Source organism: Plasmodium brasilianum, chromosome 9, assembly GCF_023973825.1.
Source record: "Plasmodium brasilianum strain Bolivian I chromosome 9, whole genome shotgun sequence".
NCBI lineage: Eukaryota > Apicomplexa > Aconoidasida > Haemosporida > Plasmodiidae > Plasmodium > Plasmodium brasilianum.
In genome coordinates, this window is record NC_090122.1 from 52,644 (window position 1) to 341,001 (window position 288,358).

At 26.2% G+C, this 288,358-nt stretch overlaps 55 protein-coding genes across 55 annotated transcripts; 29 read left to right on the plus strand and 26 right to left on the minus strand.

Moving 5' to 3' along the window:
• Positions 1–13,316: 13,316 nt before the first annotated feature.
• MKS88_002638 (uncharacterized protein) lies at positions 13,317–14,508 on the plus strand (the record flags this gene model as incomplete). Its single annotated transcript, XM_067215664.1, has 2 exons — positions 13,317–13,847; positions 13,999–14,508. The coding sequence occupies 2 exons, from the start codon at positions 13,317–13,319 to the stop codon at positions 14,506–14,508; spliced, it is 1,041 nt and encodes a 346-aa protein (XP_067073220.1).
• Positions 14,509–16,751: 2,243 nt separating this feature from the next.
• MKS88_002639 (60S acidic ribosomal protein P1) lies at positions 16,752–17,486 on the minus strand (the record flags this gene model as incomplete). Its single annotated transcript, XM_067215665.1, has 2 exons — positions 16,752–16,911; positions 17,287–17,486. The coding sequence occupies 2 exons, from the start codon at positions 17,484–17,486 to the stop codon at positions 16,752–16,754; spliced, it is 360 nt and encodes a 119-aa protein (XP_067073221.1).
• A 3,069-nt stretch (positions 17,487–20,555) lies between these two features.
• On the minus strand, positions 20,556–21,910 carry MKS88_002640 (uncharacterized protein; the record flags this gene model as incomplete). Its single annotated transcript, XM_067215666.1, has 3 exons — positions 20,556–20,609; positions 21,671–21,773; positions 21,843–21,910. 3 exons carry the CDS (start codon positions 21,908–21,910, stop codon positions 20,556–20,558), a joined length of 225 nt encoding a protein of 74 aa, XP_067073222.1.
• Positions 21,911–23,575: 1,665 nt separating this feature from the next.
• On the plus strand, positions 23,576–27,577 carry MKS88_002641 (iron-sulfur cluster assembly protein SufD; the record flags this gene model as incomplete). Its single annotated transcript, XM_067215667.1, has 1 exon — positions 23,576–27,577. One exon carries the CDS (start codon positions 23,576–23,578, stop codon positions 27,575–27,577), a length of 4,002 nt encoding a protein of 1,333 aa, XP_067073223.1.
• A 778-nt stretch (positions 27,578–28,355) lies between these two features.
• MKS88_002642 (CPW-WPC family protein) lies at positions 28,356–32,885 on the minus strand (the record flags this gene model as incomplete). Its single annotated transcript, XM_067215668.1, has 13 exons — positions 28,356–28,898; positions 29,181–29,284; positions 29,430–29,459; positions 30,002–30,047; positions 30,156–30,186; positions 30,335–30,437; positions 30,549–30,634; positions 30,786–31,001; positions 31,170–31,194; positions 31,421–31,449; positions 31,764–32,278; positions 32,563–32,582; positions 32,789–32,885. 13 exons carry the CDS (start codon positions 32,883–32,885, stop codon positions 28,356–28,358), a joined length of 1,845 nt encoding a protein of 614 aa, XP_067073224.1.
• A 1,928-nt stretch (positions 32,886–34,813) lies between these two features.
• MKS88_002643 (actin-like protein) lies at positions 34,814–36,289 on the plus strand (the record flags this gene model as incomplete). Its single annotated transcript, XM_067215669.1, has 1 exon — positions 34,814–36,289. The coding sequence occupies one exon, from the start codon at positions 34,814–34,816 to the stop codon at positions 36,287–36,289; it is 1,476 nt and encodes a 491-aa protein (XP_067073225.1).
• Positions 36,290–38,866: 2,577 nt separating this feature from the next.
• On the plus strand, positions 38,867–39,607 carry MKS88_002644 (casein kinase II beta chain; the record flags this gene model as incomplete). The annotated part of the gene is made up of 1 exon (XM_067215670.1): positions 38,867–39,607. One exon carries the CDS (start codon positions 38,867–38,869, stop codon positions 39,605–39,607), a length of 741 nt encoding a protein of 246 aa, XP_067073226.1.
• A 3,031-nt stretch (positions 39,608–42,638) lies between these two features.
• On the plus strand, positions 42,639–52,796 carry MKS88_002645 (CCR4-NOT transcription complex subunit 1; the record flags this gene model as incomplete). Its single annotated transcript, XM_067215671.1, has 3 exons — positions 42,639–47,928; positions 48,038–49,000; positions 49,231–52,796. 3 exons carry the CDS (start codon positions 42,639–42,641, stop codon positions 52,794–52,796), a joined length of 9,819 nt encoding a protein of 3,272 aa, XP_067073227.1.
• Positions 52,797–52,941: 145 nt separating this feature from the next.
• MKS88_002646 (RIIa domain-containing protein) lies at positions 52,942–54,242 on the plus strand (the record flags this gene model as incomplete). Its single annotated transcript, XM_067215672.1, has 3 exons — positions 52,942–53,065; positions 53,495–53,540; positions 54,056–54,242. 3 exons carry the CDS (start codon positions 52,942–52,944, stop codon positions 54,240–54,242), a joined length of 357 nt encoding a protein of 118 aa, XP_067073228.1.
• Positions 54,243–54,336: 94 nt separating this feature from the next.
• MKS88_002647 (phenylalanine--tRNA ligase beta subunit) lies at positions 54,337–56,556 on the minus strand (the record flags this gene model as incomplete). Its single annotated transcript, XM_067215674.1, has 3 exons — positions 54,337–54,389; positions 54,588–54,707; positions 54,876–56,556. 3 exons carry the CDS (start codon positions 56,554–56,556, stop codon positions 54,337–54,339), a joined length of 1,854 nt encoding a protein of 617 aa, XP_067073229.1.
• Positions 56,557–58,854: 2,298 nt separating this feature from the next.
• Positions 58,855–60,843, minus strand: MKS88_002648 (syntaxin; the record flags this gene model as incomplete). The annotated part of the gene is made up of 4 exons (XM_067215675.1): positions 58,855–59,628; positions 59,960–60,059; positions 60,418–60,458; positions 60,712–60,843. 4 exons carry the CDS (start codon positions 60,841–60,843, stop codon positions 58,855–58,857), a joined length of 1,047 nt encoding a protein of 348 aa, XP_067073230.1.
• Positions 60,844–61,857: 1,014 nt separating this feature from the next.
• On the minus strand, positions 61,858–67,331 carry MKS88_002649 (chromatin remodeling protein; the record flags this gene model as incomplete). The annotated part of the gene is made up of 5 exons (XM_067215676.1): positions 61,858–61,899; positions 62,236–62,352; positions 62,627–62,875; positions 63,029–63,112; positions 63,417–67,331. 5 exons carry the CDS (start codon positions 67,329–67,331, stop codon positions 61,858–61,860), a joined length of 4,407 nt encoding a protein of 1,468 aa, XP_067073231.1.
• Positions 67,332–69,921: 2,590 nt separating this feature from the next.
• On the minus strand, positions 69,922–73,749 carry MKS88_002650 (uncharacterized protein; the record flags this gene model as incomplete). Its single annotated transcript, XM_067215677.1, has 2 exons — positions 69,922–73,234; positions 73,658–73,749. 2 exons carry the CDS (start codon positions 73,747–73,749, stop codon positions 69,922–69,924), a joined length of 3,405 nt encoding a protein of 1,134 aa, XP_067073232.1.
• A 2,314-nt stretch (positions 73,750–76,063) lies between these two features.
• Positions 76,064–77,675, plus strand: MKS88_002651 (thioredoxin-like mero protein; the record flags this gene model as incomplete). Its single annotated transcript, XM_067215678.1, has 2 exons — positions 76,064–77,040; positions 77,390–77,675. The coding sequence occupies 2 exons, from the start codon at positions 76,064–76,066 to the stop codon at positions 77,673–77,675; spliced, it is 1,263 nt and encodes a 420-aa protein (XP_067073233.1).
• A 908-nt stretch (positions 77,676–78,583) lies between these two features.
• MKS88_002652 (WD repeat-containing protein) lies at positions 78,584–80,386 on the minus strand (the record flags this gene model as incomplete). The annotated part of the gene is made up of 1 exon (XM_067215679.1): positions 78,584–80,386. The coding sequence occupies one exon, from the start codon at positions 80,384–80,386 to the stop codon at positions 78,584–78,586; it is 1,803 nt and encodes a 600-aa protein (XP_067073234.1).
• A 1,844-nt stretch (positions 80,387–82,230) lies between these two features.
• MKS88_002653 (radial spoke head protein) lies at positions 82,231–84,099 on the plus strand (the record flags this gene model as incomplete). Its single annotated transcript, XM_067215680.1, has 1 exon — positions 82,231–84,099. The coding sequence occupies one exon, from the start codon at positions 82,231–82,233 to the stop codon at positions 84,097–84,099; it is 1,869 nt and encodes a 622-aa protein (XP_067073235.1).
• Positions 84,100–85,588: 1,489 nt separating this feature from the next.
• On the minus strand, positions 85,589–87,036 carry MKS88_002654 (DNA-directed RNA polymerase III subunit RPC8; the record flags this gene model as incomplete). The annotated part of the gene is made up of 6 exons (XM_067215681.1): positions 85,589–85,636; positions 85,747–85,796; positions 85,955–86,058; positions 86,173–86,236; positions 86,446–86,629; positions 86,944–87,036. The coding sequence occupies 6 exons, from the start codon at positions 87,034–87,036 to the stop codon at positions 85,589–85,591; spliced, it is 543 nt and encodes a 180-aa protein (XP_067073236.1).
• Positions 87,037–88,623: 1,587 nt separating this feature from the next.
• Positions 88,624–91,580, plus strand: MKS88_002655 (RNA polymerase subunit; the record flags this gene model as incomplete). Its single annotated transcript, XM_067215682.1, has 9 exons — positions 88,624–88,637; positions 88,941–89,278; positions 89,491–89,545; positions 89,666–89,823; positions 90,098–90,144; positions 90,387–90,424; positions 90,837–90,913; positions 91,273–91,323; positions 91,552–91,580. The coding sequence occupies 9 exons, from the start codon at positions 88,624–88,626 to the stop codon at positions 91,578–91,580; spliced, it is 807 nt and encodes a 268-aa protein (XP_067073237.1).
• A 6,645-nt stretch (positions 91,581–98,225) lies between these two features.
• Positions 98,226–102,992, plus strand: MKS88_002656 (calcium/calmodulin-dependent protein kinase; the record flags this gene model as incomplete). The annotated part of the gene is made up of 1 exon (XM_067215683.1): positions 98,226–102,992. One exon carries the CDS (start codon positions 98,226–98,228, stop codon positions 102,990–102,992), a length of 4,767 nt encoding a protein of 1,588 aa, XP_067073238.1.
• A 3,590-nt stretch (positions 102,993–106,582) lies between these two features.
• On the minus strand, positions 106,583–106,894 carry MKS88_002657 (histone H4; the record flags this gene model as incomplete). Its single annotated transcript, XM_067215685.1, has 1 exon — positions 106,583–106,894. One exon carries the CDS (start codon positions 106,892–106,894, stop codon positions 106,583–106,585), a length of 312 nt encoding a protein of 103 aa, XP_067073239.1.
• A 3,968-nt stretch (positions 106,895–110,862) lies between these two features.
• Positions 110,863–111,219, plus strand: MKS88_002658 (histone H2B; the record flags this gene model as incomplete). Its single annotated transcript, XM_067215686.1, has 1 exon — positions 110,863–111,219. The coding sequence occupies one exon, from the start codon at positions 110,863–110,865 to the stop codon at positions 111,217–111,219; it is 357 nt and encodes a 118-aa protein (XP_067073240.1).
• Positions 111,220–113,166: 1,947 nt separating this feature from the next.
• On the minus strand, positions 113,167–115,510 carry MKS88_002659 (uncharacterized protein; the record flags this gene model as incomplete). The annotated part of the gene is made up of 2 exons (XM_067215687.1): positions 113,167–113,235; positions 113,588–115,510. 2 exons carry the CDS (start codon positions 115,508–115,510, stop codon positions 113,167–113,169), a joined length of 1,992 nt encoding a protein of 663 aa, XP_067073241.1.
• Positions 115,511–117,331: 1,821 nt separating this feature from the next.
• Positions 117,332–118,688, minus strand: MKS88_002660 (40S ribosomal protein S4; the record flags this gene model as incomplete). Its single annotated transcript, XM_067215688.1, has 2 exons — positions 117,332–118,114; positions 118,686–118,688. The coding sequence occupies 2 exons, from the start codon at positions 118,686–118,688 to the stop codon at positions 117,332–117,334; spliced, it is 786 nt and encodes a 261-aa protein (XP_067073242.1).
• A 2,878-nt stretch (positions 118,689–121,566) lies between these two features.
• MKS88_002661 (centrin-4) lies at positions 121,567–122,621 on the plus strand (the record flags this gene model as incomplete). The annotated part of the gene is made up of 3 exons (XM_067215689.1): positions 121,567–121,879; positions 122,138–122,182; positions 122,476–122,621. 3 exons carry the CDS (start codon positions 121,567–121,569, stop codon positions 122,619–122,621), a joined length of 504 nt encoding a protein of 167 aa, XP_067073243.1.
• Positions 122,622–123,540: 919 nt separating this feature from the next.
• Positions 123,541–125,520, minus strand: MKS88_002662 (translocon component PTEX88; the record flags this gene model as incomplete). The annotated part of the gene is made up of 1 exon (XM_067215690.1): positions 123,541–125,520. The coding sequence occupies one exon, from the start codon at positions 125,518–125,520 to the stop codon at positions 123,541–123,543; it is 1,980 nt and encodes a 659-aa protein (XP_067073244.1).
• Positions 125,521–130,243: 4,723 nt separating this feature from the next.
• Positions 130,244–131,764, plus strand: MKS88_002663 (tRNA-splicing ligase RtcB; the record flags this gene model as incomplete). Its single annotated transcript, XM_067215691.1, has 1 exon — positions 130,244–131,764. One exon carries the CDS (start codon positions 130,244–130,246, stop codon positions 131,762–131,764), a length of 1,521 nt encoding a protein of 506 aa, XP_067073245.1.
• Positions 131,765–132,171: 407 nt separating this feature from the next.
• Positions 132,172–132,906, minus strand: MKS88_002664 (uncharacterized protein; the record flags this gene model as incomplete). Its single annotated transcript, XM_067215692.1, has 3 exons — positions 132,172–132,335; positions 132,544–132,638; positions 132,827–132,906. The coding sequence occupies 3 exons, from the start codon at positions 132,904–132,906 to the stop codon at positions 132,172–132,174; spliced, it is 339 nt and encodes a 112-aa protein (XP_067073246.1).
• A 1,295-nt stretch (positions 132,907–134,201) lies between these two features.
• Positions 134,202–136,511, plus strand: MKS88_002665 (conserved Apicomplexan protein; the record flags this gene model as incomplete). Its single annotated transcript, XM_067215693.1, has 9 exons — positions 134,202–134,232; positions 134,618–134,763; positions 134,934–135,043; positions 135,173–135,288; positions 135,380–135,464; positions 135,618–135,766; positions 135,984–136,084; positions 136,251–136,309; positions 136,469–136,511. The coding sequence occupies 9 exons, from the start codon at positions 134,202–134,204 to the stop codon at positions 136,509–136,511; spliced, it is 840 nt and encodes a 279-aa protein (XP_067073247.1).
• Positions 136,512–140,558: 4,047 nt separating this feature from the next.
• On the minus strand, positions 140,559–141,986 carry MKS88_002666 (RuvB-like helicase 2; the record flags this gene model as incomplete). Its single annotated transcript, XM_067215694.1, has 1 exon — positions 140,559–141,986. The coding sequence occupies one exon, from the start codon at positions 141,984–141,986 to the stop codon at positions 140,559–140,561; it is 1,428 nt and encodes a 475-aa protein (XP_067073248.1).
• Positions 141,987–144,066: 2,080 nt separating this feature from the next.
• On the plus strand, positions 144,067–145,556 carry MKS88_002667 (ribosomal protein S15; the record flags this gene model as incomplete). Its single annotated transcript, XM_067215696.1, has 4 exons — positions 144,067–144,157; positions 144,446–144,744; positions 144,933–145,076; positions 145,278–145,556. The coding sequence occupies 4 exons, from the start codon at positions 144,067–144,069 to the stop codon at positions 145,554–145,556; spliced, it is 813 nt and encodes a 270-aa protein (XP_067073249.1).
• A 1,165-nt stretch (positions 145,557–146,721) lies between these two features.
• On the plus strand, positions 146,722–149,358 carry MKS88_002668 (uncharacterized protein; the record flags this gene model as incomplete). The annotated part of the gene is made up of 4 exons (XM_067215697.1): positions 146,722–147,554; positions 147,641–148,597; positions 148,899–148,970; positions 149,298–149,358. 4 exons carry the CDS (start codon positions 146,722–146,724, stop codon positions 149,356–149,358), a joined length of 1,923 nt encoding a protein of 640 aa, XP_067073250.1.
• A 597-nt stretch (positions 149,359–149,955) lies between these two features.
• Positions 149,956–153,269, minus strand: MKS88_002669 (5'-3' exoribonuclease 1; the record flags this gene model as incomplete). The annotated part of the gene is made up of 6 exons (XM_067215698.1): positions 149,956–150,033; positions 150,290–150,335; positions 150,476–150,539; positions 150,766–150,875; positions 151,095–152,074; positions 152,583–153,269. The coding sequence occupies 6 exons, from the start codon at positions 153,267–153,269 to the stop codon at positions 149,956–149,958; spliced, it is 1,965 nt and encodes a 654-aa protein (XP_067073251.1).
• A 1,188-nt stretch (positions 153,270–154,457) lies between these two features.
• MKS88_002670 (uncharacterized protein) lies at positions 154,458–154,841 on the plus strand (the record flags this gene model as incomplete). Its single annotated transcript, XM_067215699.1, has 1 exon — positions 154,458–154,841. The coding sequence occupies one exon, from the start codon at positions 154,458–154,460 to the stop codon at positions 154,839–154,841; it is 384 nt and encodes a 127-aa protein (XP_067073252.1).
• A 699-nt stretch (positions 154,842–155,540) lies between these two features.
• On the minus strand, positions 155,541–161,801 carry MKS88_002671 (uncharacterized protein; the record flags this gene model as incomplete). Its single annotated transcript, XM_067215700.1, has 5 exons — positions 155,541–155,645; positions 155,954–160,259; positions 160,498–160,985; positions 161,389–161,501; positions 161,789–161,801. 5 exons carry the CDS (start codon positions 161,799–161,801, stop codon positions 155,541–155,543), a joined length of 5,025 nt encoding a protein of 1,674 aa, XP_067073253.1.
• Positions 161,802–162,437: 636 nt separating this feature from the next.
• MKS88_002672 (DEAD/DEAH box helicase) lies at positions 162,438–166,758 on the plus strand (the record flags this gene model as incomplete). The annotated part of the gene is made up of 2 exons (XM_067215701.1): positions 162,438–165,714; positions 165,851–166,758. 2 exons carry the CDS (start codon positions 162,438–162,440, stop codon positions 166,756–166,758), a joined length of 4,185 nt encoding a protein of 1,394 aa, XP_067073254.1.
• A 914-nt stretch (positions 166,759–167,672) lies between these two features.
• On the minus strand, positions 167,673–170,903 carry MKS88_002673 (DNA replication ATP-dependent helicase/nuclease DNA2; the record flags this gene model as incomplete). Its single annotated transcript, XM_067215702.1, has 1 exon — positions 167,673–170,903. The coding sequence occupies one exon, from the start codon at positions 170,901–170,903 to the stop codon at positions 167,673–167,675; it is 3,231 nt and encodes a 1,076-aa protein (XP_067073255.1).
• Positions 170,904–172,927: 2,024 nt separating this feature from the next.
• MKS88_002674 (pseudo-tyrosine kinase-like protein) lies at positions 172,928–179,030 on the plus strand (the record flags this gene model as incomplete). Its single annotated transcript, XM_067215703.1, has 9 exons — positions 172,928–177,143; positions 177,217–177,316; positions 177,426–177,465; positions 177,564–177,890; positions 178,119–178,190; positions 178,310–178,357; positions 178,498–178,557; positions 178,722–178,811; positions 178,980–179,030. The coding sequence occupies 9 exons, from the start codon at positions 172,928–172,930 to the stop codon at positions 179,028–179,030; spliced, it is 5,004 nt and encodes a 1,667-aa protein (XP_067073256.1).
• Positions 179,031–179,602: 572 nt separating this feature from the next.
• On the plus strand, positions 179,603–180,410 carry MKS88_002675 (uncharacterized protein; the record flags this gene model as incomplete). The annotated part of the gene is made up of 2 exons (XM_067215704.1): positions 179,603–179,911; positions 180,213–180,410. 2 exons carry the CDS (start codon positions 179,603–179,605, stop codon positions 180,408–180,410), a joined length of 507 nt encoding a protein of 168 aa, XP_067073257.1.
• A 1,839-nt stretch (positions 180,411–182,249) lies between these two features.
• MKS88_002676 (U6 snRNA-associated Sm-like protein LSm4) lies at positions 182,250–183,671 on the plus strand (the record flags this gene model as incomplete). Its single annotated transcript, XM_067215705.1, has 4 exons — positions 182,250–182,255; positions 182,568–182,609; positions 182,862–183,072; positions 183,550–183,671. The coding sequence occupies 4 exons, from the start codon at positions 182,250–182,252 to the stop codon at positions 183,669–183,671; spliced, it is 381 nt and encodes a 126-aa protein (XP_067073258.1).
• A 2,370-nt stretch (positions 183,672–186,041) lies between these two features.
• Positions 186,042–190,070, plus strand: MKS88_002677 (nucleic acid binding protein; the record flags this gene model as incomplete). Its single annotated transcript, XM_067215707.1, has 9 exons — positions 186,042–187,166; positions 187,474–187,659; positions 187,811–187,901; positions 188,165–188,632; positions 188,839–188,952; positions 189,173–189,241; positions 189,484–189,561; positions 189,770–189,882; positions 190,011–190,070. The coding sequence occupies 9 exons, from the start codon at positions 186,042–186,044 to the stop codon at positions 190,068–190,070; spliced, it is 2,304 nt and encodes a 767-aa protein (XP_067073259.1).
• Positions 190,071–191,351: 1,281 nt separating this feature from the next.
• Positions 191,352–195,014, plus strand: MKS88_002678 (uncharacterized protein; the record flags this gene model as incomplete). Its single annotated transcript, XM_067215708.1, has 8 exons — positions 191,352–191,438; positions 191,683–192,016; positions 192,448–192,546; positions 192,883–192,938; positions 193,070–193,210; positions 193,356–193,418; positions 193,533–193,609; positions 193,796–195,014. The coding sequence occupies 8 exons, from the start codon at positions 191,352–191,354 to the stop codon at positions 195,012–195,014; spliced, it is 2,076 nt and encodes a 691-aa protein (XP_067073260.1).
• Positions 195,015–195,897: 883 nt separating this feature from the next.
• On the minus strand, positions 195,898–208,275 carry MKS88_002679 (polyadenylate-binding protein-interacting protein 1; the record flags this gene model as incomplete). The annotated part of the gene is made up of 1 exon (XM_067215709.1): positions 195,898–208,275. The coding sequence occupies one exon, from the start codon at positions 208,273–208,275 to the stop codon at positions 195,898–195,900; it is 12,378 nt and encodes a 4,125-aa protein (XP_067073261.1).
• A 6,785-nt stretch (positions 208,276–215,060) lies between these two features.
• On the minus strand, positions 215,061–216,113 carry MKS88_002680 (DNA repair protein RAD51; the record flags this gene model as incomplete). The annotated part of the gene is made up of 1 exon (XM_067215710.1): positions 215,061–216,113. One exon carries the CDS (start codon positions 216,111–216,113, stop codon positions 215,061–215,063), a length of 1,053 nt encoding a protein of 350 aa, XP_067073262.1.
• Positions 216,114–218,251: 2,138 nt separating this feature from the next.
• Positions 218,252–219,185, minus strand: MKS88_002681 (prefoldin; the record flags this gene model as incomplete). The annotated part of the gene is made up of 3 exons (XM_067215711.1): positions 218,252–218,363; positions 218,559–218,663; positions 219,019–219,185. 3 exons carry the CDS (start codon positions 219,183–219,185, stop codon positions 218,252–218,254), a joined length of 384 nt encoding a protein of 127 aa, XP_067073263.1.
• Positions 219,186–220,379: 1,194 nt separating this feature from the next.
• MKS88_002682 (uncharacterized protein) lies at positions 220,380–223,847 on the minus strand (the record flags this gene model as incomplete). The annotated part of the gene is made up of 1 exon (XM_067215712.1): positions 220,380–223,847. One exon carries the CDS (start codon positions 223,845–223,847, stop codon positions 220,380–220,382), a length of 3,468 nt encoding a protein of 1,155 aa, XP_067073264.1.
• Positions 223,848–226,919: 3,072 nt separating this feature from the next.
• MKS88_002683 (pescadillo-like protein) lies at positions 226,920–229,016 on the plus strand (the record flags this gene model as incomplete). The annotated part of the gene is made up of 1 exon (XM_067215713.1): positions 226,920–229,016. One exon carries the CDS (start codon positions 226,920–226,922, stop codon positions 229,014–229,016), a length of 2,097 nt encoding a protein of 698 aa, XP_067073265.1.
• A 3,083-nt stretch (positions 229,017–232,099) lies between these two features.
• Positions 232,100–238,522, minus strand: MKS88_002684 (AP2 domain transcription factor; the record flags this gene model as incomplete). Its single annotated transcript, XM_067215714.1, has 2 exons — positions 232,100–234,757; positions 235,217–238,522. The coding sequence occupies 2 exons, from the start codon at positions 238,520–238,522 to the stop codon at positions 232,100–232,102; spliced, it is 5,964 nt and encodes a 1,987-aa protein (XP_067073266.1).
• Positions 238,523–248,373: 9,851 nt separating this feature from the next.
• Positions 248,374–253,935, minus strand: MKS88_002685 (mechanosensitive ion channel protein; the record flags this gene model as incomplete). The annotated part of the gene is made up of 1 exon (XM_067215715.1): positions 248,374–253,935. One exon carries the CDS (start codon positions 253,933–253,935, stop codon positions 248,374–248,376), a length of 5,562 nt encoding a protein of 1,853 aa, XP_067073267.1.
• A 5,540-nt stretch (positions 253,936–259,475) lies between these two features.
• MKS88_002686 (IWS1-like protein) lies at positions 259,476–261,431 on the plus strand (the record flags this gene model as incomplete). Its single annotated transcript, XM_067215716.1, has 1 exon — positions 259,476–261,431. The coding sequence occupies one exon, from the start codon at positions 259,476–259,478 to the stop codon at positions 261,429–261,431; it is 1,956 nt and encodes a 651-aa protein (XP_067073268.1).
• A 2,336-nt stretch (positions 261,432–263,767) lies between these two features.
• Positions 263,768–266,691, plus strand: MKS88_002687 (uncharacterized protein; the record flags this gene model as incomplete). Its single annotated transcript, XM_067215718.1, has 2 exons — positions 263,768–266,310; positions 266,640–266,691. The coding sequence occupies 2 exons, from the start codon at positions 263,768–263,770 to the stop codon at positions 266,689–266,691; spliced, it is 2,595 nt and encodes an 864-aa protein (XP_067073269.1).
• A 1,984-nt stretch (positions 266,692–268,675) lies between these two features.
• MKS88_002688 (D-tyrosyl-tRNA(Tyr) deacylase) lies at positions 268,676–269,170 on the plus strand (the record flags this gene model as incomplete). Its single annotated transcript, XM_067215719.1, has 1 exon — positions 268,676–269,170. One exon carries the CDS (start codon positions 268,676–268,678, stop codon positions 269,168–269,170), a length of 495 nt encoding a protein of 164 aa, XP_067073270.1.
• Positions 269,171–273,734: 4,564 nt separating this feature from the next.
• Positions 273,735–274,742, plus strand: MKS88_002689 (casein kinase 2; the record flags this gene model as incomplete). The annotated part of the gene is made up of 1 exon (XM_067215720.1): positions 273,735–274,742. One exon carries the CDS (start codon positions 273,735–273,737, stop codon positions 274,740–274,742), a length of 1,008 nt encoding a protein of 335 aa, XP_067073271.1.
• A 1,871-nt stretch (positions 274,743–276,613) lies between these two features.
• On the plus strand, positions 276,614–278,252 carry MKS88_002690 (succinate--CoA ligase [ADP-forming] subunit alpha; the record flags this gene model as incomplete). Its single annotated transcript, XM_067215721.1, has 4 exons — positions 276,614–276,655; positions 276,987–277,067; positions 277,393–278,038; positions 278,098–278,252. The coding sequence occupies 4 exons, from the start codon at positions 276,614–276,616 to the stop codon at positions 278,250–278,252; spliced, it is 924 nt and encodes a 307-aa protein (XP_067073272.1).
• A 1,751-nt stretch (positions 278,253–280,003) lies between these two features.
• MKS88_002691 (endoplasmic reticulum-resident calcium binding protein) lies at positions 280,004–281,023 on the minus strand (the record flags this gene model as incomplete). The annotated part of the gene is made up of 1 exon (XM_067215722.1): positions 280,004–281,023. The coding sequence occupies one exon, from the start codon at positions 281,021–281,023 to the stop codon at positions 280,004–280,006; it is 1,020 nt and encodes a 339-aa protein (XP_067073273.1).
• A 2,363-nt stretch (positions 281,024–283,386) lies between these two features.
• Positions 283,387–286,302, minus strand: MKS88_002692 (heat shock protein J2; the record flags this gene model as incomplete). Its single annotated transcript, XM_067215723.1, has 3 exons — positions 283,387–283,586; positions 284,462–284,514; positions 284,681–286,302. The coding sequence occupies 3 exons, from the start codon at positions 286,300–286,302 to the stop codon at positions 283,387–283,389; spliced, it is 1,875 nt and encodes a 624-aa protein (XP_067073274.1).
• Positions 286,303–288,358: the final 2,056 nt, after the last annotated feature.

The following is a 288,358-nucleotide window of genomic DNA, read 5'->3' on the forward strand; positions in this document are numbered from 1 at the left end:
ATCCGAATATTAAAATATTGCTATGCTTTAAACTACCAGTGATATCATCAACTAGATAATGATATTAATTTATATAAGCGTGACATGTAGTTATTTCTAATAAAATACGAACATTATTATACAATGTTCCTCAAAAACACAAATGTATTTTATTATACAAACAATTTTTTCTTTTGAAATGGGCGCGTATAGACCCCATAAATGAGGACAAAATAAGAAATTCCACTATTGTATCAGAAATCATTATATTATTTAATGAAAAATTATGTATAATAGTGAAGATTTTATTCATTTTTATTAAAAGTATAAAACATCTATTCCTCCGTCACTGCACCATAAGTTTAATGCATTATACGTGAACAATAACGGTAAATATACCGAGGTTACTACAGAGTTAAAAAATACAACCATATCATAGTCGCTGATAATTTATAATCTAATTTATTTATATTATCAATAATTTACCATATAAAAATATGTTAACGAAATTTATAAAAATAATAGTTCCAATTAGAATTCTTTTACCGTATTCTGTACTTATAATGGTGCAAGATTCAAATGGAACGACAATGTAAAATAACTCCACGAATTATAAAGATTCCAGTTAAAGTTGAAGGAACCTTCGAAATTCATCCACCCATCCTTTCAATTCATGTAATGGATCTTATTTATAAGGGTATTAAATTCACGTTTTTATTAAACACTATAATGAGATGTTCTCCTTGAAAATTCAACATATCCCAGGATTAAATATTTTTCTTGAATTAGAAATGAACACCTGTATCTCCTATAGGTTTATAGTAATAATGAATTGCAGATAAAAATACTCATATTATAAATTGAATTTTCTAATTTATTTTTATTAAAATTATATAACGATAAATTCATTATATGTTATATGTGTCATATTTTACTTTTTTAAACCATTGAGATGGAATTAATAATAATTTTCATCTACAAAAATGGCGATTACAACAAGTTTTGCGCATTATCATCATTTAGCATATTTGTGAAAAAGTGCAAAGGAAATAACACAATATAATGAAGAAATAACAGAAGAATAAGTATTTCAAGGAGAGATACAAGAACCATAATTAAGTGCAAAAAAAAAGAAAAAAAAAATTTTTTTTCTTAAAATATCAAGTCTAATAGAAAAAGTTCCAAAGATAACTCGTTTTAAATAACATAATATCTGATGAAAAGATAAGCTATAACAAAATAATATACAAATTCATTTAAATTTTTTCTATCGAATATTGAATATCAAAATAGATATAATTCAGTTTCAATTTTATGTAGAAATCACAAAGAAAAATAACTGCGTAAAAAGACAGAAATTTTATAACGGCTATGTTATTTACATAGTAAAATAATATATCCTCGTACATATAACGCAGTAGATCTATTTCACAAAATAATGACATAACTATCCGTAGCACAATTTTATGAAGCATACATCCAAAAGTAAATTAAAGATAATAATACAAAAAACTGAAATAATCATAATCCTTCAATTATTTACTTGTTCTTCTAGAACGATATACATTACTAAGGTGATGTAAAAAATAAGGAATTTTAGGAGTAAACAGATATAAAGAAATATAGACACATTAAGGAAATGTATACAATTAAGTAATTCATAACGTATAAAGTAAAAAAGGACTACATCCAAATTTCATATGTAATAAAATTTTAATAATAAAAACAAAAAAAAATATGGAAAAAAAAAATATTCTCACAAAAAGTGATAAACATACATTAGGTAATTTATATCTAATAGGTTAACAACTAAGTCGCAATACTTTTCAAAGATATATTTCATATGTTCTGTATGTTAACACAATGATGAAATATATAATACACTGGAAAAAAAAAGTAACGTATCTAGTTAGAACTACATATTATTCAGAAAATTGAAATTACCTAAAAGTTATTAGAACAAAAAGAATAAAAAAAAACATATTAAATAAATTGGACGATAAATGTTCATAAAATTATTACATATATATATATATATTGAGATAAGTGAAAATCTATGTTTGCGAAGTTCACCAAGTTTAACCTTTTTGTTATAATAATATTGTGTAATATAAACAGTAATACTAAGAATAAAAGAATTCAATTTTAAGGATAAATTTAATGGAAGACAATTATATAAATTATAATGTTACAGCATCTAACAATGACAAGAGAACTATTTCACCACGTCATGTAATATAGTACATAGAATATGACGAATATTTTATAAATAATAAAGGTAAAATATATCATTTGTTAAATGTAAAATAAAAATAATCATTGGTATAACTGGAAGAAACCGTACTAAATCGATAATATATAAAAATAATAAAATATGTTCTAATACATACATGTGATCTATAGTATTTTTAAGGATGCTGTTACAGAGGAGTTATATACACGATTCCATAAAAAAATAATTTAACAAGTTTTATAAATTCTTTTAAATTTATATTCCCACTATGTTTTATATTTTTCTTCATATATTAAGACACAACACTATTTTTATAGAGTAGAAGAAAATATGTATTAGCCAATAAATTATGGTAAAAAATGTTAGTTCTAAAGCATTTATTATGTTTATAAATGGATATTATATTATAATAAACTGAGATTGAAAAAATTAATATGTATAATGAATTAGTATGTATAAATAAGCAACTGATACAGTAAACGTTAAAGGTGCTAGAGCACAGTTTAAATGTATTAATTTAATGAAAAAATGAAAATTGTAATATTTTTATTAATTAAAGTATTATAATTTTTGAATAAACAGTTATTCATGTATCCTTCTTAATACTATCAAACGATCTAAATATTTAGTATACTGTCGAATAATTTGTGCCGAAATAACAAAGAATTATCTTATGCGTACAACTTAAAAAGTTAAATTTTTTAAAGAAAACTAACAGTTGCTTTACCAAAATTAAACAGTTGTTAAATAAATATATTTGATTTAGGTTTAACTTTCCTTCAATATATGACATATTTCCCTTGGATAATGTTTGGGGAATAACAAATAAGAATAAAATAAGTGGAAAGTTAATGGCACAAATAATATATGAGATAATCATCCTTATTCTTTGTATCTTTGCATCAGCCTAGAAGAAGACACCACAAAGAAAATACATTAGATATAATAACGTACACTACTAATTTCATTATAATACGAAATATTTGAAGTGTACAATAGCAAGTTTTCATAAGTTAACCTTTGGAAGAATTGAAATTCAAAAATATAGCGATATAATTATTAGCTGGTAAAATAAACTATTAAAAATTTCAATATTTATAGGTTTTTTGGATGCAGAAGAAAATTACAAACAAATAATTTTAAAAATTTCCAGCAGATAAACTATATATAAATATACGTATATGCTCACATATTTATTATTTATGCTCAATAAGTTATTTATTGTGTGTTATTTTATTCATTTAAGTACTACTATGTTATTTGTTTGTTTACATAGCTATTTTTTAAAAATTCAAATTAGAAATTACTATTTTTATTTTTCAACGATTTGCTTTATAATTGGTTAAATGTTTCATTTTTTCTAAAAAATTCGTTTTTATAAAAATTTAACTTTTTAAAATGAATCATATACTTATTTTACATGTTTTCCTTTTTTTTTCTTTTTACGTTATATCATTCAGTACAAAGATATCCCTACTAAATAGTTCAATTATTTTTACTACCTTTTTCACTTTATATAACGTTTTTTTATATGTTTTGATAAGCTATATTTTTATTTATGATAAACTAATAAATCCTGAATTAAATAATAAGTCTTTAAAAATTTTGAAAGCTTCCCTGTAAATTCAAGTATTTTCAACTTATTTAAACATAGTGGTATGGCTTTTTTTTCCTTTTTAGCTATTTGAACTTCCATTATATAAGACAATTTATAATAATAAAGTACAATACTGTAATTAGATTAACGAATTTTTACAAAATTATTGAACTTATGAGAATGTTATTGTATGCTTATATAGTGTAATATAATTTTCTCCTTTTTTTTTCTTTTGGTAACATAACATATAAACAGTAGTAATTAAACATTCCTAATATTCGTAGAAAGAATTATTTTGTATTAGAGCATTCATTTTAAAAAGTTTCTATATATATATTGTTTTATCATATTGTGAATCCAACAAAAATTTAAAATAAAAAGAAGAAATAATCTGTACACAATAATTCACCTTGATTATTTATTACATAACATTATGTGTTTTACTTATTCAGAAAAATTGAATATATTTAAAATAATTAAAAACGAAGCTTCTCATATTTGAATAATAATTAAAGAACTATTAATACTTAAATAATAATATTAAAAATTATTAATATTATTAAGGGCATACTGAAAGAGGTATAAGGTTACTGTGTGTAAAGCATAATACTTTAATATAAAAAGAAAACACAAGAAGAATTCAAAAACACTTTATAATGGTAGCAAAATTTAACACATTTTATTAATAATTTATGAGTATTACTATGATATCAGGGAATTAATAAAATCCAATGAATATTCTAAATAATAAATTAATTATTAGATTTATGTATTCTATCGTATAAGAACATATACCTCAAAAAAAATGAAAATTTTAAAGTATAAAAGCAAACTAAAAATTGTATATAAACTAAAAATGTAAAACTTTAACACTTTTATTACATGGGCATAATACAATTACATGTTATTAATTTTGAAGGAGAAATAATCTTCATGAAGTGTATAGTAAGATATAATTAATATATATAAGTATTCCTTCAGTTCTTTCTTATATTAAAAAAAATAAAAAAAAATTAAATATTATATTATATAGCAAATTTTTGCATAAAAATTATGATTAAACAGAAAAAAAAATTACCTATTTATTACTTGTAATGTAGTGAAAACGTCTAGTACGTATTTTGTTTAATACATATTTGCTTATTCACCTAAAAATAAAAAAGAAAAGGTCCTGCATAACATTTAATAACTAAAAAATATATTAGAAAACATTTATTACCTTTAACAATTAAATAAAATATGCATGCATATACTATCACAACATACAAGATCTTTTAAGTAAAATTATAAAAATGTATATTATAATAAAATATATTATAAAAAATTAAAAAAACATTTAAACAGAACAAATTTGTTACGCAAATGTATTACAAAATAAAGGTAAAAATTTAATTAACGAAATGATAGAAAATATAAAACTTAAAAAATATCCAGATATATATAATTAAAATAGAATTGTTTTTTTTTTTACGCTGGATTATAATACAAAAAAAAAAAAAAACAATTTCAACCCTTTCTTTAAAGACCTTCTATGTTCAATAGACAAAACAATACTAATATTTACTTCTAATAATATAACTCAATCTTAACCTATTTAATATTTTTTCAAATATCACAATGAGCTAAATGTAGCTTTTTTCATGATGGTCCATTATTATGTATCGTTTTAATATTTTTTCTAACATTCCTCGATGTATATGAATTATTCTATAATAAATATCTTTTATATATTTAATGTATTCTGTTCTGTTGTTCTATACAACTTTATTCAATCTTGGAAAAAACTGATATTTTTTCTTCTTTTTTTATAAAACTATTCCTTCATAATATAATTTCACGTAGCATTTTGATTAATTTTTAAACATACTTTAATATTTAACAAAATGTAATTTTTATTTTACTTTGTTTATTTTAAAACTCTTATTTTTGTTTCTTTTCCATTTCATTGTAAATTGTGTATAATTCCTTTACATTTAGTATATATCTTCATATATATAAATAATTTTTCTTATATGTTATATGTTCATCTATTATTTATTTTGACACAGTTTTTACGGAGTGTATATACATTTTCCTAAATTTATTTATTCTCACATTTTTGTTAACAATTTTTCTATTTTGATATATTTTCCCGCACTTTTTTTTTGGGCTTTTTCATTTTATATGTTTCATCATTATTCTTATTTATGATCCGTAATTTGCCTTTTCGAATCACAATTATATATTATTATTGTTTCATTTTACAAATGATAAATAAAAAAATGTATTATGTAATGTAACAAAGAGTACATTTAAATTTTTTTAATTTTCCATTTTTTACTGAACATTATAAATATATTATTTATAAAAACATAAAATAATATCTATATAATAAACATTTTTTCCCCTCAATTCATTCCCCAACCGAAGTTATTTTTTATATCCATATAGCAAAATATTATCTTATAATATTGCTTAAAATCATAGCACTTCAAACATGCCTTTCTCGTGTATACACCCACAAATGTATATATATATATATATGTGCAAAATTCATTTAAATGAAATACATTTTAATTAAGAACTTTTGTCAGTCGTAATTTGTTTGTCCGTATTCTTCAGTGCTAAATTTAACTAGCAAATATAGTTTCATATGTTAATGGTTTATCCTTTTATAGTGGTCCTTTTTCCAGCATATAAATTTTTTTTATAAATTTATATAATATATATACATATATATATATATATATATACATTCCATTTTAGGGCCAGTGTTCTTTTGCAGCCATATTTTACCCTCTACTCGTATAATTTGTTTTTCTCTTTGCAATTTTATCTAACATGTTTTATCAAAATTGAAGCAAATATTTTATTCTTCTTAAACAAATATCGTGCTTGCTTTGTCAATTTCATATTCAAAATGCAGAAGTTTATTCAATTAAAATACTTATAAATATAAAATATTCCGTTATAAAATTCAAAATGAAAATTCAAGGAAAATTTTACCTTTCAGTTAATTGTAATTTATGTATTTCGTTATATTTAGTTTTTTTTTTTTTTCGTTAGTGTGTGTGTTGCATATTTCATAGGCCAGTCGATAAAACGCTTAAAACAAGATGCATGCATATTGAGATATGGTATCATTCAAAGAACACAAAAATGTTAGAAATGAAAAATAAGTAGTGTTTACGTTACGTATACGTGATTATTATATTCTATATATACAAATATATGTTTGTTCATGATACTTCAAAAAATTAATTTCATAAAATTCCTGGAGTTAAAAGTGTTCAGCAAAAAGGAAGCACATAAGTATTTAAGGTGTCTCAACAATGTGTATGCATATTTTTTATTAATATTTCTAAAAAACAGTTTCTAAAAAACAGAAAGATTTTAAAATGGTTTTTATAAAAAAATTAGTGGTTTTACAATACATAGCACCAATTACATTTTTTAAAAATAATTATTTGTTTTGTTCATAAAAATATTTTGTGAAGTTTTAAAATAATCGTTAAAATTTATTACTTATTTATTTAAAAATAAATTTTTAACTTTCTATATTTTAAATATATGTATACATAAATGTATATATATATATATATAGCATTCATAAACATCAGTTATTATAATTCCAAATCCAAACCCCAATAGTTTTTATAATTGTTATTATTTATGTTAGAATAATATATTACCAAGAAAACAATATAGCAAAAAAGGTAATAATTATATGTGTTCTCAATAAAATTTTTTTCGTTATTTTAAAAAATTTCTGTAAAATATTTTTACAACTCTATATATTGTATTTTCAGTTATATTTATTTATCATACTTTAAACAGAAGACATATTTATATTAAAATTAAATGAGTACATATAATTTTTGATAAAACACGTCAAATTTGCAAATATAAAATGTTTGATAAACAATTAGTTGAAGAAGTAACTGGGATAACTACAACAGTAAATTCTGTAATTTCTCATCCATATACTGAGAATCCTGAAAATGAATGGAATGTTTTTCACTTTCTTCTTGCTATGTGCATTGTTCTTTATATAATATTATTACTTATTTCTTTTAAAGTTATAAGATCAGTAAGAAAAACTAACATTCTAAATATAATTCATTTTTTTTATTTCATTTTATACTTTTTATTTAATTACTCATTTAAATAAAAAAAAAATTTTTTTTTTTGACAAAAAAGATATATAGTGATATCCATAATAACCGAGATGAAGAACAAGCTAATTTTGACAATGACAGTCATTAATTACAATAGGACAAGTATAAAAATGACTAAGAATCATTGAGAAATACCTGGATAGTCAGATCAAATCATAAGAATATACAAATATGAAAAAGGTTAATATAACTTATATCAGAATTGTTCAATATAGGCGTATTTTAATATATATACATGCATAAATTTATAATTTATAATATAGACCTTATGAATAATTAAATTGATTCCATATTACTTCTTTTTTTCGTTTTTTTTTTTTTTTTTTTTTTTTCTTATTAACATTAAATTTTATAATATTAGTACATATATTTGAAAATATATCTATATTTTTTTTTTTTTAAATAACTAGTATCTATTCATATTCATTTTATAATATATATCAAATTAGTAATAAAATTAGAATTTTTATTTTTCTTTACAGTTGCCATTACTTATATTTCATATATACATCAAATTTTATTGAGGACAAATAAATTACCATAAAAAAAGGCTTTCAGTCCTTAGTTAATATCGTTTTCCACCACTATAGACCTTATTATAAACAAAAGAGATAAAAAGACTATAAAATAATTCATAATTATATTTCTTTAAATATTGTATTTATTTAATCTATTTCTTTAATTTATTAAAAATAATATTTATTTGAACAATTTCATATGCAAAATTTAAATTTGCCTTGCGCTGTAAATGTAACATAAAAAAGTTAATGTCCTGAAATAAGAAATTTTATACATAGTTTTATTCATTATATCATTTTTCTTTTTTGCAAACTTATAATTCAGTGCAATAATTTTATAATTATACCAAGATTTACTTTCATAACAATATCTAATATTGGATTGTTTATTATAATAAATAATAAATATTACAAAATACTATATATTTTTATACGTTTATTGTATTTGTTTGTTTATTTTGTATGATTGAACTTTCTTATGTACCTATAATTTAATTTTTTCAAAATTTTTTTAGACACTTATTTTTAATTTAAAAGTTTTCATTTGTCTTTATAAAGAAATTCCTTATTAATGATTTATAATTTTCATTTTACAAATTTTAAAAAAATAATAAAAATATATTCAAGATTTTTTCTATTCTTACATCTTTTTTAGTAACTTCATAAACTTTCCAAAATGATCGATAAATTAGACATATATGTAAACAATATTAAAGGATTTTAAAAAAGAAAAATATTTTTTTTCTTTAAAGTAGTTTTAGATAAAAAATTATGTTATCTGATAATAATAAAAAATATATTTAAAAAAAATTCAAAACATATTACTCCATATAGTATTTCTTTTTTTATTTTTTGAAATAATTAATTATAATTCTTGTTCGTATTTTCATTTTTTCCCAAAGATATTCTTTTGGATCGTAATTCTTTCAATTTTAACATTCTACATAATTATATACCCATCAAATGTTAATTTCCATCTTGAAAATTTATTTGTATTGAAATATTAACAGTATCAATGAATTCGGATATATTAATTTAATTATTTTATTCTATTGCTGTTATAGTAATTTTAATTTGGATGTTTACTAAATTAATTTAGCATAAATACAGAATTTTATTCAGCACTTCATTATATATTTTCATTATTTATATCTAGTTGTTTATTTTAATTAATTAACGAACTTTAGAATATTATTAATACTGTTTCTCAGTACTTCTTAGCAATATATGATTTTAACATTTCAAAGATTTGTTCTCATCTTACGCTACTTATATTTTGTTGAATATAAAATAAACCCCCCCTCCATTTTTTTTTTTTTTTTTTTTAATTTATATAATGACTGCATTTTTATAACGTTTACCACTGCTGTATAAATTATATGTCTTCAACTGTAATGAAGTATATTTATTATTTTTTTTTTGCAAAAATATATATGAAAGAAAACAATACTATACAAACTTTAAATATATAAAAATATATGGATTATTATATCAAATAATAAAAGTATGTTCATAAATATTTTTTTGTTCTTTTCATATTTATAATTGTTATATTGCAATTTGGATTTCCACGTATAAAATACAGAAGTTAACATTAGAGACTTTAAAAAAAAAAGATATATACATATGCTTTAAGTATTAATGTTCTCACAATCGTTACAATTATAATAATACGCAAAAATATCAAAAATGATTGATTACTATTTAATATTTTCATAAATACTCTACTATCATACCAAACTTTTTCGAAATATGCAAAATTCTCAAAAATATATATATAAACTTATGATTTTTTCTCTTTTTAAGGGGTAATAAACGTACAAAAAAATATATGGCTTTTAAGAAACAAAAAAAAAATTAAACATAATTATAAAAATATTTCGCCATAATTTTTTATATTTTTTTTTTGTGAAAACCCTATATTCGAACTTATATTGTACTGTTCGTTTTTTTTGTTAATATGCATTAACACACTATATTTAATTTATTTTGAAAATTTATGCGCCAAACTTATATATATATTTTAATATTTTTGTAATAACTTTTATTTGCAATTCTTATGTGTACATATAATTTTTTGCAAAAATAAATTGTATATTTTTTTTCAACTTTTAATTTTTTACTTGTATATGTATATATAAAAATATGTTAAAATATGTTCATATACACAACAAAAAATTCTGATAAAATAAATATATAAAATAAGTAAACAGTTACTGTTAAATTTGTCATTTTTTAATTCTCATAATAAAAGCTCAAATGTCAAATTTCTGGTTCAATTAACAGAGATATTTTAATTTTTATAAATAGTCTATTTTACTGCATATTAAATAGAAGATGTAAACTATTATTCACAATTAATTCTAAATGTACTCTTGAAACAATTTAATAAACTTATTTAAAATTAATGGAAGAATTTAATTCATGAATTATATTATAATTACAACGATTTCTAATTTCATTGCTTTAGTTCTTTTGTATAAAATCAAAAAAATATACATGTATTTACATGGTTTTCTTATAATGATTTATACATCATACACAACTCGTAATACAACGTTACAACAGAAGATCAATGAACGAGGAATTTCATATTAGGCAAGGAAAAATTTTTAAATGAAAAAATTATAGAAAAAATTATATGTATTTCATTTAATAAGATACGGTAATATATCGTTAAGCATCATCTTCGTCTTTATTTTTTTTTAAGTTGTCTTTTACCTTCTGTTGTAATTTTATATATAATTATATTGTTAATAAGAATCTAAATGAATTTTTATTAATAAAAGAGCAATTTTACGTTCAAAATTCCAAATAATGATATGATCTCTTCTTAACTTATGAAAAAATACGTATATGTTATAATATATTTATTTGAAGAAGTTATTAAAACATGGCATAATATAATAGGCTTACATATATATTAATACTTTATTGTTTATTTTAAACTATTTATTTTAGTTAATAGTAAATTGAATTTTATTTATTAAATTTATACCGTTCAGAATTTTTAATATCGATTATTTGTTAAATGTATTATTTTCCTATTACATCCTAATTTATAGATTAATTATCAGCATTCATGATAGACTTATTCATAGATAAACCATAAGTATACAAAAACACAAAAAACTAAATTTAGAATATAATTAATAATTATGTACTTCTTTTGTTCATAATTTTTGTAATATTAATAAAGATTTTTAATTCGTACAAGTTGCAAAAAAAAAAAAAAAAATAATGATATATAGATATAATCTTTTATTCATATTTTATTTACGAAGAAAAAATAGGTTATTTTTAAATATTAATAAAAAATATTAATTTTCTACAATGTTTTAGAGTAAAAAATACTTGAAAAAATAATAAAAATGAAAATTCAATATTAAAATTAATGTAATTTCTTTTATATTATATAGTATTAAAAAATTATTTTAAATTTAATTTGCATATAATTATAATAATATATATATAGACTATGACTATAAACTTTTCGATCTAATTAAAAATTAGAATAATATTTTTAATTGTTTTATTATTATATAAAATTACTCTGTAAGTTAAAATAAATGAAAAATATTTATTACAAAATTTATATATAATTATATTTTTTTCTACTACTGATATATAAATATTTTATTTTTGAGCATTATTAAAAAAAGAATAATAAATACAAAATAATTAAAAATATGAACTATGGAACGGTTCACAACTTATTTTTTACTGAAATTAAAATTTTTATCAAAATTCTCTCTTTTTATCACCAATAAATATACTACAGCAACATTTTAAGTAATGCATTTACATGCTCAGAACAAAGAAATACTTTAAATCATTTATATTTTTTTTTTATTATTTTTTTATTTATGTACGTATAAAAAAGTAGAAACATTTCAAATATTAGAATATTCTTAAAAATTAAAGCTATATTATTAAAATATCATTTTTTTTTAAGAAAACCTCAAAGGTTCCTGAACAAATAATTTCTGCATAAAATATTTATTTTTTGTCTAGTTCAAATAGATAAATACTAATATGAATATATTATATTTAAAAATATAGAATTGAATAATTTAATTAAAAACAAAAAAATATATTTTTATTAACTCTAATTTTTCTACATTTTTTTTTCGTTGTATTATTTTATTTTTATCGTTTTTTCAGTTTTTATTATATTATTAGTACATATAATATTTAAATTATATATATTGTTATACAAATTCTAATTTAGAAAAATATTTCCAAAGTTTTAAAATATTGGTTTTTTTAATTTTATTTTAATTAATAAAAAATTATATGTATTTTTTTTTTTTTTTTTGACAAATGGTTATTTTTATTTAAATTATTTAACCATAATTTATTTTACTTTAAGCATTTTCATATTTTTATATATAAAATTATATAAAAATAGAATATAATAAGTAATTATTTATTATTTGTTCTGTTTTGTTTTTAATGTAACTTTATAAATAATAAAATAAATATTATGCTTTTTAATAATAAAACATAGTTGTAAGTATATAGTTTTTAGCATCTTCTAAAATTTTAAGAAGCATTTTGGATTCTTTATTTGTTTTTCATTTCCATTTTTACTATATATTCTATTCCTAATTTAATTTTCGTAAGTATATATTCTATATTTTTTAATCTATTATTAGTTTTTTCTTTTATTCATTCTTTCATTTTTATTTATTTTTGCTAAATAGTAGTATAGAAAAATGTTTGGAATATTATATTTTTAATTAATAATTTTATTTTTTTATAATAACCAAGAAAAATTAATTAGTCTATTTTAAATAATTTTTAAAATTTTTATTTAAAATAATAGGGAAATGAGTACTTTTATGACAGACGATCCACCTAGTGGTGAAGTGGAAGTTTCAAAACTAAATAGTCCCTTTACTAAAATTAATGAGAAAACTTACACTACCAACACATATTACCTTCCAGAAGAAAGGCCTAACCCACAAAAGCAGTACATGTCCTATTCTGATGGAGAATATTATTCAGAAGAAGATGATGATGAAGATGATGAAGAACATTATCATACAGATGGAGAAACTTATGAATCAGAAGATGAAGAAGATCAAGAAGATCAAGAAGATAAAGATGATGAGAACGTAGATAATGATGATGCAGAAGATAATGATGATGAACTAGAAGATAATAATGAAAAACAAGAAGATGAACCAAGTAATCAAGTTGTTCCTTGTTTACAAGCCGGTGAAGGTACAAGTTCCGGCGAATTACAAGATCTTCTTCCATATGAAGAAGACGTTCAACAAACACCCTATAATTATGAAAAACCAACACTCACCTTATATGGATTAATGATGTTTATTGTCTTCTTAATGCGTTTAGGAGTAAGTTTTTTTTTTAAATAAAAAAAAAAATACAAAGTTATATGAGATATATATAAAAATACTTTTTTACATTTACATTTTATGTATATAGAAAAAAAATTTATAATAATAAAAAAAACATATTTTAAATAATTTTTAATATTTTCTTCAGAGAGCAAGTTCTAAAAGGCTGAGAAAGAAATTTAAAGCTAGAAGAGATTTACTTGGATGGTTGGACATACTTAATTATAAAATTAATAGGCACGATAAGAGAATGATGGCAGATCTACAAATACTAGAAACTAAAATTAACATGGAAGAGGAAAGAATGGAAAAGAAATTTGATAAAAAAAGATTTGATGCGAAAAACAGAGCATTATGTAAACTAGGTGATGATCCTGTACCTTGTATAGGTCCTCGTTATGACAGAAGAGGTATACTCTTAGAAAAGAAATTGAATAAAATAGATTTGGAATATGAAAGATATAGAATGAAAAAGATTAGACGTTGGAACAAAATGAAAGAAAAATTTCACAAAAAACTAAAGAAGGTTCAGAAAAAACAAGAAAAGAGAAGACTAAAAAAGTGCAGAAAAATGCACAAGTTTGAAAGAAAATGGAATGGTGCACCCCACTCATTTAAAGCATACATTAGACTCAAGACTGCAGAACAAAGAGTTTAATTAAAAAAACTAAAAATATAAATATTTGAAAAAATTGAAAAAATGTTACATTGTACTGTGTAATCTCACATACATTTATTAAAAGTAGTTAAATAATAACAATAAATAGAAGCAATGGAATCATATGTTTTCTACATCAATAAAATATCAAAAATAATAATTAAGGGGGTTATATATAACAAAAAACAGTAGATAGAAATAATGCACCGTTTTTAATTAATGGAAAAACATTTTTAGATAAAATGCAAGATATATATACTAAGTGAAAAGGGAAAAAATGTCGTAGAAAAAAATAACATAAAAAGATAAATTGCAAAAAGAAAATTCTTGGACAAAATAAAATAATTTTAAACACAACGTTAATTAATAAAATTTTAATATATATTTACTAACTAAATTTACATCTTATTGTAAGAACAATAACATTTCTTAAATTTATCATATCTACAATCAATATATTGTAATTACCCACAGTGTATTACAAATATTGTACTTTATTTATGTCTTTTTAATCTCAAACATTATTATTTACTTGTTCACGTATTTTTATATATTTTATTACCTTTTTTTTTATCTTTCTTATACGTATAAATATATATCATATTCAAATATGTAAAGAAGTCTTATTTATTATTACGAAAAATAGCGTATATATATAACCAATAACAGTGGAATAAACCGTTTTAACGCATGTTCTAATTTCTTTTAACATATAAATAATCAAATAATATATAATAATAAATGTTAATAAATACTATGATAAATTTTCTCCTAATCTTTTTTTTTTTTTTTTATCCTTTGTTGCTATTTTCATCTATATATATGTTAGCTTTTTATGTTTTAATGTTTTCTGTACTTACCTGAATTTGTTTTAATTCGTTCCAAGATATATAAATTTGTATGACTTTGAGATATTTGTTTTATAATGTTTTTTGACAAACATAATTTGATTAATACAAATTTGACTATTTTATGAAATATTTTTAAATAAATTTATTTTAAAAAATGAAGTTGCACATTTATTATTACAAGAATTATAATGTATCCCATAAAAAAAGAATCTAAATCTGCATTGTTTAATAAGAATTTTCGACGAAATAAGTATACACGGGAAATATTAATATATTTACAAATAAATTAAATTTTTTTTATGGCTAAATTTTAGATATATATATATTCAGCCAAAAATAGATTTAAACAAAATAAGCATATGGAAATTATAGAGCATTTATTTCTCTCACATTTTTGTAAACAAACCTTTTCTTTTTGTTTTAAGAATTACTATAAATATGGGTTGTCCCATTTAACTAATAACCTCTGATTATTTTAATATATTATGCAATTATTTTCAGCAATTATTATGCAACTATTATATTATAAACAAAGATAAAAACAAAATATTATAAGAATAAAAAAGTATGTTAACGAGAACTCCTAAAAATATTAACCTTCACCACCTCTAAATGGTGTCTTTTGTTAAAAATACAAACCTCCTTGCATTATATATTTGTTTCATTTATACATGCATATACATATATAACATTACTTAGGGAAGTAAAAGAACGAAAATTTAGACAACTATATAATTCAGCTCCAACAATAACCAAGGACACTATATAAATTAATAGATACACTTTTATACTAAAACGTCGAATATAATATAAGGATGAATAAAAGAATATGTAATAATTAAAAAATTTGGAAGATTATAATATTTTAAGAGCATATACTCTTAATCCTTCTTTATTCTTATACTATATATAAAAAAACATTTAGTTCAAATACTATTCTTCTTTTAAAATAAAATAGTGTAATTATGGATAACATAATAACATTAAAATATAATATTATTATAACATAATAATATTTAAACATATACCTTTTTTCTAAAATCTTGCTACAGTAACATTATTTAAGTATTTCTAAAATAGTGTATGTCTTATTTGCATAATAAAACGTTTCCTACTTTACACAATTCTAAAATTTTTTTTGTTTTTTTTTTCTTTTAACTTAATCTTTTAATAAATAAATATAATAAAAAAAGGAAAAAAAAAAAAAAAAAAAACTACCTATAAAACTATGTAGTTCATTTAAATTATACCATGAATTCTTTTTAGTTTATCAAAATGTGTGAAAATATAATCATTTACTTAAACGTGTACGCTAAAATTTTTCCAATTTTATTTTTTTTTTTTTAAATAAAAATTTATCCTTCTGTTAACTTTTTCTACTTTGCAATAATTCTAACCAAATAATGAAAAACCTAAGTCATCTTCTTCTTCTTCCTCTTCTACTTTCTCTTCTTTTTTGGATTCCTTTTTATCTTCACTAGGTTTATCCGCTGTGGCTTGTGTTCCGGATGATGGGGCACCTCCTCCAATACTCAAGTTACTTAATAATCCCCTAATAATTTTTTAAAACAAAATTATTATTATTATTATTATTATTACTATTCAAAATAACAGAATATGCATTTAACTTGTACAATCAAATTTGTAACAATTTAAATTATGCACATCCCTAAAAATGGCTGTTACAATGGGTACAATCAAAGCGGTTCTCCATGAATATGCATATGTGTTCATGTATTATATTAAATATATGTACATATATGTTTACATAATAACATATATAAATGACATATGTATAATATATCTTTAATATACTTAATATACCACAAAAAATATGCAATGGTTTTACTATATATTAAGTGTTATACATACGTACACATGTATTTTGCTTTATATATATATATTTTTTTTTTTTTTTGTCCTTTACTCAATATCTTTTCCTTTTAATGTTTTTTCAAAAAGCATTGGTAAGTATGGCAAAACTGTGTTATTTGATTTTTTAATAAGTTTCACAATATTTTCACTAGTTATGCTCATTTTCTCTTCATGTAATATTAAAGCAGCATATGTACATAAAAGCTCCTGCTTTTCACAATCTGGTATTTCTGATACTGGAATTGCTGCCATTTCCCCTTTTAATTAAAGCTTTGTGATAAATTATATAAAGAAATTTTTTAAAAATAAAAATATTTTTTCTGTATTTCAAATAAATTTTCTGCTCTTTTTAACACTTTTTACGATACCAAGAAAATTTTATTCACATTACATGTATATACTTTTTTTCATAAAAAATAACAATAATAAAAATTAAAAAAAAATTTTTAAATAAAAAATAATAATACCAATAAAAAGAAAATATCAAAACAATAAAGAACGTTATGTAAATAAATAAATATATATATATATACATGTATATATGCACGTTATACAAAGAAGGTGAAAAAATACGTGCTTCAAGAATTAATATTAGTGTATCAAAGAGGTTATTAACATATTTTTCACGTAAAATATAATGTAAGAACTACGTACGTAAATATATATAAATATATATATATCAAATACCCAACATTTTTGAACATTTTCGTACGAATTTTCAACTTTTTTGCTTTATCAAATATTATAGCACATTATTCAAAGGAGTTAATTAAAAATTGCGCTAATTAAATCTTTTTCTGTTTTAATAATAGTAAAATTAAAAACGCCATTATAATAACGCTTCATAAATTTATGTATAAAAAAATATATATAATATAACACTCTGCTCATTTATATGTTTAAAAAATCGAAGATAGAAATAACTGAAATTCTTGTGAGAGCTAAATACAAATATACACATGAAGTGTATACATGTATATATATGCATACATATTTATATGTATATATATGAACCCACAATACAATAAATAATATAGCAAGTTAAGAAAAAAGTAGCCATTTAATTTTAGAGTTCCTTAAACACATGAAAAGTAAGGAATATTTAAAATTAAAACGCTAATAATTTTAAAATAAGTTATTTTTATCCGTTTCATGTAAATTTTATATTCTACAAAATCATGAGAAAATATTTTATATGTTCATCCAAAAAATTATTTTATGCAGTTGATATTATTTAATTTTACATACTAAAAATATAGTAAATGTTTGAAGTTTATTAATTTGAGCTATATTTGAATTTTTAATTTATGTTTTTAAAAAAAAAAAAAAAGAAAAAAAACATTATATCGAACATATCTCTTTTATTAAATTACACATATATAAAAATGAAAATTATTTCAAATAAAATAAAAATTACCTTTCAAAAACAGCACAAACAATGTATGTTTCTTATTACATTATTATACAAGAAAAAAAATATGGTATCTTATAGGTTATATAACTACAAAGTAATCTATTTAGTAAACTATTATAAAACTTATGTAGATATTATGAGATCTCTGTTCTTTCAAAAAAGATTAGTTAAATTGGAAAACAGGACAGAAATCTTGTAATTTAATATTAAATTTAAAAATATGAAAAATTAAAATAAGAAAAAAAAAAATTTTCAATATAAGGATTAAATATAAATAATGTATTAAAGGAAAATTTATGTATATACTCATTGACAACATAAAAGGTTGTAATAAAATAAAAAAAATTGAAAATAATTTCTTTTTTTTTTCATTTGATATACATATGAATTACATTATTCGTACATGAACATATTCTAGTTCAAAAAAAAAGACGCCATAATAAATAATACATTTTGTATGTAATTTTTGTTGAGCACATAAAATGGAAAAAAATAATCTTAGCATAATATTTGGTCCTTACTTTTAATCAATTAAAAGGTAAATCTCGTATGATTTAATTAACTGTAATTTCCGTTCGTAACCTTCTATATTATGAAAAATACATTTTTATAACACCAATTTAACATTTCACACTTTTTATATATATATTATGAAAAATACATTTATATAACACCAATTTAACATTTCACACTTTTTACATATATATTATGAAAAATACATTTTTATAACACCAATTTAACATTTCACACTTTTTATATATATATTATGAATTATACATTTTTTAATATGATTTTAAAATGAAAATATGTTGTTAGAATGTTTTGATGCACATATAGACGCTTGAAGGATAAACATTTTATTATATTGAACAAACACTAGCATAAATACAAAGAAACATGTTTTATCAAAAAGCTGCTAATTTTGTAGAGAATTCTTTAAAAATAAACATTTCATATAATATTCATACTGATTTATATCTTCTAACAGTTATGTTGTTTTATAAATCATATTCAGTAAAACAATTCATAGAAGAGAAATTATTATTTAATTGTTTTTTTTTTAATAAAATAAAGTAGAAGTATACAATTATACTTCATCTTTGTCTTTATTGTTATTTTTTTTTTTCATATTTTCAAATATTTTATTTTGTTGGCATTTTTATATTTTCAAAAGTAGATTATGTATTTTAATTCTTATAAACATATAGTCTTCAAAGAACTAGGATCTTACTTATATATATAAATATAATAAATAAAAATTTATGCATTATAATAAGGGTATTTATTTATTTTTATTTTTTTTACCTTATATTGTACTTCTAAGCATTGTTAACTTCTTTTCTACAGTTATATAGCCACTCAACTAAATAATTCTTCCTTTTTTTAAGATGTATAACTATTGCTACAATGTGCTTTTTATATTCATTTTTCACTTATATATTTTTAAAATGAAAATAAGGAAATCATCTAAAATATCGAATACACAAAAGGAAATAAAAAAAAACAAAGAAAAATGAATTGTATATTTATTAAAATATGCATCTTTATTTAAAAAAAGAAAATGATTATTTAAAACAAAGATGTTTAATTTATCTAATATAAATTAATTTTGTCCATTACTGTTTTAAAGAAAAAACAGTATAGTGAAAAAACTGATTAGCGCTTAAAACATAAATTTAATTCTATTGATAATATATAAATTATAAACATACAAGTATAAAAACTGTAATACATAAGTATAAAATAAATGATGTGTTTATCAAAATTTATATAAATAGTTTATACAGTATATTATAATAATTTCATTCTATTGAATTAATGCATATATTTAATGAGAAGTTATTTTTTTTTTTTTATACTTTTAAAAAAATATATTATCAATAAGATAAAAATAAAAAGATATCGCGTCAATAGTCTAACGGCCATGATACCTGCCTTCCAAGCAGGTGACCCGGGTTCGACTCCCGGTTGACGCAAAAATGTAATGTTATTAATAGTAATAATTTGTTTTTATTTAATAAATTTCTTTCATATTTTATTATTTTTATAGTGTATATAGTAATTTTTAAAATTTATCAGTTTTTATTATTATTTATAAAATATCTCTTTCTTGTCACTCTCCTTATTATAAGCTTAGGTTGAAAAGAGAGTGTATATTACAAAAAATAAAATAAAATATTTTTATATATATGTATGATTTCTTTTAATAATTTTTAATAGTATTATTTATTAATGAAAATATAAGTAGCATTGAAGAATTAATACATTGAATAAAACATATTTTCCATTTTTATATTCTGAATTATATTTGTAATTACTGTGATATAGAATTATTAACGGAAAATAACATTTATAAGAGTTCAAATATATCTTTATTTTATTTAAAAACATCTCTTAAAAATAACAAGATTACTTATTAATTTCATTTTTAATAATGCCAATAAATGAGTTATATATATATTACAGAAAAAAGATCTTTACATTTATAAACTTAGAGCATGTGTATACTATAGAACGAACAGATAAAGCATTATTATTTTATCTGATCATGTACTTCATAAAACTGGATGTTACATTGTGTTGTCTGTTACCTATATATTTTTCTAATATTTTTTTTTTTTATATATCTTCTTAACAATTAACCATAGTATAAAAATACAACCACCAAAAAAATGAAACACTATAGAATATTTATTTTTTATTGATATACATTGATATACAACAAACGTCATAGAATATTTAAGACATATTACAATATTTTTTGTGTTATATTTACTTTAAATCTACATAATCAAAAATATAATTAATAAAAAATTAGTTAATAAAATAAATTTATCGGTTTTATATAGCTATTATTTTATTATTATATTTTTTCAAATATAATTCAGCATAATATATAAATGAAAGACAAAAAAATCATATAATTATTTTGTACAATATTATATTTTTAAGAAAAATTAAGAAAAAGAAATTCATTTTGCTTTTTAATTTTATTTTGTTATGCACGAAATGGGGTTCGAACCCATGCGAACTTTCGTTCATCAGATCTTGAGTCTGACGCTTTAGACCACTCAGCCATTCGTGCTCTTAAATAAGATTTTAAATTTAATATTAGCTGTAAACTTCTAATGAAACAAAAAAAAAAAAAAAATCATAAAATAAAAATTTAATAGGATTTTCCAATTTAAAATAACTTGATAAATTTTAATGTTTTGCAAATATTATTATTATTTTTTTTGTTTATTGAGATATTTTGAAACATCGTGAAGTATTTAATATTTTACATGTTCCAATTATATATATACATTTACATATAATGTACATGCATAATATAATTAATGTTTTCACTAAATATCCAAAATTTTCCAAAAATAATTTTACAGTTACAATTTATATAAGCGTTGAACATATATTTTAATTTTTTTCAGGATCTATATGACACAAGCATTAAATTTTTTCATACAAAAAGAGTAAAATTTTACTTTATTCAAATATTATATGAACGTACATACTGATGGATAGGAATACTCCTTTATTATACATATGTACTTAAAATTTTTACTCAATTCAATAATATGATACAATTTAAGTAAAATATAGTAACAATCACGTAATACCTTTTGAAGTTATTTATAATGGTTCATTTGCACTAAATACAAGCTAATGTTCTCCACGTTAAACATAAAAAAATAAGTTTATATTATTTTTGAATATTTTTTTTTATAAAATTAGTTCTTGACACATTATAAATTGTAATCATTAATATAATATTTGTCCTTAAATAAAAAATAAAGAGAAGAAACGAAAAAGTAGAGTAGAACAAAATAAAAATTGTGTGTATGCATATATATAAATAATTGTACCTTAATCTTTATCATATTTTTTTTATAATAAAAATACCATTGACTTTATCTTAGAAACAATACGTAACTCCTTTAAGACACTTTTCCTAGCACCCTCATATTTTAAACATTTATAAAAAATGAACTTTGGTATTTTAAAACATTCATTATTTTTTTTATCTATATCGTGCATAAGAACGAAAATAAAATATAAAATATAACTTTTACAGCACCACATTATTTCCTCAACGTAAAATTTATAGAAACATTTGGATAACTGATTCCATCACATTTTACATGGATTCATATAAATATACTTATATATATATATATTAATTTACGAAATATTTTCGTTTAAATTTTATAATATAGAGCAGTACGAAAAAAGAGAGTATGCTTAATTCCTCATAGCGTTTAAAAATTTAAGTTATTGATCATATTAAAATTTCAATTGCCAATTAAATGTGTTCTATTTATTTGCTTATATTTTTTGGAACACTCATATAATTTATAAGTAATAAATGAAGTAACGCTCCTTAAAATTTATTAACATCTTAGACTACTTTTTTTAAATTTATTTTCCCATTATTTTTGGCTCTCTTATGTTTCTGTTATAACTTGTAAAATATGGATACTTTTCATAATATATTTCTTTATATCATTTTTATATTTTAATACTTTTTTTTTTTTTGTAATATAGCTATTTTTAATATTTATAAAATATTAAAAAATTTAAAATTCAAATGTGTTATCTTCAAATAAAAAAAAAAAAAAAGATAAAAAAAGAATAAGATTTAATTACATCAGGGAAATAATTGCGATACATGTGTTTTATATTTTCATTTTATTTCAAGAATCCTTATAACTTTATAATATATAATAAAATATAATATTTCTTTAATGATCTAGAGCATTCATTTTTGATCTCTCAATTCTTTTTTTTTTTTTTTTGTGTATAATAGTATGCTTTTTTAAAGCTTATTACAATGTGTGGAAATCTTCTCAGAATACAAATTATCCTCTTTCCTTTATTTTGTTTTTTTTTTTTTATTTAAATGATGTTTTTTACATAACAAAGAGGAACTATGCCTAAACGTTTTATACGGAATTATGTTTTTGTTTTCCTTTTATTAACTAATAATTTTACGAACATTTTTTATTTTGTGGAGAACAAGAATTTTAATGATGTTTACACAATTAATGCAAAGTTTCTAAAAGACATAAAATTAAAGGAGGCCAATAAATTAAAACCCCAATATAAGAATTATATTTTAAAAAATATAAAAAAAAATAAAAATAATATACGTAATCGCGGAGGACAGAAATATAATAGAAATGATATAAAAAAAAAGGTTTACTCTATTTATTTCAACAAACATTTTGAAAATATATTTCACACGTATACGAAAATATTTTGCGACAAAAATATAACTTATTATGGAAAGTCTGGTGGTTATAAAAAAGTTGAAGGATCTTTGGGCAGCACCCTTAGTTCTTATGAAGAACATACACATATAAAAGAACACCATACGGAAAACATAAAAAATGTAAGAACTGTGCACAATGTAGGAAATACGCCATTAATAGCTAATGAAAGAGCATATTTGAAAAAAGGAAAGATGTATTTCCCGGAGATTTCCCGTAACTTTTTTATTAATTTATCCATCAGTAGCAGGAAAAGAAGAAAAAACAGAAGCTTCCAAAATTATCTAAGGAAGTACGAAGAATTATATAAAAAATTTACACCTGAAACAGATGAAGAGCAAGATATTGATGATCATGTTTCAAAAAACAGTCATAATATGTCAAACATTATTATTAATGAGTGGTGTTTACGTAACAATGAGAACAAATATAATATGACTTTAATATATGACAGTTTATCAAACTTACATAATAATGAATACCGGGATGTAGAGAGTGTAAATAATTTTATAAAAAATAATGAAATAATTGAAAAACAAGAATGGGAAGAAAAGAATAATCCATATTTAACCTATAAATATATATATAAATACAAAAACCCTATTGACCAAAAATATAATTTTTACAAATATGAATATTATATTCCAAAATTGATAACGTATGATGAAGATATTTCCACTGAGCCTAAATTTGTACCTTCTAATTTTAACTCTCCCAAGTGTTATAATAATTCACCCATAAATTCTTTAACAACAAGCGGATTTACTAGTAGAAATATTGACACGTTTGGTAAAGAAAGAAACAAAATATATTCGTTTGATACACCAAATGATGTTAAAAGGAATATATACTTTAACAATTTATTGTTAATTTCTTCATCGTATAATCAACATTTTTTTTCAAATTTAACCTTTCTGTTAAATTTACACACGTTACAAATTTTAATACGAGATAAAACTGCCATAGAAACAGACTACATAATTGATAAATTTGATCAGTTAAAAGAAAAACTGATAGAAATAAATGTAACCAATTCTAAGAAAGGTGAAAATTCTTTAAGTGTTAACCCAAGTAGTTCCGAAAAAAAACAAGCCCCTGTTATCTCATCAACCAATACTAATGTGCACTTGAACTTGAAAACTATAAATGATGAGCTAAATAGTACAGAAGATGCAGAAAAAGGAGTCGAAATCAACAAGAATGTATCAAAAAAAGACGAGAACGTCAAAATAGATAAGATAGACACCAGCAAAAATGAAGATATGCCCAGTGCTAACTACCAAATGGACGAGGAAATATCTCGCCATTTAACACACAAGAAAAGTTTATTTGATGATCAAATTCAAGTGTTTAAAACAAAATATAGTGAAAACGTTTTAGAAGATAAAGAATTTATTAAATTATGGAAATATAATATGAACAGTGAAATAATAGAAAATATGAACAAAGTACCATTACCAAATATATACCTAAATATTGATGACCCAAAATATTGCTTATGGAAAATTTTACAAAATTCAGGAAAAAGTGCATTCAAAGAAATTCCTACACCAAATCGAAAATTAGAAGCATGGAGACAACAATTAAACCTAAAAGATTTCTATAAACAAAACTTTGATACTAGTATTAGCTTAAGGAATATATCAAAAGAAGAACTAATTAATTTTAAGATGAAAATACTCAATACTTCTCATCAGGAAGATAAAAATGTGAAAGGATTTAAAAATGAAAATGAGCAAGGATCATATGATAAAAATAGTTTAAATACACCAAAACAGGAAAAGAAAAAGCATCATGATGGTAATTATGAGGATGCCTCGGAAATTACTACATTACATCAACGTGATGAAAAATATAAAAACCGTAATAATGCAGAAACACCCGATGGAGATGTTATAAAGGAAAATCATTATAGAGATGATGGAAAAGTATTGGGAGGTAATGAAAAATCTTTAAAGGAACAGCCATATTTAACTACAAATATGAACAAAGAGATTATCAATTCAAGTTATAATAAAGATACAGAAATTAGTAAGTGCAAACGCAAATATAAAGATGCATTTTATACATTAGTCGTAAGGGATGGAATTGTTGACGAATATTTATCAGATGATATAAGTATTTTAAAGAATTTAAATAATGAATTGAAGAAATCAGCAGAGAAAAATTCAGAAAACGAAAACGAATTACATGAAACTAGCAAAAATGATAACATAGAAGAAAAAACAAAAAAAAGCAAAATATTTGTAGGTAGCTTTTTTAACATAAAAGATGTCGAAGTAGAATACTTGATCAATAAAGAATTATATTTTATACCTGAACATTCTAATTGGTATAAAAAAAATACACAACCTTTTGTTAGGGGTCAAATAGGAAAACAATCAAGAAAATTTGACAATGATTACCCAATTTATGATTATAGAAAAAGTGACTTTGGTATGGCCAAATTTTCCTCTTTAAATTTAGCCTCAATTAAGGATTGTGCAGTTGTTTATCTAGATAAAGATATTGATTTAAGTGATAAATTTTTTCATATCATATTTATATCAACATCTAAAAATGAAGATGATCATGTTAATAATAAAGAGTCCGAATACACTGTCTATGAAAATGCACCTCTATGTGTAGATGCGCAAGATACAAATAAAACTTCTGAAGGTCTAACTAAAGGGGAAAAAGAAGATAATGACAGTAATAGCAGCAAAAGTGAAAATGTTCAATATGATGATACCCATACACGTATTAATTTAAGCGGGAATGAAAAAGAAATTTCGGGAAAAGAAAAAAGAAAATATGCAGAAAAAGAACTGACCAATTATATGTATAGTCCAATAACTAACCCAAGACTAGTAGTATACATTAAAGCAAATAGTAAAATTAATATTTATGAATCTCATATATCTTTAAACAATAATAACAGTGGTCTTGTTAATGCCTTCTCTAGAATTTGCATGGAAGCAAAATCAAATGTGAAGCATACAATGTCTCAAGAATTGGGTAAGTACGTTTGGCACTTTCACAATGTTTCAGTAAAAAATGGACTTGAAGCAAATTATAAATTTGTTGATATCCTTTTAGGTAGTAAGTCATCACGTGTTAATTTGCAAATAGAAGGTGAAAAAGGATGTAAACAAGAAAGCTATGGTTTATCATTGTTAGAAGACAAACAAAACATTAGTCAATATGAAATGTTTCATCATGAACATCCATATATGGAGACCAACCAGTTATTTAAGTTTTTAGTCTCTGAAAAAGCACATGCTGTATGGAGAAGTAGAGGTAGAATTGAAAGAGATGCAATTAAGGCCAAGTTAAATACTTTATGTAGATCTGTGTTATTAAATTTTGGAGCTAGTGCTGTAGCTATTCCTACTTTAGAAATTATTCCAAGTGATATAGAATATGCAAATCACGGGGCAACCATAAGTGATTTAGAAGAAGAACCAATATTTTCTTTAATGACAAGAGGAATAAACGAAAAAATTGCAAGAGAAATTATTATGAAATCCTTTGTTAATGAAATTCTTGAACATATATCTGATGAGAATCTTAAAGAAAGAGTTATCCAAAAGGTTATGAAATTTTCCACAAAGTACAAAAAAGTACCTCTTCCAGACTTTATTATGAAAAAAAAAAGATCATTATGCACACCTTCTAAATAAGGAGAAATATATGAATTAATATACTTATAATATATGACACCAGGCGCGTTGAAAGATGTATGAGGTTAGTCCACTCCCAAAGGGGATTCGAATGAAGAAACAGCTACTATTGGATAAAAAATTAAAAACAGGAATTTAATTACATATATATATATATATATATATATATATATATCGATGAATTTATTGGAAGTTGTAGCTATGAAATAGACACAATTTTGGTGTTATTTTGAAAAACAGCATGGTATGAGTATTTAACAAAAACAATAAGTGAGATTCTAACATATAAGAACCCTTTTTAAGATGCGTACATATGTTAAAATATATATATGTACATATATACAGTACACATGTTTTCCAATTGTACCCGTAATTAAAACTGTGCAAAAAAAAATTCACGAATTCGAAGGAACTTAACCAAATTGTTGATGATATACAATTTCTTGTTCTATTAGGAAATTATTCTCAAACTCTGTGATTAAAATTTGTAGTTACACATTTAAAGGAAAGAAAGAAATTTCGTTGTTCACTTGAATATTAGTTCCTTTAAGAAGAAAGCAAAAGTAATATAAATATTTTGTTTTTTCCTTTTTTTTTTTTTTTTTTTTTGTATCATTTATATTTCATTAGTTGCGCTATTTATATTAGCATTATCTATCCTTTTAATGCTATTAATTTAAAACTTACTATTTTTTTTTTTTTTTTTTTTATTTTAGGCAATAAAAAGAAACCAAAACTGGATATACTCAAATTTTATATATTTGCACAAGTACAATTATTACTCTAAGGTAATTCCTTTTTTTGAAATATCTGTTCCCTTGAGCAACTTTTCTATTGTATTAGGACTAACTGTGTCATTCTCTATTTGTGGAATATTTTCGTTTTGTATATTAGGAAATTGAGCTTCACAAGTTTCTTCAAAATTATACTTTTGCTCAAGATTTAATGATAATATATCTTGAGTTTCTTTACATGGTCCATTATATTTTTCACTCGGTGTGCACATTCCTTTATTCTTTCCTTCATTGACATATTCAAAGTATAAAGGACATTTCGAATAGTCTCTTTGTGAGTTTTCAACACATAACCATTTAACATTACATTTTTTGCTAAATATTTCTTTCTCCTTTATGTCCATGTAGTCAAAATGAGTTATACGAGGACAATTGACTGGGGGGTTGTAATAATCTGGGGATTTACACACTCCTGATGCCATCAAATTTACCCACTCCCTAGGACAATCATATATGTCATAGCCATATGTGCACTTATTCTTACATGGCCATGGAATTCCATATTTTGAAGAAAAAGCTACTCTTTGCTGAGAAATTTTTATATTAAAAGTTTTTGATTTTATTTATTTTGTTTTCTTTTTTGTTAATACAAAGGAAAAATCAGGATGGAAATAAGATTCATACAATGATGAATTTAAGCTCAACGTATAAAGTGTATACTACTCATTTGAGTTAACTGATATATCTATCTATATATGCATACATATACCCGTGCAATTATAGAAATATTTATGTAAATTCATGTTCTTATGAATGAAGTAACCTTTTTACAAGTCCAAAAAAACTTTTTTTTTTTTTTTTTTATTTACATGGTTAGACATGTGGCTTATTAATTCCATTTCCTCCTTTGAAATTAACCCTTCGAATTCTTTGCTACCGCTGCATATATCTTTTTTCGTATTGTAAGACCATCCTGTTATTGAAAATGTTTTATTATTATTCTTTTTATTAACTCTTGGTTATATGGTTTTCAATTTCTAATTAGTTCAATTTTAAAAAAATGCAATTTCTACATATACCAACTACGTTTTATGTTTTACTTTTTTTTCTTTTTTAACCTTTAGGACATGTTATTGAATAATCTCTTTCTGCAAGCAAAAAATATAAAAACATGTTTTTTAAGTTAAATAATTTTTCAAGTTATATCTCCCTTTTATTAACTTATAACCCTAACAAATTATATTTTTCGTAATGATTATCACGTTCTACTACCGATTGCTACGATTTCAATATTCTACATTATTCTAGTATATATAGTTTGTGTATATATATATATATTATATATGCTTTTTATTTTTTTTCTTTTAGAACAGACCGCATGATTCCTCTTTGCATGGCCAAACCTACATATAATTTGAACAATTGACTATATGGTACTTTTGAAATCCTTATTAACTTATTATATCACTTTCATGTATTTCGCCATTTTTTTTTTTTTTTTTTTTTATTTGCATATAAATTAGTTCTATTTGTGTTTTTTTCATTAATATTAAGACTGATAAAGTACCACTTTACAAGCTGAAAAAAGAAGAAATGATATAATATAAATGTAACAAAATAAAGTAGTAAAGTGGTGAAGTAATAAAGTTGTTTTCCTTTATATATGAATTTTAAAACACTTTCAAGATACCAGAAGAAAATTCCTCCTTTTCGTTTTGTGTGAAAGCTCCAAAATCCTAAAACGATAAGTACATATAATGTGTACATTTACGCATATACACATGTTTCTATATAACAAATAATCCATATATGTTTATACTCACATACACATAAAATATATTTACCATTGTCTTGCTACAACCCCCAGAATAATTTCTGCATCAAAAAAAAAAAAAAAAATATAATATTTCAAAACATTAAAAACATATTTTCAGGTTAACTATAATAAAAGTAATTATAATTAATTTCATCACTCGAAAAATTCTTATCTTTCTGTTATATACATATATATATATGTACATACCGAGGAGCTTCACACTTTCCGGTGTACGTCCAATTTTCAGGACACTCCTTTAAGTAATCCCTTTCACTATTACCACATGACTCATTAAGGCATAACCAATTGACTTCAAATAATATATGGATAACACACTTATAATAAATTATATTATTATTTATAATACTTTATAAAATCATATGTTATTCTTATATAAAGTCAAATATGTTTTTTTTTGCACCTTTGCAATCTACTCCTATGACACTTTTCTCCTTTGCACTTAATGGTTCAAAGGCCATAATATGAGAACAAGGTCCAGAATAGTCTCTTTCACAAAAAATAAAATAAAATAAAGTTAAAAAAAAATATATATATATATATATATATAATAATGCAAATCTAAATAATTTACAAATTAAAATATATATTTATACATTTATATGAGTTGATCTGTATTATATATATATTATTTTTATACTTTGGTGATATACATTGTGTTTCTGATATTTGTTCCCATGTAGAAGGACACTGTTTTGAGTAATCTCGTAAACATATTCTATCATCAATAGGCTTTTTAGATGACCATTTTCCTTCTACCAAATCTTCCATAAACAGTTTTTCTAAATTACTAGGAATTTTAACATCTAATAAATCAGTGCTTAAAGATGATGGACTTTTTGTCTCCTCGTAATGACTAAAAAATTTCAAGTAATAGCGTATCATGCTTCGAGTAACTTTAACATGTGTACATATGTATGTATATAAATATATTATCTTTATTCATGTATATCTAACGTTTTTCTCTTTTTTCTGATTTTTTAATATTTTAATTTTTATTATTTTTTTTTTCTCTTAAATTAACCTTTCTAAATTCTCTTTTATAACAGCTGTACATTAAAAAAAATTAATAATAAGGAAAAAGAATAGGATGAACATGTTAAACATTCCTTAACAACTTTAATAGGTATTTGTATATAATTTATTTATATTCCAAAATATAATACGTAAGCGAGTTTAATATACAACTCACAGAAGAATAAAATGCATAATAAAATATAAATAATAACACGTCTACATTTCTTATTTTTTGATATTTTTTATGCTTTAAAATACCTCCTAATTCTTTTCCTGTATCCATATCTCTTCAAAATGTTAATAAAAAAAAAAAAAAATCAGTTTTTTAAATTTTAATTTTCATAATTTTTCTTTTATTATATTTTAACAACATATTTTATGTGTTGTTATTGAAATAAAGGAGATTATATATCATACGCTACCTATTTTAACAATTTTTGTTTTTTCCTCGGTAATTTTAGTTCATTATACATAATATAAATATGTGTATATGAATATGTACATAAGTACGTATATATATATATATATATATATGTGTGTGTAAGCATACATATTAGCATAATTGTCATCTTTTTGCAACTCTTTTTTAAACTTCCGTTACCCCTCATGTTCCTTCTCTTTCACGTCTTCCGCCATTATATGCATAGCGCGTGGCACAATTTTTTTAATTTTTTTTTTTTTTTTTTCTTCTATTTCTTTTTCATTTTTAGAAGGACTAAAAGCATTTTTAATGTTGTGTATTCTCTTATTTTTTACGATATCTTTTTTTATTTCATTTTCATCTATTTCCTGATTGTTCTCTAATTTCATTCTTTTAGTAGTTCCATATATTATATTTGTGCCTTCACTAAATTTTTTAACTTTTCCATTTTTTTTAACAACAGCATAAGAGTTAACATTTCCATTTTTTGGTAATTCCCATATATGATTGTAATTAACATCTACAATTTTTATTGGTCTTCCTCTATTATCTAATTGATACACCCCATTTTCAACATTAGGATATTTCCTTTGAGAAAATATTTTTATTCCCAAAATTTGTTTAATAAATAAAACAAAAAAAACAACTTGAACTTTTTTCATCTTTTTTTTTTCTTTTTTTTTTTGCTCTTTTTTCTAAGATTATGAAGCACACCAATAAAAAAAAAAAAAATTCCAGAAAAAATAATTGTAAACTTTTTAAATAAAAAAAAAAAAAAAAAATTGATCTTTTAAAGTAATAAAAGGTATATGATGGAGTAAAAAAAAATAGTACCTATAAGTAAATACACATAAATCTGCGTGTTTCTTATCACGAGATTGTCTACAAATACAAAGAAAATGTTAAACAACTGATTGACTGCACTTACATAACTTCCATATAAAAAGGAAAATGTAAAAAACATATTTCAGCTAATAACCAGAAAGTAAATGTTCAGAACTGCAAAATAAAACAAAAGGGAAAAAAAAAATAAAAATAAATAAATACACATGCAGAAAAGGTTACAGAAATATTCTTTCGCGTTAAGACGTTGTTCGAAGAATCAGATTATGTTTCATTGTTTTAATGTTTTCTTTTTAGAATTGACAAAGTCTACATATAACATTATTTTCAAAATTGTTAAAAACTTAAAAATTTCCACTTACCTTTGTGTATGTACACATTTTTCTTTTTTTCAAACCTGTTCATATTTACTATTACTATATTCTCTATCCTTTTATTTTTCTTTTCCTTTTTTTTCATTTTTTTTTTTAAGTTAATTCAAGATGACTGATCAATAAATATATTCCATCAACTTTGTACTAAGAAAAAATACATGTCATAATATTTTGCTATTTATATTAATAATATAAACAAAACAATGTTATTTTGTTTTGTATTGAAATATTTTCAATTAAAATATGTTAAACGATGAAAAATAATTTCCCAAAATATAGATAGTTAAAAGCTATTTTGCAACTTCATTTTGTTGTTAAAATGTATTTTTCAAAAAAAAAGTTCACTTGAATGATTTTCAACAGTGTTATTATTATTATTCACATAAAACAAAAACAATTTTTAATTTATGCAAATAATAAATGGATTTTCTAAATGAACAACACTTTAAAACTTGTTTTACATATATTTTAGAGCAATTCGATTTTGATATATTTTTTTTTTTTCTTAAACTCATAATATATTAAAATAATAAAGCTGTCTTAAATATTTCATGTCCCATGAAATTTGAAAAAAAAAAAATAAAACTTTTAAGATGTGCGTCATTGTATATGTAAGTGAACTCGTAATGTTTGTTGTTCGAAAAATGAGAAGTACTTTTTTCACAAAAAAAGAAATGTCCTTCGATATTATGTAAACGTGGTCATCCAAATGAATGATAAACTATATTTTGTATAATATATTTAACATTATTCATTTTTATTAGAAATTGTTTTTAATTTCAAGAGTCTTACAATATAACATGTTATTAAAATTAATACATAAGTATATATATATATATGTATATATCCTTATGTGCACATAAATAAATAAGTTGCAGCAGAAGTACATACGGAACAACGTATCTGTTGAAAACCCTGTGTAATAATACATTCACATTTTTCCACTAAAAAATAAAAGGAAAAAATTATTCTTAAGAAAGCTCTTAAAATATAATTAATTTAATCCCCCAATATATGTATGTTTTTCATAAAATGATACTAAAAAGTAAAAGGTATTATTTCACATATTAATCAGTAAAATAATGACATAATAAGAAAAAATGTACATTCTTTTTTTTTATATTTGTACAAACTTTTTCTGCAAGATTAATTTATGTACACATATACATATGCAAAAACGAATACATGTATATGTTAAAAAAAATTTATTATGCCCTATTATATTTTTAATTTTTACTTTTTCTAATATCCTTTCTTTTCTACTCCAGTTCTTCGAAAGAAAAAAAAATAAAATAAATAAATAAATAATACAATACATTTACAATTTATATAAATACAGATCCAATATAAATCTAGTTTAATTTTGTGATACAATAAAAGCAACTAGCATAATAAATTTATTACATATTTCAGCTAATTACAGCAGTTATAGTTATGTATACATGTTTTAATGGCATTAATATAATGCTCAACTTGTAGGTAAATACCATCTTCCCTTATCTTTTTCATATACTATTGTATGCTAACAGAAATAGGCTACTAGTTCGTTTTTAAATAACAATACATACATATTCATATATGTGGATATACATTCATTTTTATATATTCCAACCTACAATAGCATATAAATGGTAAACTTAAAGAATAAACTTAAAGAATATTAGTTACAGAATAGATTGAGCGTAACCTCAGCAAGAAGAAGCAAGAGAACAAGGTAAAATAAAATCATTGTTATATGTGTGAAATGTCATAGATGAGATTTACTTAGCACTACTAAAAAAACGTAAGAACAATTTCCATATTTCAAGCAATCATACTAATGAATGGAATCATGTAAAGGGGGAAACACAAAAACGTATAATTAAATGTATATCTGTATATATATATATATATATATATATATATATATATAATATATATATATATGTATGTACATAAGCGTTTATATGTACTTATACGTATTTATTTATAAAGAAGGAATAGGATAAGGTAAAAAGCACCCTTCATTGAAAGATGTTTCAAAATGTGCAAACCATAATTTTAGATATAAACGATGGAGAAATGAGAACCGGGTACTCCGGAGAGTGCTCTCCTAGATATAACAGTAACCTAATTCTAGGGCTACCATTAGGTCATAATGCCACCTTAAAACATACGATATTTCCATTATTACCAGAAATAAAAAGAGATAACGTAGAATTATTATGTGGGATGAGGTACATATATGACCATAATAATAGTAGCAATTATGACATAAATTTTGAGGTAATGGAAAAATTATTCGAAGACATATCAGGAAGTAAAGCATTAGATGTTAATTTTGAAGATCATCCTATTTTATTAACAGAACCTAATAAAACGGATAGTAAATATAGAGAAAAATTTACAGAATTAATGTTTGAATCTTATGATGTATGTCAAATGTTTCTATCAAGAAGAAGCGTTTTATCGTGTTATGGTTGTGCACGGACATCTGGACTAGTATTAGATATTGAAAAAAACTGCACAAATTTATGCGGACTACAAGAAGGGTATATATTTCAAAAACATATAGAAGAAGTTCCAATAGGTGGAGACTTAATTGATAGAATATTCTTAGCATATTTAGAAAATATTAAAAATATTAAAATATACCCCTATTTTTCTATTGATAAAAGTTTAAATAATGAAAAATCTAGTACCGATATGAAAATATTAAAATGTCCTTTGGTTACAAAATCATATTACCTGTGGGGATCTCTTCACGTAGTCAGCAAATTGAAAGAAAGTTTAATTAATGATTATCAAAATCCTAATGACAAAAATAAAAAAAATTTAGAAACAAATGGAACTGACAATAGTTATAAATTACCAGATGGTAATATAATTAACCAAAATATTACTGAGTCATTAAAACTTATTATTCCTTACATTTTTTTTAGAAAAAAATATAATCAAAATAGTATAAGTAAAGTTAGCGGAATAACAATGTTAAACAATATGGATTTTAATTTGTTTTATGACACTTTAAAAAGTTTAAAGCTCCCAGTTCTACATAAATATAATTATAAAATTAATAAGAGTAATTCTGTCATTGAAAAAATTCCAGAAAACACTTCTGACAAGAATTTCAGTATGTGTTATTCAGATCAAATAGAACCATATTTTGAAATATTTGATGGCTTACAAGATTTTATTAAAAAAGGAATTTTATCCTTTCTATCAGCTAATATTAATCTAGACGATGTTCTTAATTTTCTAATTGTAACAGGAGAATCTACAATGTTTCATAACTTTGTTGGAATATTAAAATCCTATCTTCCTTTTATAGATACCATAAAGGAGAAAAGTACAAGAATTATATATAGTAAAGGAGCGGACAGAAAATACAATTGTTTTATAGGTGCATCTATTTTATCATCCTTGGGTTCCTTTTCGCAATTCTGCATGACTAAAAATGAATATGAAGAATATGGGGTTAAAAACATTGTTGATAAAAAATGCGTTTGAAAAAAATTGAAGGAATTTATTTTGTACTACAAATTATATGTAAGTAGATGATTTTACATATGTACATACACTGTATCGAAATGTGCGATCCTATGCGAAACTACTGCAAATTGGAACAACAATCTTGGAATTCCCCCAACTTATTAAATGTCATGATCACGCTAACACGCACACTCACACTATACTTGTGTATATGTGTGTGCATATAATTACCATTTCTTATAAGTGCCTTTTTCATAAAGATGATATGTTTTTGAAAAAATTCTTCATTCCCGTTTTTAGTTTTAATTAGAGTTTAACATTTTTAATAACACCGAGAATCTTACAACATAATGCTGTGAAGTTTGACTTTCATAAATGTGTGCAACGAATTACACACATATATGTGCCCATGCACATATTTACATATTTGTAGTTCTAAAATTTTGCTTTTTTTAACATTTGTTTTTATTTGTTCTTTCCAACATAAATACCTATGCAATAATATTCATATGATGTACTTATTTCATAATCATTTTTTAATTCTTTTTTAAAAAAGCAAAAGAGCTTGCACGGTAAATGTATATAGCTCAGGCTTCCTCACGAATTTATACATTTTTAATTAAAAAAAATAAAAGAAAAGAATAGTTGTCTACGTCTACGAAACACCTTTAATATCTCTACAGTTCAATGTATATTTTAGAAACAATGAAAAAACTGAATATAACGTTTATATAAAAAAAAAAAAAAAATACATTCACATTTTAATTGCAAAACTATTACTGATAAGCGATAAAAAAGAGAGTTCTATCTTTACACATAGACAAAATATACTCAAGTTAAAATTAAAAAAATATAAAAAACATTTTTTCAAAATGCTATGTGAACAGGTGCCTATCACGTAATTTCCTTACCCTATTCTTTAATCAACGTTGAATAGGTACAAATGTATGCATAAATACAAATAAGCATATATATGTGCAAAAATATAGACTTCCTCACCCTTCTATATTACATATGTCATAATATGTTTTATTTTTAGAACAATGACGCCTTAATATTTCATAAATCTGTATTTTAAAGGGATTATTCATGTTTTTTTAATTGTCGAAAGGAATGAAATTCCTAAAAACATGTTATCGTTTAAAGGGATTTATTTTCAAAATTTCCCTTTGAAAAAAGAATATTGATGATTCCACTATTACAAAAAGAAGAAAAAACAAAAGATAACTCTACTATGTTAAAAAAATGCATCTTAAGTTTATTTCCTCCTTCATGTTCTAGAATTAAAACCCTATATTTTATTTATCTCCTTCTTTGTTTTTCGCTATTTTGTATGTACCCAAAGAATCATCACTTAGTATCTCCTGTTTTTAAGCAATATATGCAAAAAATTGAAAAAGTAGATAAAATAAAGTACTATTAACTGCATATATTAATGGACATATGTATAATTGAGTACATATTATTATAGGTACATTTCTATTTTGTAAATATACTAACATTTGACTCTTTTAAGTCAATTTCAATTTTATTTTTGAAAAATTTATAAATCTTTATAATACAGTTCATGCATTCATTTATTTAAAAAATTTAATTTAAAATAAAATTATTTTTGAACAGTTATTGCAAAATTTTGGATGCGATGTTTTTATAATATGATCGCACATATACATACATGATCATATATATATATATATGTATATATATATATTTTATATATGTACATAAATATGTAAAAAATTAAAAAAAAAAAATTTTTAACCCTTCGACAAATGAAACAATAAAATAAATTCTTAAATATTACATACCTGTTCTTTATTATAATTACTATTACAATTCATATCTTAATTTTTTTTTCTTTTTAGTACCCATTGTTATAGTAAAAAAACGAAAATTAATTAAGCATACGTATTCTTCTTTTAACAGTAGTTCATATTATATAATTAATGAAGATAGCAAGAAAAACATAATTCATTTTTCCACAAAAAAAAAAAAAAAAAAAAATATATATATATATATTCGTCTGTTCGTATATATGTATTAATACGCAACCTTTTTTTACTTTTATTTTACCTATAGTTTGCGTTGGCAAAATATCAGCAGTACTTTTTTTTCAAAGGATAAAGAGAAAATAAAATCCGTGTAAGAATTTGCGCGCATACAGTAAAACTACTATTTAACAGATTAGTTAATTCTATATATTTAGAAAATTAAATGCAAAATTCTCATAAATATCAAACTTTTACAAAAACGCTGAGTGTAAATGCAATAGAAACTTTTTATTACTATTCATAAAATTAATAGAAGAAAAACTTATGTAGAAACATTAAAAATAAAAAGAGTTTAACTAAAAAATTTGAGGGCATTTTGTAGAAGCTCAAGGAGGCACATATACTTTAAAAAGCATTAACATTAAACTTTGAATTAGTTGCCCGTGCCTTTTATCAGAAGATCATAAAAATAAAAGAAATAAGGGAAATAACTGTATAATTATTTTAACATGCATACATACGTCCCTATATATATGTATGTGTAGGTAGGGGAATATAATACGTAAAATACAGCCGTAAATAAGAATATTTAAAAAAAAAAAAAATGAACAGTGATCCAAACAAAGATGTGCAAGATTCTAAATCTGATAAATGCACATCATGGGTAAAATGGTTTAATAGTAAAGCATCGAGTAATTTTTTGGTTGAAGTGGATAATGAATATATAACAGATTCATTTAATTTATATGGTTTAAAACCAGAAATTCCAAATTTTAATCATTTATTATCAATTGTTGCAGGGAATGCACCTGAAGAAGATGATTCTAAAAATCCTCTAGCAAAAGATGCAGTTTGTTTATATTCCTTAATACATGCTAGATTTATTACAACACCAAAAGGTTTATCATTAATGAAGGATAAATATATTAAAGGTGATTTTGGAAGTTGCCCTAGAGTTAGTTGTTCACAACATAATGTGCTTCCAATTGGATTATTTGATCAAATTAAAATTGCAAAGGTACATATATATTGTCCATTATGTCAAGAAATTTATAAAATACATGAAGAAGATAAAGTATATTTAGATGGTTCCTTTTTTGGAACGTCTTTCCCTCATATACTTTTACAAACTTATCCGTATTATGTTACACTAAAAACGCCCTCTTATTGCACATCCAAAATATTTGGATTTAGTGTTTATCATAATTTTACTAGAACTGAATACAAAATTGTTAAGGGAGAATTTGGAAGATTGTCTAGAGAAAATTTCCTTAAAAAGAATCCAAAATATTTAAAAAAACTGAAGAAGGAAGAACTGCAAATTAAAGATACCGAAAAATCTTAAAACGTGTCTTTAATAGAATGATCATTTTATTGGGCTATATTTTTTTCCTTTATCTTTTATGAATAGCCACAAAACGCATTATTAACTTTTTATTTGACTCCCCTTTGAAATGTGCATGTATATATATATATATATATATATATATATATATATATATATCTGAATACATACATTCGTACGCACATACATGCATACATACATACATACATACAAACATACAATTCCCCGTTGCATCATATATGTACTTATATGTAACCTTTTGCTTAAATGCATTTAAGTGTGCATCTCTTGTACACACTTGTTCATGTTTATGTTTATTATCCTTTGCACGTATGCTTGTTTAAGCATATTCTTTATATTTTTTGTATTTACTGAATAAATAGTAAAAACGCTGAATCTTATTTGTAAAAAATCACTGATAAATTTTTTAAAACATTTCAAATATGTATAATATAAATGTATACATATGTTCGTAGAATTTATAGTAATTTATAAAAAAAAAAAAAAAAAATTAATTCGAAAGAAAATTTTTGTAATAATATATTTAGGATCAAAAAAAGGAAAAAATTAATATAATATTTATCTTTTTTCCTTTCAGTGTAACACATTTGTGAACTGTTTTGCATTGTCTAAAAAGTACCCAAATTTATATAATACTTAATTTTTTTTAATTCGACGTACTTAATTTTGTATCAATTTATATATAACAGTGTTGTACAAAAATATGCTTTCTTTAATGACATTTTTTTATTATATGTTTTTTCTTTTACTTTCTTTTCCTTTCCATTCTTTTTTTTTTTTTTTTTAAGGTTGTAAAGAAATTTTATTAAAACAAAAGCTTTATCATTTCAAATTTTTTATAACATTTTGTTTATTATCTTATTGTTTCTTATTTTTTCGTCTATATTGTATAAACTATATATAAGTTAAAAATAAGGAAAAATAAATAAAATGACTTACAGTTTTATCATTCTGATATAAACGTACTTTCATGGGAATTATGAAACATAAAATGTCTTTTTATCTTAAGTATTTAATTTTTTAAAATAACAAAAAATATGTTCTCTTCTTTCAAAAAAAAATAAAGTATATGTAAGAACTGAATTAAACAAAAAAAAATATATATATATATATATATCCATATGAAATAAATTCTCTTTATTATTAGAAATTCCATAATGATGATTTTTCATTTTTTCTTTACAAATGTTTACAATGATACTATTAAAATAATGTTTGTTCATTTGCTCATTATTTTCTCTATAAAGAATTCATATATAAATTGCTAATTTTAACATGGGAATAGAGTGCTGAATTTGCATATTTATCAAGAACGTATCTTCCATTAAAGATTGTGCACACACGATAAAATGAATTCAATAAAAAATTACATTTTAAAATTTTATAAAAACGAAAGAAAAACTACATGGTTACATAAAATTAAAGAAAATATTTAATAATGTATAAAATAATTTTGAGACCTAAGTTAACAAAATAGGAATAAGTTATTTTTCTTCTAAGAATAATGCTGTAAGCTTACATAAATACTAGTTAATATATTTTTTATACATTATAACTTTAACTCTTCAAATAGTTTTAAAATTACAAGTGTAAAAAAGTTATATTTCCTTATTTTTATCTCCCCCATTTATGTTGTGTACACATACACATGTGCATAAAAGTATTGTGCACATAAATATATGGCAGAAATATATTCACATATATAAGCTTAAATGTAATAGTTTTAATATATAAATAATATAGATATATAAGGTAAGTATTTACATATATAACTTCATTAGTGCAAAAAAAAAAAAAAAATAAAATAAAAATAAAATTTAAAACAAAGTAAAATGCATACGTTACTAATTTTAGCTTTAAGAAATAAATTCTTTTTTAAATAACAGAAAAAAAGGGTACTCGTAAAGAAGGTTTGAAAAAAAGGAAAGAAAAAAAAAGCAACAAGATACTAGGAATAAGAGATGGAATTAAAAAGTGTTATACACCAATTATTATACTATAATGTAATAAAGGTGTTAATGAGAATCCTCAGTTTAATCGTTATTACTGTACAAAAATTTTTTATTAGTTTTATATGAGTGCATAAATATTTATTTATAATAAAATGTACACTTTTAATATTTTAAAATAAAATTTTAATTTTGGGGGAATAAATGTATCAGCATTTTTTAGCATAAAAAAATTGTGGTGAAAAATTTATATAGAAAGGAAAATAAAAAAAATTAAAAAAACACAAAATCAAAGCAAGAAACCAAAATATTATATATATAAAATGTGCACAGAAAACCATGGAATAATATAATAAATACAAGAACAAGGTAGTTCATTACAAAAAAATTCCATCTTCCTGTGTTACATAATAATGTGTTTAATGTATAATCCATGCACTGTGTTACATATACAATGTATATATGAATATATAGATACATGCCTACATACATACGTATGCATTATATTAATACTCAATGAATGAAGTAAGAAAAAATGTTTATATGAATACCCTAAGGACATTATGTATTTAATAGTAATTAACATAAACTTAAAAATATAAAAGATATATATTATCACAATTTTTTTTGTATATTAAAAAAAAAATGTGATAAAAAAAAAATATATATATTAAAGTACATATATACATTTAGTATACGTTTTATAGAAAAAATAAAATAAAATAAATACACTATAATAAAAAATACGACAATTTTTTGATTTATTTTATTTCCTTCTTTAACTGATATTTATGTAGCAATGAACAAGCATCATAACACATTTTTCATAGGGTTTATAATTTGCATATAAAATGTTAATATGCAGTAACATATAAATATATAAGGAAATAAAAAAAAAAAAATAAATAAAGTTAAGAAAGATATATGATTATATATATAGAAAAAAAAAAAGAAAATTAAGAAACAGAAAAACAAAAACAAAAAAAAGCAGAGGAGCTATATATAAAATATTATATCTTTGATATCACATATAAGTGGTAATATAAAACATGTCCTAGAAAATGAATAGCAATTTTAACATAAATATTCAAGTTGATGACTCAGCTCTCAACAAATATGAAGCTGAAGTAAATGGCTATTTCGCAAAACTGTACACAGGAGAAATTACAGTGAATACAATGATAGATATTATGAAAAGTTTATCATTCTCTCCTAAAGGATCAAAAAATAATGATGTGTATAAATCGATGTTACTAATTTTATTCAATGAGTGTAAATTTTTTCCAAAATATCCGACAGAAGAATTAGATACAACAGCTCAGTTGTTTGGACAATTAATAAAGCACAATTTATTAATATCTTATGGCAATGCATTAGTCATTGCTCTAAAATGTATATTAGAAGCATTAAAAAAAGAAAATGATTTGAAAATGTTTAACTTTGGAATAACCGCATTAGAACAGTTTGAAGATTCTTTAATATGTTACCCTAGTTTTTTGTTTTCCTTAATATCCATAACCAATTTAAGGCAGTATAATCCACAATTTGTGATTCACTGTAACTACTTGTTGAATACACTCCCAGAACACTTTAGAAGTTTACCGTATATAGATGCATCTACAATATTAAAAATTAGGCATCTTTCCGAAGTTGGTTCAAACAATAATTTTCTGAACACAAACACATCACAGTTGTCTAACGATGATATCAAGAAATTGTCTTCACTTAATGTAAGTAGTTTAAAGAATATAAGCAATTTCATTGCAAACGTTTGCAGTAACAACAGTAACAATAACATTAACAATAACAGTAACAACAACAACATAAATAATAATAATACAATGGTTGATAATATGAATGGCAATAATAACATTAGTAGGGGAAGCAGCTTCAGCAGCAATAACAACAACAGTAATAATAATAAAAGCTTCACCAATGTGTTAAGTAACTTGCTTAATAATAATAGTAGCAGTAACACTAACAGTAACATTGACAATAACAATCCCAGTAGTAACATAAGTAAGGACAATATGTTACTATACGTAAACGATATATTACCAAATTGCACAAGTATTGGGCAACCTACGCCCCCCAATATGAACAACATACATTCCGTAAGTATAAATGACTATGCAATAAAAAATAAAAATATGAATGATAATTTAAATAGCAATATAAACATGAACAGTAGTATTAACATGAACAGTAGTATTAACATGAACAGTAGTATTAACATGAACAATAGTAATAACATGAACAATAGTAATAACATGAACAATAGTAATAACATGAACAATAGTAATAACATGAACAATAGTAATAACATGAACAACAATGTAAACATGAATAACACTACAAATATGAGCAACTTCTCACCAATGCATGATGTAAATAACAAATCCCATATTATGAGGTTAAATAATGACAAGTCAAATAATTTTAGTGGTACTATGAACCAGTTGTATACGAACAAATCTTACAGGCCTTTAAGTGAAGCTTATCAGACCAACAGAAATATAAATATAGTAGGAAACAATTTTAACCTTGGTAAGGATATACATCCTAGGGATGTTTCAATCGTAAATGATAACATGGTAGAAACAAATATTACCAGTGCAATAGACAGTTCGAAAAATATGTGTATTAGTGAAAACATGAAATATTCACTTAATAGTCGAAATGACATCACGAATTGTAGTAGTAATAATAATGATAATAATAATAATAATGATAATACTCTTAAGGGCAAAGAAGAACAGTTATATGGAATTGCGGAAACATTTTATGACCAAGTCCAAATAAAATTGCCACCTAATTTAAATGTAAGTAACATATGTGGTTTTGGATTAGGTCAAATAGAATGTCTTATGGATAACAAAGATCTAACAAAAAATATTATTACCCCCTCATCATTAATAATAGGTGAAGTATTTAGTATTTTTAATACATTATGCCTATTGAATATTGATGAAAAGATAAGAATTTTAAAAGAAGTTATGCAACCAGAATATTACAATTGGCTAGCTTTTTACATTGTAAAATCGAGAGCTTCAAAAGAAGTAAACCTACATAATGTTTTTTTAGAATTCATTGACAAGTTAAGCTACCCAATGCTTATAGATACAATTATTAATATGACCTATGATTGCATACTAATATTATTTAAACATGTAAATGAATTGAAAGAAGTAAGTGCTTTTAGAACCGTTTTGAAGAATTTAGGTTCCTGGTTAGGTTTTATAACATTAAGTAGAAATAGACCACTAAAGTCAAAAATATTAGATTTAAAATTAGTTTTATTTGAAGCATATGATAAAGGGTGTTTAGTTTGTATATTACCAATGGTGTGCAAAATTATGGAATCTATAAAATTATCAAAAATTTTTAAACCTCCAAATCCGTGGACAACAACTATCTTATGTCTTTTAACAGAAATACATGAACTACCAAATGTTAAGACGTTCATAATATTTGAAGTAGAGGTTTTATTTAAAAATTTATCATTAGAAATAAATGAATATCAAAATAAAACTGTGTTACTAAGTAACAGAGATCTACCTCATAATAAAAAAAATGACTATCTTATGTCAAGAAACAGTAATAATTATAGCAGTTCACCAGTAAGTATAGACATGAAAAACATTCCTATAAAGGACAATTTACCAGTTGTTAATAATAATATTAGGAGCAGAATAGAATATAGTGTGAATGAAGATTCCAAAGTAGAGGAGTTAGAAAATGAATCAAAAAATGTATCACTAAATAATAGAATAAACGCAGATAAAATGATGCATTATGTGACAAGAAATAATAATCAACAGAATTTAAATTCAAATTCAAATTTGAGAAATATAGTATCTCAGTGGAACCAAAATAATACCAACAAAATCGACCCTCTAATAAATGACACAGTGTTGGTTTCTTCCTTTTCTCCTCCTGATTTGAATTTAAATAGTTCGCATTTTTCCAAAAAAACACCAAATAATTTAACTAATAAAAACAGTAATATGATGAACGAGCAAAATGTTAATAACACTAATTATAACACTAACATGAACGTTCCAAGTATATTCAATGACAGCTACCCAACAAATAACAGAATTCATAATAGTAAATTCTTACATAGTTTAAATAATGCAGTAATTATATCTCCCTCGATAGCTTTATTTCAAATTCAACCAAGTCTTAAGAGAGTAGTTCCCATTGCTATTGATAGAGCAATTAGGGAAATAATTTCTTCTATATTGGAAAGATCAGTAGCAATATCTTGTGTTACAACAAGAGAAATTATATGTAAAGATTTCTGTTTAGAAAAAGATGAAAATATTATTCGTAAAGCATCTCATATTATGATTGCTTCTTTAGCTGGTTCATTAGCTTTAGCTACTTGCAAAGAACCGTTACGTATTTCATTAACTCAACATTTAAGACAATTACTACAACCAACAAGTACTAAAGATTGTAACGACCAAGTTCTAATTGAGCAAGTAGTTCAAATTTTAAGTGCAGATAATTTAGAATTAGGTTGCAGTTTAATTGAACAAGCAGTTATAGAGAAAGCGATAAAAGATATTAATGAAGCATTAGAACCATCATTTTTAGCTAGACAAGTAGCTAATGAAAATAGCGTAACAATTAATGATTCCATATATATCGTTAACACAAAAAAAATGCAGTTAGAATTTTGTGAAATTTTAAATTTAAATGCACCAATAACAAATACTCATTTACAGATATATAAAGCTTTTTTAAACATAGCACCACTAAAAAAATTGCATGCTGCTGCTAAAGCGTTATCTCTAATTTACAGAAATGGTAATGAAACAAACGAAGAGAACCAACCGCAGGATGCTCAAGCAAATGTACCATGTTTCAATGAAAATACCCAAAAAAACAGTGAAGAAAAATTCGACAATTTAAAAAATATGAATCAGTTACGTTTTAATGAGCAGCAAAATAATGTAGCAAAAAATGAAAATATAAAATTAAGTAAAAAAATGAATGCAGATTATAATATGAATGCTAATATGAAAATACAGCAAAATGTGAATAATACAAAAACTAATATAGATGAAAATAATAATCATTCAAATGTATCAGCTACTATACCATTAGGAGTTAATACCCAATTACAGAAGGTTTTGAAAAAGTTAGAGCTGGCAACGAGTCAATTAAAAGAAGCTATTAAGGATATTCTTTTATTACCGCCAATATTATTTAATATAAATAAAGAAAAAACATATGATAATATAAATAAAATGAGTTTGCATACTTTATATAGTCTTTCTGTTGATGGAAATATATTCAACCTAATTAAATCTATACCAGAAATAGCTGCATTAACACATCACAAAAATGAAACTATTATTTCATATGCAAATAAAATATTTAAATTCCTTTTGGACATTACTGCAAATAGTAATTATAAAACACAGGCTAACTGTAGACCTAATGATCCCTCAGGCGTTTATTTGGAAGTATTTTTATGTATACTAGAAAAGTTAAAAAAAAAATGCCCTTCATTAAAAGATCATTTGTCGAAATTTATAATGCCATATAGTGATTTTTCACCAAATATGGATATTACAGAAAGTAGTAGCAATCCCTTTTTGAGTTCGACATATTCTAGTAAAGAAGTCAAATATGGTAAAGATATCGATTCAGTAACAAATGCTGAATTAAATTATCCCTCACACGCGAACAGTAGTGTAAATCCTGATTATGTGCATAGTAACAATGAAATTAGAGCAAAAGATAATAATGAGGAAATGTGTATTCACAACACAATTGTTACAGCAGGCTTAATTAGATATAATTTAGTTGATATTGTAAAATATAAACAATATTTAGAAAATCTACTAACCAACGAATCACATAATGTTAATAATAGTGTAGAATTTGTTTTATTACTATTAAAATATATTTTAATTGATTTCAAGCTTTTTAGATATAACGATTTCGAAAATATAATTACCATTTTAAATACTATTAAAGAGAAAAAATTGCTCGATAACAAAGCTATATATGTAAACAACTGGGAGCCTATGAATATGGATTCAGCTATTGACAAGTTAATTGAAGAATCGAAAAATATTCAGGAACAAAAAGACGCTGTAATCTTTTCCGATTTGATGAAATTTTGTGATGAAAATTTTAAGAGTGATGATAATGATGACGATGAGGAAAATGAAGAGGATGAAATTAAAGAAGACATAAAATTGGAGCGAGAAAAAAACTTGGATATGAGGAGATACAAAGAAATGATAAATAAAAAAGAGAAAGATGATGAAGAGAAAAGAAACGAACAAGGATTACAAATAAACACAATTTCACAAAGTGAAGATAACATGAGTAACAAAGAGGAAGAAAGAGAAAAAGAAAATACGATCGAAATGAAAAATTCATCAATATATAATCCACAAATGAATGAAAAAAAAAAAAAAAAAAAAAAAAAATGAAGTATTAAATAAAAGCTTGGAAAATTTGGAAAATTTTAAAAGAGAACATAATGAATTAAGTATTGATAACTCAATTGACATAAACCAAGAACAAAATTATAATAAATTTATTAACGAAGTTAAGAATGATCATAATTTTGGACTATTACATACAGAACAGAATAATGCATATATGAGAGAAAATGTTCAAAGTAAATGTAAAAATGAAAAAATAGAATTACTGTTAGATATAAGTACAATTACGAATGCTAATACTGTACATACGAATAAAAGGAATTTAAAAAAAGACAATATACAACGGGACAAAAAGAAAAATTATAAAAAATATATTAAAAGGTTAATGGATCCTAAAAATATAACTACATTAACTCAGATAATTGATTTTTGTTTAAATACAGATTGGAACATATTACAAACAAAGAAAAATTATGATAACTGTTTTAAAGACAAAGGAGTAGGAGGTATAAGGGCAGTACCAAAACCACAGAAGGTATCAAAACAACATGAACAAATTATTTTTTTAGTTTTTTTTCAGTGGGTAAAATTAAGCAATATAAGAAATGTAGATGTAGCCTTTCAGAATTATGTAAAGTTTTTTCAAAATATATTAAATCAAGGATTGGTCAAAATAGATAACAATATTGACAATTTTTTTACCGTATGTATTTATAAAGCAGTAGAGGGAGCATGTAATGTTCTAAACCCATATGAGCAAGGGATTCACATGGAAAATATCCCCTGTGAATTAGACGAAATGAATTTATCAAATAACAGTAATACTAAAAATTCGAACAAAGGAAATAGTAGTGATATTATTGATGATGATCATAATTCCTTATTAATACATAAACATAATGTGCTCAATGGCACTACAACGAATAATAATTCTCCTATTATGCAAATGGATGATAATAGTAATCGTAATAAAGAGATTAATGTTGATAATGAACAAAATAAACATTGCAGTGAAGAGGGGCAACTTCAAAATTCCTCTAAAAAAAAAATGAAAAAAAAAAAAGATACTCAAGAAAAGACACAAGAAATTAATGAAAAAATAAAGGAAAAAAAAAAAAAAAAAAAAAAAAAAAAAAAAAAAAAAAAAAAAAAAAAAAAAAGGAAATAAATGAACAAGAAGAAAAAAATTATACAAACAGCAAAAACACACAACATTCGGATGATAACTTTTCTGATGTAGCTTCCACAAACTTAACTTTTTATTCGAATATAACTAACTATGATCAATCATTTTCAGAAGACGAAAAAGATCATAACTACTCAATGAATAATTACAATAATGCAAATCAAATGAAATGTAGAAAAAATGAAATGTTGGAAAAGTTATCCTCAGCTATAAATGGGGCAATGCGGATTGATTTTCCATCTGATTCAGAAAAAGTATTTTCAAAGAGTGAAACTCACTTAGAAACCGAAAGGAATGATAATGATAGTAGTGAGGAACAAACAGTTATAGGTTTTAAAAAGCATAGCGAAAAACAGAAAGTGAAAGAGAAAAAAGGGGGGCATCCTCTGAAGAGCAAAGAGCGGATACACTCAACAGATGAAGAAGAAGAAGAAGATGAAGAAGAAAAAGGGAGAGAAGAAATTGAGGATGATATGGAAGATGTGATGGAATATGAAGAAGACGAAGAAGAGGACGAAATAGATGATGAAGAACATGAATTAGAAGTTGATGAAGAAATTGAAATAGAAGATGAGGATGAAGTTGAGGTTGAAGAAGAGGACGAAATAGAATATGAAGAAGAAGAAGGGGAATATGAAGAGAAGGACGAAATAGAAGATGAAGAAGATAAAATAATGGACGATGAAGACGAAACGGAGGATGCAATGGAAGATGAGGAGGATGATGCTGAGGAAGACGATGAAGAGGATGAGGAAGAAGAGGACGAGGAAGAAGAGGAAGAAGAGGAAGAAGATTATGATGAGTTAGAAGAGGAAGAAGTAGAAGAGGAAGAAGAAGAAGAGGAAGAGGAAGAAGAAGAAGAAGAAGAAGAAGTAGTAGGAGAGGAAGAAGAAGAGGAAGAGGAAGAAGAAGAAGAAGAAGTAGAAGAGGAAGAAGAAAAAGAAGAAGAAGAAATAGTCCAAATTGATGAAAAAAGCGACGATGACGACGAAATAGAAGACGAAGAAGACGAAAGGAAAGGTGTACAATATACTAGGGGAGGCAGAGAAAAAAAAAAAAATCACACAAATTTAGAAAAAAAATCCGCGTTAATCGACACCATGGACACATCAGCTGTTGACGCCCTAGCAAAAATGATTACATTTATGATGAAATTAGTAGATGCCCAACAAATATCACCATTTATATTGTTTCAAAAGGTAATGAACGTGTTTTGTAGAATTGTAGTACACGAATCAAGAAAGAACATATGTAACTTTAACCAAAGGCCGTATTTCCGATTATTTTTATCCATATTAGTTGAAATAAATAAAAATGAGAAAAACTTTGAGCAATTATATAATAAATGTATCTTGGCATTAGGTTATTATTTATGCATTTTGAACCCATTACGTGTACCTGTGTTTGTTTTTGCATGGTTGGAATTAATTAGTCATAAATTATTTTTACCAAAAATATTGAAAACATCAAAGGGGTGGTGTATATACAATAAAATATTAATATATTTACTGGAATTTTTATTCATATTTTTGAAAAATGCATATATAACAGAATCGATTAAAATATTATATAAGGGGACCTTAAGAACGCTATTATTATTGCTGCATGATTTTCCGGAGTTTCTGTGTGTATATAATTTTTCTTTTTGTAATTCAATACCTTTAAATTGTGTGCAATTAAGAAATTTAATTTTGTCTGGTTTTCCAAGAAATCAGAAATTACCTCATCCATTTTACCCTAACCTAAAAGTAGATTTATTGCCAGAAATGAAAGTAGTACCAGTCATTTTAAATAATTTTACATATATCTTAATTGATTATAAAATAAAAAAGGACATAGATAATTATTTCATAACCAGAAATATGAAATGTTTAAAAAGAATACACAAAAAAATTATTATTAAAAACAGAATGAAAGCATTATATTTAAAAACCAAATACAATATAACTTTAATAAATGCATTAGTATTATACATAGGAATGTCCTTACCATCTCAAATATTAACAATTGAAAAAGTGGTAGAATCTCATCCATCATTAGAAATAATACTCTATTTAACATATAAATTAGACATGGAAGGAAGATATTACCTCCTATCATCAATAGCTAACCATTTGAGATACCCTAATGCACATACACACTATTTTTCTTGTCTTCTTTTATGGATTTTCAGTATCTCAAAAATGGAAATTGTTAATGAGCAAATTACAGGAATATTATTAGAACGACTCATAGTTCATAGGCCTCACCCATGGGGGTTATTAATTACATTTATTGAACTTATAAAAAATCCCATATTTAAATTTTGGCAATGCTCTTTTGTCCATGTTGCACCGGAGATAGAAGATCTCTTTCAATCAATAGCGCATTCATGCCTGGTTAATCAGACAGAGCACATCAATGCTATAGGAGGTACTAACAATACCAGTGGAAATGTATTCGGGGGAAGCGCTAACACAGTTAGTGGCGGTAACAATAACAGCATTAGTAACAATAACAGCCTTAGGAACAATAACAGCATTAGTAACAATAACATTAGTAGTAACAATAACATTAGTAGTAACAATAACATTAGTAGTAACAATAACATTAGTAGTAACAATAACATTAGTAGTAACAATAACATTAGTAGTAACAATAACATTAGTAGTAACAATAACGGTATTGGTAGCATTAACAGTGCAAATGTCGTATATGGAAATGTAGGTTTTACAAATGACATAAACATGGAAATGTTTGCAAATAACTCTGTTAATAACGACAAGAGTAGTAGGAATGATTTAAAAAATATAACTAATATAAAAGAGTCACAGTTTAACAATTACCCAAATGTAAATTATAACAGTTATAGTAATCATGTCCCAAACATCTACAACAGAAGTAGTAGCTACAATTATAACAACACAAATATGAACAACATTATGCATTTAAAGAACTACAGTTCAAACGTCAATGACACAAACAACAATAGCACAAACAGTATCAATGCAAACGTGTTGAACTCAAATACTATAAGCTCAAATGTTAGTTATAATGACTTAATTAAAAAAAACACAAGTAGCAATATCAATTTAAATAATTATTCTCAAAAAAGCAACACATCAACCAACACAACATATGACCCATTAAATGGGCAACAGAATACTGCAAACAGTTATTCAAGTTATAATGACAATAATATTTCTTATATAAATAATTATAAAACAAATAACAATAACTTTTTTAATAATTTTATTATGCCCTCCTCACAAGCAATGCACAGTAACAGTAATCAAAATTATCAACATTTTAGTATGAATAATAATCATGCGAGCGATAGAATAAATATGGCACATGCCACTGCAGAAAACAAATTTAGCGATCTAAAGAGAGAATTTAAAAATAACAACAACTATATGACGAGCGATATTGGAAATAGTAATATTGGCAACAGCATTATTGGAAATAACAATAATGGAAACATCAATATTGGTCACAATAAAAATATGAATATACGTATGAACACAGGTATTAATGCTGTTAGAAACACCTCTGACCAGGATATTAACAATTTAGTCAATCGGACGAATTACTATGATTTTAAAAATAATACCAATAATTCTAACATTGGAGGACACTAAAATATGGACATTTGCTAATCCAGGCTATAAAAAGTTTAAAAAAGAAATATACAAGGAGAAACGAATAAGGAGCATATATGACATTTTTGAAATATGCTGAATTATAAGTTGTTATTTTCTTCCGCCTGTATACCAGATTGATAGAATGAGAATTCATCAAACTGTTACAAAATCTCATAGTTCACGTAGTAGAACGTTTAAGGATCTCAACGGAAGAATCCGTATTTATTTGCTTGTAGATCTACCTGCCTACAATTTATACCACGCGTGTATATATACATATAACTCATCCGCTGAAAGAAACAAATAATAATTAAAACGAAGAGAGTAAGAAGCTTACAATTATACTAAGCGAATTATTAACATTTTTTTTTAGCTTTTTCCCGTTCACGTAATGTTCATATTTATAAAGAAGTAATTTTGCTTTTTTTTTTTCTTTTTCTTTTTTTTTTTTTGTTTTAATAAGCCACTTTGGAAAAAAAAAATGTATAAAATAAAATAATACTAATAAACAATAACACATAAAATTTTTTTGTCATTTTCTTTATATAATTTAATTTTTAATTTTTATAAAAAATGTGTTACTTTTAAAAATTTTAAATTAAGCATAAAAAAAAAAAAAAAAAAAAAAAATTACTGGTAATTTCGATCTTGCCTAGGGATTCATCACACGAATATTATATACTTTATTTCTCCAGTTCGTGGTATATTAAGATTTCTTTTCAGCAGATACGCATACGAAAGGTGAGTACTGCTTATAGCCTGCTAAAACGCGCGCTATGTATTTGTAAGTGCAAAGATATATACATAAATAAATAAATATATATATATATATATATAAATTTTTTATGTGCATACAAACACTTCTCTTTGTTCCTTAATTAGGTGATAAGACACTATTTTCTCGACTAAAAAAAGCAATTATAATTTTGCAATACACTTCAATTTTCGCGAAGAAAATGAAATTCGGCAATCCCGTAAATTAAAAAAATTTTTTGAAAAAAAATTATGTCATCACAATATGGTTTCCTTTTTAATAATTGTGTAAAAAGCATATAAATATATACGCATGTGCCTTTCTGTTCCACTTTGTTTAATTCATTTGCATAAGAAGTTATATGAAATATATACATATATATATACACGTATATTTGTACGAATGTATGTTATAACATCCATGATGTTATTTTATTTCATCTGCTTCCGTTTCTCTTAATTCCTCATCTTATTTTTTTAAATTCTATTTACGCCCCCCTCAGAATGGAAAAAGAAGAAAATTTTAAATTTAAAAAAGATGAAAAAATAAACCTAAACTCGTATGTAATACCGCAACATTTCGAGGAAGTCCTATCTGAATTTATAGCGAAATTAATACAGAGTCATCCAGATAATGCTTGCCTTTTTGCCATTAATTATTTTAGTGAAAAATTGAAGGAATGTAATTGATTGTACTATTTATCATTTATCATTTTTTTTTTTTTTTTATGCATACTACTTCCCCCCCCCCCCAACAAATAAAAAAAATATCCCCACCACTTTTTCACATCATCAATACGTTAAGAAGCGTCTCTATGTTTATCTCCACAGCTGACACTGAAAAAATAGTAGATGTATAAAGCATTTATGAAGATTCACGTCAAAAAGAGAAAAAGCAACAAAAAGAATTCAATATAATGGAATATGAGAAAAAAAGGGGGGGAAATACAAGAACAATTATTAACTTAGAAGAGCAGACATATATTTCAACATATACAGCATTATTTATGGGCGATAATTTTATTAATATATAACCTGGAATATCGATGGAAAAATTTCCTAATACCTCCGGATGAATAATGCCTAATACTCCAAACTTTAAATTGTGCGGGAACAAAACAATGTCGACAACTCGTTCGCTTAGGAAAGAAGAATCTAAAAATTAAGAAAATAAGAAATGTGATAAACAAAAATGAAGATATACACATGTGCATATTTACCCTCGCAAAATTCATAGATGTACACTATTCAAATATATAATTTTTGAAAAATGGACTTTTTAAAAAACGCCTCGTAATATATACATCCGACTATTGAACGTACCCTCTTTTGGTAGCAACTTATAAAAAACATCAGATCTTAAGGAAATATTTTCCTTTTTTTTTTCATCAATTTTATAATCATTAAAAAGTTGGAATTCCTTTAGAACTGTTTCTAGAACACCATGTATTTCTTCTAATCCTGAACAAAACTTGTCAGCAAAGATAACTGATAAGTGCCTTTTATTGACTGCATTTGTATCCGTTTTGTTATATGTAGTATAAGAAACATCACCAATTTCAAAAAAACGTAATGGTAATTCTCTATGTTTATTTGATGCTACAAATTTTAACAAATTAACAATTAAAGAGGTTCGAATTATTTCATACTCAGACGTTTTTGAATTCATTATTTGAACTGGAGGAGCTAACGGATTATATTCCTCAAGATTTATTTGTACATCCTTATAATCCTTGTATTTTCTTAACATACAATTATAATTCTCTCTTTTGGATAACAATGCATTGGTCATAACTTCTGTATAAGCACATTCTATCAATGCATTTCGAAATAAATCTGAACAAGTATTTAATAAATGTTTTTTTGAAAACTCTACTTCGCAGGATTTAATATTACCATAACCATATCCTATTGCTATATCTTCAACAATATCACACGAATGCATTATGTCTGATCTGTAGAAAGGAACATGAGCAGTAAAGGTACAATTGTCAATGATCTTTATAGGTATCATCATTTTTTTTAAAACTTTTTCTACATCTTCTACAGTTATGTTTGGTATCCCTGATAATTTCCTAACATAATCAATTTCACATGTTACCACTTTATTTTTAAATTCTGGATATAAATAACTATTTCCCTTTTCTATTTTATGATTTTGATCATATAAAACTAAAAAGGAATAAATAGAATATTTTGGAGTACAATATTCTGATAACATGGAACAGATAATATTTAAGGCTATTTCTGCTTTATGTTTATCAGTAGCTGTACATTCAACAAATAAATTTTTTGTATTAAGTGTTATTTTTGTATATTCACAATTAATAATAGGAGGTAAAGACAATATCTGATTATTTGCATCAACTATAAGGGGATACTTTTCAAAATTTTTTATAATTTTTAAGTACGGTTTTAAATTAGTATTATGTTCATAAAACTCCATCAAATTATTTCCATTCAAATTTTTCGTTTCATTCAATGGTATAAAATTTATTTTCGACTTCTCCTCAAATTTATATTCTACAGGAAATTTTATTTTATCATAATCATGAATCCCTATTGCTAATACTGTTCTTTTTTTCCCAATATTATGATGTAATTTTTCTTGTAATTCTATAATATTATTATAAACATGTTCAGTCATTTTTATATTTTTCAATACACACGAAACAACATAACTCCTTCTTTCATCAACTGATTCTTTAACATTTATATAATGTTTTTCCTTTATACAACATTCATGACTATTCATTAATATATCATATTTAATGTTATCAAACTTGCCTATAAAACTTTTTAATGCTCTACATAATCCTTCTACACATACTAAATCATACCTATTTGCAGGCACTTCTATCTTGTATATCTTTTTCTTGTTTTTATATTCTATATCATCAACTTCTAAGCCAAAATCAAAGCATATATCCTGTAACTTCTCATCGCTTAATCTCTCTTCTAATTTTTCTATCAGATCCTCCTCGAACACTGATATTGTGGGCATTTTTCACTTGTGTTAGGTCTATACTTAAGTTGGCGTTCCGTAGTAAATGAGCACGGGGGTATTTACACGTATATGTACATGTACTTATTTACAAGTGCTATATATGTTTGTGTTTCTTCGTGTGTATTTATATATATACGTATATATAAATATATATGTATTATTATATATATTTTCCTCTTAACACGTAAGAAGGTATCATGCTCATATATATACCATACAAAAAATAAAACATTTAGGAAAAAAAATGAAAAGTCAATTTTGTTATATATGCCTGATTCAACCATAAAATTCAATCCTCTTCCTCGAAATAACAGTATGTACAATCCTTTCAAAATTGGGCGCTTTAAAGAATATTAACTATCACTTCGACAATAAAAAAAAAAAAAAAAAAGCGAAACTTCTACCATAACGCATAATATACTTTAAAATGGTGAGAATCTTGAAACAGTCTGCTAAGATTACTACATGCTCTTTTTAAGTAATCTTTATTCTTATAATTATGCTGCGTATGTGCTCAGGTACAATCATACATATACATAAATATATACATATGTTTATATGTATAGGTCCAACTGGTATAAATTTTGTATACCTTTTCAAAAAGATAAAATGCAATCTTTTTTTATGAGCTAAGCTTAAATTAATACTACACTGACAATTTAACGCTTGCTAATTCTGACATTATTCAAATTGATATATGGTTTAAAATTTTAGGTCGCTTTTTTTTTTATTTTTTTTTTTCATTTATTGAGTTTTCTTAATATAAAACTTGAAAATCATAATCGTTTGTTTATTTTTACTTTTTTGATCTTTTTGCTTTCTCATTTTTTTCCCTTTTTCCTCTCTTTTGCGTTTTTCTGATTTTTCGTTTCTGCCGAATTATTTATTTTCAATTTGTTGACTTCATAAATGCACGTTATTTAAATGTGTATATCGATGTGTTAACCTTATTTATTTCACTGTTGCTACCCATGTTCGTTAACATTTTTTCTTTAAACCTACTTTTTTTTGAATTTTTGATTTCCCAATATTTTTTTTTCTAAAGTTCTTAGAATTACCTTTAATTTGTAATGCTATATATATATATATATTTTTAATTACATATTCACACCTCTGAAATGATACATATTTTACAAAAGATAAAGCAAATTATTTCTATATTTGCATATAATTGTATATTTTATATGCACTACTGCTATGTGAGATCTTTCAAATACACTGATTTTGCTGCTTGCCTTATTTAAAACATATATAAATACAACCTTTTCTGTTTTCGTTTTCGAGGACGAAATAACTATTTATATTTTTTGAATATTTCATTTTTACCAACACAAATACGTATACATTTTTTTCGAAGATTTACCTTATAAAAAAGAAATATTCATCTTACGGTCTTACATAATATATGCACAGAATAAATGACTTGATAATGCGTAAAAATTGTAAGATTAATTATTATGTTCTTTTCCTTCTTTTCCAAATGTGCTTTGTTTTGTTTTATTTTGTTTCATCGTATATTACCTTGTTTTATTATTTTTACAATTATAACAAAAAGTTAATTTAAAATACAAAAAAAAAAATAAAATAAAATAAAAAAAAACTTAATACGCGTTAAAGATTAGCACGTAAAACAATGACTAGTTATTTTAACTGTCATATATTTTGTAAAACCTTAAAAAAAAAAGAAACCAAAGAAAAATAAATATATAGGTAAAATTATAGGTAGACAGGCAAATATATAGGTGGATAGATATACACGTAGGTACGTAGAAAGATACATATATAGACAAATAAATTGATAGAATAATAAACGAAAAAGATGTGAGATAGAAAAAACAAATAGAGTCAATTGTTCTAAATGGGATAAGAATGAAAAAGTGTAATTAGCGTAATCAACTGGGCCCTCCTGCTTCAATGCAAATTTTTAATATTAAAAAAAAGAAAGAAAAATGGGTAGTTAAAAGAATAATGAAGTACAATATTATTCTTAATATAAAATACTATTATTTAACGCATATAAATAAAGTAAAATTAGGAGAGCGCATAACCTCGTATGCAACTCAATGTAATATCATATGCTTACACGTTTGCTTGTTTTTTTACTTAAAACAAAATGTCGGAAAATAGAGAAAATTTGTAGAGGATTTCAAAAGGGTCAACACAAGCACACTTTGTGCTACATTTTCCCTAATGATATAATATTCGTTTTCATAAAATAAATTAGTTGTGAATGTAAAACATAATATTTGTCCTTCCCTTTATAATTTTGTTTGGGATTTAAGAAGATATATGGTATTATATAATTCTAAACACAACCAATATAATTATAATCAAAATTATTAATACTAAAACAAGAAAACCCATACATCTAATGTTTCTAAAATATCTATTTCTTGTTATTTCAATTTCACGACCGGACATAAGAATATTATCATGGGTATTAATTATTTGTGAATCTATATTATCAAGATTGTCCCCTTGAACATTTATTTGTTCAAATAATTCCTTATATAACTCCTGAATATTTATTATATCTTTATGTAATTGTTTTATTTCTTTATTTTTTTGATTTAATATTTCATTTTCTATATCTGCTGTTTTTATTGATACAAACTGTTTATCATAAGAATATCCCTCCTCTTTCTCATTTTCTAAATATTTATCATCATTTTGTAAAAGATATTCGTTAATATCGTTTTTCATGCCTCCTGTAAATGCATTATTTTTATATTTTTTTTTCTTTTTTTTACCTCCTATTACATTTTGTTCAATTTGAAATTCGCTACTTCCATAATTCCTATAAGGTGTTTCATAATTTTCATTTTCATAAAAATTATAATCATATATATTTACATTAAATTTATCCTTGGATGAATCATAATTTGAGCTACTTTTTCTTGAAAAATTGTTCACTGAATCGTATTCTACACTGTCAGACACATCTATATTTCTCGATGATAAATCATTTAACACAGTTTTATTTATGTAATTTTTTGATACGTTTTGAAAGTTGTTCACAGCTTCGAGGTAGAAATTTGACAGTTTTTGCAGCATAAGCTTCATTCGCATCTTTGCAATTTTAACAGACGAAAAAAAAAAAAAAAAAAAGATTTTCACTAAAAAGAAGTTTAACTAAATATTCTAACTCTTCCATTGCATTTGTCAGTTGTTACATAAAATGTGTAATAATATCATATTACACTTCCTTTTGCCACCCTTTATGAAACAATGTGCGCTATTTAGGAATCTGTACACATTATTTCGTTATTATTTCAAATTGTTCACACGCGCAAATCACAATATAATGTATATATATATATATATATATATATATATATATATGTATTTATTTATATATACGCACATAACACACTCATACACCCTAAGTAGCAAAGCTTACCTTTTCATTTTGCGGCATATTTTCTGCATTGCTAGAATAACTCTTCAACTTTCTCTGAATCTCCTGTATTTTTAATTTTCCTTCTTGTACTATTTCTTGCCTTAAAAAAAAGAAAAAACAAAACTTTTATTTTTTTAAAATTTTAAATCAGCGTAATTCTGAGAATGACGTTGAACATGCGCATCTCCTAATGGTACACCTTAAAATTATATTTATTTTAATATATAACAAAAAAAAAAAAAAAAAATGTACACAATTTTCTCTTATAATTTTTATATTTCTCTTTCATGTTAATAGCATTCCGTCTGTTAGGTGCATTTCGTTTTCTCCGATCCTAGCGTAACGTAAGTATATATATAATACATGCAGATGTATATGCATAAATACATACTCACATAAATATATACATACGTGCATGCACCATGTATATATGGTAACCAACGATTCTCTATACTTACACTTTTTCTGAACTCTCAATGGAACATGCTTCATTCTCGTTCTGTTTTGTTACAGGTAAAAAAAATAAAATAAAATAAAATTCGTTTAGCACATCCACATTTACATATAATACATATATATATATATATATATGTTCACATATAATTATTTATCTATATGTACGTATTAATGCATTTTGCACTGCCTCAATCTTATATAGTATTATGAAAAGAGGCTTTATTCATATCTAAATTATTCTTATAAAAATAGAACTGGTTAAGCAATGAAAAAGGTAATTTTATTTTTGTACGTACAATTTTTGAAATCCTTGATGCATAAGATTGTATTAATCCTATATCTTTTTGGAAATCTAAATTAAATTGATTGTCATAAGCACTTTTTTGGGGTAGCGTTTTGCTATCTTTCTTCTTAGTAGAATATGACATGTTTTTAAAATATTAATTTGGAGGAATGGGGGTAAGGGTTGAAATAATGGAAACAAGCAAAGCTAAATTATTACTATAGCACAAATTTACGTATAAATGTATATATATATATATATATATATACATATATATACATATACATATATATGTAAATATATAAATTTACATATATTTATGCTAAACACTATTTAGTCACAAAGAAATAAAGAGGTCTCCAATTTTTTAAATGTAAATGTTAAATTTTTATTTAAAAATAAATTTAAGTAATAATATGTAGCTTAAATATGTAACTTTAAAGGGTGGTTGTTACTAAAACATTTTTTTTTTTTTTTTTTATTATTTTTTTAAAATTACTTAAATCTAATAATATTAAATAAAAATTTATTTAATTTTTTTCTTGTTTATCAATATAGGCTTACATATATCTGAAACAACAAAAAATTAGCATATACGATTGGGAAAAAATTAGGAAAAAAAAAATTTTTAAATTGACAATTTATATGGTGTGAACAAAGATTAGAAAAAAATTACATTATTATTCTCATATATTTATTTTGAAATATATGTATATTACATATATTCATACAATTATACCTATACATATAACATATAATATACATATGCGTATAATATATATACTTATGCATATATGTATAAATATATGATATTTATATTATCAGAACTTATAAAAGCACATGGAACAAAAAAAAAAAAAAAAAAAAAAAAAAAAAGAGCATATATAATAAAGTAAAAAAATCTAACTTAAATATGGCAAAATGGAAAAAGAAAAAAATTAACATATCACAAATAAATGAAATAAATTAAAAACAATATTTTCTCTTTATAATTAATAAGAACCGCAATTAAAAAAAAAAAAAAAAACATTAAAGTTAAATATGTAAATTTGTATGTATACAATATACATTTACAATTTAAACGATAATTATTACATCACATAAACTTATAACAGAAATAAAAAAAAAAAAAAAAAAAAAATCACTTAAATTTTCCCATTCAGGTTTTTCTTTTTTCCTTGGTATTTGAAACTTTTGTGTTCTGTAAAATTAAACGATAAAATTATAATATGAAAATATTGGCACATTATATGTGTGAGAACGAATATATTATATCTACATGCAAATGTCATGATAAAACAAAATCCACTATAACTAACATTATTCGTGCTTTTCTAAACTACTAGCAAAAACAAAACAAACAAAACAAACAAAAATGAACCAACCAAACAAACAAATTTTTTAAACAAAATTACGTAAAAACATATTGACAATTAAAAAAGGAGCATCTCTAAATTGCATCATTTAGAACAACATAGATTAGCATGTAATAACATAAATATATATAAATGTGTAATTATATGCACGTATAGTTTACTCTTCTGCCCTGTTCGACAATAGCATCAACGATAAGTCTACATCTGTACTCAATGTTTTCCAATGGGGTACTAGCGTACTTAAAAAAATTGTAGGCCTCAGACCAATAGTACGGTGTCTAAAAATGTTAATAAAACATAAAAATAAAGTAAATATTAATTTTATTCATGGCTAAAACTCCTGGGAAATAAAACTCAACTCAGTATGATACGTGCAATGATACACGAAAGTAAATATATGAAATGAAAAAGGCAAAATTTTTGTATTTTAGTTGTTACATGAATTCTTATATTATCATCTATTTAAAAAACATGTTTTTCCTTTTTTTTCTCTTTTTTCTTTTATTCGCTTTTTCCCTTTTTTTCTTTTTTTTAGCATTTTTTTGAACTAACCAAAATGTGAATGTTTTTGATTTGAACGACTCCCTCTTGATAAAGCAACCATAGTAATATTTTATTTTCTCGTTTATAATATAAAATTTCCTCATCATTAGAATTATTTTTTTCTTTTTCTTTCTCTTCCTTAACTTCCTCTGTCATATATAAAGTTTCTTCGGGTTTCAGAATATAATCATAGGACAAATTCGATGGAAGCTCAAGTTTATCAATGGCATCTACACCCTCAGAGAGTTGCTTTTCCACCTACAAAGAAGAAAGAGACATATGTATATAATAAAATATACGTACATAAACAAGTATACTCAAAATTAAGCAAACGATTGTAAAAAAATATTCATATATATAAATATACATGTATGTATGCATTTCTAAACATATCTATATTTTTAATATTACAAAATTTGCAATCAGGTCATTTTCCTCTTGTATAAGCTGCCTCTGCATATCTGATTTCTGGATTTTATCAAAAAGTCTAATTCCCTAAAAAAGAGTAACAAATGTTTTTACAAAGCTTACACATACGTAACTTCTGTCATGAAAAAGGCATTCATGGACAAACATTTCGTGCACGCATTCCACTTTGCAGTCTCAAGAGCATTAGTAGCAGTACACAAAAAAAATATAAATATAAATATAAATATACATATATATATATATATACAAACAAACACACGTACATGCAAGCATACGTACGTATATATATATATATATAAACACAAACACATGCACACGATGTCAACTGCACAAACAAGACTTCTGCTACTACGCAGAGATGAACTATTACCCCCTTCACTTGATTGTATTTTCTAAAAAAAACCCTCAAGTAGGCTCTTATATCCTCCATCGATTTTTTTGAGTTCCTAAAATACTTTTCATATATGTATTCAATTTCATCACACCCATAAATTATTAACCCATTCATTAATTTGTTATATTCTGCCTTATTCCATTTGGAGAACCCCTCTTTTAAGAGTTCCTGCTTTTCGCTTTTTACTTTTTCAATATCTATATTAGATATATCATCATCCCCTTTTTTTTTGTTTTTTTTGTTTTTTTTATTTTTTTTACTATTCCCACTATCGTTGTTTGTCTCTCCAAGATGCCTTTTAATAAAGTTTGCTATATAATCAAAACAACTTTTGACATTCTTATCTCTAAATTTTATCATGTTTAGCTTCTTCCTAGATTCCATCAGCCTTAAAATTTTTCCTTTAAAATGTTCTGTGCTGTTATCACTGCATCCTGTGCTTTTCTTTACGTTGCGCTGCTCATGATTATGATTATAATTATTTTTACTATTATGATGATTATTCGCAGTTGTAGATGTAGTGGCACTACCATGGTTGTGATTATAGGGGAACAGGTTGTTATCATTGATATTATGATCCTCCTCATCCTCTTCCTCCTCCTCATTATTATACTCTTCGAATATGGTTGGGTAAGTCAAATTAATAATATCGTAAATATCCTTCGCATGTATATCTAGAAAATCTGAAAAATTGATTATTTTCTCAAAATTCTCTTTCTTAGCTTGTGCTTCAATTATATCCTTTACTTTTTGTTCATTCATACGATGAATATTCCACCTTTCTTCGATTTTTTCTAACTCATCTAATTTTTCATTATTAAAAAATTGAAAATCATGTCCTCCTCTAGCTTCAGCTCTCCATCCATGAAGAACCATTTTCTTTTTATTTGTTCTAGTGCCTGCAGTATTCATGACTTTCCATTTACTTTTTCTTTCTCCTAAATCTAAAAATGTCATATTCTTTTTATTATTTTTTAAAAATTTCTTTATTGTACTCCTTATCTTGTTAATGTTTTTTCCTTTTTTCTTCACCCCACTTAAATTATTACCTTCTGAAGAACCTTTACCATCAACCCCTACAGAATCTGAGCATTCCTCATAACTCGATTCACCTGAACCATCTTTATCTAAATCATTATACATGTTTAATCCTCCATCTAAAGATATATTAGATAAATCAAATATATTTTCTAAACTTTTTAGTTTGTTTTCAATTTCTAAAGTTCTCTTTTCTGCATCCGCTAGAATAATATCGATATCTTCATCAGAAATAGATGAGATGTCTTGTGTCTTGTAAACTTCAGGAGCCCCAAAATTTAAAATATTGTGTAATTCTTGTTTATTATTTTCTTTCATATTTAAATTTAATTTCCCTTTCTGAATAATTAAAGAATCTAATTTTAATTTCTTTGCTGCTCTTTCTACAATCTTTTCCTCCACAGAATTCTGCGTAACAAACCTGTATACAATAACTCGTTTTTTCTGACCTATACGATGTGCTCTATCCATTGCCTGAATATCCATTTGTGGGTTATAATCTGAGTCAAATAGGATAACAATATCTGCAGTGGTCAGGTTAATACCAATTCCTCCTGCTCTGGTAGATAACAAAAAAATGAAATATTTACTATTGGGTTCATTAAATTGGTTAATTCGTATCTGTCTCTCATCTCCTACTGTCGATCCATCTATTCGTAGATATTCATAATTCTTCCATCTACAATAATCATCTATAATATCTAAAAGCCTAGTCATCTGAGAAAATAATAATACTCTAGAATTTTCTTTTTTTAGTCTAGGTAATAACTTATCTAATAAAGACATCTTCCCTGATGTCTCTATTAAATGATTTCCTTCTATATATGGAGGTTCTTCAATACCATCAAAAAGATAAGGATGATTACAACATTTTCTTAATTGCATTAAAATATTTAACATTTGATTCTTACTACCTGTCATAGCATTTATTACATCAATATTTTTACTTAATATATCTGAGTATAATTTTTTTTGTAATTTGGACATACCAACAAAGATATAAATTTCTCTTTTCGGTGGTAATGATTGTTCTACTTCTACCTTTAATCTCCTAAGCATAAAGGGTTTCAGAATAGTATGCAACTGAGTAATTATTTCACTTTGTTTATTATCATTTGTGCTAATTTTTGATATATTAAATAAGTTGTCAAATTCTTCTGAGTTATCAAATATTTTTGGCATTAAAAAATTTAATAGAGACCATAATTCTTTTAAATTATTATGTAAAGGTGTACCTGTTATTAACAATCTATTTTCTGATTTGAGAAAACGAACAGAGGAACTTAAAACACTTTTATCATTCTTAATTCTATGTGCTTCATCTATTACTAAGAAAAACCAATCAATATCGTATAGCGCACATTTATCCTTTATAACTATTTCGTATGTAGTTAATAAAACATCATAATCTGTATGTAATACCTTCTTATTTAGTTCTTTTCTTTGTTCTTTATTTCCATAATATTTAAGTGCTTTCATTTCACTACACCATTTTTTTATTTCTTCATACCAATTGTCTAAAGTAGATCTAGGACATATTATAATACTTTTTCTTTTTATATTTTTATTAAATCTTAAATAACACAATAAACTAATTGTTTGTAATGTTTTACCTAATCCCATTTCATCTGCTAATATGCCGTTTATTTTATGTCTATACAACTGATATAACCAATTCAACCCTTCTATTTGGTAAGGCTTCATGCAACCATTAATATTATTCGGTTGCTTTATTATAAAAGATTCATCATCCTCATTAGCATCTTTTAATAACATATAATCCTCTTCTTTTTCTGTCATTGCACAGCGTCCACTTTTTTTACTTTTTAATTGAGTATTCACTTTTAGTCGTTGACCAGACAATTTCTCAGTAAATCGCTTAGTTTCGGATAATAAAAGTTCTAATTTATCCTGCAAATAATTCACCTTCTCTTCATTTTCTCCACTATCATTATTGTTCTTACATACATTATTAATATTAACAATATCCTTATTGTTAGTAGAATCTAGTTCCGTAGAACTATTTTCCCTTTCATAAATCCCTTCATTTGGAATTTCACTTTTCGTATATTTCTCATTTTTTATTTCTTGAGCTTCATCCTTTTTATTCTCTCCTTCTTTTATCACTCCATTCGCTTCCCCCAGTTCGCTCGTCTCCTCTGTTTCGGTCAATTTTCTTCTTTTAAGAAAAGTATTCTTACTGCTTAAAGTTCTCATCTCTTTTTTCCCATTTTCATTTAAACAACAAGAATTTCTATCATTGCTAAGTCCACTTCTTACAATGCCTTCATCGTTATACATTCTATTACCGATATTTTTAACATCCTTACTGTCATCATTACTGTTACCATTACTGTTACCGTCACAGTCATCATTACTGTAATAATTACTGTTATTATTATTGTCATCATCTCTATAAAAACCTTTATTATCACCATTGGCAAGTGGCGCATGGACATTCCCATTTATAATGCGATTTGAGCCACTGGGAAAATTATTCCTTAATGAACTATTATTTTCATAAGAAAGGCCTTTCCCAATATGGTCCTTATTTTTATTATTTTCTTCACCACTTGCATTATATGCTTTCTTAGCATTATCTAAATCATTATAACTTTCATAATTTTTTTTAAAATTATTTTCTTCGACCTGTTCTTCCCTACATATACCATTGACACCTTTATATGAGGCATCGTCTAAATAATTATTATAATTATCTTCATTATAAAAGACATTATTTACATCATTCAAGTTATTTACATTGTTTTTATTATTATCTACTACTGTGACATTGTCACTATTTTCATTTTTCTCATTATTTCCTTTAAAATACTCTCTCACATTCCTAAACATCTTGGGGCATCGGTAATTTTCCTCTCAAATTAAGCGCTTTTAAAAAGTGCTATATATAACTATATATATAAACGTGTGCATATATATATATATATAAGTACACATGACACACATTTATATTTTTAAATATATATATATATATTTTTTTTTTTTTTTTTTTTTCTATTTTATTTTATTTTCCCCATATATATTACTTAAAACATTAAAAAAAAAATTCTTTTTTCCCTTAACAATAACACTCATTTTATTTTTATATATTTTCAATGTTTTTTACTTTCATAATATAATCATTTTATTTATTTTTTTTTTTTTTCTCATTTATAAATGGGAAAAGTATTTCAATAAATTCACAAAATCAGTGATATGCATATATATATATATATATATATATATTCATATATACATTATTAAAGAAAATTAATTATATAATTTCCTCTAATATTCGTAACATATATATAACAAATATGTATGCAAATTTATATTATAAATACAAATACTTATATTATATGTACATATATAAAGTTATATTTATTTCGAATGATAACACAAAGATATATGAATAATTTTTACAAAAGCATTATTAAAAAATACCTTGTAAAAAATACAATATTTAATATGCACATATGTTATACATATACATATATATATATATATTATTATACATATATAATAAATATATCGTTTTTTTTTTCAATGTTTTTTAAGGCTATTACTATTAAAAAATTTTCAGCTGAAATTTTATTTTGTTACATATTTTTTTATTATGTACGTGCGTATTTTTTTTTTTTTAAAGAGTTTATAAAAAAAAAAAAAAAAAAAAAAAACGCACTAATTTTAAAATAAACAAGCAGCTTATAATTTATTTTGAAAAACATACTTAAATGTATAATACATTCTTCTTTTCCTTTTTATATTTCCTAATTTTAAGTACGCCGTTTTGGAAATATTTACAAAAAAAAATAAAATAAAATTGCATGCTTTAAAAAAACCAAAACAAAAAAATTTTGTTGTTAAAATTTAATTCAAATAGTTAAATGTTGACATACATCAAAATGTGAAAGTCCTTCACCTTATACGCTTTTTTTTTTTTACGTTGGTATGTGAATTATACTGTATATATTATACGTTATTTATATGTATATATTATACATATTTATATATATATATAAAGTACATGTTTATATATATATATAAAGTACATGTTTATATATATATATAAAGTACATGTTTATATATATATATAAAGTACATGTTTATATATATATATAAAGTACATGTTTATATATATATATAAAGTACATGTTTATATATATATATAAAGTACATGTTTATATGTATACATAAAGTACATGTTTATATGTATATATAAAGTACGCGTTTATATGTATATATAAAGTACATGTTTATATATATATATATATATATCAAATTCATATTTGTATGTAATAATTTAATATGTTTAACATTCATATAACCAATACGCACAAGAATACTAGTAACGGTATGTGATATACGTACGTATACAAAAATGTATTAGTATTATTATGCTTGTTAAAGAAAGAAGATTTTTCCTTTTCATTTATTATACCATACTCAATTTTTACGTTTTATCAAATACCTACAAGGTTTTAATTGTTACTTTTATTTAAAAAAAAATGTAAGATAATTTTGTATAATGCGCATAAGTTAAAATTTCAAAAGAAAAAAAAAAAAGTGTTTACTTAAATTTATATGTGAAGAACAAAATAGTGCAAAGTTGTTAGATTTAAATGATTGTAGAAAATTGTCGCTTCCGGTTTTTCAAACGTACATATGTATTTATATATATAGGTATATATATATACATATTGACACGGCGAATAGTTGATTAATGTGAATAATTATATTAAATAGCATTAATATTATCACTTTTTTTTTTTTTTTTTTTTTTTTTTTTTTATTTTAAAAAATCGAAAATTAATGTTTTCATTTTTTCCAAAAATTTTAGCACAAATTATATACTTCAGTAGTACCAAGTGAGCATTCATATAAACGCAACAGCTGCTGAATGGAAGCAAAAAACATAAATCTTTTTTTTTTATTATGCTGCTTGTGAACCAGAAGCATTATAAAACAAAAAATATATAAACGTATTTATATTATATATGTGTGTAACATCATCTCCTCGAAACTGTTGTAGCAGAATTGTAAAAGCACTCTCGCGTGATGAAATCAAAAATTTTCCTTTTGTTTTGAAATTATATAATATACTTTAATTTCTTAATTGTTTTTTTTTTTTTTTTAAAATAAAGAAATAAAGTGTTATCAAAATGACTTAAAAATTAAAAAATTAAAACCGCATTAAAATAAGAACATTCAAAAATTAACAACATGGCAAATAATAAAAAATTAAAACATCACCGTGGTCGTAAAAAAATGAAAATATTTTAAGAGGGAAAAAATTTTACGTACATGATGCCTAAAATATGTACAAGTGTGAGTAAGTGCAAAGGAGCGTACATGAGTGAATCTATTTGTTATGTAAAATTGCGAATACGTTGGAATTAATCATATTGTATGCACCTATTGGGAAAATGAACATTGAACAAACTTATTGTTTCCTCTCGTCACTTTTAGTATCGTCGTTCAAAAAGTTGTTATAATACTGCAGATAATACTTCTTATATTCATTATTCATATTGTTTGAGTCCATTTTAATATAATTTAAGGTAATGTTTTTATTCGTTGCTATGTCAATAATTTGAAAGAAGTATTTTCTAGAAATCGGATCATTCTTTAAATTAAAGGCATGAAATATTTTATTTAGTAATAAGCCAATTTGGTTAACAGATAAACCAAAATCAATCATACTATTATAGAAATTAAAATATTTAAAAAAAAAAAAATACTTTTTAATCAGTGATTCTTTATTTTCATATCTTAATTTTTCTAGTAAAACATTTTCTTGTATTATTTCTGATATTATAATTAATAGACTGACTTCCCAAAATTTTATGTTATTCCATAAGTCGTGGGCATATAAAAATTTATGTAAAAATACCTTCTTCATTTTTAAATTGTTCTCATTGATTATACTTTCACTTGTGCTTATTGCATTTGTGTTGTTCTTTTCTGTGGTTACATTACCATTAATATTCATATCTATCTCTCCTATTCCATAACTTGTGCTTTCTTCCTTCTTGGACCTAATTTTTTCTTCCTCCACCTGATATTCACTATTGTTTATATTAACTGCATAAACATCTTTTGAGGTATTTACTAATGCAGGTAATCCATTTAAACAATATTTATCATCTTCCTCATATGTACCTTCCTCTTTTGTATCATTATTCCTTTTTGACATATCTAAACTCGTCACTACATCACCACCATTTACTGCAAGTTTTATACTCCCATTAGATACTTCTTTCTTTCTACACTCATATATATTTATCACATTCGATTCTCTCTTCGTTTTGGAAAATATCTCCATACTGTTCCCTTTTGAGGAATGGGTTTTACAATGTTCACTGTCATCTGAGAAAAAAAAATCACCATTTTTACACATATCACCGTAAGAATTTTTAGTATTCTTTTTTGATTTTGTCTTTTTTATGCTTCTATTTAAGGCCAATTTTTTTCTACCCTTCTCAAAAAAGGGATACTGCTCTAATAATATATTTATGTTTATATCACGATTTTTCTCAATTTCAAAGTAGAAGTTTTCCGAAGCAACTAAAATGTAAATGGATGACCAATAATCTAAATATAAATTGCACAAGTCTAAAAATGACAAAATAATTTTTGCAAAAATTACTATACTTTTAATATGTGTAAAATGTACTCTTTTTTTTTTAATGAAATATATTAAACATTCACAAAATATAAACCTGTTGTTGTAAACGTTGAAATATCTAGTTATATTTAATTTAGATATTTTATCAAAATTGTTATGAAATAGATTTTTTAAATAAAATTTAAAAAAAATTTCCATCTTTTTTAAATTTTTAGGACAATTCTCATCACTACTTACACTATCTGAATCGTTCTCATCATCCCAACCCTTCTTTATAACCATATTTCTTACATAGGAACAGCTAAAATCGGACTCTCCTTCGTCGCTACTATTTTCACTTTTTTTATTCGTACTATTCTTGTACATCCCATCAACAACATTTTTAATTTTTTCTAAGTTTGTTATCTCTTTATTAATTTTTCCATTATCATCCATCTTTTTTTCACCCCCTTCATTATTCCTTCCTTCACAATTACTACCTTCAACACAGTCTAATCGGACACTCATATTACTGCAGCGTGAATCATAATCAGCTTCAACCTCCATATGTTCAAGTGAATTGTCTTTGCCCCCGTTATCCATTGCTTCATTTGCACATGTGTTAATTTCATTGGGTAATTCCTGCTTAATGACTGCACTTCCCTCTTCATCCTTTGCTTCATTGCCTCCCTTATCTTCTTTTCCCTCCGTATCTTCTTTACCTCCATTATCTGCTTTTCCCTCCTTATCGTCTCTGCTTCCCTTATCTGCTTTTCCCTCCTTATCGTCTCTGCTTCCCTTATTTTCTTTCCCCTCATTATCCTCTTTGTCTTCCTTATCTTTACATTTTTTACACTGTTTATCTCCCCCATTGGAAAACTCCGTCTTACTCATCAATTCCGCTTTTTCGCTGAGTACTTCCCCCTCCTTTCGCTCGACCATCGGTTCAGTGACTTCATTTCTCCCTCTCCTCAATTTGAGATTTCCTTCGTGAGTCTCTTCCTCCGAATCGCTTGAACTTGAAACCTCCTGATCGTTTTCTTCCTTTTTGTTAAAAAAAACAATCTCATTAAAAATGTTTGTATACAGATTATTCGAATTTTTCACATTCTTCTTCTTTGTACTATTATTGTCATCATTTTGTAAAAAGTTCTTGTACAAATTTGCATTAAAAAAGGAGGAAATTAAATCAGTATATTTGCTTCTAGTATTAGTAACATGGTTACTACTATTTAAAGTACTAATTTCCTCTGAGGTATTATTATAAGAATAATTTTTCTCCATAGAACTTACTTCATTTAGGTAATCAATTAACATAGGCCAAGAAACAATATTGTTATAAAAAATTAAATGTTCACTTTCTGTTTTTATATCCTTGTAGTGCAATTCACAATACTCCTCAATTTCTCTACTAGCATCCACATCTTTGAATGTGTCAATACAGCTATTCAAATCATATTGTACATTCCTAATATAGGAAGTAAAGAAAATTAAATATTTCATAATGTTATCTTTTATACAAGAAATTCTTTTACTATCCATAGATTCTAAAGAATGTAAAATACTTTTCAATCTTTTCTCTTTTTTTAATTCAACTTCATTCACATTATTAATAGTGTTCTTATATTCATACTCTCTTTTTTTTGCTATTAAATATTTATGTATACAAGTATTTGATAATTCTATTCTCTTTAAAGGGTGATAATAAGTGCTATTATGAAATATGTTAATGGCCTCCATTAATGTTTCATACGCATCCACACAATTTTCAATATACCTTACACTCTCATTTCTTGTCTTCTCAACCTCTTTATCATTTTCTATTCCATCTATTTTTATTTGATCAAATACATTTTTATGATTCAGCAAAGTAGTGTTTAACGTATTATTTAATATTTCACATTCAATATAATTAATAAAATCTTTAATTTGTTCACACCTTCTTTCAATATTCTTTTTTAAACTTATAATACCATTTTTAATCCCTGATGATTCATTCTTAAATTCCTTAAACAGGACAGATAAATTCCTTAAACTGTACTCATATTCTTTTTCGATTCGAATAATTTCCAGAAATATTCGACTTAAATGTTCGCAACATTTCCTTCCTTCCTCTACTCTTTTTAAGGCTTTCTTCCAATCGCTTATACTGAGTTGCGAGAAAAAAGAAAAAAAGAAAAAAAAAATATCAAATAAATATCACCACCTTGCCTATTTTTGTGTACACACAAACATATAAACATATGAACACACGTCTAAGCGTGCATTTGATATAATTGATAAAATGATAGATGGGAATATTTTTTTATTTTATTTTTTCAGTTTAAGAGAAAAATCAACAGCAGCAGAAGTGCTGCTGGGAACCCCCTAAAACATGCACATGCGAATGCATATATGTATATGTATATATACATATATATATATATATATATGCATAACGATACTCAGGGTAAGGTACAGATTAACGCATAAATTAATGTGCAAATTAACAAGTCTACATTTTACACATTATTGGCAAAAACATAAAAATAAATAATTAAATAAAATCTTATTTTCTTATCATGGAATTTACAAGGTTTGTTCAAAATTTCTTAAATTTGTTTCCTTAGTTTCATTTTTTATATCTTCATTTGGTAAAACTTCATTTTTTCCATCGACTTCCATTTTATTTCCTCAGGGCAATCCTCAAAAGTACACGAAATTTTTAAAGTGTTAAGAATTGTGTATATATGTGTATATTTATGTATGAACATGTGTTGCGTATATGTTTATGTGTGTATGTTTTTTTCTACAATTTTTTAAAAAAAAAAGACATTTATATTTCACTATGTAAATAATAAAATCCTTTACACTACAATCTGTTGCGATGTTAAACCTGGTGCACTATGAAAGTGTTCTTAATAATCCTAGTCCTCCAAAACTTAACAAAAATAATGTGTTACACAGATTTTTATGATAAAAATCTTCCTTTTCATTCTCAGAATTAACAAGTTTTTAATCGTTTTGAAAAGGACGGAAACAGAGTACAAATAAAGAAAAAAAAAAAAAAAAAAATACAAATATACAAGTTCTTACATATTTAATACACCTATTATTTTCTCAAAGAAATTCTGTTAAGCTGCTCTTAAAATCTTACACATTTAAAGAAGCAATTATTGTAATACTTGAATAAATTGTGTATTATTAATTGCCTACGCATGCCCACCGAATACTTCGTATTTTTTTTTTTTTATAATTTGTCACCATATGAAAAGTTGATCGACATTATTTCATCTGCTTTTCAACTACAAATCAGCATTATTATATTAAAAAAAATTAAATAATTTTGTCACACACATACACACATATATATGTATATATATAATTGTATGCCTGTATCAAGTGTGTACGGAGAAAACTACTTATCTTTGCAGTTTTTTCCTTAACGAAAAAGTGTATTCACATGAAACCTTTAATTATACATGACAAAAAAAAAAAAAAAAAAAAAGAGGCATTTCAATTAAATCTTTTGTTCCTCAATAATACATTCATCTAATATCATATATTAGTTAATTATAATATCTTACTACTAGTATAATACTGCAACGGAATATACCCTTTCTTATTTTCTTTTTTTTTTTTTTATGTATTCACTTTATAATTGGCTAAAATTTCACTTTTTCTGTATTTTACCTTTTGCTTCTATGTTCAACAATAATTCTATTTTTTTTTTTTTTTTTTTTTTTTTAAAAACTGCCTATTTGGTAGTTTTGCCAAAATTGTAAGTTTTAACCCAGAAAATATCAAATAAGAAAAAAAAAAAAAAAAATGGGAACGTGGGTTTTCAGAATAAGTGTAATTGGGAAAAAAAAAAGAAAAAAAAAAACAGCAAAAAATAAGGAAAAAAAAAAAAGAAGGTATAAATATTACGTAGTAGTATTATAAGATTTAAATCTCTTAAGCGAAGATGAAATGGATTTAAAATTTTTGAAAGAACTGATTTAAAAATACACGCAAACCAATACTACGGTATACTGTATGTTTACAAGTATACTGTAAAAATATGTAATATATGCACACATATATTCCTAGAATTATTGTTTGAAAAATATAATTCATTAAAATCATTATAGATTTTCTCTTACGAATTTGGTACTCAGTTCCATTTTAGCTATTTTTAATTTTGTACAAATATAAATCATAATATAAATTATTAAAATAATATACGTGTATATATATATATATATATGTATATATATTTATATATGAATATATAAATATATATAGATATATGGTATATTTCTAAGATTTTTTTTATTGCAAAGGTTAACAAATATATATATATATCTTTCTTTTAAATTAGAGGAATGTATGATTGCGTATTTTTACAAACGCGAGCACCTTTCGTGAAATCACTAACATATATACATATATACGTATTCATACATATATACGTATTCATACATATATACGTATTCATACATATATACGTATTCATACATATATACTTATTCATACATATATACGTATTCATACATATATACATGCATAAATACATACACATATGTACATATATACATACATAAATACATACACATATGTACATATATACGTGCGTACGTACGTTTATTTACCCTGTTATTTACACAAAGCATAATTCAGCACAAGTTTTTTTTTTTTCTCCTTTTTTTTTTTTTTTTTAATGTATTTTACATTCACCCAACCCAGTACTAAGAAACTACTGCATGAAAGGTATTTTTCATGAAAGTCCATTTAGCCTCGTACAAATTTAAAAAGGTTAGATCAGAATTTACCTATAATTTTCGTATAATCGGCTTAACATTTGAGTAAAAATTGCTTAAATTTTGCGTAAAATTAGCTACAACTAGCATCAAGAGTAGGAACAAAGGATAAAGAGATACAGTAAGCAGTCAGCAGACATATAAAACTATCAAGGAGATATAAAAGTGCTAAGAGAAGAATATACAGATAGAGGAAAATGAGAATTTATTTTCTTTTATTACTACCGGTACTGTTTTTCTGTAAAGCGTATAAGGCGGCTTCGTTACTAGAATCAATAAAGCATGATCTTCAAATCGTGAATAATCAAAACTTCAACACAGTAGTAAACAAGTTTCGAAATGAAAAGGTGTTTGCCGTTTTGTTTTTTAAAAAATCGAATAAGAACATAACAAAAGTAATTAAAAATTACAATGATGTTGCATCGAAATTTAAAGGAATTTTAACTCTATGTATAGCTGATTGTGATGCTAATGGTTCTTTATGTGAGAGCGAGTTATCACTTTATGTTCCTGATTACAAAAATAGTAACACTCATCATTTTTTAATATATCCAATTAATCCTATGCCAAAATTTCTATTTAATGAAGACATAACTGAAAGTAATATAAAAAAATATACGTACCTTATTCCCTCAAAAATTGATATAATAAAAGATACTAAAGACTTTAATGTTTTTATTTCGAAACATGAAAATATGCCAAAAGTTTTAATTTTTAGTAATAAGAAAAAACCCAACTATATTTTGAATGCCCTGAGTAATAGTTTTAATAAAAAATTAATGTTTTGTTATATTAACAACGAATTAGATGAATTAGTAAAAAAATATAATGTTAAAACATTTCCAAGTATATTAATTTTAAAAAAAAATAAAGTAGTGGACACTTATAAAGGAAAACTCAGTTACATTAATATGTTCGACTGGTTGAATGTACACTCAGAAACGTTTGTTCTAGGTGGGGGTTTTGATATATCACCTGATAAAACTGTTAGCAAGCCTTGGAAATTTGCCCTAGTACCAAAAGTTACTAAAATGTCTCATGGGGATATTTGTTTTAAAAAAGCAGATAAAGGTCTATGCTTAATTTATCTGAAAGAAGGAGATAAATTAGACAAAACAGAGATTGACATGCTTCTCTCATTGAAGGAAAAGTTTAAGCCACACATTGACGGAAGGTGATCAAAAGAAGAGATTTACATGAATACGTGTAAATATGTTTTCAAAATAGCGTACAAATGTGCTTGTGTATAAGTACATGCAAATATGATTTAAATGTTCATGCATGTTTTATTGTGCATAATTTACTTTTAAGAATATGCATTGTGAAACTCATAATACGTTCGTATGCATGTGTATATATATATATATATATATATATATATACATATGTATTAGTAATGACTCGCAGCGAACGTGTCAAGTGCTTTCACTTTTCCTATGTTGGTTTCATTTCTCATTCTTCATGTTGACCTTTACATATTTTTCCATATTTTCCTGCATTTTCTTGTTTTCCCCCCCCTATAGAGGCATAAATTTTCGATATATGTGGATGGACATAACCATGGAAACAAATTTCCGCTCTCTATTTGAATTTAAAAAGTACCCCTCCGTTGTTATTTTTAATCCATATAAAAGAATTCGCTACTCGAAATTAAATGAAGATTTAATAGCGACTAGGGAAAATATTGAAAAATTGTTGGAAAAAATATCTGGAGGGGATGCAAAGTTTACGATGCTCAGTGGACAGACTTTGCCTGAATTTGTGGAGGACGACAGTGAACCTAAATCTACTGGAAAAGACGAATTGTAAATTGTAAGGAACATGCACTTGTATTTGTCCGCATGTTCCAATTGCTTGTTCATGCACTTGTATGCCTATATGTGCATATATGTATGTATACCTATACGAACACTCGTCTCTACGTACATATATACGTGTATGTGCATTAATATACATAGTAAGAATGCCCATGTTTTTCCACTATTTATTTACCCTTACCTTCTTTTGAATGAATTGCTTTTCTTATGTTTACCTTCTAAATGTATACCATAATTTTTATGTTGTTAAAAAAAAAATAAAAGTATGATTACATATTTAAGTTTTATATTTCATGTGAAAAACGAAAAAATGTGTCAACTTCATTGGAATAAGCAAAAAAAAAAAAAAAAAAAAAATATAAAATATACATTGTAAAACACAAAATATATAACAAAAAATGAAAAATAAAAGGTGCAAATTAAGCAGAAAAAAAGTATCCGTCATTTTATCTGTAATTATATTGGAAAGAAGTTTAAGAAGAGTCAAATATATAACTTTCCTGCAAAAAAGAGCATTTATTTTCTCTATTCTCTTCATAAAGATCCAAGTGGGCACGCCATAAAAACGAAAAAAATAAAAAAATAAAAATAAACAAAAACAAGAACAGTAACAACTGGAATAGCATAAGAGATGTATACATACATATAATTGTATATATATATATATCTATATATGTATGTATGTGCGCGGGGAGTGTATTAAAAACCCCAAAAAAGGAGAAACCCAATATAACGTATTGGAAGGCACTACTAAAAGACTGACAAAATTACTGAAAAAACACTAGTATCTTAATACTACTTTCTTTTTTTCTTCTTTTTTTTTTCTCCCCTTTTTGCTGCCATTTTATGTTCCTCCTTACGTTTACCACATTATTATTTCCTTTCATTTCATATTGCTGACTATTCCATGACATATCTCCCTATATTCCAACATTTAATATTTTGATCCCACGAGGTTGATAAAACTAAATCGTCTAACCACACCATTGAAGAAACTCTGCTTCTATGATTTAACATAGATAAAGTAGAATATTTTATTTTTATTTTTTTTGCACTATTATGTATTAAACTATTCTCTTCTTCACCAAACAATTCTGGGATTGTAAGATTACTTACTCTCATGGGTAAATTAGTAGTACTATCCCGTTTATCCCTATCATTTGATATATTCAAATTCGTCCTTCCCTTAGTTTTAAGATTATTTTGGATACTGTTAATTTTAGGAGTGGTAAAATAATAGGACGATGCTGGAAGACCTAATTTGTTAGTAGAACTTATATTTTTTGTATCAATATTTTTTGTATCAATATTTTTTGTACCAATATTTTTTGTACCAATGTTTTTTGTACCAATGTTTTTTGTACCAATATTTTTTGTACCCATATATTTTTTACCACCATTTTTTGTACTAATACTTTTTGTAGAATGGTTTAAACCTTCCTCACTATTCTTGTCCTCACCTTTGCTTCTTATAATATTAAATAATTCATTCCTTGACACAACAGGCACCTTTTTTTCTTGTATATTTGGAATATTCGGAGTTAGTGTTCTCTTTTTATTTTTATCCAGTATAGAAATTTTTCCAAATATGCCATATTTTTTACTATTATTTTTATTTCTAAACAGGTCAGGCGATTCTTTATAATTGCACTCAGAAACTATAGAATTCGATCGATTACTAGACACTGTTTTTTTATTGAGTTCTAAGAAATTCTTGCTAATTTTTCTATGTCCATTACCTACAGTTTTTGTTGTTAAGTCTCCAAGTAGGGGGGGAAAAACAGAAGGAATAGAATCATAAACTAAGGAAGTATTAAATTTTTTAACTTCACCAATATTTCTATAATTATCTTCTTTCCATAGTTTTATACTACCATTATCTGATGACGAACAAAAATAATTTTTATACTTATTTGAAAAAGTTAAAAAACGAATTGGTGAAGTATGTCCTATATATATTTCTACAGGTTTATTTTCATCCAAAAGTCTTAAATCAAATTTTTTTATTAAACAATCTGAAGCACCTGAATATAAATAATTATTATCAGAGTATATAGTATTAATAGAATATAATGAATGCAATTGATTATTTTTCTGAACAGGCAAGGCATATCTAAAATCAAAAAATAAAATATTGCCTTTATATGTACTAAAAAGATGAATTTTATAATTTGTATTAAATGTACAGAAATTTAAACAATCCCCAATTTCTTCATATCTATAAATATTTTTTTTTTTATTTAAATCAGTTAAACATATAGAACCATCTTTACTTCCATACGTTATTTTATCATCATCAAAATAATTCATACAAAATATAGAATTACATTTAGTACACAAATTATCTATATTTTTTTTATTTTCCATATCAATTATATGTATATTATTGTCTTTATTAGTCATACCTACACTTAAATACTTTCTCTTACTATAGTAGCTAGAACATAGTATTGGCTGTCCTAACTCTATATTTCTTATATTCTTGTTATTACTTATATCCCATACAGATACAAAGCAATCATGTGACACAGTCGCATAGGTATCATCATCAATTAAATGAATACCCTCGATAGAATTGTTATGCCCCTTAAAACTCCATATGGGCTTTATATTACAAGCTAATTTTTTGCTCTCAAAAAGCTGCTCATTGTTTTTTATTTCAAATATATAGTCCTCGCTAGACAGGTAACTCCTTAAATCCATTCTTCCTGTCTTCGCAAATGCCTTAGATTGTTTGAGAGATTTTCAAATGATGAGAACTTTGTCGAAATTATGTGAACTTTGTCGAAATAGTGCGAATTATGCCGAAATAGTGCGAATTATGCCGAAATGCTTTAAATCGTAATGACGCATATTCCACCAGGCTCTCACAAATGCTATATATGTGGGCACTTACACAATAACGTATCTATACCTACACATAAGCTCACATACATTTATATATACACGTACAGATAGAAATATTTAGCACTGAGTAAACCCTTCCTTTGCTTCGCACTCCTTACTGTCACTTTGTTCTTCTAATATTTAATTCTCAAAAATATAAATAATCGTGTTATTTACTCTCCCTTTTTTCTCCTCTTAAAAATGTGCAAAAATATCCGGAAAAATTCTTAGTAATAATCTCCTTTTATGACATCATAAGGTCGTGAAAACTTAGATAAAATTACAAATAATAGCATACACACACACATACACACATTTAGTTAGTATATGCTTATGATTAATTATTCTTCCATTAAATGTGGAAAATAATGTCTCATAGTTTTAGACATACCCGCGCACGTACCCATACACACACATGTATTTATATGTGTATATAGGAAAAGAAAAAAAAAAAATAATTAACTCGCTTAGTGGATACTTAGGTGACATTACTTCCTATATTTTTATTCTGAGCCTGCACATTCGCAAAAGTATATATATATATATATATATATATATATACATATATGCATATTAGTACAAATATACACTTCCATTCATATGAACACGCGCTTATTTGTAGTTCCTTTTCACTTCAAAAGTTATCTTTTTATCCTATCTCCCTCTTTTAGCATTTCTTTTCTTTTTTTTCGAGTTCTGAAATAAATATGCGCTTTATTCCTACTATTACTAAGTGGAAAAACTAAATTGTAAACCAAATAGTAAATCAAAATTATTACGCGATAAAATTCGCCATTTTTCTAACTTTTCCTTTTGTATGTTTATAATAACAAAAAAGGAACGAGTAATAAGTAGGGAGAAGGAGAGAGGAGGAAAATTTTAGAATTTACTAGCTGTCTAAAGGGTTATAATTTCCATTTTTCTTTCTTTCATCTTTTTTTTTTTTTTTTTGCTCCTATAACCTTTCGCACTTCTCTTGTGCCCCATAATACAGAAAATATTTGTTATCCTTTGATAGTTAACTGCAACGATACGTTAAACTAGGTACCTTCTTAAAATTGTTCATACCTACTTTAATTTCTATTTTATTAAAAGGGGGATCAACAAAATTTACATATACATATAGATACATATACATATATATACATATAGATACATATACATATATATACATATAGATACATATACATATAAATATATAAACATATAAATACATATACATATATATATATATAATACATACGTATATAATCTGATAATTTTCCATTATCTTTAAAACTTTTCTTTGGTTCCCCACTTGTATGTTTTATTTACGCTAATACAAGAAAATAAAATTTTCCATTATTGTGTGTAGCACTGTCATCCAGTATTTAGAAGGCTACCGGCGTGAACGCTAAGATGTTCCAAAATCGATATTTTATTTTTCCTGTTTTTCCTGTTTTTCCTGTTTTTCCTGATTTTTCTGTTTTTCCTGTTTTTCCTGTATTTTTATCTTTATTATTTTGTTCATATTATTACTATTCATATCATTATTATTCACGTCATTATTTTACTTATTTATTTTTTTTTTTCTATTTTGCTATTTTTTTTGTCCTAAGTGTTCTTTCTAGAGTGCCTCTTTACAAACGCAACTCTTGACACCCCAACCTAAAAACAAATAAATGAAGAGCAATTTACTTTTATCCTTAAATAATGCAAAAGATTATTTAAAGAAGAGAAACGAAAATGGGGAGTCCGTGTACGATCATATATGTGATATAATAAATTTTATTGTAGTGGAGAAACCAGATAAATGTTATGAAAATTTTGAGATAATATCAAGTCATATAAAGGAAAGTAAAAAAAATGGTTGTACTAGTAGTAATGATGTTAATAGTAATAAAGTAGGACAAATAGATTTGAAGGATAACAATTTAGATAATTATATTTTAAGTGATTATATAAAGAAAAAAAAAGAATGGCTAGAAAAAATTAAGTTCCTATTTCAAAAGAGTTCAGAAAATAAGCCCATTCGTTTACCCTTTATAAGAAATTTGTATGAACAGGTCAAATTAATAAATTGGGCTGGTTACAATATTAAAAAAGATTTAATATGTTACATTAATAACTCCATAAAACAGATACTAAAACAATACAAGGAAGAATTAATATCATTAAACTTTTGGGGAATACTTAAGGGAATAAAAAATGATTACTATATACTAGAGGGTCAACTCAAAAAGGATACTAATATTTTTTCGCGTAAGAAAAAAAACTCCATATATTCTGACGACTCTACTCGTGAGGTATCGTCAAATGGTGGATCTTCTTCATCAATCCTCAAAAATGATAATAGCAGCAGAGGCAGAGGAAGTAGAGACAATGACAGCAGAAGTAATGAAAGTAGAAACAGTAGCAACAGAGACAGTAACAGCAGAGGTAATAATCACAGCGACAATGACGATGAACTATACGACAAAAGAGGGGACAAAGGAAGAAGGGGAAAAACAAAGAGACCAGGAAGAGAGAAAAGAAAACCTTCTAGTAGTGGCAAGTACGCGTATACAAAGGAGGACTACAACCATTTTAATAAAAATGTAAATAAACATGTATATTGGGTTTCAATTAATGGAACAGATAAATGGATTTTATTAAAATTTACGACACCAGAATATATTAAAATAGCTAGTCAAACGAACAAAATTCTTACTGGCAATATGAATCATATAATAACATCCTTTCCTAATATTGCTATAAAAGAAAAACATTACCTAAGAGCCATTATTTCTATCATCTCGTCCAATACACATATATCACCTAAAAATTATTATATTTCAAAAAGTAAAAACAAAATAAATAGAAAAAAAAAAAGGAAAAAGAGAAGAAACAATCGAGGTAATGATGAAGGGGAACAAGATGAAGAGGAGAACGAAGAGGATGACGAAGATGAAGATGAAGAGGACGAGGAGGACGAAGATGATAAACAACGATATGATGAGGAGGAGGAAAGTCAAGAAGAACATAGAGACCAAAACGAAGAAGAAGAACAAGAAGAAAAAGAAGATTATGAGACACCATATAATGACGAGATAGTTGAAAATAAGAAATTCCAATACGACACTAATTTTTTACAAAATATTGAAAATTGGGTATATTCTAAACATCATTTTTTACCTAATGGACATATAGATTACCCTAAGAAGATGAAATCCAAAAGGAATAAAAAAATTCAAAATATTATTAAACAAAATCCTCCTTTAAAAGTTTTAAGAAATATTAACCCTCAAAAAGAAAATCAACACAGTCATACATGGAAAATAAAACACCTTAACCATGGTCATTATTATGGTGTTCATAACTCACATTATGACATAATTATCATTTATAATTTCTTTTTTTATGGAGCCTTTACAGTGTATTTTAATAAGCAATATTTTAATTTCTACATAGGTAATGGAATAAAATCAAAGCACGCATTTATTCATACTTACCAACCAGGCAAAGTTTATTCAGATAAAAGTGAACTCTCGGAAGAAGACCAAACAAGTTAGGGGTTGAAAAGAGGGTGCAAGAAAACACAACGGATAAAGTGAAATGCACACAAAAAAAAAAAAAAAAAAAAAAAAGAAGTGTACCAATTTAAAAAAATTTATTAAAATATTTCTTTTTTCTTTTTTTTTTATTAATTTCTTCCCCATTTATAAAAGTGCATTTTATTTTCGCTCAATGATTCCCATTAAGTTTATGTATGCGTCTTATAACTTTCAAATCAGAACTATGATATTCTTTACATATCTTCCTAACTCTGTCTCATATATTAGGTGGTAAGATGTATTGTTAAAACATACTCTTTTTTAATAGAGCAAAGTAAAAAGATGCCACTCATTCAAAGGCTGTTCTGTCGTTTATCAGTTTAACATAATATATGAGCTCAAATAATAACACCGAATAAATATTCTTAAAAATTATATTTGATGATTATATTAAGGACCTATATAAAGGCTAAAACAGATAACAGTAAATATTTCATTACTCTTAATAATAAAACTTTACTTTAATTGAAATTTTCGTGAAAAAAGTGTTAATAAAAATGTAAATATTGTCCATGCTTTTTGCAAATCCATTTTAGCTCATATTTGCATTAAAAACAAATTTAATATATATTTTTAAAATGTTGAAGATGATGAATGCGTTCTTCTGATCTTTAAAATAATATACATGTTGCTTCACAAAATGCTTAACGCTGTTATGGAATATTAACAATGATGGGGTGAAGAACACATGGAGTTAAAGATGGCCCAAATAAATAATACATTTAAATATTACGCATAAATATATATATATATATATATATATATATATATATATATACATATACATATATCCATTCATGTGTGTATATATTTTTTACGTGCGCACATTCACTAAAAACCCTGTGCAATGCAACGTTGTTTTAATGTCTTGCCCTTGCTCAGACAAAAAGGCACAGATACTGAGGAAAAACTGTGTTAGCAGAATAACTAGCTACAAATATAACATTAAAGCAAGTATAATTTTCAAAATATATCAAACAAGTAAAATTCTTTTTTTTTTTTTTACTAAAAATAGAGAGTTATTATTCAAAGACATTTAGAAAAAGAAAAAAAAAAAAATTTAAATACATCATCAAAGTAAACACAATATTATTATTATCATCATAATTAGCAGGAATACTGAACCTTAAGATTCTACAATTCGTTAACAGTATAAAATATATAGCTATTTTGTGGTCAACATTTAAAATAAAACGTAGCAGTTTTAAAAAAATTTATGAAAAAATAACTTCAAAGGGGTTTGCAACTTTTTTTTTTTTTATTTTTTACTTTTTATTTATTTGTTTTATTTTATTTTTATCTATTCACAACAGAGTTTTCCAAAAGTTAAAAATAAATAGGGTTACAAGAAAATTTAAAATATAAAAACAGAAACGTTTACAAAAATATTTCAAAAAAAAAAAAAAAAAAAAAAATCATATATTTGTACGAGGATACAACAAAAAAGCTAATTCCACCATTTAACTAAGCCTAATCCATCCTGTTGAACAGTACCCTTTTTCAAAAAAATATTAAAAAATAAAATTGTTAACATTGTAAAAAATTGCGAAAATTTTGAAGACTGCAAAAAAACGCAATTATTCATTTCTTTGTTTTTCATGTTACTGTTATAGACATGGAGGGGGTTGATTCATCTTTATTCATGTCATTTGGGTCTTTAAAAAAAAAAAAAAAAAAAGTCATAAGTGCTTATACATACATACGTACATACGTACATGTATATATATATGTACACGTGCGCATTACGCGGATGAGTTAATTTCACAAACGCCGCACATTTTAATCAGAGTTTTCTTTTGTTTTATTTGTTTACCGCTAAAATAGGTGTCCAAAATTCTCACCCGTATCAACTCATTTTTGGTATAAAAAAATTTTATACCTTCATATGTCCAGTACCACTCTTTCTTTTCATTGTCACTTCAAAAAAAATAGGCATCATCATTATTAATTTATGTACGTTGTAATTATTCAGTTGTTTGTAAAATACTCATTCTTATTAGACTAAAAAAAAAAAAAAAATGTTCAACTTACAACTCTTTCGGTTCTCTTAAATTTGCACAGTTAACCCTTATGTTTTCAAAAAACCCCAAACTTACTGTGAACGTACAAGTAGGAAAAAAAGCTAGTAATTCATAATTATACAATTTAAGGAATAGGACAAGGAAACAAGTTGGAGTGGCATGTATGTGAATATACACTTGTACAGGTATAAACACACACATAAAGCATATATATATATATATATATACATATACACCCATATACACACATATGTACGTAAAAAGATGAAGACATATGAATAACTTATTATTCCGTTGGAGTCTGAGCTTTTGACAAATCCTTCAATAATTTCATTCTCAAAAGGGGAAAAAAAAACTAAGCGGAAAATTACTATAAATCTAATTTCTCCTGTTCCTCGTAGTATTTCCTTATTTTTTACATCTAATATATCATACAGACCCACACAGAAACCAACATTTTTCAACACCTGTTATAAAGACGTAAGCACATAATACATTTCTTGCAATAGGCAATTACTATCACGCTTTGCAACACAGTTTAAATGAACAAAAAAAAAAAAAAAAGAAAGAAATGTCAACAAATATGTGTAAAATTATATAAATGAACCCTCATTTTAAGCAAATTCTTTTATAACACACTCACAGACACTCTACAATATAAATGTTCATCTCACATTCTTTGCTTAAGTTCACACGGATATATATATATATGTAAATGTATATGCATTTATATATATTCGTATATAATGGCCATATTTCCATATTTTGTGCAAAATTTTACCTTATCAATATATTTAGCTCTCAGTAAGTATTCTATCACATTTTTTATATCCTCATCTTTAAAATGAGCTTCAACATTTATAACATCTTCCATAAGAAAAAGAGAAAACATTCTAATGTAAATTATTAAAATAAATTAAAAATAAAGGTTAAGCAACTTGTGCCATTATAAATAGGTGTTGTATTTCGCCGAAAATAAACAAAAAGCATAAATAAAAATTAATATACTAAAGTGTACATTATGAATAAATGTATAATGAAACGTGAATTAGCCTCATAATAAGTTAATTGTACATGCGTACGTATTTACATACATACATACATGAATACATTCCTATTTACTTATATTCATGTATTCCTCTCTTAAATTTTGTTCGGAAAATACATAAAAAAATTAGAGTAGGTTATAAAATACATGTATACATATACACAACTAAAAAAGTAAGAGAAGAATAAAAAAAAAAAAAAAAAATTCTATAAAAATTTTAAGGAATCTTAACATTTTATGTATTATATTATTTTACATACATTTTTCTTATTCCCTCTTTGTAAATTTTATTATATTTCCCCTCTATATATTATTGTTTAAATGATTTTATTTTTACATGAATTATTTTAAAAAATATTTATATATATTTATGTGTATAATTTTTTTTTTTTTTTTTTTTTAATATATTTGTTTTTGGCTACTTAATGTTGTTACCCTTATTGGTTTGTTTTGTTCATAGTTATTAAAGTAGAAGATTTATTTTGAAATTCATATTTATTTTTTCATAAATAATTCATCTATATATTTATTCATTATTAAGATTTTTATTTTTTAAAAAATACATATAATTCTTATACATTGTGCGGTTTTAGTTACTTCCCCCCCTCCTCCAATTTTTTTGCTCTTGTAAGTTACTAATATATATTCCTTTACTTACAAGGTATAAATTATTGGCCACTCTAAACTTTTGCTCTCTTTCAAAAAAGATGATACGGTAACATACGATATATGAATATATATTTATGTATGTATGTATGTACTTAACTGTTTACATATATATACTTGTGCAAATGTAAATGCATACTGCAGATGTATTAATTTCTATGAGATAATTTGAACAGGCAAATACATGGCATTTTTCTGATTGCGATTCATATCCCATTTTGTGGCATTGTTGTAGCGCATGTATACATACATATATATATGTATGTGTATATGTATGTGTATATGTGGGTGTATATGCATCTGCATATGTATCTGCATATGTATCTGCATATGTATCTGCATATGTATCTGCATATGTATCTGCATATGTATCTGCATATGTATCTGCATATGTATCTGCATATGTATCTGCATATGTATCTGTATATGTATTTCTATATGTATTCCTATAGTATTTCTTTATGTATCTATATATGTATACATTTTTACTCATTAAAGCCCGTTCAGATAATACCCCCATGTGTGCCCATTTTGCATGTATATATACAACCCCTTAAGTATTAGTACAACACCGAATGTGTTTATACTACATCATACATGCTAACTTAATTTTTCACATCCTAACGTATACATTAATGTGCACCCATTCGTAGAATAGTTAAAGATCAGTGATTGTAATAATTTTAAACAAAACCCCAGAAATAATTTCTTTTTTTATTTCTAAATTTCTTATACGATACAATTTATATGAGGAGTGTTGGGTACTTTTTTTTTTTTTTTTTGGTCATTTGGCTAGTCGCATTTTAAAATAGTTGACAGAATATTTTAGTTTAAAAAAAAAAAAAAAAAGAGATAAAATATAAGAGAAAAGAAAAAACATAAAATTGAGAAGATATAAGAGAAGAGAGAAAAACTAGAAGATAACAGAGAAAACGTTAACGGTTATACTTAAAGAATTAATACAAGGAGGGACAGATAAATGATGAAATAAAAATGAAAAAATGGAAAGAGACAAGATGGCATATAAATATAATATTGATGTTTTTTCATCAATTTTTTGATAGGATTAATTATTCGATGAGAAATACCTTTTTACATGACCATTACATTTACTTAAAATTTAAAAAAAATAAAGTAATTGGATTGTTGTCAATAATTAACTCGTCTGTCTGTTTAGTTATCTCTCCTATAGTTGGGTATTATTGTGACAAACATAAGAAAGAAAGAATCAAAATTCTGCAAATTATTTCTATAACATACCTTCTAGTTAATATTATTCATTACATGTTCATAAGAACAAACAGTTTAAGTCTAATAATATTCGTAACTGCTATATCGAAGATGTTGCATGAATGCTCTCATGTAATAACGGAATCTATTTTTATAGAGAGTATAGATAAAGGTTAATTTGTTGAAATAATTCATACTTTTTTCTTTTTATGTATTTAATTTATTTTTATTCACATATAAATGATCTAAATAATGGTCTGCATTTGGTTAAGCTGATGATTACGTGCTTATGTGCACGAATACATACATATACACACTCCCACATGTATACACTCTTACATTTATGCACATTTTACTTACATAACTTGCTAAAACTTTCCGCAGGAAAGAAAAGCATAATTTTCACGTATCAGAAACTCATAAGTACAGTTGCTACTATGTTAGGCCCCTTTTTTTGTTTAATACTATTTTATTTATATAATGATAAGTGGAATATCAAAAATATATTTATAATTTTTCAATTTTCTATTTTAACTATTCTTCCTCAAACACTTATAAGTTTTCTATGGAAGAATAGTTATAGTGAAACGGTTAGAAGTCCAGAAGAAGTAGACTTAATAATAAAAAAAAATGATGAAAAGCATATGTTTTGTTTTTCTACCAATCATATTCCTTATATTGTTTTTATATCGCATATAATAACCCTGGCTGGAGCAGGTTACCACCTTTTTTTTCTTTTTTTTTAAATGAGTACATATACATATATATACGTACATATATATATATATATATAATATATATATATATATATATATATATATATATATATATGTATGTACACGTACACATGCATTTTTACTAGTGTACACCATTTTAATCGTTTGAAATGGTTAAACATAAACAAAAGACGTTGCTCATATATACATTTTGTATCATTTATAACATGCGTAATTTCATATAAATACGTTTTTGACTAACTTCCTCTTTATAGGTATGACATTTAAGTATTTTTCATTATATTTGAAGTCTGAATATAAGGTATCACCTATTCTGATGTGCGTTCTTAACATTGTTATTCCAGTGTTGTTGACCTTCTTTACATACAGTAATTTAAAAGAGAAACAAACTTTTAAGTAGATATACAGACAAACGAACAAACGAATGAACCAGCGAAATACACACTTAGCATTCTCATTTAAAATACTCATGCAGAATGCATACGTCAACCTTGTTATTTTTAAATTAAAATTTTTTATCTTTTTTTTTTTTTTTTTTTGAAGTTTCTCAAAAATTGTCAAAATCACTGGGAAGGGCACAGGTTTCTCTGTTTTTCACAACCATCGGTTTTTTGTAATTACTCGAAACTGATATTTAAACAGATACATAAATTCGCATAAATATTGTTAATATTTTTTTCATGATCACATTTGTACGTAAGTACGTACATATATAAATATAAATAAATAAGTAAATAAATATAAATATATGTATATATATATATATATATATATGCATGCCTTATTTTAACCAGGTTGCTGTGTTCACTGCTATATATACATAACTACCAAGACGTTCTGAAAGTCCACGTTTTTAGGTAATCATAGTGTACACAAAGCTGCGTATTTACCCTTTTATGTGCCTTACATATTCAGAGAATAATATATAATAATATGTAACAATATATAATAATATATTATAATATACATTTGTTTCCCCTTTTTTGTTGACAGGAGTGTTTTTCAAAATTGTACAAACTCAATAGATAAAAGTATTCTATATGATTTTATTGATACCAACAGATACACAGGTTTAAATACAAAATGGAACGTGAATGCAAGTTGCACGCATATTTATTACCCATATATTTTCACATATAATATATAACATGTATATATATATATATATATTTATTCAATATACATGAATTTATCCTTGTACATTCAATTTAACATGCCCACGTATATTCACCTATACATGCTTGTTTATATGTATTATTTAACCTTCAAAATGTAGGAAGGTGGATGGGTGTACAAAGTTTATACTATTTGGTTTGGTCTATCAGCGCATATTTTGGTATTAAAAAATTAAAATATATTGAAAAGGAATGCTTATTTTATTTTATTTTTTTTCCTGCACAATGTGTTCCATCGACCTTTAATTTTTCAGGAGGATGGCTGTCTGACATATCGTCCTACAGGCATACATTTAAAATAACAAGTAATTAATCCTTTTTTTTTTTTTTTTTTTTCTTTTTCTTTTCCCTTTTTCATTTTTTCTTTATATATGTGCCCAAATGTAAATAAAGTGCACTGCATAGTAGAATAATAATATTCTGTTAATGTCACAGTAAATATAATAACACCACAATATCTTCTTCCTTCAGCCTTTTTCTATTTGATCTCATTAATAATATATGCCCCCCTTTTGTGGCTTGTACCTGTTAAGGAAACCATATAAATGAAACAGTTATCTAATAGAGAAAAAAAAAAAAAAAAAAAAAAATATACAGTTATGGATAAAAAAAGTCAGATTTTTTAATGTAAAAAAAAAAAAAATCTAAGTGAGTATAAAACTTTTACTTCTTATCTTAATATACATAATTTATTTAATATAAAATTTTGAATTAAAGTTTTTTGTATGTTTAAATTTGTTTATAAGTATATAAAAATTTTTTTTTTTTTTTTAGAAAACCAAAATTTATACTATCATTATTTTGTACTTACGTTGTTGGATATACTTACATAAAAATATGGCATAATATTTTAATTTTACTTTGTACTCTATGTCTTTAATTTTTTAATAGTTCTTGGTTTTTTTTTTAACCTTTATTTAATAAATTTTTATATATTGTTTTTTTTCCACTCCCTCTTTTTTTTTTTATTATGTCTGTTGTCATTCCTTTTCAATTGTTTATTAACCATTAAAACTTATCTAAAAATACAACTGAACTTTCTCAGAAATTTCAGCCTCTATAATTTTTTTCAAATGGTTGTTTCAACTGTTTTTATAAAAAAAAAAAAAAAAAAAAAAAAAACAGAAAAAAAGAAAAAAAGAAAGTAAGAATAAAAAAAGAACATTAAAAGGGAAATGAAAATTCATAAAAAATTAAGTCTATTTATGTCATATTTTCAATATTACATACATATATAGACATGTACCCTATTCGGAAAATATATTAAAACATATTTAATAAACATATTCTCTTTTAATTTGGGATGGTCAAATTTTGCTAAAGTTTATCTTATTACATTTTATGTCAGCTTAACGGTAAGAAAAATATTTATGAACACATTATTATTTATAAAAAACTAATACGATATTCTTAAAAAATGATAACCATTGATCTTCATTCGTCAAAATAATTTGTAAAAATAATAGTAGCCCAATATGAAGTTCTCAAAAAGGTATATTTATGAAAACGTAAATACTCCTTTTAACTTAATACTGACATTTTGTAAAAGTCAGAACAGGCATATTATAGTTATGTATACATATACATACAGCCATACGTACATATACATACGCATATACATACACATATACATATATGCATATGTTACAACAAATTAACAAAAGAAAAGTATTAAAATCAAATTTAAACACAAAATTGCACAGGCCAGACTTCCCTACTTGCACAATGTTTCGAATAGTACTGTGTTCAACTTGACATAACCAAAAGAAAAAAAAGAGATGGATGTAACAACTATTCGTTAAAACTACTTTCCCTTTTACATTTTTGTATTCAATTTCATGTATACCGAAATTTTTAAAATGGTTAACAATTTTTATGAATCATTTCCATGAACATTTTTTCTAGGCGTATATGCACAATGTACATATTATCACTTCCCTATTTCAGCCTTTACTGAAATCATTACTTCAAAAATGAAAATAGTGCATCCGTGAACTGCTTTCATAATTAAATAAATAAAATAAAATAAAATAAAACAAAAAAGAGTAAAATAAAGTAATAATTCAAATGAAATTAAACTAATTATTGTTAAATAAATAATAAAATCAAAAATTCTGAACAAAAGGCAACACATGCCTTGCCTGTTCATAACATCCTTACTATAAAAGGATAAAAACTGTTCATAATTTTTTTTTTTTTTTTCTCGCCATTATTAATAATGTTTCCTTTTAAAATTAGAAATGAAAAAAACAAAAAATTATCTTTATGTATTACTCCTTTCCCTTTTTTCTTTTTATTTCTACTACCATACTCTTCATTTCAACCTTTTTATTATCAATAGGGGATTCTTTTGTCCCTTTATATTTTTAATTACATATCATGAAAAAATAATTTCCTTTATAAACTATCATAATAACTTAAATATATTTTTTTTACACATTTAGTTTACTTCTCTATTCCAAAAAGGAAAAAAGATGTGCCAAAAATGTTAACAGTTGAAATATGCATATACATATATAGATATACATACATATATATTCTTAAAATGTACGCTTGTGCGTGGCTTGAGTTCTACCATTTTCAAGGATCAAAACTTTTTTTAATCCCTTAATTGCTCCTTTTTTATTGTTGCTACATTGAGAACTACCAGTTGTAAGAAAAACTCAAATTAAAATTTTGAAACTTATTTTTTAATAAAAAAATAAAACAAATTATGACTATAATTTTTTCTTTAAATAAAAAAAAGAGTAAAAATGGAAGAACTAAGATTTGTTCTATTTTCTTACATCAATACAGTGTGGTTAAATAGAAAAATTGTTCTTTCTTAACATAACAAACAAGATAATTTCATGTACAAATATATCGCTAATTTTGTTGTTTCACGGTTTTCTTTTTTTCGTATATGAGTCCATACCATCTGCATTTATGAAGAGAACTATTTGCATCTTTTCTATTTTTATTTTATACCTTTTTTGCTAACTGATCAATATTTTTACAATTCGAAAAAAAGGTTATAACACTTTTTTACGTACAGTAGAACGGGTGTGCTAAATGCACTTTTTTATTTTAACAACTGATATATTATTATGATACTTTTAATTTTTCATTATATTTTGAAGAGCATGTTATATATATATATATATATATATATATATATATATTTTTTTTTATTTATTAATAATCACTTATATTTAAATTTACTAAAAGTTTCGAATTTTTTATTCCTTTCACACTTACAAAAAGCGTATCATCCACTGTAGCCACATATGTATGACCAAATTCTGTTGCTCTGTATGTATATGTAGGTATAAATATATTTATATGTATATACATATGGGTAAGTAAATAATAAATAAATAAATAAATAAATAAATAAATAAATATAAATTATATATATATATATATATATATATATATTATATACATATACATATATATATGACATGCTTTCAACTATAACATTCTTCAGTTGTTCGTTTTCTTGTTTTAATATTTGCCTTGCTTATCCATTCATTACTTTTATTTATGACATTTTTTTTTGTTTTTGACATAATGACATTTATACACACAATTATTTGTTACGCATGAATGATACTGATTTAATGTATTTTGAATATATTAAATATTTTAAAATGAAATTGGTTTCATTTTCTATTTAGTGTTTCTATTTTACTTCTTAACTATTTTTAAATTTTTCTTGTCCTTTCTTTTCCTTTTTTTTTTTTGTTTCAGTAAGTTTTAAATGTACATATGTAAGAAACTACATTATATTTAGATGGAACAGCTGAAAACGCAGAATTAGTCGTTACGTTTTTTTCGTTTTTTTTTGTTTTTTTTTTTTTTTTTGTGTTATTTGCTTTTTTTTGGTTTTTTTTTTTGTTTATATTATATATATATATTATATATATATTTTTTTTTTTTTTTTTTTTTTCTTTTTAATCCTCATTTTGAAGGCTAAATTATTATTTTTTTTTTTTCTTTTCTCCTTTTATTGCTCCCTGTTTAATTAACAGTAATATTTTATATGTACAACACTTGAAGTGCAGTATATTCAAAATATTATTGTAATCTTTGCACATACACAGTGTTACGAAAAAGATAAAAGCAGAGAAACATTTTGATATAATTAGCAGAAATAAATGAAACAATATAATTATAATTTCATGTTCATAAATTAAAAAAATAAAAAATAACAAATAAAAAAGAGTTTATTGAAAATAGGTGCAACATAGTTAATATTGCGTGTCTATATTTTTTTTTTTTTTTTTTTTCTTTCATTTGGTTGATTCTACAGTGTATATATATATATATATGTAAATATATGTTTTTCCTAATTTATTTTCATAAATCCTATTCAGCATTAGCATTTTTTTAAAACTATCAAATATTTGCAGTTTGTATATATATGTGAAAGTGCGTGTATAGTATATATGTATTTATATATGCACATGCATATATGTATAATATATATGATGCATCTTCATCACTAAACGAAAAAGGAGCATTCTATGTGTGCAAACGCAGACAGGAAATTTTATTTTAATTTTAATCTTTCAATTTTGTAGAAGTCTTCCTAATTCATAATTTTTTTTTCTGTTCTATTTTTTGTTTGAATTAAATTAGCAGTACATACATTTTTTTTTTTTTTTTACATACTTGTTATATTCATATATAACTATGTATTAAAGAGTATAGACATAATAAATTTGTACACGTGTATTTTGTTTTTCTTGTATAATTGGAAAATTTAAACTATATTTTTGTTTTGAAAATTTTTATTTTTTATTTGGATTTATTTTTTTTTTTTTTTTTGTTTTACCTTTTTATTTGTTTCATACACTTATTCGTTTTGTCCTACTTATTATATTTGTTAGTTTGCTTTATTCATTCTTTCTTTTTTATAAATGCAGCGGTTATAAATATAAATGAGAAAAAATAAATTACATTTGTGCATAAATAGGTGTTTCATTTCATTTTTAAAAATGTAAATATTTTTAGACAACCGTAAATAGTGTTAGTGTAGATGTTTGAACAAGTTGTTTTAGTACATGAGTTGCTGAACTATATACTTATGTTTTCGAAAATTTAGAAAAACTATGTGCTATATTGCTATTTTTCTATATTGCTATTTTTCCATCTTGCTATATTGCTATATTGCTATTTTTCCATTTTGCTATCGTTCCATTTTAATCTGACTACACATTCACCTAAACATTATCTTAAAATTTCATTTTTTTAAGTAAATTTTTTTAATTTAAAATTTTCTTTTTCCTTTTTCCTTTTTTTTTTTTTTTTTTTTTTTTTTTTTTTTTTTTTTTTTTTTTTTTTTTTTTTTTTTTTCTTTTTTCTTTTTTTTTTCTGTTTATTGTCATGTTTTATATTATTCTTTCAAAATTTTCCTTAAAAATGAAATCGTAACGATATATAAAAATTATGTAGCCTTTTGTTCTTTCCCCCCATGCTGTTGTAAATACATATTGTATGTTTCCTTAAAAATAAACTTTAATTCTGCATGAATTATATATATATATATATATATATAAATGTATATGTATATGTATATTTATAATATATACAAATGTGTATATGACTGGTTATACCCCTCTTTTTTGTGCTAAAAATGCTAATTTTTTTTCTTTACAGTAATTGCTTATTTAAACCTAATTTAAAGAATTTATTTCAAATTTTAATTCTTAAAAATAGTAAAAAGTTCATATTATACTGTTTCATTCATAATTAATTTGGGTAATTTTTTCTCTCCATTCATTAGCTTATTTTTATTTTTCACAAAAACAAAAAACAAAAAACAAAAAATACGCTCATAATTCATACACATAGATATACATACTCGTACGTATAGATATACATACTCGTACGTATAGATATACATACTCGTACGTATAGATATACATACCGTACACATAGATGCACAAATACGTACATACATATATGCATATATACATAAAGTCTACGTACATTTGCAGCTACTTAGACATTAGTTTGTGTTTCCTTATAACCCCTACTGTTTCTACGTCGTAAAAGTATTTTCAACCACTGCTCGTACAGATGTACGTGTATATCTACGCGCATATACGTACGTATATATATACATACATACGTACATACATATATAAATACATTCGTACATATATACATACATAAATACATTCGTACACATATACATACACATATACATACAAATATGCGTACACATATACGTACATATATATATATATATACGCATAAACCTACATGTATATACAAATTAGACAGTCTTTCAATTTCATGTATTCATGTTAAAAGAACACTTTATGTATGGTAAAAGTTTTTTTTCCTTTTTTTTTTTTTTTTTTACTATTATTTTAATTAAAAGCTAGAGAAGATTCTTTAAACATAAATTCTTCTTGTACATGTATGAATAGAAAACATAGCATGTAGAGCTTTTAATTTTTATATTATTTATAAAAATTTTAATTTTCTAAAAATATACTAGATGAATATATTGCTACTAATGTATTTAATTAAAACAATTTGTTATATCCTTGTCTAACTCAGTGAATCTACTATTTTTTTTTTTTTTTTTTTTTTTTTTTTTTTTTATAATTAATTAATGTAGTAGCTTATGTTAACCTATGTACTATGGGAAAAAAAAGAAAAAAAGGATCATGTATGTATATATGTACATAAACAAATACATACATGGGCTTTTTACTTCCTTTCTTTTTATGTCTTTTCTTTTTATATCTTTTTATTTCTTTTCTTTTTTTTCATTTCTTTTTTTTCTTTTTCTTTTTCTTTTTCTTTTTTTTTTATGAAATTTTCCATTAATTAAAAAATTTTACAAATAATTTTTTCAAAAATAAACAAGTGCCTCAACAGATAAAAGCTTAGATACTTACAGATGTACCCCTTGTATTATTTGAATAAGTACCAAAAAGTTCTCAGCTTTATTATTATATAATTTTTTTTTATTTTCCTGTGTAAGCTTTTATTCTCCCTTAACTTCTTATCTATTTATTACTTCTATATTATCTTCTTTTCTTTTCACATCACTACTTATCGCTTCTCATTTGTTCATTCTTCTTTTCTCTTTCCCTTTTTTTTTGTTTATTCTATAATCTAACCCATTTAAAGAATCAAAGGAGGAGAGGGGATTTATTTGTATGCATATATATGTGTATATATATGTATGTATATGTGTAAAAAGATGATGGTCAATATACTACAAGATGATGCATTTGAAAAAAAGAAAAAAAGAAGACTATGCGATGTTGTTCATCCAAATCTGACGGATTTAAATTATAGTTTATTAGATCAAAAGAAAATCAACAATCATAATGGAAGTAGTGATAACGGAAGTAGAGATAACGGAAGTAGAGATAACGGAAGTAGAGATAACGGAAGTAGAGATAACGGAAGTAGAGATAACGGAAGTAGAGATAACGGAAGTAGAGATAACGAAAGCAGTAAAAATGGAAGCAGTAAAAATGGAGGTAGTAAAAATGGAGGTAGTAAAAATGAAGGTGGTAAAAATAAAGGTAGTAAAAATGAAGATAGTAAAAATGGAAGTATTGACAACAGCAGCAGTGATCATAGCAGTTGTTGTAAAACCAAAAAAATTATAAAACTGGAAAATGAAAAAATAGAGGATTATTTTATTATAAAGAATTTTCTACCTATATGTGAAGAGTTTTTGTTAAAAAACTACCAAAATCTTTTTATGTATTTATTTAATAACAAACAAGAGGAAATAAATAAAATTAGAATCAAGCAGGAGCGGGAAGAACAGGAACAAGCGAATGATGATGAGCCTGTTAATGCAAATACAGAGGAACATTTGCAAGTACAAGGAAAACAAAAGGGAGAGGGGTATAACAACTGTTCTGAGTATACAAAAGAAACAGAGATAAATAGATCATATAATGCAGAGGAAGAAAAGGAGAAAAAAAAAGAAAAGAAAAAGTGTTATAATTCTGAAGCCGGAGGTAAGGAAAAAGACAGAGATGACAAACCTGACATTGTATCAAATATAAAAAAGAAATTTTCATTAACATCATTTAATTTATATGAAAGTTATGTACGAGTAACTAAAAAATCGTTAAGGGAAATAGAGTTACCATTTGATCGAGCTGTGTTATTAAATGTTATTGATAAGAAAGATAATTCAAAAAAAATTATAAAAATAATTAACAAAAAAAAAGTATTAAATGCATTTGGGGAATCATGGGAACATATGATTGAATATATTATTTCTTTAAAAGAGCATAAAAATTTAATGAAAATATTTGATATATATGATGATGGAAAAAACTTTTATATAATAATGGAAAAGTTATATGGAAAAGAACTTTATAGTTTTCTAGTTTATAAAAAGCAAGTGAAAGAAAGTATCTGTAAATATATAATTAGCCAAATATTACAAGCAGTTAATTATTTGCATTACCACAATATCATTCACAGAGATATTAAACCTGAAAATCTTATGTTCAGAAATAAAAAGAGAAAAGATAAAACGTATGAATACAATTACGAGTTGGTACTCATTGATTATGACACCTGCCAATTTATAAACAAAAGTTATGGCAGTACTTGCAGGAATAGCGGTTACAACAATTATGGTCAGTACATCCAGTACAACCATTACAACTACTACATCAATAATAACAATAACCACTGCAATTATTATAACTTCTATACACAACATAACCTCATTTACTCGACTATAAATGGAATTATAGGTAGTCCCCTGTTAACACCAAATAAAATCATTGCTAGTGAATGTACAAAGTTATGTAGACAAAACCATGAATCGAAACAGCCAAAACAAATTTGCTCTAAGGAAATCAACCTGACCCAGCAAGCTAATTGCACTGAATGGACTTCTGAAAAAATACATACGAAAATGTTAGAAGTTAGAAGGGGAGAAAAAACAGGGAAGGATGATGTCGGTACTGCCATATCTACCAGTGCTGCTGTTGGTGCTAAGGCTTGGGCTCATGCAGGAGATTCTGGGGAAGGCGCAGTTATCCAACAGAACAGTAAATCATATCAAGGTAGAAGACAAATAAAGTTAGTAGGTACATATGGGTACATAGCTCCAGAAATCATAAAAGGATTCAATTATTCTATATCATCTGATATGTGGTCTGTAGGAATTATATTTTATATTTTGATGACAGGAATTACTCCACTCCCTATGTGTCTAATGGTTAATTATAAAAATACAAAAGAAATATTATTAAAAAAAGAAAAGAAAGGAATTAATTTTAATCTCTTATCATTTAATAATTACCCTTTAGCAAAAGATTTATGTGAAAAACTTTTGCAATTCGATCCTAATAAGAGAATGCCTGACTCTATCATTGCATCCAATCACCCCTGGCTTAAATATTTTAATATTTTAAAAAAAAATATTACGGATTTGAGATTTGGAAATAATGACATAAATTGTTGTTTTAGCCCCAACAAGCAGATAAATAATAATTGCTATGAAAGGATTAACATGAATGGTAATAATAGGATAAGCTATAAAAATTGTGATCCTAATAATTGCTCTTGTATCAGTGGAAGTGTTAACAATAGCTTCAATGGTTGCAGAAAGTGTTACAACTGCAATAGAGAGCATCTTAAGAGCTCATGTAAGAAGGGAGGAGATCACTCAGTCATTCCGTGTTACATGAACAAAGATTTATACAATGAGTACTATAAGAAATGCTATGAGTCCGGAAATTTCAATGCCATTAGTTTATATTGCAGTGGTACATATTGCTGTAATAGACATAGTAACGATAATGGTAGTAAATTTACTAATGGTGAAGGTAGTAGCAGTAGTAATGGTAATAACCATATGAAGGGGAAGCAAAAAAGCAACTCGCACAACAATAATAATGATGAAGATATGATGCACCATGCTTCAATTGAGAAAAAAGGTTTTTTGTCTAACCAACAAAACGCATGTAAAAATAAAGGTGTTGAACACGTATTATTCACAGATACTAGTTTCCCCAACTATTTATTTCACAAAAAAAAATATAACATTAGTGGTGATATTATTGTCAATACGCATTTAAATGGGGGGATAAGTAAAGGAGGAGTGAGTAAAAGAGGAGTAAGTAAAGGAGGAGTAAGTAAAGGGGGGGTAAGCAAAAATGCAAAGACAGATGGCACATCCCATTGCGGCTGCAATAATGTTCATCAACATGACCATGATTTATCAATTAACTTTACTACTAACAATTCGATGAAATTATTTCCAAAAAAGAAAAATAAAGAGGAAGGAAAAATAAAACAAAAAATACATTCGCTAAAACAGATAAACGAACAAACCAGCTATGATGAAGCTCTAGGGGAACACATAGTACTAAACAATCACAAGCATGTGCATTCAAACGGTGTATCTACAAACGGGTGCAATGACTCTATACATTTATTTGAAAACTTAATAGAAAAAAAGAAAAAAAAATATCTTTCCTCTACTAACAAATTTAATGATTTTTCTATCAACAACGAGGGAATTGTTCAAAGCAGTAACCAGTTCCATTTGCAGAAAGAGGGAGATGAAAAGGTAAAGGACAGCAACAATGCTGGCATTGTTGGCAGTATTGAAAGTGGCAGTAACAATAGCAGAAGTAGAGGGAAAAATTACAACGAAACTGCGAAAAATTGCCAACAGGAAGAATGCACGCACACTCATGAAAGACTTCAGATGATTCCAATGAATATGGTAATACAACATGATTGGAACAATCCAAATGATAAAAAAAATAAGTTGTTGGTAAATAACATGAATAATATATATGAGCAGAATAAAAGTAAGGAATTTAACAACTACACATATGATGATGGTAATAGTAATAGTAATAAATATATCAACAGTAATAGCAATAATAGCAGTAACAGTATTACATATCGCGGACCTTTAAGGTCAAAATGGCCAGGTTTATATTCCAGTAACAGGATAGTGAAAAATAATATATATGAAGAAAAAAATCAAGAATATAGCGATGACAATAATATAGGCAATCATGGCAATATAAATAATGGTAATAACAATTACTACTATACTTGTTACACACATATACCTCAAAATGTACATGAATTGAGTGAAGAAATTAATATATACGAGTTATATAATAACACAAATAGTGATGATAAGGATAGCTACTCGAACGTACATAATAATAGCCCCACTCAGTATAGTTTTCTCATTAACAATTCCATTAACAATTATGTAATTAACAGCGTTCATCATGAACATAGTAATAACAATAATAACACCAATAACAAGAACAATAGTAATAACAACAATAGTAACAACAACAATAGTAACAACAACAATAGTAACAACAACAATAGTAACAACAACAATAGTAACAACAACAATAGTAACAACAACAATAGTAACAACAACAATAATAATAATAATCATAATAACAGTAATTACAATGGTTCATTTGTGATTGGGGTTAATTATAATATGTACAAAAATAGAATAAACAATATATCGACTCTTTCTGGAATTAGCAATAATAATGTCAACAACATAAAATTTTATAATAACTCTATGTCAACTAAGAATAATTTCGTGTATGCGAATTTATTAACAAATACAGGTTCGTGCGATTCTTCATCCGTAGTACCCAAAAATGAAGATAAAAATGAAAATCGAAATGTATGCAAAGGTGGATGCAAAGATGGATGTATAAATGGAAGCAGAAATGGATGTAGATGTGCGTGTAAAAATAAAAAAAACTTTACCTACGCCAGTAGTAGTAGTAATTGCACATATATACATTATAATACCCCCCCTAATTTATGCCCAGATAATAAATTTGAAAATACATTAAATCCTTTTGTATATGAATACTGTATGGTGAATGAAAAGGAAAGACCCCAGTTTTACATGTCTACAGTATTTGAGGATTATGAAGAACAAACAAAAAAGAAAAAAAGAAAAAAAATTTCAGCGTATTAAACAGTTAAAAAAATAAATGAAAAAGTATAAACATGTTATTTTATCGGTCAAAACAATCTGCCTATTTATGCACAGATATATTATTTGCGCAAAATAAGTGGCGCATATTAATTGGGGCAAACAAAAATGCGTTTATAATATTTTTTAACTTACAATTTTTATTTTTACTATACAACTAATATAAAAAAGTGAAAACAAAAGACACCTCAAATTATTTTACCTATTACATAAAAAATGTTCGATATACGTAACAAATATGTACGAATTCAGGGTAGCACATTTTTAAAAATACATATAATAATTCTCATATTACTGAATGCATATACGTATATACAGGCGTACATATGTGGGTATATGCGTTTAAGCTTTATGTAGTATACAAATTAAGCGGAAGACAGAATTCATATATATAAACATATATACATATATACACAAATATACACATATACATATATATACATATGCACATATATACATTTGCACATATATACATATGCACATATATACATTTGCACATATATACATATGCACATATATACATATATATAATCACTTTCATATTTTACAAAGGGAACATGATATAATAATTGGTACCTTCAAATTAATCATTCATTACTAAAAAGGAGTGTTTTCAAAACAAGGAGAAATTTTATATATCGCTAGAAAATTTTGTAAAAAAAAAGAATTAATTCTTACATTACATTAAATTACATTTTAATAGCAAAGTTTGCTATTTAATACTTATTTATATATTTATGTATTGTTTTATTTATTTATTTATTTATTTATATATATATTTATTTATTTATATATTTATTTATTGTTTTATTTATATATATTCTTATTTACGTATATATTTATTTATTTTTTTTTTTTTTCAAAAAGGAGACTTGTGTATATTTTCAACATGTTTAAATAAGAGGGAATGAAGAATAATCAGCATCTGTACCATATTGCTACCAGTACTGCCAATATCACTACTGTCGTCTTTGCATACTTCATACGTGTCCATCATGTTCACCTTATGCAGTCATTGTAGTAACTATAGTCATTGTAGTAACTATAGTCATTGTGGTAACTATAGTCATTGTGGTAACTATAGTCATTGTGGTAACTATAGTCATTGTAGTAACTATAGTCATTGTAGTAACTATAGGCATTGTAGTAACTGTAGTCATTGTAATTATATTCATTTAAACAAAAAATTTATTTGCAGTATAATGGTATTTCGTTTATGTATACACAGCCTTTGTTTCATCTACTCGTCTATATGCGTACGTATTTATAAATTCTCTGAGTTCGCATATGTACACATAAAATATACATACATATCGAAAAAAAAAAAAAAAAGAGGAAAAAAAAAAGTGTCTCTTCTACGTAAAATTTCATAGTTTAGTATTTTTAATTCGTTATTTATTTAAGCATGTATGTGTGCATGGATGGGTGGATGAATGTTGTTGTCTTGCCTTTTTTTCTAGTGCTCATTTGAATGTTTTATATTTAAATGTTTTATTTTTTTTCATTTTTGATTTTTCATTTTTGATTTTTCATTTTTGATTTTTCATTTTTGATTTTTTATTTTTCATTTTTTATTTTTGATTTTTCATTTTTTTTTATTTTTCATTTTTTATTTTTCATTTTGTATTTTTCATTTTGTATTTTTCATGTTCATTCCTCATTTCGACTTCTTACTCGTTTTAATTACTTATCTGTACTTCTCATTCGCTTTAATTTTTCATTTTAACTTCTCTCACGATATTGTAATTTCCGTAGTATATTTTTAGTTCCAATTTTTCATATTTTGTTGCTGTTCTTTTTACTCCCCACCCCTCCAACAATATTCTTTTTATTTTTTCTTTCTTTTTTTTTTTTCATAAATAAAACAAATATACTTTAACTTGTTTTCTTAATTATTCAGCAATATTAAAACTACAAAACATTCTCGCATATTTTTCGTACAATATGTTATAATATATTTTTTTTCATATTTTAAGATATAAAAAAAAAAAATAATATTTCTGCCAATGTGTTGCAATAACGTTCTCATCCATAAATGCGAAAGAGCTTTCAAGAATTTCCCATTTCCTGCGCTTTTGTTTTTATTTTTTTTTATTATCGCTTTTTTATAAACTATTATATTTTCAATTTTACAACTAATTAAGTAGAATTTTTTTTTTTTTTTTTTGATAATTGTTCATGTGATTTAATACCCTTTGATAAGGCGACTTAAATTAGACAAAAATTTTCAATATACAGTCAATTTTTTTTTCTTCTTTTTTTCAATTCCATGCACAATGTGTATAAATGAAAATCAAAAAGATTAATAATCTTTTCGAAAATAAAATATGGTTCATTTCATCTTTAAAAAAAAAAAAAATTTATTATATAATAATCTACCTTTTGCAAATTCATTCATTTTCACTAGTGTGTGAACCACGTTAAATGTATCCTCCGTTGCTAATTAAAAAGTTTATGCTATTTTTTTTTATTACTGTAATGATATGGAAAACAAAATATACGATTTACCTTCAAAGATTTGAAGAAAGAAAAAAGAATAAAAAAAAGGCGAAAAAATAATAGAAAAGCACATACAAATATAATGCTGCCACTACTATGTACAATAAGTATAACCAATTTTGAACTAGACCTTTTCTCTTCATTTTGACCTTAGAAAACCGTTGCATATGAAAAAAAAAGGGTAAAAACATTTAATATAGATTCATACCTATTAACACCAATTAAAAAATATACATTTTCAAAACATCTCCTTACCACCTTCACTCTGATTATTGTCAAGAGTGTAATTTCATATAATGCAAAATTTCAAGTTGTTCATTTGTTATTTAGCTTCAAAAAAAAGGACGTAATTTTTGGTCTTTTTTTTTTTTTAAATCAAAATAGTATATTCATACTAAAAATATCCATTTGATACGAATTAAAAATAGTTATATGTAAATGTGAAATTGTATTATGCTATACTATGTTATATGTATTTATATAAATATTTATTTATAATGGCTTCTAGTGAAGCCTAAAAGTTTATACTATTGCATGAAAAAATAAGATGTATATATTATTTTTTTGTTCGAAGAAACAAAAAAATAAAAAAAAAAAAAAGAAAAAAAAAATGGTGTTTTCTATTTTTTTTTTTTTCCCTTTCAATGCATTCGCTTTATTATAAAATATAAATTTTTTCTTCTGTATATTGAACATAAATAAAAAGAAAAAAAAAATAATGTTTCTTTGTGTACTTGACGCGTTTTATTATGATATAAAAAAATATGTGCATATTAACTTAGATGTAATATCTAGGTATATATATATGCATATATTTTTACATCATTTGTTTTATTCAATACTATTTTTATTTTATTTTTAAGATGTTTTATATATTATATAGAACACCCAATTACACATGTATCAATTTTCTTTCATTTTATAAAATGAAGGAAACGAAGGAAACATTGTATAACAGGAATGAAATAATAATAATAAAAAAAACCCTTTTTTTTTTTTTTTTTTTTTTTTCTTTATCTCTCTATCCTTCTTTGGTTCTGCGCGTAAATGTACTACTGCTATATACCTTTCAATTAACCTCCAAAACCATATAATGTTCTTCCTTGTCTTTTCAGTGAGTAAACAATATCCATAGCAGTTACGGTCTTTCTCTTTGCGTGTTCAGTATACATAATTGAATCTTTTATTACATTCTCTAAGAATACCTTCAATACTCCTCTTATTTCTTCATATATTAAACCGGAGATACGTTTGACACCTCCTCTTCTTGCTAAACGTCGAATAGCTGGTTTGGTAATACCTTGAATATTATCTCTTAAAATCTTTCTGTGCCTCTTTGCTCCTCCCTTTCCCAATCCTTTACCTCCTTTTCCTCGTCCTGACATTTTTGCTTATTTTGTTAAAATATAATAAAAGTTTTTTAAAAAAAAAAAAAAAAAGGTAAAATCTCTTAAATTATAAAAAAAGAAAAATTATTGAATAAAAACACGAAAGTTTTGCTAAGTTTTTATTTTTTTTTTTTATGCATAAAGTTATTTTATTTTATTTTTGTACATAATATATATATGTATATTTTATTATTTTTTAAAATTTTTTCGACATTTACTATTTAAAAAAAAAAAAAAAAAAAAAATGAATTGTTCAGAAATTATTTAATTTAATAATTTTTTTTTTTTTAAGTGTGCAATTTATATTTTTTTTGCAATATGCATTTTTTTTATATTTTGTGAGCTTTGAGTCGATTTTATTTATATATGTTTTATATATAATATATATCTATAATAATTATATATATATTTTTTATAATATTTTATATATATATTTATGTATTTATTATATATGTATAAAATATAAATTATTATATATATAAATTGTTATATATATATAATGAATTTATATATATATATATATATATATAAATTATATATATATTATATATATTTTTTATATATTTATATATTTATATATTTATATATATAATACATACGACATGCATATATATCAAAATTAAAATAATTGTATAAGAGCAATTTTTTAACTACATTTGTTCATACGTATTTATTTATATATTATATATATATAAATATATATATATATACATATATATATATATATGCTATATACGTATCACTAGTTCATAATATATATATTTTTTTGGGGCATTTTTAAAAGATGAAAAAAAGAATATTTACTAATTTTTAAAGCAAATAATCTATAACTATTTTCATTGATTTGTTTTAATATTTATTTTAATTGAAGATCCCCTCAGTATTACAGTTTATGTACTTTAAAATTTTACGCATTTATATATATATATTTCTTTTTCATATATTTACATATATTTACATATATTTACATATATTTATTATATATTATATATATATATATATATATATATACATTTTTTTTTTCATATTATATATTTTTATATATATGTACAAACGGGTTCCTCATACATTAACATTTTTGTGCGATATCTTGCAATATTAATATAAGAAATATTCGGAAACGATATAAAAAAAAATTACTAGTGTGAATATGCATATAGCTTTTTGTGCAGAATAAAAAGAAAAAAAAAAGGTGAACAAAAGAATAAAAAAAATACAGTTTATAACAGATATTTTTCAAAAATTGTAATGTGGGAATATACGTGTTTACCATGGATGTACAAGTAACGTAATGCATATATATATATATATATGTATGTATATTCACGTAAATATATTTAAATGAACAATTAATCCATAAAACTTTTACGTTAAATTTATTTTGATTACGCTGTTTATACGGAGTTAATGGTACAATATATATAATTTGTCCAATTTACAAAAATATGTTAAAATTTATTAAGTACGATTTGTTTATTTTATTTTTTTTTTTTTTGTCATGTTTGCATAGTACTGACAGTTTAAAAATAATATAAGAGGAATTATATTATATGAAATATATTTTTTAATAGAAAAAGAAATAATTTAATTTTTATGAAAGTATAATTTTACTAGTATGGGTAAAATAAATGAATATGTTAAAAAAGTTAAAATGTCATTATAACATAATAAAATTTTGTAGAAAAATGAAAATCAAATTTTATTCTAACACCGTTAGAAAAGAGGGTCATATAATACATACAGTATTATATTTTTTTTCCTTTTAAATGAATATTAACCTATTGTACAGTAGCACCTAATCGTTTTCCGTAATTTTCCATCTAGTTTCATTAACCCCTTATTTAACATAGTACGAAAAAAATAAAAAATAATCATATAACGAAATTGCAACACCCTTTTAAAATGTTATCACCAATATATTATTACTGAAAATTGAGAGAAACGTAGCAATTGTAGCAATTTTTTAATCCCAATTTTTGACTTAAAATATTTTTTTGTATTTGCATTTTACTATGTAATAAAAAATATTACTCCTAAAAAATTTTTTTTTTTTTTTTTACGGATATTAAGATTTTTGTTTATTTATATTATTTAAATAAATCTTTAACATGTCAGTTAATTATACAATGAATAAACAAGGTTTTAGGTATACTATAAAATTTTCGTAAAAATAAAAGCATATGCTTACTCTTACGAACAAACAAAATCATCTTTACATATCATAACTAGCGAATGTCTTGAAATACATACATTCTTCTATTTTCTAGTTGCAAATTAAGAATTACTTCTTATAAAAACGAATAGAATCGTTAAACGTACATATTAGAAAAATGATACATATAATAATTATTAAAATGTAAAGGAACACAATTCGCTAAAAGATCTTCACAATATATTTTCCTTTTTATATATACTAATTTATAATCTTAATGAAAAAAAAAAAAAAAAAAGCGGAAAATCATACAAAAGAAATTATAAATATAGTCTTTCAAAAATGGACACAAAAATGGTGTTCCTTTAGCAGAATTATGAATTTATAATGGTAGCAAAATGACCTTTTTTTAATTATAAATAAAGAAAAAAAATTAGCTTGCAATGAATCGTTTTATCAGTATAATCAAAATTCAAAATAACGAAAAAAAGTAATCTTAGAACTTGTAAAATCATTATATATACTTTTTATTTCGTACGTTTAACAAAATTCATGGCGCATCTTTTTTCGCTTCAAAATTAAGATGAAATAGTAAAAACTTCATACAAAAATAAATTCAAAATTCCTCAAAAAGGAAATATCTTCAAAATTACGCGTGTGCGCATAGGTTACATAAATGCATACATATATATATTTGTTACATATATGAATAAATTTATTACATATATATATATATATATATATATATTTACGCACACACAGCATAACTGATTCACTTGCTTTCACATGAAAACGCTCGTCATATTATATATATATATATATATATGATAAATGTATGATATGATGTATTTGTGTACATATTTCACGTATGCATTATGCATACTTATGTATGCTGAATGAACTTCATCAGAGTTATATTTTTACTTCAACAAATGGGGCTATGAGCTCACCAAAAAATAAAATAAAAGTATATATGCATACTTTTAAAAAACGCCATTGGTGTATTTTTCCTTTTTATTTTATATTTTTTTTTTTACGTAACGAAAATATTGTGCGTAATTACATGCACATAAGGAGTATTTCTTCCTTGAGTCATGCATAAAATAATTCAAAAAAAATCATGTTAGCAATTTTAATCAAAATGTGTAATGTTGTACACTTTAAAAAAAAAAAAATAATAAAATATAAATATATATATATATATATATGTATATATAAAATTATGAACATGTCAGAACAGTTTTAACATTTTTTTTTGTGTGCATTTGTGTTTGAATATTATATATATATATTATATATATGTATGTTATATATATATATATATATTATATATATCATATATATATATATATGTACACATTACATACATAGCTGAATTACGCGGAGACGATTTTTACATTTGCATGTGTACATTAAAAGTATCGCTAAAAAAAAAGAGCACAAAAAAAAAAAAAATATATATTATATATATATATATTATGCATACGTGCGTGTATGTATTTTTTTTTTTTTTTTTTTCAATACATACATGTAATTTTTACTTTTAATAGTTATTCTTTTTTATTTTTTTATTTTTTTTTTTTTTGTTACAATTAAAAAAAAAATATTTTATTAAAAAAATATTATAAATATATATTTATATTAATATATTTTGAGATTTTTATAAGAAAATTAGCAGAGAAATATTTAAAAAAAAAAAAATTCAACTATTTCTTAACATAAAAACTTTTATTCACTTTTTTTTTTTATAACTTTTTTTTGAAATAACTTTTTATTTTTGTATATATTTATATATATATAATATCCGAACAAGATGGTATCCAAAAAACCAGCAAAAGCTAAAAAAACCACAACAGGAACTGCAGATGGAAAAAAGAAGAGAAAAAAGTCAAGATATGACAGCTATGGACTTTACATCTTTAAAGTATTAAAACAAGTTCACCCGGATACTGGTATATCAAGAAAATCCATGAACATAATGAACTCCTTCCTTGTTGACACTTTTGAGAAAATTGCTACTGAAGCTTCAAGGCTATGCAAATATACTAGAAGAGATACATTATCCTCTCGTGAAATTCAAACTGCCATAAGGTTAGTGTTGCCAGGAGAATTAGCTAAACATGCAGTATCAGAAGGAACAAAGGCTGTTACAAAATTTACCTCCAAGTAAATTTTGTTGTATTCTTACGCATACGCACACACCAAAAGGAAAGACTGAAAAGAATAAAAAAAAAAAGAAAAACAGAAAAATCGAAAAACCAAAAAAAAAGAATATCACATTGTGTACCTTAATGTGGTATTTATCTATCTATATCGATATCTATCTATCTATCTATCTATCTATATATATATATATATATATAAAATGAAAAAAAAAAAAAAAAAAAAAAAAGTGAAACAACCAAAAAGAAATAAGTTAAATGGAAAATAATACATGAAGAGAAGAACAATTATACAAGGAAAAATATAAGAATGAATTTAAAGAAGAGTAAAAGAAATGGAAGACAGACACTTTAATTGAAGTCCTGTTTTTTTTTTTTTTTTTCCCATTCTTTTTCATTTTTTTTTATTTTCCTAATGAGCTTTATATATATCTGAACAAGAGTTTATCTGTGTATATACATATGTACCTAAAGCTGTTCATGCGTTCTTTTAGTGCATATATATATATATATATACATATATATATATATATATATATATTTGTATGTACCTATTGAACGTACAAAATTGAAACGAATGCTATAATATAAATATAAAGGGAATAATGTAATTATGATGTATATATTTATATGTGTGCTATTATTTATATATATGACAAGGCAGACATATGTGCATAATTAGTAGTTTTAAGCAATATAAGAAGAAATGTTTTGTTTTGCTATGTTCAATTCATTTGTTTTATTTGTTTTAAGACTACTATCAAAAAAAAAAGAAACAGTATATAATACATGTTCATATATAGAATTTTATAATATGTTTAGTGCACGTATCTATTTACTGAATATATTTTTTCGACAATTTTTTTTTTCAAGTTTAACTATGTTTAAACGAACAAGTTTTTTAAGGCTTCACTAGAAGCCATTCCTTTCTTCTAAGTTTTTTCATTACAAAAACAAAGCCTTTTTCAATATATATGCTACAGGAAGAACAAATGTTATAACAACTATTGGGGAAGTTTAAAAAAAAAATTAAAAAGCAATAAAAAATAAAATTTTTTTTTTTTTTTTTTTTTTTTTTTTTTTCTTTTTCCTTTTCAACAATATGTAGTTTATTAAAAATTGTATGTTCTCTACCATTTGTTCAAAAGGAGTTAAATAGATTTATTACTGTTAAATTGAAAATGTTATTTGTATAAAATTTGTTTTCTTTTTTTCCCCTTCTTGCACAATATTAATATATTCATAATAGTATAATGTTGACTTAAGGGGAGAAAAAAAAAAGATTATATATAACAACACAAAATTAAAAAAAAAAGTGTTAAAAAGGTATTCATTATAAAAATGATGGAAAACAAAATTAAAAGAACTTTAAAAAAAAATGTAGATAAAAACAAACTAAACCAAAATGAAATATAGTTTGTAACAAAATAATCAAAGAAAAAAAAAAAAAAAGACATATATCAAATAACAAAATCAAAAACTGAAATAACATCTCATGTTGTTCCAATAAATTGTGAAGCAAATGTATGGTTTATTAGAAAGATAAATATAACTAAAAAAATTGCATATTGTGAAATTCTTTTTATTTTATTTTTTTATTTTTTAATTTTTATTTTTTTTATTTCTTATAATTTAAAGCTAAATAGTAATCACAGAAAAAAAGAAACTTCTCACATTTGACTTTTTATTTTTTGTCAAATAAAATATGACTCAAAAAAATAGTTGTTAACGCAGCTATTAAAACAAGTACATATAAAAGCACACCTCTTTGGATACAAACAAAATTACAAGACAAATAGTTTAGCAAAAATATATAGCAACAGTTGTACATATCTATATATGTCTATACATACATATAAGTAATGGGAATTACTGTTGGTAACATCAGTATACACATGTGGGCCTGAACTTCGATATCACCTATCAATGAAAAAAACAAACTGTTAACAAATGGTTTAACGATCTATAGTCGATGTAAAGCTATGTTTAGTATCATCAAAAAAGTAATGTTTCATTCGTCCCACCTTTGATTTACTAAAAAAAAAAGAAACAAAAATGTGTAATTTTTTGAGGATGAAATGTAAAAGAAAAATATGAACAGACAAGGGAAAAGATGAAAGAAAAAGATAAACAGGTAAGGATAAAAATGGGGAAACAAAATGAGAGAAAAAGCAAATGTGAATAACGTCTACACGTATGAAGCTAAAAAAAAAAAAAAAAAAAAAGTATAAAACGGTTAAAAATAATTATATGATGTCAAATTATATAATTTTTTTTTAATTACTTAACAAATAGAATTTTAAATATGGTGTAAACGCTTAAGAGTACACAAAAGATAATAATGACCATCATAAGTATGTCAAACAGTTCATTTACTTTTATGGTTAATTTAGTTTTTCCACTAGAAATTATAAAATTGACATTTTTAATTATGTGATATGTTCTTTGAATGAATTGATTATTTTCAATAAATGATATAAGTAGTTTATTCTCAAAATTATTGAAATGTTTTATATAAGAACATCCAGCTATATTCTCTACTGTATTTGAAACATTTTTAAAATATTTGTATAAAAGTTCTCTTTCATATGTAGTTTGTATAATATAACAATTAATATGGCCAAAATATTCTTCATAAATGTTTTTTATAGAATCAATAATCTTTCTGTTGTACATTCCATCCTTCTCTTTATATACTTTCCATATTTTTGTTCGTGTGCTAATAAAAACAGTTGAAATATCTCTCATTTGTGTAGTTGATAAGTATATTTTTGGTTGTTCATGTGATATAGTTTCATAAGGAATAAAAGATACCTGTTTACATTTTACTTCATTTGAGTTTAAACTACACCTATACAAATGTACTAACTGTTTGTTCTTACTCAAAGTAATGTAATAAAAACCTATTTCGTTGTTTGAGTCTACAAACAGAACAAAATCTATTATATTTTTTACCTTGAAATATACATGGAATTTGTAATCTTTTAATATTATAACATAGTCATTGTTATTGTAATAAAAAGCAGTATATCTATTAACAGAAGAAATGTTTTTTATCTTCGACTTGTTAAATATGTCCATGATGGGATTTTTATATAAAAGCATTTCATACATATTTCGAAGATTTTTATAGCAATTATTATAATCATTTTCATTAAGATAGATTTTATTACATAAATCAAAATTCATTTTAGTCATATTCTTATTTATGTGTTTCCATAAAATATAATTATCACCAAATTGGTTTCTATATAAAGGAGAATTAAACAAAAAGCTTTTACTATTAGCTATTTTTTCATCGTTATATCTTGATAGTTTTGTCTCTTTTTGATTTCCTTCTATATAATTATTTGCATTTTTTTCCAACAAAACTTTTAAATTACAAGCAATGGTTTTATTAAAAACATAATAAGCAATGTTTATATTCTCGAAATCGTTCCTTACAAAGCTTTTAAAATAATTAGATATTTTTTTAAGTAAAGATGTATTTTCTTTATTCATATATGGAAATGCTAATTCTAATAAATTTTTATATTCTTCATTTTTTATAAAAATTGCATTTATTTCGTTATGATCATGTGCAGACGGATAACATAATAATTTTTCAGGTAAAAATTTGGTATTCTTTATTTTACATATAGCTGCCATAGGTACTAAATCGCTATTATTATCACTATTATTATCACTACTATTATACCTAATATTATGACTACTATTATCCCTATTATCATCCCTATTATCATCCCTATTATCATCCCCATTATTATAACCACTATTATCATCATTTTTATCATTGTCTTTACTACCCTTAGAATCCTCATCGTACTCCGAAGCATCAAACCTCTTTATATAAAAATTCTCACTCTTAACGTACAATTCTTTCTTCATATCAAAATATTTTAAACCTGATTCACTATAAAATAAATTATTAATTTCACATATAACACCATTCTTATAATTTTTTAATAATATTATATCACCCCCATCATATTCAAAAACAAAATGTACATTAGCTGGCACTCTATATTTAAAATAATTTATAATTTTTGTAAAACTTTTGTAAAAGTATATTTCCTCTTTTAGTTTTATCTCTCCTATATGTAAACTATTTATATAATTACTGTCTTCATTTTCATTTAAAAATATGTACTGAAATTTACTCAGTTCACTCGTTGTATTATTTGTATTCGCATTTGTATAAATAACATTAGTCAATTTTCCAACTGCACTAGAACCAGATACCACATTTTCGAAATAATACAAAATTATTAACACATAATAATTAAGTATTCTTTTCATTTTTTTCTTTTTTTTTTTTCAAACCTTATATCTTAAACTGCTTCATAAATAATTCTTGAACTAACAAAAATGGAATATGTTGGACCATTCACCTTTTTTATTATGTACTGTTCAGGCAAAATGAGAAAGTAAAAATGAATTATTACCTTTTTTAATCAAAAATATTAAATAATTACCAAAAAATACACGAGTATACAAAAAAAAAAAAAAAAAAAAAAATTTACTTATTATTTTAGTGTTTTACACTTGTAAATTTTTCCGTGCATTTGTTGCAATAACAGGAAAAAAAGGATGCACACACCTATTTCGTATATATATGTGTGTATATATTTATATATGTGGTACAAATGTAGATTAACGAAATCATTTTCCTTCATGAATATGTTTACACACGTATATATACACACCAAAATTATGGTATCGTTTTACCATAATTTTATTCGTAGTACAACTGTTTTCTAACATTCTCATGAGGATTTATAACCATATGAACTTCTTCAATGGCGCATATTCTAATGGGGATAAAAGACGCAAAAGCGAAAAAACATAAAAAAAAAAAAAAAGACGAAAAAACGAAAAAAAAGACTCATACGCGAAAAAGCGAAAAAAACTATGCACTATTCAACTAAAAGTTTTACACGCAAAATAGATTTGCGGTCATTCACCTTTTAGCTGTAGCCTTATTCTGTTTACAAACATTAATTTTCCTATTGCAACTACTTTTTCATTTGGTACATACTTAGCGCAAGATAAATACATTAGCACAAAAGGTGCTTTATAAGATAATCATTTGAAACTGTAATTTAACTGGTACATAATTTTTTCTTTTCACTTTGAATGCAAAATATTTTAAAAATAAATATGTTTTCTCATAAAGTTGTATATTCTTTATTTTAAAAAAAAAAAAAAAAAAAAACTGAAAAAACAGAAAAAACAAAACGCAGAAAGGGAAGAAAAAGACGAGTACATCATTTCGGTAAATACGAAAAAGACACCGACTTTCTCCTTAATAGCACTTTTTCCTTTCTTCCCTCCCTCTCTCCCTCATTTTCAATATCTTGAATGGTTATATACTTTGCAAAAAGAAAATGATTATTATATAGTTGTAATAAACTTCGTTTTTAATCTTTACATTATATTGTGTAATTGCACTTTTTCCTTTTATGTTTTAAATTTGTGGAGAAATAAAAAAAAAAAAAAAACGAAAAACAAAAATTTAAAATTTAATATTTAAAATTTAACACTTAAAATATAAAAATTAAAATTTAATATTTAAAATATAAAAATTAAAATTTAACATTTAAAAATTAAAAATTAAAATTTAACATTTAAAAATTAAAAATTAAAATTTAACATTTAAAAATTAAAAATTAAAATTTAACATTTAAAAATTAAAAATTAAAATTTAACATTTAAAAATTAAAAATTAAAATTTAACATTTAAAAATTAAAAATTAAAATTTAACATTTAAAAATTAAATTTTAAAATCTAAAATTTTAAATTTTAAAATTAAGTTTTAATATTTATGAACAGTGGTTTATTCAGAAGAAAATAAAAAAGTCTTACATAAAAACATAATTTTTCTCAATCAAAATTGTTTTCCTTCTAATTTCTCAACATTCAAAATGCAAAACCTTTTTAACGTCAAAAAAGGTATAGCATAAAAAAAAAAAAAAAAAAAAAAATATTCATAATATAATAATCCATAAATGAGTTAATCATGTAATATCTAAAAGTATAATATAATTTATATAACTTTTGTAATACTATGTTATAGGCTAAATAGCACTTCTGCTACCTCCATTTAGTTATTGTGCTTTTTAATTATTTAGTGCCCTTAGTCTGTTTCTTCTTTCTTCAATTATATCTAGTTTAATTCCTTTCTCCCTCGGTAAACTAATATAAGGTTTTGAGTTGTCTCCTATAACCAAAACATTACTTAGCCGAGTAGCAAATATTTTTCCTCTTGAATCTTTTACATGAATAATATCATACGTTCCTATGTTTTTGTCTATCGAAGAAATTGTACCAACTCTACCAACACTGTGTCCTGCAGTTACCATAACCATACTACCTATTTGAAATTTTAAATGGTCTAAAACTTTTCCTGTTTCTAAATCTAATCTTACTGTGTCATTTACCTTAACTTCTGGATGGATATATGGTATACTTCTACCATCATGTGTAACAGCTATTGATAATCTTCCTTTTCTTAATATTATTTTTTTTACTTTGCATAATTTATATTTACTCTCTTCAGTTGTTATCCTATGAGGAACAAATCTTCCTTTCGTATCATACAACAATCGAAAATATTCATTTGATTTTGTTATATGAATTACATCCATTAACCCAACTGGAAACGTACAATCCGTCCTTATCTTATTGTCCACTTTCACAATTTTTTGAATTAATATCAATTTTACTTCATCAAAAGTTAAAGCATATTTTAAACGATTTCTTAACAAAATTACTAATGGAATACTCTCGATTAACTTATGTGGACCACTGCTCGTTTTGGGCGCATACTGACCGCCCATCTTGTTCAACATCCAATGTGATGGCGCATTGACTCTTTTCAAATGTTTCTTTATTCCTTTTCCCTGAAAAACGCACACAAAAAGGGCAGAAAAAAATGAAAAAATGAAATAATTATGAACAGTTCATAATTTTTTACTTGCACAGAATAACGTTCACAAAAAAAAAAAAAAAAAAAAAAAAAAAATGTACAAAGAATAGGTAGAATGAACGAATAGCATCATCATAACATTTCTTTTATCAAAATACGATCATGTTTCATAATAATTCATTTTTAATGCATATTTATTTTATTCGTCAGAATGAAAATAATAACTCAAGGAATAATCTTCTATGTAGGAGATAAAACTGCGCTTCATTTAATACACGCACGTTCTATTAATCAGATTTATCATTTAAAAAATGTATATACAAAACAAACCCTTTAACATATAGCGCAAGTTATAACATCAGCAGATTCACTATTGTATATGCATAATCATACATACGTAAATACGCACATATGTAGTAAATACATTTCGTATATAAATGCATATTTATATATATACATAATTACACAAATACATATATACATGTACGTACACTTATGTATGTATGTATATATTCTTTACGTAATTTTCTCCTCTTTTATATTACCATTTTTTCAATTTGGAATTAAAAAGTGTTAAATTGGTTCCTCCCTTTGAATATTTGTAAATTGGAAGTTACTATTCCGCTTTATACTTTGTTGTATGAAAAGTAATAAACTTTTATACCGTTATGCTGTTATAGTGTTATATTGATATATAAAAATATTATTATAAAAAATAAGAAAAAAAAAAATTATCACCTTTAATTATTGTAATTCAAAAATTAAGGAATTTCTTTTTATAATCTTCTTTTTGTTACAATTTGTACTGCATTGTTTTTTATTTATTTTTTTCGGAATATGTAATTAAAAAATTTTGTTATTCTGTAGATTTTATTATTTTTGTACTAAAAATATTCTTTTTTTTTTTTTTTTTTTCTTTTTAAAGCAAAACCTCACTCCGCAAATTTGCTCGTAAATGTATGCATATATATAAATACATACGTACGTACATAAATATATACGTATGTACATTAATGTACACTCACGTTTATAAATATACGCATATGTTTATAAATATACGCATATGTTTATAAATATACGCACATGTTTATAAATATGCGCACATGTTTATAAATATACGCATATGTTTATAAATATACGCACATGTTTATAAATATACGCACATGTTTATAAATATACGCACATGTTTATAAATATACGCACATGTTTATAAATATACGCACATGTTTACAAATATACATGTACTCATATACTAGAAGTATTTTTTGTCAAGCACTTTTGTAATGCGCGTTGATTATATGACGTAATTATTTATCTTTTCAAGTTTTAATATGAGTGTTTTAAGATCCCTTCAGCGTTGATCTCGTATAACAAACATATATACAATAATGCAGCTTAATATATAATGTGAGTTAAACAAAAAGAAAAAAAAAATATGTATGAATTTTGTTAAGTGGTAAGTTCATACACTTAAATCACTTCTACTAGGTTACAAAATGAAAGTAATATATATTCTTATATATGTATAATATACAAATTTGTATACATATATATAGTATATATTTGCAGTGTTGCAACGTATGTATTAAATATGCATATTAAAAACAAAAAAAAAAAAATAAAAATTTTGTTAAAATTTTTAAAGGTGTAGGTAATTCAAAAATTAGTATTTCCCCTTTTGTTTAAATAAGTATAGTTTATTACAAACCTTAAAGTACATGTTACACTCAGTTAAAGCACAAGGAAAAAAGTATAATAAAGGTTAATCCTTTAAAAATATTTTTTTATATTTTTTTTTTTTTTTTATTGACCTTAAAGTGTATCACTGTTTTATATTATAAAAAGGAATATATTATTTTAATTTTTTTTATATACAAAGGAAATTGAATTATAAAATTAAAATTATTATAAACAACTTATACTAAATAATAGGACTATAACGTATAGTTAAAAAAAAAAATAAATAAATGACTTTTAAACATTTAATGGCTTTATTAAAATAATTTTTTATATGAAGCTTATAAGCTAAACAGCAGTGTTGTATGTATACAAAAATGAACGCCTACATCCATAAATAGCGTCTTAGGGAACAAATTCATATTTTAGCAAAAAGGAAAAAAATGTTAATGAGATCCGTAGGTTTAAATTTTTGTTATGAACAAATCAGGTAAAAAAAAAATAAATGAAGTGAAAGAAATGAAAAAATGGAAGAAATGAAAAAATGGAAGAAATGAAAAAATGAAAGAAATGAAAAAATGAAAGAAATGAAAAAAATGAAAAAATGAAAGAAAATGAAAGAAATGAAAAAATGAAAGAAATGAAAGAAATGAAAGAAATGAAAAAATGAAAGAAATGAAAAAATGAAAGAAATGAAAAAATGAAAAAAATGAAAGAAGTAAAATCAGTGAAAGAAATGAAAGAAATGAAAAAAATGAAAGAAGTAAAATTGAAAGACATTAACGAAGTAAAATAAGTAAAGGAAATAAAAAAAATTAATTGAACTTGAACTTAGGTTAAAATTAAATTAAATTAATTTAAATAGGCTAAAAAATATTCCAGTTAAGAAATTCCAATGTCATATGTTTTTCATATAATAATAGGCGAAGCATACTTTTAATTGTTCCTCTAAAAGAGGAAAATCAAAATGTCTGTATTTTATTTTATATCATTTTTGATAATCATGCATGCGTTTGCAGCGCCTCATTTTGTTTTATTCTTACTTCAATTGTAATTTTTATTTTTTATTTTATTTTATTTTTTATTTTTCTTTTTTTGCTTTATTTGTATTTTATTTTGTTTTTTTGCTTTATTTTAATTACTTTTTTTTTTGCTTTATTTTAATTACTTTTTTTTTTTGCTTTATTTTAATTACTTTTTTTTTTGGTATATTATACACATATTTTTATACATATTATCTTATGAGCATGTAACATTCGAAACGGCTCTTTAGGATATGCTTTTCTTTCGTCCGTATGTATTAGCACGAACAACTCATTCACAGTATAATAACATGGGTATACATGTTAACATAAAAAGGAAAACAAGTGTATGCTTTGTTTACATGTAAAATATATAAGAGAAAATGCACATATGTTAACATACACACGAAGGATACACACACTTTATAAGAAGTGTATGTAATAGTATAGTATATTTAAAGAAAAATAAAACTCTTTATCATTACCGTCTTTTCATTATTCCCCTTTTTGTGCATTTTGCATGGTATCCATTTCTACCTGTTTAACGCATTAAGAATATCTTTATTTTGTATACATGATATGTATATATGTAGACACTTATGCAGTCTTGTGTGCCTTTATTTCATTACTTAAATTTCATGGGTCTTCGCATATTTTAAGCATCGAAGGTAATGTTAAAGGAAGACAAATTGCTAGGAAAAGAAAAAAAAAAAAAAAATAGATCATAATGATTATTGAGAACAGTAAAGAAGTTACTATAAACGAAGATATTGAAAAAGAAATTTACGAATGTTTCTCTTTATTTGATACAAATAAATGTGGGTATATTGACATTAGGGAATTTTACTTTGCCTTAAAATCCCTAGGCTTAAATTTTAAAAAAGAACAAGTAAAAAATTTATTTTTAGAAATAAAGAAAAGTATTGATGACAAATTAAATTTTGATGAATTTTTTGATATCGCCTCAAAACATATCCATAAAAGATACAATGACGAGGAAATAGAACAGATGTTTTCCTTGTTCGATCCGAATGACACGGGTTATAATTTTTTTTTTTTTTTTCAGTGAATAGTACATATATATATATAAATAAATATATATATATATATATATATATATATAAATAAATATATATACATAAATAAATATATATACATAAATAAATATATATATATAAATAAATATATATATATAAATAAATAAATATATATGTATATATATATATATATATATGTATAATAGCGTGCTTTCCCCATGAGATACGTCCATATAACTGTATCTTACTTTTTCATTTTAGGAAAAATTACTTTGGCTTCTTTGAAAAAAGTCTGCGCTGATATAGGTACCAAAGTGAATATACTCAAATTACAATTCTTTACATAACTTTACAAATATGATTTGAGTATATCCCTATTTTTTTAGTTATATACAAACGTTAAGTAGTCACAGCGTTACATTTTTTGTTCGTTGCAACTATTCTGCGTAAGGATAGGTTTCTATGTACACGTAATTACATGAATCTACACATGTTTATATATGTACACATGTATTTATATGTGCGTATACATGATTACATGTAAGCTTACATAAAACTTTTGACGCGTATGCAAAAACGCCCTCTTTTCTTTCATCAAGGAGAAAATATAGATGACGTGGAACTGAACAATATGATCGAATTTGCTGATAAGAACAATGACAAAGTTATAGATAAAGAAGAGTTTAAAAGCATCGTTTTAAGTGCGTGGAGAAACGACCCATTTAGTGATATCGACTCAGACTGATAGGAGGACATACAATGCAAAACGTTTTTCGAACTGTAAAAAGTTCATTAAAGGTGTAAAATGCACTAAACGTTTTTCGAACTGTAAAAAGTTCATTAAAGGTGTAAAATGCACTAAACGTTTTTCGAACTGTAAAAAGTTCATTAAAGGTGTAAAATGCACTAAACGTTTTTCGAACTGTATAAGACGTACATTAAAAACTGCTGTAATGGTTTAAAATGTGCCAAACATACGAAATGTACCAAATATATCAGGTGCACCAAACGCACTAAACGTTTTAGTAGTGTTAAATGTGTATAATGCGTAAAATGCGTAAATTTATAGGATTAAAAAAAAAATTTTTTTTTTTTCCATTTTTGTCAAAAGTTCTTTAAAAAATGTTCATATATAATTGTAAAATTAAATAAAAAAAAAAAAAAAGAAAAGAAAAATTTTAATTTGTAAACAATGTTAATTATAAAATTTGCATATACTGCAATTTAAAAAAGGATTGAACATATGGCTTGAAAAAGTAAGCGTGTATGCATATATACATATGTATACATATATTGCTTGCACGACGCAGGGAAATATATATACAACACATTCGCGTATAAACATATACACGCACACAATATGCACAAATAAAACAAAATTAGATGCAATTATTACAATAAAAGGCCAAGAACGGAAATACACATTTCAAAATAAATGTAAAAACACAAACATAAAATTAGTATCTCATCATTTTAAAATGTAATTAAAAAAAATATATATACATATATATGTATATATTAACATTAAGCGGGAAGGAAGTGAGTATAATTCAAAATTGGAATACATAAATACATACATATATATATGCAAGTGTACAAATTATGCATACACATATAAGCACGTATATACATAATACCCTGAAGAATACACAAAAAGATAAGCATCATGCATCTATGTAGTAATTAAATTTGGAATCATTTTTTATATTAAATATAATGCTGTCAACTGCAAAAGATTGATAGTATTTTTCACTCAAAATAGAGCTATAGAAATGAACGGTTGATCCGCTATCTGTTGCATAAGAATCATTGTTAGAACAGAATATCACTGTATGTGATACGGTAAGGAAAATATATCCATCATCGGTTACATGTAAATCTTCATCTTTGGCATCTTTGAACTTTTTTAATAATTTATCTTCAGGGTATTTACTGATTAAATTGTTTAAAGCATTTTTCTTAATAAAGAAATAATTCAATGAAGTACTTATCGGTCCAATACGTTGGTTAGGATTATCTAAATTTAGCCACTCCTCTAACAACCATTTATCGTTTTGTTTGTTTAATCTATATATATTTTTTTTATTATTTGTTACATATATGTAACACACTTGACCTGTTTTCGTACTACCATTACTACTGCTGTTGCTGCTTTCGTTATTGCTACCGCTATTGTCGGAACTGCTAGCATCCCCCTCGTCGTAAGTTATGAAAGACACATGTTGAAATAGTTCATTTGAATCGTTGTTCTTCCTGTACACATTAAAGCACTCATACGCCTTTTCCGCTTTACTTATAACACATTTATTTATATAATTTTGCATATCATCATTTCCAGTTATATATACTACAACACTCTGTTCTGTGCTATTATATGTGTCAATAGCTATACCAAATGGCTTTGGTAAATTTATTGTTAATGAAGTTTTGTCTAAATATACATAAATAGAATTGTTCAGTGGATAAGATAAAACATGCACATTCATATGGGATTTATAGTCAAATGCTATAAAATCTTTAAGTCCATCGAAAAAAAAATTGCCAGTATAATTTTCATTATATTCTTCTGATCTGTTCAGAACACTTACAAAATTGTTCATCGAGTCATAATAACAAATATCTTTAAAGAGTTTTTCATTTCCCGAACATGTACTTGCACAAGTAACATTAGGAGCTAATGCATATTTGTTTGTCACATTAATAAATGGTAGCCTCTTCTTATCATCTTCATATACTTTAAAATTTCGTATATCTATTGTACCTTTATTAATAGTACAATTATAATGATTTGTCCATATAATATTTATTTTATATTTTTTATCGTCCTGTTTTTTTCTCATTTCTTCTTCTTCTATCTCTTTTTTTAAATTTAAAAATTTCATCTTTTCACTACTAACTCCTTTATATGAGGATAATATATTTTCTGTATCCTCATCATCTCCTGCTAAGTGTGCATCATATATAGTAAAGTAAAAAGAGTTCACATCCTTACTAAATAAGTCTACAACTGTGTATATATCTACAACTTCATGTTTTACACTCATAAGATATAAACATCCTTCTGATGATGGTTTATCATTTACTATCTTTTTCGTATTTATAACTATATAATCAACCAACATATTTTCATCATGTGCATCTGGCATCACATCTGCACTTATATCTACAATCTTATCCCCTTTTTTAAATACATATAATTCTTTTGCATTAATTACAATATTATTATCCCTATTAATAGTCAATCTGTACAAACCTTCCGCATTCTCTGCTACATATAAGCGATCCTCTACAACACTAATTCCATTGATAACCCTCATATTATTACCATTAATATTATCTATAACACTTAATACTTGTACAGTTTCATCTGTTTCTTCATGTCTTATATGTACAATGTAATAATTCTGTTTAATCGCACATATTAAAAAAAATTGATTTTCTATACTATCTGCTACCACACCTGTAAAAAACATCTCCTTATTATTCATTATATAATCATATTTCTTATCTGCTACTCGTAATATAGAAATTTTTTTATTTTTTGTATTTACTTCGTATATATCAACATCTGTTAACATAATAAATACACCATTATTTACAGCTATACCAACTATATAGTGCTTATCCTGAAATATGAGTGGCATAACATTTACATTATTCTTATATAAATAAAGAGAATTTTGAAACTCATGTTTTATAAAATATACAGGTTTTTTCTTTCTTTTAGAGTTATGATCTATTGTACTATAAGGTATACACTGAACAGGAAATTTAATTAAATTGGTTAAATCTAATTTAAATGCCTTATCATAGTGTACTAGTTTTGCATGCACAAGACTGTTCATCTGATTTGCCAATACTAATTCCCCTGTATGTTTTATGCTATAATCACACGCTATTTCATTATTCAAAAAAATTGCAGTTAAAAAGAGTATCAAAAATTTCATCATCGTGAACTAACTAAAGGGATAGTACTAGTTGTGGTGGTAGGAGTAGTAGCAGTAGTACCTGCAGCTGTAGTACTAGTACCTGTAATTGTAGTAGTAGTACCTGCAGTTGTAGTAGTAGTACCTGCAGTTGTAGTAGTAGTACCTGCAGTTGTAGTAGTAGTACCTGCAGTTGTTGGGGAGGGCCGTCAAAAAATTAAAGAACTAAAACACGTGCCTTTGTATAATGTACACATATATATGCATACATTCGCTCACATGTATACATATATGTGTACATATATATACATACGTATGTGTAATGATATGTATAACGCTATTTACAATGTCGTAAAAAAGAGTTCCCTTTTTTCGTGCAAAAAAAAAAAATAAAGATTAAAATTAAAAAAAAGAAAATACAAAATAAAAAAAAAAAATTACAGCGTATAAAGTATATAGAACAATATGCGAAGTATTAATTAAAGAGGTAATCAAAAAAAACTTGGGTTAATAAAAAAAAAAAAAAAAAAAAAAAAAGGAGGCTTCGGTATACGTAGTACGTTTACGTGTAAGAAGGCGTAACGCAAGTATAAACGTATATAAATATATACATGGATATACGTACATATATATGTACATATATAAATATACGTATGAATATATATATATATATATATATATATATATATATTGAGTAAATATTTATTACCACTTAAAAATCCTAAAAAAGCTGAAAAAAATTTTCATAGAAAATGCAATGGCTTGACGTGCAAACGCAAATATTGCATATATAAAGTCATATATATTTTGCTCAAATATATGTACACAAATGTAAGTATATATTTATATGTACGTAAAATATATTCGTTAATGACTAACGAAAAAAAAAAAACTCTCTAAAGCAAAAAATGGTTCATTCGAATTCCACGTTAAACATTATTTATCTTTATATATATATATAAATATATACATATATACATATATATATACACATATATATATACATATACATTTATAGGCTTTTTTCGTGTACATAGCAAAAGCTTCTTTCTGCGTCTGTACGTGTGCTTTTTCCCTTGGTTTATTTTGTTTATTTCGCTTCTTAATAAATTACGTAAAAATTATTAAATATGGCCCTTGTTTTTTAATATGTGGAGAACACGCACCTTCTTTACGAAAAAAAAAAAAAAAAAAAATTGTATACATAAATGTATATATATATATTGTATATTACATAGATAAACAAATATATAGATATATATATATATATATATATGTTTATATTCATGTATATAATGCGTACGTACAATAAAATGATCAAGTTAAAATTCCTTCCGTTTCAATGATCGCGCGAAGGTAAATTTGTAACTGCTTATGTGAAAAAAGCTTAAATAAAGGGATTACTTTAGTTGTGTTATATACGCATATACAAATAAATAAATATAAATGTAAATGCAAACATATATATAGTATATATTTATGTGCGCGTGAAACTTCTAATAATGCAAGCGTGCAAATACTATTCAATAGTAGTAGTGCCTCGCCTTTTATGTACATATATATATATATATATTATATATTTAACTATGAACTTTTTTCGTACGATTTTGTATTGGCACACTCGGTATAACCTTTTTATTTTTAATGTTTTTAAGCAATCTGAATAGTACCACATATATCTATCTATATATATCTGCATATATGTATATACAAATCTGCACACATATTTATGTATACATACTATTTTATATAAAAAAAGAAAAAAATAAAAAACTAATTTTTTCAAGCGTATAACAAAATAAGGTAGCAGGAGGGACCAGGACCTTTTTTTTTTTTTTTTTTTTTATCCCCTTAGCATTATTGAAAAATTATCTTTTCTCGTTTTTAAGTACTTTTTTATAGTTGTATGTATATAGATTTAATCCTTTTTTTTTTTTTTTTTTTTTTTTTTTTTTTTCTCATTTTCTTTTTCTTTTTTCATTTATTATTACCATTCTTTATTATATTTATTGCTATGTTCACTGTTACATTTATTTTATTATACACTGTGCATGTAAGAATGATCTGCAGCTTTCCCAATTTTTTTTTTTGACTATTTTCTAAAAATTAAAAAGGAGTAGTATAGTTGTTTAGTTAACCGTTCGCCAATTCAACCATTTTTATGTACACAAAAAGTGAACACGAAAAAATTAACGAATAAAAATTTTGTTTTTATCATTCAACCGGTAGTTTTAGCTTTTTTTAAATTAAACAAACATCGATCATTGTATTATCCAAGGGCATATAATAACAACAGGAATTCTTTTTATTTGCATTTTCATTTATTATTATTACCAACACCATTATTATGATTATTACTATGACAAATATATTATTAAAAAAATAAATCTTACGAATGCCCCAATTTTTAAAAATTTTAACAATCCCTATGCTTATGCTTTGCCTTTAATTTATCCCCTATACATTGTACCTTGACGTTTATATGTATATATGTATATGTACTTTATACATATATTGTACTTAATCTCTTATGTATTGTACTATTAAAATGATAGGAGGCACCCTCTCAGTGGGTTATATTTACATATATATATATCTATACATGTATATGTAAGTACGTATACATATTAATGTAGAACAAAAACTATGCTCCTTTTTTTAATTTCTAAAAAGGAAAAGCAAATTATGTGTCATATACACAACAAAATTTTCGGATGATGTAAAAAAAAAAAAATAAATAAATCTTTTGCGCTTTTACCTTTTTTTAGTTCACATATATATATGTATATGTATAAGTATATGTATATATATGCATATGTATATATATATGTATATATATATACTGTTCTCCTAATTAGCAAAACGCTCTATGGTACATTGAATAAATACATAGTACCAAAATAAAAAAAAAAAAAAAAATTCCCGTAAACAACCAAATGCGTATCAATTTTGTGTAGCTAAAGCAGCAGCCACTCATGCATTATTGTGTGTATAACTGTATACACGTATATTTATGTACTATGTATATATAAGCACATATATATGTGCACCTACACATTATGTAAGCGTATAAGCCCACGTATGTAGAGCAGCATGTTGATTTTGTTGAACTGAAAATCCGTATAGCTCTAAAACGTTAAATAAAAATTCGATAAATTTTTTTGCGCCTTCCCCCCCCAAAATGTTGTAACTCTGTAAAATTCTACTCTTTTCGTAAAGGTGGATAAATGATAATTTTTCAGTTGTTCCTGTTTTTAGAGGTTTTACCATTTTTTGTAGTTCTTACGTTTTTACCTTTTTACGTCTTTTTCTTTTTTGCGTCAAATGGCTAACTCCCGTTAAACGTTCGCACTTAACTTACGTTTACATAAAATACACTCAAAAGGTGTTATTAAAAAATAAAATAAAATAAAATATGAGCTATGATCAGCTTTTGTAGTGCTCAATAAATATGAAAAATTTAAATAAAATATGCGGAAATATACTCTCAAACTGTAATTTAATATAAGATAATGCAGGATAGGATAAAGTAAGTTAAGATAATACATACTAGAGCTAGTACAACGTAATATCAGAAAAAAAAAAAAAAAAAAAAAGTTGAAGTAAAATAATACTAAAATGTAATCCATTTTGCACATTTTTATAGAAGAAAAATAAATAAAAATAAAATATACATTTAAATAAAGTGCATGAACTTATGTAATTTATTTTATAACTGAGAAAAGAATAATAACATAAGAAGGGTGTATCTATACTGAAATTGGCCATTACCTACGCTTTAAAAAAAAAAAGAAAGTAAAATGAATAAGCAAATAAGCGAGCAAAGATATGATTGAACAAATGAACAAACGAACATATGAACAAACGAACAAAGGAACAAACGAGCAAACGAATGAACGAGCAAACGAATGAACGAACAACCATCTGATGCGCTTTGCAAAAATAATACCACTCCCCCTCATATCCTCTAAATTGTTTCCCACATATAATCATATATGTCCGCTGTGCATTAAATAACAGGTATAAGAACGCACAATTTGACGTAAAGCTAAACAAACACGCGCATAATGAACATTTTAAAGATTCACACATTAATGATGTTTAATATGTGTTACTGCTTTTGTTCTCACATGCGCATATAACGGCATTTAAATATTCGGATGTGTAAACATTTTTATGGGGTGTATGCTCACACGCACGTGCAGCCGAAAGGGTTGAATACATAAAAAGAGAAAGAAATGATTCGAGGGAGTGTGCCCGTAAAATTTATATATATATATACGTCATATACACGCCCGTACATAAGTACACATACATACATACATACATGCATACATACATGCATACATACATGCATACATACATACATATATACATACATACATATATACATACATACATACATACATACATATGCATGTCCCGACCCCCCGCAGGCATGATGGAGCGGAAATGGAATAACGACGTATTTGGTTTCATCGAAAAGGCGAAGGAAACAAACCTGTACAAAGTTAATAAGGGGCTAGTTCCAGATATGAATGTCATAGGGCATATGTATTTAAATGATAGATTAAAACTGTTGATAGATGATGAGATTAGAACTTATCAATTGAATAGAAGCTCTACCTTTCTACCAGCAGTTATTCAAATAGCTAATGTATCTACATTACCAGGAATAGTAAAAGCATCCATTGCTCTTCCCGATGTACATGCAGGTTATGGATTTTCCATCGGAAACGTTGCAGCATTTAATATGAATAATGAAAAAGCAATAATATCTCCTGGAGGTGTTGGTTTCGATATAAATTGTGGGGTTCGCTTAATAAGAACTAATTTATTTTATGATGATATAAAAGATAAACAAGAAGAATTAACACAGTTATTATTTAATCATATACCTGTAGGAGTTGGATCTCAAGGATTTATTTTATGTAATCAAGAAAATCTAGATGATGCTTTATGTTTAGGTATGGACTGGTGCATTAAAGAAGGCTATTCATGGATTGAAGATAAAGTAAATTGTGAAGATAATGGACGTAGTTTATATGCAGATAGTAATTTTGTATCTATACGAGCTAAAAAAAGAGGTATAACCCAAATGGGTACATTAGGAGCTGGTAATCATTATGCGGAGATACAAATTGTTGATGAAATTTATGATAAACAAAGTGCTAAATTAATGGGAATAGAAAAAAAAAATCAAGTATGTGTTATGATACATTCAGGAAGTCGAGGTCTGGGGCATCAAGTAGCTACAGATGCATTAATTGAAATGGAAAAGAGTATGAAAAAATATAAATTAAATGTAATTGATAAACAATTAGCATGTACACCAATACATTCAAAAGAAGGAAAAAATTATTTAAAAGCTATGGGAGCTGCTTGTAATTTTGCATGGATTAATAGATCATCTATGACTTTTTTAGCTAGACAAACCTTTTCTAAAATTTTTAATCAATCTCCAGATGATCTAGATATGCATGTGATATACGATGTATCACATAATATAGCAAAAATTGAAGAACATTATTTTGATGGTAAGATACAAAATTTATTAGTACATAGAAAAGGGTGCACCAGAGCTTTTCCTCCTTTTCATCCATTAGTCCCACTAGACTATCAATATTGTGGACAACCTATATTAATAGGTGGTACTATGGGTACATATTCTTATGTACTCACAGGTACTGAAAAAGCGATGCAAGCTACTTTTGGATCCACTTGTCATGGCGCTGGTAGAGCTTTAAGTAGAAACAAAAGCAGAAATTCTTTAAGTTATGTAGATGTTCTAAATAAACTAAAGGATGAACATATATCCATACGAGTTGCTTCCCCAAAATTAATTATGGAAGAAGCTCCTGAGTCTTATAAAAATGTATCGGATGTTGTTCAAACTTGTCATGATGCGGGTATATCGAACAAGTGCTTTCGACTTAAGCCGGTTGCTGTTATAAAGGGGTGATGATACGCAAATGGTATATGCCAGCAGGGATATACTACAACGTGGTTATATATCCTTATTTCAAGCCTTGGTTTTTCCTATTTCCAATTATATGTGTATATATATATATATATGCGCATGCGTGGTAGCACGCACATGGAGGGGAATTCAAAGCTTGCAAAAATGCACACCTTCAACATTCACGCACGCAGCAGAATGAACTAATCGCTCGACATGTTGCTCTCCTCTGCCATAATTGACTTTACCATGTTGTACCTTTACCTAACTGCACGTTTGCTTTTTCTTTTCTTTTTTTTTTTTTTTTTCAAAGAACAGTATTACTTCTAAACTTCATGATACACTGAACGCATTCTCCAGTTTCTTTTAATTTTTTATTTTATCCCCCAAGGGGTATGTAATTTTTAATTTTATCCTACAACTGGTAGTATTAACTTATTACTTCCAGTTTTGACTTCCAATTTTAACATCCAATTTTGACGTCCAATTTTGACGTCCAATTTCGACGTCCAATTTTGACTTCCAATTTTAACGTCCAATTTTAACTTTTCGTTTTTAATTTTTTGGGATAAGACTTCATTTTAGTTTTCCCCCCTTATGTGTCGTGATTTTTATGTTTTTATGCCATTCTCACTAACACATTTCGGCAGTTGAAAAGTCTGCACAAATGTACATATATGGATATACATACATATGTGTACATGTACACATACATACACACATACATACACACATACGTACACACATACACCCGCAAACCCGTACATTAATGCTAATCAAACTTCCTGTCTTCTCACACTGCTTCTCACACTGCTTCTCACACTGCTTCTCACACATACACATAAAAAGTATGCCAAGCATTGTAAGAAGAAACCGTCTATAAGCAAAATTAAACGGCGCTTTTTGTTCACTTTAAAAAAAAAATAAAAATCTTTCCTTATACTTCATCCCCCTTGAAATGGTACAACTTAGTATAAATCCCTTCACATTTGATTATATCAACAAAAATGTATTTTCCTTCTTTTTTTCTTTCATCTTATTCCTTTGTTGCTCTTTCTCACTCACCTGAATGGTACATTTTGGAAGAACCATATTTCTGTACCCTCATCTTTTAATATGCACAATTTTTCACGGTTGCTTATCATATTTAACAGTTAAACAAGATTTATATTTCATATATTATATTTTATATATTATATTTTATATATTATATTTTATATTTTTTAATTTATATTTTTTAATTTATATTTTTTAATTTATATTTTATGTTTTACATTTAATTGTAAAATTATTTTACTCTTAAAGTTCTGCCATCATGTATGCAGATAGAAAATCCTCTTTTCAAAACAAAAATTTTATATTTCCCAGCAGTACTATGTATTAATGTATTCTCCCAAAAAAAAAAAAATTATTTTTTTTTTTCTTTTTTTTTCCCTATCACCGTTGTTTTACTTCGCTTTATTTTGTTTTATTCTATTTGTATGTACGTTTTTTTACAAATAATAATTTTTTTTTTTTTTTTTTTTTGCCCAATTCTTAATGTGTTGTTACGCATCTTTTTATTAAGATCCCTAGCTTAAAAAAAAAAATACGCATACATACATACATAATACATAAATATATATTATATATACATATATATATATATATATATATATATGTAAATATAAATTTACATACGTACATCCAAATAAGCATATACGGGTACATTTACGCACGTGTTCTTTGTATAAACTCGTAATCCCGTTTAAGGTACGAATATTTTTGTGCCAACATTTAAACCGTACCTCCGTTTGCATACATGTACATAAATATTATATGGTTATACGTTTTTCAAAATAGAGGAGATGGTGCTCCCACAGGCTATCATATTTTTATACGTGCTAATTAAATTTATTAGTGAGAAATAAAAAAAAAAAATACTTATACATACATAAATATATATATATATATAAAGCTAAAAAAATAACAGTAAAAAAAAAAAAAAAAGAGGGTATATATTAAAAATTTCAAAAATATAGCTAAAAATTAAGAGCCTACATATATATATATATATATATATATATATAAACATAGCATACAATTTTGCATTCAATAGTTTACTTTTTAAATGACTTGTAATATATGTACAAATGATTAAGCTTATAAATACATTGTAAAGGAGTACACTCCCACACCCTCAAAAAAAAAAAAAAATTAAATTAACGTTTATACATACATTTGTATATATATATATATATACATGAACAGTTTTATATGTACATGTATGTACTTTTTATATGTATATGTAAATACGTCATAAGTTTGCAATAGTTCTTTTTCTACTCACGCTTAAATTCACAACTTACCAACCTCAAGTCCTATATATGTTATTAGAAAAGAATACAAAAAAAAAAAACAGGAATTTTTCTTTTTTAAATTTTAAATTTTTTATAGAAGAATGAATTGGAAAAAGGCGTTAAGTTTAGCAGGTATAATATAACCAAATGGTTGAGAAGTTTTGTACATATTTATTTTTCTTTCATGTATAAGAAAATAAAAAATAATATTTTTTAAGTTACATATATATTGTTGCTAAAAGAGTCTAAACCCATGCGTTACAACATATATATATATATATAAATTATGAAATCTTTTAACCTATTTACAAAAAGGCAGAAAAAAAAAAAAAATAAATAAAATAAGGAAGCAAAAATAAAGATTTATAAAAGAAGCCAAAAAAAAAAAAAAGAAAGAGCTAAAAAAGAGCCGAAAAGGAAGCAAAAAATGATCCACTCCAATGCGCATTTTATTTTCCTAATTTTTATTGTGTTAATATTATTTTATATTTTTTTTGTTCCATTCGAAATTTTACAGGTGGAGCAGCGGCAGTTGTTGCCTTAACGTATATTCTAATGAAGGACGATGAAAATCATGATGAGAATGATGATGAAAACGATGAAAGGAAGAGAAAGGACGGTAAACTAAATAAAGATTCAAATAAAATCATAAAAGGAGACTCGGTAAAAAAAAACATATAAACACACATATAATAGAATATGTACATGTAAATTATTTTCACATAACGTTAAGGATTATTTTATTTATGTGAATATATATATATATATATATATATACAGTTAAACATAAATGCCTAAATGAAACAATATTTGCCTGTTTGTATTTTTTATAGATGACAAGGGATGATTTGCTCCAACTTTTAAACGAAATGTTAAAATTACAAACTGATATGAAGAATATCGTTAAAGACTTAATTGTAGTTGCAAAAAAAAATAATTATGAGTAAGAGCATATAAACACACGCAAAAGCGATATGTTCGGACATATATATATATATATATATTTATGTTTTTACCCCGTTTCCTGTTATGCACATCCTTTCATTAACAAAACACTTTTGTGCTCTTTCAGTTTTATGGCCGTTTATGAAGTGGCAAAAACATATAATACAATAGATCCACTGGGAAAGTATCAAATCGAAATGCCAGAATTTGACAAAGTTGTGGAAAGCTATCATTTTGATCCAGGTATAATAAAAAAAAAAAAAAAAATTTACATGATTTGTTCATATTTTTTTACCATTTTTCATTACGATGTATTGAAAATTTTGTATCGAAGTTGAGTATTTATCAAGAAACAATTTTTCAACCATTATTTTAGAAGTAAAAGAGAAAGTAGCAAAGCTTATGTCATCCCAAGAAAAGTAATGAATAAAAAAAAAAAAATGCAAATATATAAGCATACCTAATATATTTATAATTACACAGTGAAACAGTTTATGCACACTTCAAATTATTCATTCCATCTGCTTCCTCCAATTCATTTTTTTCGTCTTTATTTTTCCCTTTTTCTACAGTTATTATGTGAACATGAGTGACACAACATTGAGTGTTGATAAAATAATTGAAATACACCATTTTATGTTAAATGAATTGTATAAGATTGACCCAGAATTTAAAAAAATACCAAATAAAAGTGAACTAGATCCTAAACTAATAGCATTAGGTAAATTATACGGACAATGCGTGAATATGTATTTATGTATATGTGTTTATACATTTTATTTTAAAATATTTTATAAAATTTTTGTTTCATTTCTACCAAATATTGTGAAAAATATTTGTCATTCGTGTTCCCCAGCCCATGAATATTATTTTACATTTTTTATATTTTTTTTTTTTTTTTTTTTTTTTGCTTTCTTCAATAATTTTTTCATTTGTAGTTATTCAGTCAATAGTTAGTGCCAAAGTAGAGGAAGAATTTAATTTGACTTCAGAAGATGTGGAAGCGTCTATTGCAAATCAACAATATGCATTAACTTCAGTAAGAATTAAAAGAGTAAAAAAAAATAGATGGAGGGGTGCATTATTATACTTGTATATGTGCAGTTACGTATATATTTACATATTAATATATATTTTGCATACAGCAGTTATATATCTATTTTATTATCAAACATCTTATTATTTCCTTCATTTCCCTTATGTAGAATATGGAATTTGCAAGAGTTAATATACAGATGCAAACAATCATGAACAAATTTATGGGGTAAGGATATTTCAAAAAAAAAAAAAAAAAAAAAAAAAACTTGCACGTGTAAGGTTTTTTACGTAAAAAATTTTATTTTCACCTTGTAATTTTTTAAATTACATGAACAAATTCGTGTAAACAAAAATAATGCCATATATTTTTTTTTTTTAATTTTAGTGATCATTTTAAATTTATGTGTGACAAAGAAGGAGCTTACTAAGGATGGAAGAAGTTTCTTTTTTCCTTTTTTGTTTTATTTAAATGTTCAAATTAATACAATTAAAAGATATACATATATATATATATATATATATATATGTACACATGCATAGGTATGTATGTGCCACCATGTTTACCAAATAGGAATAAGTCTAACATATTAGCCTTTTATTTTTTTTTCCTTGCCAATATTTTTAAAAAGAGAAAACTCCCTGTTATTCTAAGTTTTGCATGAAGAAAAATATAACTGCACATTTTTATGTTATGAATTAAATATAATGAACATACAATATATATACAATATATATTCATGGATACATGTATATACTTTTGTTTGTATTCATTTATGTATTTATGCTACCCTTTTTGTATTTATACGCATCATTTGTTTCTTTTAACTGACATATTTAATATTTTTGAATTGTATTTATATATTATTAATTTAAATTTTGTATTATTACATGTTGTATTTAATTTTAACTTTAAGAAAAAAGCTTTACTTTTTACCATTTTACCTTTTTTTTTTTTTTTTTTTTTTTTTTCATAAAACATTAACAAAAAAATTATTTAGTAAAAGGAAAAGTTATAATATGTTCAACATTTTATTTCGTAATCCCTCTTCTTTTGTGTAATATGTAGAAATCGCAAAACCATCTCAATTTTATTTATAAAATATATCTATTTTAAAAACGTTCTTAAAAGGTCATACAAATAAGTGTATTTTATACATTGTTTGATTGTTCATATTGTCAAAAGATATATCGAAGAATTAATTACACTATGAAACAAATGTATGTATATATATATATATATATATATATATATATATATATATTATATATGTTAAGTGTACTGTCTCCGCAATTTAAGATCATTATTTTGTACCACTTACTTATTAACTTTTTCTTTGTTACATTTTTTTCTTTTCTCATTTTTACTATACCCTGGGTTGTCTCTTTAATTGCCTTTTTTCCCAGATGCCAAAACTAGTGTACATTACAGGTAATAATAGCTCTATGCGTTTCCTTCTTTCGAGTACAAATAAATGCTTGTAATGTACCTTAAAACAAAATTTGATTTAATCTGATAATTTTCATTTTCCAAGAATATTATTTGTGATCTTTTCTAATTAGGAACAGAATAGTTAATAGGTAAATATTGTTTTTGTTGTCTTCATTAAAAATGGGTAAAATAAATTTTTCTTCAAAAAGTTGCACACCAATATAGGAACCAACAAAAAAAAAAAAAAATTATGAACCATTCATGTGAAAATTCGTTTTATAAGAAAAATATGATTAACTATTTGTTGCTTTCTAAAAATCCAAATAAAAGTCACACACACGTATATATATTATACATAGGTACGCATATTCATATATTCTTATATTCATATATGTACGTATATAAGTACCCACGAATGAGGGAAATTCTTTAAACATTTAAAATAGCACTTGTAAAACCTTTGTATCGGTAGATAAGAACCCCAGCACTTTTGGTTTTACCTAGTGCTAAAATATCAAGCCAGACAGAAAAATAAACTTAAAAAAAAAAAAAAAAAAAAAAAAAAAAAGCAGAATTATTTCTGATCTATTCATAAAAAAAAAAAGAAAAAAAGGAAAAAATATAGCTGAATAAAAAAAAAAAAAAAAAAAAAAGCCATAATTTTGTAGCTGCAAAAATACAACATCGTGTAACTTTCTACGAATTAGAAAATAAAAAAAAATAAATAAATAATATGTAGTAGCTAATTTAACAATATATTAAAATAGCATATTTGGACGTACTTATTAAAAATAATTAAGCCTCTTTTACTGTTAATCTTCGTATATATTTTTATGTTTATTATTTTATTTTTTCCATATATGAAGCCACAAGATATGAATACAAATAAACACGAAAATGTAAGGAGAATAATGCACACAAAATAATAAGCACAAAAAAAGTGCAGTTATGCTCACAAATAATTACACGAATAAATAAGGACAGTGATCCAAAAAAAAAAAAAGACGTAAGCACAGTTATACACATAATAATTTAGAGAATACAAAATAGTTTATCGCTTCCCCTGCACTAAAATCTGAGAACAATTTCAACATTCTGATATACATTCAAACTCAAATATAAAAATTTTACCTTGCCATCCATTGGTCAAGTAGAAAAGCTGCAACGAAGAAAATGGCGATACATAGGGACGTAATAACTTTCATATTTGGAATTATAGCATCGGTTCTATTATTTGTAATAGGGGGCATGTTTGACAATCTCAGTTATATATTGGGTTGCTATACCTTCGTAGGATTTCTTTTAACAATATATACTATATTCGCTTTCCTAATACCAAACACAAAAAAGTCAAGAGATTTTGTTTTTTCTTATGCAGTAAGTACTGCATGCATGTTTGTATTATCCTTAATGGTTCATATTGTAATAACAGATCGTCATACTAAAATCAGTTGTGAACAGAAATCAAATAATTGCGTTAAATACGTTTTTGCTTCTGTATTTGGATTTGTTTCATCCACGTGTTTCTTAGTTACATCAGTATTAACATTTAAAATAGCTCGTGTTTGGTAGACCTTATTTTAAAGGTGGATGGATCATCCCTCATGTGCATATATATACACATATATATATACACACATATATATATATATATATATATATATTTATGAGTATGTTTAAAAAATTATTTCTTTTGTTTTACTCATTTTTCGTTGCAACTATTTGTTGCTTTTCTTGTTTCATTTCTATTATTTTTAACGTATTTCCTTTCATATGTTTAATGCTTCATCGTTATCCACACTCACTTCATTCGGTCTCTTTATACATGGCTTCCTCCGTTACTATTATGTCTTCAATACTCTATTGCTAATGATTCGCAGTTACCATTTCATCTTTACCATTTTATCTTTACCATATTATCGATATTTTCCTTTCATTTTATTTATTTAAGACTAGATCAACATTTTTAGAGAACTATTTTTTTTTTTAAAAACGCAGCCAAATAAAGAGCGAAAAAGATAACATCATTAAAAGACATTCAAAACAAACATATTTTCGACTTTAATATTTATTCTCTTGAAATACGTAGAATACAGATTTTGCATTTTTAAGTTACTTCTTTATTTTATTTTATCTTATTTTTTTATTTTTTTTTTTATTCCCTATCATAATGCGCTAGATATATTAATCTTAAGTAGCGTTTCCGATGAGCCTATTTTTACCAACTTGTGTTTTCTCCCTTATATTATGCGTGTGCAAATTGGAAATATAACGACTCACGACTGAACTTATTTAAGTATATTTTTTTGATATAAAAATGTTGAGAGGTTCACGAGGAAGTAATTCAAAATGGTGGAAAAATTAAAATATTCAAAATAGTGGTAAAATGAAATTAATGAAAAAGTTCAAAAAGCTGAAAAAAATTAGGAAGCTAAAAAAATTGAGAATACTGAAAAAGTTGAAAATATTGAGAAAATTGAAAAAGTTGAAAATATTGAAAATATTGAGAAAATTGAAAAAATTGAAAATACTGAAAATATTGAAAAAACTGAGAATATTGAAAATATTGAAAAAACTGAAAATGATAAAAAGTTAAGGCATCAGAGAGGCACTCCTGACGTTTCAAAATGTCTTCAAAAAAAAAAAAAAAAAAATTAATAAATTAATAAATGAATAAATTGATGAATATATGGATGAATAAATGAAAGAATAAATGAACAAATGAGGGCCAACTGAGCAATGCCGTACACATTTTCGAGACAGACCAAATTAAGGGGAAGGGAAAAGAATTATGAAGTATTAGGAACAAAAAATATTTTTAAAAATAAAAGAACACGTTTGAAGAAAAACTATAAGGGGAAAGAGTTAAACATAAGCAACGTGGGGGGGGGGGGCTGTGCATGGACATGCGGGCATGGAATGGTTATGCGCACATGTTCATATACACATACATATACACGCGTACGTATGCGTGCGGGTTCATCCTCTTCTCGCGAAAAAAGCAAAGCATAAACAAGCAGGTGGCAGAACCAAAACATATTAGTTGCTAGTTAACAAACTTGTTTGCCTGCTCTACGACTCTATGCGCAGACGTTTTAGCATCCATAAAGAGTTCATCCGCTTGCTCTATATGATTTATGTCTATAATACTTTTCCCTTCAATAGATGCAATAATTCTGGACGGTTCTAATAATAACATGGCAAAACGTAGAGAAGACTGAATTCCAATTTTCGCTAAGTAATTCATGCCTTGTTCACTAATATTAATTTTCTCAGAATGTGCACGTAAAGCTAATATTTGTACGATTTCTTTTAATGTATATGGAAAAGTTTTAACAATTATTAGTCTGTCTAACAAATCTACTGGGATACCATGTGGTTCTATATTATCTGTACCTTTAACAGTACAAATTCCTCTATTAGTAGCCATAATAACTATAGGAGCTAAAGGCGATTCAATAGCTCTATTTAAGTAAGAAAAACATTCTATGTCTAACATATGTGCTTCATCAATATATAAAACTCCTGGGATAATTTCAGCTAAACCCATTTCTAAAAATTTGTTTACAGTTTTATTAATTTCTACTCTTAACTTTTCTGTAATTTCTGTTTTTTTAGGTCTTAAGTATGAATTTAAAACAGATGCTAAATCTTCACCAACAGTGGGATTTGCATTAGCGAGATCTATATCATGTAAAGATATTTGTTGAACAACTTCTTTTTTCTTATGTACTTCACCTTTAGGTAAAGAAACATATTCATCAAATTCTATATCATATTCTTTTGAATATACATTACACCTACCTAATCTTTTTACATGACCTGTATTTGTTTCTATATATATAATATCACCTATTTTTATTTTTTCTCTTACGATTTGCTCATGTATTTTAGGTGCTAATCTCAATGTTTTTGACCCCTTAACAGTTTTCAAGGTAATAATAATAGCATTAATTTGTTTTGCCCTATTTAATGAATATAAACATTCATTTTCTTCTACAAGCATATCTACTACTTCACCTTCATATACTAACTTCTCTTCTTTTATTTTTATGTGTATACTTTTTCGAAAGGCTTCTAAAATAACTTCCGTCTTTTTTATTTCATTACTATATACTTCAGATCCTGAGAGAAATACAAATGGCATTTTTTTATTTATTTCTCTACTTATTCCAATAGCTAATGCACTTTTACCACTTCCACTTGGTCCTGCTAATAATATACATTTCCCAGCTAGCTTTTTTTGTTTTATTAAATCAACCAGAAATAATGATGCTTCTCTAGCTTTATATTGACCAACTAACCCACAACTGTTATCAAAAAAGATGGAGTACCTTGTATCACTTAAATTTATTTCTTCTTCATGTAGGTAAATATTTGTGTTCACCCCCAGTCCTTTAATATGACTGTGTATGTTAACCCTCTCTTTTTTCGTATCTCCTGACGTGTTAATGTTTTCTAAATTTATCTGCATTTTATCGTCAAACGGAGGGGACGGGGAAGAGGGTACAAATAGGAGCTTACAAGTTACAGTACACGTGTCCGAGTGCGTGTACGCGTATGTGTACGTTTTGTTTGCACTATGCGCGGGTGATTTACGCCTTCAAGGGGGAAAGGATGTGTACATGTATGGATATATATATATATATATATAGTGCGTGTATATATATATGCGTGTATATATATATGCGTGTATATATATATGCTTGTATGCATATATATATGCGCACTTTTACTCTCCTATAAAAATAATTCCTGTGATCGTTTGCTTCAACTTTCCTCTTTTCAGGCACACGAATTAGAGAGTGCACCAGCGAAGTTATATTTCTAAACTAATACTTAAAAATTAATCTTAGTATTGCAAATTAAAAGAAAAAGAAAAAAAGAAAAAAGAAAAAAGAAAAAAAATTTCCAAACAAGTTTTTACGTCCTCACAAGCAAGCACTAAATTTTCATCTCACACTTTCTTCTCCTTATTTTTACATGCTTATTTTGTTGGAGATTATTTGTACAACGCTGAAAATTTCTGCACGTTTATACGTACATACATAAAAATATGCATACATGCGGACATTCATATATATGTAAGTATTGTTCTGGTGGTACATAACAAAACTTACTGAACAAAAGAAAATATATTAATATATATATAGTATAGAAGCCATAAAAGAGGTTTTCATTTTTAATATTTTTTATGGAAAAAGCAAAAGCAACATTGTATTTTTTCCCTTCCACATATACGTATACATATATACATATAAATTTTTGTAGAAAAAAAAAAAAAAAAAGCGAAAACGAAACATTTTATTCTGGTTTTCATATGATGTTTAATATCAGATCAAACACTTCAAAGTGATATATCCCTTGGTGGACTCAAAGTCCGTTTACATTTTCATACGTGCATATATATGATTATACCTGAATAAATGTAAGTACGTATATATTATCTATTATGTATGTATATATGTAAATGTTAAGATGGAAATACTTCAAATATTTGTAGAAAATTTTTTTTTTTTTTTTCCCCGTAAAATACTGTACGTTACATAGGTATATAAATGAATATATTTTTAACGTGTCAGCTCCCCCTTTTTATTTTTATCCCTTTCAGATTATTTCACAATTTTTTTTTTTTTTTTTTAAATTATTTTATGTAATTATGCGATACATTATACTGCCCTTTTGACAAGTTTAATAGTTCAATAGATATAACGTTTATTTTATTTTTTTATTTTTTTATTTTTGTATTTTTTTATTTTTTTTTTTTTAAAAAAAACATCGTTTCTCTAGTCGAAGGGATTTTTTTTTTTTATTTGCATGTTAACATCTCTTTTGTTTTAACATGTTGAAAGAACATAGTGCAGTGTTGCATATAATTTGAATTAAGATTAACCAACAAAAAAAAAATATATATATATATGCTTGCTTGACCAGGCATATTTTTAGGGGTAAATAAGTTTGCTATATAAGAATTCTCGTGAAAAAGGAATTTTTATACATATACATAAATGTATACATAAATGTATGCACAAATATATACATAAGTGTACTCATAAATGTATGCCCGAACATATACATAAGTATACTCATAAATGTATGCACAAATATATACATAAGTATACTTATAAATGTATGCCCGAACATATACATAAGTATACTCATAAATGTATGCACAAATATATACATAAGTATACTTATAAATGTATGCCCGAACATATACATAAGTATACTTATAAATGTATGCCCGAACATATACATAAATATACTCATAAATGTATGCACAAATATATGCATGTATATATATATATATGCATATGTGTTGCCCTAAATGAGAAAAGGCAAAAATTGCAAAGGGAATGCCATACCGATTAATCCGTCAGCATAAATCTCAGGGATGTATATTTATACATTAACACTTTAAAGTATGTACATATATATCATATATGTATATATGTTAAAGCACAAACTAATATTCCCATACGTGCTTAATAATATTAAATGCTTAAATGACAGAATAATATACTTTATTTGCTATACAGGATTGCTAAATTTAAATGAAAAAAATAAAATCATGCTCAGCACTTACTTTATTTTTCCATTTACAACTACTGTCTATAATACTGTTTACTAATGGGTTTTATATAGGTAGACGTTCAAAAAGAAAAAATAAAAAAGAGATATTGCACATTTCGTGATAAACATTTCACACGGCATACATCAAATGCGTATAACAGGTTCATATACCCACTTACCTCTTTTTGACCATTTTAAAAATACATCGTGTAAATTCGCGTTCGTATTGTTCCCCGTATTGTTCCCCGTATTGTCTTGGTCATCATGTTATATTGCTGGCTAACATGTTCATGCAATTTCATATGTTAATAGTACAAATGCGCATTCATGATCCACTATTACTTTTATATTCCTTTTTAGATGATAAAATTAATTACTGTTCTAAGCATAAAGCACCAAGTATATTTCCCAACAAAAAAATCCTGAACAGGAGCATAATTCTAAAAGCTAATAATGACCATGAAAAGTTTACAAACAAATTGCCAAATACTAATAACGAACATATAGATGATAATATGCAAGAGAATTTTGTAGGAACAGGAACAAAAGGAAGAACTGAAAAAATGAGATCTGAAATAGATGAAATTTTAAAAAAGGGCGAAAACATCACTATGGAGCGTTCGTTTTCCTTTAGCAAAAGCAACATAACGATTAAACCGGTGTGTGGAAGTGTTATACAATGGGAGTGTTTTCGTGTAGTATAGTGTTATAGCATGAATTCTAATTGAAAAAAATGCGCAAAATAAACATAAGAAAATTATTTTAATTGCCAAAATTGATAATGTACACAAACCCTTTCCCTTTCGCTCTGTTTCATAGCGCCTCTCCCCGCTTTCCTTTTTTACAGGATCTCTTAAAGGATCTGATCACTCAAAAGTACAGAAAAATATTCCAAAGACACGAAAAGGATTGTGGAAGCAGTGAAATACAAATAATAATTTTAACTTTTAAAATTTATTTCTTAACAGAACATATGAAGAAGAATAAAAAAGTAGACATCAAAAAGCATTTTTTTTAATTCTTCTTTTTATTACGGTGGAGGCGTAGTTTTGTTAATTCATCGTATTACTTTTGCATATCTGAATGTCTGTATTATATTTTTACTTATTTATTTTACTTTTTTCTTATACATTTCTCTTTCCAATGTCGTATTTCTTTTCTTTTCTTTTTTAATATCTCACCCCACCCCTAGGATTTTGCATGCTTGAGGGGCTTATTCAAATGTGTTAGTAAGCGAAGAAGACTACTTGTTTACTTAGGGCAAAAGGATCGCGAAATGTTTAACAAGATTACAGACTTTTTTAATATTAAGAAACCATTAATACCCAGAACGGCCGAGTATTATTCGAAGGACTTAAAATATATTCATTTCAACAATACTAAAAGATTTAAAAATAATGCTGAAAAGAAGAAAAAAGATAAACTCAAAAAAAAAAATGTGCAAACTGATAAAATTCTCTTCAGCATGTAGTATTCCAAATCAAATTAAAGTAAACGGAGTAAGTATTTCTTCATCCATTTAGTGGCGTGCTTATAATTTTGTAATAACGTAGGTTGCTAAGAACAAAGTTGGAAATAGGAGCACATCGATGATGCGTAACTGTTAATACGTAATACTAAATGCGTAATAGTTGATGGTGAATACGTAGTAGTTAATATATATTTTTTTTTTTTATAGCCTTTTTTTATGGCTTTATTTATTTTTTTTTTTAAATAATTCCCATATTATAGTGACCAATTTTCAGGATTCATTTTAAAATATTTCTTCTCTCCTTAAATGTTTATAAAAAATTTGATTTACATTATTTCTATCTCTTTAATTCCTCTTTATTTTGCCTTTTTTTTTTTTTTTTTTTTTTTAAATTTTAGATCTACGTTTTGCGCAATTTATGCATTACACTGTACTAGCATTAAATATGTTTGACGCGGTTTATTTTTTTTTTTAACTTATTGAGTTTGTATTCATATTTTTGTTCTTTATATATATGTCGGTTACACGTTTATATGGTACATTTATAAATTATACTTTTATATATTATACTTTTATATATTATACTTTTATATATTATACTTTTATATATTATACTTTTGTATATTATACTTTTGTATATTATACTTTTGTATATTATACTTTTGTATATTATACTTTTATATATTATACTTTTATATATTACTTTTTTTTGTATTGACCGAATTGAGATAATGTTTGAAAAAAATATGACTATTTATGAACAAGTCAGGTAAATTTAATTGTATGCAAAATAAGCTTCTTTGCTTTGCATTCCTTTACCGTGCAATGTTTGCTTTCCGTTTCTTTCTTTTTTTCTGCTAAAATTTAATAAAGTGCGTCCCGGACGCATATATGTACGTATTGGATGTATGAATGTATGGACATGGGCTCTACATTTTAGGCCCCAGGCGAGTTTACCCCTTTGGGCATTCTGAATATGGGGCCCCTGACTTTTCAGTTTTTCTAATTTGAGAATCAGAAATGTTCTTTGCATTATACGCTTGAGGAGTATTTTTCTTTTTTCCTTTTCATTCTTCCTTTTTTTTTTTTTTTTTTTTTTTTTTTTTTCCCTTTTTTTTTTTTTTTTTTTTTTTTTTTTGTACGTTTGTGAGTGCGTTTTTAGAAGATGGGATACCTGACTACACCAAATGTAAAAGGAGCATTTTCAAATTCTTTTATTTTTTTATTCTATCTACTCGTATTACAATATGGAATAGCAATGTGCAATAAGAGAAGTAGGTGTACAAAAACTCAACAGAGGTCTAACACGTTTAACCATATATATAGTGTAATAAGCAAAGACATAAAATTAAAAAATAAAGACGAGTACACAAAAAGGGTGAGTGATGGAGTAAAAGTATATGAACAAGTTAAGAATAAATCGAAGGTGTACTTTTTACCCCTTATTTTGAAAAAAAACGCAAAGGGAGAAACTGTTTTATATCCAAATGAACAACAAGATGGTGAAACAGAAAAAAAAAGGAAACTTGAGCGAGTCTCATCGGGTGATAAAACAGATCATCATATTGGAGGAAGCAGGGGAAGCAAAGTTAGCAAAGGAGACAAACGAAACGAACGAAACAAAGAAACTCCCTTTGAATATTTTGAAAATAACTTACATTATGTTAAAAATAGTATAGAAAAGCTTGCCTATCATATTGAGCAATCAGACTTCACTGTCGTCCCGATTAATTATAACGATATTTTGAACAACCATCTACTCGACATCAACTCGTTTGGTAGTTTTGTAAATGTTTTGGACTTCATATTCTACATAGGTAAGGAAAGAAGTCGTAACTACAGTGTAGTATTTTTAATATACAACTATCGCAATAATGAGGAAAGAAGTACCAGTGGTGATGGAAACAATGATGAAAGCACTGATGAGCCCAGAAATTCGTCAAAAGAGAAGACAGAAATAGTTAATGTAATGAAAGACTTTATGAAAAGGCACTGGAAGTACAAATATGAGTTGTATATGAAAGAGAATTACTTATTCCTTTTCGAAAAAAAAAATGATCTGGACATACAAAAAATTAATGAAGAGGTCATCTTAAACAGAAAGAGATATTATACTATAAAAAAAAAAAAAAAAACGAGAAAGAGAAAGAGGAAGAGAAAGAGGAAGAGAAAGAGGAAGTAAATGAGATCGAGAACGAGAATAATCAGGAAAATGAAAAACAATGTAGACACCTCAATAAGGAGCAAAATATGAGCATTTTTTGTTTTTTTAAAAATTACAAACCGAGTACACTAAAAAATTTGTCATATGATGATTATTTTTTATATAATTTTTTTTCAAATTTAAAAATTGAAGTGTTACAAGAGTATTTAAAGCTTAGTAGTAATATTCAAATAAACAATATTATCACAGATATGAACAAGATGAATGTTAACGAAACAACAGACGAAATTGAAAAATTACTAAAACGATTTATGAACATCCAGCTAAATAAAAAAGTCATAACAAACTCTAAAAGAATAGAAGAAATAAAAAAAAAACATCAATCATATTTACTTCATATTATTTTATCAGACATACTTGAAAAATATGAACATAACATGGACATCTTAAAAAGTTATCTTTACCAAGTATATAAGGAAAATATAAAAAAAATTAAAATAACTCCAAATTTAATTAATGATTTTAAAAAAGAAATAAATTATGTCGATAATTTATTTGAAGATTATAATGACAAAATGTCGTTTCGCAGTTATTTTAAAATGAAAAATCAGATTTTTGAAAAAAGAGCATATTACATTTATTTCTATAATAAAACGAATTTTCTTCAAATATTAAACGAAACGGCTAGTCAAATTATTAACTACTATATAACCAAAGGATTATATGTTCGCAATTATGATTTCAGTTCAGTTCTGTTTGCAAAGAGATATTCCTTCTTCAACTACTTTGTTGAATATATATCATCCATCTTCAAAAATAAAATAAATTTCACTTTTAATTACCTTTCTCCAAATGCATTCGGCTTTTCTTCATACAAGTAAGTTCACCCCAGGGCTAACGGGGAATAAGGCACCACGTACACGCGTTCATACGTACGACTGTACATACATGAAATGCGTATTGCATGTATACACTCATATTTGCATACGCGTGAGAAGCCAGACACACACTATTACCCCTTCTCACAGGGGGAAAGAAAAACAAATATTAAAAATATGCACGTTCATCATGTACATTTTTATGTTCTTGTACATTTACATGCAAATTCTTATTTTTATGCCCATGTTGAGTCTTTCAAAAAAGGTGCAAACAAACTGAAACTCTTTTTTCATTTTTAGGGACGATATATCCCTATCACCAAAAAAGGATGTTATGATCACCAGCAGTGAAATGGATCAAGTCGAAAAAATGTAAGTCGTAAAAAGGAGTAGTATAGCCATGTAGCAAACAAAATGGCCGCATATGCACGGAAAAATATAAATAAAAATACGTACATATAATATATATATTTGTATGTATGTATATATGTATATATGCATGTATATATGTATATATGTATATATGCATGTACATATGTATATATGTATATATGCATGTATATATGTATGTATATATGGACGTACGTACATGTGCATGTATAGCAGCAGCTGTAATACATGGGAAGGCACAAAAAAATGTGAAATTAATTATTTTATTTTTTTCTTTTTTCCTGCTTCTACTTGGATTCCCCTCTTTAGAAGTATACCCAGTAGCTCCTACTCAAAAATTCTACTATCAATGGAAACGCACAAGAATTAACACAAAATTATATTGTTCAAATCCCCTCTCCTCGTTTTTCTTCGATCTTCAATTATTCAATTTTTTTTTTTTTTATTTTATCATTTTTCATTCGTTTACGACTAATTAAAAAAATGAAATACTGTGGCATATACGAACGGATCCGTTGGATTTAATTCTTCTCCTTTTTTATATTCCTCTACAATTACAAGATTCGCATAGTGTATTATTTCTTGACTTTTATAAATTTTCACCCAGTTGCCATTCTCTAGTACCTGTGTTCTCGTCCGTTTAACTCCCTAAAAATGTATAAATATATATACATATATATAATGTAATAAAATAAAATGGTACGAACAATGCAAATAGTGCCCATGGTACAAAAACGAAATAGTGAAAATGGAGTATAATGAAGCAATAAAGTGTTCGGATTAACAGAGCTACGTTTTACTGCGTTATGACGTTATATATATCTGTAACCACTTTGCTCTTTTGTTTTCCCTTTTGGTATTTTCTCTATTTTAAAAAGTTCAGCTTTTCAGAAGTGAGTATGCGAGCACCCTTCATTTGCCATTCTTTTGTTCATACCTCAACTTATATTTAAGCCTTGAGATCTTTTTACTTTTTTCTGTTATTATTTTGTTTATCATGTTGCAGTTTATGAAGGGCAGGTGCACTATGTACTCCCACGTTTCCCTGATACAAAAGGAGGAAAATTAAAAAATGAAAAAATAAAAAATAAAAAATAAAAAATGAAAAATGAAAAATGAAAAAATGAAAAATTGAAAAGTTAAAAAATGAAAAAATGAAAAAATAAAAGTTGTACATATTTCCATTTGCGCTGTATACATAATACATATGCACACACATATATATATATATATATATGCATAAAAATGCGCACTCCTTTTTTTTTTGATAACTACTTTTTTCCATTTGGATCTATTTTAACGCTGTCTGGAAAGAACGATTTCACTTCATCCTCAACATAAATATTTCTGCACATGGGAAAGGACGAAAAGATAACAAAATGACAAAATTGAAGAAGCATACACAAGAAAATAAAAAAAAAAAAAAAAAAAACCTCTCAAACTCTATGCTACGAAATAATTAAGTGGATAATTCAAAACGATATTACTTGTACACATCGGGTAGCAGATTTTTATCCTTCTGTGGAAGGACGCTGATTAAATGTGTGTAGGCTGAGTACGGCTTCCCCTTAGATGAAAAGAAAATAAGAAAAATGAAAAATGAAAAACTGCAAAATAGCAAAATAGCGAAACTACAAAATAGCAAAACAGCAAAATAGCAAAACTGCAAAATAGCGAAACTGCAAAATAGCGAAACTACAATATAGCGAAACTACAAAATAGCAAAACAGCAAAATAGCGAAACTGCAAAACTGCAAAACTGCAAAAATGAACACACTCGCTTGGGGTTGTTCAATATGGACATTTTTTACCTTTTCAAAGAAGAAATCCGATTTTTCAAAACTTAGTAAGTCACTACATAGTGGTGCATAGTGATATGGGTATTCCCTTCAAAACAAAAAAAAAAAAAAAAAAAATTTACACCAATTAAGAATTAGTCTTAAAATGAAAGTACACACATAGGTGAATCCATACATGTGCATATGCCCACACTGCATATATTGCACGTACTGCACATACTGCATGTATGTATGTGCTCGTTTCAATGCATAGGCAAGCGGCCATTAGTTAGGCTTCACTCCCCCCCCCTCGTAAGCATACCAATACCAGCTGGCACACCCGAAGTGATAGTAATGCAAGTTCCAGAATAATCCCTCAATATATTTCTTAACAATATCTTGTATATGTTTCGAATCATCCAAACCAAATTTATGAAAATAATAATAATTTTTGTATTTGTGCTCGTCTGTAAATTCTGCAATATTTTCATTTATTCCTCTTTTTTTAAAATATTCAAATTCTTGAGCACTTAAAATTTTTAAAATAATTTTTAGCCTCTCTATATGTACTTTATCTTTATATGTAATATAATTTGAATATTTATAAATATAATAAATATATGAGTTCAAAATTTCATTCATTGATCCTTCATTTATATCAATATTTGGTATGTGTGGTAGGAAATCATTCCCTACTAGAAACGATAAAAAAACAATATCATCTACTACTCTATTTATACTAAACACAATGTTCTTTTCTTTTTTTAATTTATTTATATATGTAGCAATTTGTGTTCTTATAGATGTCCTTAATTTATATATATCTAGTATTTCAAAATCATAGCTGTTCAAACATTCATGGTTCGTATAATACTCTGTTGTGTATTTGTAAATTTTGCAAAATGTGCTATTGTGCTCGTTCGGTGAAACTGCTCCCTGTGCATGCTCCTTCATTGAAGCAGTTTCCTTTGCACATTTTTTTGTTGATGCGTCTTCTTGTCCACGCACCTTTGCCGATGCTTCCTCCTGTGAACAGTCGTCCAGCAATGCATCCCCCCGTTCAGTCTCTAATCCGGTGGTTCGTATCTCTTCCTTTTTATCCACTTTAATGGAAGAAATACTAAAATCCATTTGCCCTTTCTCAATACTTTCTAGCAAGTTTCCACTCGAGTCGTTCGTCATTTTAAATTTATCTCTTAAAATGAATATGTTATTCAGGTGAGTAACTAGGGATAACATAATTAGGTCGGCATCCAACCCGTAGATGCAATGGTTGTAATTTTTGAAGTTTCCATCCTTTCTACAATTCTGCGGGGGGGATATAAAGAAAAAGGATATACATGGGATATAAAAGGATATACATGAACATAAATGGATATACATGAACATAAATGGATATAATGAACATAAATGGATATACATGAACATAAATGGATATACATGAACATAAATGGATATACATGAACATAAATGGATATACATGAACATAAATGGATATACATGAACATAAATAGACATACGTGAAGAAGAATTCATGTTTTGCGGGCAGCACATATGGGAGAAGCATTCATATGGGTACGTTCAGCCGTATGTAGGTCACGTATGTAACATATATATATATATATATATATATATATATTATGCACGTGTATGCACGAACTACATCCCTATTAGTGTTACTACTCACAGACAAACGCACGTACATGTAGGGAATGATGTAATTATGCAAGAAAAATAAACAGTGGAAAAACAAGCTAATAAAACGCGACAAATAAACACTCTGACAAATGGACATGACAAAAGCAGAGTGGCGTACCTCCCGGATGAACTTCAAAATTTTGTGCTCGCCCTCCCCTGGAACGTCCGAACCAGAAAATATAACGTCAAAAGTAAAAACGCTTTTTTTCTTTAAAATTTTAAACCATTTATTTAATGATAAATTAATTTTATACATAAAATCTGTGCCCGTAGTTATACAGTTAGGATTAAAAAGATTATTGTTAGTCGAGGCAGTATTATTACTATTAATTTTAAATAAACTTAAAAATCGTCGTTTCCTCTGTTGATTCATTTTTGCCTTGGGTGATACACCATCAACACCAACGTATATTAATTTTTTTGGCTTGATTAAATAAAATAAATTTTTTAAATATTGCAAAATATTGGAAAATAATTTATGTTCATTATATAATGGTAACGTATCCTTATTTGCATGGGTACAATGATGAATAACACCATTCATGTCTATGTAAAATACATCAACCCTTTTTTGTATTTCATTATTTATTAGTTCCTCTCTTACTGTTGGATAATATGATGTTAACCACTTGTACATTCTTGGTATACCATACACTTTATGCGTTTTATGTCTATTTATCATATTGCTCTTGCTTTTTTTTCTATAACACTTGTACGATTTAACATAGTAATGGTTTTTCAACGCATTGCCATATGCTTCTACTATCATATTCATAAAATACGATAGACACATTAAAAGGATCATTGACTGCATACCCGTGTTATATACTTCTAAAATTTGTTATTACCACTTTTCCCTTTTCAACCTTTGCATTTTCAAAAAATTAAAATTATTTGTTCTCCTCCGTCAGTTCAGCGCTGCTTTGTCGGCTTCATCGCTTCATAGCTTCATAACTTCATCACTTCATATCGTGTTCTGTACCTACGTCCAAAAGCATATGATCACATGCAATATATACATATGTACATATATACATACACCTGCAGCGTTAAACAAAATGAAATCAAACTCACATATAAAACATGAACTTGAACGACAAGTCTACTAATTACAGGATAAACCGAACTAATATGTATAACAAATTTTGATATAATAATTTTTCCGTTATACGCTCACACGTTTTTCTTATTTCAGTTTATTTTATTTTATTTTATTTTTTTTTTTTTTTTTTTTTTTTTGGATGTCCTTGTTCATCTGGCTCTTATCTTGTCAGTGGAGCATAGCACTTTAAATTATAAAGGAATAATGAACAAAAAAAAAAAAAAAAAAAAAATTAACTACATAAAATTTACTAAAAATTAACTGCATAAAATTGACTAAAAATTAACTGCATAAAATTGACTAAAAATTAACTGCATAAAATTGACTAAAAATTAACTGCACAAAATTAAATACGCAAAATCAACTACACAAAGTTGTATCTAAATAAGTATGCACAAGCAAATGCATGCTTATCCGTAACCGCATCTCAATTGATGAGTCACAGGCGCAGTCCCTATCATGGTGGATTTACTGATAATGAAAACGCGGACGTATGTACATATGCACTCAGGCGTTTAATAAAATAAAAAAAAAAAATTAAAAACGAGCGTTTTGAATAAGGCGAGGTCGTATAGAACATTTTGGGTATGCATCTTTATTCATAGTTTATAATTTATTTGTTATCTGTTATTTATTATTTATTTGTAATTATATATAATTTATTATTATTATTATTATTATTATTGTTATTATTTTATTTTTATTTTATTTATTTTTTTTTTCGCACTAGTTTACTCTTCCTCTTTCCGTTCATTCTTGTCGGCATTGCACTGAATGATTAGAACAAAAGGCATGAGAAAAAAAAAAGAAAAAAAAAGACTTATTCGCATAGTCATATTCTGTTAGCATATCGAAAAAAAGAAATATTGAAGTGGATACTAATTTTCTGAGATGAAAAGGACGATCAAGAATTTGTGTAAATACTTTTGTAGGAAATGTAATAATTTTATTTTTTACAATGAAGCATGTGAACTGATATATGCAAAGGTATACCCACAGTACTCCAGGATCTACTACGACAAAAATGCGTTCGACAAGCACAGCGGTAATAGCAATGTTAGCGGCATTGGCAGTACTAGCGACCAGGGACTTATAAAATCTTATGATAACCTATACAGACAAATTTACAGGAGTGGGCTATGTGGGGTTAACAAACAAAGAAATGATTTATTGAACAAAGATAATATTCAAAATATTCTATTATACCTTAATAAGGGAGGTATTAAGTGTACGAAATGTAGAACAGTTAATATGTGGTATATGAAGAATGTATAACACCCTATTTAATGAGGATTACAATTTTTTAATTTTAACATCCTCATGATGCTTGCTCATTTTGTATAAAAGATAAATAAGCAGTAAATGAGCAGTAAGCATGTGATAAATGAATGTCCCAATGAATGAATAAAAGAGATGTCCAGGTAAAAATATGCAGAAAAACAAACTGCACAAGCGTATCACTGAAATTAAACATAAACGATTAAAGAAAAACATAAAAAACTACTTGCATGTTGTGAAGCACCAAAAAAAAAAAAGAAAGAAAGAAAGAAAAGAATAAAAAGGAATAAAAGATGCTAAAAAAGGAATAAGAGATGATAAAAAAATAATAATAATGGAATAAAAGATGATAAAAAAATAATAAAAATGGAATAAAAGATGATGAAAAATAATAAAAATGGAATAAAAGATGATAAAAAATAATAAAAATGGAATAAAAGATGATAAAAAAGGAATAAAAAATAATAAAAATGGAATGAAAGATGATGAAAATGGGAACAAAAATGCCCAAAACACATGTACATAAAGCTAGGTGTGCACGTGCGTCCTTATTCACACATGAACGTGTACGTACACGTAGCCTTGATTGGGAGTTACTTCTAACCCATTCGAATGGACAGAAGCAACAAAATACCTATATCCACGATTTTACAAAATGGAAAAAAAAAAGAAAAAAAAGAAAAAAGAGAGTAATATCTAGTTAGTGGCCTTCAAATTCTGTATACTTAACATAATTTTTTTTTTTTCTAAATCTACCATTTTTTCTTCTTCAATTTTTTTCGCGCATATTTGCACAAACTCCTGAAAAATAATAAAAAAATGGGAAAAATGTAAGGAGAAAATCAGGAAAAAATGACGAAAAAATTGGGAAAAAATGACGAATGTATAATGTACAAATATATAATAAAAACGGCTACGTGCTTACACGAAAACCGATCTACATACAAGCACAAATGTACATACATATATATATATATATATATATATATATATATATATATATACATATGCACATATGTATTATGTGTTGTATGCATATATATATTTGAACGTAAACACACGCCCACGAGGTGGGAGTTAGGAATTGTTTCCCCCCCCCCCAAACGCACCTTTATTATATTCTTTGTGAAATAGTCCAGCACGTATATATTGCTTATCAAAGAGTAAGTGTCAATTATGAAGTAAATATAATTGAACGTACTCAGTATGCTCTTGACTATTAAGTTGTATTGATGAATTATGTATTCTACTTGACTAAAATCTAACCCTTCTGTTTTGCCTATGTGTACCTTCTGATTTAAGAAAATAAAGAAACTGTAAATTAATTTCACCAAATCTATAATTTCGATAGTATTTTTTTTGTTTGCATTGCTAATGTATTGTGTATCATTCTGTTTAACATCTTTATAATATGTTTCCTTATTTAATATATAGGAAGTATAATAAATAATTTTTTCCATTAAATTATTCAAAAACTCATTTGATAAGTGAATTCTTTCATTTTTAAATTTTAAAAAGTTTTCCTTTCTCACAATACTTTTCTTGTGTTTTCCATCTGAACGGGTTAGGTAACTCTTCCTACCACCGCTCATATCGCTCAATTGCTCAACTGTAGCATCTGTTTCTTCTCCTTGTATACGGTTCTCACACTCCTCACGCTTATCGCGCTCCTCATCCTTATCACCCATAGTATTCCGCACACCGCACTTTCCCTCCACCGACTCGAATAAACTATCAATTTCCTCAATCCACAATGAACTACTTGAATCTAAAAATTTTAAAAAAGCGTTTTCCCTCTCCTCTGTGTTCTTTGAACACTCATTATTCTTTTTATCCTCCATTTCAAAAATGCTTCCCATTAGTGAACACTCATTTATGTGCGATAAGGAATACACTAAATACGAAAGTTCCTTAAGCGAAAAGTGATATACAATATCACTATTGTTATGAATAACATCATAAAAAAACAAAAAACCAATTTTTATTTTCCTTGCAAATGTATTCATATATATACTAATCGTCATTGAATCTATTGGCATTTTATAGTACCCCCTATTATAATGCAAAAAGTCCCAGTCAGTTAGATACACTCCTTTTTGCCTACCATTTGGATCGAACGAGGTAAACATGGTTGTAGAAGAAACAGTATTATACGTGGCTGAGCCATACATGGCTGATTTGGCTGTACGGGGGGATACACCACTTGGCGCTTCCTGCTGTAAGAAGAGCTTCATGTGCAGGGAAAAGTACACGGAAAATAAGTAGGAAAACTTCAAGTAATGCTTATTTTTTATTACGTTTTTGTTAATTGATGTCAAAGCCCACATAGCTGAACCGAGGTTATCGTATTTAAGCTCATTTATTGAGATGCTCATTGGGATATTGGATGTATTGTTATTTCTATCTCCATCGTTACTTCTATCTCCATCGTTACTTTTATCCCCATCGTTACTTCTATCCCCATCGTTACTTCTATCCCCATCGTTACTTCTATCCCCATCGTTACTTCTATCCCCATCGTTACTTCTATCTCCATCGTTACTTTTATCCCCATCGTTACTGCTATCCCTACTACTGCTTCGCCCCCCTTCCTGCATGAGCAAACAGTTCGGGTCGTTCAAAATATACCCTTTTGCACTTTTTAAACCTGTCACATTCGCCTTTTGATATATATAATTTGGAAATGTAATAGTACTTAAGAACCAGTCAAACTTGTTAAAAATATTTCCATGTATATGTTTAAATTTGGCCAACAGATATATGAGCTGACATATGTTAGAAGATTTCCAATATAAGAAAGATTCTTCAACAATATTACATAATAATATTAACATTTTATGAACGTGTTCAGAATTTACTACATAACTATTATTTGTTCCAGTATAATTTAATAACCCTTGTAAAAAATGAATAATATCGTTTGATGTAAAATAATTAAATTTTGTCATATTGATATATATTACAGATATAAAATAGATGTTGTCTAACTTTTGTTTCTCAATTAAATGGTTATTTCTACCTAAATAATTTATAAAAATGGCTAGTTGTTTTGGCATTATAATATTTCGAAATTCAATATTTTGATTTTTTTTAAAAAATGTTTTCGTCTCTTCATCATATAACTCTTCAATATGTGTATCTTTTATAATATATATATCATTATTTCTTATATATGTTGGATCCTTCACATTATAATTTCTATACACTAATTTAAATCTTTTCACTGTATCTTCTATACTTTGCTCAATGTTTTCTATTAACTTCTTTTTCATATCCGCATTGTACAATTTGCTAAATCTGCTTAATGCTAGCACATCTAAACAAACGTCAGATATGTTGTTTTTTATCTTTTCCTTAGCAGTAGGGTTATCTTTTTTCGATTCATAATATAAACCTGCACTATTAACATAATTTTTTAGTGCATAATTTGCCGCTTCAGTTGAAAGATGTTCTCTACTCATTTGATTTCTACTCGAACTCCTGTTTCCCTCCTTTGATTTATTCTCCTCTATATTATCATCATCAGCATTCAACGCTTCCACTCCTATGCCATCCATCCCATCATCCATCAATACAACATCTTCCTCCCATTTGCTTGAACCATTTATATTTCTACCCCAATTATCCTTTTTCTCATCTTCCCAATTAGGGGAATATCTTCTTCCCTTGTTCATGTTGTCAAATTTAAAAAGATGTATATTATGGTTTAACCATTCATACATGTACTTATCCTTTAAGTCTAACTTAATCAAGGATACAAATGAACTTTTCAAGCAATTATAAATAAAAACTAACTCGTTTTTATACTTCATTTTTACCTCATCCTTAATTTTTACCCTGTCCTGTTGACCCAAATCTATTACCATAGTGCTACCCGGGGACGAGGTACGATCCACATCTTCTTTTATTTCTTTTTCTTTAATACTAGTATCCACTGTTCTCCCCTCAAAATTCGAACTACCCATGAAATCCCTGAATTCCCCTCTGTTTTTATAATTAATGATGAAAACAAAATAATCGATGTATTTTACCAAAGCATGATTACACGAAAGAATAAAATCTCCCAGGATATGTTTATCCAAACTTTTATAATTATTATGTAAGTTTATATTCATTATGTTTGGGTTCTTTAAGGGGTAAAATATTTTAGAAATACATTTTATTAGTTTATACACCTTACTCAGTGTTTTTATTCTAAAAATATCTTTACTGTTTCTGTATATGTCATCTACTTTATTCGATGCAATTTTTCCTGAGTTTTCCATGTATAAACTTTTCAAATAGTCCAAGTTAAAAAGTTTTAACAAAATTTCATTTTTTAAAATTAAATGTATTATTCGATTTAATAATAATATACTATTTTTTAACATCAATGTTTGTGATTCAAATATTATGAACGGGATATATATATAATATTTATCATTTAGAAATTTTATATTTTTAAGTAATCTTTTGTATATATAATTAAACGTATCTAATATGTTAGTTATCATTTCTTCACTTAACAAAAATTTGTTCATCAAGAATTGTTTCTGGCATATATTGTAATCCTCCTGCTTTTTCTCCCTCACACGGGCTAACTGCTCATTACCATTACGTTCATAAGCTGTATAGTCTTCATAATGTCCATTTCCAGCCGCATTATTATTTCTGCTACCCCCACTGCTAACAACTGCTAGCTCCTCTTTCTGGGTTGTATGGAATACAACCTCTTCATTTCCCTCCCCCTGGTACGTAAAATCGACGGAAGCATTACTATCATTAACACCGCTTCCTGTAACACAAGAGAAATTCTGCCCAGCTTTCTCCTCCTCTGTTAAAATTTCATCCCTTTCCTTTGTCTTACCTAAATAATTATCAAACATAATGTTAAAATAAAGCAATTTACATATGCTCCAAATAGCCCACAGTGATTCATCAATAGACAAATTAAATTTTATACTATTCAATTTCTTAACCGCCAATGAAAAAAATATTTTGAATTTTTTTATAATTGATATTATAATAACAGGATGACATGTTGTACTATTAAATTTAAAACTTATTAAATTATTTGAATTTTTTGAAGCCTTCAATATAATTATCGTTATAGCCCATAAAATGGACGTAATTTCATATGAACAAAATTTATTCATATTTTCTATCATTATATCAAAGCATTTTTCAATAACACTAAAATCTATTTTAAACTCATTTAATTTTCTTTTTTCATTTTCAAAATACTTATTTCTTATTAATATATGATCCTCATTAATTTTTATTTTTAAATATTTTTTATTCAGACTTATCGATAATTTGTGCAACCACTGTTCTATACAAGTGTAGTCAAATGCCTCGTCATTAAGGGATACCAGGAAATTGGAAAAATTCTTCTTCTTCCATGATCTGTATATGTAATCCTGCAGGGCAAGCGATCTGCTCAGTGGGTGAGAGAAGGAAAAGGGGTGAATGATGTAAAAGGAGATAAAATAAATAAAAGATATGCATTACGTAGAACATATGGTGTACGCATACAATGCGAATGTTGTGGATCATGAGGATCATGCGGACCATGAAGACAATGCGAACGACATGAACGATAAGAACCATATGGATCACGAGAAAGATAAAAACTATGCTAACCACGCGCGCAATGCATTCAACTTTATCTTACCTTTCTTCATTTTTACTAAGTAGAAAGCTCCTTACATTCGTATTCTGTATATCTACAATAGTACGATTCTCCTTTGTTCCAGTGTAATAGTTTTGTGGATATTTTAACGCACTAAGAACTTTATTCTTTTCGGTTTTTCCTCTAGTCTGTTTTTGGCTCTTCCCTTTAACGGTTTGTCTACTATCATGGTGATAAAAAATTTTCCCATTTCTCCTCTTCCTAGTACTATCGTAGGGAGGATCTTCAATTGCGGTAACTTGAGTATGTTCCTTACAACCGTTTGTAATATTATCTCTTTGATTTTGTAAAGAATTTTTTTTCTCACTTTCAATAATAATAGTCGTATTACCATTTATGGTACTGAAAAGTGTACGGGGTATGATTTCTTTATTATTATTAACCCGTTCTTTTATACTTTTTTTCCCTTCTTGTAACGAAATAAATTGATAATTTTTCCTTAACTTTTCAATTATGTACCGATTAACTAACTTAAAATTTTTGTTATCATTTATATTTACAAAAAAAGGAGTTGCCTTTTTTCTCCCTTTTTTACTTTTGTTCAAACTGTACTTCTTGTGTTGTAAGGAAAACTTTGTTTGATACGTTTCAATTTTTATGCAAATTATAATACATTTTATATCTATCAATACAAATAAAAGAATAAAAATTTGAATAAATAACATTTTATACCTCTTCTTTTTTTTTCTGCCATTATTTTTATTATTTTATGTTATATGTTAAATGCAAAAATTCAATATTATTTCCCGCAAATCATAACATTTTTTTTCTTCGTTTTTGCCTGAACATGCAATAATTTTGCAAAACACACAGCCATCAAAATAAAAAAAAATAATAATAAAATAAAATAACAGCAATAATTGTAGCAGTGACATTGACTGTAGTAGTAGCAGTAGTAGTAGCAATAGTAGTAGCAGTAGTAGTAGCAGTAGTAGTAGCAGTACTAGTTGCAGTACTAGTTGCAGTAGTAGTAACATTAATATTAACTGTAGCAGAATCAGTGACGGTAAAAATAAAAGGATAGGCACGAAGAAGGAATATTTAAACGCGCTAGGGCAAATATGAAGCGGTGAACTATTTTGAGAGTGGATTACAAAAAAACGTTACATAAAAATGTAGGGAAGTATGCATGTACAATACGTATATATACATATACGTATATGCACATATTTGCGTAGGCACTATGTACTTTTATATACCTACATACATACATATACTTGTGTACGTGAAAAGGCGAAATAGATTTATCACGCCTCGGCGCACAGTATATTACACAAATTAATCATCAATAGAGATATTTTATTTTTTTGTTCAAATTTTGTGAAAGCCCCTGAAAAAAGGCCTATAACAGGCTTATACAGAATTGCACAGGATTATGAAGAATTATACAGGCTTATAAAAAAAATAAATAAATTTGAAAAATCGCGAAGGAGTAACTTAAACATATAACATACCTTTTGAAAAAAAAAAAAAAAAAAGGAAAAGAAAAACGTATTGTTTTGAATTTTTAGTTCTTTTTTTTTTTTTTTTTTCAACTGTGACAAGCTTTGTAGAAGGAATTTATAAATTCGAAAAAGTGTGAAATAACTGTTTATTTTTGTAATTGCCTGTTTGTTCGATGCGTGTGTGCAAATTACAAGGGCATACGTTACATATCTTCTATTTGACTGAGCTGACAAAGGATATCTATATATACGCAGTTAAGTGGTATATGCCATATGTGCAATAAGCGCAGTATGTGTAATATATACATATATGTGTATGTATATTTGTATATATGTCCATTTACATTTTATGTATACATGCACAGGCATGCGTGCTCCACACACCACACTTCACTCTAAATAAAGTAGAAAAATATAATAAAAGCAAAAAAAGAAATGCGCAAAAGGACAATGCCACACTGACATAAGCAGAAAAAAATGAAATATTATAAATGGCTTTCTTTGTGGAGTAGCAACAAATTGACAAAAAAAACGTCCTTCCTTTTTTACGCTCAACAAAACAAATTTTCAAGAATAAAGAGAAAAGTAAAAAGTGTGAATGGTGAAAAAAATATATATTTCGAAAAAAAAGAAAAAACAAACAAAGATACAATTTATCTTACCACAGGATTAATAGATGAAAAATGCAAAGGCGATACAAATAAAAAAACAGATAACCAAATGGGTAAACAAAATTTGGAGGATAATAAAAATGAGGAAATAAAAAAAAAGAAAAAATATGAACAGGTAAGGAAAAAACTGTATAAGAAATATAATTATTATGAAATCGAAAGTGACCCACATAATATCTGTAAGCATGATAAAGCTTATGAAAATATTAATGAGTTAAATATTCATAAAATGTTATTGTTAGGTTTAAAAAAAATGCATATATATCAATTAAACCAAATGCAATTAAATACTTTTCTAACTATTCAACAAGGAAAAGATGTTATTATAAATTATCCTGACGGGTCAGGAAAAACCATAGCTTATTTATTACCAATTTTGAATAACCTCTATTTTGTACATGACTACTTAGAACAAATTATTCTAAATAGTTATAATGACACTACTAGCGAGCGAAGCATATGTAACAATTTAATAGTTAATAATTATAAGTGTAATAATAATTTCAATGTATACGACGAAATGAGTAATTACTTACTGAAATATACTCATTATAAAAATCATGTATTTTTTGAAGATAATACACTTGACATAAACGATAAAATGAAAAAGGATTTTCATCTACTTCCCCCGTCTTTCGATGAACACAATGAAAACGTATTTATTTTGCCCACGGTAGGTAGGCGATCAAAAAAAAAGAAATTAACAAGTAAAAGAAATAATAGTAATAGTAGAAGTAATAATAGTGGTAACAACAGCAGTAACAACAGAAGTAACAATAGTCGTAATAGTAATAATGCTAGGTCCGTTTTCAACTCGAACAGTGCTTCCAGTGGATTTATGGATGCTTCATGTGTTGATCTCGACCAGAACACACAACTGAAAAAAGTAAATAACATAAGCATAATAAATAAATTAATTGAAATAATAAAAATAAATAACGTAAACTTAAGTAACTTAAATAGCGATAATATAAATAGACAAGAATTAGAAAAACTGGACAATATTTTAAAATACCATATCTCAGGGAAAAAAGAATCTAATTGTGAAAAGACAGCTAACAGCGCAGAATGTATTTATCGGTACTTAACCCTAAATCCATTGCAAATAAATAAGTCTGTAATTATTCTAACCATAAATAAGGATAACATAAGTCAAATTGTCAATGTTATAAAACAGCTGGATGTTCTAGACAGGATTAACGTTCAAACGTTGAATGACGTCCCTTATGTTAATAGTGCGCAAGGAGTGGAGAAAGCGGGAAAAGAGGAAGAAGAGGAGGAAGAGTATATAAGAAAGAACCACTTCGATTTGGAAAATTTACAAGTGGAAAATGTCAAACGGCTCAACAATTCAGTGTTATGTAACGACCAAATAATGTGGGCATGTTCAGATATCATAGTTTCGACACCTGACATATTCTTGAACAGCTATAAAGATAACAGAAGTAATAATAATATTCTTCCCTCCATTATAATATTTGATGAAATAGATATGCTATTTCAAAATAATGCTTACAGAAATACAATGATGAACATTTTCCATATTATTAAAAAGAGACCTGAGATTTATAATCCACATGTGGACATAAGTAATCAAAACATAGAAAACATTAATGAAACGATTGAAAGAATGTTAATCAATCGAGAAGTGAATTATGGATCTGGTAGCAGTTACAATGTAGAGGACAAAAAAAGAGGAAGAAACTCTTTCGATAGTTTAAACAGCAATTTTTCTCCTTCTGCCAATTTACAACATGCAAATTGTGCAGAAGCATATGATGAAACAAAGACAGAAATACCCCAGGTGAAAAAAACTAACGGCGGTATCTCCTCTAATGAAAATGTAACCATTACAGCTAGTGGCAAGTATCATGGTGAAGAATATGCCAAATATAAGAATAACAGCTGTAGCGCTACTACTGGTAGTGCTATTGCTCAGGTGGCTGACCCCATGAACAACTGCTATCAGGAGAGAGATTACAGTAAAGGGGTGAGGGAAAAAAAGGAGTATATACCGCTGAACCAACTAATATATGTTTGCTCGACATTACCCTCAGTAGGTCACACCACAGCTGGAAGTATGTTGGCCGAAAGATTCAACCATTTGATTGAAATCGTGTGTAAGGGGAACTACAAAATAGCTAAGAACATTTGCACACAGTGGGTGGAGTTAAATAGGGAAAAGATTTTAAATCTGTATCTATATAACAGTAATAAATATAATAATGATAATAATAGCTGTAATACCATTAATAGGAGCATTATTCATAGTAGTAATAGAGATAACACTATCGGAAGTGCTAATTTAAAGGATTTCTCCCTTTCAAGTAGAATAAACGAATTGGAAAATTCATCCTTTGAGCATAGATTGGATATCTTAATTTACATTTTAAAAAAATATCATGAACAAACTTTAAATTTCGAAGTTTACCAACGTTCAGAATATTCTGAACACAGTCATGTTGATGTGAAAAAGAACGAAAAAGAGGTAAGAGAAGAGCAGGTAAATGAAAAAAATGTTAGCGAAAAACAGGTGAACGAAAAAAAGCGTCCTCTTGACCTATCGAGTAAAAAAAAATTTTCCCTGATTGATAAATACCCATTATATAAAACAATAGTTTTTGTTAATAGTATAAAGGACTGTATTAAAATTTTTTCTTTTTTAAAAAAACATAATTGGCCAGTTTTTTCTTTTCATAAAAATTTATCATTGAACTCAAGAATTCAAAACTTACATAAATTCTACTATTCAAAAGTAGGTATATTAATAACTACAGATTTATTAAGTAGAGGTATTGACACAAAGAACATAGATCATGTCATAAACTTTCATTTCCCGTCTGATGCTATTACCTATATACACAGATTAGGTAAGATGAACAGGTTAAACAGTCATACGAGTTCGGAATATGGTAGAAGTCGGATTAGTGGCAACATGCATACCACTTATTCACCAAATGGGGATGACTGTATTGACGACAATGACAAAAATGACAAAAATGATGATTGTTATAATGAAAATGAACAACACGATGATCAGAACCACCATAATGTCCAACTGACAGGAAGAAACACACCTAGTTGTATGCACTGGGTGAAAAGCTCTCAAAAAAAAGTAGAAAAAATGAAATACCACAACGAAGATTTAACAGATAAGCGAAAAAAAAAAAAAAAATTTTCTTGTTACAAATTTTATCTCTACTTCAAATTTACCCTTAGCTCACTCGATCAGAAATTATAATAATAATGACTTAAATTTGTTATCACTTTTTTCGAGAAAAAAATCTTTTAAGATGAAAATAAAAAGGAATAATGACGAGACTAATAAGAACAAATATATCTATGTTGACTCTGTTGATGACGTAGATCTAGATATAAACAATCATAGACTTAATACACTCCTTCATCAAATGAGTGAGACAAACGATCATAGGCAAATGAATAACGGTCACTTGGAAGGTGTGTCATCATGCGCGAGTACCCAAAACAACGCCTACGTACAAGCCCCCTTCACAGTTTTTTCGCTGGAAGATGATGATGAGGAGGAGGACGATAACGACAGTGATGATAAGAATGACGATAATGATAAGAATAATGATCATGATGAAAGGGAAAGTCGCTATCCCAAAGCGGAATGGAACAGTGGTACGTTGAGTGCCGATCCAGGGGAACATTCTATCCAAAATTCGAATGAAAATGCATTTTCAACTGGTGTACGAGCAAAAAACGTTACGAAGAAATTTGATGACTTCACGGATGATCATACGCAAAATTCATACACAGAGTGTACTCAAGAGTACACCGGAAAAAATAAAAAAAATAAATTAAATAAAATAGGCAAAAATCATGATAACCACAATGCGGATATTTCATGCAATCATGTTAAAGAGATGTATGAAGGAAAAAAAAATTTTGATCAGAATAAACCAATTCAATATCCTAACCTTCGTAGAACAGCTAATCTGACAATCCCGTCATGGGATGATGTTAAATTTGACCATAAAAAATTTGTTGTTGAGAGATTTAAAAGCAAGGACTGCTATCTGGTGAGTCAAGTTAAAAGGGGAAAGCTAATTTTGAATAATTTTGATAATAATAACGATAATGAGGATGAACTTTTGTTTTGAATTAGAGTGCTTGGAGTGGTGATGCTCAGGGACAAGCCCTGTGGGAAATATAAGTAATGATAGATGTAGGCAGTGAGAAATATGGGAAATGAAGTAATGTAGGCAATGAGTAATGTAGGCAATGAGTAATGTAGGCAATGAGTAATGTAGACAATAAGTAATGTAGGAAATGGAAAGTGTAGGCAATGAGTAATGTAGGAAATGGAAAGTGTAGGCAATGAGTAATGTAGGCAATGAGTAATGTAGACAATAAGTAATGTAGGAAATGGAAAGTGTAGGCAATGAGTAATGTAGGAAATGGAAAGTGTAGGCAATGAGTAATGTAGGCAATGAGTAATGTAGGCAATGAGTAATGTAGGCCATGAGTAATGTAGACAATGAGTAATATAGGCAATGAGTAATGTAGGATATGGGAAGTGGAGGCAATAAGAAACTGTAGCGAATAAAGTATACATAATTAGGAATAGCCCTCACCAAAATACCATTGCTACCACTTCTTCCTACCCGTACACTTGTAAATAAAATATATGCATTCCTCGTGTGTGCTTGTGTGTGCCTATATGTGTGTGCCTATATGTGTGTGGAGTGGTAGAGTGGAACTACTCACCCTATTTCCACTTTGAAATAACTTTTAAATTGTTTTCATAAAATTTATTCACCGAAAAAGGCAAGTAAAACCACTAGAAAAAACGCTGGGAAAATGCGAATTTTTCGGATACCCTTATAAACAGCTTTTAGCAAAATTTAAAAGAAAAGCACTTGTAAAAAAGACAAGATAAAGCAAAACACTGTCCTATTGCATCATATACCGTACAACATTAACAAGTATTAGGATTATTCTTCTAAGTGTTACATAACCGTGTGGGGGGTACAAACACCTCCATAAAAAAAGCCTAAAAAAAAAAAAAAAATAGTCATTCAGGGATCATCTCCTCCACATCAATCAATTCATTAACAAGGTAAACTTTTCCGCTATTCAACACTGTTTCGTACAAGTCGTTCAACACTTTGTCGTTGGATATAGTATTCGAATTACCAACAACAACCACATGCCTTTTTGCCCTAGTAATTGCCACATTTAACCTTCTATAATCTTTTAAAAATCCAATATTTTTAAAATAATTTGAACAGACTAAAGATATAATAACAATTTCTTTTTCTCTTCCTTGAAAAGAATCAACAGTTGATATTTCGATATGCTTACAAGAGCTAGTATAATTTTTATCATTGTACATGTTATCATAAAATATATTTCTTAACAGATTCATCTGCTTCGAATAAGGAGTTATTACACATATATTATTTACATTTATGTTGTCTACTGTTATCATCCGTTGGACTAGTTTATATATTAAGTACGCTTCACCACTGTTACTACGAGATTTGTTATTTAAGTTTATAATATCATCTACATCTATTTTTACCATTTCATTCAGTTCGTTGTCATTCATTTGGTTTAATACATTCTTATAACTTTTATCATTGCTTAAACTTTTATCACTGCTTAAACTTTTATCATTGCTTAAACTTTTATCACTGCTTAAACTTTTATCACTGCTTAAACTTTTATCACTGCTTAAACTTTTATCACTGCTATGACATTCCGATCCTCTCTGCTTATCCTTACTAGTAAAAGGATCGGTTCTCTTCTTCTTTTCGGAAGCACTTGCACTGTGTGTTATATCGTATTTTTCTGTTCTTTTCCCCATACATTCGTCGTCATGATTATTATTTTTGCGTCCCTGCACACTATGTTTATCCTTACAAATGCTGAATTGATCCTCGTTCATTATCCCCTTCTTCTTGTCAACGCCTACCTTTATATCTGCACCCTTCTGATTGTCTTTTTTGGCGGACCCCGTTCTGCTGTTCTCCATGTTCAAATCGTTCACTTCTTTCCTTGAAGTAGTCTTATCCTGACCACCCACCTGCTGACTGTTTTTCCCTTTCACCTCCAGCTGCTTCATATCCACATCCTTTGTGTCATCCAAGAATTCATCGAAACCGTCCGTTTCAATCCACGTTAATGGGCAATATGAATAATTTTGAATGATACTATTATCCGTGTGGTTTACACTGTGCTCACTTTGTTCGTCCTCTTCCTTTCTATTCTTATCGCGCGCACTATCCTTCTCCTTTTTCTTTCCCTGTTTGCTGTTTTTCTTTTTATTCCCCCCCTTCTCTTCTCTCCCTGCTTTTCGCCCTTTGTTTTCCTTGGAGTGAGTTTTCCCCTTTTGATTAGAGTAGCAAACAATATCTTGCACAGTTATAGTTTTACAGGACTCATGTGAAACCAATTTGTTATGATAAAAAATGTTATTTGACCATTTGAGAATATGGTCATTCATTCGGTACTGTATATTTAATAAAAAGGAAATTTTATTTTTATATTTTTTTACTAATCGTTCAAATAAGGTAATATTTAATTTGCTGTTATTTTTATCATATTTTATTAAAGGTGCTAATTGTTTATGATCACCAAATAAGAAAATATTTTTTTTGGAAAAAGAAATAGGAATATAACATAAAGGTTCAGTACATTGACAACATTCATCAATACATACTACATCGAATAAGAAATTTGCGAATTTTACATATTTATTTAGTTCGTAATTAGAACTACTTGAACATGTGGAAAAAATAATATTATTCTTGTTCATTAATTCTTTAAAAAATATTTTTTTTTTATTTTTTTTATTTTTATTTAATAGCCTTATTTCATATTTTAAATTCATTATACTCTTCCGATCATAAAAATAGGAAGACTTGTCTGTTTTTTTTTTATTTCTCATTTTTGTAATTTCGTATTTCAATTTTTCAATATCCTTATCAATGTCTTCACATAATTTATAGCTATCACATTCTTTTATTTTCTCATCGTAACTATATGCCCATAATTCTTTTTTAATTTTTGACTTTAATCCCATACGAACTACTCTCTTAATATTCATATCAATACATTTCCCTAAAATATTATCTACTGAAACATTACTTGGTCCACTCACCAAAATTTTCATATTTCTTTTTACTAATTGGTATAAAACTTCACATAATACTGTTGTTTTACCTGTACCTGGGGGACCATGAATACAAAAAATATCATTTGAGTATAAACAACAATACACAGCCTTCTTCTGATTATTATTCAAAGTCTTGTTACCCCACTCTCCTTTGTTACACCGGTATATGTAATTATGTTCGTTCACTATGTAATCTTCCCTGACGAAATTTGAGCTATCGTCCGTCTTGCAGTACCCTACCTCCGCAGACTTGTTCGGAGGAGTTTCATAATTATCCAGATGGGTATCTTCATAGTTATGTAGATGGTTTAGTTCATATTTATTTAGATGGGATTCTTCTCTCTTACCCCCTCCTCTCTGACTCGCTTCACTCTCCCCATTTGCTCCCTTACCCTGCACCTCTTCCTGTCTTTCAAAAATTTTCAATATGTTCCTTAGAAAATCGTGCTGAGAAGGGTTTTTCCCCATGAACAGTATTTGTAAAATGTCCGATGGGTTTTCCAAATTCTTTTTCATCAAGTTAATAGCATTCAGCTGTCGTTGTACAGATATTTCACTGTTAACTAAACATACGTCAAAGTAACTCTTGTCACTTAGTAAATAAGTATTGCTCACATTTAATTCTTTGCACAGTTCAGCGGTATCCCTGATCAAAAGATTTATTTGATTTTTTTTTATTTTATGAACAGTGCATACATATATATTCGTACCCTCACTAATTACGGACGCGTTTATATTTTCTTTGCCATTAACCCCACTAACATCGCTACTATTAATTTCCTTCCCCCTTCCCAACAAGTACCTCTTTCTCTTTTTTGAAAAATGAACTATGCTACCCTTGCTAAATAAGTTATGATGAAAGTTGTCTATATTCTCCTCATCGCTTAAATCGTTTGTATGCACATTTCTTTTCTTTTTCACTAACTTCAGTATATACGAATTCTGACTATCATTATGTTTTGTAGCTGTTTTAATGGTCAAATCGTTTATTAAAATGCCCTTTTCAATTAATTCCTCCTTACTTAGGTATTCATAACATAGCTGTATTTCTTTGACTTCATAAATATTTTCCAACTTAATTAGCTTCTCGAAATTGTCCAGAACCCTGGTATTCACTTCACTCATGATGAACCTCCTCCCATGTAGTTATTTATGTACATGTATATGGGTTTATTCCTGCTACTATATACGTTTATGCGTTCTCGTATGCACTTGCACGGATTTGTATATTTTTGTTTATGTGTAATGCTAACAAAACAAACTAAAAGAAACAGAGAAAAGTAAGGAGCTCATTCTGTACCTCTACCTATTCATATATTGCAAATTTAGGTATAATATGAAAACCGAAAAGCAGAATATGGGACTGATGAATAGATATGGGGGTAGGGAAGCAATTATTTATTTTATTTTTATTTTATTTTTATTTTATTTTTATTTTATTTATTTTATTTTTATTTTATTTATTTTATTTTTATTTTATTTATTTTTTTTATTTTATTTATTTTATTCATTTTTTGTTCGTTATGTTTTTTACGTACGGATGTAGGTCCCAAATTTTATTACCTCATAAATTCAAGAATAAATTCGTATATCTATTCTGATAGATATTTTGGAGAAATAAAAAAGAAAAAAGAAAATATGCACGGGATATACAAATATTTATATACGTACACAAGCGTATGTACATATACATTTAAGTGCATGTATGAAATAGATGAATTGATACCAAGATCGATGGAACAATGCTTGAAAAAATAGAATAATTTTTTGATTATTTATTTTTTTTTTTTTGTGTGTGTGTAGGCCTCAAGTTTTGACACAGTGCAGTCGGCATACAGGTTTTAAAATTTATACTGGGGAAGTACAAAGCCAAGATTAAAAAAAAATATATTCATTTATATACATAAGAATACATATACGTGCACTTACACAAATACGTACATATATACATATGAGTACATTTACACGTATACGTACATATATATATATATATACTTACGCATACACATATATGTACATACATACATATACATACATACATACATATACATACATATACATACATCTACATACATATATGTTAATGTATATACATTTTTTTATTTCGCCGGGCGATAAGCTTATACTAGTATATAATCCTGAACGTAGGATGTATCAGCTTAACAATATATGAGGAATACTTAGCAAAAAGGTAAAAGTTGAACAAAACAAAATAAAGCAGGATATAGTAGTATAAAGCAAGGTAAAGTAAGATAACGCAAGATTAAACAAAACGAAATATAAAAAAGCAAAACCAAAGAAGCATACATTTGAGCATCAATTTTTAAGTGCGAACACACGGCTCATTAAGTGTAGTGTTATATATGTGTAAAAAGAGAAGAGCAATTCGTATAAGTTATGTGTAGCACCAATTTACAAATATCTAAAAGAACCGAGTTATTTATAAAAATGTGTATTATATAAACCTAATATCAGCGGTTCAGTGTGTTTTTGTTTTATGTACAACTTCCCTTATTATACTTATGATTCGCAGATGTGTGCGATTAAATAGTTTTTTCCAAGTTTTTGTTCGCTTAAGTTCGTGGGGTCAACAAGTGGGATATATCTCCAGTCATATGTACTTCCATATGTGCTATTATATATACGTCCATATGCCTTTCCATATATACTTTCACATGTATTTACGTACAATTATACTCCCAGAAGCACACCTTTGCTCATCGCTCTACAATTTTATGCATATCCTTTTTACCGCAGTCATTTTTTTAAAGAGATACAAATTTCCAATTATTTTGATCCACCATTTTAGCTTATTTTCTCGACGATTAACTAATTGCTGATACATGTGCATGAGTGGGAAACCCTTACATATATGATTACTCTGATTTAGCATTAAGTGGATGTAACCCTTTTCCGTAGAGCGAAATTGGTAGTGGCCTTTTTTGAAATAGATTTACGCGTCGAGTTTTTGTTACGTCGTTTTGTCATATCGCAATCTTGTCATACTGTAACCCTGTCGAACCGCAATTCTGTCAAACTACAGTCCTGTTAAATTACAATTCTGCTATATTGTACTTTTTTGTAATTAAATTTTTTTTTTTTTCCCTTTTGACCACTACAAATATACCTCCATATTTGGATGCTTAAAGATGGGTAACACTACAAGTAGCAAAACTAGCAAGTATGTTGAATTTGAAAATTACAGATATATAGGAGAATTAAATAATGATAGAATGCCAAATGGGAAGGGGGTAGTTTTATATAACTCAGGGGAGTCCTTTTACGGTTCTTTTTTAAATGGGAAAAGAAATGGAAAGGGGGTTTATATAGACCGAATGCTAACAAAGTATATATGCAACTGGAAAAATGATAAGGTTTTTAGAGGAGTGCACATAATACCCTTCAATAGTGATCGTGTTTTTTTCATGTTATATGAGAACGGACAAGTGGCTTCCTGTGAAATGTTCGGTATTGTTAAGAGGAATAGTAGTGCACGTAGCGATGAGAATATCGATAAGAAGAGCAGTGGACGTAGCAGTGGACGTAACAGTGGACGTAACAGTGGACGTAACAGTGGACGTAACAGTGGACGTAACAGTGGACGTAGCAGTGGACGTAACAGTGGACGTAGCAGTGGACATAGCAGTGGACGTAGCAGTGGAAATCTTAACATGAGCGACCTAAACCCACTCCGTAGTTCGAACGGAGTAACAGTATCTGCTTCTGCTCAGGAAGAGATAAATAGGGAAAGAAGTGAAGAGGGCCCAAATAAAAATGGCGTTACAAATGATTGCATAAAAAGAGAAAATAATCTCATGCAAGACCCCTCCCACTTAAATGAAAAAATTAACGTATCGGAGGAAAAACAAACATGCATTTATAATAGTCAGCATTATGGTGCGAGCAAAAGAGAAGAGAATAACAATTTGTACAAAAACAGTAACAAAAAAGAGGTAAAAATAGACAGTCTGACCAATTTCTTCTACTCATCATCAGACTGTTCTGATGAGTTCGTTAGTTCAAATTATATAACAAGTTCAACAAAGAAGGAACTCAAAAAGAAGGCCAATTGTTCACCTAGTTTCCATTCCCCAAAGGAAGAGAAAGAAAGGGATGGAAATATAAATAAACAAATAAAACAACAACTAAAAGAAAATGAAATGTCCAACCATATAGATGATTTAAGGGTATATGGAAAAGTGCATAGTGCCAATAGGAGATATAAAAACAAATACATGTTACACAATATTGGAAATCCAAACAAGGGAAATATAAATATTGAAAATTACGAAATGTGGTCTAGAAAAGAAATAGCTCAATGGCTTACTCTATGTAATGTCCCTATCAAATGGATTATATCTGTTTATAAAAATAATATTACAGGAAATATGCTAAATGATTTAAATATAGATACCATAAGGGAACAGCTAGGTATTTTACCTTACGGACATGCAATAAAGTTATTACAGCTCATTAAAAATCTTAGAATTATGGCGTACAATAAAAAATTTGCAAGGAACCTTCATCTGGAGGAATACGCAGGTTATTTGAAAAGGGTGGGAAAGAAGCAAAGGGAGAAGGAGCAAAGGAAGAAGGAGCAAAAGAAGAAGGAGCAAAGGAAGAAGGAGCAAAAGAAGAAGAAGCAAAAGGGGAAAGAGAAAAAGGAGGAAGAAAACCAAAGGGGGGAAAACAAAATACATCCAACTGCTGTAACCAACCAAAGTGCATCGGAACAAAACCTGGAAGATGCACAAGTAAATAATAGCATAAACAGAGACACAATTCCCCCAATGGAGAAGAATATTATCAATGATAAAAAAAAAACTAGTACTTCGAAACCCATAAATTCGTGTATATCTACTATGCCCTACAACTGTGTTGATAAATCACAAGGAAAACATGGTCATACCATTAAGTTTATTGAAGACAAGTCTACAATATATAGGTGCATTGAGAACGCGGGAATCAGAAATGAAGAGAATGGGTGGGCTGGCAAAACTACTGATCAGAGTAAAGAGGAAGTTGAGGAAGGAACTGATAAATGCCGTACGAATGGGAGTATAGAAGTCAGTTTGATTAAAAAAAAAAAAAAAGAAGAAGAGAAAGATGATGTTGATAGAGCGAGGAAAGGGGAGACGACCAATCATGTGGAGAAAACTGGGAAAAAGGGGTTAAATAACCATGTTGATGGAACGGGACAAATGGAGTTAAACAACCATGTTGATGGAACGGGACAAATGGAGTTAAACAACCATGTTGATGGAACTAATGAAAGCGAGACGAACAACCGTCTGGGTGGAATTGACCAAAGGGAGACGAATACGGAAGATATAAAGGACGAAAAAAGGAAAAAATCAAAGAGGGAGATAAAAAAAGAAAAACGAAAATTGCTTTACAACTTTCATGAGAAATACACATTGATTAATGATATCATAAACACATCCAACGAAAATTTATATGTCAGTGATTCTGCATTAGAAGTATCGGTAACTTCCTCATTGTCATCCTTTTCCTATACAACGACAACATCCGGATCTCTTACACTATCTGAATCTTCAATTCGTACTAAGACATCTAGTCTGTTAAGTGTTGAAAGCCAATCCAAAAAAATCAATCCACAAAGTAGAATCATTTATGCAAGGGGTAAAAGTCATATGAGTGATAAAAACGTAAAGATGAAATTTTCTTCACCATTGTCATTACCTCTGATATCACCACAGAAGACCCCCCAACCACCGGCATCCAATTTATCAACCAATCCCGCTTCATCATCCTCTTCTTCATCATCCTCTTCTTCATCATCCTCGTCCAGTGCTTCCTCCTGCACATCGTCCCTTTTATCATCCTCGTCTTTCTGCTCAAGCAGAAGAGAAGATATCATATTTAGCACTCGGAACAAAATAATAAAGTATTCAAACAATATATATATGAACAACAATTTAGCATTTTCCTACTTATATAGTTTTATAATACCGCATGAAGACTTAACGTTTTTGCATCACATAGAAAACTACTATATCATTGATGAAAATCAGAGTAGTATTAACAGTAAAGATATTACCATAGATGAAAATTTTCATTTTAAAAAAAAAGAGAAAAATAGTTTATTAAATTATAAGAGAGGAAGTAGTTGTAGTGAGAAAGGGAATGGAAATACCTTTAACTACAGAAAACTTAAGAGTAGAGTATTTAAAGGAAAATATATGGGTAAGGATGTAGCAATAAAGGTATTAGTTGGGAAAATAAAAAATTTTTATCACTTCCACAAAATGATATATAAACTATATGTATTAAGGCATTCTAATATTGCTTTGATAATGGGAGTTGCTATTTATTATCCTTTTGTTTTTATTGTTTATGAATATTTAAAAAATCGATGTTTATTCTCCTACCTACATTGTATAAAGAATGAGCAAGTTTATATAAGTAAGTTTTTTAAAAAATACAAAAGGAGCTGTATTTCAGGTGTACACAAAGGGGAATCCACAAAGGGGAGTAATAATAATGGTAGTAGTGGAAGCAATGGAAGTAGGGGAAGTAGTAGAAGCAGTGGAAGCAGTGGAAGCAGTGGAAGCAGTGGAAGCAGTGGAAGTAGTAGAAGCAGTGGAAGCAGTGGAAGTAGTGGAAGTAGTAGAAGCAGTGGAAACAGTGGAAACAGTGGAAGTAGTGGAAGTAGTGGACGTAGTGGACGTAGTGGAAGCAACGCCTCTAATGCTGCTAATGCCGCTAACCCAAACAATGTTCGTGCTGACCGAAATGTATATGACTATTCGTCCCCCCCAAACACGGCTTCTCACAAATATGATACATCATCAGATAAGGGCAGAAAAAAAATGATTAGTACAGATGGAAGGGAAAAAAACTGTGTAATGAACCAAACGCATTTAACGTGCAGAGTGAATAGAATAAAAAGGACAAACAGAAAAAGCAGTAAAAAGAATGGTGATAACTACAGTAGTGCGACGGAAAACAGTTTAAGCGAAGAATTACGTTTTGAGCCAGCTAGTAACAGAACTAGTGAAGGCCTTCGTATACAGAATAATAAATTTAATATATTCAATTATGAACATAATGTTTTGTGTGGAGCATATGCTGATCAAATTAAATATAGGAAAGAGATAAAGCCTCGAGCTGCTAATGATACTGATATGACAGAACATAATTCCAGTTCTGAATATGATGAGGCATCGATAGAAAAGAAAGCCAGCAATATTGCTACGAACAGAGATAGCTGTAATAGGAAAAGCAACAGACGATATAAGAGAGACAAACCAAAAAAAACAAATCCGAATGATATAAGTAAAACTAGCAAAAAAGTTGGTAGTAAACTAGAGATGAAAAAAAGCATTCATTTAGATCATCCTTGTTCATTCCCCGAATTCCAGAAAGAATTATTTTCATATTTAAAAAGGAAAAAAAAAAAAAAAAAAAAAAAAAGTACTTTTCAGCTACTTAAAAACGCAAATTTACATTAATTCAAGAAAAAACACTTTCAGAAATAATCGCCTAAGTGTCCAGAGAATTATGAAGATTATAACGTAAAAAAAATAAGAAAAAAAAAAAAAAAAAATAGTAGAACATTTTAAGCAAACTTAACAAGAGTTTTAAGCATTTTTATTTACATAATTTCCTTTCTTTTTTTGACAGAGATATAACCCTGGCATGCTCGTACTTAGAAAAGCAAAAGGTATGTTATTTTGTCTTTTTTTCGACTACCCAGTTTTTTATTATTTGCTATGTTAGCGGATGTAAAAATGTATTTTTTTTTTTAATTTTTTTTTTTAGTTATATCCCCTAAATTTGAAACCCACTAACGTCCTTCTGGACGAGTTTTTGAATGCAAAGGTGTCGGACTTTGGTATTAGCAAAATTGAAAAATGCCTTGATACGAACATTGATTATTCCTATGTTGTTTTTCCAAATAATTTAATAAAATTCAACAGAAAATATTCACAGAAAAAAGTAAAGAAGATGCAAATTGTTAACAAAAAATCAAATGATTTGTTGTACATATATGATGATAAGAATAATGCGCATAAATATAATACGAAGCAGATTTATTCCTCCTCTGCTGGTCAGTGTGCTCCTATTTCCTTCTGGACACCCCCAGAGGTGAGAAAAAGAAAAGAAAAAAAAGAAGAAAAAGGAAGAAAAAAGAAGAAATAAGAAGAAAAAGGAAGAAAAAGGAAGAAAAAAAAAAGAGAATGAATACAATAAGGAAACATATCAATAAATGAATGAACGCTTCACCATTTATTGAATATATACTCGTGCAAATGTTTCCACAATTGTTTGTCTTCACATATTATATGCGAAATAAAAATATTTAACACTCCACAGGTTCTAAGGGGGAAAAGAAACAAACTTGCATATGCTGATGTTTATGCATTCGGAATAATACTATGGGAGATGGTAAAAGAATGGGAAAAAGATAAAATGAGGGAGTAGGGTATGCATGTACCTACATTTATATAATGCATTTTCGAATTATTCTACGTTTTTTTTTTTTTTTTTTTTTTTTTTCCTTTTAGCTGTCTAACAGTATTCCTTTTAATTATCCTTTCAAATCGCATTTAGTGGTACGCCCTTTTACTTTAATAATTGAGCAATAAACAAGCATAAACAAACGGATATATACCCATATGTGTATCCATATGTTATGTTTACATATACATATGAACATTTTTATAATTTCACATGCGTCAATGTTTTGCTACAGGCTGCGGTTGGCTTTGCTAAGGAGCAATTATCCTTCAGCAACATCCCCATGCCCATTCAAGTAATAGGACAAAATAAATAAAAAAACAAGGACCGTACACATTCGCTCACACGCTCATACACACAAACACATATATATATATATGTACATTTATTAGTATACATATATGGGCATTTAGCTAAAATATCGTAGCGTAAAAAGTGCTCAATTTTTCCTTTTTTTAGAGCTTGATAAAAAGTTGCACTAATAGGGATAAATACAAAAGGCCTACATTTGGCCAAATTTTAATCGTTTTGTCTAAATTATACGAAAAAGTAAAATTAAATGTACACAAATTATGAGAACAAGAACTGCGTATTTGTTTTTCCATTATACCACATAACACAGTACATACATTTTAGTAATTTTATTTTATTATATCATTTTACTTTATTTTTTTTATTTTTTATTTTTATTTTATTTTTTTTTTATTGCTTGTTCAGGCAAATACTAAGGCGGAAGATGCCTTAATTTCGTTCATGGATGGAACATAATGAGCTAATTGGAAGAGACAAAATCAGTTAGAAGAAACCAAAAAATTGACCATTATGTTTGTTTAATTTTTTCTAATATGTATCATATTTATTTTTGTGTATTCATTCCATTGATACAATAAAACACACACTTATATATTTGTTTTAATGTCCCAAATGGCTCTCATAATTTCATTAATCTAGTTGAAATTTTTATGTGTAAATACACTTAGTAACGTATGTATATGTAGACGTACATATATAATTATATGTGTTCATATGCATACATGAATATATACATATATATACATAAATGTACACTCATATTTATCTTTTTGTGGTAAAGTGAAGGAACAAAATTAACATTTCACAGGGTTGTGTTTGTTTTCCATTTATAGCTTACATATACATACATAAGTGTGTAGGTATATATATATATATATATATATATATATGTACACATGCAAACATTTTTTCGTAATTTAAACCTTCATTTTGGAAAAAAAAAAAAAAAACTTAACATATTTATAAGTATATACATGTGTATATATAAAAACGTATAAATTTCTTCAATCCCCCCTAAAGCAACAAAAATGTCTAATTTCTACGAAAATGACGAAGATGTCCTTCAAATGATACAACAGATAAAGAAGATAACAAAAGAGTCTAAAAGAAAGTTTGAACATGAAATAGACTATTTGGTTGAGGATACTAAAACCCGATTAATGAACAGCGTTAATGAAGAAAAAAACAACATTAAAAAAGAAACCGATGAGAAATTAAATAAATTAAGAGAAAACATTATAAAACATGAAAAGAATATAAAAGAAAAACATAAGTTATATCAAAAATTGAAATCTGAATTAGCGGAAGTAGCAAATAATTATAAAAATAGAATTAAGGTTGGGCCAAGAATCTCTGATCATGTTCTACATTTAATGTGAACATATAGTGCTAAAAAATAATGCTAGTATATAGTGCTAAAAAATAATGCTAATATATATTGCTAAAAAATAATGCTAGTATATAATGTGTATATTTTAGCATTACTCAAAATTAATAATTCCTTGTGCATATCAAAATGTACCCATTTCTGCTACGCAAACATATCGATATACATTTATATACTTACGCAAATACATATACATATACTTATGCATATAGATATATGCATGCATGGGCTTATATATTAATTTACAACAGGACTTCTACAAGGAAACGGAAAATTTCATGAAGGCATATGAGAGTGAAAAAAAGGAGCTCCAGGAGTTAGAAGATAAAGAATGGAAAGAACTAAATGTTCAATCAATTGAAATTTTAAGTAAAACAAAATCAAATATATGTGCTACTAAAGAAGAAACTGATGAAAAACTTAGAAAAGTATTGAAGTCAATACTTTAAGCATATCCACCTTTTTTTCTTTTTTTCTTTTCTGTTATAAATTATTTACTTTAACTTGTAAGAAAAAAAAAATTTTCCCATAAGCTACTCTTTTTTTCCATTCCCATAAATTTTTTATGTGCAGTATTTTTGAATTGATTATTCCTTCCTAATAATATATATATTTTTTTAAATTGTGTTATATAGAACTATACAATATGAATGAAAAATAAAAAAACAATAACAAAAATAAAAAAAGATTAAATTATTTTTACATACTCTTTGCAATAATGATCTTATAGAAAGCTATTAACACAACATGACCAGTTAAAATTATTTATCGTACGTGCATGTGCATATATGTATGTATGTATGTATGTATACACGCATATATACTATATATATTTACTGCGTACATATAAAATCAAATATATTATTAAAAAAATCATCATACTCTCCTTTTTTTCTCGCCAGTTTATTCCTTATTTTGACAAATGAATAACAGTAAAAAAAAAAAAAAAGAAAATAAATGTTAACACTTCAAAAAACTTAATTTGTGACGCGTACATATATATATATATATATATATATATATATATATATATATACATATATGCATATATATGTATATTGCTTGTTTAACTATCAGTGAATATAGTATTTGTTCTTTAAACATAAATGGTATCGCATTTAATAGAAATGACTTTCTTTTATACGGAAAATAGAAATATATAGCTTAAAATAAAAGTAATATTCTGAGTGCACATAGTATACATATATATTTATATATAAAGTGAAGGAATCATGCTTTAAAAAAAAATATATATGATGCCTTGTGAAGGTCTACGCAATGTTGTTAAAGAAAATATATATTTATTTTTGCAAATCAGTTCTGTTATATTTTATTATTCAAAACGATTTTAATGAATTCCTTTTTCTTCTCTTTTAGTTAATACATCAATGTGTTACTTAAGTAAAATGTAGCAATATAGCTCTTATTTTTATTTATATTGTGCTTGTTATTTTAATTTTTATGTTATCGTATTTTTTTATCTTTACACTTATTCATTATTACTTTCATTCATTAGTACATTCATTCGATATTTTTCTTTCTGTTTTTCATTTTTTAAGTAACTAATTTTTTTTTTTTTTTCAAAACTGTACAACGAAATATAAGCAAGGACAAATATTTATAGACTGCCTGCCTTACGCGTTTGCCTAACTTTATTTAATACAACGCCTTCTACCTTTATTTTAAAAAATTTAATAAAAATTTACTTAATTTTAAAGAGGATTAACGTTGATTATACATATATATATACATATATTTATTTATTTATGTTGACATTTATATTATGTACATTTATAATTTCACACTATGAATAACAAGTTCTATTTATAGATCATTTTATTTTTTATGCGACAAATTATTAAACCTGATATAATAATAAAAAAAAAAAAAAAAAATTGATTAAATTGTGAGATTTAACATAATATATATATATATTAAGTTAAAGTTACCTAGATATTTACAACTACTGAAACAGAGGAAATTACAAAAAAAAAAAAAAATCGCAAAAGTAAGAACTGACGCATAGAAAGCGGAAATTTTTATTTTGCTTACACATATATATATGAATATGCAGATAAATACATATATTCAAAATGTCTACAAAATGGAGAATTAGATGAATTTACTATTGTCACACAATGCATTTATTTATCATGAATATAATTACACACGTTTTTATTTAACATTATTTATTTAAATAATAAATTTCTCTTTTTTTTTTTTTTTTTTTTTTTTGTACGTATATAGAGGGTATTTTATGTACACATTCTGAAAACATAAAGTTAACTATGGTGGTAAGCATATACATTTTACTACAGTATTTATACAAATTGTATGTTATGCTTATATATTTTATAAAAAAAAATAAAATGCATGTAAAAAATTGTTCTATTTTTTATATGATGGATATATAGTTCACAGTCAATGAACTTTTGTAATATAACATTTATGAATAGTTTATATGTTTATATGTACATCTGCATATATCTGTATATATACATTCATATATTTATATATGCATTTACGCTTCCGTCACCTATTCGTGCATTATTTCATTTTAAACATTTTGTTCCATAACATCATATAACAACTCCGTATTTTTTCAGTTCCCCTTAACACTGCTAAAATGTTCTCAGAACCAAGCAGTGGTAAGTTACAAAAAGAAATTGAACTGATCCATTTGTACAGAATTCATGTATTATGGATACTTTGATTAGTCCTATTTTTATCTCCTTTTTTCTCTCTATTTGTTTTTCTTTCTTTCTTTTTTTTTTTTTTTTATTAACGAACCAAATTAATATATGGTGTATTGGGGGAAATATGTTAAGGTGATAAATACATATTAGTTTGAATATATTTTTTTTTTTTTTCCCTGTTCATAATATATGGACTTTGTTCAGATGGTTGAGCTAAAAAATGGAGAAACGTACAGTGGCTTTTTGGTTTTTTGTGATCGCTTCATGAACTTACATATGAAAAATATAATTTGCACATCAAAAGATGGTGATAGATTTTGGAAGATTTCAGAATGTTATGTCAGAGGGAATAGTGTAAAATATATTCGAGTTCAAGATCAAGCCATCGAACAAGCCATTGAAGAAACAACGGAGCGTAAGTGGAAAAAAAAAAAAATGAAAATAAATAAATAGATGAATAAATACATAAATAGACAGATAAATAAATACATAAATAAATAAATACATAAATATATAAATAAACAAATACATAAATACATAAATAAATACATAAATAAATACATAAATAAATAAATACATAAATAAATAAATACATAAATAAATAAATACATAAATATATAAATAAACAAATACATAAATACATAAATAAATACATAAATAAATACATAAATAAATAAATACATAAATAAATACATAAATAAATACATAAATAAATACATAAATAAATACATAAATAAATACATAAATAAATAGCTAAATAAATAAATAGATAAATAAATAGCTAAATAAATAGCTAAATAAATAGAATGATAAAATATTAATTTTTAATAAACCTTTTTTTGATGTGTTTATATGTTTTTTTTTTTTTTCCTTTATGTTGTTCTACTTGCAGAAAAGGCAAGGAACTTGGGCAGAGGAAGAGGCGGAAGAGGAAGAGCACGCGGAATTGGCAGAGGTACAGATAACAGAGGTCGGCATGGAACGCAAATTAGAAGGGGAGGAAGGGGCTACTAGTGCCCATTCCATGTATGTATGTGCAAACATGTACATTTATATAGCGTCATTTTATCTATGTTGTCCTTTTAATTTTTTTTTTTTTTTTTCATTTTTGAAGTTAAAATTGATTTGTAAATGTAACTTGTTGTAACTGTAGCAATTTTTTAAAAATTTCTCTTCCAATGAAGTTACATGTAATTGTTAAAATCTTTGATTATTTATTAAACCTCATTTGCTACTTTATGTTACTTTGTATTACTTTATTCTATATTTTGAAGAACAAACATTGGCAATTGCTTGAACATGGGATTAATTCCATAACCTTCTGTTAATTATCACCATCATATATAGTGCAGAATATATTTGTAAGTATGCAGAATAAACATTATTAATTAAATTTTATATGAACAAGCTAGGTAAAAAAAGTGGGGGGGGGGAGGAAAAAAAAAAAAAAAAAACTGCATCCCATTTGAAAACTCTAGCTATTCAAATTATATAAGATTTATGATAACGAGCTAATATTAAAAATATATATTGTATTTCAGGAAATATTAGAAACACACAAATGTAAGCATAAATGGATAAACTAACATTTGTTATGTTCTGCATAACATGCTAAATGGGACAAATAAACATAAAAATATTGTTAAAAAAAAAAAAAAATATATTAACATATATATAGATATATATATAATATATTTATATATAAGTAAAGCATTACATTATGTAAACTTAAAGACCTCGTGTTAAGCTACCTTTGTTGTTCCTTTTTTTAATCCCTAACATTTCTAACAATTTTACATTCTTATTTTTATATCTATAGTAATATCATTTAAAATTTTGGCATAAATATATCCACATTTAAAAAAAGATGTAGATTTTTTGATAAAAAAAAAAAAAAAAGAGGTATGACTTTGTCATAAATTTAAAAACAAAAAAAAATTTCTTATTGCAAGTTATACAATTACATGAACATTAAATTGTAAAGTACATATTCTCGTAAAATATCAAAATATGCACGAAAAAAAAGTATATATACATATATATATATATATATATTTTTAAATGTAAAAAAACTGCAAAACCCTCATTTATTTTAGGTATTTCTCGAAGTGATCATAATAAACACTCAAGAATACGATAATTACAATTTTTGGTAAAAAAATATGCATAATTTTACGAGTTTGCATTCTATTTTTTTAAAAAAATCGTGATATTACATAATTTTTGGTAGAAAAAATAAGCGAAATTTTTTTTTATAGGAGAATAATATTTACTTTTTTTTTTTTTAAATTACATATACTGTTTTTATTTATCCCTTATAAAATAAAATTCGATTTTATTTCTATAAAATCTAATTTCCTCAAAAATGTAAGCATACCCCAAATATACCTAAATAATGCATATATATATAATATATAATATATATATATCTACATAGTGTATATATGATACATGCATATTATTGTATGTTCGTAGTATATATAACTACGTGTACTTCAACTCAATAAAAAAAAAGATTGGTGAGAATGTCAACTGAAGCTGCAAATGTATGTATACATATGTATATGTACATATATAATACATGTGAATAATATATATACATACATGTAAATATAATATATAAATGCATATATACATATGTATACATTTATATAAACATTGCAAAATTCTCATTGATAATATTTCAAATAAAATTTTAGTTGGTACATTTAAAACTAACCGTAAATTTTCAAACAAGCAAAGTAAAAAGTTCCTTTTGTATGTTAAGCTTAAATAAATTAAATATGAAAAGTATGGAAACAATAGTACTTCATGTTTTAACACTACAAGAAAAATGAAAAAAAAAATTTTTTTTTTAAATAATGTGAATTGAGAACATTTCGTTTTTGTACTATTATGTAAGTTTTTGCAAGAACACTAACAAAGAATTATTAAACTGTTACTGTATAGTAGTGTATATAAATATATATGCGTTCAACTTTATTTTTTTTCCTTTTAAGTTTAAAAACAAAAAAAAAAAATTAAATATGATTTATTTTTGATATTGTACTTTACATGTATATATATATATATCCCTGTAAACCTATACGTACGAATGTATGCATGCTTATGTATAGAAAAGTAAAATAATTGAGTACCAGTATATGAGCACATATCTATATACACACGTAAATACTTGCGTTTACATGCATGTACGTATTTACATATATATATATATATATATATATATATATATATCTTTACGAACACTGCGTAACCTAGTACGTACAATAATTATTAATGAGCCTTATTTAAAATTTTTGACTATTTCGTATTAATGATAAAAATTTAATAAAGAATTTTTCCAATTTCTTAAAATTATTCTTTTTTAATTTACTGCTGAATATGAGCTTGTCGAGTGAAAAGAAAAAAGAAGAAATACCCATTAAGGCAGAAAACGTGACAAGTGATCAAATCCTTTTAAATGAACAAACGAAAATGAATGATGATCATAATGATAATGGTGGAGATGCCTGCTTAATTAATGGGACAAATGAAAATTCGAATGAGGGAAATTACGTTCTAAGTATAAACGGAAAAGGTGCAAGTGTAAATACGAATGATTCAGTGGTGTTAAATAATGACGTAAATGAAAATATGGATGATGGAAAAAGTCGGAACAGCATTATAACATCCATTAAACGTGATGATGATAAAACAGTCAAGTATAGTAAGAATCATTCTGATGAGTCAAGCTCAAAATATGAAGAGAAATTACAAAGAAGCGAAATTAAACCAGAAGAACAACGTAGCAGTAGTAGTGATGCTTTTTTTGAAAATGTAAATGAAGGTTGTCTAGGAGAAGCACAAAATACGGATAATGATGATAATATGAATGGAAAGAAATATAATGGTAACAATATTATTGATCATAATACTGAAAAAGAAAATATAAAAATAGTGTATGTACAGAGAGAGAGTAATGATATGGACGAAGATACTACTAACAGTAGCTTGAATATTGATATCAATGATATTGATAAGGATGGTCGTAAATATGGCTCAAACAATGTATGTGATGATCAATATGTTCACAAGAAAAGTGTTATTACAAATAACACACAGGAGAATGATGATTATAATAACAGTACTAAGGACCAAAGTACTGATGAAAAATATTTTGTAGAGAATACTGTTGTTAATGAAGAAATGGTTCAAGAAATAAATGAGTGCAATAATCATAGTGATGATGCTAGTAATTTAAAAACACATAAAGGGGAAATAGATAACCGAATAAAAAGAAAAATGCATACTTTAAAACAAAATGAGGAGAAGAAAAAAAAGAAAAAAGATGTAAATAATACTACCTTACATATTTCATCCGGTTCTTCGGAAAATCCTGATATTAACGCAAAGGAAAAAAGTAGCGAAAATGGTGCCACTATAACTTATGACAAAAAAAACAAAGAAGCGAAGGAAAAACAAAAAAGGAATCACATGAAAGAGGATCATTTTGTGTGCGCAGACGAGGTGAGTAGTAGTGTTGTGAGTACACATGTGGAATGTGCGTGCATGAGATGTGTTCGTAATGTGCGTAGTTTCTATGTAACATGGTTACATCCCGCGTGTACTGCGCATGTATTGTTTACTCAATGCTCACATACTGCACTTATATATACAGTCTACTCATGTAAAATTGTGTGTACGTGAATTATATATTTACATGTTTAACGCCATACACAGTAAAGTAAAAAATTTAGCTGAAAAAATAAGATTTTTTTTATTTTTCGTACCTTAATAATATGTTGTATAATACCGTTTTTCCATGCTTATGTAGGCCCTAAAAGGATACCCGCGAATATTCGTGACAAGACTTCCGTTCGAGGCGGGTAAAAAAGATTTAGAAAAGTACTTTTCGAAATATGGGAAGATTATAGATATATATGTTTCCAAAAATTTATCGAACAATAAAAACAAAGGATTCGGCTTCGTTTCTTTTGAGAAACAAGGATCGATGGATAAAGTGAGTGTCAATTGTGTTTCTTTTTTATCATTTGTTAATGTCATTTTCCAATTTTATAATTTTTTTTTTTTTTTTTTTTTGCTTAAATTTTGTGTATTTGTTGTAATATCAATACACATATGTATGGAAATTATTTATAACTGTGTACTAGGTACTAAAGGACAAATTGCATATACTATGTGGAAAGGAAATTGTTGTTGACATTGCTTCGACGAGGGATAACAAAGCTAGGCACCTCTTCCGTAAGCACAGAAAAGAAGCTGTTTTATGTCTCGTTCGGAGCGCATGCATATTTGTATATATGTGTATGTATGAGCATATATTTGAGTGTATTGGGAAAGTGTTCATATGTGCATATTTGCATATTTGCATATTTGCGCATGTTCATATTTGTGCATTATGTACATGTGCGGTTTTTTTCAACCCAACTGTGTTCCCCCCCCCCCATTCCCCACTGAATCATACATCTTTATTTTTATTTTTTTTTTTTTTTTGCTTTAAACAGATCTTCCCTCCGAACATTACTTAGCGAAATACCAGAAGAATGAAAAAAAAGTTATGACCAAAGTTCATAATAACATTATCAATTTTAACAAGTATCATCATGTATATAACAAGACAAATAATATAAGGGATGTATCCAAAAATATGGATAATAATATGGTTATGCAGAATTTTTATAATTTATGCCCTACGTACAATATTGTAGGAAACAGAATGAATAATAAACATATTATGAAAAATAATATGCCGGTTCCATTTTTCCCACCATCTGGGTATAATGTAGATCCTCAATACTTTAACCAAGTACCATATCAGAACTGTGCTGAATATATGGGGAATAATGACTATTACTGGAACATGGCTAATTATTATAACTGGAATAATATGCTCATGCATAATGAAAATATGTTTAATTCTAGTCAAGTGGAATACCCCTACTACTTTTGCAACGGTCAATATGTGAATCAAAGTAAAAATGCATACACATGCGTACGCATATGCTGACAAAAAAAAAAAAAAAAAAATGTTTAAGGCGTTAATTGAAAAGGGCACATAGAGGTGTATAATTTGAGTATTGCAGGGTGTGGTGTTTTATTTTATTTATTTTCTTTATCTTATATATTTTTTTGTTTTACTTTTGTGTTCATTTTATATATGTTTTTGTTTCACCGTTAGACCCAATGACCAAGAATAAAATTAGCCGAAAGAACAATATCATTGAAGAAAGTAAATTAAAGTATCCCCCAAATTTGTCGACCAACGTAAATTACAGAAATAACTGTCCATCGTGTAAGTGAACAAATAACTGATGAGGAAATATGTTAATGTTCATTGTTGCAAAGCTAAAGGAGGGGAAGGAATTCCTACACACGCACAATGAATATACGCATTTGTACGTACATACACATACATATATATATGACATCCATATATTTACACGTATATATTTTTAGGGCTTTTTTTTTAAATGCTTTTTTTTTCTTTTTATTCTTCTGCTTCCTTTTTACAGTTATACGTAAATTACCCGGAGGTGACGAGTGGAACAAGCGAGGATATAAATTATTTGTCACAAAATTAAGTATATATATATATATATATATATATATATATAATATATTTTTTTTTCTTTTCACAATTTTGCATAATAATTTAAAATATATTAAGTGTGTACGTACACCTTTTTTGTGTACAGGTCTTTGTATATATATATATATATATATATATGTCCATATGTGCGTATATACATTATGTATATGCATATTTAGTGAATGTATGTATTTATATTTATATCCTTGTTCATTCATGTAAAACGCATTTCAGACAGCGCGACAACCATTGACACCTTAAGGAATTACTTCGAAAATTTTGGGGAAATCATCGACATATACATGCCAAATGGTTATTAAAAAAGAAGAGATACCTTTACAAAGATGATAATATATTTATATGATTAGGCGTGCGCAAGTCGTCTAGTCTTTATGTATATATATATATATTTCCATATTTTTATATTAGTAAATGTACACATAATATTATGTACATTCATGGAAATATGTAAATCTCACATTTTTTTTTTTTTTTTTTTTTTTTTTTAACTCTCCTATAGACGTCTGCACAAATAGACCACGCGGTATAGCCTTTGTTACATTTCTTGATAATGATTGTGTTAAGAAAATTTTGTCCAACAAGAATTCGAAACATATAATTGATGGAAAAGAGGTAATAAGTATTCTTTTTTTCTTGTACATTTTTTATTTTTCCCCGTTCGTGTATTTTATTGTGCTTATGTGTTATTATGCTTTTTTTACAGTACATTTTTTGTTTGCATTTTTTTTCATCTTTCACAGGTCGTTGTAGATTTAGCAGATCCCGAAACGAAGAGCAAAAAAAATTTATGTTATTCTTGATCTTTTTTTTTTATTTAAAAATATTTTCCTTAATTTAAAGAAACAAGTTCACATAGTTTTCCTTCATTTATTCAAATATTTAATTCCTTCTCTCCATTTTTGTTGTATTTACAGCTGTATTTATTTTATATTTACGAATTGCATCTTTATAGTTTGATACTATATTTTATTGTATATCCTTTAAACTGTGCTCTTAAACTTTTCCCCCATTTTAAATGCATAAAATATATATATATATATATAGATATATATATATATATAGATATATATATATATATAGATATATATATATATGTGTGTATGTGTAATTTTATATATATCTATTTATTTTCGTAATTATATATACTCTTCTCTCTACATAAAATTAAATACACGTGTAGTGTAATATATATATATATATATACATATATGTGTAAATAGACTGCTTTCATTCGTCCGTTTCTAATATGTATTCATTTTGTAAAAATTCCTTTTAATGTTCATAAAATTGAGTTATAATACGAAACTATTTTTTATGTTTTCAGTTGTATTGCTTTTATATTATTTATAATACTTGAGCGCTAAACCTTTTTTTTTTTTTAATTTTTTCTGATATATTATATATATATATATATGTGTAAACACGAAGGCTTGCAAGAAAAGTCAGGAAGAAGGAACCGTAATAAAAATAAACATAAAAATATACGTTATTCTTATGTATTATATTATTATATGTATATAAAATTTTAAAATTCTTAATAAGAGTTAATTAGAACAATCAAAATATTGTTCTCGTTCATTTTTTTTTTTTTGCACTTTATTAAAAAAAAAAAAAAAATTAAAATATGACACTATTTTAAATATTATATTAATTTATTAAAATAATAAGAAGGTAAAAGCTGATGGAATAAAGTGCCCTTTGTAATATTACAAATATTGTCCTTCAACACGAACTAGAGATAAGGAAAAAATAAAAAAAATGTGCAATAAAATATAAAATGAAATAAAAAACAATATATAAAATGAATTAAAAAATGAATTGAAAAATGAAATATAAAATAAAATAGAAAATAAAATAGAAAATAATGTAAAAAATAGAACTTGTCAAAAAGCTAAGCTTTGGACGTTTAAGGAGATGTGAAAAAGTAACTGCGCTTCAATGAAATAAAGGAATTAATTAAACTGAATAAGTTGTAATATATTTGGAATTTTTTAATATTTTTTCGTATGATTTCGCATTTTTTCGTATGATCTCGCTTTTCTTTTTTGTGTGCTCTTTTTGTTACCCTTCATAAATGCCCAATGGATAAGGCGAAGGTCGAGGCTCTTTTCATCTATGATGTGGATCTTCCCAAGCCTGATAAACCATTGACGGATGAGGAAATACAGGTATACATAAATAAGTATAAACAAAAATTCATGTGTATGTAAATAAATATATATATAAACATGCGTTTTGAGTGTAATAATATATATGTATATGTGTACATGTTTTTATTTTATTTTGACAAATCTGTGCTTTAAATTGCATTTTCTTTACCCCCGCGATAATAAGCATCATAGCTAGCGCTTATAATACACACATATATACGTGTTCAAATAATGATAAATTATGGTTTCTCTCTCTTGAAAGGCAGAAAAATTAATATATTATTACCCGAACGAAACTGACGAAAACGTAAAAGTATCCCATACAAGCACCATGGAGGGAATCTCATCATTTATTAACAATTTTAGCAAGTCACATTTAGATCATATAGTAACAAATGATAATTTAATAGTTTTAAATAAATGGTATAAAGATGTGTATGTCACTATAATTGTAAAGAATATTTATAAAAATTATAAAATGGAAGCATTAATGTGCAGAATATTACATTCTCTTTTGAATAACTTCATTTCCATATTTACTTTATTGCATGGTCATATAAGAAACTTTTTAAAGTATAAGAAGCACAAGACGCTACGTATGAACAAAAAATAAAAAATAAAGAAAACATAACATAATGTGGAATGCCATTACATAATGTGGAATACCATTACATAAAGTAGAATGTCTTTACATAAAAGAGGGGAATAGCGTATTCTTTTTAATTTTATGCTAACTGTAGAGTATTATACATATGCCATATTTCGTACCTTACTAATCTAATGAAATCACTTAAGAATTTGCAAGAAAAATAAATTGCAAATTGACAGTAGAGCGTATATATCACCATCTTAAGAAAAAGACGCCCTCCTCAATGGGCATGCCGGCATTCGTATTGCATCCATATGTAACAACCCTGTATATGTATACATCCATATATTGGTCCTCCCCCCTTCCCATGTTACCTACATACATATATATGTATGTATATATTATATGTATATATATTTTTCACTTCCCCTTGTGCAGAAAATATAAACAAAAGGAAGGGGCTACAAACCCTTTTAGATGACTACGTGTTCACCTATATAAACACGATTAATAATGAAAACATAGGCATTCATAATGGTAAAAAAGTTTTACCTTTACGCGGCTTACTCTTACGTATATGGCGTGCGCCAACATCGATACATACATACATACATACATATATATATATATATATATATATATATATATATATATAACACGTGTGTATTTACATGATTACCCATTTCGTGTGAAATTTTCTCATTTCTAAAGCAAATGTCGATTTCGTAAAAAAAAAAAAAAACAAAAAAAAAACATACATTACGATACTATACGGTACAATAAATACAATTCAGTACTATACAGTAAAATATAATGCAATACGATACAGTATAATACTACAATTTTGTGTTTCCTCTTTAACACATATTTTAGAACTGCAAAGTTTTCACTTCTTTCCAGTCGAAAAGCACACGTACGTAACTGTTCAGGTAAACTTGTACACACTCAAAAAGTGTGTAAAGAGGAGTCTTTAATATTGTTGTAGTATATTGTTATTTCCTCTGCATGTATATATCTTGTTACTCTTATATATATTATTGCTTTATTTTACCAATGGCAGAATCTCATTTCGACTTTGATATTAAGTCACAAGCAAATTAAGAATGGGAGCTTGTTTTATGAAGGTCATTTGATTTATTCAAGTTTACCAATGAACGACATAAAAACGATTTACAATTATTTAGTATCTTACAATGGAATGGTTAATATAATACTGAGGCGTGCAATTGATAGAAGTGTATATATAATGTATCCATGTTTGTGTACTTTTGCATGTATGTCATTACCTGTGCTGGTGCACACCCGCTTAACTGAATATTTTCATTTTTTATTTATTTTTTATACAGGTGAATAATTTGAAGTTGAACCAGTATCCTTTTAAAAAAATTGCTTCATCCGCAGCTATGAATGTAATTTTGAATTTTCAACATATTAGTATTTGCTATGTTGAAATAGTCTAACGAATTATGGTTTTTTTTTTTTTTTTTTTTTTTTTTTTTTTTGAAATATAATTGCTTGTGCAGGCAAATGGTGGTTTGTCCAGTTTTGCGCGCTGCAACTCGATTGAAGAGAAAAACGCCTTTCTCCTTGGAATAAAAAAGTAACTTAACTTTTCATTTTAGCGGATGAAATGTACAAATCTATACACACACATATTATACATACACATTGTTGTGCATTTTCTGTATATAAATAAAAACAGACATACCCTACATGTGTGCAAAAAAAAAAACATGTACACATTTTTCATCCTTGCATACTCACGTAACACATTATACCTATTCAGGTCATCTGTATTTATGCCAATAATAACTCTGAGTGGAGAGAAGAAGTATAAACTAGTTGCATATATTTATAAGGGTATCCTCCTGGTGCTACTAATTAAGGGAAGTACAATAAGAGATGAAGATTTCGACATTTTAATTGATGTTCAGAATAAATGCACAAATGAAAATTCAAATAACATGTGCAATTTAATAAAACTAAACGAAAGTTTATCAATGCAATTTAAAAAATATTTAAATGAAGATGACACTGTTAAATTTTTTTATTCGAATAATTCCAATAATTCTATTAAATATTCTTTTAACAATAAAAAAATTAGTAATGAAGAATTTTGCCTTATAGCTGATTTTCATTTTTTACTGAACGAGTCAGAAATAAAATACAACAGAATTAAACTCAATAAAAGTACATGCATAAAGAATAAGGAAAAGTCCAATTTATCAAACGAGCTCTTTAATTTTCAGCAAGGAGTTAAGACAATCGCACAAAAAAATTATAATCAAGTAAAGAATAAGCATAAACCTGAATATAAACAAGCATCACAGGAGTTAATACCAAGTGAAAATAAAGGGATAAGCAAAAATAATAAGAAAAATTTACATGAACAGTCAGGAGAAGATAAACTACACATAAATCAGGATAAAGATGGGCACTTACAACAGGAAAATACCAAAAAAAAAATACATTCATTAGACGAAAAAACAACAAAGGATGATGATGTAACTAGTATGAATATGCATATTGATAAGTGCACAGAAATAAATGAAAAAGAACAAATGGATGATAAAAATGATGATAAAAATGATGATAAAAATGATAATAAAAATGATGATAAAAATGATAATAAAAATGATAATAAAAATGATAATAAAAATGATAATACTCCCTTTACAATAGAGCAAAAAAAAGAAATTGTAAAAACGAATAATCTCGTACCAGCTGAGAAAAATAAAACATGTGCAGACACCAAAGTAGGGAAAAAAAAGTATAAATTAATTTATAATGAAGAATTAAAAAAAAAATTATTTGATGATACTAGTGATGATGTAAAGATAGAGAAATTTTTTTTCAAAGAAGCCAATGCTCCATGGATATTTGGAAAAAAGTCCCTCCAGCGAGAACTTTTTATTTTCTCTGATGATTCGAAAACATCCCTTTCAAAAGCTCAGCAGGACGTGAATCAAATTCTAGACATGAGTTTTTCCAATATATACATTTAAAAGGGGTTAAAATATGGATCGGAAAGAACTCGAATATTATAATATTTTGTTCTACTTAAACGTTCTTATGAGAACATGCACGCACATATATTTATGTATATATATATATATATATATATATAGATAGATAGATAGATAGATAGATAGATAGATAGATAAGTAGACAGATATATAAATAAATATATACAACAGTTATACATCACCACGAATGAGCTGCAATAAACGGCACTGCTTCACCCATACTTGAAACACAAACCCTTACCCGTACGTAAATTTTTTTTTTTTTTTTATTTTGCAAAAAATAATCGCGCACACACAAAACTAGCCATGTTTGTATATAAACATTCTACCAACTCAAAAACTACATATATTAACACGTTTTCATGAAAATATCTTTTTGTTCAATAAATATAACACTGTTTATAATGGCCAGGCGATAATCAATAAACGCTCGAATGAACATTTAAAAGAAGTAGACTTAAAATTTCCTTTCCATTTTAGAATGCGTCATAGGGGCATTCAAGGATACTACGAAATTATCACCGTGATATGTAAAAATTATAAGAAAATATTGGTGTGCTTAAAAATTTTTTTTTTTTTTTTATATACATATACTGTACACTGCATAAATACAATATGCACGACTCATTCACTTAAGAGCTGAAGTTTATAGTACTGTTGTTTTAAAAAGAGTTACACGGAAAAAAAAAAATAATAAATTCATTTGTACTACACGAGCAGTTGTAAAAAACGTATATATGTGTATATATATATATATACACATTACATATGTATGTACTTAAATGCACATACTTTAAGCACATTTTCACACAAAGGCAAAGATCATGCGATAACGATAAAAATGATGGGTAATGGCAAATTATCATATAACGCTTTTCATCTCATCAATGGTGCTCACATCATATAAGATATGATTTGTATCGTATAATTCAATAGCTTTAATGAAATTTTTGGCAAGGAATGGTAACAGGGGATAATCCTCTTTTGTATATTCATAACTATTTTCATCTTTTTCTAATATGAACGATTTCCAACACGGTTTAAAAGATTCTAAATCAATTTTATTTGATAATACGGTCGAGATAAGCCAATTGAAATAGTCCGAACTCTTTTCTACATTTTTATTGCATGCATATTTTTTTAAAGTGAGTTTTAAAATATTGACTTGCAGTTTATGATTAAATTTTGAAGGTATTTTTAACTCTACTATTTTTTTGGTCAAATCTTCCCATTCATTTGTGACAGTTGATAATTCAAGAATTTCATTTACCTTTGGCAGATACTCTTCCACAAATGTGCTATCATTCGTTTCATCAGCATCAAAAGAAACCTCAACAACATATGTCTTCTCCTCACTATTATTACTATCATTTGTTGTGCTACTATTGTTATTCATGTTGCTGCTACTCGTAGTCGTTGTACCGTTATTACTATTGGTGCTGGTGCTTCCGCAGCCTTTATTCATATTTTCTTTGTTGTCCATTACTTTGTCTTTGTCATTCACTACTCCGTCTACTTCGTTATGCTCCTTGTTGGAACTACCACCATTATTACTTCCGCTGTTGTTGTTACTATTGCTGCTAGTCTTCTTTAGGTTGAAGCTGCGCATAAAAAATTTTCCCTCACCCTTATCCTTATTTAAAAAGCGAGAACTCAGATTGCTAAAGAAACCGCCACCTGCGCTTCCCGTACTACTACTATTATGCGTACTACTCGCTCCTGTATTATTATTTTCGCTGCTGTTTGTATTCCTGCCGCTATTCACGCTACTCACATTACCTCCACTATTTACACCATTTACACTACTTACCCCTCCATTTATGTTATTTACATTGCTTACATTAGTGGCACTACTTTCATTGTTCATAAAAGGCTGGTGGTTTTTAAAAGGGATATTATTACTTTGTCCTTTTGACATCATATCAAAATAATTGCCATTCAGCGTACTGCTGCTGTTAGCATTATTATTACTATCAACAGCTGACCCAGATTTTACGTCATCCGATAGATTTTTGGACAAGCTGTTACTACTCTTATTTTTAATTAAATTTAGAGGTACTTTTTTCATATTTTTATTACTACTTGAGTCCATGTTCTTCATTCCAACACCAATACCACTGCTTGCACTACCACCAACATTACCGCCGATATTTCTCATGCTAATGCTACTGCTGCTCATAATACCGAAATTCATGCTGTTGCTATTATTGCTGCCGCCCATATTATTACCACTACCACTATTATTATTGGTGTTACCACCACCACCAGTATTATTCATATTAAAATTAACATTTCGTAGTATATTACTTCTCATGCTGCTTAGGCTACTATTCATCTTGCTATCATGATAATTCATATTATTATTTGAAAAATTTCTGTTGTTTTGATCAAACGTTTCTTTTAATATTTTATCATGTAACACACTAAGTGTTGTAGGACCCTCTAATTTATGGGCAAATTTTTTATTCCATTTTTCACTTCTATTATCTATAACATCTTTAATAAGACATCTTACACGGAAAGTAATATTTTCATCATTTACTAATTCATTTAATGTGTTATATAATTCTTTTACTTCTTCTTGATCAGCTTTTTCATGTCTATCTAATATCTCACCTATCGTATTTAGGAACATACATAATGCTTCTAAATGTAAATTGCCTTCATTCGTATCATTCTTCTGAGCTATATAACTATTTCTTTTTTCTAATAACTGTTTTATACATACAAAAACAATAGGTACAGAAATTATACCAGACTTGACTAACTCACCAACAAACAACATATTACCTCTAACTTTATTTTTATGCATTTGTTCAAACTCGAATTTTTCTTCTTCATTTAAATTACTAGGAAATTCAATTGGTTTTAAATTATTTTCAAACGAATCTTGACATTGATTAATTAATATTTTTTTAAATTGTACTGTTGTACCATCTTCTAATTTCATATTATGAAAATGTACATTCAACTTTTTGCACAGTTGTACATACATTTGAACGAAATGATGTTGCGTCACTGCCTTCTCAAAAACTAATTTCATTAAACCAATTATTTCCTCTAATTTTGATATACCTACTAGAATTATTTGTTCATATAATAAATCAAATTTTTCAAATGTCAATTTATTTAATATACCCCTTAACTTACGCATCATACATGTATACTTATCAGCTTTCAGTTGGTTCTGTTTCAATAACCAGCTATTCTCTGCTACAGTTTTACCACCACTCGTATTGTTATTACAAATACTATTGTTCATCTCATTACTATTATTACTGTTGTTGTTCCTCCATGCATCTAACGACTCAATTACCCTTGTAGAATCGAAAAAACCTTTTAATTTATCACCATCTGATTTTCTCCACTCCAAATTTGGTTGTCCTAACTTTACAGAATTGTTATTCTGTTCGTTCATACTACTACTATTGTTACCACCACCACTACTACTACCACTCATCATCATCATGTTGTTATGATGATTGTGATAGTTATGATGGCCGTAATGTGCATGACTGCCAGAGGTGCTATTCCCATCTACATAGCTACTATTATTATTATTGTTACTGCTGTTGTTATGATTTCCGATGTTGTTATTACTCGAAAATATATTGCTACTCATCATCATGTTCTTTGCATGTGCATGTCTCCATATATCATCAGCATTTTTATTATTAATATTTTGGTTTATCATCGAATGATACTTATTACTTCCACTAGTACTACTGTTCAATGTATTACTGTTATTGTTATTGCTACTACTATTATTTATGTTCATACCATAACTATTATTAGCACCTGCATTAACACCTCCAATATTATTATAACCCCCTCCAACACCACCACCACTATTATTATTATTATTATTATACCTTTTATTATACACATTACTCATATTTTTTAAACCGCCACTATTATTATTATTGTTTGACATAGCCATACCACTACCACTCATACATCCATCATCAATATTGTTAATATTACTGCCACTTAGAATACATCCATTATTATTACTATTCTTGTAATCGCCTTCACCTCCCTTTGTATCCTGTGATAAAACAAAATTAAATCTTTCACCCTCTAAACTAAAATTACGACTTAAATAAATTTCTAATAAATCCATTTTTGTAAAGATCTTTTCTTTATAAAATCTTTCTATTTTCATTTGATCCTCTTTCGACAGTTCAACAACATTTGCACTCTCCTGCATTGCTGGTTTTTTCTCATACTTCTCCTTACTATCTACCTCGTTCACCCGCTTTTCTAACGTATCTAGTAATTCCCCTTCTCTATTTTCCTCCTCCACATCATCCTTCGACATTCTAATACTACTACCATTACTACCATTCATATTTTTAATTCCTTCCTTTTGCACTCTTTCTCCCATATCAACTGTGCTCTCTTCTTCATTTAATTTTTCATCTCCCTTCTTAATCTCGGCAAATATAACACCTCTTTTCTTTTTTTCATTATCTTCTTCATCCTTTCCATTATTTACTATATTTCTATTTGTTGACGCCACTTTTAAATTATCATCATTATCAACAGATATAAATGATTTCGTCTTTAATCCATTCATATATTTACCACTCTTTTTTTCTTCACTACTACTGTTCAAGTTATGATTCATCATAGTGTCTTTCTTAATTGTGGCATCAACAATCCTTTCTTCCTTTTCCCTCAAAGTGTTCCTACTACTTCCAATTGAGCTGACTCGCTTTGAGTCCTCATTCAATCCTCTGCTTGATGATTCTATATCCTCGTTCTTACGTACCACCCTCGAATTGTCATTTCTACTACTGCTACAGAAACCACTGTTAATATTAGTATTATTCATAACGAGATCTCCTCCTTCTTTTGTTCCTTCACTTGCTTGCTTTTTTTTTATGCCACTACTTTTTTCTTTACTAAGCAAGCTTCCATCAGTCATCTTTCCCTTTTCAACAGCCTTACCACCTTCGTCCTCTATCTCATAACATATTTCATCGTCATCACTACTTTTCTGTAAAACTTTACCATAACCACTACTAGTAGTAGAAGTAGTAGTTGTTGTTGTTCTAGTAGCCCCTTTAATTTCCTTGGAAGCACTGCTGTTTCTACCTTCTTTCTTACTCTTATTTTCCACATCCACATCCACATCCACATCCACATCCACATCCAAATTCACATCTACATCTATTACTCCACCATTTACTTCGTCTCCATCCACGGTTCTATCCCTTTGGATTCCATTATCATTAAGCAATTTCTTGCTATCTGCATTTACTCTATCGAAATACGATTCATTCGTTTCCTCTTCTATGTTTATTACTCCAATGACATTCTTACCTCCATCACTATCATAGTCATCGTCTTCATCACTTCTATCGTCATTATCATCCTTACTGTCATCCTTATTGTAATTGTCCTTATCACCATCAGTGATGGCCTTATCGTACGTATCTTCCCTCTTTGCACTTTTTCCTTTGTCATGTTTAACTGCCTCCAATTCTGCATCTAACACTGCTACATTTTCATTCATTCCTAATTTGCCACATACATTATCATTATCAACATTATTAGAATTATGATCCTCATTATCAATACCATCTTTTTCTTTTTTTTCCGTATTACTATAACCATCATCTGTTGTAATTAATTTTTCTCCTTTTGTTCCTTTTTTGTTTGAATTACTTCTACATCTACGACTATCCACTTTGGTACTATCATCTCTAATTTCGTCTCTCTTTTTCATGTCTTCTACTCCTTTATCTCTATTTGTTCCGTTAGAACAGTATCTGTTATGCGGACGACCATCCCCTCCAGTTCCAGTTCCCGTTCCACTTCCATCTCCAACTTCTACTCTCCTTGATGGCTTCTCATCACCTCTATTTGAGCTGTTGTAATTTTTTCTATTATCACTGTGTAAAGAACCCGTTGATTTCTCATTTTTTGCATCTCTTCCCTCTCTTGTTACCTTCTTCTCATCTTTCCTCGGTTTTCTCTTTGCCATTTCAGCAAAAGATATTTTTCCCTCCCACACAGAATTCTTCGAATTGGTGTGCATGGTTACAGATCTGTTATCATCATCCATTGTGTTCACATGGTTATTATATTCATTTCCATTTATGTATTTGTTGTTTTCTTTCTCTTTATTTTGCATACTTAGGTTTTTCTTGACCATATTATTATTACTACTATTATTTTCTTGACGGTTTTGAACGAACTTTCCCTCACCGTTTATACTGGTGTTATCATTATTATACATCATCATATCCTTATGATTCCTCCTACTACTCTTATTAATTTGTTCATTTTTTACACTACTAGTCGTCCCAGTCTTATCCTTCTTCATATTAATATTATCATTATCAATATCATCACTATATCCAGTTTCATTCTTCCTATTACGATAATCCTCATCAGCACGATTACTCGCTCCTCTTTCATAGTACCCGTCCTTAATCTCATCATCATTGTTTTTATCATTGTTATTGATAGTTCCATTGGTATTGCTATTTTTGTAATTACCACAAGTATTATCACCACTATCAACACTCTCTTTCGTGTCAACCTTAGAACTACGATTATTCTTATCATAATGTACTTTATTATTATACGCTTCTTTTTTGTATTCTTTTACTGCTGCATTTCCCTTTCCTTGCTGTTGTTCACCACCCTTCTCCTCTTCTATTCCTTCATTACCATTTACCTTGTTCTTGCCGCTACTGTTGTTCCTATTACTGTTACTGTTGTTTCTCGCACTAATGTTGCTCCTATTATTGTTATGAATATCACAGTCACCACAAATATTCTTTGTGCTACTACTATTATTATTATTGTTGTTGCTTCTCTTCACACCTGTCGAATCGATTTTTTCCTCAGAATCTTTGCTGCTATCATTTCTCGTATTAACAATTTTATTACCAATTTGTTTTATCTCAACATTTTGAATTTTTATTTTTTCCCTCTGTCTATGCGAAAAGTAACTATTCCTTGTGCTGTTATTACTATTATTATTGTTACTATTATTGCTGTTGTTTCCTGCTTTCCTTTCATTCACTTCGACTCGTTTAATGCTACTGCTGTTATTGTTATTGTTACCACTACTATCATATTTTGCCTTTGACATGTCTTTACCACCGCTGGAATAGATGCTTTTCTTTCCTCTCATGTGAGAATCTATCTCCTCATCACCTACCTTTTTTCCGTTCTTGTTATAATACACAGTGTTATTACTACTACTATCCTTCTCTCTCTTCAATAACTTTTTCTTCTCCTCCTTTTCCATATCCCTGTATTTGTATTTATCCTTTTCCTTTTCCCGTTCCTTCTCTTCATCTTCATTTGTTTTTTTGCCCTCCTTCATTACAACATTCGATACACATTCCTTATTCACGTTATTATGTACAGAAGGTATTTCCCCCTTATGATAATGCACATCATTATTGCTATGATTGCGCACATTAGTGTTACCCCTGTACATTTTCTGTTTACCATAACTACTACCTACATCTATGTTGTAATTATCCTGATACTTGCTGTTCATGTTTGAAGCAAGGACACCACTTCTCACACCGCCAGTGTTATTACTATTACTACTACTCCTATTGTTATTACCACCGCTAATGTTAATACTATTATTATCGTGGTGTGCACTCACATTAGTTTTTTCGCTTTTCTTTTTGGTCAAATTCGTTTTCGCTATTTTTACCCAAGCAGACATTTCCATGCTTTTCTTTTCGTAATTTTTAAAATTTTTTAAATTACCATAATTCGAATTTTTGCTATTCATTACGTTATTATTACCACTACTAACTAGATTATCCCCTTCCTTTCTCGTACCAACAACTAATCTTTTATTACCTACCATATCGTTATTACGCACACTGTGTATATTATTCATACTGTTCATAGTGTTTACAACATTATTGCTTGACATACTGTCCTTCTCGCTGATTTTATTACTATTATTATTATTACTATTATTATTATTACTATTATTATTATTACTATTATTACTATTATTACTATTACTATTACTATTATTATTATTATTATTATTATTATTATTATTATTATTATTATTATTATTATTATTATTATTATTATTATTATTATTATTATTATTATTATTATTATTATTATTATTATTATTATTATTATTATTATTATTATTATTACTATTACTATTACTATTACTATTACTATTATTATTATTATTACTATTACTATTACTATTGTTATTATTATTACTACTACTATTGCTATTATTATTTCTACTATTATTATTCCTACTATTACTATTACTATTATTATCATTTTCACTCTTCGCTTTTTTTTCATTTAGATTATTGTTTTCAATATTCCTCATATGATGACTTCCTCTCTTATCAACAGAACTGTGGTACTTGTTATTCACAAAATTGCTTGAGTGCTTGTTATTGCTACCACCACCTCCGCCATTTACATTATTATTATTATTATTATTGCTAATACTGTTGTTGTTGTTGTAGTTACTAGTAGCTGTGGTCATATCTACATAACCCTTTTTGTGATAATTATCATTCTGCTTTCCACTCTTATCTTTAAGTGAATCCCTCTTAATAGTTGATGAATTCTTCTCTTCATTCGTTTTACTATTAACATAGTTTCTATTCCCCTTGTGGTTATCCTTACTGTTGTTCTTCTCATGTTTATTATTATACAATCTCTTTTCATTCGACAGCTCATTCAACATGTTGCTATTACTGTTATTGATGTTATTGTTGTTATTACTATTATTATTCAAACTATGGTTTAACGTGTTTCCACTTTTACTCTTTAAACCTGAGCTGTTCACATTATAACTCTTCCCCTTGTACGTGTGAACAGCGTCAACATTATGGCTACTGCTATGATTATTACTGTATTCACTGCCCTTTTCACGAACATCATCCTTGACATCCTTTGCATCGAACCCATCCACTGGATCCTTCATTTTCCCGTTCAAATTACTCATCGCGTTTCCACTTCTTTCAGTATTTGCATTATTGTTAATATTATTATTACTATTAGTTCCACTATTCGCGTTGTTACCCTTTTGGTAATAATTAGTACTAGTTGACGCTCTTCTTTCGTCTCTACTATACATTTCAAGTTTACCTCCCTTATTATTGTAGGCATTCTTTACAGCATTTGAAGTATTGTTCATTGTGCTACTAGCATTAGCATTGAAATTAGAGTTAAAACTGTTACTTGTATTATTTAAGGTATTATTATATCTACTATGCTTTCTGTTATCATGCTTCATATTATAATTATTGTAATTACTAACCGAACCATTTGTACCTTGCACATTATTCTTTACACCTTTTGTACTGTTGTTCTCACGATAACTGAAATGCCTACTATTACCGTTCATGCTACCACTCACATTATTGTTACTGTTGTTACTACTCATACTATTGATGTTATTGTTCATATTACTGTTCATGTTTCCACTATTGTTATTGTTGCTCCTTTCACTGTATGAATTGTTTCTCTTCTGCTGTTTACTAACGCCATTCATATTGTTCATGTTATTCATTGTGTTAATACTGCTCAGACTATTCATGCTATTAATATTATTCACATTACCATTACCCATAAGCATTCCGTGGTTCATGTTCATGTTGTTCATACTGTTCATGCCACTCATGTTATTCATCGGATGATGCGGAGGGGGAACACTGCCTAAACTGCTCATGTGCAAAGGATTATTTAAACACATAACGCTTCCACTGCTATTCAAGGGTATATTATTTCCTAATCCTGCAGTATTTAAATGCACACTATTACTATCACTATTTAAATGCATATTATTATTCTGATTACCATTAAAACTGTTAAATGCACCATAATTTAAATTTGCTCCAATTATATGATTCATATTGTTATTATTACTTGCACCTTGTTGTTCATAATTATTTTCATTCATATTATTAGCAGCATGCATATTGGAGTTATTAAAATGATTAAACATATTCCTATTTCCTTGATTCACATGATTATTATTATATGGAATTTTTAAAGTTCCACTATTATTACCTGAATTGTTCATAAAATGTTGATCAACCGAGGGATTTAAATTCATTGGACCATTATGTTGTTGCAATTGAGGGGGAGGAGAAGGAATTACAGAACCACATGGTATAAAATTATAAGGATTCATATTCATGTTACCATTTTTTTGAGATCCAATGCCATTCGCTCCTATCATGTTATGGTTACTATTACCAAAGGAACCATAAACAGATGGTAGTGGTTGAGGAAATGGCATTTCATGATGAACACTACTTGATCCTAATGTATTTGCATACGGCATAGGAGCAAAAAGGGATTGCGGTAGGGACTGCTGTAATGATTGTGGTATTGATTGCGGTAGTGACTGGGGGTCTTGTAATCCATTTGGATGATTATTTAACATATGCGGATGATTAAAATAAAAATTATGGTGATGCATCATAGTATTATTTAGCTGAAAATTTTGATGCGCATTATGTGGATCCATTGGATGATGATATGGAGTAGAATTTTCTGAACTGTTCATAAAACTATTGGATCTTATATTTTTCATCCCAGATATCATATTCTGATTTAAAAAATTTGATTCTGATTGGGTTGTTACACTCTTTACTACACCCATTGTTGGTCCATGTAATGTTAGGTTGTTGGATATATTATTTTCATGATTACCCGTCGTATTATTGTTATTGCTATTACTTATTTGTTTCCCGCTGTTTACGCTATTATTTGCATTGTTATTAATTTTCTTCGCTTTGCTGTTGCTGTTACTGTTACTGCTTGCATTATTACTGCAACTACTGTTATTGTTATTACTGCTACTGCTATTATTGTTATTACTATTAGTAGCCTCGTTTTTATTGCTACTATTAGTATTACCCCTATCGTTGCATATTTCCATATGGTTCACATTACTACTAGGTATATTCATAATTACACTAGTGCTGCTAGTAGGTATATTTAAATTTATACTATTTGATACATTTACAGCATTATTTGCATTAGAAATATTCATGATATTACTGGCCGAATTGTTGTTCATTACATTCAATGAATTTATCATTGAGTTGGGGTTCAACATGCTATTATTTCCTTGCACAGTCAGGTTGTTCATAATATTAGCACCTGTCACGCTCCCATATGCACTATTTGCCATATCTTGATAATAGTTATTATTCCACATTAAATTATTAAACTGTAAATTATTTTGCATATTTTTCGTTGATGGAACAAATTCAGGTGCATCTGCATTTAATGAGCTTAATGAAGATGTAACGTTATTATTAACGTTCTTACTAAACGATTTACTTGACAGCGATGGTTGTCCTTTTCCTCCTGCATTTTTCGCTTCTTGATTAGTATTCGTTTTGTTTTTATTACTTCTGTCAAAGCTGTTACTGCTTCTTTTAATGCTATCTGTACTTTTGTTATCACTGTTTTTCTTCATTCCTCTATTACTATTGCTATTACTGTTGTTGTCGATATTGCTGCTATTTATGCCATTATTATTGTTGTTTTTGCTCTTATCTTTATTTTTATTATTGCTATTATCTTCATCATTATTACCACTGTTCTCACCGCTGTTATTGTTGTTCTTATCATTATTGTTATCATTATTGTTATCATTATTGTTATCATTATTGTTATCATTATTGTTATCATTATTGTTATCGTTATTGTTATCGTTATTGTTATCATTATTGTTATCATTATTGTTATTGCTATTGTTATTGTTATCATTGTTATTGCTGTTTCCGTTACTACCTCTGCTGTCATTGTTACTGTTACTGTTACTGCTGTTATTTCCACTAGTGCCCTTATTCTCATTGTTATTGCTACCGCTAGTGCTATTATTGTTACTATTACTGCTGCAGTTATCCTTCTCGTTACTGCTGCTACTATTATTATTACTACAACTGTTACTGCAATTGCTGCTAATACTACTGTTCTTGTTCACATTATTCATATTATTATTTTCACTAACTTCACTATGTACACTGCATGAGTTATCTTTAAAGGGGCTATGTTCATCATGATCATCTATTTTATTGCTATGGCCACCATGAGAGGTTTTGACAGTGCCCTCTGAACATCCACCATTAATATTATTATTACTATAATTATTAATTTTATTCTTATCATTTTCTATAGTATTATTTCTTATTAAAACGTTACTCATATTATTCTTATTCGTCCATTTAGAAGAAGTATAATTTCTTGCAATCATTGAACCACTCCTAATAATAGCATTACTATTATTTATACATCCCAAGGAGGACTTCGACGTATGATCATTCTTCCTATATTCATCATATTGATCATTTTGTTTATTATTGTCATTTTGATTATTTTCACTGTTCTTGTTGTATTCATTTTTTTCATTAATATTCTGTTTATTACGTTCAGATGATACTTCATCATCTTTCTGATCTTTTTTTTCAATTTTTTCAAAATAACATTTATCTGTATCTTCTATTTTAAATCCCTCCGTACATGCACCCTCTTTACCTTGCATATTTATCTTTTTTTCCTCACTTAGAAAAACATCAAGGTTATAAAACGAATGCATATTATTACTACCATTACTACTACTAGTAGTACTATTATTTAGTGGTTTCACGGCAGTGTTAACGCTTCTATTATTTTCACAATGACTTAGAGAGTAACTATGCATTCTCATTTCTTCACGTACATCTTGACACCTATTGTTATTACTACTATTAATACTATAACTAACATTTTTATTGCTAATATTACTACTGCTAATATTACTACTGCTAATATTACTACTGCTATTATTACTATTGCTAATATTACTACTGCTATTATTACTATTGCAATTATTACCATTATTACTATTGCTCTTATTACTATTGCTATTATTACTATTGCTATTATTACTAACACGATTATTTTGCTCTCCTTCATTATCTTTATTCAAAACTAAATTATTTAATATCTCCGAATTATATGATAAATTAATCGAATTACAATCTACTGTAGATGATATATTCGATTGGGAAAACCCCTTATCCAAGTTACCGTTGAACTCCCCTTTCTCTTTATCATCTTCGTGTTCACAATTTACTAATTTCTTATTTTCGCTATTCTTTTCCCTACATACGGTCTTATTATTATAAGGGTGCAAGTTAAGTATACCGCTCATTACGCCGTTAAATTCCGGCAAATCTTTACTTACAATTATATCGCTTTGCATTTTGGAAAATGCGAACATGTAAATATATATATATATAAAAATATATATATGTATGGAGGTATATATATATATACGTAAATATGCGTATGACGAAAGCGAATACACACAAATATATATATATATATATATATATATATTTATTTATTTATTTATAAAATACATGTGCAAATATATGTGTATACGTGCTACACGCTTCAACATGCACATATGTAACATATGTCTTCAGTTGTCTGCTTTATGCGTATTACAATAATTAATATTTAAAATAAACAAAAATAAACAAAATGATAAATATTATATTCAACTATTACCGCACGATATTACATATATTACAAACATATGAACGTGAATATGTTTGCAGTAATGTATATAAAAAAATAATAAAAATAAATGAAATAATAAATAGGCTCTTATAATAACATTTTATATCAAAATAATTGCTACACTAAAATGATCACTCTTTACGAAAATTCTATCCTTTCGATGTTTTGTTTTTTATTCTTATGCTTGTATCTTGTTACATAAAATAATTGTATGTTATATATTCATATATAAACTCAATTATTTTACCTTCTACAAATAGTACATAGTAAAAGGTAAATTTTATTTATTCACAGTATGTACTATATATAAACATATACACATATTTATACAAATACATAAACATACACATATATAAATATATGCAATAACTTTTATATCTACTTTTACTAAGAAAAAAAAATCAAAAACTCTTAATTATTCTTAACACAGGTGAATACAAATTATTAAGTTTAACATTAAGTAGATGAAAATATATAATTACATTTACATTTTCATATAAAATATTTACAAGAGAATATTGTTTTTTTTATATTACATTATTCACAATAATTGAAAAAAAAAAAGGAAAAAATATACACAGATAAATAGATAAAAATATATGTACATATTTGTATGAGAAAAAAAAAATAATAAATAAATACATATACATATTGTTTACTATCATGATGTAAAAAGTAAATGAATTAGCGCACAATTATAAGAGTCTTATATTGTTCTATTCCGCAAAATTTTATTTACAAAAAGGTATATGCGTTTGTATATGCGTTTATGTATGTGTTTATACAGATGTTTGCATACGTGCTTGTATATGTGCATATACGTAATTTGTTAATGGGGAAATTTTAAAAAACAGAATAAAAAATTACAATAAAATAAAAGTACGAAATAAATATATATATATATGAAAAGAACGTATAAGTGGGGTTTAAAATGATGGATTATTAATTTTGCTACAACCATAAAATAATACATGCTATATTATATAGATAATTTTGCATTTAAAAATATAATAGTGAGTAGAATATTTAAAATGAAGTATATCTCACTTTTATACATATGTTCATGTACATTATTTAATATAAGCAACTACTTATGATATTACACACAAACAAATTATTGTATATCTAGTATGTACGTATATATATACAAATACGTCTAAGGAACATATAACAAAAATTAATATAGGAAAAGTTTACTATAAAGCCACATGAATAGTTCAAAATAAAAAAAAAAAAAAAAAAAAAAAAAAAAAAATATGCATATATTACATATGCATATATTACATATACATATATTACATATACAATATTATGTATACGTGATGAAAAAATATTGTCGATGAAATAAAAACAATATAAAAATGAGAATTTATATAAATTTATTTACATGGAAAACACAGTACCATATATTATAGTTAGGTTCACATTATAAGTAGTGCACAAATAAATAAATATATATAAATAAGTATATATAACTATTTTATGTAATTTACCCTATAGCTGTAAAATATTTTACAATAACATAAAAGTCTATTTAAAATACATTGCATTTAACAAAGATAATAAACAACACAAAATATAACACAAACTATTCTCCTTTCTTAAAAATAACATGAACAGAATTTTTTAAAATAATATATATTTGTAAATTCTTTCACTTAAACTTTTTCTATGTAAGGATCGTATGTGTACATAAAACATGTGTCTTATATATAATAATTAGGTCATATAAAATTAATTAAAACTAAAATAAATTAAAAAAAATAAATATAAAAAATAGAGGGAAATAAAAATACATACATATATGCATACATATATACATACATGAAAAAAATTAAATGTTCTATTTATTTATTTAAAATTGTAAAATCGTAAAAACATAAAATCTCCATATGTTTACGCATGTACATGCACATATAATATATATACACGTGTCAGTATTTCCTATAAATAACTATAAAACTAAAAATTATATTTTATTATACGAATGTACGTTTGCATAAGTGGTGTAGTATAAATTAACGATGGATATGTGTTCTGTTTATAAGTCTTTAAATATATTTGTACATGTACATATATATAATTATACGTTTTAATTATAAAATTTGCATATAAAACATACTGGCACGTGTATTGATAATTTGTTCAATATTCGGTGTAATGTCGTCTATTTCTCTCGTGTTGACAGCCGTTTTTTTGTTAAAACTATAAATATTTTAAACCTTTTTACGTAAAAATTAAAAAAAAAAAATAATAATATAAAATACAATAATATGAAATAAAACAATAAACTTTTGTATATATATATATAAACATAAGCGTATTCATGCAATGCTTTTCCAATCTTATGATTCTTTAAAATTATTTTTTCCTAAATAAGTTCTTCAAAGTATTTTTCAGCGTGTAAATAATACTTCTATTGCATATGTGTAAATATAATATATTTCTTTTATATTCCTCACTATATATTTTTACTTATGTTTGTCCATATAAAAATATAACGTTCAATATACACATAAAATACTCAACGGTAAAATGGGCAACTATATATATATATATATGTATGTGTGTATATATATACATGTGCATATGTTCTTTATAAATATATGCGTAAACTGGAAAAACAGAAACGTTATTCTTTGACAAGCATACCTTTATAAATAGGAGTGTACATATATTTAATCATCAACATGTTACAAAATTATTTTTTATGTACTATAACAATATGCGTCTTAACACGAGTTTAACACACACTTACAACACTGTCGAATACTTAACACGTATATATGTATAAGTATTATATATATATATATATATATATATATATATATATATATGGTATAACTTAATAATTAAAAAAAGTGTGTTAAATACTTAGACTCATATACGATGTAAAACTGAATTAATCCCTATATAAATAGAAAAAAAAAAAAAAAAAAAAAAAAAAAAAAAAAATGTGACAAGTTCCTTCATGCCTTTGTAGTAATTTTTTCTTGTCAAAATAAATAAGATATGTTTTCAAGCATAATAAACATGCAAACATTAGAACATATAGAATATATACAAACACGTTAATACAAAATATTTTAAGCAAGTAATAAACATATAATATGTGCGTAAATAATCAAATTCCGTTAATTGTTCCTATTTCATAAATATAAAAATAAATAAATAAATGAATAAAAAAAAAAAAAGAAAAAAGTATAATTATTACATATATATACATACACTTATAATATGTAATACATTAAATATATTGTATAATGAATAATTATATAATACTATATTATCTACATTTCATTGGGCATATAATTTTTTATATGTAACATAAATAATTACTTATTTTAAGAAAATATACATATTTTATATATTCCTTTGCAGTCTATATATTGATAATATATTTTTAATATAATAATTAACATATACATAAGTGTATTTAAATGGATAAATATATATTATTTGTATATACATAAATTTTTTTCCACTACATGTATATATATATATATATATAAATATATATACATTTGTGCTTTTTTATTACTTATTTTTCGCCTTCTTCGTTTTTCACCTTTATTTACTGATTATTTATGTTTCAAAAATTCTCTATAAAATTTTCGTTTTTCTTTTCCTTTATATCGTAAAATGTATACAATTAATATATATATACATACGTATTATATATAAATATATGTATAACTGTGGGGTTTAAAATTTTTGTTTTTTATTATATACATATATATATATTTTTTTTTGTTCCATGTATTTTTTATAAATAATATATATAAATATATATAATATATAAATGTATATAATATATAAATGTATATAATATATAAATATATATAATATATAAATATAAAATTAAAAAATATATATATATATTTTATTAACAAATTTACATATTTATTAAATACATAAAAATATTCATTTTTGAATATTTAATTTTTGCCTGAAAAATTTTTATATTGCAAAATATTTTACAATCTCATATAAAAGAAATATGCATAATATATATATATATGTATATATACACTTAAATATTTATTATATATATATATATATATATATTTTTTTAATTATAGGTTAATCATCGTATATATACATGACTATTTTTACAATATATTATGTATTTATGTATATATATATATATATATATATATATATATATATATAATATATATATATATATGTATTTATGTACGTATTTATATATAACATTAATTTTTACTATCATTAATATATATATATGTATATATATAATATGTATATATATATATATATAAATATATATGTATAATGTATATATGTATATATGCATATGTGAACATAATATTATATATAAATGTAAAAATGTATTAATAAAAGTGCATGTAATAATATTAAATTATCATTCAACTTATTGTGCACGCTTATTTTTGAAGTACAAATTTTTTTGTCCTTCTATTTATATTATCTTGAAGTAATATGAAAAAAAAAAAGAAAAAATACTTTTAAAATATTCTTTATAAGAGAGCATATTACATTTATTTCGAATGCTTTCATCCGTAGTAAAAAAAATAAAATAAAATAAAATAAATAAAACTATACAATTAAATAAATTTATAAGCCTTTTGAAAATGTTTTGTGTTATATCATTCAAATAAGCGCAGAATATATATAATATATCAAACGTTTCTGTAAAAAAATAGTAAGTATAAATGTATATACTTATTAATGATATCATATGTAATTATAAATACAGTAATGAAAAAATTAGTATAATTAAACAAAACGTATATATTGAAATACATACATATACTGTACACAAAGCGTATGTATTATATATAAGCGGCATTTTAAGTCATCAAGCATGAAATAACTCTTTTTGTGCAAAGATTAGCGTATATGCATGTATACATATATATACATACGTGTGTATTATAATAAATGTATTTTCTTACCTTTTTTCATGTACGAATATTTTATTAATAGCATTTTTATTACATATACACAAAAAAAAAAAAAAAAAAAAAAAATTCTTATAATAATGTTAAAAAAGTATATATAAAGATTTTTTACTAAAAAAAAAAAAAAAAATACGTTAATTTCCATTGTATGTTCATATTTTTTGCTTCTTTATTTTTTAATTTAAATATTTGTTTTAACATTTTATTTTGGAAAGGTAATAACATTTTCCGAATATTTTATTTCCTCCTGTAAATTTATTGTACTACCCTTTTTGCAATTTTCTAATGGGCATTATTATCCCCAATAAAATGCATATACACATGAAACAGCCTTCATTTATCCTTTTTTTTTTTTTTTTCGTACTTTTATAAATTTAAATAGCATAAAAAAAAAAAAATGTTTTGATTACAGCTAAATACTCGAAATGAATTAACTTTTTTTTAACTTTACAAATGATATCATAATAAAATATTTCTTATTGCATGTTGTACTATTATCATGAAAAGGGAAGAAAAAATTAGGTATCCTTTTTGTGTACGCATATATGTATAAATATGCTTATTTATATGTATACATACACACATCTGTACAGATGTGTACGTTTAACACATTGAACTAAGAATAGGTTGCTCCATTACAATGTATATTTATTGCACTTTTCTGTTATTATGTTCTTTCTATATATTACTTTATTAATAATGTTATTACAACCAAAAAATGAGGGGTGGAAATGTTTTAATGTTATTAAAAAAAAAATTAATTATTAGTAAAAGATGAAGGCAAAATGGCTTTTTTTCTTTTTTATTTCATGTATAAAACAAACAAACATTAAAGTTTTTGTGTGTATAATCCACTTTTCATTTTATTTTATTTTACTTTTTTTTTTTTTTACTTAAAAGAAGAAATAAAAAAAAAAATAAAAAAAAAAAAAAAAAAAAAAAAAAAAAAAAAAAAAAAAAAAAAAAAAGAAAAAAAAACAGATAATTTATAAGCATAAAAATTTTACATAAAATTCAAAGTTATTTTTGTTATGAAATACATATAAAATGAGCTACTTGAACAACTGTACAAATATGCATTAAAAATAATTATTACATAAATATTTATATATATATATATATGTACACACATATATATGAATTTTATATGTATGCATAAATTCGCTTCTATAAATAAAAAGATACTAATTTGTGCAAAAGCCCAAAGAGGAACAAAATTTTTTTTTATTAACATTATATATACATAAATATATGTATATATGTATATGTATATATGTGTATGTTTATATGTATATATGTATATGTTTATATGTATGTGTATATATGTGTATATGTATATATGTATATGTATATATGTATATGTATATATGTATATGTATATATGTATATATGTATATATGTATATATTTATATGTATTTATGTATGTATATGTGTATACGTGTATCTATGTATATATATGCGTAAATTTATGTATATATGTCTGTATGTACGTCTATATCTTTATATAGGGCCACCTTACTTTTCTTCATAATCCGCTATACCCCCTTCAGTTATAGCGAATACGGCTTCTCCTTCTGGTAAAACAGGAGAATCATAAATTTTACAAATTCTACTTTCACCCCTTCCTTTTCTTAAATATAAACGCGTTTGGCTAGCATGCGCAATTATATTTCCTCCAATTGGTATTTTTTCTTGACCACCAAACATACTTATGGCATCTACTTTTGCCACAACTTGATTAGTTATTAAAACTGCAACTCCATATATATCTGCCATTCTTTGTAATCCTCTTAAAAATCTACATAGATGAGATTGTCTATTAGCTAGTTCACCTCTACCAATGTATTCAGATCTATATAAAGCTGTTGCTGAATCGACAATTATTAGAGCAAATCTCGTACCTGCCATCATTGCACTTGCATCTACTAATAACTCTGATTGATGATCGCAATTATATGCCTTAGCATATGCTATATTGTTTAAGCAATCTGATGGATGCAAACCATATCTTTTAGCTATAGCTACAATACGTTCAGGTCGAAAAGTACCTTCTGTGTCTATCCATAAACATTTCCCCTCCCCTCCTGATTTTTCAACTGGCAATTGACATGTAATTGCTAATGTATGACACAGTTGACTTTTTCCTGTACGAAATTCTCCAAATAATTCAGTAATTCCCCCTGTTTCTATACCTCCTTTTAATAATGAATCTAATTGCTTTGATCCTGTTGTAAACTTTATTAAATTTTGCCTTGCATCATGATAATCAATTGCATTGCAAAAACCTGAATTACATAGCTCTTTACATGCTTTTTTTAATTTTTCCGCTTTTTGTTCACTTATACCTTTTATAGCACATAATGTACGCATAGGAGCATATGCTACACATTCTACTGTTTGTAGCCCACCTTCTCTAAGTAATTCTAAATCTCTTTTTACAAATCCTTTTGCTAATAGTTGCTCTATTTTTAATGGCCCTGAGGAAAATGGCTCATCTTCTATTTCTACTTCAGTACTTGTATTTGAAATTTTATGGGTTATTTCTTCTTGTACGTTTGCTGGTTTCATTGTTAGACATAACCAAAAAGAAAATGTACAGTATAATATAGTACAATATAATATACGAAAGGATAAATAAAAAATAAAATTTATTTAGAGTTCATATTTTATCCTTCGTAAAAAATTAATACGCTTAAAATTAATAGATATATTCATATTTTATCGGGCGTGAAGGGGTTTCTCCCTAACTCTTTTATTTTATTTTATATATATATATACTTATATATATATATATATATTTTTTTTTTTTTATCATATAAGGAATCATGTGTATTTTTTTTTTTCTTTATTCTACTTTTATTTCAAGAAATTTATGAATTATTTTATTATTATCAAATTGATGATAAAAGGTGTGTTAATTTTTAACTCAATTATAAATACACAATTATATATACGTATATATAAATAAAAAAAAAAAAAAAAAAAAAAAAAAAATTAAACAGATGTTAGTATATATACATGAAGTGAAATTAAAAACGTACAATTAAATAATTAAAGTACTAAATAGTATAATCAATCAAAATTAAATAAACTTGAAAAGTAAAAAGATTAAATAAAAAATTGAGATAAAAAACATATAAGAAAACAAACAAGAAGGAAAAAGTATTTCAAAGTTCCAAATTCGATTGAATTTTTTTTTTTTTTTTAATTTTTTGCACATTGAAATATAATTTATGCATCTTTTTGCAAAATTTTCATGTTTTTTTCTGAAAAGGATTCGTATTATTCTTAGCCGTTCATAATAATTAGTAAAAATTATGACATGTTCATGCATTTTTGGTAAAAAAAAAAAAAAAAAAGTTCAATAATTTTAAAATATTGACTTACTGAATTATGCGCTTAATGAAATACTGAAAAACTTCTATCGTGCATGGAAAAAATGAAAAGAAGTAAAACACGTTAACACAATGATAACGTTGTAATTTGTTAAGGATAGAATTGCTATGTAAAGCATAAAAAATAAAAATGAATACAAATGGAAGTTAAATAACTGTATGGCTACCTATGTTATAAAATTTATTCATAACGGTTGTACTGAATACGCACACATGTATTTTATATAAAATTTAAAGTGTGCAGGATCCTTAAATGTGTATATCAAATTAGCTATCTTTATGTTTTAAATGTGTTTCTTTTAATAACTATATTTGTGTAAAAATTAGTTTTCTTTAACAAATGGAAAAGCATTGAAAAGGTGTATAATCACGCCGAGAAATTGTAATCTTATTAAGGCATATTTTAAAGGAGCCTTATTTTTTTTTTTTTGGTACTTATGTCAAGCCAAATTTGAAAGAGCTCTCATTAACTGCGGGAAAAAAGGAAAGAAAAGATGACCTTATTATATGCACATACAATCAGAAGTAATAAAATGATAAAATATTAAAATAATAAAATAATAAAATATTAAAATAATAAAATATTAAAATAATAAAACAATAAAACAGTAAAACAATAAAACAATAAAACAATAAAACAATAAAATATTAAAATAATGAAATAATAAAATATTAAAATAATACAATTTTAAAATTTTAAAATACGAATAGTTAAAATATCATCATATTAAAATAAATCATTTGAAAATTCAGATAATACAAAATCAAATAGTTTTCTGGTATTAATTACTATTTGTATGTGTGCTTTAATTCGTGATATTTGTTTATTCCAGTAGACCAGTTTTCTAAAAGAAGCAAAAAGGTTACTATACATGTAACTACGTGGAGATCCACAACGAGATATAACAAAATAAATATATGCAAACATATAAATGTATACGTACATATACATATATACAAACATATAATAAATACAAACATATAATAAATACATACATATAATATATACATACATATAATAAATACATACATATAAAATATACATACATATACATATATACATACATATACATATACATATATACATACATATACATATATACAAACATATAATAAATACAAACATATAATAAATACATACATATAATATATACATACATATAATATATACATACATATACATATATACATACATATACATATACATATATACATACATATACATATACATATATACATACATATACATATACATATATATAATGTATGATGTATCATTCATGACATATGTGACATTCTTTTTTTTATCTTTTACTCTTCATAAAGATTTATTTTCCTTTTCAAGAATACTATGGCATCTTCTAGAGGCATTTCTAAGTAGAATTCATATCCTATTTGTATGAAAATTTTGTTCTTGTCTATTCTATCAAAAAAAAAAAAAAAAAAAAAAAAAGACATATAACGCATTCGAAAAATAAAAAAAATACATATATATATATATATATATATATATATATATACATATATAAATACATACGCATAAACACATACACACTAATAAAAAAGGACGAAGGTTCAACGTAATAATTAATAGCTGTTCTTTTTTTCGGTTAATTACATGTCTGCATAAGCGTAACTGTCACAACCTAGTAGTGTAAGCGTTTCTATTTCTTTTTGATCCTTCATGTTGATAAACAGTTTGAGATTTTCGACTAGTATTTCCCTGGACAAGTAAAAATATTTTGTGTTGTTTAGGAAATTTTTTTTTTAAAATACCCGCTGGGGTTTAAGCACAAAGCATAAAGTATCAACACTAAATGTGTAATAAGAATATATATTGTTTATCTGTATAAATTTGGCTCATTTTTATTATAAGAAAAAAAATTACACTTTTCATAATTTGTCAAAATATACATTGAAATAATGAAGAATAAACAAATAAATGGCTAAAATATATATATATATATATATATATATATATACATATAAATGAATAAATAAATAAATAAAACAAAATAAAAGGTGCGAATTATTCATCACGTGCCACAATTATCTTTTTTATAATTTCCTGCTCTTACATATCAAATATGTCTTGAAGTATGTCATCTCTCTTTTTTTGCCTTTCTTTTAGTTGTTGATGTAAAACATCATCAATAAAACTTTCACTTTTAAGAATTAATTTTTTGAAATCCTCGTTATTATTTTCACTTAATGCAGCATTTCCTAGTGCATCATACAAATTCATCTTTATAGCATTTTAGAATTCGAGAATATTTTATAAAGAAGAAAAATTAATAGAAGAAAGGAAAAACGCTCTTACAACTTTACGTAATATTTGCAACAACGTAATGTCAACTATTTTTTTTTTCATTCATTTGTTCTTATTATGAGTTAAGAGAATTGTCCACTCAGCTGAGCTTTCGTTTATCATATAGTGTTCCTTTTTTTGTCCTTTTTTTTTTTTTTCCTTTCTAATTGATATTTTTAAATGTAAATTTTTTTTAATTTTTCCGAAACATTATAACTGGTACTTCAAAAAAATTAAAAAAATAGTAAAATAATTGCGGATTATCTCATAAAAAAGTTTACAATAAAACGTAAAAAAAATAATAATAATAAACTTTATAATAATGCCAAAGTAAATGTTTTAACAATAAGTAAAAAACTGTACATCGTATAAAAGTAGTGGGCTTTGAACAGGATCATTAATTACGAAATGTAGCTGCGAGATGTAAAAGAATTTCAAAATGTATACAAAAAAATTGCAGCAAAATTGTACCAAAAAAATGCGGTAAAATTGAAGCAAAGAATGCAGCAAAATTGAAGCAAAGAATGCAGCAAAATTGAAGCAAAGAATGCAGCAAAATTGAAGCAAAGAATGCAGCAAAATTGAAGCAAAGAATGCAGCAAAATTGAAGCAAAGAATGCAGCAAAATTGAAGCAAAAAATATGGCAAAATTGTAGCAAAGAATGCAGCAAATTTGAAGTAAAAAATATGGCAAAATTGTAGCAAAGAATGCAGTAAAAATGTGGAAAATAAAATTAAAATAAAACGAAATAAAACCATCTGACGTAGGTAATAAGTGCCGAATAACAAGAAACCTTATATGAAAAAAAAAAAAAATTTATATCAAAATTAACATGGGACGAAGAGAGACAATCATGAAGAACAACGTTTTAAAATAAAAAATTAAGCCAAATAGGAATACAAACAATGCATGTAAAGGATATTCAAACATAGTGTTAAAAATAAAAAGAGCTGTAAAAAAAGCAGCAAACGGAGCATCAAGAAGGGCGGGACATACAGAGGAAGGCATATATAATGTATAGGGTGAGGAGAATTTCCGTTTATTGCAAGGAGCAAAAAACGGAATATATGCGCAATCTCATCACTTTGACTTCCCCCCCCCTTTTATGTCTAACCACGTGCAGGCACGAATTAATTGGTAATCCATTCGAGTATTACCGAAATGAACTGAGTATATTTTTCATTGTTGGTACTAAAATTTTGCAAAATATTTATAATTGATGAAAGTCTTTTCTTTTGCGTAGAACAGGCTTTTTTTATATGATCATAAGATTTTTTAGAATTTTCAAGTATGTGAACATTCTTTACAGCATTTTGAAATTTTAACAACTCTTGAAAACGATGTTTTTTTTCAAAATTTTTAATTTGGACTATACCTTGATACATGTTGTATTCTTGGTTTAAACATGAAAAGTATATTTGTTGGTCTTTCATTTGATTTAATAAATGATCATATGTTTTTGTGAGTTCACTTAAATGCTCAGTTAAGTATTTTTTTTTATTTTTTGTTGTTTTTACATTTTTTTTTAGCAATGAAATTTCATGTTGTATTTTGAAAGAAACATTAACACCACTTTCGTAATTTTTTTGAAATAATTCCTTCTTATTATCTAAATCATTTCTTTTACTTAAGGCAAGTTTTATGTTTGCTAAAATAATGTTTTTTTGCTTTTTCATATTTTCTATGAAGATATTTTTCTCTTGTTGTTGCTTTTTTAACTGTATAATATCCTTATTCTCTATGTATTCCTTAATTACTCCTTTCAATTTTTTTTTTTCTGTAATTTTTTCTTCAAAAAAAAGTATTTTATTTTCATAATTTAGCAAGTCTTGTTGATATTGCTCTTTCTCATTTTTCAAGTTATTTATATCTATGTTCAGACTTTCTTTCTTGTTTTTATATTCCTCTGCTTTTACATTTATATTTTCATTCCACTTGAGCATTTCATCGTCTATTTTTTCAATTTTAAGTAATGTGTCATTATTTTTAGAAGCAAACTTTTCTAACTGTAAGCGAATATATAAAATGTTTTTATTTAATTTTTTAATAATATCTTTAACGTTTTTGTAATTTTCTTGAAGTTCACATTTTTTTTGTCCTAATATTAAACATAAATCTTTCCCTTTTAAAATCTCTTCATTAATATTGCTATTTTCATTTTGTATTTTTATCATTTCAGATTGTTTGAAAAACCATTGTTTTTCTAATAATCTGCTATCCTTTATTATATCACTAATTTGTTTATTTAATTTTTGTATCTTCATTTCTAATGTTACGGGAATACCATGTAGGTCTGCCCCTTTTTTGTTCTTTTTATCGAACTCCTCATTTAATCTATCTACTTCTACTTGTTTATTTTCTATCAAGTGATGATTTTTTCTAATAATATTGTCATAATTGCATAGAATGGAATTTTTTTCATCATATTCTTCGTTTAATTTATTCATTTTTTTTTCCATATTTTCTCTTTTGGTGCTTTCCAAAATTTGTTGAATTTTAATACGAACAATATCGTTTTTGTAATTTTCCATTTCGCTTTCTTTTTTTATAATATTTTCTTTAACAGCAGCTAGTTCACTCTTCAATTTTGAAGAGAAATGTCCAATCTTAATTTCTTCTGTATACACATTTATAATTTTGTCTATGTTTTGATTAATCCCATTTTTTATTACTTTTATCTTATTTTCTCTTATTCGTACATCTTTATGTATATTTTGTATTACATCATTAATCTCATCGTATTTTTTTTTTTCATTTCGAATTTTTTCTTTTATTTTTTCATTATATTGACATATTTCTTCTATATTTTTTTCTAAAATTTCCTTGTCCATTTTAACCTTTTCCTTATCCCTTTTTAACATCCTAAATTCCATTAGGAGCTTTTCCTTTTTCTCTTTTTCAATTATGTTCTCCTTTTTTAACTGTTCAATACTTTTTTCTAACTCACTTACGTTTGACTTTAATTGATTTAACTTGTTATTAATCTCATCAATAGCTTCATCTCTTTTCTTCATGTTACTAATTGAATCATTAAAATTTTTGATAAGTTTATTTTTTTCTTCTTTCAAAATAGATACCTCCTTTTTTTCCTCTTTTATTAATTTCTGCAAATTTTGACATTCCGTTTCTTCATTTTTGTACAACTCTTTTTTTATACTAATTCTGCTGCTCAATTCGTTCAGTTCATGTTTCATTTTGCTTAAAATATTTTCCTTTTTATTAATTGTTTTTTGCTTTATTTTCATTTCCTTATTTGATGAAAGAACATTCTCGCTGATCTTAGAATTTACATGAACATAATCATAATATTTTTTTAAGTTATTTAATTCTAAGAGGCTATTATTCAATTTGTAATCTATTTCTATGTAATAATTTAATGCTTTTTTTAATTCAAGTAGTTCATTATTATACATTTTTTTTAATTCTATATTTTCATTTGTGTAAATATCCTTTTGACATTTAATACTTTCCAAGGAGTTCATTAATTCTTGTTCTCTGTTTATTAAAAGCTCACTTTCTTTATTTATTCTAAACAACTCAAGTCCTGCATTTTTTACATCCTCCTCTAACTTTCTTTTTTCGTGCTCTCTCGCCCTTAATTTTTCTAACAATAAGCTTTTCTTTTTTTTCAACTGATCATGTAAAATGTCTTTCAAGTTTTCAAGTTTGCTGCTACTCCTTTGTTCTTCGCTTATCCTATTGGCTCTATTTACGGCCTTAATTTTATTGTCTGCTCGTCCATTAGCATTATCATTATCATTAATCTTACTCCCTTCGGCACTTTTCCCTTCCGTGTTTCTTATATTTGTCCCATCTCTACAAAATGGAACATTTTTTTCTTTTGCTTTTTCGTCCAAGCCATGATCAATTCTCCTCTTAACACTGTTAGACGTGGTCATACAGCTCTTTCTATCACTGTCTGTAAGATAATATTGCCCCCTTTCTTCTTCATCTCCTTCCACATATTCAACAGTACCGCTCTGTACATCTTCCACACCCTCAGTTGGGGAAAAATTTACAAAACTGGTATTATCATAATAACTTTTGCCACTTATTTCATCTAGTGGATAATCCAAAGAAGTATGATCTTTCTTCAGCTCTGTGCTTAGGTAGCTAACAGTGTCCTCATTGCTAATAATAGAATCATTAGTTCTAACAGTACTGATGATATTATTTTGTTTAACTGCTTCTTCTACTGTAGAAAAATTGCTGTCTCTTTTACTAGCATCAGACTTACTTGAACTGATTAAACTTTTCTTCATTTGGTCATTTTTTTGATAAACATTCCTATTACCCTTTCTTATGCCTATATTCGAATCAGCCTTTTCTGATATAAAATCAGACACAATGTTATCTTCTATGTTTTCATTGCTAGTTGAAGTATATAGTTTTTTATTTTTATCTTTTTTATTTTTATCTTTTTTATTTTTATCGTTTTTATTTTTATCTTTTTTATTTTTATCTTTTTTATTTTTATCGTTTTTATTTTTATCTTTTTTTTCTTTATCTTTTTTATTTTTATCTTTTTTATTTTTATCTTTTTTATTTTTATCTTTTTTATTTTTATCTTTTTTATGAGCACATGATTGAAAACCCATATTTTTATGCCCCTTTTTTTGTTCGTACGATAATTTAAGGAAAGATTAGCGAATTTATGAGAGCGTATAATGCGCATGTGCACACGTAAATACACACATGCACGTACGTAGGACTTTGTATATGTATGTGTATATATATATGCATAAATAAGTATACGTAGGTATATATATGTAAATATACATATGCTTTCGCATATGTTTGTCTACATAACGAGTAACAAAAATATACATCTTACAGTGAAAATTTTCCTATAATAAATACAGTTCATTAATTTTTTCCCCTTTTGATAAACATAGAATTTGATAAAAAAAAAAAAAAAAAAAAGCGTAAAAATATATATATGCATAATGTGTATACTATTGTTTTAACTCTCTTTAATTAAGCGCAATGGATCTTCTCAGCAATTTAGACAAAAAAAAAAAAAAAAAAAAAATGAGAAAGTAAAAATAAAAGTGAAGGAGAACGAAAAAGAGAGAAACTTTTTTATATTGGCACAAAATAATGGGTAAAAATGTCCTTTTATTTCTATGATGTATAGAAGAAAAATGGTCAAATAAAAATGAAAAAATGGAAAAAAAAAAGATATACTGACGTTCCTAATTAGACCATAATCATTTTGACGGGGAGAATATTTCATTTTTTTTTTCATTACAAAAATATATATTTATGTATCTATGTACCCCTCCTACGTTTTTCCAATTTTTTTTACACCTCGTGCCCTTCAAAGGAACAGCGAATGTACAGGGATACTTGCCATCATCTCTGACATGTTTGCATTATCCTGTATCTTATCAAAATGGAGGATGTGAATTATATAAATGCAATACGTTTGTGATAATGTAAAGAAAAAAAAAAAAAAAGCATATATGTTGTTCCTCCTACATCATGTAGAAAGAAAATATTAACATAAAAAATTTTATTTTTTCTCAAAAAAAAAAAAAAAAAATGTACCACCCTGTTGTAGTTCAACAAGCTTTGAGATGTTGTACCTTACCATTCTGAGTTTCCCAATTGAATTTTTTTTTTTTTTTTTTTAAAATAACATATAGCGCATTAAAATTTTTGAGACAAAAAAAAAAAAAAAAGACTCACCTGTGATTAATTTACACGCCGTTTTAATAAGCTACATGTAGCATATTATAATTAGTTCTGAAGAAGGAACAAGCAAACTATACATACATAATTTACAATTTTTGAAACAGCTTGTGATGTGGCACATACGAGTGCTGTAGGCTCGAACATAACTATGTTTCTTGCTCAACAAAGAATGCAAAAATATTTACAATTTTGTAAGGCATCATAAATAAGGAAAAAACGAAAACGGCAAAAAGAGCGAAATGTGGGTTTTGCAAGCTTATATTGCATACATGCATACATACATACATACATACATACATGCATACATACATACATACATGCATACATACATACATGCATACATACATACATACATACATACATGCATACACACATACATACATACATACATACATGTATGTTTATATGTATGTACATATCAACACTTATGTTTAAACCCTTTTAATTGCACAACCATGTCCAGGTATACATGCTACTACACAAGATGGTACGAAGGAACCTCCTCTTTTTGTAAGTATTTAAAGTGTTAGCACAATCCGTCATTTTGGAACTATATAATTTTAAACACTTTTATACTCCCCGTAGGGTAAAGCCAAACAGTGCCAATGACTATCCGTAAAAGTAGCATTTCGTTGGAATATAATTTAGCACGTGAGGATAAATATTAACATAAAAATATTCGAAAAAATGGGCGTAAAAATGAACGCAAAATAATAGGTAAAAATTTACTTAAAAATGGGAGTACATATTTGCGCATTTAAGCCTTAAACCTCTTTTACGCTAAAATTATCCTCTATAAATTTAATTCGTTTTTTTCCTCTCTAATTTCTGAATTTCAATATAGTAAGCATTACATAAACTTCCAGTGCGGACTGCTATCTTCTGATGGCACCGTTTTATGTAGCAATTTTTTTTGTTTTTTTTTTTAAAAACGGCGAACGATTAACCGAACATATACGTGCATTTTATTTTGTTTTATTATATTTTATTATGTTTTATTTTACTTTTTTTTATTATGTTTTATTTTACTTTTTTTTATTATGTTTTATTTTACTTTTTTTTGTTTTGTTTTTATTTTTCATATTGAAACTTACGAACTATGCGCGGCACAAAAAATGAAGTAAACATTAACGCATGTGGTGGAAAAAAAAAAGGATAAACATAGAGCAGTAAATAAATAATTAAATATATCAATATATATGTAAATATACATGTAAAATATACATGTAAAATATACATGTAAAATATTCATGTAAAATATTCATGTAAAATATACATGCAAAATATACATGTAAAATATACATGTAAAATATACATGTAAAATATACATGTAAAATATACATGTAAATATATTTTTGTATGTTCATCCATTTGGAACGGCACATACATTTAAGCGAATGGACTCCCAAAAATTTGGAGATTACAAAAGAAAAGAAATTTACCAATAAAATCGCCTTAGCATTATGAAATTTTAACAAACTCACATGGTCTCATTTTCGCCTTATTTGTAGTCCCATATTTTTTTCATCACATACAATTCTATAATTTACGTATATATATACGACCATACATACATATGCGTGTCATGCATATACATATGTATAATACCACTATAGCGAAAAACGTTTTAATTTTCTGCGGTTTGTTTAATATTGGGAGCTTTATCTTCTTCGCGTGCTGAGCGTTCCTTCAATAAATATAATACCATTTAAGTTATCATACATACGTCCGCACTTCTACAAAGTGCATCGGGAAAAGAGGTATCCCATCACTAGCTACACGTATCAGCGGTATTTACCAGTTGCACGTACAAGCGCATTTTACTAGCTGTAAGTGCTATTGGTATTTACCATCTACACCACACTGCTACACCACACTACTACACCACACTACTACACTACACTGCTACACCACACTACTACACCACACTGCTACACCACACTACTACACTACACTGCTACACGTGATCCAAAATGCACATTCACAAGCTAAGAAAAAAAATAAAAAAGAAAAAGGACAGAAAGTATTTAACGAAGAATTACATATTGAAGAAATTGTTTCTAAATGAAGAGCAGTTCCGGAAATTATGCATTTTCAAAGGAATATATCCTAAGGATTTTAAAGATATTCCTTTAAAATATAGACGTCGGTTTTACAGAAATAAAGTATATTACACCAGAAATGATTTTCAAAAGTTGTCGCATGAAAAAATTATTGCCGATTTTCGAAAAATAAAAATTTATTTAAAAAAATATAAAAATTATAAAACACAGTTACAAGATAAAGAAAAATGTAAAAAAATTATAAAAAATTTTCCAAGGTATAAATTAGACCATATCATAAAAGAAAGATTTCCCATATGTTCATATGCCATAGAACAGTTGGATGATGCACTAAATTGTATCATCGCATATTCTCTTTTACCGTCCAATGAACATTTGGGAATTAAAAATAATCTAATTATTAGCTGTACAGAATTAAAAAATCATTTTCATTATTATATTTATAAAACAAATAAAGTAAAAAAAGCTTTTATAAGTGTAAAAGGCTATTATATACAAGCAGAAATATTACAAAAAAAAATCACTTGGCTAATTCCATATATATTTACTCCTTACTTTGATAACTCAATAAATTTTAATATAATATCCAATTTTACGGAATATTATGTTTCTTTGGTAAAATTCGTTTTGTTTAAATTATATAAAGTGGACAACATACAATATCCTCCCAAAGAAATTGAACTTAGCAAAAATGAAAAGTTAAATCACCTAGCCTATGACCACCTTTTCTCAGCTTACGGTAACACCGCACCGTTGGGGGATCCATATAAGGGAACAGCAGTAAACGAAACGGAGGCAAAGGAAATGGCGGATTCTAAAGTAGGTGCAGAAGATAGCATCGCTTGCACCATTGCACGCGACAAACAAATTAGTAAACATGGTAAGGTCAAAAATGGAAAGGAAAATAAAATAAAAAAAAAAAAAAAGAAAAAAAAAAAAGACGATAAGATTGATCTTGCAGAAGCTACATCTTCAAGTAGCAATCTGTTTACGCAAAATGGGGATAACGATATTACCAAAAATTTTGGGCTCTCTCAAAATTGTGAAGATATAACGGGTAGAGGAAACGGGGGGGCAGACATAGATACTACTGTTGAAGACGTTACACACGCGCAACCTAAAGCGGAATGTAACAAGGAATACAACGTCAAACTTAACCACGCCATAAAGCATAATGCGAACGACGAAGAAGATGGTTTGGAAGAACTCTTTAGAAACCACATTTTCTATATTCACAGCGATATGCCCCTTGACGTACTATCAATAATTATTTTATCATGCGGTGGTATGATATGCTGGAATAACATATTTTCTCCTCTAAAATATGAGAGCGAAAATATTACGCATGAAATATTAGAACTGCATAACTCCAAAAAAATAGATGAATATAATAAACTAGGAAGATTTTTAATACAACCGCAATACATTTTTGATTGTTTAAATAAAAAAAAAATATTACCTTGCAGTGATTATTTTGTTAATAAAACCTTGCCTGTACATCTTTCTCCATTCATTGAAGATGATAATTTTAAAAATTTGGTAAAAACAGAAGAATATGCAATAAATAAGATTCTAACTCAGAATGAAGAAAATAATAAAGAGGAGCAAGAAAGGATATTAGGCAAAGTGGACAGTGCCAATAATAATACTGATGATGAAGAATTGTTAAAATCAGATGACGAAATTACTAATATAACTCTACAAAGATGTAGAACTGCTGCTTTAAATAGTCAATTCGAATTAGAGAATGAAGATAATAATAATAATAATGACAAAATGAAAATAACAGAAGATGTTGACTTATCCAGCATAAATGACTCAACAAAAAAAGAGGAAATACAAAGGCATAAAATTGCTTTGAGTAAAAAGAAGAGAAAGTTATACGCACTTATTGAAAGGGAAGAAAGAAAACAAAAATTAACGATTGAAAATTTTATGAAAAGGGCGAAGAAGAAGAAAAATAAAAGAGCAAAGGGATGTGGAGGTAAAGGTGGGTTGCAAAAATGAAGAAGAAAGAGGATGAAGAGTAAAACACACTATTTTGAATTAAAACCATTTGAATATGAGCAGTAATTTTTTTTTTTTTTTTTTCTTTTTCTCCTTCTCTTTCTCTTTCTCTTTCTTTCGTTATTTCATGCAGCTTCTTTCCCATTTTCATAGTTTAATCTGTTTCACCCACATTTTATGATAGATGATACCTATCCCATTCTGTTACGATAATGTATAAAATGATAACTGCAGCTCATTATGTTATTTACTACATTATGCATATGTATACCTTTAAGTTCTTATTACCTAATAATATGACCCATTAATATAAACTTGAACTGTTCCTTAAGAGAAAGAGGAAAAAAAAAATTTTAAGAATATAATTATTCAAAATGTATATATGGATTACCATCATATGGGTAGCCTTTTTTTTTTTTTTTTTTTTCTATAAATTACATTTCCACAGAATATTGTGTTGTGTTCACAATAGTCGCTGCTTCCACTGTATATTTATAAACACGTGTGAAGACGTACAAATGTAAGAAAATAAATAAATGGATAAATACATACATGCATAATACATATATATATACATATATATATGCATATATACTTATATATGTACGCACCAAACAATTAAGCGGTTAGAATACGTACATATAACATTTCTAAGCAAGTTTTTGCAGTACATCATCATCGTCTCATTTTCACCTCTCAATTTTTTACCATATTCATTACAAATAAAATTTTTACGAATTACCATTATTATACTACTATATGCCTACACGCACAAATGAAAAGTGCAATGTCTAACCTGCAGGACTCACAAGACGATTTCACCCACCGTAGGTAATTAATTGGGAAACCATAATATGATTAAAAAAGCAATTATTTTTTTTTATGCTATTCTATTTTTCCTTTTCTGGCATTCGAAAAAGAACAAATTGACCATAAAAAGGAAGAGGCGTTCATAAATGTGGTATATTCATCTCGTATATACATATGCATCAACTTAAGCTATAAAAGGCATTAAAAAGACATAATTGAATCTTTAAATTTTTTGAAATATCGCCTTTGGCCCCACTTAATTGATGCTTTTTCATTAACAAACATTAACAAACCGATGTGCTGAAAAAATAAAAGGTGATATCGTATATGATCTATCCTTTTTTTACTTAATGTATCATTATCATTTTTTTTCCTTTTTTTTAATAGAAACTTTGACAATCTAATTCCGTCCCTAGTGATAATCAAAGGAATTTAAAATATTTCTGCTTACAGAATTCCCACTCTTTTATGTTATTCCTCCTGAATAGTGAAAGCATGTTCAAAGCGTTGGTATAATTGCCCTTACACCAAGTTATATTCTGCTTTACATTTTTCTAAAACCCCTTCGATATGAAGAATTCTCTTTTTTTTTTACCATTATATATGTATATATATATATATGGATACACTTGTATATATATATACATATGTATGTATCTATATGTACATATACATGCTTATGCACATATACATTCTTATGTACATATACATTCTTATGTTCCTATATTTTTTTCATTTTCCAAACCTCATACTGCAACTGCTAAGCTCTTCCACCTATCGTTTCTTCCTAACTTTGTTGTGCTTTATAAATAAACTAATTTTACTTGAATATTATCTTTAAATTAAAATATTTAAAAAAAAAAAAAAAAAAAAAAAATACATTTTGATAAAAATAAATTAACAAAAAGAAATTTTTTTTTTTTTTTACCTATTTAACAGTTGCGAAAGATAAAAAAAAAAAATAATAATAAAACAATCATTAAGAGAAGCATATATATACGCACATATTTATACATAATACAGGTAATACATATATACATATATATATATATATATATATATATATATGTGCTACAATATACGCAAATTGTTTATTTATTAATTTTTTTTTTTTCTTTGATACTTTTTTTTTTTGCCTTTTTTTGCATATTTCTTTAAATAGTATATTATTACATAATGTGGAATTATGAACTCCATACAATTTTATATTAAAAATGAAAAGGGGAAGATGGAAAATTAAAATATAAAAAAAGGAAAAAGGCATAATGAAATTATAAAAAGTGGACAAAGGCATAAGGAAAGTAGGAAAAAACGAAAATGTGAAGGACTAAAATACCTTGAGAAGGTAAAAATAATAAAAAAGAAAAAAACAACTTTCAGTGCGTATAATAAAAATATTAAATAAGAGTGTACTTAAAATACGGGTATATATATATATATATATGTATGTTACTTCCCCTATTTTCCTTTTTCACTTGAGTTATATGCGTAAGGTAGATATTCATATTTATATATATAAATACATATATATATACATACATACATGAATACATAGTACGCATTTGGTACATTTAAAAAAAGGGGTTGGAACGGTAATGATTATTAAAACCATTAAAAATGCAATTAAAAACAAAATAATAATACTAGAGGGGTATACATATATACATATATGTGTCCGTGTGTATATATGTTAACACATATATATATATATATATACACATGATAATGCGCCAGGCTTTCAAAATTATTAATAAAAAAATAAACGTAAAATTTGAGGAACAAAAACAAACAAACAAAAGAGAAATGAGAAATGAGAAATGAAAAATGAGAAATGAAAAATGAGAAATGAAAAATGAGAAATGAAAAATAAGAAATGAGAAATAAGAAATGAAAAATGAAAAATAAGAAATAAGATAAAAGGGGAATCTTAATCAAAAAAGCAAAACTGCCGCGAACGGATATGCGTATGTACACATATACAAATACGCGCACAAATCGGGATTTATACAACATGTACTCAAACGGTTTGTTGTTACACTTTATTTGTTTTTATCACAATATGCATACACTACTTACGGGACACACCGCTAATAGGATACACCGCTACGCACACATGTTAATGCGTGGGTATCATGCCACACACTCCTACCATTGTGCATTTCTTTCCCATAAATGGTCTTCTCCTCCTTCAGCTACTTATAATCTCTGTTTACTTTATACATACAATATTCCTTTTTTTTTTTTTTTTTTTTTTTTTTTTTTCACTTGAAAAACTAGGAAGAAATCTTCTGATCATCCGCCACTGCTTCCAAAAAGTTGCTCACAGCATGTGAATCGATGGCAGGAAAGTGAAGGTTTCGAATGTATTTATTTGACAGGCCTAACGAGTTAGATAACATCCTTGAAGAGTTTAATGATTGCTTATTGTCTATACCACCATTAGTATACGAATTAATTAATGTATTGGAGCCAAAATTTAGAGAGCCTTTTTTGGTGTTACTACTTTTCCTGTTATCCGCATTCAAGCTAGATCTTAATAAATCAACTGTGTTAAATGAGCCACTATCATTTTTTGCGCATTCAATAAAAAAATTTATGTTATCCTCTACTTTCACATAGTCATTATTATTACTATTGCCAGTAGTAGCATTATTATTATTATGTTGATGGTGATGATGATGATTACTATTAGCACCATTAGCCATAGTTAACTTGTTCATTTTTCTACTGCCTGTTGTTAATATATGTGGATCGTTCATATCGCTAGTTATATCTGCTGTTAATTTGTTACTTATTAGACAACCATCTTCATCATCATTTGAGTATAGTAAACAGTCATCTTTCATTTTACTATCTTTAGTATAGGTCATAGAATCATCACTGTTCGAATGATTAGAATTATTACCTAAGGAAGAAATATTTTTTACATTATTTTTTACTAAATTACTACTACTTGTAATTACATTACTACTCTTTTTTTTTCCTTTTTTCCCATCCGAATTTTTTAAATCCGTATGATGTTTATATTCCTTTTCCCATTCCGTTCTTTTTAATATGGATAATTTTCTTGCTTCATTATATCCATATTTACTTACACTAAAACTTGTAAATAGTCTCTTATTGTTAGCTATTTGAAAATATGCATTCCATTTTCCTACACCTCTAGGTGATTTTGAAAAATATACCCCTTTTACTTTATCATCATTAGGGTTCACACCCACAGGCATTTCATATTTAAGTTTCCCCATTCCGTAATTTGTTGTTGGTACAGGGGATATTGTGGACGTGTTTTTCAAACTCTTTGTGCTTTTATTACTACTACTAACATGTGCATTGGTACTACTATTGCTATTGCTATTGCTGTTGCTATTGCTGTTGCTATTGCTATTATTATTATTATTATTATTATTATTATTAGTATTATTAGTATTATTAGTATTATTAGTATTAATATTTTTTTTATTTTTATTATTATTATTGTTATTATTACTACTACTGCTGTGATTGGCATTACTGCTACTACTGTTATTATTGATACCATTACTGTTGTTGTTACCATTCATTCCAATATTTCTACCTAAATCGTTTTTGTTATGCTTGTAACTATTATTAATAATCATGCTAGCATCAGATTTGACATTATTATTCATTATCAAATCACTACTTTCTTGATTCGTTAAAGACATTTCGGAACCATTAGCACTCATCTTAGAGTTATAATCAGCATTATAATCGTAGCTATTCTTTTTTTGAATACTATTTGAACTATTTAAATTATAACCAACATTCATATTCATAATGCTACTACCGTTATTATGATTGTGATTATTACTAATACTACCATTGTTACTACTTAGTTTGTTTATTATGTTACTACTGCTACTATGTAACGAACTCTCTAGTAAACCATTAGAATTATTTGTTTTTAATATAAAATCATACAACGTACTAGGGTTTATATGATCCCCGGTATTTTTAAAAGATGATCCGAGTACTACTCCTCCTGCACATCCTCCCCCTACTATACTTCCTCCTTTCTTTTTCAAATTCTCTTGTGATAATGTTAACACTTCTTTAAAATTTTTACTATTATTTATATTACTATTCTTACATCCAAAAGTTTTTCTTACATGCATTATGTGCGAACTGCAATCATCCAATGACAACTCGTTCGAGTCCTTTTTCCTATAATCACCTCCTCCACTGCTTATGCCAACATTATTATTGTTGTTAATACTACTACTAATACTGTTCATGCTACCGCTAATGTCATTCATGCTGCTGCTCATGTTATTGCTCATGTTATTGCTCATGTTATTGCTAATGCTATTGCTAATGCTATTGCTAATGCTATTGCCAATGTTATTGCTAATAGCATTACTAATAGAATTGCTAATAGCATTGCCAATAGTACTGCCCTTATTATTACCACTACTAGCGCTATCATTATTGCAATTTTTTTTCGTTTCTAACAAGTTAAATTTTAGCTTTTTTAAAACGTTTGTGTTACATAATAAGTAATTCAAGTCATCGAAGGAACTATTGTTCAGAATCGTATTACAGCTGTTTCCATTGCACCCATCGCTTCCATTACACCCATCACTTCCATTACACCCACCGCTATTATTGTTGCACATGGGCATATGATGATTATCATGTATTTTTCTCTTTCTTAGCATATTTTGGAGACTACTTGATAACAAATTATAGCTGTTCTCATTCATATTTAGCACTCCTTGTTCTCTATCATACTTCGAGTAACAATCCCGGTCATCATAGTTGTTTTCATCCTTATATTTGTAATCTTGATGATGGAATTTGTTCACATCATTATTGCTAACACAGTCAAGCTTCAATTTATTTTCATAATAACATTTCAGATCCATGGACTCATTCTCAATGTTGTTGTACACGTCACTCAGTCCTTTATCCTACATAGGGATGCGCAATAGGAGGAGGAAAAAAACAAAAAAAAATTAAAAATAAATAAATTAAACAGCATAAAATAGTATTAAAATAAAACAGCATAGAATAGTATTAAAACAAAACAGCATAGAATAGTATTAAAACAAAACAGCATAGAATAGTATTAAAACAAAACAGCATAGAATAGTATTAAAACAAAACAGCATAGAATAGTATTAAAACAAAACAGCATAGAATAGTATTAAAACAAAACAGCATAAAATAATATAAAAATATAGAGTTCATGCATATGTGGGCATAAACTTTAACATAGCTATAAAGCGGTATGTCCGCAAAGAGGCGTAGTTGCACGAATGGTGGTACACGGATATCCCACATACACTCGTACATCCATTAAAGCAATATATATGCACGTATATGTATGCACGTATGTATGCACGTATGTATGCACAAGCATGCGTTACCTCCATCGCGTGTGCTGCGCTAAGCTGAGCGTAGAGATGGTGCCTCAAGATATTCAAATCACTCGGACTTATGTCCAGGTCCTTCAACTTGGACTTATCATTTTTACACGAATTTGCATATTCCGCCATGAACATTTTTAAATGAATATATGCATTCAGATTATTACAGCTATTATTAATGTTGTTATTACTGTTGTTATTACTACTGCTATTACTGTTGCTGTTACCGTTACAATTGTTGTTGATGTTGTTATTACCATTGTTATTACTGTTGTTGGTGCTGCTATTATTATTGTTTATATCATGCATGGTAGAATGGCTACACGTGCTATACATATTCTCACTTTCTTTAGAGTTCAACTTACTCAGATTTTTGTATTTTTCTACGACTTTTTCTGCTTCTTGAATATAATTGTTGTTAAAATCGTTGTAGGAATTATAATCAATGCTGACATTTAATTTGTTCAGAATGTTTTCATCCGAGTAACTACATTTCTTCTTGCTTAGATTGGAAACAGAGCCATGGTTACTGTAAGTCATGTTGTTACCTCTGCTGCTCATGCGCATATTCGCATTACAGTTGTTACTTAAAAATGAGCTTTTACTATTATTATTATGGCTGTTACTGTTATTATTATTATTGCTGTTGTTACTACTACCATTGATATGGTTATTACTATTACCATTGCTATCACCAGCAGCAGTCCCACCTGTCAGAGGAACATTCGTGCTACTATTAGGGCAGTTAAAAAAATGGCTACTATTCATGCAATTTAAATGAAGTGGACTTGTACATGCAAAATGATTTGCGTGTAAGGTACAGCCATAATTAAGATGAGTATTTGCTACTCCTACTCCTCCACAATTACCGTAGAAATTATTACAGTGAACTCTACTTCCGTTACTGCTACTACTATTATTATTGTTATTGTTAATACTGTTCATGTTGCTAACATTGCTAACATTGCTAACATTGCTAACATTACTAACATTGTTAACATTATTAACATTATTAATATGGCTAACGTTGTTAATATTACTAATGCTGCTAACACTGTTGTTATTATTGCAATATAAATGGTTCTTTCCCCGTTTGAAATCGATAGGTGCAATGTTTGTATTACTGATATTTGTGCAAACATTATTGCTATTCCTTTGTGCACCACAATACATACTTAATATGGTGGGCTCACCATCCGAGTTTGTACTATTACTTAGATAATATGAGGTACTAAAGTATGGATTTCTTAAAGCTAAATCATGCATTTCGTCAACAACTTCTTTTGTCAAATTATTCTCTACTTCTTCTATTATTTGTTTACGCATTTCGTTAATATCTAATGAGCACGCGTCACTTGAACAACTTGTTTTTTCTATTATGATATCACCATGACTTTGTAACATTTTAAATTTTTTAATTATTTCTAATTCTTCTAAACATTCAATAACTGAATCCATAAATAAATTCTTAGCAGAACATATTTTTAAATTTGAAAAACAACACAAGTATATATCTAAATTATTAATTTCTATATTATTTAATATATTTACAAAATGATATTCAAATGCTTTGTTTGCTTCCCCCCATAGAGATGTTAACCTTTTCATAATCCTTAAATAACTTAAACATATAATTTTTGATTTTTTAATTAGTTCACTTTTACTAATAGATTCATTCATATTATTTGTGTTATCAATAATGCACCTGTAACCGTCAAAACTGTTATGTTTTCGATGCCCAATACAACTCACTTTATTATTACTAATACTACTACTACAAAGCACATTGTTACTCACGTTGCTGTTGCAAGGCATGTGGTTACTACTCACACTACTACTGCAAGGCATGTTAGTACTGCTGTTATCATTGCTACCGCTTCCGTTGTTGTTATTGTTGTTTGTACTCATCATACTCGTGCAGCTTCCAACAATGCCACCAGAGCAGTTGTTCATTATTACCTCTTTCCTATCCTCCGTATAATATTTTTCATAAAGATGACTATCATGGTTCATATCATCATTACTTTTTATATTCAAAAAATTGTCAATTAAGGAAAATGCTTTCTTTTGATTTATAGATCCTTGTTCTAAATTTGTTTTTTTTGACAGCAAATCTTTTATGAATGTATGCTTGAAATGATCGCTACTTCCGTTGTTCATGATCTCCTGATCGTCATCATTATCGTTACTATGGTTGCTATGATTGCTGTTGTTACTGTTGTTGATGTTGTTACTATTGTTACTATTACTGTTACTGTCATCCATGTTATTGTCCATTTCGTTTTCCTCCTTGCCCGTTGAGTTTTCTGACTTAACTTCCTCCTTATTATAAGCACATGTATTACTACAACTGATAAAATTATTGTCAAGCTTCTCATTCGACTCCTCCTCATCATATATTTTCTTTCCATATCCACTTCTTCTATTACTGCTACTGATAATTATATTATTATTACAATCATTATGGGTATTCTTTTCATTGAAGTCCGATGTGTCTGAACTTTTTTTTTTTTTATATGAAGCACACAATGACTCCCCCCCTTCTATGTTATCATTGCTGTTGGTACTGTTGCCATTATTGTTACTACCACATACATTGCCATTTCCATTACCACTAGAAGAATTACTGTTGTCATTAATACTGTATAACCGCGGATTTCGTTCCTCTTCTACGTCTTCTACCTCCTCTTCCTCTTCTTCTTCCATCTCTTCAACTTCGTATATTTCTTCCCCTTTTAAATCATCATCTACCTTATCATCTTTACAATTAATATAAAATTTATCATTACTTATATCTTCACTTGGATGTGTATTATCTAATTTCTCGTCACTCTCACAAATTAGTCTTTTTTCATTAATTTCTAACCCCATTTTTTCGGATTCAAAATCAATACCATCATTATCTTTATCATTATTTTCATATTTGTTACTACAGTTTCCACTATGTTGCTTATCCGTTTGTTCTTCATCATTGTCTTCTTCATTTTCACTTAATTGCTTCGTATGATCATCATCATTTAAAATCGTAGCTGCCTTTGCTATGTTATTAAACGTCCCTTCATTCACACTCTCCATACTTCCCATATTAATTAAAAGCGGTGTTGCTGTTCTACTAATTGGATATAACTGCGTCTGTTGTTCTGAATAGTTCATATAATTATCCATCTTATTTAATGAATCCTCAATATATGCATTTTTTCCCTCATCCGAATTTTCGTTCTCACCTTTCGAACTTGACCTTTTATTTTTCTCATCCACTTCACCTGTTTTTTTGCTAGTATTTGAGCTAGTTCTAAGAGCAAACATTGGACTTGATGTTATATTCAAAAAAAAAAAAGAAAGAAAAAGGAAAGGAAAAAAAAAAAAATACACAAAATAAACAAAATTAACAAAGATAGAGAAAAGAAGGGAAGAAGGCTAAAAAGTTGAAGAAAAAGTGGAGATAGCACTGCAAAAAAAAAAAAAAAAAGCGACACACGTCCGTCTTACTTATCAATAAATATTAAACATCACAATACACCACACCTTTCCCTTTTATATAACTTTTTTAAATATATAATTTCACTTAACTAACCGAGCCCATAAAAATTAAACATTATAAATAATGCATATACGTATATATGTATGTATACATATACTTTCTTTTTTTTCAATTATGTTGTTTATATACAATATCTATTCTTCATCGACACCGATAAAAGAAGTAATTTCCTCCTATATATATATACATACATGTATTAACATGCATATATGCTCCTTTTGCACAACGTTCAATTTTTACATAAATATAAAATATATATGCACATACGTAAGCATACCACTTTATATATGCCTTTATAAAATGTTTTCCATACAATTAAAAAAAAAAAAAAAAGATAATAAAAAATTTCTACGTATACCTCAAAAACGAACAAAAACACATCTTAATTTCTACAACATAACATAAAAAGAAGTGTACACAATTTAAAATTTTTGCAGCAAAAAAAATGTATATCTCTGTTAATAAAACGGCAAACAAAAACAACTAAACAAAAAAAAAAGAAAAAAAAAAAGGGAATTATATAAAATAATAGGCAAAATTAAACGTTAATATGGAAAATAAAAGAAATAAAAACATGAAATGGAAGAAAAAAGTAAAAGAAAATTAAACAAAAAGATACACGTAGACATACATTTTTTATTATAAAATACGCATAAATGTGTAGTACGTATGTTATATATATACATATGTATGTATATGTGTATGTATATGTGTATGTATATGTGTATGTATATATGTATTAATATATGTATATATGTATGTATATATATATGTATATATGTATGTAAATATGCAAGTATATATAATAAATATATTTAAAAAAGCATAATGCACCTTCTTTCCTCCTATATGTCCTTAAAAAATGCACTGTTGTCTAAGTTGCACGATTATGATGATGTAAAATGTTCATATACATCTTATTTATTACATATGTATGCCCATGCATATTCATATATAAATATGCATGTGTACATAAAGACATATAAAAGATGAATTTCTTTTTTAAAAAAAGTACATACAACGCTTTACAACTTTATATGTATGTATAATTGTGCATACATATGCGTACATAAATATGTGCATACATATGTGCACATATATATATACAAATAAGTACAGATTAAACGAAATTCACGTAAATTATTTTAATTAAGAACTGCCATCATTCGTATACATGAATATGCATATATATTTCGACATATTTTTTATGTACTAAATTTATTAATTCATGATACAAAATTTTATTTTTTATATGTGCTGTTATTTAAATAAATATTAAGGAAACGTACAAGAAGATACATGCAAAACAACGGAAAATTTTGATTGCTAATTTAAAATAAGATATTTTTAAATATATAAAAATTTCCAACTAATTACGTACTTTTCGTGCAAGTATAATTATATATATATATATATGTATACATATATATATATTTTTTTTTTTTAATAATTTTATATGTTCCTACTAAACCTATAAATACTGTCGTTCGCACGTTGCAAAAAAGTAATATATATATACATATAAGTATAAATGCACTTCAAAAATCACAAAATACGTAAAAATAAGAAATTCACAAAACTCTTACAAAAGGATTATTTATATAACTAAATTACACTCATGCAATAACATAAAAAAAAAAAAAATTTATCATTGCATAAATATAAATTTCCTTAAATCAACGGAAGGGGGGAAAAGGAAAAATAGATATTATTTTGGGAAATATTTTTTTATATAATAATATAACATATACGTATATATATATATATATATATATATATATATATATATATATATATATATAAACATATGTATGTGTTCTAATAACGTAAGTACAATATATACAAAGAGTGTTTATCTTTTTTATACATACTTTTTTTCTACATAAAAAAAAAAAAAAAAAAGAATACCAGCGAATTTTTATATATATACAATAAAATACTTGAATAATAAATATTATGCAAAACAAAAAAAAAAAAAAAAGTCAAACTTTTAATAAATGTAGAATAACGTTATATTTTTTATATAATGCATAAGTATATTTTGAAAACAATTCAAATTTATATATATATATATATATATATTCTTAATAAATATTTATAAAAACGTGACAAAAAAAAAGGAAATAAAAAGAATAACATATATATTTTTCTAAGAATACGTACCTTTAATTTGAAAACAAATAATTATTTTTTGCATACAAGTATTTTTTATATATATCTTTTTTTTGTTATATAGTATGTATTTTATATCATGTATAAAAATTTATGTATGTTGCATACATATATATATATATTTGTATATATTTACTACATCATAGGACTGAATTTGATATACATTTATATACAAATGTTGAAATATATTTAAATATGAAAAAAACATATAATAATTTAAGTAAATACGTATGCAAAGGAAATTTTTATAAAAAAAATAAATAATTTAAAGGATACGATGTATATATAAAATAATATATATATTACGAGTTGTGAAAAATGTAACGTTTTTTTTTTTTTTTTTTTGGTGGTGGGGGGGATATAAAAAATAAATGTAAAATTGAACACAAAATGTACGATATAATAACAGTATTAAAACACAAATAAATAAATAAGCAAATATATACATATATAAATATTTCTACATATATACATATATAGATATAGAATTAAAAAAATATAATTAATTTTTTTATGTAGAAAATATTTATATAAAAAGAATATTTTTGTTTTGTGTGCTTCAAAATAACGATACAATATGTCATATACATCATATACAAAACATCATGTAGGTACTAATAAATATAATTATATATACTTTTAATATTTTTTTATTATACATACATACACAATATATATTATGTATACAAACATACAAGTTATATATATATATATTACATACATATCGTACTAAATAATTGTGCATATATATACATGTAATAATTATATATATTATTTTTAGTTTATATTTTCTGGAAATAACTGCCTTAAAATAAAAATACGTAACAGTGGGGTGGTGTATACATCAAAAAAAAAAAAAAAAAAAAAAAAAAAAGCATGCGTTTTTTTCTATATTATTAGAAAATATTATAAAAAAAATTTAAAAAAACAATTCAAACGAGCATCAAGAAATTTTTTTTTGTTCATTTACGTAATATTGTATATATATATATATAAATAATTTATGTTACCAAAATAACTCTTTTACATGCTATATATATATACATGTATATAAATATAGTATATGTAAGGAAAAAATACTGGCATAGATTTTTACAATTTTGAAAGAACATTAACTAAAATGTATATTCATAATATATTAAAAATTAACACAAAAATGATACGAACATTCATTATACGTTCTTTTTTTTTTTTTTTTTTTGTTAATATTTTTTCGCTTTTTCCTTTATTTTTTTTTTTATGTTATATGCGCATTTTTATTTTTTGACATCACAAAAAGAAAACAAAATTTTAATCAAACATATGCATGTTTCCGCTGCTTGTGGAGAAATAAAAATATATATTACATGTATATGTTATATGATATATTACAGTATGTGCATGTTATAAGTATATATATTTATGTATAATTTTATGTATATATATGTACATATATGTGTATATATGTATATATATACATTAATATAATACGTATTAATAACATGAATGTTATATTGTGAACACAAATGAAGAACATGAAAAAAAACAAAAAAAAAACAAAAGGTGTTTTTATAAAATATTATTCACACGTACAGCAATCGAAAAAATTATGCTCTTTTTATGTTTCTACAACCGAATGTTATTATAAAAACAAAAAAAAAAATATTGCTGTTCCTTCTTTCTATACTGTTCTTTTGTTATGTTTTTTGCTTTTGTTCTTTAAACAAAACCTTATGAAGATTCCTTGCTTGGTGTGCATGTAATTTTCACATACTGACATAAAATAATACAAAAATATAACAAAAGGTATTACAAAAATATTACAAAAAATATAAAAATTGGAAAAAATATATTAACAAAATTGCATGCAGGATGTAACATATCAATGTGTGTTTTCATGCACCACAAAAACACATGCTTTTATGCAATAATATAAAAAAAAAAAATTTAAGTGAAAAGTATACATTCAAATAAATGCATATACTGTAAAAAAAGATAACAAAATTTAAACATGATATATATATAGGTAAATATAAATATATTCATATGCTTTTTATTTTACATACATTTTTTTTGCTTTGGGATATGTAAACATAAAATTTCTTACGAAATAAGTGCACATATTTAAAAAGTAAAAATAATTTTTATAAAATAACCTTAAAAGGAGTAGGAAAAATAGTATACTGTTTATTTTTAAATACAAATTTTACTTGTTCTATGTATTCATTTACAGCTTATTTTTGTAGGAAACAAATAGTACATAACTGTGTCATCTTATTTCGTGAAAATATACATAAACGCATATACACATATATATATATACATACATATTCTACCGTTTGACATATGCATTTATTTTTTTATAAGATAATATATCACTAGCACAAGACCCTTTTTCTTCATAAAACAAAAATTTTATAGAAATATATATATTATGTGATATGCACACAATTAAAAAAAAATATATATATATATATTATATATATGTATATACATGTATGTACATACATATGAGTACATACAGTATTTCATGTATTATACTCCAAAAAAATAACACATCCATATAATTTAATTATTGCATAAATAAACTACTTCTACAGACATATATTTGTTACATTTTAAGTGTTTCTTCATAATGAAATACTTTCTTTTTTTTTTTTTTTTTGTTTTTCACACAAAGAACAAATCTGAATGTACAAAACAAATTTAAAAAAAATGTGCACTCACATAAATCTTTGTAGATTTAGCCAAATAATATATAATGCAATAAATAGCTATAGATTAAAAAATAAACAAATGAAACTATTTAAAAGTGTAAAGGATTATAGGCAAATATATGAAATGGAACGACATACTAACATAATATATAAAACTGCAATATATAACTTTTCCATGTATTTTCAGGAGTTTTGTTCTTTATTTCGTAATTTTTAATGTAAAACCAATTAAATGATATCAAAATTTTACTGCGAAGGATATATATATGTATATATATTTTTTTACTTTTTATGAGTTTTTCCCGCATTAATCGTACATATGAAGGCACACATCATTAAATAAACGAATAAATAAACAAATAAACGAATAAATAAATAAATAAATAAATAAATATATATATATATATATATAAACATGTGTATAGAATTATTTTTAGTTAAAAAATTAAAATAATAAAGAAACTTATGTAATACAAAATTAAAGTGTCTTGAAAGTTACCTTTTTATTCTTCATAAATTATCTTATTATGAACGAGTGTGTATAAAAACTCGACGAAGGTATAAAATATTCAAAGTAAATGGAACATTTTAACTCTCTTAAAAAATGTAAGCGTAACAAACATCTATTGTGGTTAATATAAAAAAATGTTATTATGGTTACCGTGTTAAACTCTCATCACTTATAATTTATTTACATCACCCTATTTCTTTCAATTACTAACTTATGGACATACACGTATAGCACATATATATATATGTATTTACGTATTTATGTATATATATATATATATATATATGTTTACGTATTGTGTACAAAAATATGTATATGTAATAAACCTTATATTAAAAATTGTAAAATTTTTAAAATCGTGGCAACAGCAAACAAAAAAATATACATATAAATAAATACATATATGTAGTGTATTTGTTTTAATAAAATGTGAACTATTTTTTAATAGATTTTAGCTTTTTTTTTTTTTTTTAAATTTTGTAATTATATTTATTAAGTGTGTAGATTATGAAGAATAATATGGATATAAACATGATATTAAAAGTTAATTTAAAATAATTTTTATTTCCTTTAAAAAATTAAAGATTCATATCTAAAACATTGAAGATAAAAGCTAAAATGTTATTTCTATCAAATGCAATTAATAGTGTATTATAAAATTAAAAAAAAATATAAATGATAATATAATTTTAAAAAAAAATTTTTTTTTTTTTCTTTTTGTTTTTTTTATTATTATAATCATGTCGCGGTTAAAAATATATAGTAGAATGCTGTTTTTTTTTTTTTTTTTCCGACATTTTTATTGTTTTTCATTTGAAGTGTGTGCATATAGTTTCAACAGTATCCTGGATTTTGTTCTGTGTGTAAAAGTAAATAATTTGAATATATTATAATATATAATATTTTTCAATATGTTTATAAGAAATTATACAATATTTGTAACAACGACATATGTAAAAAAAATAAATAAATAATAAATTGATAAATAAATTGGTAGATAAATAAATAAATAAACAAAATAATAAACAAATATTTAAATAATAGATAAATAAATAGAAGGAAAATTAGAAAAAAATGTACATCGCATTATTTATAAAATGCAAAAATGTAGTGATAAATATTTATCATTTAATTGTTAGAAGATTATTTAAATGGTACATACGTCGTTATAATATATTTAATTCAAAGGTGGTTGGGGAAAATTTACAATTATTTTATTTCATTTCATTCTATATCATTTCACTTAATTTCATTATATTTTATTTCACTTAATTTAATTCAATTTTATTTCTCTTAATTTCATTCTATTATTTTTTTTTTTGACTTAATATCATTTTATATCATTTTATTTCACTTTATATTATATTATTTTTTTTTTTTTTTTGTGTGTGTGTGCAACACGTTATTTTTATTTTACTTTCTTTCAACTTCAATATTTTGAAGTATTTTAACCTTTATTATTGAATATCATAAAAATTATACTTTTAAAATTTATGACATGTTAAGGTAAAAGAACTATGGCATTTTGTATTTTTATTAAATGCTCTTTTTTCTCCATATTTTAAAACTGTAATCAGTAAATATATATTACACATGTGTTACATTAAAACACCTGTGTATATTAAAAATAAGAAAAAATAATATTTTTTTTTCTAACAATTTTATAGAAATACTACGTGTATGTAGTACTTTTTTTTTCTGATATATTAATTTTATTTAATCCGTTCGTAAAAACAATGTACATATTTAAAATATTATTACATGTTCAGAATATTAATGAAATACAAATACAGTGTTTTTTTTTCTTTTTTTTCTAGCTAAAATTGTATAGAAAAAAAGTTTATGATGTTACATACGTATATATACATATATATATATACAAATATACATATATATATAATCGAAAAATAGAAGAATTTTTTTTTTGCATTTTATTCTATATGAAAATCTAGAAATTTAACAAATTTAAATAAACAATTTCATGATTTTAATTTATTTTAAATAATTGAAGTTTCGATATCATTGTTATTATAGTGGCAATATGTGCTATGTAGAATTGTTATTTTCACGTTACCATAATTGAGCAAATAAAAAGTGTATAGAACATTTACGCAGATTTTTTTTTCTTTTAATTTTTTTTTCTTTCATTCATCATTATCATCATATAATATACTGATTTTACAAAAAAGGGGGAAATAAGTTAAATTTGATATTAAAATAAAAACTAAAATTAGCACAAAAAGCAACGTCAAATTTTGCACTAAACGTAACGTCAAATTTTGCACCAAACATAACGTCAAATTTTGCACTAAACATAACATCAAATTTTGCACTAAACATAACGTCAAATTTTGCACTAAACATAACGTCAAATTTTGCACAGATAATACAGTCAAAAATTGCACAAATAATACAGTCAAAAATTGCACAAATAATAAAGTCAAAAATTGAACAAATAATAAAGTCAAAAATTGCACAAATAATAACGTCAAAAAATTTCACAAATAATAACGTTAAATTTCAGGTAAAAATTCTCAGACATTTCATAAAAAATGTGAATATAAAAACTTATCAAATGAGAGTTACAAGAATTAAATCTTCCTATTATTATAGCAACAATGATGGAAAATATATAAAAAAATTTTTTTAATATATATTCTTCATTTTATATATTCCGTTTTCCCAATACTTGAAATTGAGAGATTTAATTAGTTTTCTTTAATTATGTTAGTGTAATTTATATACATATTTGTATATTCTATTTTTGTGATTATCTATCAAAACGTTCCCTAATATAATTGATATTTTTTTAGGAATATAAGCCGACGCTGTTAATAACATATAATTATTAAATAGAAATCGCGACAAAAGGAATAGATCCCGTAGTAGAAATAAAATTTATTAGAGTCATCATGCGTACAATTACACAACAATACACCTCTAATTTACTAGTTATGTATCAGTAAAAGCGGAAAAAATTATCTATATAATTTCATATGTTTTTTACCTGTATGGGCATTATCGTTATAACATAACCAAAAAAAGATTTTTTATATTATTAAAGCTCCATCTATCTCCCCCTTTTACACACAGGATTCATTGTAATAAAAAGAAAGTTGTACATACATATATCCATATATACATATACGCATACATATAAGCATATAAGTAAATTAGATAAGATTATTTTAACAGAATATTGTAAATATAAAAAATATACAATATGTTAGAAATATTTCAGCGATGCATATATTATTTTTGCTTAGCACTGTAGAAAAAGCAAATATTTAATTCTTCTTCTTTTTAGTACTCAGAATTGTTACATTAATTTGTCACTTTACAATATTTTAAAAGTTTAATGCATTAAAGGAATATCAAAATTAAAAAAAAGGAAAAATTCATTAAAAGTATTGTGAAACGACGAATAAATAAAATCATAAAAAGACAAAGGATATTCAGTTTATATGTGGGAGATAAATCCAACTAAACAATTGAGAAATGTATCAAATCGTTTTATGAAAAAAAAAAAAAAAAAACCTATACACATACATATGTATTTACGTGTATATGCATAGATTTATATATACACACAAGCCTTGGGCCAAAATTGAATTATTTTAACGGTAAACGAAAAATAATTGCAAATAACTCCTCGAATTGGGGCAAGCATATAAATGTAAGAAAAAAAAAAAATCCATACAAGTAAATTAAAATAGGATTAATTTAATTTTTAAGAAGTATAGAAAGTGTATTGTATATGGGCCAGTGGTGGGGGATAAAATTACAAATGAGTTAAAAATTTTAAGACACACACATATGTATACATATATATATATATATATATATATATATATATATATATATATGTATATTCATTTTTTTATTTTTTATTTTTTATTTTAATGTAAATAGAAGCGACGAGTCAAACACTAGGGTAGGTGTTTTTCCCTCCAAAATGGTTTTATTTTGAGGACATATAACTTGATACTAGACATGCACATATGTCTACATGTATGCATATGTACATATATGTTTATATATGTACACAACTGAATGAGCGCTCATGCATGTGATCACTGCCCTTTTTCAATAACGTATTTTTTAACATCTTCGCACGTTTTATAATTCTAAATTAAGGATTATTTCTCTATGCGTGATATACATTTTATGAATGATTAAAAAAAAAAAATAAAAAAAAAGAGGGGGAAATTACAATATATAACTACTCCTTTATTTCTTATTTTATTTTTTTATTAAAACTATTTTTATGTGGAATTTTTTTCACATTGCCCATATTTGTAAATCTTTGATTTCGGTTATGAAGATTAGAAAAGTGTTTAACGCATTCAAAACTGTCATAACCGGAAGAGCTATCATAAGAGATATCATCATTTTCATTGTCATTCATTTGTAATGGCTGTTCATAATTATGTATGGTATTAGGTGGGTTTCGTGCATTATTACAATAAGCAATATCATCATTTATGTTACTGTTATAAGTGGGATAAATTATATCAGCTACTGTATTTTCCCTGCAGACATATATGTCGTTTTGTTCTATCCTTACTTGACTAACTTCCAGGTTGTCATATCCATTTGAGTTTTTCTTCCGTGGAACAGCGGCATAATACATATTATATTTGTTGTGGTCTAAAACGCTATCATAATTGCTGTAATAAGAATTCCTATTACATTTGTTCCAGTTATTTTGTGGGTTATTCATTTTATCATTTTTAATAGCTTCATCCGATATGGAGAGCGTACAAACGTCATCTGATGAGTAAAATAATTCGTTTGAATGATTAGTACTGATGTTAGTATTAACAGTAGTAGCATCAGTAGCTGTGATAGCATCCATAGCAGTGGTAGTGACAAACTTAGGCATAGAAGTATTATTTCTAGCGCACCTATTTCTATAACTCTCGGTCTGCATGTCGAAATTGCTCTTCAGGAATTCATCATCCTTGTGCAGGTCCAATTTTGGATTATGGGTCCATTCGTGCGCTACATTTTTTGTATATCCTTGTGCACTTTTGGCATTTTCCCTCCCCCGTCTTCTGTACAATCGAGCATAGTCATTGATATTATCAGCACAAAAGTTGTTGGACCGTTCTTTAAAAAATCTGATAACGGTGTTGTTTGTTCCGTTATGAGTCATTCTATTCTCAGAACAGTTGTCATTATCTCTATAATACTTATCATGTTGAGGGAACATCCTTCCACTCTTTTCATAATGAAATGAACCGAATTCTCTTTTATGCCTAGCAGATGGCATAAAAAGCTGGTTTCTACCTTCCTTGGGGGGCGACGAATAGTCGTATTGCTTGTTTCTATTTATTTTTAAATTATTATTATTGATATTATTATTAACGTTACTGTTAACATTACTATTAACAGTGTTAATATTATTATTAACGCCGCTGTTGTTATGAGTACTATTAGTGTCTATAATGTTAAGAGGAGCGGTAAATCCAACTTTCTGTGTTGGGAGTCTATAGGATATATTTAATAGTCTTAATTGTAGAATTATAAAGTCATATATGTCGGTTCTTAACTCAAACACCTTTCTCCAGTTACCCCATCCTTCAACACATTTGATCCAAAAGCTAATTTCATAAAAATGACCTGGTTGTAATGAATAACCAAAATATAGATTTTTCGTTTTGCAAAAATCACTTGGTCTACTGTCAACTAGGAATTGTAAACTTTTTCTTAATTCCTTTAGAGCTAGTAGAGGGGTATTAATATCTACCTTAAAAGCTATATCTATATATGCATTTTTGGATCTACTTTCATTATATATTTTAGCATTACTTAATTTTGAATTTTCATATATAACAATTTTTCCAGTCGTAGTTTCAAATTCAGTGGTATATGTTTTTATTTTTTTAATATACATTGCCTCTCCTCCATCAAGTCTTATTCTATCTCCTATATTATACGGATTTGAAAAAGCAATAAATATAACGGATGTAATAAAATTTGTATACATATAACTTAATATAACTGTAACTGCTGTTATAAATGCTGCTCCAGTAACTATAATAGTATCAGCAGATACACCAAATATAAATAATAAAACAACTGAAGCAAGAAAAGATAATAAAATAGACATTAATCTTCTAACCAATTTTAATATACTCTCTTGACCTTTTAAACTTTTTATAAATTTCTTTCGGCATGTTATAGCTCTCATTACTGCATTTCGAAACATAATAATATCAATTTTACCATGACCAGATAAATCAAATTCTTTCATAAATTCATCTGCATCTTCAGGTTTTAAAAACACTTCAATCATATCTTTTGTTACATATTCATTTCCATTTATATTTAATTGCATTGGCCTAGTAACGTTCATAATAAATGGATCATCTATTTCTAAGGATATATCTTTTTTAATTCTACTGAATCTTTCTTTTTTATTTCTCTTTAAACATAAGCAACTACGTATATTCATTCTTTTATTTTCTTTAAGTCTTTTTACATTTATAGCATCACTTCGTTCTAATAGATTCATTTCTTCGTTTAATAAATGCGAGTGATAAAAATAGGTGTTTTTATTATTTCCTGATCCTTTATTTTTCATTTTTTTACTAATTTTGCTCGTCTCATTTACCATATTCTTTTTTCTCCTTTCAGGATAATACATTATGTTAGAATTGTTTGCATCTCTGACAGTTGATTCCTTATTATTAGTATCATTTAGCATGTTTGCTGTACTCTCTATTATTATGTTACTTCCCTTATTTTTTGTTTTTTCTCTATCTGTAGGTAATAAAGAACTGCCTAATACTCCCTCTTTATTGAACACTACTCTACTGTTTTTTCCCCCTCCCCCAGCACCACTCTCTTCGTAATCGCACATCCTATAGCACTTTTTAACTCTACCCTTTGTACTACCATTACATCCCTTATTTATGAAGCCCACATGAACTTCATCACCTCCATCGGTTCTATCACCAACATCACTACCATTACCCTCATCATTACTTCCATTTTCTTTCCTTTCCATTTCCCTATTATGCAAAGAGTCTGATGTATATTTTTTTTTCAATACATCCTCAATAGAGAGATCCTTTATTTGCACCTTCATACTTTTGTAATTTTCTAGATTTGGGTAGAAATTCCGCTCTTCCTTACCGTTATTAATGTCAGCCCCAGTACCTCCTGCACCACCGGCTGTAGCACTAACACTGGGTCCAACCTCAAAAGCATATTTGTCATTCGCTTCGCTATTGTAACCCTTCTCTCCATGTATCTCCTTATCCTTTTGCTCACTTATTATTCCTGATAAAGACGGGGTAATGCGTATGTTAAATTGGGTTCTCCTCATCTTCGAATAGGCTTTATTCGAATTATCGTTACCATCATCGTTATCGTGTGTATCATTCTTATCAATCTTACCATTCGCATCTGGATCCACCTTCTTTCCTATATTTCCTTCCCCTTTTTCAACAAAATTTTCTACATGTATGGCCCTTTTGGTATCATTATCACTTCCCCCCTTCTCCATTCTGCTTATAACTGCATTTATTGCACCCCTACCGTCAGTGTTGCTAATCTGTACCAACTCCGAATGATCCATATGGTCATTCATTCTCGTTATTCTCGAAATACTCGATGTTTTTTCCACGTTTGACACGTTTGATGTATTTAATGCACATGCGTTCTCCTCTTCCCTCACGTGAGCTTTCCCAGAATTGTTTAAACCTCCTCCTTTGTTTTCTTCTTTCGTGTCTTTCACTATGGCATTTTTTCTTTTGTTGTTTGAACTCGCTACATAAATGGGTCGCTGCTCACAGTCTTCGTTTCGAACCACTCCACCATAATTATCACCACCATAATTATCACCACCATAATTATCACCACCATAATTATCACCACCGTAATTATCACCACCATACTTACCAGCACCAAGGTTACCTTCACAATGTTCACCCTGATCATCTATATCAGCACCGCTTTCCTTCAGATTACCACTATTATGAGTACTAATCTGATCAGTATGCTGCTTACCCTTTAACATAGCTAATTTGTTATCTTCCTTACTACCTTCTCTATTTTCATTTGTTTCCTCCAATTTAACTACTTGAGGGGACGTACCTCTACTGCTATTCCTTACGCTCCTCTTGGGTTTAAACTTACGTTTCGCTTTAGATTTAGACCTGTTCATGGATTGGGGTTCATTTGCTCGTACCGATTGATGTGCCTCTCCTTGTGCTTCACCCCTGTCCGTATGTCCATCCCTGATATCTTCACATTTGACCGCATCCTGATCGATATCATTAAAAATATTTTCTAGGTTAATTTTTGTATGTGCCTTGCTATCCAGGTCCAACTTATTTATTGCATTCTTATTATTATAAAGAAAAGAGCTCTTTTTTGTTTGTGCACTGGACGTTTTATGTAAATGTAAGCCTAACATATTTCTACTGGGTGAAAACTCGTCGGATGAAATATTATTATTCATTGGAGTACCAGTAAATGCATATGTATCATTTTTTTCCTGGTAATACATTTTCAATGACATGATAACTTGCCTAAACAATATTTCACTTGCACTCTTAACTGCATTTTTATTTGTTAAGGCAATACTATTATTTAATAAAAAAATAAGAGGAGATGTATTAACCACATAATGACAAGCTAACCAATTTTTAATAGAAGAAGTTTCGGACTTGACAATATTTTTAGCTTCAAAAATAGGTGGTAATAATAATTTCATAGCATTTTTTTTATTTTTATTATTCATTGTTATTTTACAACATGTACAATTTCTAGGCAAATTTTTAAATAACAATAATTCTGCTTTTTCTTGTATGAACTTCTTACTAATATCATTGGTTTCAATTTGTCTAATAATCCTTTCATCTTGATATAATTCATATCCAAATAAAGATCTAATAGTTTCTTGTTTATCAGCTACAAACATAAACCATTCAATATTAAATTTACGTAATATACCATATTTCCTTAAATACCGACCTAACAAATCATGGGCATTCATTAAAAAACCTAATTCAAAAATAAAAGATATGATAGAAAGAAAAAGTAAACGTGCTGCAAATACGATATATAATAATATAGGGAATGTAATTAGCCAGTGGACGCTGTTTAAAAATATAAATGGATTTTGTTCATCTTTATATCCAAAAATTCTTAACACGTAATAATTTCCATTATCATTCACACCATTTTTTAAAACCATATTACTACGCCAATATATTATTTGAGCTGATGACCATAACAGATATACTAGTTCTGGGTCTACAGTATTGTAAAATGCAGCACATAATGCACTTGGCTGTAACAACTTTTCAAATATTATTTTCTGAACAAGTGCATGAATAATCATAATTATCGAAAAGGAAGCTATATTAATACTTAATATTAAAAAACTACAATATATACTTCCAAAAATAAATCCCCTATTATATTTCGGTTCAGATATAGGATCATGCGTATTCGGTTCTGATAATGAACTTAAACTAACACAAAGAATTACCAGGTTCATAAAAAAATGTATAACAAACCATAGCCAAGGTGATAAATCAGGAAATATAATAGACAAAATTCTTATTATTATATCACCTAATGTTTCACTCTCACTTTCATCTTCTTCTTCTTCATCTTCTTGTAAAAACTGAGCATTGTATGAAGACTTTTGAATATATAAATTTACTGCATTTATTCTATCTTGCTTGTTCATATATGACCTAGACACATCCATTATCAGGGACTGCGGATATTTCGATTTGGAAATACCCTTATAGTTTTCGTCCTTCGAATAGCTCATTCTTGGCTCTCTACGCATATATACGTATACGAATATGTATATATATATATACGTATTTTTTTTTTTCTCCCTTAGGTTGTACGCTGCATATGGGTAATTCCGCGGAGGTTTATTTCTCTGACGTGATCTCTTATCCTTACCGCTTTATTTTATTATTTTATTTTTTTTTTTTTTCTTCCTCACTCCTAAATGACATCTACCCTTTGTCTTAATATTTCTGTTCTTTTTCCAGATGATTTGATTTGCCTCCTTATATAATATTTACTTGACAATATATTTTTTTTTTTTTTATGCTTCCCTTTAGTTTTTCTTATTTCCCCCTTTAAAAAATGGTCCTTTGTGTTTCTCTGCCAAAGTAAGTTCAATTTGTATGTATGTATGTATGTATATATTCCTTTCTCTTTCGCTTGCAATTTTATCTTATGTGCAGGTATATGTGGATGTGCACGTATGGGCGAAAATATACATATAAATACATACATACATAAGTATACATATACATACACATATATATGCGTATATTTTTTTTCACCTGTTTTCCCCTTTTCTCCTTAACCTTATACGCAAATATTTTTTGTCTCCACGTATTTTAATCGCCTTTTTAAAAGATTATGAATTTAATAGAAAGAAGAAAGTTTAGACAAGCAAAATTTTCATCATGGAGGGAGGAAAAAAGCTTTCCTCTCTATATCCCTCTTTCTATCCCTCTTTCTTTTGTTTTTTTTCTTTTTTTTGTAAATTTCATGACTTCACGTAAATAACTAAAGATATAAATTTACGCAAACAGCTATGGACATATATCCACATACATGCATGCATGCGTACGTTCGTACATACATACATATATATTCACTCATTTGTGTTATATGGGTATATATCTTTTTTATATTACCATACAAAGAAATTTTATAAATATATTCATGACTGCTTGTAACAAAACAACTGCTTTTCCCCTTATGCCAGTTAGGTATAAGGAAAATAATTACACGTTTCCCGTCAAGTCTCACGTTCGAAGGGTACATACATAGACGTACATGTGTGAGTATGTACATGAGTGTGTGTATTTGTGTGTGTGTGTGTATGTGTGCGTACTTCAGCGGATGCATAACCTTTTGCTATGCGCGCTATAAATATTTTTGCAAGAATATTACATGTATTATATGTGCGAAATGCAGTTTACTTGAGGCAGAGCTTTTATAATTGGTTCCAGCTTACCTCAGTAGATGCCAATCCTAATTAACATATTGCAGTCAACATTTACCGGTCAACATATTGCAGTCAACATTTACCGGTCAACATATTGCAGTCAACATTTACCGGTCAACAGTTTGCAGTCAACATTTACCAGTCAACAGTTTGCAGTCAACATTTTGCAATCAACGGTTAACAAGGCAGATTTAATAAACCGCTTTAACGGAATATAACCCCCAAAAAAATATGCTCAAAGCGTGTAATTTGTAAAGTAGGGTCAAAATGATTGACAGCTTTTTAAAAAAAAAAAAAAAGAAAAAAAAAAAAATACACGATTTGTTACATTTAAATATTCAAGTGTGCATATTTGGTTTTTGAATTATTCATATGAAAGGCAGCTCTCAAAAAACTGAGAAATTAAGCTATGAATTGTAGGAAATTGAAAAGATTAATACGTTGTACAAATACACAAAAGTTAACAAAGGTAACAACATGAATGTTTGAAAAAAAAAAAAAAATTAAAATAAGTAAATAAACAAGCAAACAAAGAGATAAATGAATGCCCAAACAAACAAAGAGATATACGAATGAACAAACAAACAAACAAACAAACAAATAAACGAATAAACGAATAAACGAATAAACGAATAAACAAATAAACGAATAAACGAATAAACGAATAAACAAATAAACGAATAAATGAATAAACAAATAAAAGAATAAACAAATAAACGAATAAACGAATAAACAATCAAATAAACGAATGAACAAACAAATAAATAAACGCATGAATAATTTGCGCATATTTTATAAGACAAGTCGCGTAAAATAAATCTGGCTTGAAAAAAAAAAAAAAAAAAATTTAATTTCTCACAATGTGTATAATATTTATACTCTTTTCATTTTCCTATGACGTAGTTAATATAGATAATTACAAAGCATAGATCTTTTTTTTTTATTTTTTCCTCTCTACAATTGCATCAAAAATAAGGGGTTAATTTTTCTGTGTCAACCTTTTCTTATGCATTTGTCACATCGTTTTTATTAGCGGCTCTTATTTTTTACAAGCTTATAAAATTTGTTCAACACTTTGGAGGTACTTTTAAATTATACCCAAAAGTCTCAGTAACAGTATAGACGGAAAAAGTTTAAAGAAAAAAAAAAAAATAAATATATAAAAATAAAAAAAGTAATGAAAGAGATCAAATTAATATTAAGGTTGATACTAATATTAACGTTAAAGGAAATTTCGGATGAGCAAACACATTTTCACTCGATTATTTTTGTTTTTTTTGTTTTAGTTCGTAAACTGATTTTTCTTCATATAAAGTGAGACATACAATTAATACGTATATTTTTTACTAACAAAAAAAAAAAAATAATAATAAAATAATAATAAAATAAAGACAAGTGAACGGTTGTCAGCCCTGCATACTATTGTACGGTTATGCATATACCCGTGGGAAATTACATAAGACCTAAAAAAAAGAAAAGATTATAATCTGATTAAGAAAACAATTGTATATTATAAATAGCCAAATGTTCTTAGGGATATTGTAATTACTGAGCACCCTCACTTTTGTTAATTGAAAAAGATATAAAGTTTATAAAAACATAATGATATGCGCACATGTCTTTTTAAACAAGCATCGTAACTGTTGTATACGTTCTCTTTTTACGCAAAAACATTTATACAAAAAGGAACAGTATTATAGCTACAAAAATAATATTATGATTATCTATTGTACTAATATATTTTCCTTTTTTTTTTTTTTTTTTAATCAGATTTTTACCATTCCTACTAAGTTGACAGACGAATATATATTATGTCTTAACTTTTTTGCATATTTATGTATGAAGAATTTTGGAGAGTTACATGGCCATTTTAAAGCCCGCATCATATGTATGTTAACCGTAACAAGGATCGACCTTTTTTCCTCATATATATGTAAAAAAATAGTAAGTACATATAAAAATGCACACCCACACATAAGGGTCCTCATGCATATGTATATACATATATAATATATTATATATATATATATATATATAGTACCCTTTTGGGGTTTTCTGCCTATTAAAACTTAGCGTCCTTCCCTTTCGTTTAACTAAATTGATACATCTTCAACTTACATGTATACTAATGTGAAATACTGGCATGGGGATTAGCCCATGCTGCCAACATAAAAGCAATACGTCCTCATATCGACTTATGCTATTTTGTTGTAAATATATTTTGGTATGTCTACATTGCCATATGGCTTATTATTATTTTTTTTTTTGATCAGTTCACTATACGGTAAAATTATTTTTAAAAAATGACTAGAACTATATGTTCTTCCATCGTTCTATGATATACAGTTTAGCGGGATATAATCTGGCTAAAACTTCCAAGTATAACTACAAATGAATAATTATTACCATGAGCGCAAGCACAAATGCTTTATGTGTAACTATGTGTTCGCTTCCATAGATGGACCAAAAAAAAAAAAAAAAGCGCTTTGGTTAAATTGTGCTTGGATGAAGGTTAACCGTGAAAGGTTGAGAAGCAGTTATGAATGCGCATATATACCTATACATATATGTATATATATATATATATATATATATACATGTACGTGTGCATATATATATGTTTATATGTACGTGTACAAGCCTTTGTTTAAAACACCCACTATGTTTTTAAAGCAGTGACCTTCATACGTACATTTTCAAACGTATACATTACTGTCATTACAGTTGTAACAGAAATAATATTTTTAACATTTCTTTTTTTTTTTTCTAATTGTAAATCTTTGTCCATCAATAAGTAGGTCGTAAAAAAAAAAAAAAAAAAAAAAAAAAAAAAAACAGTAAACATATGGTTAAAATTTTACTTTTTTAATTTGCTTATTCGTTTTGCTATTGGTCTTTATCTTTTTATTTCACTGATTTGGTATGGTGTTTAACCGTCTCTTTTGATTTGTTTATTATTCTTATGTAAATATTTTTACATATTACGCACACAAATGTGTATGTATGAATATATGTACTAATAATGTATGTTTATATTTGTATGTACATGTGTATATTGTTATACTCCATATTTCATGTTACCAAAAATGGACCGGTCAACAGAAGAGATATTTTTTTTTTTTTTTTTTTTTTTATTCTACTTTATTTTTATATAACAAATGTAAAAGCGGACAGGTAAAAGAAGAAAAAAAAAAAAAAAAATATACATATACTTATATATATATATATATATATATATATCTATGTACATAATCGCATACATATGCGTATAAATGTGATCCTTTCACTTTAAACGTACAAACGAAAAAAAAAAACAATGGACCCCCCTAGCGTGTTTATATAACAAACACGCATATATTTAATTATACTTTTTTTTTCTTTTTTTTTTTATCATTTCCTGAAATCATTCTATCTCATTATTTATACTGCTTTCTTAAACAAAGAAAGGATCATATTCAAAAAAAATTTAAGCAGGATATTAACATATATTCATTTTTGATTTTTATAGTGAAACATTTTTTACGCTTAAGTTATAATTATACATGTTTAAAGCTAATTTGCTTTAGTAAAAAATAAGATTAAGTAAAATAAATGTAAAATAAAAATAAAATAGAAGTAAAACGAATGAAATAAAATAAAAATTAAATGAAAAAGAAAAGAAAATTAAATAAAAATTAAATGAAAAAGAAAAGAAAATTTAAATGAAAATTAAATGAAAATTAAGTGAAAATTAAATGAAAAAGAAAAGAAAAAGAAAAGAAAAAGAAAAAGAATAAGATGGTGACTACCGTTATTTTTGCAAACAATTGTGGGGCTAAATAGTTTAAAAAAAAAAAAATATACCAAATACTTATATAGGCATATAAATAAATAAATAAATATATATATATATATATATATATATGAACAAACATGTACATGTTGCATAATAATTAGCAGCATTACTCGGCAGATTAAGAGAGGGAATAAAGCAAAAATAACGCATTTAAAAACATTTGAAGATAATAATAATAATAATCGTAGTAATAGAAATACTAGTAGTAATAGTTGTAGTAATAGTTGTAGTAATAGTAGTAGTAATAGTTGTAGTAATAGTAGCAGTAATATTTGTAGTAACAGTAGTAATAATGATGAAGTAAATTATACTCAACGGAAAAAAAAAGAAAAAAAGAAAAAAAGAAAGAAAAAGATTTTAGCTAATATACAAAAAAAAAAAAAAATAAAAAAAAAATAACATCGAATAAAGTAATATCACACGAAGTAATTTCGAATAATATATAATTATATATAATAGGTTAAAATAAAATAAAAACAGACGTTAATATACATAAGAAATGGAAGCAAGCTTAAATAATAATAAAGCTGAGTTAGTGAATAACTTGGGCTTGTTAAATGACGATAATTACTTAGAAGGGAATGTTGAAGAAAATGATAAACATAGAATGAAAACTACAAAAAAAATTGGGGCAACAAAAAAGAGAAAAACGAAAGAGGATGCTGATTTGAGGAAACAAGAAAAGGTGGAAACCGAAGAAAAAGAAGACAAGGAGGATCATGATAAAGTAGTAAAAAATGATGGTTATGCTGATAGTAGTAACGATGATGATGATCCAATCCACAGTGAAGACAAATCAAAAGAGAAGGATGATTTAAATAAAAAGAGTAACCAACAAAAGGACAAAAGTAAGAATGTAGTGGAAAACGAATTCACGATTGATGACAACATATTCAGTGATCAGAATAATTCTAATGACAATAAAGATAAGGAAGAAGGGGATAACAACAAGAGTAAGGATAGAGGAGATGATATTGATGAGGGGGAAGTAGATGACGATAACAGTAAGGATAAGATTAAGAATAAGAATAACGATAAGAATAACGATAAGGATAACTATAAAAATAACGATAAGAATAACGATAAGGATAACGATAAGAATAACGATAAGAATAACGATAAGAATAACGATAAGAATAACGATAAGAATAACGATAGCGATTTAGGTAAGGACGATCTAAGCGGGATGGAGGAAGAAAAAAAAAAAAAAAAAAGGCAAAAATTACGAGTCAAAAAAAAAAGAGATGATATAAGTGACAGTGAGCAGAATGAAGAAGATGCACTTGGCCGTAAGGATGGAAAGAAAGAAATGGAAAGAAGAAAAAAGAATAAGAAAAAATTGAAGGGATTAAAAAGGAGTAAATTTATAGATAGTGTGGCTGAGGAAGGAGAGCTATCGGAAGAGGATGATCACAATGATAATGAAGATGAAGATACCATGAATGATGATGTAAATGATAATGATAATTACAGTAGCTTAAATAGTAGAATTAAAAAAAAAGAGTCTTCTGCTAAAAATGAATATAGTGGGCTGGGACTGGACGATGAGGATGAGGATGAGGAAGACGAGGAAGGGGAGGGAGAATACGAAAATGATATGGTATATTCAAATAAAACAGAAAAGAAAAAAAAAACACATTTTGATGAAATATTAGAAAATTTAAAATTAAAAAGAAAGAGGGTTCAAAAAATATCAGAAGATGACGGTCTTCAATATTGTGAGAATGTGTTGAATCAAATGATATTAATGCATGAACAAGACATAAAAAATATGAAAGAAAAAAAACCAGCAACTGCTAAATTGCAGATTATTGACCAAGTATGTAAAATATTAACAAAACCGAAATGGAAACCATTTTTTATGAAATTAAATATATATCATGTTTTAGCTTTATGGTTAATGCCATTATCTAAAAACACATTACCTAATTTTACAATACGAACAAATTTGTTGAGAGTAATACAACAATTACCTATAACTATTAAATCGTTAAGAGGAAGTCAACTAGGAAAAATTATGACATACTTACATACACATAAGGATGAAACAGATGAAAACAAAAAGTTAATAAGAAATATTTTGCAAAATTGGATGGGACCTATTATAGGTATTAATACGAATTATAAACAATTCTTAAAAGAAAGACAAAAACGAATAGTAGAAAATCCAGAGTATCATAAAAAAGTACTGGAAAAGGCAAAAACTTTAATACCTGATTCTATATCTATAGAAAAAGAAGAAGAGCAAAATGAGTTCAAGCGGCATGCTACTGTACCTTATAATAGTGAATGTTCTTTTCTAATTAATGTACCATCATCTGTACCTAATTCTAGTAAGAAAATAATTCCAAAAAGTAAAATTAAAAGGCTTATTGATAATATGAAATTGTTGAAGAGATCTAGGAAATCACAAAAGGTTTCTATTGAAGGAAAGGGGGTTGCCATAGCTCCATAATTTGTTTATAGTTACTAGTACTTATTGAAGATCAAAAACACAGATTGACACAACATCGCGTTCTTTGCTTTGTATACTCCACGTTTGTACAGTGAAATGCATGAGTATGCGTACAGGTGTGCACAACCTGAATTTTGAGCAAGTAAACAGCTGTTCGTTACGAGGTAAGCATATATTTAAAAAAAAAAAATTGTTTTTAACTGTTAATATTTTTTTTATCTTTTATTTTTTTTAACCGTTAACATTTTTTTTGTAATTTTTTTTAATTTTTTTTTATTTTCTTTATTTTTTTTTTGTAATTTTTTTTTTTTTTTTTTTTAAATTACATAATACTTCCTTTAACCATTCAAAATGTTACAGCAAGAGAAGGTGACTGGACCATTTGTATGTTGCAGGGGGAAAAACAATTAAAGCATGCGATGAGTTTCTTATTTTACCATATTTTTGCTATATTTTATTATAGCAATCAAATGTACCTTATGATATTTCATTGTATACATTTATTGATAATCAATCTGTGTAGTGAGTTTAAGTGAATTTACCTATATAATACTCAATAAATTTTATTTTGAAAAAAAAAAAAATGTATGGAAACATAATGAAATTGCTTTAGGCGGAATTGCATCGCGCAGAGGTGTTATAAATTTTTTTTATGTGTTAATGTATTCTTTTCTTTTTCCATTTCCACATCCCTTTTCTTTTTTTTTTTTTTTGTGTGTGTGTGAGTGTGCTGGTATAATTAAGGCAACGCTACTATCTGATTGAATATGTATTAGTACAGTTACACTACTAATGCGCAACATAACTTTTATTTGTTCCATTTATTTTTAAATTAAAATAAAATTTAAATTTAAAATTAAAATTAAAAGTACCTTTTTTTTCATAAACGTCTATTAATTCGCATTTCTGATAATTTCTGACCATTTTTGTCGCATTTTTCGAAATTGTCTTGGGAAAAATATTTTTTGAGGTTAAAAATACACAACATAATTTAGCATTTGGGGGTTCTCAAACTGTTGACAAAGTGAATCAGGTTGGAAGGGGGGAAGAGGAAAAACAGATGACCCATATACACGCATATGCATATACATATACACACGCACGCATATATACATACATACGTATGCGTAGCTCCACTGTGCCAAATTTTAAACAACGTCCAAGCGGCATCTCCCCTTGCAAATTTTAAACAAGGAACGGAAAAATATAGACAGGTTCAGCATGTACAGAGGGAAGCATCCCATGTGCATTATTGTGCATCTGTGAATTATCAGGGGAAAAAAAATAAATGCATATAAATATACATACGTACACACATACACATATATACATATATAAAAAGTTAATCGACTTTACCACTACACAAATATAAAAAGCTATTACCACGGTTAACAGCCTGTACTTTGTACAATGAGTTTCCACATTGTTAATTTGTCTTTGAAGCAATTATTTTATTTTATTTTTTTTATGATATTCCGTTGGTGCAAGTTGAAAGGGTTTCCCTTGAAAAATTATTTAAAAATTAATTTTTTTTTTTTTTTTCATATAATCGGCAAGAACAAAAGCGTAAAAATTTGATGATCGAAATAGGCTATACCATCCAAAGGATCGATCATTCGTAATATATATATATATATATATTTATGTGCGCGCGTATATGTTTGTGTTTGTACATATATTTTTATGTGCATGTATTTTTGCATGCGCATATATTTACGTTCATTTGAATATAAGTACATCCATGTGTATGCAATGGAACCCTCTTTCTCCTTCCAACAATACGAAAGGATCATAATTTTTCTTTTATACGTGTACATTTTAGTGAATTTCCTTTTTGCATAATTTGTTTATTCGTATAATTTATTTTTTTTTATGTATAATAATAATTTTATAGAAACGTATTTATGGGAGTACAAAATAAAATAAAAAGTGAGGATGAATACTTCTATATCCGCATGTATTTGCATGTGTAAGGTTTGTTCATAATATTTGTTACTCATTTGGAGTACTTACAAGAGAAGTAACAAGTAAAAAATTGCATTAAGTGGACGATTGTCGTAATAAATGAAACTTGCATTAACAAGATATACAGCGTATTAACAAGCTAAGCAACGCACTAACAAGATAGGCAACGCGTTAACGAATGCAAACTCCACGAACGAAGTTAAACTTCCCACTAAGCTTAAGTGTCAAGTTCCATTTAACGGACTTTTCAAATTTGTCCATAAAAGTAAATTTTACCTGCACACGCAAGGACATATGAATGAAAAGGGGAGGAAGGAATAAAAAAAAAAAAAAAAAAAAAAAAAAAAAAAAAGGAATATACATAAGAAAAAATGAAAAATGAAGTAAAAAGTGAAGGTAAGAATCATACAATATCTGATGGGAAGAACAATGCCAAATGTGAGGGAAAAAACGACGTAACAAAAAAGAGAAAAGACCAAGCACTAAAAGATTATATATACCAAAATATACTAAAAAAAGACATATTTATGAACATATTTAAAGGAAGAAATAATTATAGTAACAATGAGAAAAAAAAGATAAGTGAGAATATTGAAATTGCAAAAAAAAAGGAGGATAATACAAATAATGTCGATATTATCCATAATGAGGATGAAGAGTACATGCTATTTTTGAGTTATATATATAATGATGTAACTTCATTCATTGAAAATAATAAAGATTACAATTTAAAAGAGTTCGACTTTTTGGACACTGAGGATCTTATTATGGAAATATGTGCTAACATATGTCATAAGACTTATAACAATATAAAAATGATGTTTAACAAATCGAAAGAAAGTGAAACAACTTTTCATATAGACAGCTGTATGAATGAGAAACATGAACAACATAGCAACACTAGTTTGAATGACTCTTCCTTTTTTTTTATACCTCCGATGGAGTTCGTTGTGTCATATATTCATAAGCTGCAATATGGTAAAGGCGATATTAGCAGAGGTGTGGTAGACTTCATAAGAAGTAACAACTACGATAAGCATCCCTTGCTATACAGTTGTGAGCCCAACGAGATAGGCAGGAATGAAGTTAAAAATGAACATGTAAATACTAGAGACGAACAAGGAGAAGAACAACAAGTTATGTCTAAAACGTTTTTCCAAAAAGATTGTCCTCAATTTACTAAGTACCAACAGAATGATGAGAAAAAAATGTGTATGATTACACAAGAAAAATCTCTTTCTGTAGAAGAACACACTATTTCTAATAACAACGAAGATGTAGCAGAGTATCCCTGTTCTGCTTCTAATATGTGTAATGGGAATATTAAACCCATTCATGCAAATTTAGACCATTTTAGTTTTCATAATGAAAAAAAATATGACAACGAACTTAAGGAAAAAATGCCTATTAGTTATATGTTAAATGGAGATGAAAAAAGAAATTTAGAATTTTGGACAAACCATAAGAATTATATTAATTCTGTACATAAAACTCAGTTAATGGGAAATAATCCTTCCACTCAAAATATAACAATAAATAGAAATGACAATTTTGAAGATTTTGAGGATCCTCATAGTAATGATATCTCCAATTCAAACAATTCAGATGGAGATTCCTTTTGTAAATATTATGACTGTGTTAATAATTTTTCTTCAAATTTTTTTAGCGCGGAGGTTAAGGAGGAACACAACATGATATCCATGAATAATGAGGGAAAGGGTTACACTCATTTCGAGAATGCAAAAACAGAGCGGAAAGATGATATGTCAATTTCGAACTGCAGAACGATGAGGGATGTCAACCTGAACATTATCAGTAACGTTAGCAGTAGTTTCCACTGTGGTGGTATCGGGAAAGATGGTGATAACCATTACAACGATAACGAGAAATTCAACACTTGTGGTAGTACCTACAACAAGGAGCACGAAGACAGCGCTTCTAACAAAGAAGAGGGGGAAGAACATACTCCAAGAAAAACTGACTCTTCTTTTAGTTCTCATATTTCGTATTCATCCGAAGCGATAAAAACTATTTTTCCTGTAAAAGAAATATCATGTAATATCCAGCAGCAAAAAATGAATTTTTTGAATCATGAAATTATTTCTGACCATGTTAAGGTGAAGGATATTCACGCCGATGTAAAGGTGTTGCACCACTGTGATTATAATATGGATGAAGATACAAATGATGATGATACAGTAGGTGGTGGAGGTAGTGATATAGGTTCTATCGGTGTTAATAGTAACTGTGTGCAAAATAACGATTCAACTGATAACATTATTAACACAGGAAAGGATGGATTTCCAGTTAGTGCTTATGATGACTCTTGTAATATTACGAGTAGTAATTACTTAAGTACAACTGGAAAACTAAATGATAATATGGAGGAATATAACCTCGATACGCAAGGAATCGCAGGGGATACAAACGGAAATTCGTTTGAAAATGCAAACAATGGTATTGTATGTCTTCCAAAAAAAGAATGTAACACTCGGGAGGAAAAAAATAGGACGAATTACAATGCTGCTGCTACTACGTGTACTACTACTAATAATAATGATTATAATAATACCAGTGAAAGCATGTCAAAAGACGAAGAGGATGGTGAGAGCGAATTTTCAAAAAAAAAAGTAGAATTCAATGAAAGTGAATACTACGAAAAAGCAGAGAAACGAATGATAAACAAGAAAATATTTAAAGATGAAGATCAAAAGGAATTTACTAAAAATTATAATTTACATGATGATTATTATTATTTCAAATATTTAAATAAATGTGAAAATACAGCCAACCCTTATCGTTATACGAAGGTTCAGAAAAAAGCAAATATAAACGTAACGCCTTCTCCCTTCCCCCAATTTTTAAGAGATATACAGATTTACAATATTAGCCAAAAAAAAATTAGATTAAAAAAGTAATGCACTTTCTTTTGCGCTTAACACAAGATGCGCGGCATAAGCGCGTTCACTTGGGCTGCTCACGTGGGTCGTTCACATGAGCATGTTCATATTTAGACACCACATCAATACACCCATATATCTCTATACCAATTTATAAGCCCATATATCTCTATACCAATTTATAAGCCCATATATCTCTATACCCATTTATAAGCCCATATATCTCTATACCCATTTATAAGCCCATATATCGCTATACCCATTTATAAGCCCATTTATCGCTATACCCGTTCAAATGTCCATATACCGCTAATTACATGTTCATATTTTACCCTTTTTACAGAACCAGTATAATGTTAAAGAAGGAAGACGTAGGCACATCAAAAAGAAGATAAATTATATTCCTTGTACTCTTCTCATCTAATCTATTTTATTTCTCTCTTATCCTTCCTGTTCTTTGTTTTTATCTACTTTTCCTTCATTTTTTTTGAAAAGTGAACAGTGAAAATTTCTCCTCACATATTTTCTTAATTTTATGAGCGCATTACTTATATCCGCCTTCTACCAATTGTATCTTGTTTTTATAGGAGAATAAAACAACAAGGAAAAAAAAGCTAAAGAAGTAATGAACATGATAAGGGACAAACGAAAAATAAGAAAAAAAATATATATATACTACGGTGATATATGGTGTCAGGTGTTGTAAGGTACTTACGTTCATGTTATATATCCCATCTTAAGCATAATTGCTAGATGCTATAATGATAGAATTTTTACGGTATTGTTACTTCCTACTGAAGAACTCCACATGATATATGAGCGTTCATAAAGTATTATTTAAAGTAGAAGAGGTGCGATCAGTTATATTTCTTCTCCTCATCTTATTCGTTCACAGATTATATCGTTATCTTATACCTTCACAGATTATATCGTTATCTTATACCTTCACAGATTATATCGTTATCTTATACCTTCACAGATTATATCGTTATCTTATACCTTCACAGATTATATCGTTATCTTATACCTTCACAGATTATATCGTTATCTTATACCTTCACAGATTATATCGTTATCTTATACCTTCACAGATTATATCGTTATCTTATACCTTCACAGATTATATCGTTATCTTATACCTTCACAGATTATATCGTTATCTTATACCTTCACAGATTATATCGTTATCTTATACCTTCACAGATTATATCGTTATCTTATACCTTCACAGATTATTTCGTTATCTTATACCTTCACAGATTATTTCGTTATCTTATACCTTCACAGATTATTTCGTTATCTTATACCTTCACAGATTATCTCTTCATTTTATCTCTTAATATTTTTTCGTATTTATTGTTTTAATTTTTTTTCCTTTTTTTATCTACTTTCGTTTCTCAACATTTGATGCACTCCCTCTTTGCCTTTTTTTTTTTTTTTTTTTTTTTTTTTTTGTGTGTATAAATTTTTCCATTCATGGGAAGAAAACAGAAAAATTATTTTTAAAAAAATTTCCCGACTGTTTTAAGAATAAATCTCATTTCGAATTTTTAACTACATTCGGTAAGATAAATGTTAAGGCTACAGATAAATTTAGATAGTCTCCACATTTTTCTCATTATTCACTTAGTGCTCGTTGTTTCACACATTCATTTGTTCATATAAGTGTATATGCGTACGTACATGCATATGTACTTATTTATGTTTTTATCTATTCATTTTATTTATTTATTTTTTATATATTTTGTTTTCCCACAAGCATAGTCATTTTTTCAAAATTTTCCTTAACATACTTTAGTCAAAATTGCTTTCCCAACGGTTAGCCCTTCGCACATGAGAAGATCCACGCTCATACAAAGTAGGTATACCCGTTCACAATTACATGCACACATACATACGCAGTACATACACACACATACGTGCATATATTCGTGCAATCTGTACGAAGGAATTGCAAGAATCATATGACCTTCAACCTAAACACGTAAGATATACAGATAAATGCGCAGAAGACCCCTGCTATCCCCTCAAAAAAAAAAAAAAAAAATACAAAATAGAACAAAGCAAAACAAAACCAAATAGCAGAAAAGACATGCCACATATTTTTTTTTTTTTTTTCTTACGTAAAAATTGAACAGTGAAATATTGATCAAGCCCTGAAATATAGGGGTAAAATAGGTTGAGCAAAAGAAGAAAATTGTACTAAACCGAGGCAGGTATATAGGCATATATATATGTATATACATACGTACGTGTGTACGTATGTATGTATGTTTTCCCGTGTGCACAATTTGGGCTGCCGCTCAAAGAGTAACACACGAGCGTGCAGCTAATTTTTTACGAATGGAAGGACAAAAAATAAATATAGAGGATTAAACAATGAAAGCAGTTATACAGAGGGTAAAAGGGGTAGTGTTAAGTGTAAAGGAAGAATCAGGTCAACAACATGAGAATGAGCTGCAAATATTTAGCAAAATCAATGAAGGACTTGTATGTTTTATAGGTATTCATAAAGATGATACATGGAATGATGCATTGTACATAATACGTAAATGCTTAAATCTACGACTATGGTCTAATCAAAATAAAAAATGGGATAAATCTGTAAAAGATTTAAACTATGAATTGTTAGTTGTATCACAGTTTACTCTTTTTGCTAATACGAAGAAAGGTAATAAACCTGATTTTCATTTAGCTAAAGAACCGAATGAAGCTAATACCTTATATAATAAAATGATTGAACAATTTATAAAAGAATATAAAAAGGAGAAAATAAAAACAGGAAAATTTGGTCATTATATGAATATTGATATAACAAATGATGGACCCGTCACAATTTTAATTGACAGTCATGATGTCAATTTGGAAAACTAGTCGCACTTAGGGATGAACCGACTACACAAGAGTGTGTTAGGTTTCCACAAAGGAAGCAAGTGCTGCATACCTAAGTGCGTGTGTTTGGATGTATGCATGTATTCATATTGTTATTAATTCTTTCTAGCATTTTTAATTTTTTAATAGAGGAAAACACTACGAAGTAAAAAATTACTTAACAATTAAGTAGTTACTCAGATATAAAAAAATTTTATTATGTTTATTTATTTATTTTTTATTATTTTATTTTACTATTTTATTTTACATTTTCATTTTATTTTACTATTTTATTTTACATTTTCATTTTATTTTACCATTTTATTTTACATTTTCATTTTATTTCACTATTTTATTTTACATTTTCATTTTATTTTACTATTTTATTTTACATTTTCATTTTATTTTACATTTTCATTTTATTTTACATTTTCATTTTATTTTACATTTTCATTTTATTTTACTATTTTATTTTACATTTTCATTTTATTTTACTTGCCCACAATTAAAAACTAACATTGTGCACTTGAAAAGAAGGTAATGTTACGCTCAGGCAAACGTTAAAGCGTACGCTTATGTTCGTACGTATGTTTGCATGTATGTATACGTTCGTAACAGCGCATACACTGGTTGTGTTTCCCCCCTGTTTACTACCCTATGCAAGTCGTGGCTTCACAAAAAGTAGTACACATAATTGCAAATATTTTTCAAAAGCAAAAAGGAGTATAAATTTTTTTTTTTTTTTTTTCTGAAATATATAAGAAAGGATGACAGTGTTTGAAAAAAGCAGAATAAATGCTTTATTACCATTATGGAATTATAAAATAAAAAGTAATTGTTATAATTATATATAAAGAAAAGTCATTTTCCCTTCATTTTCGAAGGTAAAAAAGGGAGAACCGAGAGCGTGCCATTGCGTAAATGCGTACATACATATATGTAAGTGTTAGTATAACTGTAATTGTGCGTGAATGTGCACAAACACATGTAATTGAATTATGCTTGACCAAGTCAGGATCGTATTTTCCCTTTTTTCTCATTTAGATTCTAGTGTATTATTTCTACCATCTCAATTTTGTGCCACTCATTTGAATGCACAGTTTTACGTTTTACCATTATCCTTTTCCCCTTCCGTGTGTGTATCATTTTATCTACTGTTTGTTACGTCATTATTCACTCCATTCGTTATGTTATTCTTCCGATCATATCCTTGATGTTCTGTTATTACGCTACCACCCTCTACCTCCCCAGGAAATGCTCAAAATTCATTATTTTAATCATTACATTTTACATCCTTTCTTAGGCATGGCAGTTTATGAATGATATACGCGAGCAAAATGAAAAGATGAATCATCATTGTAAATACGTAAACAATTATACGAAAGTGAAGATAAAAATATATACACACACAACAAAGGATGTAACAGATAAAGATGTACAACTTGCTATTATTATTGATAGCACATTAAAGCAGTATGACCATAAAATAATGAAAAAATAAAAAAAGAAAAAGAAATATATCAATGATGAGCGGAGGAAGAAGTTATCCTATCGATGTGTTGTAAACGTACGTCCACCACACAGTTGTATATAATATTTTTATAACATTTTTTAAAAATAAAATTAAAAAAAAAATATATTTTTTTTTCAAACTATATATCATTTCATCTTTCCATTACCATTGATTGCCTTTTAGTTGTTACTTCAAACAGAGGTAAGTGCTTTTTTCGAATATATAATTTTATATTAATACATATATGTGCATATACGTGTGCTTGGACATGCGCATGTGTATATGTATAAGCTTGGCCATGTGCATGTGTATATGTATAAGCTTGGCCATGTGCATGTGTATATGTATAAGCTTGGCCATGTACATATGTATATAGGCTTGTGCATGTAAACGTAATTATGTATCTACGAATAAATGGAGGACACACTCGCATACTTTCCTCAAACGAATGGTCCCTAACCCCTTCACAAAATATATATTAGACAAATTGATAATAAGAAGAAACCATGTATTTGCCTTTGTTTTATCAACTTTATTTAAATGAAGAAAGGAAAAAAAAAATCAAATATGGTAAGAAGCTTTAAAGAACTGTACCTTTCTTTTCTTATTTTATTGTGTTCATATAAATATTACCTTCAATTTAGAACAGCTTCATTTACACACATGACCTTTTACTTCAATATTTTAATTTTGAAAAATAGGCGAACAAAATATTTATTGGAAGTATGTACAATGCAGCACTTCAGTAGTATAAATATAATTGCCTTTGAACAAGTGTATGCTTAATAATCTACTTTTTACTTTTGTGCACTTACTTTTGTCCATATTGAAATGAATTAGTAACAATAGAAACGTAATTATGCAGTTACTAACGCACACTGGTTCGTCAATTCGTCAATTTGTCAGTTCGTCAATTCGTCAATTCGTCAGTTCGTCGATTCGTCGGTTCGTCGGATCGTCGGTTCTTCAGTTTGTCCGATCGTCCGGTCGTCTTATCGCCTGCTTACTCGTAACACCTGTACATACTGTTCCTCACATAATGTAAAAGGTTATGTATTGTATATATAACATGTTCGTTCATTTTTCTTTTTCAGTTAATAAATTAAGAAGGAAGAGAAAACGCAGTTACGCTCAGGAAGGGAAGGGAGCAATTGCAACGAATATCAAGTCTTGAAAAAGGAACAGTTCTCATACATTTACGAATAAGATATATACATATATATATACACACATATATATACGTGTATGTGTAAGTAACATTATAATTTAAGAAAATAAAAACAGAGAAGGGTTAATAATTTATTTTTTGTATTATTTTTTCATTATTCCATTATTATTTATTATTATTTTTTTTTTTTAAATAAAGTTGGTGCTCTCTTTACAATTTTGTATTATGCCCGTATTAAAGGAGGTTTACATTTATTCTACAAAAAATTGTAAATTCAAATCTTTCTTTACGGTAGTAATTTATTTCACATGAGAAACGAGTATTTTATCCTTGTATTTCATCTATATATATATATATATATATATATATATATATATTTTTTTTTTTTTTTTTATTATTAATTTTAATTATACTTATAAGCATTATTTGATCATTAAAAAATATTCGCATGGATTCCACGAATTTATTTCCTCCAAAATGCATTAACTGAAGTAACCAAACTGTGCATAAAAAAATTTATGCACATGTACATAAATACAAATACGTACAAATACGTACAAATACGTACAAATACGTACAAATACGTACAAATACGTACAAATACGTACAAATACGTATAAATACGTACAAATACGTACAAATACGTACAAATACATACAAATATATATATTACTTATCCAGTACATGCCTGTATGCATATTTGTATGCTTTTTGTGATTACTACAGTGCAATTATTTTTATTATTATTATTTTTTTTTTTTCTTTTTGACTAATTTCATATTTTATTATCTTTTGTAGATACGACTTACTTTATCATTATGTCATCATGTATAATTAATTTTTTTTTTTATAAAATGTTAACATAGCATTGTTTCTTAACAGTTTTAAATTCTCATTTTTGAAAAGTGTCAATCTTTATTTTATATATAAAAAAAAAATTTTTAAGCATAGAGTACAAAGTAGGGAAGTAAGAAAAAATATATAAAATAAGGTTAATCATTTTGCTTTACATATACGTAAGCCCATATATATATATAAACATACATACGTCCTTACATTCGTACATACCTACGTATTTTATGTACATGTATGCATATATGTATGAATATACCTTTGTCACATTACCTGTAACGAGGGAAAAAAATACAAGGATTGTTCATTACATGTATATTTGATTTTGCCAAATACATACTTATGTATACTTATGTAATGTACGTATATGTACATTTATGTATATGTATGTATATATTTACAAAATTGAACGAGCGATATTACAAAAGAGTAGATATGTAATAGTAAACAACAGTTCGTAGAAGAAAGTACATATATAAAAGAGAGTATTTTTAAAGAGAAATATTTATTAAAATTGTATATATGTATGTTTGTACGTATATAAGTATATTTTTATACATTTTTGAGCCCTCTTTTCTATGTTTTTTAATTTATATTCTCTTGTTTAGTATTGCATGAATTGCTTTTTTCTCCGCGTAGCAATATACCATGTACTACGTATACGCATTATTTTTGTGCGCTTATGTTATCCACATATAGTATATATATATATATATATACAAATACACAAATACACAAATACACAGATACACAAATACACAAATACACAAATACACAAATACACAAATACACAAATACACAAATACACAAATACACAAATACACAAATACACAAATACACGTATACACATATACACATATACATACATACATACGTACGTACAAATATTAACCCATACATACATATATATATGTATACGTATACACCTACATACACCTACATACATACATATATATATGTGTGCATTTATATACACATACATGCATATGTATGTACACATATATATATATATATAAGAAAAAAAAAGGCAAATAATGTCAGCTAGCTCTATTAACAAGAGAATATATATTCCAAAATTTTACGCCGATGTTAACATTCATAAGCCTAAAGAATATTATGATTATGATAATTTAGAATTGCAATGGAATAAACCTAATAGATATGAAATAATGAAAAAGATAGGAAGAGGAAAATATAGTGAAGTGTTTAATGGGTATGATACCGAATTTAATAGACCATGTGCAATAAAAGTATTGAAACCTGTAAAAAAAAAAAAAATAAAAAGAGAAATAAAAATTTTACAAAATTTGCATGGAGGACCAAATATAATAAAATTATTGGACATAGTAAAAGATCCTGTAACCAAAACACCATCCTTAATTTTTGAATATATTAACAACATTGATTTTAAAACTCTATATCCTAAATTTACTGATAAAGATATACGTTATTATATCTATCAAATTTTGAAAGCACTTGATTATTGTCATAGTCAGGGAATTATGCATAGAGATGTTAAACCACATAATATTATGATTGATCATGAAAATAAACAAATAAGATTAATAGACTGGGGACTAGCAGAATTTTATCATCCAGGTCAAGAGTATAATGTTCGCGTTGCTAGTAGGTATTATAAAGGACCTGAACTTTTAATAGATCTTCAGTTATATGATTATTCTTTAGACATATGGAGCCTTGGTTGCATGCTAGCTGGTATGATTTTTAAGAAAGAACCCTTTTTTTGTGGACATGATAATTATGACCAGCTTGTTAAAATTGCAAAGGTACTTGGTACAGATGATCTACATGCATATCTAAAAAAATATAATATTAAACTTAAACCACATTACCTGAACATATTAGGTGAATATGAAAGAAAACCATGGTCCCATTTTCTAACACAATCAAATATTGATATAGCAAAAGATGAAGTTATTGACCTAATTGACAAAATGTTAATATATGATCATGCAAAGAGAATAGCCCCAAAGGAGGCCATGGAACATCCTTACTTTAGTGAAGTAAGGGAGGATTCATGAAAATTTTGTGCACCCTTTAGCTAGTTAGTGAACACATGTACAATTCACCCGCGTACACGTCAAACACAATTGTGTACTTGCATGTATAGCATAAACATGCACTCCTGTGGATATACTTGAAATTAGTCCCCCTTGCTCATTACATTTTTGTAGATTAATTTTTATATGAAATTAAATTTTTTTCATTTACATTCAATTTGTGTATTTTTTTTTTTTTTTTTTTACCCATTATGTTTATTACATACGCATTGTTTATTTATTTATTTTTTTTTTTTCAATACAAACCATTTAATTAAGGTGCATCTATCAATTTATCTATCTATCTATCTATCTATCTATCCATATATATATATATATCGGTGTATCTTTACATACCTATATGCATACGTGAATATGCCTATATGTGTGCTTGGGTATTTGCGTAAGCGTACATTTCCATTTTATAAGCATTCCTTTTTGCCCTATTTTAACTGTTGTTAAATTGTTAAAATGCATTTTTTAAAATTGTCGTAGACTTTATTAAAATAATATTGTGCAAATATTTTTGGATTTCTTAACATTAAAACATTCTTGTTTATACATCCACAAAAAATTAAATCCGTATATATTTATTTATTTTTTATTTTTTTACTTACTAAATGAATTAGAGAAGATGGAAAAACAAAAAAAAAAAAAAAATTGAAAACAGAAAAAACAGAAGAAACAGAAAAAACAGAATAAAAACATTGTTGTAGAAATGTATTATACTTTTTTTTGTCCGTAATACAAAATTGGCCAACATGATAGTAATTGACCTTTGCATATATAATATGTATTTATGTATATGTATGTATATGTTAGTATACATTTGTGTGTACATTTTAATTATTCATTTTCCCTCGAACTTGTACGCTTATATTTTTTCATACCCACTTTTTAAGATTCAATTCTTCATCTTTTTTTATTATTCCGAATTTGTGATAAAATATATATATGGACAATTAAGATTTTTTATTAATCTTAAAAAGTTGTACCCCTTTTTTTTTTTTTTTTTCATTTTCCTTTTGGGAACTTGTTACATTTGTTGAACAAGAGAAATGGGAAGAGGAAGAAAAAAACTAGAAAAATAAATGTAAAGAAAAATAAAAGGAAAATTGACATACGGAAAAGTAAAAACAAGAGTAAGACCTTGTGGACATCATCTAATAGTGATATAAAAATAGCGTATCAATAATATATCAGTTATAATTAATTTCAAAATTTCTTAAATAATAATTGGAATACATTTGCACTTAATTTATTAAACGATGAAATTATTATTCTTAATTGGAACTATAATAAAAAATAATAACGAATTTTACACATAGGAAAAAAACATTTTTTAACTGTGGACCAAAATTTCCTTTTTTTTTTTTTTTTTTTTTGCGTATTTTACGTGTTTAATTACATTGTGATATCCTTAGAAATACAATTTTTTGGTACTTTGTATTTATTATATAATGCACAAATTCTTGTAAATCAAAGAAAAAGAAAATTGCTCTGACGTGAAGCAGTACAGGATGTACATAAATTTACCAGTAATATATTTCTTCCATGTGATGAAAAAATATTAATTTGTTATTTAATTATCTTAATTAAATTAAATTTAATTTTATTTAATATTTTTAATTTCTTTCCTTTTCTTTCTTTTCCTACATTACATTTAATTAAATTGAGTACATCTAAAAATTAGTAAGCATACACCTCATTTCATACGGACACAACGAAATGTACTTTAAAAAAAAATAAGATATAATTTTTATGAACCGTTAATAATTTTTCTTTTTTATTTTCATTTGTTAAGATTTACCGAGCGATTATGTCATTTTACTATAATTTTTATATTAAAATAAATGAGAGATTTTAATATGAAAAATTTATGTTTCTCCTTAAAGGTATTAAAAATATATAGAGATTTATCACATTTACATGTAACTGTGAAAAACAGAAAAATAATATTTTTCTAGAAGACATAATATAACTGTGTGTCAAATTAATGTGTAGATATCTACATGTTTTTAAATATATTTTATAATAATGAAGAAGAGATAGCAGAAAATGAAGCTACCTTTTAGCACACTCATAAATATTGTTTTTATGCATCATTGTACATATAAATTTACACACACATACACACATATACACCAGCACACATTCTTGCTTATGTTAATGGTGGAAAATATTTTATATTATTTTATATTATTTTGCATATAAATTAATTCTTAGGGAAGAAATTATTCTGCAACAAGTAAGGTGTTTATTGACAAAAATACAACGGTAATATGCCAAGGGATTACTGGGAAACAGGTATTAAAATTAATTTTTTTTTTTTTTCCAGCTTTGCCTGTTCATAATTTTTTAGGAATCATAGGACATATTCATAATAAATTTGCATTTATTCTGAACCGTTCATAATATTATTTAATTGAGTGAAACATATTTTTGCCGATAACATAATTTTGTCTCCCGCAACGTATTTTAATTACTTGTATATTAGCTCAAACTTGTTTTTCTTCATTTTGTGCCTTTCTCCATTTTTATTATTCTTAATTTGTCTTTATTTCATATAATTCCCCTAATATTCTCTATTAATTGCTGTTTGTACACTGTATATTTTGACAATTTTTTGTAGGGAAGTTTTCACACTACAGAAGCCTTAAAGTATGGAACAAAAGTCGTAGGAGGAGTAAACCCTAGGAAAAAAGGGACATTATGGACAAGTAATGATAACAAATATACATTACCAGTTTTTGGATCAACTCTTGAAGCTAAGGAAAAAACGAACTGCTATGCATCAGTTATATATGTTCCTCCAGAGCACGCAAAAAATGCAATAATTGAATCAATTGAGTCAGAAATTTCTTTAATTGTATGTATAACAGAAGGGATATGTCAACATGATATGTTACAAGTTAAGTCTTGCCTGAACATGTCAAAAAAGAGTACCTTAATTGGTCCTAATTGTCCAGGTGTTATAAAACCAGGGGAATGTAAAATTGGAATTATGCCTTCACATATTCATAAAAAAGGATGTGTTGGTATTGTAAGTAGAAGTGGTACATTAACATATGAAGGAGTAAATCAAACCACAAAAGTTGGCCTAGGTCAATCTACGTGTGTAGGTATAGGGGGAGATCCATTTCATGGTACGAATTTTATTGATTGTATTAAATTATTTTTAGAAGATGATCAAACAAAATGTATTTTATTAATTGGTGAAATTGGGGGAAATGCAGAAGAGCAAGTAGCTGAGTGGTTAATACAAAATAATGTTGATTGTGAAAAAAAAAAAAAAAACCTGTTTTTGCATTCATAGCTGGAAAATGTGCACCTCCAGGGAAAAGAATGGGCCATGCAGGTGCTTTAATTAGTGGTGGGAAAGGAACAGCAGATGAAAAATTGAAGGCTCTAAAAAGTGCAGGTGTTCATACTATTATTAATCCTACACAAATGGGTCATGAAATATATTCCATAATGAAAAATCTTACGTAATTAATTACGTAAGAGTAACAGAAAAATTTGCTAAAGTTTTATTATATACTTTATGATTTTTCACACTTACATGTACACAAAATTTTTTTATAAAACTTCCATTTGTTTTACGAATAGTGAACATCCCTGAAAATATTATTGCTGTGTGTTTCGCCATCATTTATATATACGTCCATATGTACATATATGATCATAATTCAAAAGTATATGCGCTAATAAGTATGTAGTGCTGATCTAGTGCTATTGTTACGCATGGTACAGATATATTTTTTTATTAGTTATACATGTGTGGACATGTGTACAGAATTTATCTCCTTTTTTTTTTTTTTTTTTTCTTTTTTATTATTATCCCTTTTAAATACAAGATTATAATTGCATTTTATTTCGTAACATCATAACAGCCTAACTCTTATTTGTAAATCATATTTGAAAATATTGTGCTAGCCGCAATACATAAAAATTTTTAACTGTATAATGTGCACATGTGCGTAATGTATGTACATATATATATCAAGTGTTTCATGTGTAATTACAAATTATTTATGGCACATTTTAGTATGAAAAGGCCTAAAAATTTAAAGGTGTATATATGTATATATATATATATATGTATATGCAAGGAATAAAAAAATGAAGCTATATTTATGTTGCACATAATTAAGCAGAGTATTTTTTTTTTTTTTTTCTTTTATTGGAAATGGCTTAAAAATATTGTTTATAGAGTAAACTCAGAATTTTAATAAATAAATAAATAAATACATATATATATATATATATATATATATTATGTCCAATTTTTGCATCTATGGCTATTTCTTTACGCTTTGCGCTACGTACACATTTCCTGCATTTTCCTTGCCAATTGCCCATTCACAAATTTCGAAAATGTATATATGAATATATATGTATAAAAATTAAAAGAAATGATGCATAGTATTTTTACTTTTACTGCTTATTTAATGAGACATATATAAAGCATATATTTTTTGACTTTTTTCTTTTTTAGTAAATTCGCACTGTTTGGAAAAAGTAAAAGATGATAAACGCATAAGTACAATATATATATATATATATATATATATATATATATATTTATATTTATATTTATATACGTGTGTGTATGTGAATGTGTGAGACATATTCATGCAGGAAATAGTAAACATTTAAAATAGTAATGCATTAACAATAAAAAAATACTGTTTCTTCCTTTAAAAGGTTAATGAATAGGCATTTGAAACACTTTGTGTTATTATTATGTAAGGGGCGTTTACGTATTCTCATATATGAGAAAAAAAAAAAATGGTAAAATAAAGAAAAATAAAATAGGCACACGTGCATACATGTATGTATATATATATATATATATATACATGCACACACATGAATAACAATGAGCAACAACCTATTAAATAAAAATAACAACGCACTTGTTCATTTTTATTCTACAACATTTAAATTTTGCACTTTCTTTTTCTCTTGCCGCATCTTCAATTAATGAACATTTTTCTTTTTTTCTTTTTTTTTTTTAATATTTTTTTTTTTTTTTTTTTTTTTTTTTTTTTTTTTTTTTTTTTTTTTTTTTTTTTTTTTTTTTTTTTTTTTTTTTTTTTTTTTTTTTTTTTTTTTTTTTTAATTTTTGTTCTTTTTTTGTTCATTCTTCTTCTTTTTTTGTTCATTTTTTCTTTTTTTCTAACCTTTTTTTATTTTCATTTTTAATATTCGTACTTTTGATTGATACAAAATGAATGGCCTTACAATTCATCAGCGGTTTGGGCTTTTTGCTCAGCACCATCATCCTTATCATCAGTAGCTGAGTCCTCTTGATCTAAGTCCTCTTCTTCTGCTTCTCCTTTTCTACTTGATGGTAAAACAACATTTTTACCAATGTCTAACTTAAAATCTTCAGGATATCTTAATATATCACCATAATCTGTTAATGAAGTGACAGCAAGTTTTAGAGCCTTATCATTCCATAAGTCATAAGTAATTTGTTTTCCTTCGAAAATTGAATTTTTTACTTCATTTAAATTAATAGATCCTGTTTCATGTGTGGGATCAAAATAAACTTTAATAATTTCCTCTCTGTCTATAAAACCATCTTTATTAGTATCAAAAAAGTTAAAATCATCAAGAGCAACATCATCATCTTTTTTGACACTGGGATCATCAGTCCTAGTTCTTTTAAACTCATCTATTGAAATTTTTCCATCTTTATTTACATCATGATGATTTAATATTTCACTAATCTCTAATTCTTTTAATTCTTCATCTTTCATTGGGTCTATCAGTAGACCAACTTCATTGATATTTAACTTATTATCTTTATCCTTATCAACAATTTGAAATCTCTTTAATAATCCATCTACATGTTTTTCCACTTCCTTTGCATCTAAGTTTTGAGAAAAGGCATCATTTAATTCATTTAATGATATGAACCCATCTTTATCTGAATCTATTTGTTTCATTTCAACTTGTACTTGTTTTAAAAACACTTCATTCTTAACATTATTAGACCAAGTACTTAATTCATCATCACTTAATATTTTATCTTTATTTTTATCAATTATATTAAATAGTTTTCCTATTCGTTCTTTTGCTTCTGCAATATTTAGTCCTAATATATCTTTTACTTGATCATCATTTAAATTACTTAAGTCATCAAGTCCTTTCATATCAGCATATTTCATCGGGTCACCCCCTACAGCTTTTACATTAGTCCTCAGGTACAACACGAAACATGCTACTAACAAATTATATACGTACGTTTTCATTTTCCTTAAAGAAAATTTTTTTTTATCGTTTATGTACGTGTATGGTACAGCTTTTTGCTTTGATTTTTTAACCGGATGGTAGTGGTAGTAGTAGTATCCGTAGTAGTAATACTGGTAGTAGTATTGATATTGATAGTTTCTTTTTTTTCTTTTTTTTTTTTTTTTTTTTTTTTTTTATAAATATGCAAAAATTGACTAAAATGAAAAGAAAATGGTAGATGTACGCAAAAATATGTAAAAATAAATAAAAAAAAAAAAAATTGTTCTTAAAACATGCTTACTGCATAAATGTATATATATGTATATCCATGAGCATATCCATGTGCGTATACATATGTATAACCATACGCATATGTACTTGCTCATACGTGATGCTAACTACTTGAATAGTATAACAAATCAATGTTTTTATAAAAAATATATTAATGCTAAAAAAAAAATGAACTGATCAACGAATATGTTAATCAATGTGAAAATAAATTTATTACTTAAATAATATATACTAAGGATGATAAAAAAAAAAAAATTCTTAAAATTTTATTTTATATATATATATATATATATATATATATATATATATATATATATGTATGTATAAGTATATGTATATGATATGTATATAACTAAATAAAACACTCACTCATTTCCAATCGTATTTATTTTCACCTAGTAATCAAATTGAATAAGTACCCTTATAACTGTTTCTGTCATATGTGAGTATACGCATTCATTTGCTTTCAATTGAAATGTGTGACTAATATAGTACAAGAAGTTTATTTAGCTTTAAATATTTGTCGGCCGACTACCTAGTGCATTATACATATACATATGTACGTATACATGTACGTTTATATAAGCACATATATGCATTACATTATATTATTATATATATGTAAATACGCGCATATTACATACATATCAGGTGTATATTTCGTATGCAATACGTGTATATCACATATATATTACACATATACCATTTTTACGTATATGTAAACATTTAAAATTTCCTCCTTATTTACACAAGTCCCATTAAATCTTTTTCTTGTTGGGCATGTCAACTCCTTCATTCCTTTTCCAAATGAGATACTAGAAAAGCTTCTCAATGTTTACAAAAATTTAACACAACCCAATATTCAAAAAAAAATTGTTTTGTTAAAAAAAGGAAACAAAAAATGATGAAATCCTGTGTAAAAGAGTTGGGAAAAAAAAATAAAAAAATAAATACATTATATGTCGTATATCACCCCTGTCGTAACTTGTAAATAAATATTTAATTATATTTTTTTCACTAGTATGTTTTTTTATTTTTATGCAGTAAATTTTATTTTTCTTATATTTGCTTATTATGTGCATGTGAAATTGTCCTAGCTACGGTAACTACCGACTTGTGAGTAGGAACGTGCCAGTATAAACATTTGCTTATATTCAAGTAAAATATATACGCACACACACATATATATATATATATATATGACAGCAGTATGTGCAATACTGCCATTCATTTTGTTTGAGCTCATCTTCTCTTTTTATCTTTACTTTTATGATAAAAAGCGTGCGATTAATGAAAAAGATTCTCATTTAAATTTTGAACATCCAGTTATGCAAAGAATGTAGAGGTAGTTCTTCTCTAACCTTATATCTGTTCAGAACTTGCAAAAATAAAGAAATAAACTAAAATGAAATAAAAAAAAAAAAATCAACATAAATTAAAGAGGCAATTATCTTATGTACACTTAGAAAAATTAATCAGTTTTAAACCGCATTTTCGCCTATTCATTTAATATATAAAAGAAAAAAAAAAAAAAAAAGGGCTTCACTATAAAAAGGAAACAGAAGATGTGATATAGAAAAAGTATGCTTCATGTATGCATTATTTTTATTTTATCAGAAGAATAACAACACTGTTGCAATTATATATATATATATGTATATATATATATATGTATTTATTCTAGGTGCACATGTAAACGGGTAAATCTCTTCATTACGCTGAAGGAGTTTTCCTTTGAAACCTTCCAAAGGATGACAAAAAAAAAGGAGATAGAAAAGTACTTTTCCGGTACAAACGGTGCACACTAATATCATTCTTTATTGAAGATTATATATAATACTTCTTTTTCTTTTTTTTCCTCCATTTTGTTTCCTCGTTTGGTTTCCTCGCTCGGCTTCTTCCCTCTTTTTTTTTTTTTTTTTTTTTTTTTTCATTTTTTTTTCATTCATTTTCACTTTTGTTAAGACAGCGGTACACATTCAATTAAAAAAGCCGCTGCTCCACTCTTCACAAAATAATTTTTTTTACGATACCTGCTTTTTTTAACAATAAAAAAAAGAGAAGAATATGTTCAACCATTACTTGACATGTGTTATATTTGTATCTGTTCATCTTTATGTTCATCTTTATGTTTATCTTTATTTTTATCTTTATGTTCATCTTTATGTTTATCTTTACGTTCATCTTTATGTTTATCTTTACGTTCATCTTTATGTTTATCTTTATGTTTATCTTTATGTTCATCTTTATGTTTATCTTTATGTTCATCTTTATGTTTATCTTTATGTTCGTCTTTATGTTAATGTTTTTGTTTTTGTAATTTTTTTCATTTTTTCTGTTCATACGTTGTACTGATATAAAAAGGAAAACAGATAAGCATCTTAACAAATAAGAAGAGAATATCACTTAAACTAACAAAGAAAAATGAAAGATAAGCAACGAAAAATGAAATGCATAAAATGAAATGCATAAAATGAAATGCACAAAATGAAATGCACAAAATGAAATGCATAAAATGAAGCATAAATAATGTAATATAAAAAGTGATGGGTAAATAATGAAACACTAAAAATGACATTCAAAAAAAGTAATTTGAATAATGAAAGATGAAAAATAATAAAAGAAATAATAATGGTGCTGCATGAATACCGTCCTATACTTGTGATTGTGTAATAAGATCATTATTTTTAACTGTACATTGTACGAGCACATATATTCTCTGTATGCTTATTTGTATTGTGTATTATATGTACTACTTGAAATTAAAAATGGAAGCAAATGAAAAACCTTAGCCGCTCTAAACTATGCATGTGTTTGTGTATGCATGTATGTATGTATGTATGTATGTACATAATATAATACACATTCTTATACATACAGCTTGTGCGCACAATTTCATCAAAAATTTTTAAAAAGAGTAATAAAAAAAAAAAAAAAAAAAATATCTAATGGATAATGCATAACGAATAATGAGTAATGCTACATTTGAGTCTTCGCTGGACGTGAAGCTGTTTTCCAGACACAAATTTTCATTCAACTGCATTTTTATACATATACGCGTATATACGCATAAATTAGGCACACAGAAATTTGCATATGAATATATGTGTATATGTATATATGTACATATGCCAACACGTATGCATGTAACTAATCAAACTATATACAACTGATATTATCGACAGCTGACCTCCACCTAATCTCAATCACGTCATGGTTTCTTCAAAACAGTTCTACACATATGTACACGCGTTATATTTTCAAACATTATATGACATACTTTAAAGTGTTAATAAGCCGAATAGGAGCTACCCGAATAATTTGATTCTACGCCAATCGACAAGCTCTACTAAAGCTCATCTGCGTAATGCGACGTATTAACGAACTTTAAGCGCCTTTTCAAATTTTGGTTGATTGATATTGCCCCACTAACAACACTATCAACAAAATTATGAACACTGTTCATATTTACTTCTCCATCAAAGACACGAAATCTTTGTCTCTTCGGTCTGAAGGCAACTAAAATGAGGCAGTTGGAATGTGTACATGTATTTGTTAATCCGAATGATTCTAAAATATACGGTTGATCAAAAATATTGATATATAAAATTTTTATAGGATCACTACTAAAATTGGATGCTACCTTTTTTATATCCTGATCAAACTGTTTATAGCTATTATTTAATAATTTTAAAATTAAAAAACATATTTGGGAATCTTTTTCTGAACATTGCCCCGATTCATATTTTTTTTTTGTTAATTGTTGATATGTAGTAATATGACCATATAGATTATTCTGTAACCTACTTTGTGCAAATATATGACTTAACTTTAAAGATAAAACATTAAAGTCAAAATTTTTTAACTGTGTTATATCACCTGACATATTATCTATATCTTCTACTAATAGTAAAGATGGGGTTTTAATATTTCTATTTTTAAAAAGTTTCATAATATTATAATTTTTATTATATATAACAGCCATATCAATTCGTTTTTCAAATTCTAAAGATAATGCCTTTAACATTACAGTATTGTCATTATACGAAATAAAAAATATGACTTTAGGTATGTCTACATTTTTGGTCAAAAATTTATCTAATTTTTTTCCATTTGATACTTCAACATAAGAGTAAGGTATATGATTATTTATAAAAGACATAAGTGAATCTTCCGTTCTCTGACCATAAAAAGTTTCATATGTTTTATTCTTTTTCATTAAAATAATATGCGGTAATGATTTGACATTATATTTTCTACATATACTCTTTTCATCTTGGCAATTAACAACAGCAAAGTTGATATAACCTTCAAATTTTTTAGTAAATCGTAAATACATTTTTTTAAAAGATTTACAATGAGAACATGATGGAGAATAAAAGTTGATAACTAATACGTAAGTAATATCATTAATTATTGAGTCCAAATTTTTTGAATTAATTTTTAAAATTTCATTTTTATATATATCTTCATATTCATTTTCAAAAGGAGGATGATTAAAATTTGGACCAGAACTACCATGATTACTGGAACTAAATTTAAAATGGAAATTTCCTGTACGACCTTCTCCTCCCCTACCTCCACTTGCAAATTGTCGAAATATTTCATTCACAACGTCCTGATCGAAATGAAATCCATGTCCACCGAAACCCCCACCGCCAAACCCTTGACCACCGAACCCTCCACCGCCGAAACCTTGATTACTATCCGAATAATTTTCCCCATACATATCATATAATTTTCTTTTTTCGGGATCTGATAACGTTTCATATGCATTTGCTATTTCAATAAAATCCTTCTCTTTATGCGGTGCTACATCCGGGTGATATTCCTTGGCTAGCTTTCTGTACGCTTTTGAAATCTCTTCCTTTGTTGCATTTCTTTTTATACCTAATCTTTTGTAGTAATCCATCCCATTAGCAAACGACAAAAAAAAAGATAATATTAACAAAATCACTGGGTGAAAATTGGTTATCTTCTTTCTTCTCTTAACATTTCCAACGTTCATTATTATCTTTTCAACTCTTATAAATTCTCTTTTCCTCATCATATACCCATTCCCGCACGACATTCGTACATACATATATATACGTAAATATGCGTGTATATATGGATGTATGTATGTGTGTATATACGTATAAAAGTTTGAATGTATAAACGTATGAATGTATATATGTGTATACGTATAAACGTTTGAATGTATAAACGTTTGAATGTATAAACGTATGAATGTATATATGTGTATACGTATAAACGTTTGAATGTATAAACGTTTGAATGTATAAACGTATGAATGTATATATGTGTATACGTATAAACGTTTGAATGTATAAACGTATGAATGTATATATGTGTATACGTATAAACGTTTGAATGTATAAACGTATGAATGTATATATGTGTATACGTATAAACGTTTGAATGTATAAACATTTGAATGTATAAACGTTTGAATGTATAAACGTATGAATGCATCAATGTATATATGTATATACCTATATGCGGTATACGCACGCTAACAGCTTACACCGCTACTTTGTTATTTTTCACTAGTTCTGCAAATGTACTCATAAAGAAATAAAGCCTATTCATATCTACACACATTCAAGAACAAGCGTACATACAAGCGTATATACAAGCGTACATATACACATACATATGCTTATTTATATGCATACATGTGTAAACATACATACATACATACACATATGCACATTAAAGCATGCGCTCATTTCATCCTGGCACAATGTGCTTCCTTTTGGCCCTCAACAAAATGAAGCTTTTAAAAATTAATAGCACCACTGCCGGTTGCACACGTAAAAAAAAAAAAAAAAAATAGTCTTCAAAAAGAGTCAGCATGTAGGTAAAGGATGGCAAAAAATGAGCAAAAAATGAGCAAAAAATGAGCAAAAAATGGGCGAAAAAATGGTAATAAAATGGCAATAAAAAAGCAAAAATTTGGCAATAAGATAAGCAAAACAAAGAGCAAAAAAAAACTGCAAAAAATGCGATATGTATTACAAAGTAATCACAAAAAAGTTCGTATGTTAAGGATAATAAAAAATTACAAATTATTGTTTAAAATGCGTCTTTCCCTTTTTTCATGATAATATGGCTACGTTACATTACCATTCATTTTTAAAAGAACTTACTGTTCTAAACAGAGTTTATTTAAAATTAATAGGACGTACCACGTATATAATATATATATATGTATATATATATATATATATATATGCATATTTATATGTACATATATTCATACGCGTACGCACTTACATAACATACTGCAATATTCTCAACGAACTATTATATTAATTTTTTTATTTTTTGCTATTTTTCCATATATCTAGTAAAATATTTTTACATACATACAAATAATGAAATAGCATATATTTGAACACAATTATAAACCCAAAAAAGAATAAAAAATGGAATAAAAAAAAAAAAAAAAAAAAAATTATAATTCCCCGTACAGTTTTATCTTTTCTTTTCCACTATATTTTTTAATGGCATATTTATTTTTTTTTTTTTCGTAGGATGAATACTTAACCTCATATGGCGTAAGTTTCACAAATAAGATTAATTTTTTATTGACTTGAATCGATTCGTATTTTCACATTTTAGCATATTTGTATTTTTTTTTTTTTCCTTTTATATAAGGTAATTTTATTGTTCTTAATAATAATTATTCCTATTTTAAGAATATGAAAGATAATCAAATGTACATTCGTCACAGGCTAATGCCATCGCGTACATAAGCATATAAACCTCTGTTCATTTTTTTCTTATAACATATGTTTGAATAGAAACTTTGGAAAAATAAAATAAAAATAAAAATAAAAATAAAAATAAAATAAATAAATAAATAAATAAATAAAAAAAAAAAAATAGATGTTACTCATACGTTAGTCCCAGTATACATTTTAAATTTATGACTACGAAATATTATGCGTCCATTTCTTTGATTGAAAGCCTTGCGTTATTAACACAAAATAATTTGTAATGATATCCTCTTAACATTCTACGGAAGGCGTGCTTACTAAGCAAACATATTTATACAT